Consider the following 271,096-nt stretch of genomic DNA (forward strand, 5'->3'; position numbering starts at 1 on the left):
GAGCCTCCCTGCTCACCACAAGCCCTCAGAGGATGGTGAACTGGGGTCCCTTTTCTTCTATCAGAAGACTTAGCCCTGAGGCTAAAAAGCCCAAGATGGGAGATGAGGGGGCCTTTCTCTTCACTGAAACTTTTATAGCACATTTTGAGCAACCTTCATGCATGCTCACCTGCTGGTAGGATTTAATCTTTGCACAGGAGCACAAATTCCAGGCATTATGTCCTCCTCCCTGGGACCAGTGGAGGGGGCAGCTGGAGGCAACGTGTGGCCCAAACCCCTCAGCTTCTTTTGCTCCTAGAGTGACAGTGGCTCTGCTGCAATTACAGAAACCGGCCCAGAACCTGAATGGGAGGCTTCAGAGTGAAGAGAGGAAACCAGTACGCCCTCTTCTCCTAACCCTAACGTATCAAACGACACTTTTTGCTACCACCCAACCCAGACAACACTGTGGCAGCCAATAAACCAAAGCTCATTCTCCCTTTTCTCCAAGAATTAAATCTCGGAGTCCAGCTGCTTGCTTGACAAGGGAGAAGTACAGCAAGGCCTAAGGTGCCCTGACTCACAGGAGAGTGATATCTGCTGAAATGTGCCTGACACTGTAGGACAGCTCAGACCCTGCACTGGGTCTCCCTGACTCCGTCCTAAACCAGGGTAAGTGGGATTCAGGAGGCTGGTTCTGGACCCTCCCCTATGAATCCAGTACACTCTTAGTGTGTACAGGTTTTTAAATAATGATACTTAATACTTTGCTTAAAGGGCTCTTCTGCTCAAACCATAAATGTCCACGCTACCTGTTTGCCAGTAATTAAGACTACTCGTACACATTTAATTAACATTTTCACAAGCATCTAGTCTTAACTAAATATTTCCAGCAAGAGGAAGTTCTAGGATTATACTGTTTGAGCCCTAAGGACTTGGAGAACATTAATACACCCTTCTTAATCCACAAAGTTGGGTGCCTGATAATGGGGTCTTAATTACGGCCAAGCGGTATATTAGGTCAGACCTGTTTACGCATCTTTATATGTTCGGTGCTTAACATAAGCCCAGACACACAGTCAGCCCTCAGTAAATATTTGTTGAATTTCAATAAATCCTGTAAAAATCTCACTTGGAGACAAAGCTTGATACCTTCTTACTGCTGCTTCTCCCAGAAGCTCCTCACATAACCCAGGTCTGGCAGCAGGGGGCGCACAGGAGGCTGCTCTATCCCCACAGGGACTGGTGCAAACTTCCAAAGGGGGCTGGATTTAGGCCAGGCCTCAAAAACCTGAAGTGACCGCCCCTCCCCACGCAGATGATGCCAGTGGGAGAGTGAGCAGAGGATGCGGGGTGTCAGGCCTTAGAACCCAGTGAATTAACTCCTAAGAGAACTCTTCCTTTGCAAAGAAAAAAGAAAGGAGGAGAGCAACAGAGCCTCCCACAGCTATCAGCCTGAGACGGCTGTTCTCACTTCAGTCCATCTGGGGAAGGGGCTACAAAGCAGACAATCTTTATTCACAATTGGGGCGGCAGAGGGGAGAGACCCCCAGGTCAGTCCAAAAGCAAAGATATTGGGGGTGGGGGATGGAGCAGGGCAGGGACTCAGCACTCGTCCTCGCCCAGCAGGGCGTAGGGGTTTCGGGCAGCCAGGCTGGACCCTGGAGCTGAGGTTGGGGTGTCCTCATCCCCTTCCCCCTCCTCATCCGCATCCCGGTCCTCCTCTCCCTCCTCCTCACAGGAGCTGCTCAGCTCTTCCTCTTCCTCCTCCTCCTCGTCACCTGCTGGCCCCACCCTGCCCTGCAAAACCACCAGCTCCATGGTCTCTGGATGGGACTCCCAGGTGCCTGGGGAACCAAAACAAGAAAAAGAATGGAGGAGAGTTTTGAGCAAGAAACTACTGCCAGGCAAAGATGGGGAAGAGGCAAAGGCTAAGAGTAACAATAACTTTTATAGCTGCTGGCATTCACTGTTCACTCATTCATTCAACCTCTCGTGTGCTGGGCACCAGACCAGCTCTGCTCGCACTAACTTCAATCCTGCCACCACCTTGCTAGGGGGCAACTACCACCCTGGTTCTGCAGATCAGGAAGTCGTCTCAGTGATGCTCAGTGACACAGAGCTGGCCGATGGGTGCAGAATCCAGAATCCTCACTCTGGCCCCAAAGCCCACCCCCTTCGGCCTCCACTACAGCGGGGGCTGGGGAAGAACGCCGGTGGACTGACCTTTCTGCTCACTGTAGCCCGGGGGGTGAAAGCACAGGCTGAGGCGGCCATCTAGCGCCAGCCGCAGGAGGCTGTTGGCCGCTCTGTACACATCGTTCCGGGCCGCCTTGGCTGTCTTGTAACCACGTTTCTCTGCCCAGGCTGGAGGGAAAAACGAATAATGGGGGGAAGCCCATCAACTGGGCCCAGTCACCATCGTCCCCTCTCCCCTAATACAGTCCTTCCAGTTTCGCCCAGAACATTCCAGGCCTGGATCTTGCTGGCCCTGAGATAGAAGTCTAGGGGTGAGCGGCCAGCTGCCCCATTGATGGCAGGACCTCTAAGGAGGGAGAGGAGAGGAGACAGGGCGAGGGGAGGGGAGCCCACCTTCACAGATGTCCCAGGCACACCAGGGGTGTTCTGCAGAGGGGTCCTCAGCCTCTGGGTGGCGCAGGTGGAGCAGGGCCTGCACAGGGATTCGGGAGGCCAGGTAGCCCACGGCGGTGTAGGGCTCCTGGATTTGGGCAATGGGGTAGATCCCCGCCAGGACCTGGGGGAAACAAGGACACTCAGCACCTTCCTCCATCTCCTGCCTCCTCCCGCCCGGCCCCCTCCGCCCTCATACCTGCAGCTGCCTGGGCAGAAGGGAGGGGAATATGAGGCCTGGACAATCACAGAGCTTCACCGAGGGGGTGAGAAAGTAGGTCTGAAAGTAGCGGGTGTGGCCCGGGGTTCTGGAGACACTCACGACCTTCCGCCCCACCAGCCCGTTGATAAGTGACGACTTGCCCACATTGGGGAAACCTGAGGAAGACAAGGAACATTGACACCTGACAGATCCTCACCCCCTGACGGGCAGGACGAGGTGCTGTCACTATGGGTGGGAGGGGAACTAAGGCACAGAAAGAAGTCATAAAGGAAGTGGTACATCAGTTACAGATCAGGCTCTGGCCAGGGCTGAATCCTGGCCTCCCCACTTGCCTAAGCTTTGTGACCTCATGGCAAGTTATTTAATTTTCCGAGTCTCTGTTTTCTGTATTTTACAGAGCAGATACCTCCAAGCTCAGAGTAGTCAGGATGAAATGAGAAGTACAACCGCGGGGCTCTGTGCTTGCAGTGGTCTAAGTGCCCAATACCAGTGAGATAATCATGTGTCTCATGATTATCAAACTTCTCCAAGACTGGAAGCCCAGGGGCTCACTGTCGCTCTCTCTTGACCCCTCCTTCATTCTGGTGGGCTTTGGCATCGGCACAGGTCCCCCTGTAAGTACCCTGGCCTCCCAGTGCCAGGATCTCCCCTCCAAAAGTTTTCTCCACCCCGCCTATGTGGTCTCACCTTGGACCTGTCTCTTCATACCTTCCAAATCTCACCCGCAAGCACCCCATCTCTGTCTTTCCAGCTCCCTTATTCTGGTTCCTCATTCCAATAAACCCCTGACCCTAACTAGCAAGTCCTCTCTTCCCTTCATACCCAACTGAGATTCCATGACACGGTCCCTTTCAGAGACCTTCAAGTCCCTGGCCCCAACTCTCCCCTTCTTCTTAGTCAAACTGGCAAAACCCCAACCCTGTAAAATGCAACTCTGCCTGCTCAGCACCTGCTCCCGGGCAGCTGACTGAGGCTGAGCCAAGAGGAACCGTGGTGCTGACTCGCTGCATTTACAACCCACTCAAGCACAGCTGGCCATCAGCATCCATGGGGGATCGGTTCTAGGAGCCCCCACGATACCAAGGCTCAAGTCCCTTATATAAAACAGATTAGCAATACAGTCGGCCCTCGGTATCCACGGGTCCTGTAACTGATCCTTTCCAAAGGGGATGGGGGACAACTCTCCTTTGATCAACCTCTACCAGCCTCATTTCTCTGTCCCCTTTGCAGCAAAACTCCTTTAAAAATTTGTCTATTTTTTGTCACCACTTCTTCATGCCATCTTCTTTGTGACTATAAACTATAATATACACAAAGCATAAACATGCCTAATGAACCCATCATCCACCCCTAGACCCATTTGTTCCTTCTTGATGGAAACCCTCTCCCTGTGTACATGGGAGCTTTGTCCTGAGGTGTAAGGAATTCCACTCCTTAGGTTTTTTTTTTTTTTTAGCCATCTTTAAACGCAATTTTTTTAAGAACTTTAATTTTTTCTATTTAGTTGATTCCTTAGTATTCTTTTCAGTTTTATGACCTGCGTAGCTCTGAATGGTATGGTTCGATTTTACAGCCTTTTTGTTTAGCTTTTTAGGGCTGCACGTGCGGCATATGGAAGTTCCCAGGCTAGGAGTTGAATCAGAGCTGCAGCCACAGCAACTTGTGACCTGAGCCCCATCTGGGACCTACACCACAGATCACAGCAACACCAGATCCCCGACCCGCCAAGAGAGGCCAGGGATTGAACTCACATCATCATGCATACTAGTCAGATTCATTTCTGCTGAGCCATGACAGGAACTGTGCAGTACTGCTGCTGTGGAGTCTGGCTCATTTCTCGTACGTTTCTGTGGGGGGCGGGGGTGGAAGGGGGCGGGTTGGTCCCCGCCATGTCGTTGCCTGTTCTCTCACTGGCCACCCCAGTCTGACTTTCTCTCCCCCGGTCCACTGAAATCACTGATCTCCATGCCACCTCGCCCTGTTGAGCAAGTCTCTGTTCTTACCTCACTCAACTTGTTGGCAACATTTGACACAACTGAGCTCTCCTTTCCTCTCCAAACTTGTTTCATTTGACTCTTGGTTTTGTCCTCCTTTGCCCAACCTCTAAATGCTGGCCTGGCCTCCTCTCCACCTACCTCCTCTCCCACATCTCATCCAATGCCATGGCTTTAAATACCATTTACATCCCCTCATGGCTTCCCAAATTTAAATCTTACCAGAATTCAAACCTCCAGTCCTCTCCCCTGAGCTCCAGGCTTCTATACCCACAGTGAGTCAACATCTCCACTTGGAATATTTAAAAAGAATCAAACTTCATTCTGATTCCCTTTCCCAATCCCTCTAAATCTGCTCCTCTCCCAACCTTCCTATCTCAGTATTCCCAGCTTCTCAGTACAAAACCTTGGAAGTCCTTCTTTATTTTTTTTTTTTTTGCTTTTTAGGGCCACATCCGTGGCATATGGAGTTCCCAGGCTAGGAGTCCAATCGGAGCTACAGCTGCCGGCCTACGCCACAGCCACAGCAACATCAGATTCGAGCCATGTCTGCAACCTACACCACAGCTCAACGCCGGATCCTTAACCCACTGAGCGAGGCCATGGATCGAATGCGCAACCTCATGGTTCCTAGTCAGATTCGTTTCTGCTGTGCCACTATGGGAACTCCTGGAAGTCCTTCTTTATTCCTCACTTTCTCTTATGCCCCAAGTGCAGCCCATCAACAGTCTCAGGTTTTCTGTCTTCAAAAGAGATCCTGGTTCTGACCTGTCTCCTCACCTCCACCTCCACCACTCTGCTCTGAGCGGGTCGTGTTTCTCCCCTAGACTGGACATCCCCTGACTTCACTCTCTCTGCTTCCAGTCTTGTCCACCCTCACCATTCTCCACTCAGCAGAGTAAACTCCTAAAACACGAAGTCAGACTCTGTCATTCCCCTGTTCAAAACCCACCAGTATCCATGCTATACAGCGGAAAAAATAAATTAAAAACAAACAAACAAAAAAACAACCCACCAGTGGCTTCTCATTGGCTTTGGAATAAAATGCAGAATGCCTTCGCACAGCCACAAGACCTCACATGCGCGGCCCCTGCGAGCTTTCTGACCTCATCCCTGAGTCGCTTTCCTGGCTCCCATCCCGCAACCCCGCTGCACTTTGGCTGGTCCCACAATCACCAAGCTCATTCCCACCTCAAGACCCTCTCACTTTTGACCCCTTGGCCTGGAAGGCCCTTTCCTCACATCGCCAAATGGCCTCTTCATCTCAGCTTCCGGGCTCTTCTCAGGGGGCTTTCTCGGAGGATCTCTCCTCTCCCAGTCGCTCAACAATATGATTTCAGATCACACATCAATTTTACTCACAAATAAACAAGCCCTGTGAGGGTAGGGACTTTGCGGCCATTTTCACAGCAGCACGTCCCGTCATTAGACAGCACGTGGTGCTCGTAATTAGCTGTCGTGTGGTTCAGTGAAGAAGAGCTGGAGGGAAATCCAAGCTCAGGGCTGCCTGTGCTGCAGCCACACTCTCCAATGTTATACCACCCCCAACCCAGACAAGTCAGTGCAGAGGCTACAGAGAGAGGGCACAGGGCCCTGGAGGGAGAGCCGGGATCAGGAGCCAGGGGAGGCTAAGCCCGGCTGAAATGACTGGAAAAGGCAGCAACCTGTCAGCAGTCAAGCAGGTTTTTCCCAAGACAAAAAGAAGACTGAAAGATAAGTCAGGAGCGTTTCCAAGGAGCTAAACTACGCTACTTTCCCTCATTTCTTCTGGGCTGGGCCTTTTTTGGTTCCATTATCCCCTTAGATACCACACCTTTGTCAAAGTCACTTCTCACTTGCCCCCCCTGATCTTAATCCTGCATTCCTTTCTTGAGAACAGAGACAAAGTTTTGTTTTTGTTTTTTTTTTTTGCACCCTTGGAAGTTTCCAGGCCAGCGATCCACTGCCCACTGCAATGACAATGTTGAGTCCTAAACCCACTGAGCCACCAGGGAATTCCTCACGATTCTTTTAGTTGAGCATCACTGTTGATTTTTTTTTTTCTCCTTCTTCTTTTGGTTGCACCCATGGCCAATGGAAGTTCTCAGGCCAGGGATCAAATCTGAGCCATACTGCAACCTATGCCACAGTTGCAACAATGCCAGATCCTTAACCCACTGCACCACAGCAGGAACTCCTCACCGTCCTCATTTTGAAAAGCAAACTCACGAAGACCGAGAGTGGGTAAATAACTTACTCAAGATCAATAAGCTGAGAAAGAAGTGGGATTTAACTCAGGCATGCTGTGACCCTTCCCCAGTAGCAGATGGCCTCCTCTGCCCTAGTGGGACCTATCTTCCCTCTTTTCCAAATGCTGAAACCCTGGGCCTCCTTGGAAGCCACCGTGCATGGGCCGCCTCCTTACCCACACAGCCGATGGTCACCACCCCGTCCTTGTAGCGCTCCCGCGTTGGGCCCGTGGGCTCCATCGCCGAGTCAGTCTGCTGCTCCACCAGGACGGCCGGCCCGTCCTCCTCTTCCTCCTCCTCCCCGGAGCCATTACCCCAGGTGGCCCCGGCCACATCCCGGGCAATCTTCTCCCGCCAGCTGCTCAGGTCCACTGTGCAAGGAAGGAGAAGGCTCTCAGGGCTGCTGGGTACCACGGCACAGACGATGCACTGCACAGCTGATTTATGTGGCACCCTCTGGAGGTAGGAAAAGCCAAGGACCCCATCCTGGAATTGCACGCATTACTGAGTTTTTGAAAAGCACCGGCAAGACTAAAGGCAGCAAACCACTGGGGCTGCTGCCTGCCACCTCCTTTTACCCACCAAGTCAGGCTGCTCCCTCTTCCATGCCTCCCTGTGGTCTCTCACCTGAGTCCATACCAGAGGCTCTGACTTCAAGAAAGGTGAGCAGAATGACTCTGGGCCTTGGGTCTCTCCCATGGCCTTCCATGGCTACCCCCCGAAGTGGCACATACCTTTCCCCGCAGTGATGGCCTCACAGGCTCTCAGCAGCTGCTCCGGCCCCAGGGCCCGAGTCCATCCCCTCCCCCGCCTCCGACTCTTCTTCAAGACTGAAATCACAAGGCACAAACGTGTGAGCACACCCCATGGGGCTTATGCCCCCACCACCCCCCGCCTCAGGCCCCAGATCAGGTTCCCCTCTGTCCCCTGCCAATCCCCTCTTTCCCACGCTGCCCTCCTCACTGCCCACTCACCGCTGCTAGGATCCTGCGGTGTGCGGGGGTCCCGAGGAAAAGAGGTGAAAAGGACAATGTGGAGCTGGGGATAGTGCTGGTGGAAATAATGCTTCCAGGCAACTACGAGAGCTGGCGGGGCCAGATCCACCTTGTTCAGGACCAGCACCAAGGCCAGCCCAAGCTCTCCAGTCACGTACTCATAAAGTGCTGGTGGGAAATTCACAACCTGAAAAAGGGATGGGAAGAGAAGGGAGCAACGCAAGGTCAACCCCGAGTTCTCTGCCTCCAGCTCCGCACTCACCAGGCACAGCTTGGAAATAACACCCTGGTGGAAGCAGAATCTGGGGCAACAAGGGTAAGTCAGTCAAACTGAACTCAGAAGACAAAGCAGGGGTAAGTGACACCTGTGCATTTGTCTCCAGAGGATTCTCTACAGGGCCTGATTAGGGATGGAAATGAGCTGAAAACACGACCAGGAAACAGGGACCCACCCCCAGCACACTGGGGTAAGGGCTGGAATCACAAACAGGGATGGGGGTTGGGATAGAAATACGTTATCTATTTTCTTTCTTTTTGCTTTTTAGGGCTGAACCCATGGCATATGGAGGTTCCCAGGTTAGAGGTCGGATCGAAGGTATAGCTGCCGGCCTACATCACAGCCACAATTAATGCCAGATCCCGGCCACGTCTGCGACCTACGCAACACCAGATCCTTAACCCACTGAGCGAGGTCAGGGATCAAACCCGCATCATCATGGATGCTAGTCAGATTCATTTCCGCTGGGCCATGATGGGAACTCCAAAAATATGTATCTATTTTCAAGTGCACACACCTGTCTACATGTGTACACATGCATACATGTGTGCATGCACACATGCACATTTGTGTTGAGTATGTGTGGCTGTGTGAGTGTGTGAATGCGCGTGTATGTCTGTGTGAAGGAGTGTGCGTACATGCTGTTAAAGATCTCCAACCTGAATGTCCCCACAGTCCTCAGACTTCCCTTTCTCCCACTGGAGGACAACTGTGAAGTAGCAGAGCCAGGTCACACAAGGGCCGTCCAGCAGCAGAGTCTACAGCTTTAGCCACTACCCTAGCATCCCGAGGGAGGCTGAGTTCTGCAGTGACCCCTACGGCAGGGCAGCCCTTTTCACAGAATCCCCTGGAGCTCCATACTGGGACTTTGTATGAGCTCTAGTGGGCTAGGAAACAGGATATGCGGTTTTTCATCAAAGGAGCAAAGAAAAGGAGAGGCAGTGGCCAGGGGAGGAGTGACAGGCTGGGACACTGATGAATAAAGACTGAGTCTTTGGACTGCAGCCATCAGCATGGAATAGAGGAGACCAGAAAGGAAGAGGTTACCTCTTTGCCTCCCAACTCCTGCTTCTGCCCTTTACCCCACAAGGATCTTCCTCCCTCCTCCCCTGGCCCAATCTCATCCCCAGGACTCACTGGATGTCGGATATCAGTAATTAGCAGGACAATGTCAGACATCTCTAACACTCGCCACAGCTGCCTCCATGTCTGAAAAGACAAGGTTGATATGAGAGAACCTGAGCCCAGAGTTGCTCTCCTGCCTGACGGGAGACCAATCTGACCACGTGTCACTACGCTCCACTCCTGTCTTCACTCTATTCTCACCTCCAGATTGTGCTCAAAGTAACTGAGTTTCTCAGAGGTATAAGCCCCATGAATCTTCCCAAGATACTCCTGGAAGCTCCGTTCCTCCTGGCTCATCAGTTGCTCCTTGGACATTTCATAGTTCCAAGGAGGACGTCGGGGAAAGTCCAGAACTGAGAAATCAAGAAAAAGTCCAAATAAGTCTGAGAATAGTTTTAGAACCAAGGGTGCATCCCAGGCCCTCCCATTCTTCCTCCCAGTCAGCTCTTACTCTTCTAAACTCCTTTCCCCAGCCCACTGCCTGACCTAAGCTCCCAGCGCTGAGCTCACTCACCAGACCCAGGCTGATAGACTTCCTGGATGTCCAGCTCCAGCAGCTCAGCACTCACGGGCTGCAGCACTTGCTCCCGGGCCGCTCTCTTTCTCCTCTCCACCTCCTCTCGGCTGTCTCGCTCAAAATGCAGCCGATACCTAACAGGACAGGGACCACCACATCCATCGCCAATCCTTGGTCACAAACTACCCTCTTGGGCAGACAACTTCGCAAAGCTTCCTCTCCAGAGTTCAAGTCACTCCTCTGAATGGGCCCTCCCCCAAATCTTTTTCACACAGCAGTAGGCCTTCCTCCAAGTCTCGCCCTTCTGAAGGCCAAACTCTCCCCAGCCCCTCCAGTCCAGAAGATCGTGGCCCGCTCTGGTGACCCAGAGGCCCCGCGGAAAACCGTCGCATCCCAGCCCCACCATCTCCAGTTTCAAGCCTCCACCAGCAGCAGCCTGCTTTCCCCTAGCGCTCTGACTTCCGGGTAGGCGGGGAAGCCCAGGCCAGAGACCCCCGCCCACTCTCACCGATTTGGGTCATAGCCACGCGGGCCCAGCCCCTGGGAAGGCTGCTGGTTGAGCCTGCGGATGTGATGGGTCACAGATTCCCCGTCCGAGGTGTCAGTCTGCTCCTCCCGCCGCTCCCGGCTCCCGCTGCGGCTGTTGGAACTGGATCGCAGCCCATCTTGAAGCCCTGCGGGGAGGAGCTGGTGACGCCAGTGCTGGCCAGCTCTCAGGGGCCATAAGACCACCCCCCCCACGGTTGGCCTGGCTCCTCCTCACACCACCCTGATTCTTTTGAAGCCAGATCCTCCCACCTACTCTGCCCAGGACCCTCCCGGATGTGCGTGGGGGGAGGCACTCCTCCAGGGATCTGTGGGGATGGCGCCCCGTAGGAGCTGGAGGGATTCCCCTCCCCCAACTCTCCATCCTTCCCCACCCCTTCCAGATGTAGGGGGGCTGGGGTGAGGGAATCCCCTCTGCGGTCGCCCACGCGCGTCGGCGCGCTGCCGCCACCCCTTCCCACGCCTCCCAGAGGTGAGGCGGGCACACCCCTCCCTCCAGATGTGCGGGAGTCCGAGCCCCGCCCCCTCTTCTGGCTCCCGCACTGACCTCGCTTCCGCTCCCGCTTGTCCTGCAACTGCTTCTTCTTCTGCTTCACGCTGAAAGGCTTCTTCCTCGGCATGGCCCGGACCAGTCACCTGGCCCGCCCTCCGCCGAGCTCCAGCCGCTTCAACTGACTCCCCCCGGGGCAGCCCCGGTCGCAGGGGCCCGGGACCCTGGAGGGGGCGGGGCTGGAAGGTGACGTCAGCGGGCGGGCCTGGCCGATGCGCCCCCGCGGCCGGGGTGGAAGACGACCAGGGGAAAATACAGTCACTTTCCACTGGGAGCGAGGCAAGAGAATGATGAGAGGTGGGCTACCAGCATGTAAGAGCCAGTGGCACCGACAGGGCTCAGCAGCCGCGAGAAAGGAGGCGCGCGTGGGAGGATCGGTCTAACTTCGTCACGGACGCTACCAACTAGCGCTCGGAGGAGGGGGGACGCGTGTCATCACTACCTTGCGCGCGGGGGAGAAGCTACCACTCACCTGGTGGGGGCAGTGGAGCGGAGGGCGGGTCTTACCACCCGGGGGAGAAAGGGACGCGCAGAATCTACTTTACCAACCCTCCGGCTGGATCTTGGAGGAAAGCCGCGACCACGCGTCCCGGGAAGGAAGCCAAATGACTGGGCTACACTAGGGCAGGGTCAGAGGTCTTGAGGGGCGGATGGCGGTTTGGAGAGCCCTAGGCACTGCCCTGCTGGCACCCAGATTCCTTGTGGGAACGGTGATAAGGAGCAGATTTACAGATCATAAGTGCAAGTGCGGCCGAGGAGGGAAATCCAGGTGGGACAAGGATGTTTGGAGGGAGGTCACAGGGCACGAAGTTGTGCCTGCAGCTGTTACCATAGAAACCGGGGACCGGATGTGGCGATCTTAGGGTGCGACAGCCCCTCTGTCAGGCTTTCTGCCCCGAGAGCCCGCCGACTCTATGACACACTGTGAGGAGCCGGTTGTGTTTTTTTCCCAGCCGGGGGGAAGCGAGCGACTTTTTCAAGCGTTCATAGAAATGCGATAAAGGAATGGTTTGGGATTGCTGCCACGCCTGGCTAAGGCCGAGGGAGCCTGCTGATGTGAGACGAGCCGCACAAAGGGTCCCCAGAGCCTTCCGGAAGTGAAATGGCGGGAGCCCCAGCCTTCACTGTCCACTGCCCCCCCGGAAGCGGAAACAGAATTCCAGCGTGCCCCTTCCTCACTGCTCTCCAAATCCCGCTGCAGCCATTGCCGCAACCACGATGCCGAAACGAAAGAAGCAGACTCAGCAGCAGCAGCCTCCGCATCAGCAGCCCCCACTGACAGAGCGGGAAGAGACTGGAGATGAGGAGAATGGGAGTCCCATCGGTGAGGAGTCCGAGAGGGGTGTGCACATGCCTGTCAGCTGGGCCAGGCGAGGGGCTAGCCGCCGAAAATGTGCTGGGGAGGGGGCTCTAACGGAAGGAGGAAGGGCGCACGCGCTGGGGCGGGGGCTGGGGGAGGCCTGTCCGGAATAGAACACTATGTGAGATCTCTTACTTGAACCCTTAACTTCAAACCGGCCCCTAAACCTTTCTAAAGAAGTCAAGGGAGAAGACGAAGAATTCGTGTGCGCAGCCGCAGCACGACAGGGGAGTGGGGGCCCTAGAGAGGTTGCAGATTGCATGACTGGGATGACAGTTTGTGACCAGACTTTCACAGGGAAGGTGGAAGAGCAGCCTTCTTTAAACTACTCGGGAATGGGATGGAGGTGGGGAGAGCTATCTGATTGGTCAACAGTTAAAGCGAGAAATTGGATTACTTCTGGAACCACTTAGGATCTTTTGGATAGCAACAGCCTAAGAGAAAGTTTGTAGATATCCTTTCCTCATTATTCCCCTTGAGTCTCCACTTTGCAAATCCTGAAAATGCTTTGCAGATAGATAGGGTGAGAGCTGGTAACTGAGAATATACCTGGCTTTAGCAGTTAGGTTAAGAAATGAGTAATAGAAGAAAAATATATAAAAGCAAGATCACCAGTCCTTTAGTCCATTCTGATGACCATATTTTCATGTCTACTCGTAGGACCACCCAGCCTTCTGGGTCCTCCCCCCATGGCCAATGGAAAGCCTGGTGATCCCAAGTCAGGTGAGGAGAAAGGGGCCGTGATTCTTGGATTAGGTCCTGAGAAGGGAGGAATGGGGTGGGGGAGTACAGACTGAAACCCAGGAAGGACTTCAAAGATCAGGCATTCTATACCTCTTAAATTAATGGAAAATATGTCCTGACAGATTGAAAAAACTCAATGCTGTGAAAGTGTCAGTTCTTCCCAAATTGACCTATAGGATCAATGCACTCACAGTTATAATCCCTACAAAGTTTTTGTAGAAAGTAAACATTCTACATTCTTGTATGTAAATGCAAAGGGTCAAGGTGAGAGATTGCAAAGACAGGCCAAGTGGAAGGGCTTATTCTGAATATCAAGCCTTATTGTAAAACTATAGTAGTTATGATGCTATGATACTGGCCAAATGAGAGCCATATAAATAAACAGAATGGCATAAAGAGTTCAGTAACAGGTCCACACATACATGGTCACTTTGTTAATGATGAAGATGAAACTGAAATAAAATAGTGGTCTTTTCAGTAAATGATGCTGGATTAATATGGTGTTCATGGAGGGGGTGGAGAAATTTGACCTCCTTTTCATGCTATATACAAACAGCAATTTCAAGTAGACTATATATATCTAAATATAAAAGGTAAAGAAATAATTCTTGAAAACAAATATATGTCACAGTCTTAAAGTAGATTAGGAGTTCCCACTGTGGTGCAACAGGATTGGAGGCATCCCCGCACCACCAGGATCCAGGTTCAGTCCCCGGCCCTGCCCAGAACATCGAGTTAAGGATGCCACTTTGCCATAGCTGCAGCCAAAGGTCGAAACTGTGCCTCAGATCTGATCCCTGGCCCAGGAACTCCAATGCTGCAGGGTGGCCAAAAAAAGAAAGTAGATTAGAATTTTTAAACAGACAAGAAACACACACACTAACTGTAAAGGAAAGACAAACTGAACTACATTAGAAAATACAAACTTCCGTTAATCAAATGATACCATTAAGAAGTTAATAGGGACGTTCCTATCATGGCTCAGTGGTTAACAAACCCAACTAGTATCCATGAGGACTTGGGTTTGATCCCAGGCCTCACTCAGTGGGTTAAGGATCCAGCATTACCGTGAGCTGTGGTGTAGGCCGCAGACATGGTTCAGGTCCTGTGTGGCTGTGGCTGTGGCATAGACCAGCAGCTACAGCTCCAATTTGACCCTAGTCTGGGAAGCTCCATATGACACATAGGTGTGTCCCTAAAAAGACAAAAGACCAAAAAAAAGAAAAGAAGAAGAAGTTAATAGGAGAGTTCCCTGGTGACACAGCTGGTTAAGGATCCAGCATTTTCACTGCTGTGGCTCAGGTCACAGCTGTGGTTTGATCCCTGGCCCTGTAACTTTTGCATGCTGCGGGTGCAGGCAGACAAAAAAAAAAAGGTTAATAGGAAGCCATAGAGTAGAAGATAATTGCAACATATATAACCAATTAAGAGCTCAAATCTATAATATATTAAAAGCTCTTCTGGAGTTTCTGTCATGGCACAGCGGAGACAAATCCAACTAGGAACCATGAGGTTCTGGGTTTGATACCTGGCTTCACTCAGTGGGTTAAGGATCCAGGGTTGTCATGAGCTGTGATGCAGGTTGCAGACACAGGTCAGATCTGGTGTTGCTGTGGCTGTGGTGTAGGCCAGCAGCTGTAGCTCCGATTCAGCCTCTAGCCTGGGAACCTCCATATGCCGGCGGTGCAGCCCTAAAAAGCAAAAAAATAAATAAATAAAATAAAATAAGTAAATAAATAAAAGCTTTTCTGACAATCTGTTAGAAAAATGGGCAAAAGGCTGGCACAGCCACCTCATAAAAACTGAGATATGGGAGTTCCCATTGTGGTACAGTGGAAATGAAAGTGACTAGTATATGTGAGGATGCAGGTTCGATTCCTGGCCTCGATCAGTGGGTCAGGGATCCGGCGTTGCTGTGAGCTGTGGTGTAGGCTGGTAGCTATAGCTCTGATTTGACCCCTAGCCCGGAAACTTCATGTGCCTCGAGTGAGGGCCTACAAAAGCAAAAAGCAAAAAAAAAAAAAAAAAATCCTGAGATATAAATAGCCAAAAACATGAGCAAGAACCTAACATCATTAGTCATCAAATAAATGCAAGATAAAAATGTATATCTTTGAAACTGAATCCTTTGTGCACAGTTGGTGGGATTGTAAAGTAGTCCCACCACTATGGAAAACAGTATGGAGACTCCTCAAAAAATTAAGAGAACTACTATATATGATCTAGTTGTGGGTATTTATCAAAAAGAATGAAGGATGTTGAAGAGGGATTTGCACACTCATGTTCACTACAGCACTGTTCACAGTAGGCAGGAGATGGCAGCCACCCAAATGTTCGTTGATGGATGAATGGATAAACAAAATGTGGTACAACCATACAACAGACTATGATTCCTTTTTCATCCCCTGACGAAAGAAAACCCTGTCACATGCTGCAGCACACATGAACCTTTAGGCCATATGCTGAAGTGAGCCGGTCACAAAAAGATAAATACTGTATGGTTCCACCAGTGTGAGGAATCTAAAATAGTTGAAGTCATAGGAACAGAAAGTAGAATAGTGGTTGCCAGGGGCTGGGTGGAAAGGGGGGCTAGAGAGTTTAATAGCTGTAAAGTTCAGTTTTGCAAGATGAGAAGTTCTGGGGATCTGTTTCCCAACAACATGAATTCACTTGACAAAACCAAGATGTAAATGTAAAAGTAGTTAAGGTAGCAATTTTTTTTTTTGCCACACCCACAGCATGCAGAAGTTCTGGGGCCAGGGGATCAAATCCGTGTCATAGCATCAACCCAAGCCATAGCAGTGACAATGACGGATCCTTAACCCACTGTACCACAAGAAAACTCCAAGATGGCAAACTCTATGTTACAGGTTTTAATCACAATTTCAAAACAGAACACCACTCTTTACATTCACTAGAATGGCAAAAAATGAAACTGATCAGGATTAGCAAGTGTTATTAAGGAACAGTGGGTTGTCTGTGGAACAACTGCTGGTGGGAGCATGAATCGGTACAACCACTTTGGGGAAAAGTTTGACTTTCTTGAACTTGAGCATATGTATACTCGAGGACTCAACAGTATTTCTACTACATGTATACTCAGCCGAAATGCATACATGTGTGTAATGAAGACATGAATAAAAATGTTCATAGCAGCATTTTTCGTTATAGCCCCACACTGGAATCCACCCACATGTCCACCATCAGTAGAATGGATAAATAAGGTGTTGTGTGTGCATCCAATGGGATACTACACTGCAGTGAAAATGAAGGCACTCCTGCTACAGGCATCCTGGATGAATCTCATAAACACGATGTTGAGCAAAAGGACCAGACACAAAAGAATGCAGACTGTATGATTCCGTTTATGCAAAGTTCGAAAACAGGCAAAAACTAACCTATGGTGCTAGAAGTCAGGAAAGTTGTTACCTTTGGGGAGGAGGGTGAGATAGCTGGGGAGGTGGGGCATGGGGGGGGCTTCTGAAGTGCTATTAAGGCTCCGCCTGTTCTCTAGCCTGTTTCTTTCTCTCTCTCTTTCTCTCTCTCTCTCTTCAGCTCTTCACAGAGGTCCTCCGGGATCAAGGGGACCAATGATCCCACCACTGCTGAGTCTCCCACCTCCTCCCCGGGGCAGAGGTCCACTTCGGGGAGGCCTAGGCCCCAGGTCTGGCCCATATGGTCGTGGTTGGTGGGGGGTCAATGCTGAGCCTCCTTTTCCTGGACCAGGCCATGGGGGTCCCTCCAGGGGAGGCTTTCACAAAGAGCAGAGAAATCCTCGAAGGCTCAAAAGCTGGTCTCTTATCAAGAATACCTGCCCACCCAAGGATGGACCCCAGGTTATGGAAGGTGAGGTCCATTTTTTTAATACCTGCACACATTTAATACTCGTCACTCTCAAGAGTGACCTGATACCCATGGCTCTTCTCTTTTGGGCTGTCCTTTGTCCTTTTGAGCTAGGAGTAGCCCTGAATGTTTTTTCTTCTGGGAGAAAGACTACCTACCATTCCATAATATCTGAAGGTGGTAGTGAGTAGGAAATCTGACCGCCTTCTCTGCTTTTTGTTTCATTTGTTTTCTCTCTCTTTTTTGGGGGAGGGGGTTCTTTTTAGGGCCACACCTGCGGCATATGGAGGTTCCCAGGCTAGGGGTTGAATGGGAGCTATAGTCACCGGCCTATGCCACAGCCACAGCAACGCCAGATCCTTAACCTACTAAGCAAGGCCAGGGGTCGAACCTGCGTCCTCTTGAATACTAGTCAGATTCGCTTCCGTTGAGCCACAACGGGAACTCTCATTTGTTTTCTCTCTTACTCACATTTTAAACTGCCCTATTTTCGCTTGTTCACAGACAAATCCGACCGCCCCGTCTGCCGACACTTTGCCAAAAAAGGCCACTGTCGATATGAGGACCTCTGTGCCTTCTACCACCCTGGCGCCAATGGACCTCCTCTGTGAGACTGTGCCTTCCCATCCAGGCTGGAAGGAGCCCGCTGGCCTAGTGGCCGTGTACTTCCCTGTGGCCCTGTGGTGGCTACTGTGAGGCTGTTCCACCCAGCACCTCGGTCCATGACGCCCACCCTCATCGCCACCTCCGCCACTTGGGGTCGAGTCGTGTTCATCACTGGTGCGCGGTTGCACTCTTTCTTCTGGTCCAGCCTCCAGAGACTCATCTCCAGGACCCCAACTTTGCTCCATAGAGCTGCCTCCTGGATCCTCTTCCCCCTCCAACTGACTGCAGAACAGGAAACCTCTCTGGTGCTGTTTCTCGTGCATCTGTCCACCCAGTTCCCGGTATCGCCCTGGTTCCTGAGAGCCTTGGAGCAGTTTCCTACCATTCCCTTCTTCTAGCTGCTTGTTTTCAGTCCTTTTTATGTGACACCCCCTCCCCCCCGGTGTCGTCAGCTGCTCTGTGACATTCACCGGGTCCTCTGACCTGGGGTCAAGTTTGGCTGACTGGTACAGAGTTACTCCCTGAGAGGCCACCTGCCCTGCTCTTGGATTTCATAGTTTCTCCGTCAGTAGCATGATCCCCACCGCAACGGTCTGTGATCACTGTGCTTTGTGAAACTGTGCATCCCCTCGTAACCTTTCTCAGTGTCCGTGGCATTTCTGTGACCTCCCAACACTAGAGTAAGTTCTTCTGCCAAAATGAGTGGGACCGTTGATGCCCTCCAGACCTTCCCCACCTCCTAACACGGGACAATTGTGACACCTTCCACAAGACTGCCTTGCCGCTCCTCCCCAGGTCCTGGTGTCAGTTTCTCTGGGTTGGACACAGGCCTGAGAGATGTCCTGTAGAGCCCCAGAGGGGCCCACCCTGTCTCCTCTCCAGCCCGTTTTAGTTAGACGACATCATTGTGAGGCCACCAGCCCTTTCGTTTGAATCCTGTGAATCTCCACCTGGCCTGCCTATGGGTAGGATATTGGACAATACTGTCGCCGCCTCCGAGCCTTCTTTCCCTGCATCCCTGGCACTGATTGTTTTCTGTGAAAACAGCAGTGAATAGGTTCAGTTTTGAACTGGCCCTGAGGAAATGGGTCAGGAGTTGTGTGGGCAAGAGGGAAGGATGAGAGCCGTTGGAAAATTGAGATTGAATTTTTTTTTCTTTTTAGCATTTTTTTATATTAGTAATAAACACACTGGAAACAAGCATTTTCTTGCATCTCTGTGTTCCCCGTCATCTCTGCAGGTGCAGATAATGCTGTTCTTTTTAGAGTCACTTTATTCTTCATTTCATACGCCATATTGACAGAAGTTTCTTGCAGTCTGAAGAAACCAGTGGAGTCCCATGAACCTATGGGAATCAACTGGACCAGGCTGCATTATGTTCAAGGATAAAGTTTTGTGGGAGAAATGAAAGGCTAGGTGTCTACGGAGTAATTTTTTAAACATTTTACCTGTGTTTATGGTTTGATGTTTATGGAGCAGTAATGACAAAGCAATCTTTCAACAAATGTTTGTAGAGTACATGTGGTCCAGGCCAAATACTAGACACTAGAGATAATGGCGAGCTGATATCAATGACTTTAAAATCTTCCGGAGGAGACATGTTTGTCAAAAAGTCACAAATTAGGATTTGGCACTTCCCCACTGTGTCCTGGGTTCAATCCCTGGACTAGGAACTGAGATCCCACATCAAGCTGCTGCAGGCACAGATATGTATGAAGTGCCTGACAAGTGCAATGAAGGGAGTTCCCTTCATGGTTCAGCAGTGACAAACCCAACTAGTATCTACAAGGATGCATGTTCAATCCCTGGACTTGTTAAGGACCTGGCATTGCTGTGAGCTATGGTGTAGGTCGCAGGTAGGGCTCAGATCTGGCATTGCTGTGGCTGTGATGTAGGCCGGCAGCTGCAGCTCCAATTCAGCCCCTAGCCTGGGAACCTCCATATGCCTCGGGTGCAGCCCTGAAAGGCAAAAGTATAATGAAGGGAGACATGGCAGGGGTATGTAACATAGGGAGTCTGGGGAGATGGCAGCTGAGACAAGCTCTGAGGACAAGCAGGAGGTGATGTGGGAGAGCAGAGGCCAGGCAAAGGTGGTGCTAAGAGTGGGAGGTGAGGCAGAAGGAAGAGGAGCAAGACCACTCAGGGCCTTGCAGGACATCAGGATTTGGGTCTTTTTCTTAAGAGAGAAGTTTTTGAGGAGTTTTAGGCAGTGGTTACCATAGATAAGATTGGTTTTTCAAAAAGCATCTCTGTATGGAGCTGGCCAGGCTTGGAAGTGGGGGTTTGAAGGTTACTTGAGTAGTCGAGTGAGTCGTGATGGTCGTAGAGACTTGAGGAGCAGAGTGGGAGAAAAGTGGACATTTGGAAATAAGCGATCAAAATGAAAGTATCTTAGATTTCTCAGGGGTATTCTGGCTTGCATAACCAAGTACCTATTTAAAAAGAAAGATACTGGAAGAAACAATGCTTTTTCTTGTTTGGAAAAAGCATATGGAGGTTCCCAGGCTAGGGATCTAATCAGAGATACAACTCCTCGCCTACACCACAGCCATAGCAATGCCAGAACTGAGCCACATCTGCGACCTACACCACAGTTCACGATAACACTGGATCCTTAACCCACTGAGTGAGGCCGGGGATCAAACCCACAACCTCATGGTTCCAAGTTGGATTCATTTTGGCTGCGCCACGATGGAAACTCCTAATTTTGCTTTTGAAATGGTTGATTGAGTCTAAGCTGCCTTTTAAGACATCAAGGAGAAAGACAAAGGAAGTAGTTGGAGGTACAGTTTTGGTATTTAGATTAAAACTAGAGACATAAATCTGAATTATCTGCATGTAGGTAGTGGTCAAAGCCATGAGCATGGATACATTCATGCACTCTAAATATTAAGCACCTACCATGGCCCAGTTTATCAGTTCTAAAATCAGTTGTAACAGCAATCAAATTTGTCTTAAGGCAAGATAGCTTATTTCTCTCACAGGTCAAGTGGTGGTACAAAGCATGTTTGATGATCATGCCACCATAAGGTCCTCGGGATTCAGAACTTTCCCTCCCTCCAGTTTTAACTCCATGATTCTTGGAGTCAGGCCCTCCTATTTCACTGTCTAAAATGAAGCTCTAGCTTGTTTATCCATGCTCCAAGTCCAGAATGGAAGAGCTGAGGAAATTACCTACAAGCCTTCATCCAGCTCTTTAACTTATATGTCCACTGGCTGTAACTTAGGCCTGTGGCCAATATGTAGCTACTGCTAGGGAAACTTGAAAAGTACCCCCTCCTTTTTTTTGGTCTTTTTAGGGCTATATCTGAGGCATATGGAAGTTCCCAGGCTAGGGACTGAATTCCAGATCTTGGAGTCATCCTTAATTTTATTTCTTATTGGTCACATTTGAGGTTCAGTCCATTTACAAAACATGCCAACTCTTGGGAATTCTCTTGTGCCTCAGCAGGTTAAGAATCCAGCATTGTCATTGCAGCAACTCAGGTTGCTGCTATGGCACAGGTTCAATCCCTGGCCTAGGAACGTCTGCGTGCTGCTGGCCCAAAAAGAAAGAAAAAAACAAAACAAAACTTACTGACCCTCTCTCTCTTTTTTTTCAAATATACTCAGAAACCAGCCATTTTCACTACCTCCGCTATTATCACTCTGGTCTGAGTCACCAACACCCTCTAACAGTCCTTACTGCTCCTGCCATTTCTCCCTACCTCATGCTCATGTGGGCCCAAAATCATCCTTCTAAAATGTAGGTCAGGGAGTTCCCACTGTGGTGCAGTAGGTTAGGATCCGGCATTGTCTCTGCAGTGGCTCAGGTTACTGCTGAGGCACAGGTTTGATCTCCAGCATGGCACAGTAGGTATCTAAGGATGCAGGGTTGCTGCAGCTGTGGCACAGGTAGCAGGTGTGGCTCAGATTTGATCCCTGGACCAGGAACTTCTGTATGCTGCAGTGCAGCCAAAAAGAAAAAAATGAAAAAATAAAAATAAAATGTAAGTCAGGTTATTCCTCTGCTCACAACCTTGTAATGACTTTTTTTTTTTTTTTTTTTTTTTGGTTTTTAGGGCCACACCTGTGGCATATGGAGGTTCCCAGGCTAGGGGTGCAGTTGGAGCTACAGCTGCTGGCCTACACCACAGTCACAGCAACATCAGATCTGAGCTTAGTCTTCAACCTATACCACAGCTCACAGCAACCCCAGATTCTTAACCCACTGTGTGAGGTCAGGGATCAAACCCCCAACCTCATGGTTCCCAGTTGGATTTGTTTCTGCTGCACCACAACAGGAACTCCTAATGACTTCCATTTAGTTAAGAGTAGAAGCCAAATGACCTAGAGGACCCTGCCCAATCCAGAGCCTGCTTTACTTCCGTTTGCCTCTCCACAACCCCTTACTCACCACTAGAGCCACACTGGCCTCCTTGCTGTTTGTTCCTCATATATGCCAAGTGCACCCCTCCTATAAGGCATTGCTCTAGTTTTTCCTTCTGCCAGGAAGCTCTTCTGGAATCCACGTGGCCAGAACTCTCACCTTCTTAAAGAATTTGCTTGGAGTTCCTGTTGTGACTCAGCAGTTAACAAATCTGACTAGCATCCATGAGGACGCAGGTTCGATCCCTGGCTTCGCTCAGTGGGTTTAGGATCTGGCATTGCCATGAGCTGCAGTGTAGGTCGCAGATGCGGCTTGGATCCTGAGTTGCTATGGTTGTGGCGTAGGCCAGCAGCTTCAGCTCTGATTTGACCCTTAGGCTGGGAAACTCTATATGCCTCAGGTGTGGCCCTAAAAACAAACAAACAAACAAACAAACAAGAATTTGCTTGAATTTCACCTCACTGAGGTCTCATGAACAGTCTATTTAGTACTACAATCTGCCCTCCTGATACTTTCTGCCTTGATCTATATTTTCTTTTCACTATAGCATTATTTCTCCTGCTAGAAATGTAAGCAGATATTCTCATTTTAGTCAGTGATATCCCCAGGGCCTGAAAGAATGCCTGGCATATACCATGCACTCAATAAAAAAACATTTTTTGAATGAATGAGTAAAGTGGACATGGCTTGCTAATGAGGAGGGGAAATGGGGAAAGAAGATGACTTTTCAGTTTGGGTTCAAGTAACTGGTTGAAAGGTGGTGTGATTGATTACTTGAAGTGGTGAACCTAGAAGAGACACAGGCTTGAAGAGGAAAAATAAGAGCTCAGTTTGTGCATATTAATTTTTCTTCTTCTTCTTTTTTTTTTTTTTTTTTTTTTTGGCCGCCCCATGGCATAAAAAAGGCTGAGGATCAGATCTGAACTGCTGTTGCAACCTATCCTCCATCTCATTGGCTGCTCTCTTCCTGGCTGCTCCTCCTGAAGTCTAAATGTTGAAGTGCCTCTAGGCTTAATCTCTGACACTCTTCTTTGTCTAGACTTACTACTTTTGATCCATGACTTTAAATAAATACCCACCATGGGAGTTCCCGTTGTGGGCTCAGTGGTTAACGAATCCGACTAGGAACCATGAGGTTTCGAGTTCGATGCCCGGCCTTGCTCAGTGGTTTAAAGATCCAGTGTTGCCATGAGCTATGGTGTAAGGTCGCAGACTCGCTCAGATCTGGTGTTGCTGTGGCTGTGGTGTAGGCCAGCAGCTATGGCTCCAATTCAACCCCTCGCCTGGGAACCTCCATATGCCAAGGGTGCAGCCCTATAAAAGGCATAAAGACATAATAAATAAATACCCACCATAACCGATGAAGATCCTAATGTCTCTTGTTGGCCTCAATTTCTGCCCTAAACTCCGGGCTGCTAATTGGACATCATCTCTGAGATCTCTGGTAATTATCTCAAATTAGTATGCAGAAAACTGTTGCCGATATGGTGCAAGGGGATTGGCAGGAGCTCTGCAGCATCAGGACACAGATTCAATCTCCAACTGGCACAGTGTGTTAAAGGATCCAGCATTGTTGCAGCTGCAGGGTACTTTGCAGACATGGCTTGGATCTGGCCTGGCCGTGAATAGGCTGGCAGCTGCAGCTCCAACTGAACATCTAGCCTGGGAACTTCCACATGCCACAGGTGCAGCCGTTAGAAAAAAAAAAAAAAAGTGAACCCAAATCTTTTTTTTTTGCTATTTCTTGGGCCGCTCCCGCGGCATATGGAGGTTCCCAGGCTAGGGGTCGAATCGGAGCTGTAGCCATCGGCCTACGCCAGAGCCACAGCAACGCGGGATCCGAGCCGCGTCTGCAACCTACAACGCCGGATCGTTAACCCACTGAGCAAGGGCAGGGACCAAACCCGCAACGTCATGGTTCCTAGTCGGATTCGTTAACCACTGCGCCACGACAGGAACTCCTTTTTTTTTTTTTTTTTTTTTTTTTTCCCAAATCTTGATTGTGGTGGTGATTCAACGGGTGTGTGTACATGTCAAAGGTATCAAAGTGTACACTTTGCAGATTATTGGCCGTCTATTGCTGCTGCAGTTTATTGTAACTCAGTTATACCTCAGTAAAGCTATTACTAGGAATTTCCTTGTGGGGCAGGGGATTAAGGATCAGCATTGTCACCGCTGTTGTTCTGGTTGCAGCAGTGGCCCAGTTCAATCCTTAGCCAGGGAACTTCTGCATGCTGCGGGCGCCGCCAAAAAAAAAAAGAATTTTTTGGTAGTAGTTAAAAAAGTGAACCCAAGCTTCACTGCACTGTGATTTCTGTTTGTTAGGCTAGAGTTCTTCCTCATTTACAATTTACACCTCGGGATTTTGTGACCCATCTCAACACTACACCGACAGTCGATGAGGTAAGGAGCTGGTACAAGGTAGCACTCAGTTTAAAAAAAAAAAAAAGAAAAGAAAGAGTTCCCGTCGTGGCTCAGCGGTTAACGAATCGGACTAGCATCCATGGGGACAGAGTGTTCGATCCCTGGCCTCAATCAGTGGGTTAAGGATTTGGTGTTGCCTTGAGCTGTGTAGGTCCCCCAGGTGCGGTTCGGCTCCCGCGTTGCTGTGGCTGTGGTGTAGGCTGGTAGCTGTAGCTCCGACTCGATTCCTAGCCTGGGAACCTCCACATGCGCGGGTGCGGCCCTAAAAAGCAAAGAAAGAAAGGATGACTCTTTTGTACTAGTTGGAAATTATTATGTTCAGCCCTTAGTCACGCGGCATCGCAGAGTCAAAGGGTTGGGGGTCCCCTAACCCTCATAAACCTCCCGAGGCAGAGACCGGTGTTTGCAGACGCCAGCCACGCCCTGTCATTGCAGGCCACGCCCCCACTGGGCGGCAGGCACACCTCCGGGAGGAAGGCGCGGCGCGCACGTGGGCCTCCGGGGGCGGGGTCGATAGCGCGGGCCTGGAGAGCCCGCCTGGTTCCGGGCCCCACGCTGCCGGAAGCGGAAATAACGCCCGGCGCCGCCAGAGTTGCCGTAACTGCCACCGAGATGCCGAAGGGGCCCAAGCAGCAGCCGCCGGAGCCCGAGTGGATCGGGGACGGAGAAAGCACGAGCCCTACAGGTGAGGCTGGTAGACAGGGAGGGAAGGAGAGAATAAAGAGCAGAAGAGAAGTGTGCGCGTGTCTTAGCGGAGAATTATGGGGCACGAGACTGACTGGGCCTGCGAGGGCTACTGCGCATGCGTGCAATGGGGCGGGGACGAGTTTGTCCCGGCAGGAGTGCTTTTGGGGTGCCTGCAAAAGAAAAAGTGCCGGGGTGTCGCTCATGAGCCTCATTGAGAGTGGGCAGATGACGAGGAAGAGCATATGGTGCCGAGGGGGAGATGGGGGGAAATGAGAACGTACCCTTCTCTTTTGAACGTCTTCCCCACCATACGGTATTCCACATACAGCTGGAATATATCAGCCTCGACCTCCCCTCCCACCTCCGCGCGAACTCACTTACTCATTCTGTCTCACCCACACTCATTTGGGGAGCCAGTTTTCCCACTTGCTTCTCAAGAGAGGCTGCCTCCTTCATGAACTCTTTCACAAGACACTTTTCTGATGCTACCGGAACAAGAGGGTGGATCCTGAGTATTAGAATGGAGGGTTAAGGTTTACTTAAAAGCCACGAGCATTTGTTGAGCACCTGTTTTTAATTATGCAGTGAGTTTTTGTTTTTGTTTTTGTCTTTTTAGGGTCGCACCCGCGCATGTGGAGGTTCCCAGGATAAGGGGTCTAAATCGGAGCTATTGCTGCCGGCCTATGCCAGAGCCACAGCAACGCAAGATCCGAGCCGCCTCTGCCACCTACACCACAGCTCACGGCAACGCGGGATCCTCAACCCACTGAACGAGGCCAGGAATAGAACCGCAACCTCATGGTTCCTAGTTGGATTCGCTCCGATGCACCATGGCGGAACTCCTTATGCAGTGTTTTTAATTAGACTGTGCTTTGGGGAGGGGAGAAGAGAATATGAAGACATCTTCTCAGACTTGAAGGTACTTTCAAGAGGGAGATAAAATGGACATAATAATTACAGCAGGTATACAGCGACTAATTATAAAGGCATTTATTGGATACTCACTATAAACCTAGTACTGAGCAGAAGAACTGGAAATGTAGGGGTGGAAGATGAGCTTTGCCTGTCTAGAAGGGGCAAGACTAGTGGAGGGGCCAGAGCATCAATCAGACAGAGGCCAGGAGTGTGATGAATGTACTTGAAAATTCTTTGGAACTAGAGAAGAGAAGGGCAGCATCTACTCAGGTCAGCAAAGCCTTCCAGGAATATGTGACAGCTGAGTTCATTCTTGAAGGATCAGTATGACTTAGCAAGGGGAAGAGCATTTCAAGCAAGCAGAAGATGTAGTGGAGCCTGGCTGGTTCCCAGGATTGTGTGACTAGTTGTGATGGGGTTGGAAAGATGTGTAAGAGATAGATAATATTTATATACTATTTCAAGGAACTCAAATTGTAAAAACATTCAGAGGAGTTCCCTGGTGGCCTAGCAGTTAAGGATTAGGCATTGTCATTGCTATGGCTCGGGTTCGATTCCTGGCCTGGGAACTTCTGCACACTGCAAGTGTGGCCAAAAAAAGGAAAAGGGTTGGGGGGGGATCCACTGCAATGCATAAGGGATGACTGGAGGCAGGAAGACCATTTAGGAGACTCTGGTAATGATCCAGGTGAGAAGTAGTAAGAGAGTCAACCAAGGCAGTGAAGACCCAGAGTTACACTGACTACAGCTGGGAGCCAATTAAATGAAGGGAGAAGAATTAAGGATGACACTCAACTCAGCAGGTAGTAGCCATTAAATGAAAGTAGTAGTGGGCTGTTGGGTGGAGAGTGGGAAGAGGTAAGGGTGGCTTTTTTTGGGGGGGGGTTCTTTTTAGGGTGGCATATGGAGGCTAGGGGTCGAATTAGAGCGGTAGCTGCCGGTCTACACCACAGCAACACAGGATCCGAGGCACGTCTGTGACCTACACCACAGCTCACAGCAACGCCGGGTCTTTAATCCACTGAGTGAGGCCAGGGGTCTAACCTGTATCCTTATGGATGCTAGTCAGGCTCATTAATCACTGAGCTACGACAGGAACTCCCAAGGGCAGCTTTTGAATGAGTTGGAGATTTCTGGGGAATTTGTTTTTGGTTGTTTGTTTTTGCTTTTTAGGGCTGTACCCATGGATTATGGAAGTTTCCAGGCTAGGGGTTGAATTGGAGCTACAGCTGCTGGCCTACACCATAGCTCATGGCAATGCGAAATCCTTAACCCACTGAGGGAGGCCAGGGATCAAACCCTTGACCTTGTAGATCCTAGTCAGTTTCGTTAACCACTAAGCCACAATTTCTCTCTTTTTTTTTCAGTCTTTTGAGGGCCACACTTGTGGCATAGGGAAGTTCCTAGGCTAGGGGTCAAGTCAGAGCTGCAGCTGCTGGCCTATGCCACTGCCACAGCAACAGCACATCCAAGCCAAATATCCAGCCTCTACCACAGCTCACAGCAATGCCAGATTCTTAACCCACTGAATGAGGCCAAGGATTGTACCCACAACCTCATGGTTCCAGGTCAGATTCGTTTCTGCTGTGCCAGGATGGGAATTCCTGTGCAGAAACGTTTAATTAGGTTCCATTTGTTGATTTTTGTTTTTATTGTCATTAGTCTAGGAGTTGGATCTGAGAAGATAATGCTGTGATTTATTCAGAGTGTTTGGCCTGTTTTCCTCCCAGCAGTAGCAAGTTTGGCAAAAATTTCTTAGAAGATGATAACCTGAGTCAGTTTTCAGTCTAATTAGAAAGGAATGGGAGATGAGGAGGTGAACTACAGTTTTTTTCCTCCCCCCCTTATTGACCCTTACCACATATGAAAATTCCTGGGCCAGAGATTGAACCCGAGCTGCAGCTGTGATCTCTGCTGCAAATACAGCCATCAATGCCTGTTTGTTTTGGGTTGGTTGGTTTTTGTTTTTTTTTTTTTTTTTTTTGGTCTTTTTTTTAGGGCCGCAGGTGTGGCATATGGAGGTTCCCAGGCTAGGGGTCAAATTGGAGCTGCAGTTGCTGGCCTACACCAGAGCTCACAGCAATGCCGGATCCCTAACCCTCTGAGCGAGGCCAGGGATGGAACCTTTGTCCTCATGGATACTCGTTAAGTTTGTTAACCGCTGAGCCACGGCAAGAACTCCCAATGTCTGATCTTTTAACCCATTGTGCTGTACTGGGGATTGAACCCATGCCTCCACAGCAGCCTGAGCCACTGCAGTCGAGGTTTTTTTGTTTTTTTGTTTTCTAAATCGTTTCATATGGAAGTTCCTGGGCTAAGGGGGTCTAATTGGGAGCCACAGCTGCTGGCCTATGCCCCAGCCAGGGCAACAGCAGATCGGAGCTGCATCTGTGACTTATGCTGCAGCTTGCGGCAACATTGGATCATTAACCGACTGAGCAAGGGTCAGGGATCAAACCCACATCCTCCCAGAGAAAGTGATGGGTCATGCACACTCTGAGCCACAATGGGAATGCCTGCAGTTGGATTCTTCACCCACTGCATCACAGTGGGAACTCTTGGACTATACTTTTGAGACTCAGTGAAGACAAGGATAGAAACAGTAATTGGGGGAGGAGATTGTTTATGGAAAGTGCTTTACTTGGCTTTGAACTTAGAAGCTGCTTAAGTAATGTACCTACTAAAGGAAAGAGCCATTAGAGGGGAGAGGTGGAGGATACTTTGCCTTTTGTTTGGTGATAATACTTTCTCACACTTGAACCTGTGCAGAGGCTTCTCTCCCTATGGTCAGGAGGTGTGGTTGTGTTAGTCCTTGGGGAGAAATTAGCATCTGAGTCACTCCTCAGTGTTGTCGGGGTGAGCTAATGATGTCATTCCTTCTGTGTACTGCAGTGGGTTTTTCCTAATGGCTTTAGGATTAGGCTTCTTGGAGTAGCATATAAACATAGATGCTTTCATTATTTCTCCTGCACGTTCTTTTTTTTTTTTTTTTTTTTTTTTTGCTTCACCTGCAGCATATTGAAGTTCCCAGGCCAAAGATTGAATCCAGGCTGCAGCTACAGCAAGATGGATCCTTTAACCCACTGCACAGGCCAGGGATTGAACCCATGCTTCTGCAGTGACCTGAGCCACTGCAGTCAGATTCTTAGCCTACCGCCCCACTGCAGGAACATCTTTTCATTTCCCTCACACTAGTCACCCAGAGTGGGGATCAGGTTTTGCAGTGTGTTCAGGATGGAGGTCACAGATTAAGCTAAGACAGGCCTAAGCATAAGGGAGTTACTTAAGGAGCTGGGAGAAGCTGGTGTCCAGAACGCAGATACAGGTAGGGAAACAGAGATAGCAAAAAAGATAGAATGAGCCCTTTTAGTCTATGAGGCCCTAAGTTATAGGGATGGTTCTTCATTGTCTCCAGCTGTTGGCATTGTAGGTGCTTGGTATCTGAATAAATGATTGCTATGGACTGGGTGGAATTCTGGTCTGAGAACACTTGATGTGGTAGATAGCAGAAAGCCTTTGGGGCTGGTATGTTTTTGTTTTTGTTTTTTTTAAAAAAACCTAGGTGATTGCAGGAGTGCTTTTGAATAGAATTGGATAGCAGTGGATGGATGGGAAGATTGGGAGATGAGTATGCTGGCAGATATGTGTGGGCATGAAGAGAAATCAGAAGGCTGCTGGCTGCCTCCTGGTCTGACATGGGAGGGGGACTCAGACACAGTCCCCTGCCTGCAGGGAAACAGGGATGGACAGAAAGAAGCTAGAATTTGGTGTCAGTAAACTTTGATCAGTTTCCTGCTTTGCTCCCTGTGAAGGTGAGCTAAACAGTCTCTCAAGTCACTCTCTAGAATGAAGGACCAACGCACAGTTAAGTATCCCACAGTGTGGTTTGTGCTAGTATTAGCGAAGCAGGTGGGATGTAGACCCTGGTGTTGGTTCACTTACCAGACCACTCTGTTTACTTGGCCTGCAGGATCAAAAGATGATGTATCCCAAACTGAATTAATGATGTTTTCTTGAAGTTCCTGTTGTGGCTCAGTGGTTAATGAATCTGACTAGCAACCATGAGGATGCAGGTTTGATCCCTGGCCTTGCTCAGTGGGTTAAGGATCTGGCGTTGCTGTAAGCTGTGGTGTAGGTCGCAGACACAGCTCGGATCCCACACTGCTGTGGCTGTGATGTAGGCCATCAGCTATGCTCCAATTCAACCCCTAGCCTGGGAACCTCCATATGCCGCAGGTACAACCCTAAAAAGCAAAAATAATAATGTTTTCTCCTTCTATTCTCCCCACGGGTGGTAGGAATGGAGAGAGGGGTCCTTCTCTGCCAGTATATCCTGACCTAATAAATGCTACCACTCGCCCAGCTAATTCTGTCAGCTAAAGACATAGGCGTGACCTCCGAATGCTCTTAACTTCCCACCCTTGCTGTCACCCTGTGGGTTCTCCTCCTCTGTCTCCCGCTGCTACCCTAGACCAAGCCACCTTCGCCTGCCTCGTGGGGCAGTGCAGAGAATGATAGTTGAGCTAGAAAAAAACAGTTGATAAGGCGGAGGCTCCCGAGAGGGGGGAGATCAGGCTGATTTGGAATTTGTCTGCTTAACCTTCTAGACAAAGTGGTGAAGAAAGGGAAGAAGGACAAGAAGACCAAAAAGACGGTGAGGCAGTGAGGGGCGAGGATGAGAGGACCGTGGGCGTTTCCAAGCGGAAGGTGGTCCTGGGAAGGCACTGGGGGCCCCCGGGAGGGGAAGGGGTCTCATCAGGAGAGGGAGCAGGGTGGGGCTGGAGTGCAAGTTCCTGGTGGTGGTGAAGGGCTTGGTTGGTCTCTGTGCCGGGTTTACCTAGATCTTAATTCCCTTCGTAGTTCTTTGAAGAGCTAGCAGTAGAAGACAGACAGGCTGGGGAAGAAGAGAAAGTGCTCAAGGAGAAGGAGCAGCAGCAGCAGCACCAGCAGCAGCAGGTACAGGTGTCAGGGGACCCACCACTCCATGGAGGCATCGAAGGTCTGCCAGCCCCTTGGCGGCCCACATCGATTCACTCGGTGACGGCTGCTCTCTCTGGGGCTGCTCTCTCTGGGGCAGAAATAAGCGGTGTCCAGAGCTTCATTCTCTCACTCTCTCCGACTTTCAGCAGCAAAAAAAGAAACGAGACACTCGAAAAGGCCGGCGGAAGAAGGATGTGGATGATGATGATGGAGAGGAGAAGGAGCTCATGGAGCGTCTTAAGAAGCTCTCAGTGCCGGCCAGTGATGAGGAGGAGGAGGGTAAATGCCCGCGGGAGATGGGGTACCTGGAACCCTCAAGTCACGAAGACTCGGGTGCCTGGTTCCTTGCTCTTGGAGTTGGCATAGGTTAAGGAGCCGGACATTGTCATTCTGTTTCCTGTCTCACCTTCTCCCCTTATCATTTCAGCACCTGCCCCGGTGCCCCGAGGAGGGAAGAAAAACAAGGTAAGCCGTCCATCTGCGTGGTAGACAGAGACTCCAGGGGTGCAGCCTTGGCCATCCCGCTGACTTCTCGGTCACTTTCATTCTCCAGGGTGGTAATGTTTTTGCAGCTCTGATTCAGGATCAGAGTGAGGAAGAGGAGGAGGAAGAAAAACATCCTCCTAAGCCAGCCAAGCCAGAGAAGAATCGCATCAATAAGGTGACAGTAGTGGCTCTGGAGGTCACTCCCACCCCCTGTAGTACTTCTGGCCCGGGTGTGGTCATTCCCTGGCTTCTTTTCCTGCTTTTAAACTAGCTTTTATAAGGTCTGCTTTGCTTATACTGTCAAAGTCAGCTTTTTTTTTTTTTTTTTTTTTGCTTTTTTTTAGGGCCGCATGTGCGGCATATGGAAGTTCCCAGGCTTTTAAACTCAGAATCTGGAGTTCCCATTATGGTGCAGCAGAAACAAATCCAACTAGGAACCATGAGGTTGTGGGCTCGATCCCTGGCCTCGCTCAGGGGTTTAAGGATCCGGCCTTGCTGTGAGCTGTGGTGTAGGTCACAGATGCAGCTCGGATCTGGCATTGCTGTGTCGAAGGCTGGTGGCTACACCTCTAATTAGACCCCTAGCCTGGGAACCTCCATATGCCGCTGTGTGACCCTAGGAAAAAAAAAAAAAGATGAAAGAAAGAAAACTACTATTCCTAGACCTCCCAAAAGTGTTTGTTAAGCTACAGTATAGCAAATGAATTTATGTGTGTCTGTGTGTGCTTTTCCAGGCTGTATCTCAGGAACAACAACCAGGGCCCAAGGGCAGAAAGGGAAAGGAGGAAAAGTCAAAGGGCAAGGCCAAGGTGAGAAGGGAGCGTTGGCCAGGGGAGGGTTTGGGTCTCAGGAATTAGAGCCTTTCATCACAGCTGCTATCTTTTTGTGTGTTAGCCTCAAAATAAATTTGCTGCTCTGGACGATGAAGAGGAGCAGGATGAAGAGGAAATAAAAGAAAAGGAGCCTCCCAAGCAAGGGAAGGAGAAGGCCAAGAAGGCAGAGCAGGTGTGGGTTTTGGTGTTGGGGGGTGGTGTTCTTAGGGACTAGGGCTCTGTGGCCCTCGGGCAGGGGACAGGATCTGGGGGAGCAGGAGTGGGCAAATGTCTATAAAGGGCCACACAGTAAATATTTTAGGCTTTGTAGGCCACATACATTCTCTGACACGTACTCTTTTCTATTTTTGGAAAGACTCTTGGAAGATGGAAAAACCGTTCTTAGCTCACAGGCCGTAGTTTACAACCTCTGATCCAGAGAGGAAGGGACCCAGGCTTTAGCCTCACACAGTCTGGATCGGCTCTGCTGCTCACTGACAGTGCCCTTCAGTACATCTTTCCACCTCCTGCCGTCAGCAGTCCCACGTGTGTGATGTAGCGATCTCTGAGCTCCCCTTTACCGCCAGCACTTGCTGGTTCTGTGACTCTTCTGGATTTCTCAGTCGTTGTACCATAGGGCCTCTGGGTCTTGTCTTTGCATGTTAACATGGAGGCCACTGAAAAACTCATTTGATATATGAGGAAAAGAACCTTTTCTGTTTATTCTACCCTCAGTTACATTGTATGGGCAGTTAGGTTTCTAGATACATATACGTTGTTACATGTAGTGTCTTGTGCCATTCCTGGTGGCAGAAATGGATTGGGGTCTCCCGCCTGGGTATGAAAATGAAAGGATCCGCCAAGATACTTCAGGACTCTGGGTGGAGAAAGAAAGAGCTACTGTGGATCTCGGGGTAGCTAATGCGAAGTCTGAGTTCTCAGAGGGGTCCTTTTGTTTTTCTCATCCCCGGGTCCTCACAGGGCTCAGAGGAGGAAGGAGAGGAGGAGGAGGAGGAAGGGGAGTCCAAGGCTGACGATCCCTACGCTCACCTTAGCAAGAAGGAGAAGAAGAAGCTGAAGAAACAGGTAAGACCTTGGGTTCTTAGAGGTAGGAGGGTTTGATTTTTTTTAATATGTTTTTTATTTTTTATATTTTTTGGGGTTTTTTTTTTTTTTTTTTTTTTTTTTTTTTTTTTTTGTCTTTTTATGGCCACACCTGGGGTATATGGAGGTTCCCAGTCTAGGGGTCAAATCGGAACTTCAGCTCACAGCAACACTGGATCCTTAATCCACTGAGCCAAGCCAGGGATCGAACCTACATCCTCATGGATACTAGTTGGGTTGTTTAACCGCTGAGCCACAATGGGAACTCATATATTGAGGGTTATAAAAAGAAGTGCTTAAGAAGTTCCTGTCGTGGCTCAGCAGAAACAGATCTGACCAGCATCCATGAGGACGCAGGTTTGATCCCTGGCCTTGCTCGGTGGGTTAAGTGATTTTTTTTTTTTTTTTAATGTATTAGCTATGGGGACATGTGAATTAGGGGACAAGAAAGCTTGGGACACTGTGTCAAGTAGAGCAGTGGGAGTATGGGAAGAATTGTGTTCCGTGAGCCTTGTCTTGGTGTCTGATGACCTGGGGCTGTATTGTGATGGGAAACTGGCAGGCATTGGCCTCAAGAGTGATTTTTCCTTCCTTCTCAGATGGAGTATGAGCGCCAGGTGGCTTCATTAAAAGCAGCCAATGCTGCTGAAAATGACTTCTCCGTGTCACAAGCAGAGATGTCTTCCCGCCAGGCCATGTTGGAAAATGCATCTGACATCAAGGTAAGGTCCGGGGAGTTCCCGTCGTGGCGCAGTGGTTAACGAATCCGACTAGGAACCATGAGGTTGCGGGTTCGGTCCCTGCCCTTGCTCAGTGGGTTAACGATCCGGCGTTGCCGTGAGCTGTGGTGTAGGTTGCAGACGTGGCTCGGATCCCGCGTTGCTGTGGCTCTGGCGTAGGCCGGTGGCTACAGCTCCGATTCAACCCCTAGCCTGGGAACCTCCATATGCCGCGGGAGCGGCCCAAGAAATAGCAACAACAACAAAAAATACAAAAGACAAAAAAAGACCAAAAAAAAAAAAAAAAAAAAAAAGTAAGGTAAGGTCCGAGGGGGCCCCTCCTGCCAGCTCGCCCACGCATGCGCCACTCTCACCTTCCCCTGAGTGGCCACGGCAACCAAGGGAGTGAGTACGAGGGGCTTTTCCACACCTGCGTTCTGCCAACTTGAGCGAGAAGCCAGCAGAACCGGCGTAAGGGTCCACCCTTGGAGGGAAACACGCAGGACGGCCTGGACTGGCTCAGGCTTGGAGACGCTTCCAGGCAGTGGGTGCAAAAGGGGACTGGCGTGCTGAGAGGTGGGGGTTCTCCCACAGGGAGAAAGCTGTGGCCGGGGTCTGGCAGGGAGGGTTCTCGTTGCTCATTCCTTCCCTGCCCTCTGCAGCTGGAGAAGTTCAGCATCTCGGCCCACGGCAAGGAGCTCTTCGTCAACGCAGACCTGTACATTGTCGCCGGCCGCCGCTACGGGCTGGTGGGACCCAATGGGTGAGGCGAGGAGGGGAGGGCAGGGGGCGGGCAGGGGCAGAGACGGGCGCTGCGGCGGCCTGGTCCTCAACGCTCTCATCCCCCAGCAAGGGCAAGACCACGCTCCTCAAGCACATCGCCAACCGAGCCCTGAGCATCCCTCCCAACATCGACGTGCTGCTGTGCGAGCAGGGTGAGGCTGTGGTGGGAAAGGGGCTTGGGGAGAACCGAGGTCAGGGGCTCGTGGGGTAAATGGACCAACCAGGAATAGAAGGAGCCGTGGTTGTGGAGTCGGAAGGTTATCCCAGGAGATGGGGACCGGGAAACGGGTGCTAAAGGAACTCAGGAAGTGATGAGAAGCCGGAGAGCGTTTTATTTGGAACGAGCACGAAGAGCCAGGCCAGGGCAGGTGAAGCAGCAGTGGCGCTGAAGGGAAGAGGACGTGGCAGCCTTGGCCCTCAGGGCGCCCTGACTCCTCCCTCTGCCCCCAGAGGTGGTGGCTGATGAGACGCCAGCTGTGCAGGCTGTTCTTCGAGCTGACACCAAGCGGCTGAAGCTGCTGGAAGAGGAGCGGCGGCTCCAGGGACAATTGGAACAGGGCGATGACACGGCCGCCGACAGGCTGGAGAAGGTAGAGGAGATGGCGCAGGGGACACGGGCCAAGACTAGGGGTTGCTGGGACCTCCCGACATAGGTCCTCCTCTCCCTCCTCCCAGGTGTATGAGGAGTTGCGGGCCACTGGGGCGGCCGCTGCCGAGGCCAAAGCCCGCCGGATCCTGGCTGGTCTGGGCTTCGACCCTGAAATGCAGAATCGGCCCACACAGAAGTTTTCGGGGGGCTGGCGCATGCGTGTCTCCCTGGCCAGGTGGGCCCCCATCCTCGCCGCCCTCCCTTCAGCCTCTGTCCACCAGCACCCTTTTTGTTTCTTCCCGTTCTTTCAAGGCCAGCTTCTCCCTCCTGTACTGTCAGTGTTGTCAGACTCAGGGTCCTTTCTCCCTCCCTGGGGCTCTTTTCTCATCTGTGTCCCCACAGGGGAATTAGTTGTCTAAGGAGAGGTTGGGAAGGAATGTTCAGTCTCCGGCTCCACTTAACCAGAAGCTTCTCTGAACAAGGCTCTTCTCCCCCTGACGCCACACTCTGCTGCCCACCCTTTAGGGCGCTGTTCATGGAGCCCACGCTGCTGATGTTGGATGAGCCCACCAACCACCTGGACCTGAACGCTGTCATCTGGCTCAATAAGTGAGTGGCCCTTGATTCCAGGCTTTGCATCGCTGGTTCCCATTCTGCCCCTGCCAGCTCTCAATCCAGCCCCTCCTCTGTCACTCCCTGTCACCATCATGTCACTTCCCCTGACTTAACCCTGCCTTGACCACTGTGACATTTCCACACTCTTCTCTAAAACCCAGCTACCTCCAGGGCTGGCGGAAGACGCTGCTCATCGTCTCCCACGACCAGGGCTTCCTGGATGATGTCTGTACAGATATCATCCATCTTGATGCCCAGCGGCTCCATTACTACAGGGGCAATTACAGTAAGGAGGGTCATTGGGAGGCCTGGGGAGGAGGAGAGGTGGTGCCTAGAGAGAGGCCTGGGGGGAGCCAGGAGGGAGTGATGAGAAGCTGCATCTTTCTGAATTCTGGGCATCCTGCTGGGCAGAGCGACAGCCATTGATTCCAGCCCTTGTTTTGCTTCAGTGACCTTCAAGAAGATGTACCAGCAGAAGCAGAAGGAGCTCCTGAAGCAGTATGAGAAGCAAGAGAAAAAGCTGAAGGAGCTGAAGGCGGGCGGCAAGTCCACCAAGCAGGCGGTGAGCAGGGGTCTTCCTGGCAGGGGCCCGTCTCAGGAGCAGGGAGAAGGGGCGGGACTCAGACCCAACCTGCCTCTGGAGGCCCTTGGTGAAGGGCACGGGTGTCTCCCCAGGAAAAGCAAACCAAGGAAGCCCTGACTCGAAAGCAGCAGAAGTGCCGGCGGAAAAACCAGGATGAGGAGTCACAGGAGGCCCCCGAGCTCCTGAAGCGCCCCAAGGAATACACCGTGCGCTTCACGTTCCCCGACCCGCCGCCACTCAGCCCTCCTGTGCTGGGCCTGCATGGTGAGCACCCGCCGTCCCCGTCTCCACGTGCAGGGACCTTCAGGGACCCCGGGGGCTCTGAAAAGAAAATAAAGTGGTGCTTTTCCCGTGGCTTCTCAGGTGTGACATTTGGCTACGAGGGTCAGAAACCACTCTTTAAGAATCTGGACTTCGGCATCGACATGGACTCCAGGAGTGAGTTGGTGGGGAGGCCCGGGAATGGAGCAGACACCCCCGGGAGAGTTTCTGGGGACCTCACCTCTGACCTCTGTCTCCCTCCCCACTCTGCAGTCTGCATCGTGGGCCCTAACGGCGTCGGGAAGAGCACCCTGCTGCTGCTGCTGACTGGCAAGCTGACCCCGGTGAGTTGTGCGTGAGTTGTGTGGCCAGCAGTCGGGGTCATGACGTGAGCACACAGCTGTTCCCCAGAGGCTGGAATCAGGACCCCCCTCTGCCTGGAGAGTTCAGTACAGTGCGTTGTGGATGATTCGTTGCCTTAAGAGGTGCTGAGAGGAAGGCAATTTGGCTTAGGGAGGAGAGCCAGAAGTGGGGCCAGACTCGGGGCACCACTTCCCGTGCATGATACACACCGGTCAAGAATGGTTAGAAATTGCGTAAGCCAGAGAAGAATCTGGAGATAGCCGTCGGCCTACACCACAGCCACAGCAACGCCAGATCCAAGCTGTGTCTTCGACATACACCACAGCTCACAGCAACGCTGGATTCTTTTTTTCTTTTTTTTTTTTTTTTAACATTTACCTTTTTATTTATTTATTTATTTATTTATTATTTTATTTTTTTGTCTTTTTGCCTTCTCTAGGGCCACTTCCGCAGCATATGGAGGTTCCCAGGCTAGGGGTCTAATTGGAGCCGTAGCCACTGGCCTACGCCAGAGCCACAGAAACACAGGATCTGAGCCGCATCTCACCCTACACCACAGCTCACGGCAACTCCGTATCTTTAATCCACTGAGCAAGGCCAGGGGTCGAACCCGCAACCTCATGGTTCCTAGTTGAATTTGTTAACCACTGCGCCATGACGGGAACTCCAACGCTGGATTTTTAACCCACTGAGTGAGGCCAGGGATTGAACCCATGTCTTCATAGATACTAGTTGAGTTCATTAACTGCTGAGCCATGATGAGAACTTCCAGTATGCATTTGGATGAATCGCTTTTTCCTTTCTTGCCTTATTAGCATGTATATGCATATAGTTTTAAAAATGTATTTTTACTTTTATTTATCTTTAATCTTTTACTTTTGTTTCTTTAGGGTCATACCAATGGCATATGGAAGTTCCCAGGCTAGGGGTCGAATCCAGCATTTGATGTTGGTGCCTCACTCTCTGACTTCACTTAGCATGATAATTTCTAGGTCCGTCCATGTTGCTGCAAATGCCATTAATTCTTTCCTTTTAATGGCTGAGTAATGTTCCATCGTGTGCCACATCTTCTTTATCCACTCCTCTGTCAGTGGACATTTAGGTTGTTTCCATGTCTTGACTATTGTATATGGTGCTGCAATGAACATTGGAGTACATGAGTCTTTTCGAGTCATGGTTTTCTCTGGATAGATGCCGAGGAGTGGGATTGCCGAATCAAATGGTAATTCTATTTCTAGTTTTCTGAGAATCTCCATACTGTTTTTCCACAGTGGTTGCACCAATTTACATTCCCACCAACAGTGTAATAGGGTTCCCTTTTCTCCACACCCTCTCCAGCACTTAACGTTTGTAGACTTTTTTTTTTGTCTTTTCAGGGCCACACCCACAGCATATGGAAGTTCCCAGGCTAGGGGCAGAATTGTTGCTGCGGCTGCTGGCCACAGCCACAGCAACACCAGATCTAAGCCATCTCTGCGACCTACATCACAGCTCATGGCAACCCCATATCCTTAACCCACTGAGCGAGGCCAGGGATCGAACCCGCAACCTCATGTTTCCTAGTCGGATTTGTTTCTGCTGTGCCACAACGGGAACTCCTATTTGAAGACTTTTTGATGGTGGCCATTCTGGCTGGTGTAAGTTGGTACCTCATAGTGGTTTTGATTTGCATTTCTCTAATAATGAGTGATGTTGAACATCTGTTTTTATGTGTCTTTTGGCCATCCGTGTGTCTTCTTTGGAGAATTGTCTGTTTAGATCTTCTGCGCAGTTTTGATAGGGTTGTTTGGTTTTTTGGTATTGAGCTGCAGAACGTGTTTATAAATTTTGGAGATTAATCCCTTATCAGTTGCTTCATTTGCATATATTTTTGCCCATTCTGTGGGTTGTTTTCATTTTTTTAGGGTTTCCTTTGCTGTGTAGAATCTTTTAAGTTTGATTAAGTCCTGTTTATGTTTATTTTTATTTTTGTCATTACTCTAGGAGGTGGGTCTGAGAAGATATTGCTTTGGTTTATGTTAGAGAGTGTTTGGCCTATGTTTTCCTCTGATCATTTTTTTTTTTTTTTTTTTTTTTAAACCTTTTTAGGGCCGCACCCAAGACATATGGAGTTCCCAGGCTAGGGGTGTAATCAGAGCTATAGCTGCTGGCCTGTGTCACAGCAATGCCAGATCCGAGCTGCCTCCACTACCTACACCACAGCTCATGGCAATGCTGGATCCTTAACCCACTGAGTGAGGGCAGGGATCAAACCGCAACCTCATGGTTCCTAGTCGGATTCATTTCTGCTGCGCCACGACAGGAACTCCAGTATTGGGTCTTATATCTAGGTCTTTAATCCATTTTGAGTTTATTTTTGTGTATGATATTAGGAAGTGTTCTTTTTTTTTTTTGACTTTTTGCTGTTTCTTTGGGCCGCTTCCGTGGCATATGGAGGTTCCCAGGCTAGGGGTCGAATCGGAGCTGTAGCCGCTGGCCTACACCAGAGCCACAGCAACGAGGGATCCGAGCCGCATCTGCAACCTACACCACAGCTCATGGCAACGCCGGGTCGTTAACCCACTGAGCAAGGGCAGGGACCGAACCCGCAACCTCATGGTTCCTAGTCGGATTCATTAACCACTGCGCCACAACGGGAACTCCCTAGGAAGTGTTCTAATTTCATTCTTTTACATGTGGCTCTTCAGTTTTCCCAACACCACTTATTGAAAGGACTGTCTTTTCTCCATTGTATATTCCTGCCTCCTTTGTCATAGATTAGTTGACTATAGGTGTGAGGGTTTAATCCTGAGCTTTCTATTCAGGCTATTTCTGATGTTTCACCAACACTTTGGCAAGTAGTCTTATTGTATCTGTTCATGAGTTTAGTTTTTCCTTATGATAAATCCCCTATAGTTCAGCGGAAATGAACCCGACTAGTATCCATGAGGATGTGGGTTTGATCCCTGGCCTTGCTCAGTGGGTTAAGGATCCGTCATTGCTGTGAGCTGTGGCTCAGATCTAGTGTTGCTGTGGCTGTGACTTAGGCCAGCAGCTGTACCTCTGATTTGACCCCTAGCCTGGGAATCTCCATATGCCGCAGGCGGGGCCCTAAGAAGAAAAAAAAAATTACCTACGGTTGCTCTGGGGGTGTTTGCAGTGTATGTAGTGCTTAGGTGGGTCGTAGCCATCTGTATGCCTTCCGGGAACGTGTTGAGAGGGCTTGTGTGCACACATGCGCACACACACACACAGGAGATCTTTAGAAAGGTGTTCCTAGATCCTCCACAAACTGTCTCATTTCCCGCAGGAGGTGGAACCTGCTGTTCTCGAGAAGGCGGGTGGGGAGGATGTCTTTGCTCCTAGTCAGTCTCTCTGAAGGTTCTGACTCTGTGCTTTTTTCCCCCCCTCCTTTATCCTCCTCTTGCTTCCGATTCCTTGGGCGCCTTTGTCACCTTAGGGAGGACACTTAGGGTTCCCTTTCTGGTGTTCGCCTCCCCTTCCGAAAAGTAGGGTGTGGAGCCACAGCTCCTGTCCCCCCACCCTCATATTCCCCCCTTGCCTTTGCCTTGCAGACTCGAGGCGAAATGAGGAAGAACCACCGGCTGGTAAGTGGCTTTCTTTGGGAATTGAGGTGAGAGGCCATCACAGGAAGTAGGACTTTCACTGACCGCCTCCCTCTCCTCTCGGGCAGAAAATTGGCTTCTTCAACCAGCAGTACGCAGAGCAGCTGCGCATGGAGGAGACGCCCACTGAGTACCTGCAGCGCGGCTTCAACCTGCCCTACCAGGATGCCCGCAAGTGCCTGGGCCGCTTCGGCCTTGAGAGCCACGCCCACACCATCCAGATCTGCAAACTCTCAGGTACTGGGGCCGGGGAAGGCGTCCCTTCCTTAGCATTCCTACCTGCAGGCTGTCCCGGAGGTGGGAGCGGAGAGGAACCAGGACTTGGGGCACCTAGGTAGGTGCACACTCAGGGTTTACCTACAGGCACGTCAGGTGGGGAGTTCCCGTTGCAGCTCAGTGATAACGAACCTGACTCGTATCCATGAGGTTGCAGGTTCCACCCCCGGCCTCAGCGGGTTAAGGATCCGGCGTTGCTGTGAGCTGTGGTGTAGGTCTCAGACACAGCTCGGATCTGGTGTGGCTGTGGCTGTGGTGTAGGCCGGCGGCTGCAGTTCCGATTTGACCCTGGGACCTTCACATGCTGTGGGTGTGGCCCTAAAAAAGGAAAAAAATTTAGAAAAGGAACGTTGGGTGGTAAAGATGCAATGATCTCCTTTGCTGCAGGTGGGCAGAAAGCCCGAGTTGTGTTTGCAGAGCTGGCCTGTCGGGAGCCTGATGTCCTCATCTTGGTGAGGGAGCTGGACGCGCGGCGGCTGGGCGGCAGGCAGGGGCCGGGGTGGCGGAAAGGAAGGGTGGGCGTCTGACACACACAGTCACGGAGTGCCTCCTCCCCTCCAGGACGAGCCCACCAACAACCTGGACATTGAGTCTATCGACGCCCTAGGGGAGGCCATCAACGAGTACAAGGGAGGTGAGTCGGTTGGCCAGGCGTCCTCCTCCCGCCTCGGGGACCGGGCCGTGGTGTCCTTCAGCTGGGGCGCCCCGCTCTGGGCCTCACTCTCTTCCTCCTTTCCCCCTGCCCTCCCTCCATTCTCGCCATCCTGCTTCAAAGCTGTGATCGTCGTCAGCCACGATGCCCGACTCATCACGGAAACCAACTGCCAGCTGTGGGTGGTGGAGGAGCAGAGCGTCAGCCAGATCGACGGTGACTTCGACGACTACAAGCGGGAGGTGTTGGAGGCCCTGGGTGAAGTCATGGTCAGCCGGCCCCGCGAGTGAGCTTTCCCTCCTGGAAGCCCCCTCGTCCCCCTCTCCTCGGAGGCCCCTCTGGTCTGCAGCGGGGCCAGCAGCTCTCGGCACGTGAAGGCGGAACGTGGTCCTGATGTGACCAGGATGCCGCTTTGATCGCTGCCTTTTCTCTGAAAGACTTGGCTGTTCTGCTTCTCTTCAGATAACCATGCTGGCCTTGTCCTTGAAGTCCCTCTGTACGAACAGGTCACATTCATTATTGAGGGATTCCATCCAGCCAAGGGCACGTGGCCAGTGGTCCGAGGCCGTCCTCTCTCAGAAGCTGGGCCACCTCAACGCTTCCGGCCCAGCTGCCGCCCTGGTCTGTGAGTGCTGCTGCTCTTTTCTGGTGGATTTAATGCTGACCTAACGGATTCAAGCAGCTGTGGCCACTCAGAGCTGGAGGGGAGTTCTGAAACCCATGCTGAGAGCCAGGACTTGGTGCCTATAATCTCTAGGCTGCTTGGGGACTTGGGGGCAGGAAAGGAATGCTGCTGAACTCAAATCACCCTTTACAAGGGGAAGAAATAAAGGAAAGGCGTTGCGGCCATCTTGTCACTGTTTGGAGGTTCGTGGGAGCTGGAACTCTTAGTCTTGGTTTGCTTTATTCTGTTTTCTGGCTGCGTTAAATATTCGCCCGTTCCTCAGGACAGATGGGTCTGACCTGCAGTGTTACTGCGAATTAGATGGTGCTGGCTGTTGGGGGTGCCCCCATAACCCCCGATCCCTTCAGACAAGGACAAGGGAAATGATTCATCACCTCCCTCTAGGACACTCAGTTTCTCGCTATCCAAGCTCCGCCCTGTGGTCAGGGACCAGGGTGCTGATCTCCCAGAGCCGCTGCATCAGCCAACAGGCCCGGCACCGTGGGGTATACGAGAGGGGAGGGGACGGGTCTGCCTTCATGAAGAGCCTAGTTAGAGAAGACTTAGAAAAAAAGACGTGAGTGTACGGCATGAAACGATTAATTGCCAAATGTGTGGTGCTCTAGAGTCTTCAGTTGCCTCATGCTCATAGAAGGGAGAGGTTGTCCAGAGCTTGGGGTTTTGGTAGGATCACTTGAGGATGAACCTTGAAGACGAGAAAGGGATTTTAATAATGAGGAACAGGGAGCCATTTTTGGAAGCTAGGAAAAGGGTGACTCTAGGGAAGAAAAAAGTATGGGTGTTGATGCAAGAACGTGGCTGTTGAAGCCACTTTTCTTCTTACAGCTAGACCAAAAAGATGGGTTTGGAAAGTAAAACCCCAAGTGGTTGGTGGTGATTTCAGGTGTGAAGGGTGAGGTGGACCATAGAGACATCCTCTGTGGTGATAGGGTAATAAATCCTGAGTTAGGATATGAGAGCGGGATGGAAAGGAAAGGACAAATGGAAAGAGCCAGGTGGGAGTTGGAGAGAGACAATAATCCAATTCCAGGTGAGTATGAAGAATGTTGAAGACTTACTGAGCTGGGAGTTCCCTGGTGGCCTAATAGTTAAGGATCTGGCATTGTTACTGTTGTGGCTTGGGTCACTGCGGTCATTTGGGTTCAGTCCCTGGCTGCAGAACTTGTCATGGGCATAGCAAAAAAAAAAAAAAAAAACCTGAGGCGGGACAGCTAATTTTGGAGTTATTTTTTGGCCAAATAATATTGGACCTCAGGTATGAGGTTTATATTGAAAGTGAAGGTTTGGTAAATCAACTATAATGGAAAAAATAAAAATCACAAAATTAAAAAAGAAAGTGTAGGTTTGGTGTGGACGTAGTTGCAGAGGTTCCACTGGTACATTTCCAAATTAGAGGAACACCCTTTGGAATGTGAGGGAGAAAAGCAAGGGTCTTGTGCCAAGTTCAGTGCTACATGTAAAAGTAATCTCCACGATTTGATGAAGTGGGTCCAGAACAGAGGCAGCAGGCTTCAAGTCCACTACTAATGGTATGACCTTGGACTTAACCTCTTGGTACCTGTTTGCTCATCTGTAACATGGAGGTGATCCAACCTCACCAGGTTATTCAGGGATTAGATATATAACCATTTGTAAAGGACTGTAAATTCTTCTGCTTTTGTTAACATGTATTTCATGTTACACTCTATACTTTACACTTAACATTTTCAGTTCACTTGTTTAGATGAGATGATACATCAGATATACAGGAATGTTACTTGTAAAATGAATACTAAAATTTTACATTTCCCACAGTTTTTTTGTTTTTTGTTTTAGGGCCGCAACTTTGGCATGAAGAAGCTCCCAGACTAGGGGTCAGTCAGAGCTGAGCTGCTGGCCTACACCACAGTCACAGCAGCAAAGGATCCAAGCCACGTCTGCAACCTGCACCACAGCTCACGGCAATGCTGGAGCCTTGACCTACTGAGCGAGGCCAGGGATTGACCCTGCATCTCATGGATGCTAGTCAGGTTTGCTGAGACACAAGGGAACTCCTCAGAGGAAGTAACATTAAAGCCAAAGCCTTTAGATGGAGAAGGAACTGACTAGATAAGTGAGAAAGAGCCTTTGGGGAAGGGACCAGAATGGGCAAAGGCCCAGAAGCTGGAAAAAGTTTGACTTGGCTTAAGCTTAGAACATGGAACCTAGCTTGAGCTTGGAGCCTGAGCAGGAGCCAGGACCCACAGGGCCTTGTAAACCTTGATAGGGAGTTGGGCTATGATCCCGGGAGCAATAGGGGGCCCTCGGTGTCTCTGCCGGAGTGTGATTGACCTAGTTTTCATTTTCACAGAATTGGCTGCTGGATGAAGAATGGAGGGGGCAGGGAGCAAGGTCAGGAGGGGCGTTAGATATTCTCTTGGGAAGGAGGAAATACTCCCCTTCCTCTCCGAAAGGAAAGAAAATAATGTAGACTGATTTTCAGCCAAAGAGAAGTGCAAGCACTCCAGGGGGCTCACTTTCCCAGGAGGTTTGGTGCCGGCGAATCAAGAGGAGTTCAGAAGTTTGCCAGGCAGCGGTAAATGTTGAGTTGGTGCTAATAATTTACACTGCGCCAGGGTGGTAGGATTTCCTGATCTTTCAATGTTAGGTTTACTGCCAGGGAGCAGGAATGGGAGAAACAACATAATGGTGATTGAGAATTGGAGATTGGACTGGTGTGCTTGGGAAAGCTGACAGTGTCAAAAGTTCGAAGTGGATTTGGGGGATGGGAGTGGAAATGGAAAGAGAAAGAACAGGCCAACTGAAGCAGTCGCGAGGGCGTGGTGAAGAACAGAAATGAGTTGATGGGTACAGTGAAATGGAAGAGATGCTCAGCCTCTCCCCCTATGCCCCCAAAATAAAGAAAACCTAAGTAACAGTTTATTTTGGATTTTCATGAAGAATTTGAAAGGAAAATTACTGAACTTTTTTTTTTTTTTTTGTCTTTTCTATGGCCACACAGCACATGCAGGTTCCCAGGCTAGGGGTCTAATCAGAGTTATAGCTGCCGGCCTATGCCAGAGCCACAGCCACGTGGGATCTGAGCCACGTCTGTGACCTACACCACAGCTCATGGCAATGCCCAATCCTTAACCCACTAAGCAAGGCCTGGAGTTCCCAGGCCAGGGATCGAACCCGCAACCTCATGGTTCTTAGTCGGATTTGTTAACCACTGAGCCACGATGGCAACTCCTGAACTCATTTTTAAAGTAAAATAGAAAAAACTAAGCTCTCTTTAAAGGTTCTTGTGGCCTGTTGCAGATGAAGGGAGGAAAGTATGAAGCAGGCAATAGATGGATCCAGAAGGAAGGAAATGCAAGTTAAAGAATTTTTAAATTTTTTTCTAAACTTTTCACTTGAGCTGTGTACTTCGTTATTTCACCTCCTTAGCTTGGCCTTTAGATTATGTCTTCTCAGGCGCTCTCCCAGTGCAGAGAGGAACAGCAGGCTAACTGGACACCCTCTTTGGCGAAATGGGGCAAAGGGAAGATAAAATCTGCCCCACTGGCTTTAAGTGTAGGTTCGGTTTGTGACTTTAGGAAGTTGCTGCCCTCTTGTGGCCAATCCTAGAAACAACAGCCAAGAAACGTGTTCTAGGAACAGTGAAATTTTTCTTTTTTTCCTTTTTTTGGCCTCCCTTTGGCATATGGAGTTAGCCGTTACCCGGCCAGGTATCAGATACAAGCTGCTGTTGCGATCTAAGCTGCAGCTGCCGGCAATCGGCTTTACTAAGTGTGGGTTGGGCTTGTGGAATTTAGGAAGTTACTGCCGTCTTGTGGCCAATCCTAGAAACAACAGCCTAGAAACACGTTCTAGGGACAGTGAATTTTCCCTTTTTTTGGCTGCCCCCGCAGCATATGGAGTTCCCAGGCCAGGGATCAGATCCCAAGTGCTGTTGCGACCTAAGCCACAGCTGTGGCAACACCGGATCCTTAACCCACTGTGCCAGCCTGGTCTGGGGACTGAATATGTGTCCCAGTGCTCCCAAGACGCTACCTATCCCATTGCTCCATTCCACCACAGTGGGAATGAAAAAACAAAGCCCTTCGGATGATTCTGATGGAACGCTAAAAGGTTGGAAACCACTCTTCTCAACTCTGGCCTCAATATGCTCCCTTTCCCCATAAAACGTAACCTACTGATTTCTAATTGCATAATAGCAGAACTTAACTATTTAATCCTCTCCATCTTCTGCTTTCTAACCCTCGTTTAAATTCCTTCCCTAAGCTACTCTGCAGGCTGGCAGATCAGCTAGAATCCATGTGTCTGAACCTCCTGCATCTCAGCCAATCTGTGAGTTCTGGATCCCCAGTGTCTCACAACACGGGAGCCCCCCTGTACCCTGCGGTGTTTCATATTCACAGCACTCCTTCACCAGTTTTTTCTTCCCTTTTTAGGGCTACACACACAGCATATAGTTCCCAGGCTGGGGGTCTAATTGGAGCTACAGCTGCTGGCCTACACCACGGCCATAGCAACGCCAGATCTGAGCCATGTCTGCGACCTACACCACCGCTCACAGCAACGCTGGATCCTTAACTCACTGAGCGAGACCAGGGCTCAAACCCACAACCTCATGGTTCCTAGTCGGATTCTTTTCTGTGTGCCACGACAGGAACTCCCTTCACCAGTATTTAATACCAACAAAGTATTGAAAACTACATTCCACAGAGGTTTATATTAATGTAACCTCAAGCGCAGCTAAGTAACAGTAAAGAGTCCAGGAGTTCCCATCATGCTCAGCAGAATCGAATCTGATTAGCATCCATGAGGTTACGAGTTCGATGCCCAGCCTTGCTCAGTGGTTTTAAGGATCTAGTATTGCCGTGAGCTGTGGTGTAGGTTGCAGACGTGGCTCGGACCTGGCATTGCTGTGGCTGTGGTATAGGCCAGTGGCTACAGTTCCAATTCGACCCTTAGCCTGGGAACCTCCATATGCCACAGGTGTGGCCCTAAAAAGACAAAAAATTCCAAATACACCGGGGGTTAAATAAGTTGCTTCTCTTTCCACTGTTTATTATTAATGTACAAAATATACAAAACCAAAAGAAAAAGAAAAATACTCATCCTCAAATCCATTGTGGCTCTAACCATAGACCCTGCACAAAACCCAACCAATCCACTGTTTTCATAGAAAACAACTGATGCTGAGACAGGTGAAGGAAAGGGCTGGAGAGGGCCAGTCACCCTAACGAATCCACCCAGGAAGGCACCTGGTGGGGACTCAGAGGTGGCTGACAGGGCAAGGGAGCTGGAGGCCTCCCCCGACAAGGTTCCAGGTAGGGGCCAGGAGCGCACTCACTCCTGAAGGCAGTGCATGTAGTGTGACTGTCAGGCCCAGCACACCGGGCTTCAGTTGATGAAAAGCTGGTCTCACTGAAGTGTTTTAATTTCCAGAATGAGCCGTAGGCAAGGGTGGACCGCCACAAAGAGCCACCCCTAGGCCAGCTCAAACTTGACTGGATGCAGATAGGAATTTGCCATCATCGAACCCAGCCAGACCCATGCTGCAAACTCGGCTCTTCAGACGGTCGCAGTCCTTAGAGAAAGAATTCAGAACGGATGGCTGGAGGGGGGGTGGGGGGGCGAGGTGTGTTCCGGACTCAAATCCAGCCGGACCGAGCCCCTCCGTGCAGAGGGAGGTAGAGCACCCCTTACCAGCTCTACCCCGCAGGGAGGAATATCCGTGGCTGGGATGATCTCACACGCGTCGGGACCCAGCGCAGGAGAGCAGAGGTGGGCTCCGGCCTCGCTAGCTTCAGGTTCTCCGGCACGCAGGGTCACACCGGGGAGGGAGGGACTTGGGAAACCGGACAACTCTCCTCAAAAAGTGAAGCCAACTGGGTCTCCTCTTCAGTCCAGGGTACAGAATGTGTCCAGTCTCTCCTCCCCAGACTGGAGGGAAATATGTACATCGATGCGCACCAGTGATCAGAAAACCCCGAGGAACCCAGGCAGGTGGGCGCTGAGGGGGCCAGCTCCTCATCGGCTGGGGGCAGGGGACAGTGGGCCTCACAGAAGCCATAAAAGGGTGGAAGGAGCCAGGCTACAGTCCGCAGGGCTGTGTGCGGGCGGGCGGGCGGTCCTAGGGCAGGGGGGGCCCATTGACACCCGGGTGGTAGAAGGCACAGTTGTTCTCGTAGCGGCAGTTGCCCTTCATCATGAAATGTCGACAAACGGGGCGCTTTGACATGTCTGTGGGAACGAGGGGGGAATGACGGTTAGACAGAATAGCTCAGAGGTCAGTACCACCCTCGCGGCAGCAGTCCAAGCCTCCTGAGAAGCATCTTTCAGCGACACCAAGCTTGGGGGCCTGGGGGAAGGGTAAAAGGTAGGAGCTGCCAGGCATGCTGGGAACTGGGAACGAGGTGACCCGGGGTTCTGCCTGCCACACCTGAGGTAGTGACAGCCCCCCCGCCAATGCCTGTATGGGACACCAAGAGGCACACAAGGGGACAGGGAGCATCCTCACCTCCTCCGTGGTTGTGGCCTCCATCATGCCCTCGGTGGCCCCCTCCTCCGTGACCAGGGCCATCATGGCCACGGTGTTCATGAGGTGGCGGCCCTCTATGGTCGTGGCCTCGGTGACCAGGGACATCATGAGGCCTGTGGCCATGGGGCCCCCCATGTCCAGGGCCTTCATGGGGCCGATGTCCACCACCAGCACCCATTCCTCCGCCAGGGCCTTCGTGGGGGCGATGTCCACTGCCTCCACCCATGCCACCGCCGGGACCTTCATGGGGGCGATGCCCCCCACCCATGCCACCGCCAGGGCCTTCGTGGGGGCGATGTCCCCCACCCATGCCACCGCCAGGGCCTTCGTGGGGGCGATGTCCACTGCCGCTGCTCATGCCCCCGCCAGGGCCTTCATGGGGACGATGCCCACCGCCTCCAACCATGCCCCCGCCGGGGCCCCCTCGTCCATTAGGCGGTCCTCCACCAGAGCGCCCTCCTCTGGCCCCTCGGAAAGGAGGAGGAGGAGGAGGAGGTTCATTTCCTCCTCGGCCACCGCGTCCTCTATGGTATGGTCCAGGACCTGGTCCTGGTCCCCCTCGCATCGGGCCACCCCGCATGGGGTCACCCGGGCCATCCCAGAAGGGATCACCCCCCCGGGGAGGGGGTGGGGGACCCAGGAGACGAGGACCCACTGGCCCACCAGGGCCCCCAGGGCCTCCATGGGGACCTATTGGGGGAGGAAAGGGAGAGAGACAGTATCAGCTGCCTGTCACACCCAAGGATTGCCACTCCCAGCTTTCATCACCCCTGTAGCATCACCAGACCCAAAGTACAGGGACAAGCCCATTCCACCCTCTCCCCCACTACCTACCAGGCATAGGCCCCCCGGGCCCAGGGGGGAAATGCTGCATGCCCTTAGGGCCCCCAGGGCCTCCTGGGGGGAAACCGTTGGCGATCGGACCAGGGCCCAAGAGTCCATGGGGCACTGTTAATGCAAAAGGAACAAAGCCGTGAGCAGGGGCTGCTGGAAGAGCAGCAGGGCGTCTCCCCACTTAGGTGTGCCCGGCCCACCTCCAGACCAACCTGGCAGAGCACCACGCTCTCTGTTCAGTCTTCCCCTCCCACGTCTTGCTGCCCAGTGGCAACACCCCTGCTCCCCCAACTCCACTGCAGGCCTGCTGGCCTGGGCCCCAGGGCTGGCGGGGAGCATTACCCAGCATCTGCTTGATCTTGTCCGAATAGTCGGGTTGCTTCAGCAGCTCCTCTGAGGGATGACTGTTAGGGCTACCCTGGGAGGCAAGGTCGGGAGGGAACAAGGTCAACCGAGGACAAGGGCAACAAGCAGTCGAGGAAGGAAAACCCGAGGGGGAAGTAAGCGGGAAGGGGAGGCGAGGGCTGAGGAGAAAGGGAGTGGGAAAGGGGCCGGGGCTCATACCATGATGGACGTGAGGATCTCCTGGACATTGATGCCGCCTCCTCCGGGACCCTGGGGGCTCTTCCCGGCACCCATGCTCCCCATAAGATTGGCCAGGACAGGAGGCAATTTTGAACCACCTGCCCCATCGGGTGAGCCACCGGCACCCCCAGGTTCCAAGGTCTCAACATATGGGGTCTCATCCATGGAACATTCCTGAAAGAACAGGGAACAATCAGGACCAAAAAAGAATGAAGAGTCAGTCTCACACGAAAGATGCGTTAAAATTAATCACACCTCTCATCACCATATAACCTTCACTCACCTCATCTAGGGGGATGAGTTTTGGGGGGACGGGTTCATAGGGCTCAGGATCAGGCTCATGAGGACTGTCAGGAATGCCGCAGGTAACAGAAAAAAGAAGCATGACAGTCAAATTATTTATTCAAGCCCTCCTCTTCCCTCCCACCCCCACCCGCTTGCGACTCACCCCAGAGCAGAGCAAGTGCCTCTCTAAGGCTTAATGTCCCAAGAAGGGAGCCCCTATTCTGCTCACCTCTCCTTGTTCAGGAAAAGCTCCTGAAGGATCCCCTTCTCCCGCTCAGCCTGGATGTACCGCTCCTGGCTATTGCTTCCAGGGGTGACGAGAGGCGAGGGCAGCACCAGAGGCCGGGGGCAGACCCAGGGCACCTTCTCCTCCATGTTGTCGTGGCTCAGACGCCGGGCCGTCTCAAACGCGTGTCGGTCTGACAGTATCTCTCGCTTGGCTGCCTCGCCAAAGTCCTTGATCTTATTCACATTAACTATGGGCCAGGAGAAAAGAAGCAAGAGGGAAGTAAGCCCCACCAAGCCCTTTTGAACCTGCCTACAGCCCACCTGCCACCCTGCCTACTTGATCTCTAACCTCGTTCAGTCTCATCCAGCTCAAAATAGAAATACTCTCTCAGTTTGCCCTCCTCAGGCCACGTCACAGTTTTCCTCTTCCTGCCTTTCCGTGTCAGCTGGCTGGGATCTCCGGGACTCTCCACTGGCTTTGCATCCAGAGCTCCTGGCTCCAAAGAGGCTGCAAGCAGGAGTGGTTTCAGACCGGATCCTTCCTTCTAGAAAACCCCCCAACCTGAGCCAGTGTCTAGACTTACCCGTATCCATGAGCTCCGGGACTTCGACAGGGGGAACTGGGGTCCCGGGACGGTCTGTGTCCATAGCCTCCGAAGGAGGTGCTGGCTCTGGGGAAGAAGGTTTGGCTGTGCTTGGTTCTGTGCTTGTTTTCCCTTCAAATGGGCTTGGCTATTGTGAAAGAAAAAGAAGTGAATGAGCGGACAGGAAAGCCAAGGAAGGTCAAGGCCAGGCAGTTAGTCCACGGTCCCAGGCAGGATTCCCACCAAGCAGGTCCCCTGAAGGACAGCTCTGTCTCTTGTCTGCCCCCACCAGCCTACACCTGAGACACAGCTGCTCTGTCCTCCCCACGTGCCCAGCTGCCGCGCCCTCCCTTCCCCTGGACCTCTTCTACCCGGGCACTGGCACCTACTGCCTAGCGCCCATACCTTGGCCGCTGTGGGTGACAGCACCTTCTTCTTCTTCTTAATTTTGATGCCTGGAACAGGGGCTGAATTGAGCGCATCTAGAAAGCCCAGGCCCTCCATAGCTGCAAAACAAAAAGGCATAAGATGGAATCAGCAGACCTTCTCCATTATCCTAATTCCCACAAAGTCTGAACAGAAAACCGGCCAACAGAGACCCTGCCCTGTGCTTATTTGGACACAACAGGCTCCAGGTGACCAGAAAGCATATGTAGGTTTCACACCACAAATTCTCGCCATTACGCTTTTTTTTTTTTTTTTTTTTAAATTTGTGGTCACACCCTTAGCATACGGAAGTTCCAGGGACTGAATCCAAGCTGCAGCTGCAACCTGAGAAGCAGCTATGGCAATGCCGGATCCTTTAATCCACTGCACTGGGCTGAGGATCGACCCAAGCCACTGCAGTTGGATTCTTAACCCACTGGGCCACAGGAGTAACTCCTATCTTTTTTATTTTTTTCTTTTTTGGCTGCCCCACAGTATACGGAGTTCCCAGTCCAGGGATCAGATCCACGCCGTAGTTGTGACCTAAGATGCAGCTGTAGCCACACCGGCTCCTTAACCCACTGTGCCGGGCTGAGGATCAAACCTATGTCCCAGTACTCCCAAAATGCTGCCGATCCTGCTGCACCACAGCGGGAACTCCCTATCTTTTATTTAAGGCAGGCAAGTTGTGGCCTTGGATATGAATCAGAGCTCAGGTAACTGACAAGGCCAGTCGCCAGGAACATGACAGATTACCTTGCCAGCTGGGAGTGCCCCAACCAGCCCTGCCTGCCTACCTTATCTCTAAAATTACTCCTAATCCAGTGTGTTCACAACAGTGGCTTGGGGCACCCAAGCAGTGACCCAAGCCACTACTGCGGCACAGGTTCGATCCCTGGCTGGGGGAACTTCCGAATGCTGTAGGTGGGGCCAAAAAATAAATAACTCCTAAATAAAATAACTCCTAAGTAACCCTATGAAGCGCTGCTATAAAGGGAATTCCAGAGTTGCAAACATTAAAGGACACCAAAAACTCAAGTGAAAACTGGAGGAAAGTGTCTCCTTTCCACAGAGCTTGCTCCCATTTCCCAGCACAGCCCCCCGTTTTTGACTCACGCTGTGGTGGGATGATCTTCACTTTGATCTCTTTGGTGGCATTGGGGGTCGTGTTGAGTGGCTTGTACTTCTTCTCTGCAGGGGGGGCAGCATCACCCAGGGCAGCTATGGAGCTGTGAGAAAAAGAACCGTCAACTGCAGCTGACTCACCCCTTCTCTCCTCCCGACATGCACAGACCCGGCCATTCGAAAACCCACAACACGGTCCGCACCTCTGACGCTTGAGCGGGATGGGTTTAAGGTTGTACTTGTCAGAAACCACCACTGCACTGGCATTCTTCTTCACGGGCACCAAAGACGGGGTCTCCAGCTCCAGGCCTGGGGGAGGAAAGATGTGCTGCTGGGGCTGGACTCACTCCACCCACTCCTGACTCTTCCTCCCTTCACCTTCGTCTCGCCTTATAAACCCCATGACGATTCACCCACTGTCCTCCCTCGTCTACAGACTGGGTCACTGTACCATTAAGTCCAACTCCTCCACTGCAAGCCTCGGTCGTGCACGTCCCCGCAGAGGCCTGCCAGCAGCCTTACCGGTGGAACGGAACTTGGCGTGACTGGGCGCCGTGGTGCGGAGAGACTTAGGCTTCTCCCTCTTCTTCTCCGGGGCCTCCTCGGCCCGGGTCTCTGCCTTCACCTCAGTCAACGGTCGCTCAGGAGGGGTGGTTCGACTCTTTCCCTCTTCTTTGCGTTTCTTCTTATCTTTCTCTGTTGTGGAAAGACAGAGAAGAAAAGGATTTCACTTAGAGAGGAGAGAGACAGTCAGTCGGAGGTAAAGCAGGCTAGAGGCACGAAGGCCATGTCCCAGGGGCAAGAAATACCAGGGATAAAGGACCCAGGAGCTTACCAGCAGGCTGGGTGCTGCTCTGGGAGCGGATGACAGCCATCCAGTCACTGACAAGGACCGAGGCCAATTTCCGGAGCTCTGTGGGTGAGAGAAAAGGCCAATGCCAAAATAATGTAAGATATTATTCTTCCAGTAACTGAAAACAGACATGTTTGAAATATACATAAAAATCTGTGTAATGGGAAAAGGAACCCAGAGTTTGTTTTTTGCTTTTTAGGGCTGCATCCACAGTACATGGGGGTTCCCAGGCGTAGGGGTCGAATCAGAGCTGCAGCGGTCAGTCTACACCACAGCCACAGGAACACGTGATCCAAGCCGAGTCTGCGACCTACACCACAGCTCACAGCAAGCTGGATCCTTAACCCACTGAGCAAGGCCAGGGATCCAACTCACATTCTCGTGGATGCTAATTAGGTTCGTTACCACTGAGCCATGACAGGAACTTGCATTCTTTGCTGTTGAGGAAGAGTTCTTCTTTATGTAAAAACCTTGTCAGGAGTTCCTCTCGTGGCTCACTGGAAACAAATCTGACTCGTATCCATGAGGATGCAGGTTCGGTCCCTGCCCTTGCTCAGTGGGTTAACGATCTGGCGTTGCCGTGAGCTGTGGTGTAGGTTGCAGACGCGGCTCGGATCCCGCGTTGCTGTGGCTCTGGCGTAGGCCGGTGGCTACAGTTCTGATTAGACTCCTGGCCTGGGAACCTCCATATGCCGCGGGGAGCGGCCCAAGAAATAGCAAAAAGACAAAAAATAAATAAATAAATAAATAAAACTTGTTTAAAAAAAAGAAAGAAAAAAAATCCCCAAACTGAGCATTCCTACTACCAAAGGAAAGGAAAGCTAAGGAATGTTTTTCACTTAATCCTGTGAGTTGAAACAAAATCAGGACTCTTTCATCTTAGAATACATTTCCTGTGTTTTCTCCTCTAGCTCAAGGAGCTACACATAGGCTTGCCCAGGCCTAGGTGCTCCCTCCACACAAAACGGCCAAAGGCTTTTTTCCACAGGGACCTAGGACACTACTCCCAGAGATGAAGAGCAAGCCTGTATTTGGCTGCTCGGGGACCAGCTCTGCTACAATACTGCTCTCTCGCAGGAAACTAGTGTCTTGTGCTCCTGGTTTATACCTTGGGCATAAAATCTTTGGGTTATTTCTTTTGTTCTCTAAAGAAGAGCCTGTGACTTTCTGGACCCAGGCTTTGTCTTCAAGCCAGAACAATATGGCCCTCATCAGGAGCTCCCAAAACCCTCTGTCTTAGAAAAGGAAAGAATCGAGCCAAAAAAAAAAAAAGTTTCCATTGTGGCACAGCAAAAACGAATCCGACTAGGAACATGAGGTTTCAGGTTTGATCCCTGGCCTTGCTCAGTGGGTTAAGGAACCGGCGTTGCTGTTGAGTTGTGGTGTAGGTCGAAGACAAGGCTTGGATCCTGCGTTGCTGTGGCTGTGGCGTAGACTGGCGGCTACAGCTCCGACTAGACCCCTAGCCTGACAACCTCCTTATGCCATAAGTACGGCCCTGAAAAGACAAAAAAAGCCAATAAAAAGAAAAAGAAAAAAAGGAAAGAATTGGTTGCTATCAAAGCTACGATACAGTCCAGGAGTCGGGATTCTGCCCGTGCTCTATAGCAGAACGAGCATTATCTGTTGTTAGGAAAATAGAAATTGAGGGTCCTAGAATATGCTATATTTATTTAGAAAAACAGAAGTAAATGATGACAAGACATTCTAGGATGACACTATTTCTCCTGAAGAATTTTAAGTGTGTGCCTTTTACATCAAAAGATTTTTAGAAACAAAGGTGACTGAGCAGAAGTAGCAGAGGAAGGCCCAGGACAGAGAGGAGGGACTGGTGGCCCTTACCTTCATCCTCACTTGACTTGCTCAGCTGCTTCACCAGCTTGGCCGTGTTGTTCTAGGGGAGACAGGGAACAGCAGGAAGCTCAGCGCCAGGCGTAAACGCAGCCCCCTCAGAGCTAACAACCCACAGACTCTCGAGCTCTTGAACGGTGACTAACGCTGAGACAGCACTTTACCTCTAACAAAGCCTTTGGAAACATGGTCTTAACTGCTTAAGGCCACCCAGATAGGTTCAATTATGCCCATCTTACAGATGAGAAAAATCAAGGCTTTGATTTAGGAAGTGCCCCATATTACACACCTATTAAAGGTGATAAGCTCAAACCAAATATTCTGATTTAAAATTCCTACTTTTTTCTTTTTCAGGCCACACCTGTGGCATTTTTTCCCCACCATTCTACCCCACAGGCCCAAGAGTGTAACCACACCAGGGTCTCTGTCAGTTTTCCGTCTGCTACGCTAAACCAAAAGGGAAGAACCATGACTGGGAAGACTGAGGGTACCTGCTTGAGATGGTCAACAGTGAGCGGTAGGTGCTGCAAGGTGAGCAGGATTTGCTGCAAGAGGGGAATGTTGTTGGTTGTCTTCGAGTATGTCAGCCAATTGTTGAGAAGCTTGTAACCACCAACATCGATAAACCTGCAGGCAGGGAGGAGAATCTGTAATGCCCTTCGGGGTCCTGGGAGTTCACCCCACACAATGAGTCCCCCATCAATGACCCAGGAACCCTGTGCCTCACCTCCCCTGCCTTCTAACTACATCTTCCCATCCCAGCCGCCCAGGTCCCCACTTACTTGACCAGTATTTCTGGTGAACGAGTCTGCAGGAGAATGTTCAAGTAAGTGCATCGACTCACCATCTTTCGTGCTTCCTTCATCAGACTGTAAGAGATGAGTTAAGGTCAGAAGTGCAGCAGTCAGAGTAGAAGGCTGTCTACTCTGCGGGAGCACCTAGAGACCCTGATGCCTTGGGACTTTGCTGCAGAGCTGGGGGAGGTCACAGAGGCCACTAGAAGGAAGGGGTGGGTCAGGAGCCATGTGGAAACCCACCCAAGGATGGAAAACAACTGAGGGGACATACTGAAGTCTCCGATCTGGGGAAGTGAGCATCACTGCATCCCTCGCACACAGGACACATTGGATTCTGCTTCGGGGGAATACTTCTAGCCTTCAACTACAATCTAACTCTTCAAATGTGATTGGGATTGGCTCAGTCTCTTGCTTTCTCCAGAAAAACTTGAGGATCTCTGAAGGAAAATGACGTTCTGGGAATACAGAACGTGACCCAAAACAGAACCAAGAATTCGGGCACCTGGCTCCTGTTTCCTTCCTTCCGCTGGGACTTTGGCTCTCCAAATACCCAGATTCCATAAGGCCAGGGACCAAGGAATCAGCTTTCTCTGTCGCTAGTCCTAACGTAACTGGATTTGAATCTCAGTCCACTGACTCTTTCCTCTCAAGGAACACTCACTGCTGTCTGCTGTAACTACCACCACCACATGGAGTATCTTCTGCTCACGACAAATTCAAAGGGTACAGACTCACCTGAAAATCTTTGAAATCCCATCCACACTCTTGACTTCCCCATCTCGGTTAAGGAAGCTATCCAGGCCCTTGAGAAGCTCTTTGGGGTCTATGGGACCTGAACCCATGTTGGAGGTTTCTAAGATGAGAGAATAAAACAAATCCCAGAATAAATGGGTGGCAAGGACAGTGCCAGTTGTCCACTAATAAGTTATTCCATCTCTACATTTGACAATTAACAGTGGCTAATTATCCAAGCTATATTCAAATGTACACACCATTTTCCACCTAAGAAAAATCCACACAATTGTTACTACCGAGAAAACAGTCCTGGCAGGCAGAGCACAGGGTTGGTTAACACACGACTGAAGGGAAGACAGGCTGGAGGCCTGAGGTAGCCTTTACCTCTCCTCTAGCTCCCAGGCACAGCCTTCCAGGACAGTTCAACCTCACCACACTGTATGCACATCCCCCAAACAAACACTCAACTCTCCAAGGCACTTTTGCTTATTAGGTCCTGTTTCTCCTTAGCTGCTGATAAATCTGGTTTTGTTTTTTTTTTTTAAAGCAAATATACAGCTTGGTAAGTACTGGACCATTTGTGGGTACTTGAGCTAAGTGCCTTCTAAGAGTCAATTCCTTTCCATCTTAGTCCATAAAGAGTCCATCTCCACATGTGGCAAGATATGTTCTGCTTGAACCAGGAGATAATCAGCTAAAGCTGTAGATGGAAGAGAAGAAAATGACACTTGAAAACCGAACCTCTCTCCACATAAGTTTGGGGTAGCTCCCCAAAATAGACAAATGGATGTAAAGGATATTAAGTAGGTCCTCCTAAGCCTTGAACAGAATGTCACTCATTAGCCAAACACTGCACACGTTTTTATTGTTTCAGAGTTAACGGCAAGAATGCACTGTGGTTTCAAAAGCAAAGATGCGACTCTGACCCCCATTCCCCACCTAAATCACACCACCATCCAAGATTCCCCAAGGAATGCTTGAAATTAGAAACTATGGGGCCAAAAAGAATGGAACAAATCAAACGAGAAGCTGGGAAAATGCCATTAAATGTTAAGTAGCTACTCTAGACCAGGTTAGAAAAGGAATTAATTAAAAGCTAAACACAGCTGTTATGAGACAGAGACATGTAAAGCAATTCCTAAGGCCAGAACCCAAGCTCAAGAGAGGTCACTCAGAATCAATATGGTTCTGATTAGGATTGTTATCCACAATACCCCTAAACACTGGCTTCTGAGCAGAAAAGAAAGCCACTTCAGTAATATCGACACTTGGGAGATAAGAGGAACGCTCTGGGAGAAGGTGGCAAGGAGCAAACAGCTTCCCGCATCTAGTACAGAGACAACAGATGGGAGCCCAGCAGAAGGGTGGGGAAAATCAGTGTTTTACCAAGACGACTATATTTCCTGCAGAAAAGAAAACAGGCTTCTTATAAGATCATGTTAATTTGTTCTATTTGTTCTCAAACCAGAAGAGAAAAACAAGCATAACAATCTCATCCTTTTAATCCCAACGAAAAGGTTAATAAATGTTTACATTGACAGGTCCTAACAACCTAGGTGAGAAGAAGCAGAGGCAGTGGAGGAACTTGGTTCCTGAGACTATAACCTGTGGTCTGAATAGAGGAAGAGGAGATAAGGTAAGAAACACTGAGAGGTGAGCAAACCCGGGTTAATTGTGCTGTTGCTGCTGTCCTGGAATCTCCATGAGGTCAGGTAGAACCTGAGGTCCGAGGAAAAACATTCAAGTCCAATACCAGATAAATCACAAGTTCACAGGCCAAATCCACTTGTGTGGCAATACTTACACACAGAGACAAACATAGGGATAAAGGAATTTCCCCCTTGTAATAAGACACTACGAAGTAAGACAGACACTACAAGGAGAGATAGAAATACAATAAAGGAATGCATAGAGCAGATTTCCCATCTGCTGGAGACTGAAAAGGCAATAAGCAAGTCCAAAGTAATAGTATTTATCATCAGCAACAAAATATACACAATTTGACCAACAAGCCTTCAATTAAACTAATTTCATTTCAACCCGTGTCCCCTAAACCCAGCTGGCCGGTCAGATTCAAACCCAGAGTTGAATACACAGCACCTTGGAGAACTCCCTTTTGCATATCCACCCACCAGTTAAGCCAACAGGTCTGCTTCTGGCACCTCCTTCAGAAACAAAAACTGTCACCTGAGCTTCAATGTTCCTGTGCCTGAGGGTGGGAGACAAGAGAATAACCACCTTTGAAGCCAGTGAGTTCACAGCTAAATTCTGTCCAAGTGTCTTCTGCTGGGAATGGGACCCAGGGACAACTTTTTAATACCCATTCAGAACAAGAATGAAAGACATTAATAGTCAAGAACAGCTAGGAGACAAAGCAGAAGAAAGGTTAAATATTCACTTTCTGCTATATTTTCCCAAGTATTTATATTCTGGAAATGGAATTAACAAAACTAAATTTTGTCTCACAAGCACCAATCATGTGGTTTTAAAATGTAAGTGGATTTTCTCATGATGGGTTCCCTCCAGGCAGCTTAGTTTTCACTCATTTAAAATGAAGGACCCCAAGTGTCTTAATAAGCTAATTTCCTTATTTTGAAGTCAGTACATTAGAAAGAAGTTCCAAGGCACTCAAGTGGAAAGGAATGAAGAGCCTAAATTCCTGGCACAGGCCTCCAGCAGAAAAGGCAAATGAGCCGACCAGGAAAGAAGGGGCAGTGACCCAGGGTCACAATGGATCTGGAGCCTGGAGTTTCAGAAAGCTTCCTGGGACCAAAATAATCCAGGACATGCTATGTTTTAACCTTCTTGAAGGAAGAACATACGGGGGTGGGGCGCAACCCCTGGCATTATCTCCCCCTTGTCCTAAAGCTGGGCTCTCCTCACTGAGGACGCTGCCGGCAGAGATGTGCACTGACACAAAGCGCTGGGGAATTCTCTACCTTCTTAGAGATAAAAAAATTAAGCCTCAAAGTGACGTCAACTCCTGCCCCCAGATGAATTTTACTTGAGTTATTGATTAAATAAGGTGAAAAATATCTAGCTTGCTCAAGTTTTTACATACCCATCGCCAAACGAAACAACTGAATTGGTTCAGGACAAAAATTCAATGCAAGGTTAAAAACAATCACAACACTCTGCTAACAAAGGTGAAAGGAGTCCCAGATTTACCTTAACTTAGAGGCCTTAGCACGTCTGGAAATGAAACGCTTCGTAGTTAGCCCCTTACACTCCCCCTTTCTTTCCTCGGTAACTGAGGCATTTCCTAGTCTGACTCAGCAGTGGGTTGAATTATGTCTCTCAGGCGATTCACAAGGCCGCAGCTCTCTCCAAGGAGTTAGCTCCCACCCCTCAAAGTCATTCGGAAAACCTGGCAGCCCATGCCCTCCCCAAGAGCTTATCCGACTTTCAGCAAGGGATAATCACCCCAGCCCCACTCAAAGGACAGGATCCCCGGATCTCTGGCCACAAACTACAAGGTTCAGGTTCTCCAAGGTTCTCTGGATGGATCTGGTTTCCCTTAGAAGAGCTTTTCCCCCATCTCCCATGTTAAGGTAGATCTTCTTTATTAATCCCCTGCTCACTAGAGATCAGGAACCCCAGTGGGTAGAATGTTCAGCTCCCAAGGAAGGTATGCTGCAGAGGCACATGGCAAACTGCTTAAAAGATAAAAAACTTGAGGTCAGTAGGACATGTGGAAGAGTCCCTCCCATCCAATCCAGAAGGTTAAGTAATAAGCTAAGAATCCAGCCCCAGTAGAAAATTAGCCCTGGAAGTCTCACCAAGTCACCAGAGAACAGCTGTACAAAATGGCTTTCCACTTCTGCCTAGAACCTTCAGGCTTCAGGGCAGGACTTTAGAAAAATGAAAAGTATATGGAGGGTCTGATAAAGATTTGACTTCAGAAAAGTTGGAGGAAGAAAGGTAAGAAAGGGACAGGACACCCAATAACCACCCGCAGGGGGGCATGGCTTTTCAACATGCACCAATTGCTACAGCACCGCACAAGTTGAAAAACGAAGAGGACATTATTTTCCCATTGCTTTTAAGGAATTTTAGAAGGAAAAAAATTCAAAGGGTGGCTCTTTGGAAAAAAAGAAATGAAGGTTGTGAAACGTAGTACCAGAAAGGTTTTGCTTACCAGAAACCGTAGCTGGATTCCCCCTGCCTCGAGTTTACAACTGCCGCCTCCTTTCCTAAAGATTCACTTCTCATCCTAGTACCAATGTACAGGAGCTAAGCAACTGGAGAACGTGACACAGCACTGAACACAAAGAGCTCACCCCCAAACCCGGAGGTGGGAATAAGGGTGATTTAGAAGAAAGTCCTCAAGTTCCCACTCTCCCCCAGGTTCTCATTATACAAAGTGACCAAATGCAGGAGGCCCAAGGGCTGGCTCCTGAGCAGAAACGGTACATTTCAGGGTCATTAGGCCCCAGTTACCTACTGCAGTTACGCTTTCACAAGCCCTGTGTCTTTCCCCTGTATCCCCCAACACACGCTCACACACACACTCCCCCCAAAAGCTCCCAGACTTAAAGTATAGCTCTTTGGTTTCCCACCCATGGCAACTAAAGCAAGGAACACTTCCAAAAGCAGTGGTGATGAGTGAATGGTGAAAATAAAAGCAACAGGCTCGGGACTGTTAAATACAAAAACAAAGAATTGCCCAAGGAGATGGACAGCTTTTAAGACCTAATTCCTGTAAGCTTTTAAGATAATGACTATGAAAGATTTTAAGAAAATAAGGAAAACAGCCTTTTCCGTTCTAACAGCAGCGTGCATAAGGAGTCCAGAAGGCATCAGCTCGGGGTGGAGTTTCAAGAGGGTGGAGGGAGGAGGAAGAAAGCTTATTACATCACCTTTCAATGCTGCTCCTCCCCCTTGACCAAGTTTCTAGGGCGGCCCTAAGCTCTGGATGGCAAAAGGGGGAGAAAAACAACAAAGAAGCAGGGACGCCATTTTGTAATGGAGAAGAGGACTCAAACTTAAAAAGCTATCCCCAGCTCTGCCGGTAGCTATTTACATTAAAAATCACCCCTTTTTAGTAAGAAAAACCAAAAAGCAGCCCCCCACCCTGTGCAGAAGCCTTTGACCTACTTTGAATCAGTTAAGAGCGTTGTGAAAATAAAAGCAATTAAAATATTTAAAAAAGAACAATTTTCTGCGGGGAAGAATTGAATTTGCAATTGAGGTTCAACCTTACTATCGACCACCCCCCATCCTCCCTATAAAGGGAAAGGGGGAGGACTTGGACCCCTGTCAACAAATAGGGTTGAGGTGGGAGGACAGGAGAAAAATGGGTCAAGACACAACCTGCAACGCCGCTTGGAAGACAAAAGGACAAAGAAAGTCGCCATATTGAAGCAGGGAAGAAAAAAATTCCTTTTAACGACAAAATGCTAGCATTCAATTGCACTAAATGGCTTTTAAAATTATACTCCTGATTTCCACATTTCCCCAACCTTTCCACCCTCTACTTAACTGTATTACCCCCCCACCCCCGCCAAAAAGTATCAAGTTAAAAATGTTAATCACTTTTTCTGCTTTTAAATAACCTATGCAATCTGCAACAATTACAAGACATTTTTTACCTCCCCAACTATTATCTTGTATGTATTGGCACTAAGACTATATTTTGCCCTGAATTAAGTGTCTTGCAATCTTTATTCCTAGATTGCCACCTATATTAAGCACACAAATATACCCCAAGCAAATTACATCAAAATTGAGAGGAGTTAACAATCATTTAAAGTCATAGTCAACTACTATTTCTCTGCCCATCTCCTTACCCTGCAATCTTTATGTACAGATTGCTTATTAATCTGGCAAATTGAAAGGCGCCCTGCTTGTCTCACACACAAAGAAGTGGGACTTCTGGGCCACAAGATCCACCATCTTTTGTATGTGAGCTCATTAACCCTTTTGAAGACTGCAGCTAACGAGAGGAAGGTAACCATTCCTCTTTATAAAAAAGTAAACACTTATGGCTTTGGCAGTCTGGAAATTGGCTGGATTACCAAGGGTTAACCATCAAAATCCTAACTTGCTGGCCCTCCCTCCACCCTCTCCTTGCCCGCACCAGGGCAGGGAAGAGGTAGGTGGTAGAGGAGAGAACACCACTGTTAAGACCCAAAGGCCCTTTTAATGGAGATTAAGCGACCGGATCGGTCCTTCTCCAGTTCTCTATTTGTTCTATGGTCTCATTTCGTCCTCTCATTATTTTTGGTTTCACAACGGGAAACGTTGATTTCTTGTTGCAAGGCTGGTTTTTGAAAATTCGACACTTACTATCCAATTTTTTTGCGACGTCAGCACCTCGGGCTCAGGGGGGGAGGGGGTTAAAATTTTAGAGAAAAAAATAAAACAACCAACCAGGACCCAAAACTCAATTATTTGCGGGGCCTCATTGGATCAAAAAGTCTCTTTAAAAAAAATAAAGGCCAACTCAGTATTCATTTCCCCCCCCACCCAACTCCATTTAGGGAGGGGGGTCGTAGAAAAAAAGTTCTGAGTGGATTCAAAAAAGTAAACGCTGGATGAGTGAATTTGAGTGGGTTTGGGAAGGGAGGGTGGTTGATTATTTTTGAAGTTATGTGGTGACGGTCCTTCGGCCACAGATTTCAAGTCCCAAGCAGCGTGGGCTGGTGGGGTGGGCAAGATAGGTGGGAAGGGGCAGAAGACACAAGTGGTTGGGCTGGTGGCTGCTGTTTTCCCTTTCCCCCCTCTCTCAGGATCCTTTCAAGGGCTTAGATGTTGCTGCGGCTTGTTTCTTTTTTCCTCGTGGCTGGCCTGTCTTTCTCCGAGAAAATTCAAACCTGGGATAAAAGGAACAAAAGGGAGAAAGATACAATCAATACGGGTTGCTCGGAAACGCCCCAAAATACCGTTTTTGTTGCCCTCAAACACCTCTGTGTCCCATCCCGAAAACAGCCGCTTAACACAAGTCATGGCTCCCAACTGAGCCTAGGCCGAACCCGTTTCCCAGGCCAAAAATGTCACCCTCCAACCGACAAAAAGGCGAAACTTACCTCTAAACGAACCCCAGAATGGCGGCTGCCCGCTCGGGCGGAGTCTTTTATACCCGGACGCCGCCCAACGCGCGCAAACGTGCCAGTGAAGCGCCCTTGTCGCGAGACATTGTGCGCGAGGCGTGAGTTCATTGGCCAACCAGAAAGACAACTCGCCAGCTGATTGGCTAGCCTGTCTTCGGCTTCGCTCAGCCCCTTCCCCTGGGCACCCTCTTCCGCCTCCTTCCTGGCCCGCTAACGCGTGCGCGTGACCGGGCGGCCTAGCACCTCCCTTTCCTCTGCTTCCACCACTTCCGCCCTCGAGACCATTTCTCACCCTGGGTTGGTAGAATCGGACCGGCGCATGCGCAGTGAGAGAATCTCGGTCAAAATCTCCTTCAAAATTGCTTACAAGACAAACTCGAAGAATGAGGTCTAAGAATCGTAGTGACTGGTGCCGCAAAAACGCAATTTTGAGGCCGAATTCGATTGTGACGCAGTTGAAATTGCCTTCTCCTTATGGCCCCCCTTTCTCGTTTCCGTCTTGACGCAGATGCGCGGCCGTCTTCCGCACTGCGGGCGCGTCCTTGGCCCTACCCCCAGTCAGTTTCCAGGTGCATGCGCAGTCGCCTTTCTAGCCTTTCCTGCTTTGGGCGTACGTCAAGATGGCTGCCTCCATATTGAACGTGTTGCTGAGGCGCCTTCCTGGCGTTTCGCCCTTCAGAGGTGCCTACGGAGTTCAGGTAACTCCTTGGAGCACGTTTTGTACAACCCAAAACTTAAACTGTACTTTCTCTAGGTTGTCGCTCCACTTCTGGGAATCCAGGAGCGGAGAGCTTCCCGATTGCTGTCAAGGCAATGCTTTACTTCCACCACTCTCTTCCCTTCTCGTTCCTCGATACTGCGCGCATTTTCTTATTTCGAGTCGAGGGTGAAGAGCCAGGGTTGGATGGTATCCTCTTCCCTAGTTTCCATCTCGATTAAATAATTAAGAGATGGAATGAACCCCTTGGTCATAACACAAACCAGCTGTGAACTGTTCAGACGATGTCTAAATCTGCGATGCCCAGTAAGGTCTTTGGGTTGAGGGACAGACACTAACTTCTACCAGCCCTGCTATAGCCTAATAAAGCCAGGACACATTCTCACGACCTGGGGACCAGTGTCTCGGCTCTCTTTATGTCACTGAATCAGTTTCTCATCAGAGCATACATGAGCTTAACTTTGGGTCGAGGTTTCCCTCCAGCCTCACGTACTTACCCCCCTGGAGGTTCTTGGCAGGGCAGATTCTTAGCGGGGCAGGGCGAGATGGGAAGGCTTAGCCCAGCTGCCACTCCCTACAGTGGGACTAAAAATTGGTGACAAGGGTCACCACAGAGTTAATTATAGGCCTGGTAGCTTTAAAGGTAGCGTTAGGACTCAAGTTTATTCTGTCCTATGGAATGTTGACCTTCAACTTTTTATAAGGCTGGGCAACTCAGTGATTCAGGATCGGATTGAGTGGAGATTCATCTGTCTTTGCATTTCCTTCCTGCCATTCATCTTAACTCCAAGAAGATAAGACATTCTCCCTTTTTCTCCACTAGACTCGGTCTGTCCCAGAAAGGACAGAGTATCTTATATGTGCCACGTTTTTGAGTTGTTTTCTCAAATAAATTTGCCTCCCCATCAGCTATCTAGTTACCCTCCAACATGACTCTTTCTCTGAAGATCCAGTTACAGTAGGGAGACTGGTGGTTAATGATGTCAACTTAACCCCCCCACCCAACGCTACCTTTCATATATATTTCATTAACATAGTGGGTATAGATTCTTTTTCTCCCTGAACTGTTGGCAGCTAACCAGTCAGGTTTCTCCTTGAACTCACTGTCTCATTTCCACTCTCCTTCTATAGGTTCTCCTCCAGACTCTTTGCACCAAAGCTCCCCCTGAGGATGATTCTTTGCCCCAGGTTCCCATTTCCCCTTATAAAGATGAACCCTGGAAATATCTGGACTCAGAAGGTACTTCTTCATGGGGGAGGGGAGGGCAAGTCAGGTCTGAAATAAAGGGACAGAGATGCCCCCCACCACCTGCACCCAGACATGACTTAAGTGGCCTTTCATTTCAGAATACCAGAACCGCTATGGTTCTCGCCCTGTCTGGGCTGACTACCGTCGCAACCACAAAGGTGGAATACCCCCACAGCGGACTCGAAAGATGTGTATTGTGAGTTTCTGAAGGTGACACATGGATGGGATGTGGAGTGGGGCTGAAGGCTATAGCCGCAGTGGTAGCTGCACTTTTTCAGACAAGGCTTTGAACATCTTCACCTGCCAGTTTCTTCTCTCTACAGCGGGGAAATAAAGTTGCTGGGAATCCCTGCCCCATCTGCCGGGATCAGAAGTTGCACGTCGACTTTAGGGTAAGGAGAGTCTTTTCTCCAGAATAAAGACCTAGAGTGCTAGAGAGATTACCTTAGGTACCCCTCACTCTTCATGTCCTGGTGCCACTAAAGTTTTTTGGGTTTTTTTTGTTTTTTGTTTGTTTTTGTTTTAAGCATAGTTGATTTACAGTGTGTCAGTTTCTGCTGTATAGCAGAGTGCCCAAAGTCCATTTTATATTGACTTTCCGGCAATATGAAACATTCCTTCTTCTAGCCTTTGCTCTCTGCTATGGGTTATACTAAAAAGCTTCATCCACTATTAAAAAAGAAACCTTCATCCCTTGCCTATGAAATTTATAGTCTAAATTGGCAAGCAAGAGAAATACTCGTTTCTAATGGGAGGGCTACACCCAAGGCTTCATTTTTATACATCACAGTTAGCAGCAAGTAGATTGGACTAGTTCTTTCTCTGAGGTTTTCTTTATTTTGTCGGTGGCATGCTGGAGACTAGGGGCTGGAGGGCAGGTACATGAAGCAAGGTACAGTCAGTTATGTTAAAAAAAAAAGAAAGACACTTCAGTGTGAGAAGGACAGGACCTGTTCCTTAAAGGATTCAAAAACCTTATGATAATGGAAACGTGCTCGTCTGAGTTTGCAGGGCTTAGAAGTATTAAGAAGGTCGTCAGGGGAGTTGGAGGGCATTTGTGTGTCAGTCAGCAGAAGGGGGTGTCTGACTGCTGTCAGGCTCCTTCAGAAGCAGGTTGTAGAGGAGTCCAGGAGCTACTTCTCAGTTTCAGCTGTGTACAAACTATAACCATCTGTATACAGTTTATAGTAAGCTGCCTGGCTAAGGGAGAAAGGTTGAATAGTGCAGATGATTCTGCTTGCTATCCCACTCCACAAGTAAACCTGCTTTTTCTTTGGGAATCTCACCACCTGTGATTAATTGCTGGCTGAGAATCATTCTAGTAATTAAACCTTTTTAACTAATCTTAGTAAATAAATAAATTACATAAGGCATAGTTTTTGTTTGTTTGCTTGCTTTTTAGGGCCACACCCATGTCTATGGAAGTTCCCAGGCTAGGGATTAAATTGGAGCTATAGCTGCCGGCCTATGCCACAGCCACAGCACCTCGGGATTTGAGCAACCTACACCATAGCTCATAGCTGGATCCTTAGCCCACTGAGCGAGGCCTGGGATCACACTCGCATCCTCATGGATCCTAATTGGGTGCATTAACCGCTGAGCCACGAAGGGAACGCCAAGGCATACTTTTGTATACATTAATCATTTATAAATGCACCTTATAACATGTACTACATTTTATGGGTGATTTCATGGATTTGCCAAGACTGTCCCTAATTTGTTGCATGAGGGGCCGATGTTAGACCCTAACCCCTGCAGAAGAGAATTCTATGTGAGTCTTAGTGACAGAGTGTCTGATGTGCACATAAAAGGGTTGAAAGGCCAGGAAAGGGGGAAGTTTGCAAGTGTGTTCAGTAAGCGAATGGGGCTAAAACTGGACATTGAAGGAGGGCAGCACCTGGAGAGACAGAGCAGGGTCCAGGTCCTCTGGGCGGGTGTGCAGGGACTGTGCCCTGTCAGTCTCTAAATGTCTGTTTTGCTGCCTTCCCTTCCCTCTCTTGTTTCTCCACCACTTTTCCCTACAGAACGTGAAGCTCTTGGAGCAGTTTGTCTGCGCCCACACGGGTATCATCTTCCATGCCCCGTACACAGGTGAGCCCATCATCCCCGTCCCCACCAGAATAGCCTTCGTTACAGCAGTTCTTGTATTTATTAAGACGACAAGTATTTGTTTGGTGGCTCCTACTAATGGCATAAGAAGTATGCTGGAACCTTCTGAGATGTTAGCCTATTGTGGATACTCATGCTAAAACAGTTACATGTGGGCCAAAGGCAGAGGCAGTTATCAACATAAGCAAACCATCGAAATGCAGCTCTTCAAAGATGAATGGTAGTGATTGTTTCCTTTTTATAGTCTTTTCACTTTTAAGAAGCCTTTCTCATAATTGACTATCACAGAGGTACTTTTATGCGCTCTGTTGACAGTTCAATGAGATTTCCCAAATTTGGGATTGTAAACTTAAAATTTCAAGATTATATCTATTGCCTAAGTACAGCTACAGGCTAAATCTCATTCACTGCTATGTTTTATTCTGTTCTTTTCCTTCCTTCCTTTTTTGACTTCTTAGGGCCACACCTGCGGCATATGGAGGTTCTCAGGCTGGGGGTCTAATTGAAGCTACAGCTGGCAGCCTACACCACAGCCACAGCCACAGCAACATGAGATCCAAGCCACGTCTGCAACCTACACCACAGCTCACAGCCTTAACCCACTGAGCAAGGCCAGGGATCAAACCTGCAACATCATGGTTCCTAGTTGGATTCATTTCTGCTGCACCACTTCGGGAACTCCCTCTTTCTTTCTTTCTTTCTCTTTTTTTTTGGCTGCACTGCAGGATGTGGAAGTTCTCAGGCCAGGAATCAATCCCACGTCACAGCAGCAACCCAAGTCCCTGCGAGGATATCATCAGATCCTTAACCTGCTGTGCCACAAGGAAATTCCATGTCCATTTATTTTCATATTGTCTGCAACTCTTCCCAGGCTGCAATGGCAGAGTTGAGCTGAGACAGACTATAATATATGCCCTAAAATACATGGCCTTGTCCAGAAATATTTTATCAACACCTGCTCCAAAGCAAAATAAATTTGCAAAGAATAATTGGAATCAACCCTTTTGTGGGGTGGTAGCATGCTCAGTGGAGGTTGGTTTGTCAAGGAGTTTTAAGAATTTTATTTATTTATTTATTTTTGTCTTTGGTCTTTTCCAGGGCCACACCCGTGCCATATGGAGGTTCCCAGGCTAATCGGAGCTGTAGCAGCCAGCCTATGCCACAGGCACAGCAATACCAGGTCTGAGCCGCCTCTGCAACCTACACCATAGCTTACAGAAATGCCAGATCCTTAACCCACTGAGCAAGGCCAGGGATGGAACCCACAACCTCATGGTTCCTAGTCGGATTCGTTAACAATTGAGCCATGCTAGAAACTCCCGAGTTTTAAGAGTTTTATAGTCAAGCCGTAAAAAGCTGAAGGAACTATTTTGCTACTTTCTCAGATCACCTTCCCCAGACCTGAAATCCTTTCTTCCTTCATTGAATCTTTCTCTTTGTATTGTCAACTCAGCCATTTAACTAAGCACATTTGCCTTTTGGATTGTGTTCTGTTCCCTGTATTGAAGCCTTTACCATCAAATGGCTTCTTTATAGGTGGCTTGACCCTCCTAAAGTCTTCATCCTGGTTCTCAGAGAAAAGGTTCTTCCCATTGAGCAGAAGGGGAAACAGACTCATGGAGGGGGCAGGGGAGTGGGGTCATTAGTAGAGCCAGGTCTTCCAAGTCTAGCCTTCAAGCATCATATAAAAGCAGTTTTGTTCTTTAATTACTGTGACTTTTTTGTTGTTGTTGTTGTTGTTTCTTTGGGTCTGTACCCATGGTATATGGAGGTTCCCAGGCAAGGGGTCGAATTGGAGCCATAGCTGCTGGCCTGCACCACAGCCACGACAGTGTGGGATCTGAGCCACGTCTTCGACCTACACCACAGCTCATGGCAAGGCGGGATCCCTAACCCACTGGGCAAGGCCAGGTATCAAACCTTTGTCCTCATGGATACTTGGGTTCATTAACAACTGAGCCATGACAGGGAACTCCTAATTATTGTGACTTATAAAATGAGCTCCAAGTTATCTTTTTTCTTTCCACAGGGGTCTGTATGAAGCAACACAAGAAGTTGACCCAGGCCATCCAGAAAGCCAGGGATCATGGTGAGTGTGAGAAGGGGCACAGGGCAGTTTCAGTAAGCATGAGGAGGGTGACTTAGGGCTGGAAGGTGGATGTAAATGCTCCCTCCTATATGGGTAGCACCTAACATGTTCTTCTCAAGAATCTCTTCTTTTATCACTCCACTGTTCTTTGTTTCCTCTCCGGAGTCTCTTGTCATTGCCCTGTCCCCTTGTTCCTCCTCTTTCTCTGCCTTTTTATTTTATAGTTGTTGGTCCCAATGCCATGGCTAGATCATAGGATGAGCTTTGTGTTAATTTCTGACCTGGGCTTCATGACACTTTTGCATAAACTAAGAAAAATACCCTCTAGTACGGCAGATGCAGCTTCATTGCCCCGGTGTAGGGCTGCACAGCATGACAGATAAGAGCCCAGGCAGCACGTCAGCCCACACTTGCCCCCCGGCCAGTCGCCTTTCCCCAGTGTACTGCATGCATGCATGAACCCAGTGGTTCTGATTGATCCCTCCCTCCCTTTCAGGTCATTTTCCTTATTATCTGTCTTAATCACCCTTCCCGGGGTTTCTCTCTCTATTTTTTAATCCCCCAGGTCTTCTCAGGTACCACATTCCCCAGGTTGAACCCCGGGACCTTGACTTCAGTACCACTCATGGAGCTGTGAGTTCTACTCCGCCAGCCCCCACTCTGGTTTCAGGTGACCCCTGGTACCCATGGTACAGCTGGAAACAGCCACCAGAGAGAGAGCTGTCCCGCCTTCGCCGGCTCTATCAGGGCCGTCTTCGAGAAGAAAGTGGCCCTCCACCTGAGTTAATGCCCGAGGTGCCCCTTACAGCCCCAGCTGAAGCCTCCTCCACTGAGCCTGGGGCCCCGCAAAGTGCTCTGTAGGAGCTGGAGACCGGGGAGGGAGACAGGGTGTCCCTTATACAATATTTCACCCTGAGGAGCTGTGTCTCTTGTGGCAGTGGCAGGCCCAGGGCCAAAGAAAGGAAGCGGCTTTTGGTGAAAGGGATAAATACGTCTGAGGCTGGGGGAGGGCACTGCAGATGTGTATGAGAAAACCCAGCCTTTACATATTGTAAATAGATGTGCTAAGCATTCTGTTACTGTTTCAAACCTGTGCCAACTGGGCTTTTACAAAATAAAGCTGTATCCTGTCTCTGGGCTGAATTTCAGATGGACTCTCTAGCGGGGGCTGGGAGGGGGCAATGGCTTGAACCAGCTCGGCCAGTGGATTCTTGGGACCAGAAACCACCTGGGATGAGCATTTGTGACATTCAGTCATCACTTGTGGCCTCTGTGACTGATACACAGTGTCTGCACCATACCCAGCTGTTCACTGAGGGACTCAAGGGTGGGAGAATGAGACGCTAAGTCTAAGAAAGATGCGTTGCTATGGCGCCCACTGCCGTGGGAGGCAGGAATGGAGTAAAAGGCATTGCCAAGAGACAGTCTGGCAAGAAGAACGGGGTCTCCCAGGCCGGCTGCCAGGACGCAGAGGGAGGGGAGTGGGGGCGGGGCGCCCCCCAGGACCCGCCGGGCGCTGCAGGGGAAATAAAGATTGCGGGGGGCGGGGCGCCGAGGGAGGGGCGGAAGTGACGTTGCGCGGGGCGGGTCCGGCCGCGCACAATGGGCCATGGAGTTCCCTTTCGATGTGGACGCGCTGTTCCCGGAGCGGATCACGGTGCTGGACCAGCACCTGCGGCCCCCGGCCCGTCGACCCGGAACCACAACGCCGGCCCGGTGACATCTCAAACCCGCCCCATGGCCCTTCTCTCCCGGTTCCTCTCAAAACCTGGTCCAGGCACCACGCCCCCTTCTTATCGACCGCTCCCTTTGAAGTCCTGGCTTGCCTTTTTGGTGACCTTTGACCCTAGAATTAGTGGGGCCGATCGGGGCTTGAATCTATGACCTTTCACCCCTGGGCCCAATGTATGGTCCCAACCAAGGGATGTGGTTGACGTGCCCTTCCTGCTTCTCCACAATAACCTCAAGGGAGGAGGGCATGTACTGCACTGAAAGGAGGTGTGGCAAAAGTTCGGGTTCCAGAAGAGCGGGGTGGGAAATCAGAGTGGAAGACTCCAAGGTAAAGGCAGAGAGCCTGAACTACTGACCTGGGTTTGGGGTTATGGCCCATGTTCCCAGGGAGTGAATTGCCCAGGACCCTCTAACTCAGTGAGTATCTGACTCTGTCTCCTTTCTCTCTGTAGTGTTGATCTGCAGCAGCAAATTATGACCATTATAGATGAACTGGGCAAGGCTTCTGCTAAGGTACTGGGGTGTCTACATGGAATAAAGGGAGGCCTCTCCGGGTAAGGGAGGCCTGGGTCCTTCGGAAGGGACTTGTAGAAAGTCTGTCTTCAAATTCCTGGCAGGCCCAGCATCTTCCTGCTCCCATCACCAGTTCGTCAAGGATGCAGAGTAACCGCCACGTTATGTATATACTCAAAGATACTTCAGCTCGACCGTGAGTGCCAAATGCTCTTCTGTTCTGCACTTAATTCCTCTCTTCCCCAGCCCCTCCCATCTTTTTTGTCTCTCCCTTTTCCAAATAGTTGCTCATTATTGTTCATTGTTTTCCCCATCCTACAGGGCTGGAAAAGGAGCCATTGTTGGCTTCCTTAAAGTTGGCTATAAAAAACTCTTTGTACTGGTGAGTGTTATTGGAAACTAAGAGTTCATAGGCCTTGGCCCCTGAGAAAAAATGTGCTAGAGTATGGAAGGTGACAATGATGTCTGGGTCCTAAAATATATTTGTTGTTCTTTTGCCCCTTAGGATGATCGTGAGGCTCACAATGAGGTAGAACCACTTTGCATCTTGGACTTTTACATCCATGAGTCACTTCAACGCCACGGCCATGGACGAGAACTCTTCCAGCATATGTTGCAGGTATTGTTCATCTCTTCAGCAGTTCATCCAAAAGTGGAGATCAAAGGCCCCTTGTTCTGAGTCCTCACAGAGGCCCTGTCTCCCAGCCTCCCCACCCCATGCTCCCATATCCTCCGATTCCCTTCCCAGGCGACTGGGTTCCTGTTGGCATGTTTTTCCCCATGCCTCCTCTTACCCTGAGTCTCCTGTTCCCTGCAGAAGGAGCGAGTTGAACCACACCAGCTGGCTATTGATCGACCCTCACAGAAGCTGCTGAAATTCCTGAACAAACACTACAACCTGGAGACCACAGTCCCACAGGTTAGAGGTTTCAGAGAGTAGATCCCCACTGAGCACCCCCCTTGAATTTCTTTATTTGCGGGGGTAGTGGTGGCACCTTCCAAGTACTCCTTATTCCCCATTATATAGGATTGATTTTATATAACTAAGTTCTTTGTTTGTTGGGGGGGAGAGGGGGAACCATCTCTCATCCTACAGTGATCTCCCTCTCATCTATTTTGATTTTTCATCATGGGCTGTTTTGTATACCTAAGAACATTTTTGTCCCCCAAACACAGCTGGCTCACTTTTATCTCCATGTTTTCACGCAGGCCATTACTTAGTCAATCAGCATTTATTAAGGACCATAATAATATACATTCCCTGTCCTCAGGGAGATTTGATCTATTTGGAGGAAGGTGGTTTGTTTATAAGTAGATGTAACATAATGTTACTAATGCTGTCCATTCATTCCATATGTATTTATAGAGCACCCGGCTCTGTCCTGGGCACTAGGAATACTTAAAATAGATGAACGTGTCTGTCTTTTCTGATGGAGCTTATGTTCTAGTTGAAGAGACAAACATAATAAATAAAATATAGTCGATGACAAGTGCTCTAGGAAAATGAGAGCAAGTAAGAGGGCTTGGGAGTGCCATGGTGAGGATGGGAGTGTGGGGAATTGCAGGTCTAAATGGGACAAGCAGGGAGTTCCCTGATGGCTGAGTGGTTAAGGGTCTGGTATCACTGCTGTGGCATGGTTTGATCCACATGCTGTGGATGCAGCCAAAAAAAAGGGACAAACAGGAAGGGCCTCACTGAGAAAGTGTCACTTGAGCAGTGACTTAAAGAGGTGAGAATAAGAGCCATGTACTGTATGGAGAGCAGGCATCCCAGGCAGAGGGAATAGCTAGTGCAAAGGCCAGGAGGTGGGAGTGTGCCCTTAAAGTTGGCTCCTGTTGCTATAGCAGTGTGAGTGAGGGGGTGTGTGGTAGGTGAGATCAGAGCAGTGATGGGGGAGGAAAGACATGTAGGGCCTGCTAGGCTATTGCAAAGACTTTGGATTTTACAAATGAAGAAAGGAGAGCCATCATAGGGGTTTGAGCAGAGGGATAATACTACATGACTTTAACCAGACCACTTTGCCTGTTAATTTTAGGCAGTAGAATAGTGAGGGAACAAGCAAGGTAGCAACAGTCCTGATGAAAAACAGTGATGGATCAGACCAAGATGGTAGCAGTAGAGATGGTAAGGAGTGGTCAGATTTTAGGTATTTTGAAGTTAAAGCAAATAAGTTTTATTGATAAGATTGTTTGTAGAGAAAGAGATAGAGTTAAGAGTGGCCTCAAAGTTGTTGGCCTGGGATTTCCCTTGTGGCGCAGGGAAATTTCCAGAATTTTCAGGTCCCTACTGTGGTATGGGTTCGATCCTGGCTCAGTAACTTCCACATGCTGCAGGCACAGCCCAAAAAAAAAAAAAAAAAAAAAAAAATGGGGGAGAATCAGCAAATGTGACCAAGGAGTGACTGCAAGGCCAGTGAAGAAAGTGTTTCCAGGAGGAAGGAATGATTTACAGAGTCAGATGCTGCTGATCAGTGAGGTAAGAAGAGGTCTGAGAAGTGACCATTGGATTTAGCTGTCTGAGACCCCTGTTGATCCTGATGAGAGGGGTTTCAGCACACTGGTGGGTGGTGGAAGCCTGGATGGAGTGGGTTTAGGAGATTGAGAACTGGAGACAGCAAGAATAAGACCCACTTTTATTTATTTATTTATTTATTTACTTTTGCTTTTTAGAGCCACACTCGCAGCATATGGAAGTTCCCAGGCTAGGGGTTGAATCAGACTGCAGCTGCCAGCCTACACCACAGCCACAGCAATATGGGATCCACTGAGCGAGGCAAGGGATTGAACCCACGTCCTCATGGATACTAGTTGGATTTGTTTCCTCTGCACCACAATGGGAATGCCTAAAACCCTCTTTTAAATGCTGCTTTAAGGCAAATAGGGAAATAGAGCAAGAGCTAGGGATGGAGGTGGATCAAGAACAAGTTGATTCTTTTCAGTTGCATGAAAATAAACAGCATAAGAACAACTCAGTAGAGAGAGAATTCGATAATGTCTGAGAAAGTGGGGGCAATTGCTGAAGCATTGTGTCAGTGGGCTTGGGACTGGCTTGACAAGTGAGCTTTTGATAGGAGCTCAGACAGTTAATCCATTGTAATGAGATTTGATGTGCTTACAGAAGAGGCGTAAGGAGATGGTGTGAGTGCTAGGTGGGTAAAGAAAGGCTTGACTTAATCTTGAAAGGTGAGTGTCAAGGGGACAGAACTGGGCAGGCTGAAGTGAGAACCAGCGTGAGCCAAGTCAGGTATTCATCTCCCTTTCAGGGCACTGCAAGCAGTTTTGTGTTGCTGGCGTGCTGGGCATATGCTTGCTGGGGGGGGATGAGGGTGGGTGGGTTACAGCAGGGTCAAGGCAGGAGACAGACGGGGATCTCCTTAGAATGTCCTCCCAGAGTAGGACATCATTTTTCCATCAGGAGGCGACAGAGAGCAACGGAAGGTACACAGTATCTGGCATCAAACGCATTACCCAGTAAGAGCAGGGCAGTATAGAGTGTAAATAATGACTGATGTTTCATGAGCTCTGTGTGCTCTCTACACGCATCATCTCTGTTGATCCTCATCCACTTCTTTGAGGTAGGTCCTTTATTGACCTCATTTTGGGTTTATATAGATCAGTGACTTGACTGAGTTCACACAGCTATTAAATGCAAGAGCTTGAATTTGAACCCACAGCCCACTCTAATGACTACACTGTATTCCTGATTGCAGTGCCACTGCTAGGATCAGGAGTCTGGGGTCTGAGGCCCAGTTCTGCCACTTGTAGCTCGTTGGCTTTGGGCAAGCCATGTCTCCAAGCACACATATCTCCAGTTCTCTTGGGTATATGCCTAAAAACAGAATTGCCAGGTAATCTGTTTGAGTTTTTGAGGAGCTGGGACATCATTTTTTCCACAACGATGCCAACATTTTACATTTCCATCAGCAGCGTACGAGAGCTCCAGTATCAACATCCTCACAAAATTTACTTTCTTTTTTCTTTTTATAATAGCCATAATTATGGTTGTGAAGCTGTACCTCTTTGTGGTGTTGATTTGCATTTCCCTGATGACTGATGATGTTGAATATCTTTTCAAGTGCTTGTTGGCCATTTGTATATCTTCTTTGGAGAAATATTTATTCAAGTCATATGCCCATTTTTATTTTATTTTTTGTCTTTCTATCTTTTCTAGGGCTGCACCCGTGGCTTATGGAGGTTCCCAAGCTAGGGGTCTAATTGGAGCTGTTGCCACCAGCCTCCACCAGAGCCACAGCAACGCTGGATCCTTAACCCACTGAGTGAGGCCAGGGATCGAACCTGCAACCTCATAGTTCCTAGTCGGATTTGTTAACCACTGAGCCACGACAGGAACTCCCTTGTCTGTTTGTTCTTAAGCTGGAAGAGTTCTTTTTGTTCTAGCTACAATGCTCTTATCAGATGTATGATTTGCAAATCATATATCCTATTTTGTGAGTTTTCTTTTTATTTTCTTGATGGTGTCTTTTGACATGCAAAAGTTTTTACTTTTGATGGAGTCCAGTTTATTTTTTCCTTTTGTTGCTTGTGCTTTTGGTATCATATTTAGGAAACCATGCCCAAAGTTATCAAAAATTTCCCATATTTCCTTCTGTTTCACAGTGCTAGCTCTTAGCTCTTTAGGTCTTTGATCCATTTTTAGTCATTTTTTGGTCCATGCTGTGAGGTAGAGGTCCAAATTCATTATCTTGCATGTAGATACTCAGTTGTCCAAGTACCACTTGTTGAAGAGACTATACTTGTAGAATGGACTTGTTGAAAATCAGTTGACCATAGACACATGGGTTTGGTTTGTTCTGTTTGTTTGTTTTTGCTTTTTAGGGCCACACTCGCAGGATATGGAAGTTCCCAGGCTAGGGGTCGAATTGGAGCTATAGCTGCCAGCCTACGCCACAGCCACAGCCACAGCAATTCGGTATCCAAGCTGTGTCTGAGACCTACACTGGAGCGAGGCCAGGGATTGAACCTGCATCCTCATGGATACCAGTTGGATTCGTTTCTGCTGCACCACAATAGGAACTCCAGACACATGGGTTTATATCTGGACTCTATTCACCCCATTGGTTTATGTCCTCCTGTACCTCTAGCACAGTTGTTTTCTTTTCTTGGCCTCGCCTGCAGCATGTAGAGGTTCCCAGGCCAAACGTGTGCCACAGCAGCAACCCCAGCCGATCCAGTGTGCCACAGCAGCAACCCCAGCCGATCCAGTGAGCACACTGGATCCTTAACTCGCTGAGTCAAAAGAGAACCCTCCTACCATAGTTTTGATTACTATAGCTTTGTAGTAAGTTTTGAAATCAGAACTGTGACTCTTCCCCAACTTTGTTATTCCTTTTTAAGATTATTCTGGCAATTGGAGGTCCTTTGCAATTCAACTTTAGGATCAGCTTGTCTGGGGCTGAGTTTTTGACTGAGTCTGTCAACAAGGACAGAAGGACTGGCTTTTGTTCCTCCCACTGTAGTTTTTCCAGCACAGGGTTCTTTACCCAAGTATGTGCTGAGTGGCTGAATGGACAACTGTATTTCGCTTGTTTCGTCTTACAGGTGAACAACTTTGTGATCTTTGAAGGCTTCTTTGCCCATCAGCACCGTAAGTGTTCTCACCTTGTGTGTGTTGGTCAAGCAGTTGGGGAGAGGGGAAGGAAAGAGGTGGATTCTTGGTCCCACCGGCCCCCTCACTCGGGCACCACCGCTTCCTTCCTCACAGGGCCCCCTGCTACCTCTCTGAGGGCAACTCGGCGCTCTCGTGCTGCTGCGGTCGACCCTGTGCCCGCGGGTAAAGCTGCACTGAATGGGTGGACCTGTAGTGCTGGGATGGCCAGTCACTGGAGCCCCGGGGAGCACAGTGCAACCTGTGGGCAGCTTGGCAGAAAACTAAAGCAACCCACGTCTCCAGCAGACATCAGCCATTTCCTTTGCCCTCGTGGGAGCTCAGTGCCTAGTTGGCAAGACTTTTAACTAAGCAAGCTCATTGGGAGGCTCTTTTGACAGTTGACATTGATGGAGCGTCTTTCTGCTTCAGGCCCATCAAAACAGGCCTGAGTCATGTTCCTTTATAAACCCCTCTGAGAGCCAGTGAGGGATAGGCAAGGGCAGCCAGCCCTTCCATTTCCAGTCATAGAGCAGTGACGTGAATGGGCCACAGTTTAAATGCTAGTTTTAGAAGATAACACTCAGAATTTATAACATTGCCAACGAAATAATGAAGTTGATTTGGAGAAGCCAAACCTAGGAGGGGCTGAAATGCAGCTCAGGTCTCCATTCCGTCCTCACACACGCAGGTGCCGGCTGCCAGGCCAAGCCCCTCGCCCTCCTCCTCCTCGAGGTGGCGGGGCACTGCCTTCTGCTGGCTGTGCCTGGCATGCTTGCCCAGGAGGGCCCCCTTCCTGAACGGTACTGGCTTTGTGGCCAGCTTGCACCTCCTCCTCCATAACCACCACCCAGAGAACAGTCTACTACAGTGAGTAGCATCTACCAGTGTCAGGCGCCGGGAGGCGGGAACTAGCCGTGACTGGCTTTGATTTCCAAGGCTTCCCCCGCCTCACTCCTGCTGACCAGAGGCTGGGAGAGGGGGCCAGCAAGGACGGTGAGGAGCAGGTCCACAGGAGAGGACACCCCAAAGCTGAAGGGGATCCTCCGGACAGTCTCTCATTTGCCACACATGATGGACAAAGAACCTCTTGAGAGGGAAAGGGAGGGGCAGGCAGAGAAGCGAGGAGGAGGGAGGCTGAGCCTGGACCATCCACTAGCCTCCCATTTCCAGATGTCTGTGTTTTTTTCCTCGTCCTTTCTGCCCCTTAATAAAACTTAAATCTCTTCCCATCTTGACACCTCAAGGAGCAGTTCTGCCCCACCCCAACTTCCCTGACCTCTCCAAAGCAATTCCTGATTAACCAAGGGCTTTGTCCATCTCATCTAGAGGGACACGGGGGTCCTCGTTGGCCCGGCTGGGACCATTCCACTGCCCCAGAATCCCAGGGGGGCCTGACAGCACCCACTTGACAGTAAGAGCTCGCCTCCCTTGGCCGCCCTTCTCCTGCACCTCCCGGGCCCCAGAGTCTTCCCTGGATCTTTCCCCCTCACTCTGCACTCGGCCTGCTCCTTCTGGCTCTCCTCCAAAGTGCCCCAGCCTTCCCCCAAATTCCCTTTGGGTGTGACAGCATTGCCACAGAGCGGCTTCTGTGCTGGAGCTCAACTCTCCTTTCCCAGGAGGAACTGTGGTGTCAGGGATCAGAGGTTTGGGGTCGTGGGGGCAGTAGCTGGGGGCAAAGCCTGCTTCCTGATGCTTACCCTGCCTGTGTCCTCTCCACTGCCAGCTCCAGCACGGAAACTGCCGCCCAAGAGAGCAGAGGGAGACATAAAGCCATACTCCTCTAGTGACCGAGAATGTAAGCCTGGGAAGGGGGTCTGGGCCTGGGGGGCCTCAGCCCCGGGAAGCAGTCGTCTCCTCTAAGGGCTCTGACTTCTTTTTTTCCTACCCTCATCTGTGCTGTCATGACTCTTCCCTTTTTCTTCTTTCTCCCTCTCCCCAGTTCTGAAGGTGGCTGTGGAGCCGCCTTGGCCCCTAAACAGGGCCCCTCGCCGTGCGACACCTCCAGCCCACCCACCGCCCCGCTCCAGCAGCCTGGGAAACTCGCCAGAACGGGGTCCCCTCCGCCCCTTTGTGCCAGAGCAGGAGCTGCTGCGTTCCCTGCGCCTCTGCCCCCCCCACCCCACCGCCCGCCTTCTGCTCGCTACTGACCCGGGGGGCAGCCCAGCCCAGCGCCGCCGCACCAGGTAACAGGAACTGGGGGTCAGGGAACCTTGACCGTGAGAGAAGGTGTTAGAAATGGCAGAGGGTCGTGTAAATCCACCAGAGACAGGAAGCAGTAGGACAGGAGGACTGGAGCATCCTGAAACCTCTCGAGAAGCATATATTGGAAAAATATTTGTGGGAGTGGTCTGGAAGCAAATTACAGTGAAGGGGCAGGCAGGACAGGACTCTGTGGAGTCTAGGACCCTAGCTGCAGTGGGAGCTGGGAGGAGGGGTAGGAAGGACACAGATCCTGTGGAGGCAGGGACTGAGCCTCTCAAATGGGGAAATCGTGGTTTAACCCTTGCTGGGGAGGGACAGTATCTCTGACAGTGTGGGGAGCCACTGGCCCCGGGCCAGTGCCTCGTGGGCAGGATCCCATCCTGGCAAGCAGAGAGTGGGCCTCTCCTTTATTTCTCTCCCCGGCTTTCTCTTCACCTCTGACTGCTCTTTCTGTTTTTCTCTCTCCCCCATTTTCCCTCTCCCTTCCTCCTGTCCATAACATCCTTCCACAGCTCCCTTCCCCGCTCTGATGAGAGTCGATACTGACAGACAGCTCATCCCACCCCAACCCTTACCCCCTCCCCACCCCGAGAGACCTGGCAGAGACCCCTCTTCCTGAGAACCCCCAACCTGATCTCCCATCACAGCCCCCAGGACCTAGGGGAACCTGACAGAGCCCATGGCATTCCCCCTTCCCTGTCTTGGACAACTGGGTTGTCAGGGTCCCAGCTGGCCTGATACCTTCTAGCTTTTCACAGAAAGCACCCCTCCTCTCCTGACCTGGGCTCTCTACACTCTCCCACACACAGCCTGACCTGCCGCCAGCCTCTTCATTGGGCGGCTCTACTAACTACCCAGAGAAGCACACTCTTGCTTGCTGTCAGATTCTAGAACACCATGGAAGGTCCAAGGGCCTCCTCTGCCAGGGAAACCTTTTAAATTTAGAGTCTTGTCCATGGAATAAGTCCCATAGTCTCTCTACACTGTCTGCTGGTAGCTCTAATACTGCTTTGTGCTACCGACCACAGCCACCATCTCCACCTGCTGACAGCCGCCAGTGAATGAGCCCTGCTTGAGAGCAGTCCAGTCAGGTAGGACAGGGACCTACCAACTCCCCAGAGGGATCACTCAACATTGCCAAACACTTAATTTCCACATGTTCTGTGTATGTGTCAGGGGACCCCCAAGCTTATGTCTGCTTTGGGCCTCTAAAGACTCGCCACACTTTTAACAGACACCACCACTTCCCCCAGATCCAGGTTCTGTAAGGGAGTTTGCTTCTTGGCGTCAATCCCAGCCAGCACCCCAGGGTCACTCTTGGCCGAGTTCCAGAAGCTAAGCCTGAGTCTCCAGGCTCTATTAGCTTCTGGAACACCCTCTTGCAGCCATCCCTCCCCGGAAGCTAGATGCCGATAGATTCCTGTCTCGTGAGATTGTCTTGAGATGAGGCGGGGGAGCTCTTCCCCTAGCCTTCCTTCCTTCCTCCATAGCAAGAGCCTTCCTCCCTGCTCCACACCCAGAGTGGACAACACCCTTCCCTCTCCCGACCCTCTGAATGTGTGCTAGATCAGGTACCCCTGCTGTGTTCCCCCAAATCCTTGGGAGCAGGATCTCCCTCTCTTCTGACTCACCCCTCCTTTTTCTTCTTCCTCTCAGTGTTGTCTGAATAAAGTGTGAATTCTTTTGTGTTTTTTAAATGGACATTTTCAATGAAAAAAACTTCAAAAAAAAAAAAAACCCCAAACCTTTAAGGTCTCAGCCTCATTTGTACGTCACCCCTTATTTTCCACCCCTTATTTTCCTGGGATCTCAGGACCTCTGTCCCTCTCTCTTCCTCACCTCTCAGATCTGCAGATCTTCCAGCAAGGAGTCTCAGAGTCCCTTTTGCAGGATCTGGTGTCTTCATTGCTGGATCTTCTGCAGATTCTGTCTCTTCTACTGTAGTCACTGGATCCCACTGTTGCAGGCATCTACATCTACTGCTCCATCCTCTGCAGAAACCTCTAGCTCTCCCTGATAACTCCTACCCTTTACCCAAGGCTAGCCCTTGCTGAGATGTTAAGATTTACCAATGCCTCTGGAATCCACTAATTGCCTCCTGACAACAGTCCCCTAATTGTTTCCTGGATTCCTGTTCCCACTCTGATTTCCTGGCCTCTCTCTCACTAAACCCTTGGATCTCTTTCTCAAGATAATCCTTGTCCTCCTAAATTCATCCTTGTCACTCCCTGTTTCCCTCCGGCTGAGGTATCTGATAATTAAGGTAACCATGTTTTCCAAACCAAACATCAGGGCACCTGGTCCAACAAAATTTTTTTTGCCTATATTTGTATCTGTTTTTATGATATGATTTAGATCACATTTAGCCTTACTTTTAACACATTACCTCAATCAGAAATAAAAAAGCAGCAAATCAGGACTGCTCCAGGAAATCTTGGGGTATAAAGTGAGCTCCCTTCCCTTCTTTGGGACACAACTTAGATTAAAGCCCCATAGGAATGATGACCACCCCTCCCTCTATTCCTATGCTGTTGCTTTTATTCTTCTCCTCTTAATTCCTCCGTACCCACCCATATTTCATCCTGTGGCCCTCTTCCCCATCATCTCACATTTCTTCTACAGGGGGACTCCCCCAGGGCTGGTAGCCCAAAGCTGCTGTTATAGCCGCCATGGGCAGGTGAATTCCTCACCCCCCAATACAGGTAAGTTACTCATCTTCTTACCCTCAAATCAAGGCCATATTCACAACCTCCTCCAGACTTCCCATACACATGCCTGGTATTTCCACAGGCAGCCAAGAACTGAAGCAGGGGGAGCAGGAAACAGAGAATAGGTGAGGTCTGAGCCCCTCCCCTACCAGCCTCCCACCGCCTCAGACTTCTTTCCCAACATCACTCTCGGCTGCTTCCTCCTAAATCTCACTCTGAATTGAGTATCAGTTCCTCCCACAAAGCCTTTGACCTAACATCCTACAAGCCTCTTTCCCCCTAGGTTCAACTTCACTGCTTCCCTTTGGCGTTCTCTGAGGGGTTTCAAGTTGGGACATAGCACTAATGGTTCCAGCCTCATACCCCATCACATGTCCTTTACACTAGACCGACAGACTTTGAAGAAGCTGTGATATTAATTCTCACTGTGTACCCCGGTAACCCACTCTCTATCTCCCTCCCCGCCTACTAGGTCTGCCAGTGAGGAGCAGGTCTTGTCACAGGATGGGTCTGGGGAAGAACCCTTGCACACAGTTCCTCCACAGGCCCAGGCTCCACCAGCCCGGTCCTGGACAATGGGTGGGGACATGTTCAACGCCAGGTTCATTCGAAACTTGCAGGAAAGTCGCAGTACCAGGCCTTGGTGACCACAGCTCCCTCTCACACCTTTAAAGTCAGTATTATTTCTCTCTCACACACAGGACGTAGCCAAAGCTTACCCTCACAGTGGATATATCCATCCTTTCATTCATTGGACAGGCATTCTTATCAGTGCCAAGTCATTTGTATCTTATTTTTAACCACAGAAATAAAGTATTTATTTTTATCACAAGAGTTAATGAAAAATGCGACTGTCATTATTTCAAACCCACCCCTCATTCGTGGCACACCCTGCTCAGCCCCATCATCTCCGACTTTTGCGCAAGCGCCGCAGGTGAGAGCCTTGCTCATGGCCGCTAATCCACTGCGCAAGCGCTCTTGAGGCAGCCTCCGATCCGGCTAGCGCAGGCGCACTTACTGCAGATCAGCGCCTCACCGCCTCCCTGGAACCCGCCGCAGTGCGCAAGCGCGCAACATCTCGGTTTCCCTCCCCTCAGTCCCTCACCCCCCCTCCTTTCCCCTTCAAGAAGCCGGCTCCGGGGCGCGCTCACCCCTGTGAGGAGGCCGGAGACCGGACACCAGAGGCGCTCTCTCCACTCCCGGAAGATCATGTACCAGCCCAGCCGGGGGGCGGCCCGGCGTCTCGGCTCCTGCCTCCGTGCCTATCAGGCTCGTCCCCAGGTGAGAGCAGAGAGGAAGCGGGAGGGGAGGGGAGAGGAGGGGGCGGGGAGAGACCCTCCTCAGAGCCGGGGCGGAGCGCGCGTCCCGTTCTGCGCAGGCGCGGTGACGTCCCACTATTCCTTCCCACCTGTGCCCAGCGGCGCGTGGAGGGGCGAGGGGTCGCGGGGACGCGAGGTTGGCGTCGCCAGCCCTGATGCGCAATGGGCTGCGCGTTTTCCCGGGTCTGCGGAGGCAGGCGGGGTTGAAGCTGGGGCGGCGGGGCTCGTCCGCATTTCGCCCGCGTCTCTGCGGTTACCTGTGTCTGGAGGTGATTTGAAGGGCAGGGGGCGGAGAGGTTCGCGTTGCCGCCCAGGAGCCGACCAGACGGACCTGCGGGCCGCGCTGTGCAGCCCGCGCATCTTGCACCCGGATAGCGGTCCCGGCGGGAAGGCCGGCCCAGGTGGACCCGGTTCAGGCCCCTGCGCCTGGGCGGGCAAGATGGCCACGCCCCCGGCGGAGACGGCGCCACCGGGACACGGTCGGGGACGGAGGTACCTGCGCGGCCCGCCCGTCCCCCCCTAGATAATGAGACCCCTAGAGGTTTTCTTGGGAGCTTAGGCCTGATTTGGGGTAACCTCCCCCTTATTGATGTTTCACCGTCAGTAAACCAGGTCCATCCAGCCTTTAACAGTCTCCTGGGCTTTTCCGTGTCATTAGAGGAGCCCAGATGATGAGCTTACATTTATATATTGCTTTACAGGAGGCAGTTTTATTTATATTTATTATCTCATATAGTCCTCATAATAACTCTGTGGCTTCACAGTTCTCGTTTATAGGACATTTAATGGAAACTCAGGCTTAGGGAATGAGAGTGCCTGAAGGTTGCATACAGAATTGGAACTCAAGTCTCCTAGTTCCAGTTGGATGTTCTTTTCTCTATACATCTGCCTCACACTCGTGGAGCTGTGTTACAGGCCACATCATTTTATCTATGAGACCTGTTAATTCATTCATTTGGTCATTCTTCAAATGTGGATTCTTGCACATTTGAGAGAGGCAAACTTGCCCCCAAATAATGTTGAAATCTTAAATCTAAAGTTAATTGCTAATGTTTGGGAGAGGCATTTGTACTTTTGTCACAAGAAAGTGTTTCCTCTTAAGTAGAGATGGAGATGAATTTTTCCTCTAGTAATTCCATCTCGTGTCAGGAAGAGCAAGTGGGATCGGAAGCGTGTTAACGGGCAGTTTGGATGGAGGGGCATTATGTAACTGCATTTTTATCTTTCTCCCTTTTTTTCTCCTCCCTAGGACCAGCTTTCTCCAAGGGCTCTACCATTCCCACCCCTTTGGCCCCACTCCACCACAACCATTTCTCCATCTTTGCCTCTTCTCTGGTCTCCCCCACCGCCACGCCCTCCCACCCAGCCTCTTCCCCGAGCTCCCTCACTACCCCTCCCTCAGGTCCAAGCCCTCACCTCACCATGGGTGGTTCTCCCCCCAGGACAGGTGGAGGAGGGACCAGGACCCGAGTTACATAGCGGCTGCCTGGATGGGCTTAGGAGCCTATTTGAGGGACCTCCCTTCCCCTGTCCTGGGGCTCTGATACCTTTCCAAGCCCCTGGGACCGCCCACCCTTCCCCTGCCACTCCTTCAGGAGATCCAAGTATGGAGGAGCACCTGGCTATCATGTATGAGAGACTGAGACAAGAGGTAAGTTGGGTCAAAAGCAGTCTTTAGGAGTTCTTGCTGTGGTGCAGTGGGTTAAGAATCCAACTATAGTGGCTTGGGGTCACTGTGGAGGTGTGGGTTTAAGCCTGGCCAGTGCAGTGGGTTAAAGGTACTGGTGATGCCGCAGCTGCCGCCTGGATTCAGTCCCTGGCCTGGAAACGTCCATATGCTGCAGGTGTAGCCATTAACAAAAAAAGTTGTCTTTATCCAAAATGGGAGGGGATATAGGTATTCTTAAAAACAGGGAGTTGGTCAACTGAATTCTTTCTTGGAACCATGAGGCAGGCATAGAAATATGTTTTAGAAGTTCCCGTCGTGGCGCAGTGGTTAACGAATCCGACTAGGAACCATGAGGTTGCGGGTTCGGTCCCTGTCCTTGCTCAGTGGGTTAACGATCCAGCGTTGCTGTGAGCTGTGGTGAGGATCACAGACGCGGCTCGGATCCCGCGTTGCTGTGGCTCTGGCGTAGGCTGGTGGCTACAGCTCCGATTGGACCCCTAGCCTGGGAACCTCCATATGCCGCGGGAACGGCCCAAGAAATAGCAAAAAGACAATTAAAAAAAAAAAAGAAAAAGAAAGAAATATGTTTTAAACACTTCCCAGAGTTCCTGTTGTGGCTCAGGGGTAATGAATCGGACTAGTGTCTGTGAGGTTTGATTCATGACGGCAGGTTTGATCTCTGGTCCTGCTCCGTGGGTTAAGGATCCAGCATTGCTATGAGTGGTGATGCAGGTGCAGACGTGGCTCGGATCCCAAGTGGCTGTGGCCGTGGGTAGTCTAGCGGCTAATTCAGCCCCTAGACTGGGAACCTATGTATACTACAGGTGTGGCCCTAAACAAAAAAACAGTTCCCAAGGAAAGATGCCCCTGTTTGGATTAAGGAAGTTAAACATGGTATGAGATGGCCTTTCACTCAGGAATATTTAGGAACCACTAAATGTGGAAAACTGAGAAACAGGATTGTATTATCTTTCTTGCTGTTCTGATGCCCTCTTCTTTCACCTAGCTTCCCAATCTCTTCCTTCACTCCCACGACTACACTCTCTACTCTTCAGATGTGGAATTCATCAATGAGATCCTGAACATGCGTACCAAGTGAGAATCCGTGAACGGGGAGGGCCTTGGGGAGGAAAAGTCCCCATTGCCATTTCCATCCATTAGAGAAGGTCCCAGCCTGCTTCTCACAGCTGTCCCTCATTCCTCTGTCAGACCAGTTTGGTTTTCAGATTCTGCTATCATGAGATTTCTTTCCCATCCCTTTCTTCCAGGGGCCGGACATGGTACATTCTGTCACTGACCCTCTGCCGCTTCCTGGCCTGGAACTATTTTGCACAACTTCGGTTGGAAGTTCTACAGCTCACCCGCCACCCTGAGAATTGGACCCTGCAAGCCCGCTGGCGGCTTGTGGGGCTGCCCATCCACCTGCTCTTTCTGCGTTTCTATAAGCGTGACAAGGAAGAGCTTTACCGGTAAGAGAAGTGAGAAAAGAAACATACTACAGTTTCCTACTTTTAACCTTTTAGGAATCTCGGGTCTAGTCTCCTAGACCATCCTTGACCCTCCCTGAGTTGACTACAGGCTCCTTGAGGGCACCATCTTGTTTTAGTCTATTTTAATATAACAAAAATAGGGACTTTGAGGCATCCCCACTCGGGCACTGCAGGTTAATGATCCAGCTTGTCTCTGTGGAGGTGCCCGTTTGATCCCTGGCCCAACACAGTGGCTTAGGGATCCAGTGTGATCCAGCATTGTTGCAGCTGTGGCATAGGTCACAGCTACGGCTCCAATTCCATCCCTGGCCTGGGATCTTGCACATGCTGCAGGTACGACAGGAAAAGGAAGGAAAAAAAAAATAGGGACTTTTGAGTCTGTTAGGAAGGTTCTGGGCTCAGCTTCTTCACGTACATTATGTGGCACATAGTAGACACTCAGGTTCTTACACTGAACAAATGACAGTTTCGTTTCCTAAGTTGTGTCTCATAACCCTGGGTAAACTTCTGGCACAGAGTAGAATCCTAAGCCCAAACCAATGGTTCCCTTACTTTGCTGCACGGTGGAATCATGTAAGGATCTTTTAAAAATATTGGTGTCAGACATTCTGATTTAATTGGGCCACAGTACAACCTGGCCTCAGGATTTTTAAAAGACCCCCAAATGACCTAATCCATAGCAGAGTTTAGGAACAACTAGTTTAATTCTTGAATCAAACTTTGGGACCAGTCATCTTGCTCAGTGAGCCTCTCTTCTCCCTCCTTTAGGACCTATGATGCCTATTCCACCTTCTACCTGAATTCCAATGGCCTCATTTGTCGCCATCACCTAGACAAAGTGAGTCCTAGGGCTGGATGGGGTAAGGTCGGAGTAGACCATCCCACCTGTTGGCATTAACCTTTCTCCCTGCAGCTGATGCCCTCACACTCACCCCCAACGCCTGTGAAGAAGCTGCTAGTGGGAGCCCTGGTGGCTCTGGGGCTGTCGGAGCCAGAACCCAATTTACACCTGTGTTCCAAGGACTGATTCAGGAACTGGGCAGAGGCAGCACTGATGACTTTGCTACGCACAAGAGCGGGAGCTGGAGGTGGCCAAGAACCTCAGGAGCCGCCTTCCTCCTCTCTTCTTTCCTTTCCATCTCATGCTGTGTAAAGCTGCTATGTAATTTAACTTGTAAATAATAAAATCTAAGTGAATATATGAGATCGAATTCTCATGTCACTTTTTCTGAACCTCAAAACTTCCCTGTAGCTTTACTCCAAAAATATTTTTATTAGTAGATATTAAATAATGTACATAAGGAAAAGGAGCTGCTGTTAGGTTCTGTTTGTTCTTTTACATTCCCTCTTTATTACCCTAGCTCTTCTCGTGTCTTGCCTGTTTTCTTGGGCATTTTCTTAGCATGGGGATCTTCCAGTTCCTTGGCCTTATAATAGTGAGGAGCCACCTCCAGAAGCCAACTGCTCTCAATCTCCAATACCTAGAAAGAGAAGAAAATCAGTAAGAGTTCCTGTCCAACCTAGATTCTGACTTTTTTTTTTTTTTTTTTTGGCTTTTAAGGGCCGCACCCAAGGCACATGGAGGTTCCCAGGCTAGGGGTCGAATCAGAGCTATAGCCGCTGGCTTACGCCATAGCCACAGAAACATCAAGTCCAAGCCACGTCTGCGACCTACACCACGGCTCACGGCAAAGCCGGATCCTTAACCCACTGAGGCCAGGGATTGAACATACATCCTCATGGGTACTAGTCTGATTTGTTTCCACTGAGCCACAATGGCAACTCCATGGCTATGAGTTTAAAAAAGGTTTTCTCCTTTCCCCTTTGCACGGCTAGGGAAAAGGCTACCTGGCTCTAAAACTCTATATCCAAGGAAAGACACACCTCTACATTCTGTTCAAGAGCACAAGGAGGCTACCCCTCAACAAAAGCCTGGACTCCAAGACACTCAGGACAGAGCCACCATCTGCTTTCTGCACTGTTAGCATCCCAGCACCTCCAACACCCAGACAATAGCCATTCAAATACGGGGTAAATGAATACAGCTCTCAGATCTTAGTAGGTGCTGAGATAGCCAGTAGTAAGGGAAGCCTTTCTATTTTATCCTGTCTTAAACCAGTGTGCTTTTCTGTTTCTCTGCCAGGCCCAGCAAACTGAACCTGGGTTTTTAGCTTGCCAGGATACCATCTCCCACACAATCCACCTGCCCGGGCAGGGCAAGGTCCCCTCACCTGTCTCATGAATTCCTTGGTGGTCAAGACAAGTTCATGGTAGAGCAGCCAGCGTGGCTGTTCCTCAAAGAGGGAAGAGTTGGGATGAATGAACACTGTCTGCTGCTGTTTGACTGTGCGGTAGCCGCTGCGGGTCAAGCGTGCCGTGTGGTAAAAGTAACCGGCAGTGATGGCCTATGGAGCAGGCAGGAGAGGGAAGGGAGTCGATGGGAAAGGCAGGGACCCTCAGACTCTGGGAGGACTAGAAAGGTAAGGCGCGCACAAGAAGCCACTGAGAAGGCCCCTACGGCGGACTGGGGAAGAAAGCCGGGGAAGAGCACACCTCCCACGGGGGACGGGGCACGTTCTCCGGCTGTAGAGGAGAGAGAAGTGGTGGACAACAGTGGACTAAAGAAAGGCTGACCTTCCGGACACGGATATAGTCCCCCTGGCAGGAACTGAGACCGACTTCCACACGTTCCAGGAGCCCCTCCAGCTGTTCCCGAACATCCCGGGCTCGGCGCATGGACCTGAACTGTACAAAGTTCTCATAGCACCACTGGGAAGAGTAACCACTCTCAGCCCACTGTAAACAGAGTTAAGGGTTGGGAGGGGGTGTTAGGTAGATGGCAGGACCAGAGTCCCCGGGTCCCACTCACCCGAGCCCAGTGACCTGTGTATAAACGTTCAGCAGAACCAGGTGGTCCCCACCAGGGAGGAAGAAGTTGACTCGGGCATTGTCGGCATGGACGACCTTGTCCTTGGGTCGGTAGAAGATGGAGTTGTTGACAGAGAGCATGGCAGCCACTGTCAGGATCTCCTCTGAACAGCTGTACCTGGGGCAGGAAGGGAAAAGCGTGAGAGCCCAAAGCAAGACTCCGAAACAGGAACAGATGCACTGGGGTGGGGTGGGGGATCGCTGGGTGAGTGAGGTCCCCACGGGGGGACCACAGGATGGGCTAATGACTACAAATCAGAGTAGATGATTTTGGTGGCAGGGGCAGCAGTATGGGGGTCAAGGAGGTAAGGGTCAAGTTGCAGATGAAACAGTAACAGGAGTGCTCTCGTGGGAGGTGGGGGCAGGAAAGCCTGGGACCCCTGAGGCTGCCACCATGAGACGGTGGGCATTACAGCACTTTCGTCACGCTCAGGTAATGACCTTGAACCTCAACCATGGCAGAGAAATGGCATTCAAAGGTGGGCCCTCCACAGCTCCATCTAAGTGTTCCGGTCGAAAACCTTAGGAATGAGTAAGTCCCCAAACTGGCCCTCGCTCAGCACTGCTCACAGATGGAAATCTGCTTCCCTTCATGCCCCCAAGTTTTCTGTTGTTAATCTTACCCACTGACATCATAACCAAAGACAGGACAGTGTCTTGCCTTTGCGGGCCTCAAAAGAGGCATAAGAGTTATCGAATAACTTGTTCTTTGTTACAGAATAACGCGGTGGCGAGAGCAAGTAAGATCACAAAAATGGCCCCAGAGACAGAAGGCAGGGCCAGCCTGTGTGCTGGGGGCCCGGCTGGAGGGGGCGCTTACTTCTCCGAGGCCAGGATCATTTTAGACAGCATGGGGTCCACGGGCAGCTCTGCCATCTTTCGACCAGACTAAGGAGAGGAAAGAGAGCCAGTTGAGGCCACTCCTCCCTCAGGTGTCCCTCTGCCCCTCAAGGGGTCACCCCGACCTTCCTCATGCCCCAGCCCACTGCCTTCCAGCCTCACCGTGGTGAGCTCCCCCAGGTGGTTGAGAGCTCCCAGCGCGTACAGCTGCTCCAAAGCCAACAGCAGGGTCTCATACGGCGGAGGGTCGAGGAAGTCAAAATGCATCAGGTCATGGATCCCTGGGGAAAGATGTGAGTGGGTAGAACAGAGTCTCCTCACAAAGCCCAGGGCCTCCAGCCCCACCCACCTTGCCTCTGGAGGACCACGGGGATGCCAGTCACCTAAGCTCTTGAGCAGCAACACGACGTTGCCCAGGCTGGTCCTCTGGATCTCAGGCACCGTGGTCTCCTCCAGCTCATGCTGGTAGGCCCAGGCGGTATACAGGCGGAAGCACTTCCCTGCAGCCACCCGCCCTGCCCGACCAGCTCGCTGATTGGCTGAGGCCTGGAAAGAAAGAACAATGTGTCTGCAGAAATCGGGGGGTGTGGGGGGGGGGCCGCTGACCCCCCCTACTCTAAGAAGCCCCCACCGCTTTGAGCTGGGCTGTTCCGTGGGCTCAAGCCCAGGCCCACCTTACTGCAGGGTGTGACGGTGAGCGATTCCATGCCCGTGCGGGGGTTGTAGCTCTTCTGCTTACAGAACCCTGGATCCAGCACGTAAATGATGCCCTCAATGGTGAGCGAGGTCTCCGCAATGTTCGTTGCCACGACCACCTGAGCAAGAGGATGTGGGGTCATTCAGGAGCCCCACCCGCCTAGTTACCCAGAAAAAGTAATTCTCCAAGATGCAGAGCAGAGAAGCACGTAGAGATAAGGGGCAGGAGCTGAGGGGCTTTGGGCGAAAGTGAGGAGAGGGGGACAAGGCCAGCAGAGGGTGAGGGAGATGTGGGGATCAGCAGGGTGTAACATGCAAAGTTTCCAAAAAGATGGAGTTCCCATCGTGGCTCAGTGGTTAACGAATCCAACTAGGAACCATGAGGTTGCGGGTTCAATCCCTGGCCTTGCTCAGTGGGTTAAGGAGCCGGTGTTGCTGTGAGCTCTGGCAGAAGCAGAAGCAGAAGCAGCTCGGATCCCGCGTTGCTGTGGCTCTGGCATAAGCTGGCGGCTACAGCTCTGATTAGACCCCCCAGCCTGGGAATTTCCATATGCTGCAGGTGCGGCTCTAAAAAGACAAAAAAAAAAAAAAAAAAAAAAAAGTTTCCAAAAAGACAGGAAGGGAGTTCGGGGTTTTTTCAGAGGTGGGGCTGGGGGTGTCAGGGTCCTGCTGCACCTTCCCCACTGTCACATTCATTTTCACCTTCACACGTTACTTCCCAAAACAGCCTCCCATGAGTCTCTGCTTCTATTCCTAGCCCTGGTTACATGGCATCCGGAACAGTCCTTTCAAAACATGAGCCTATTGTGCCGATCCCCACATCCTTCAGGGGCTTCCCTCCCCACCTGAGAATCACATCTAAGCCCCTTCAGGCCTGGAACCTTCCAGGCCCTGGCTACTCTTCCAATCTCAGCTTCTGGCACCAGGGCTCCATGCTCCCCCCCACCTCACCCACTGCTGAGCGCAGTCCTCCGAACAAGCTCTCTTCCCTCTGCTGGGCTCGCTCTTCTCCCAGATATCAGCCTGGCTCCCTCCCTTCACCTGGTTCAGGCCCGGCTTCAACTCTCACCTTATCAGAGGGAGAGGCCTGACCTACACCCTAAGGGCATTACCGTCCTGCCATTCCTCCCCCATGCCCCAGAGCCAGCCTCCAGCTTCCCATGACACAGTGAATCTCTCCAGAGCATTTGTCACAAATTGACATTAGGTATTTAAGTGTCCATGTCTCCTAACTTGCATTAGATTAAACCCTCTGAGGCTAGCGACTCTGCTTTGTCCATCACTGTTTCCTCATCCCCTAGAACAGCACCTGGAACGTGGGAGAAATTCTTTAAATATTTGTTGAATGAAAGTTACATTTTTTTCTCAAAATCCTCTGATGGCCACTGACTGGTATAAAGTCCATCAAAGGCCCTCTCTACCCTCTGTCCAGAGCTGTTTTTAGCCTGTCTCCCACTGCTTCCCGTGTCAACCTCCCATGAGCCTGCCAGACCACTCCGACCTCACACACACCTGAGGTCCTCCTCTGATGTTCCTCGCCACTTTCCCGAAAGGTCCAGATGGAATCCCAGCTCCCCGCACACCAGGGGCCTCCTTGCTCCGCTGCACCCCACCACGCTCGCTTTCCGGATCGTGCATTCGGCCATCTCCCGGTTTCAGTCATAGTCCCCCTCCAGCTCCTGCGGCAGAGGACTGCCTGCCACCGGGCCTCGCAGCGGCAGCAGAGCCCAGGACACGCCTTGCACGGGGCAGGCACCTACTTCCCTTTCCACTACTAGTTGCGTGAGGCAGAGGGGTGAAGAACACGGCTTTCTCCAACTGACCTTTCGGGCCCCGGGGGGCGTGGGCTGGAAGATCCGAGCCTGCATGTCGGAAGGCAGGTTGGCATAAATGGGCAGCACCAGGAGCTCCCGGATTTTGGAGCCCAGGCGGCGGCAGCGATCCTGGAGCATCTCGCAGGCAGCCTCGATCTCCTCCTGGATTTGGGGTGGGGAATACAAGGGGTCCCAGAGTCACGGGAGGCCGACCAGCCAGCCTGGTCTCCCTGTGGGTACACACAGCGAGCCCCTCCCCCACGTCACACACCTGTCCTGTCAGGAACACCAGGATATCCCCAGGGGGCTGGGTCACATGGATCTGTAGCACCGACACCACGCAGGCCTCCAGGTAGTCTGCCTCTGGGGCCTGGGGAGGAGGAGGCGGGGTCACAGGAAGGCCACCTGCTGAGACAAAGCTCTTCCCCTCCTCCCAGCTCAAGAAACACTTTATCCCAGGTCCCCTTGGGGTTCCCATCCCACCCCCCACCCCCCCACCCGCCTTGAAGCGTAGACGCATTCTCCCCGAGGGGCACCTTGGTATAGAAGATGTCAACTGGAAACCTGCGTCCAGGGATTCGGAAGACGGGGGCATCATCAAAAAAGGTAGAAAAGCGGGCAGTGTCCAGTGTGGCTGAAGCCACCAGGACCTTGAGCTCAGGTCGGAATCGAGCGACATCCTTGATCAATCCAAAAAGAATGTCTGTGTGCAGAGTCCGTTCATGGGCCTCATCCACCATCACCACGCTGGGGAAGAAACGGGGGCAGCAGTGAGCGAGGGGCGCTGGGCAACGCGGGTGTGACACTGGGGTCCCCAGACGAGAGGAACAGATGGAAGCAAAGGGCCAGGGCAAATGTGGGAGGAGGGGGCTCCAAGCAGAAGCCAATTATCCCACTTAAGCCAGACCAACAGAAAGTTAGAGAAGCCCAGGCCCCCGTGGTCTTCTCCGTGTCCCAGCCTGGGCAGACAGCAGCCGCCAAGATCTGGAGGCTGGAAGCCAAGGCCAGGACAAGTCAGACATCTGGTCTGGATTAGACTCAAGAGTCTCTTAAAGTCAGCAGACAGAAAGTTATCTGTCTTTATGGTTTATTTGCTTTTTGTTTTTTAGGGCCACAACCACGGGATGTGGAAGTTCCCAGGCTAGGGGTCCAATTGGAGCTACAGCTGCTGGCCTACACCACAGCCACAGAAAAGCAGGATCTGAGCTGTATCTGTGACCTACACCATAGCTCACAGTAACGCCATATCCCTGACCCACTGAGCGAGGCCAGGGATCAAACCCGCAACCTCATGGATACTAGTCAGATTCATTTCCACTGCAGCACAACGGAAATTCCCAAAGGCATCTAGAAATTTAAAGGAGAAAAAACAGTAAGGCAAAGCCTCTTTGAATAAGGCTAGGCTCCCAGGCTGGCTGGGAAGGAACACTTAGACCTGAGCCACCACGATCTGAGCAGCCCACAAGTTCCCAGGATCCTGTGGGGCAGCTACTGTGCATCCCTGTGGGCCCTGCTGCCTCTTTCTGGAGAGAGGGGGGCCAGGTAAGCCCTCCCACCCCAGCCTTAGAGGGCTCTGCAGGCTTCTTGGTCTCTGTGTAACTTAGCTCTGCATGGGCTACCATCCTTCTCCTTGCCTCTAGTCTTTGGATTTCCTGCCAAGGCCACAGGAGCTCACCCCCAACCTCAACCATCGTGTCTAACCCCGACAGTGACAGTCAAGTCCTCAGCCATTTCACAAAGCGGCCTGGCTTGATGGGAAAAGCCCACACCCCGAACACTCTCGCCACGGCGGGCCCTCCATGGCTTCTCAGAGGTTTCTACAAGGGATATGAAGGACCAAATCATGTCTGTCCCCCTGCTCCACCAGGATCCTCCAGGACCAGAAATCCCCAGGCTCCTAAGAGCTAAAAAGGCACATAGTGCTTTTGCTGGCCTGACCCCAACCCCACCCCATCTGTGAATCGCTTCTCCCCCACAACACATGCTCATCCAACCCCACCCTGGCCAAGGGTAGCACTGAGAACTCCTTATTCACAGACCAAGCCACTCCAGACGTGGGCCTGAGGCACAAGGGTTGGGGCTGGGCCACTCCGAGAGTCCCTGCAATCTCTGCCACTCTATGGACCCTTTCCCATGGAACAGCCCTTCACACATTTACAGGGACCCAGAGCATCTGAGTTTTCCCGTCTAAGCTGAACATTCTAAGTTTCTGCAAGTGGTCCTCACGTGGAGTCTCAAGCTCCCACAACACCGCTCTACCATCCTGGTGGTTTTCTGAACTCTGAGAACAGTTGGGGAGGGTGGGAAAGGCTCTCTGGCAGCCTCTCTGCCCTCCGGTCCCATCTCAGTGCTAGGACAGTTTGAACCATAAAGATTTAAGAACAGGTGGAGTTTCCTGATGGCTCAGTGGGTTAAGGATCTGGTGTTGTCACTGCTGTGGCTCAGGTCATTGCTGTGCTGTAGGTTCAACTGCTGGCCCAGAAACTTCCACATGCCATGGACTCAGCCAAAAAAAAAAAAAAAAAGAACTGGTGGATAGGAGTTCCCGCTGTGGTGCAGCGGGTTAAGGATCTGACATTGTCTCTGCGGCAGCACAGGTTCGATTCCTGGTGCAGCACAGTGGGTTAAAGATCCAGTGTTGCCACAGCTATGGCACAAGTCACAGTTGCAGCTCAGATTCGATCCCTGACCTGGGAATTTACACATACCATGCGGGCAGCCATAAAAACCAAAACAACCAAAAAACCCTAAGAACTGGTAGATAAATCAGAAGAGAAGACAGTGGCCAAAGTGGCCAGGTGGGAAGAAAGTAATGAAGAGCCAGAAATTTAAGGAGCTGAAGGAAAGGCACTGATGGGGAGGGGGCAGGAGATGTTGCGGTGGGTGTGGGGGGAGGTGGAGGAGGCACCACCTCCTGTGGGACACCAGGGGGCTGTGCAGTACCTATAACTCGCAAGGTCAGGTTCAGAGAGGAACTCCCGAAGAAGCATCCCGTCTGTCATGTAGCGCAGGACAGTTCGCTCTGACGTGCAGTCCTCAAAGCGGATGCTGTAGCCGACCTGTTGAGGGGGCCATTAGTGGCTGGTGCTCCCTGAGGGGAGAGCTAGGGGACAAGGGGTAGGACCAGTGTGGGGGTGGGGGGACTGTGGGCAGCGTGGGCACCCTTCGCCCCTCAGTCCCCACAGATCTCACCTCATTCCCAAGCTTCACACCCATCTCCCGAGCCACTCGGGCAGCTACGCTCATGGCGGCCACCCTCCGGGGCTGGGTGCAGGCAATCTTCATACCCTTCTGTGTGTAACCCTGCACGACAAGCAGAACGAGGAGGTTTTCCCCTTGCTAAATATGCTGCTGGAGCCCAGCAATTCAGCAAAGTTATAAATGCCAAGGCAGGGCAGGGGAAACGGCAGAACAGACAGAAGTGGAAAACCAGACAAGAAGGGCAAACGCATAGGATGGCAGATGCAGGGTCTACACAGGGGTCCTCGCCCAGCCTGGCAGTCCCAACCCTTTGGGTCATCAGGTTCAGGGCTCTGCGAGATTTGAGCTGGAAGAGGACAGACCGGCTGGGCAGCCCCAAAAGCAATGGAGAACAAAGGAAGGTTTAAAAAAAAAAAAAAAGAAAAGGCAGGAAAACAAGTCTTTTCACTCCTTGCTTCTTGGCCCTGCCGAAGAGTGGAGGCCCGGCTGGTGGAGGAAGGGGTCTGTGTTCACACCCACACAGCACCATTTATCTGTCTACACCTCCTTACAATGTGAAAATACTGAATGCCTAGCAGGCACTGACAATGTGGCCCCAAGTGGGAACAGAAAGGTGAGAGGGGGGCAGTCCTAATTCTCAAGAACCTCACCAGTTAGTGAAAAAGACTAAAGGACTGAAGAGGAAAAGGTAAACGACTGCTCAAAATGCCGCGTAAAGGAGCCGCGACAGGGCTGCCAGTACCTCCTCAAAGAGGTACTGCGGGATTTGGGTGGTCTTGCCCGAGCCAGTCTCGCCCTCGATGATCAGGATCTGATGGTTGGCGACGGCGGCCAGGAGCTCCTCTCGGAACGGGAACACGGGGAGGCTGCGGCGGACGGCCTGGATGGACTCCTTCTGCTGGGCCTGAGTTGGGGCGGGGGGAGCTGCCGGCTCCTGGGGAGGAGGACCAGGGCTGTGAGCCTCGGGACCGGCTCCCCAGCCTCCGCAGGACGCCCGGCTCGCCCTCTCACCTCGTCGCCCTGGAGCTGAGTGGCCCGGACAAACTCGATGGTCTCCTCTTCCTCCAGCACCAGCTGATACTTGGGCTCCTGGGAGGCCGCATCTCGGGCCCCAAACTTGAGGGACGCTGCCCCGAGGCGGGCCTCCTCCCAGCGCCGCTGCTCCTCCCCAGGGGCTCCAGACTCCTCCTCCACGAGATCCACAGCTCGTGTGGGCTGGGGGAGAGGCAGACGTGAGGACAGCCGTGCTCCCTCCCCAGGGTCCGCCACCCCCAGTCGCCAGCCTGGCCACGGTGCGAGGCAAGGCAGGGGCCAGCCAAGCACCCCCAGGCCCTGGAAACCTCTGCTCCCCGCACCCCGCCCCGGCTTGGGGACCCCTCGCCTCACCTGTCCTCGGGTCTCCTCGGGCATGTGGTAGCGATTGGTGGCCTCCAGCTTCTCCTGTTCCCCAGCCGCCCGGTACTCCCGGGCCAGATCCCGCACGCGCCGCTTGTATTTGAGCTCCCGCCGCTCGTGTCGGCTCAGCTCCACGTCCCCAAAGAGGAACTCCTCGTCCGCCAGCTCAGCCTCCAGGTCCTCAAGCTTCTCGCGCTCCCGCTTGGCCAAGTACTCACGGCGGGATTTCTTCCGCAGCTCAGGAACCTGGGTCGGCACAGGGCAGTCAGGACCTCCTCTGGCTGGAAGAGGGACCTTGCTCCCTGCTCATCCTGAGGACAGCCTCCCTGTCAGGCGGGCTCGAGACTCTAAAGATGTGTCCCCCACCTTCCTTCCCTCTGCACGGAGCAACCCAACGGATGACGTGCCCAACTGGACCCCTTTGAAAGTTCCATGCTGGCCCCCAGGCACTGCCCTCCAGCAGTGGGACCCAGCGGGCTGGGCCTCCCGGGCAGCCTCACCATCTTGGCCAGTCTGGGTATCGCCCAGGGGTAGGGCAATGATGTGCATTTTTATAGTCTCCTCTCGCTATTTTACTCAACTTAGTGGAAGGGGGGAAAACGAAACAACTGATACCAGCATTTGGAAGGATAGGTCTTTAACTGAAAACAACTGAGACAACTGGAAACCACTGGATAAGCCAAAAATAGGTACTCTTCCACCCCAATGACACGCTCCCTGGTCTTGAATCAAATGACTGTAGTTTGGGGAAAAGGGAAAAATAAATTATACACAAATAAGTTGGGAGTTCTTGTCGTGACTCAGCAGTAACAAACCTGATTAGTATCCATGACAATGCAGGTTTGATCCCTGACCTCGAACAGGGGGTTAAGGATCTGGTGTTTCCGCACTGCTGTGGATATGGTGTGGGCTGTCAGCCTCAGCTCTGATTCTTAGCCTAGGAAGTTCCAGATGCCACAAGTGTGGCCCTAGAAATAAAAACTTTACACAAAAAGGTTGGTAGTACAGCATCAGAGTGGTTCTGTGAAGCCAAATGTAAGGAGGGATGTTTAGCTCGGGGCCTAACCCCTCCCCCTCAGACAATGGGTGGTTTGGTTCCTGTTTCCTTTCAATGGAGGCTTTTCAGGACACCAGTGGATGACAGAAGACTGGCCACATGCTTAAGACCTTCCTCAACTCTAACCATAAGCCCTCCCACTGTGGCTAAATGATCTTTCCTGCGATCACAACAACCTCCTCTGCTAGAGGAATAAAACCCCATCACCGCTCCTTAGGGGCCCTGATTCTACTCAATTGCTTGGCTTTTCTTGTTTGTTTTATGAAGACTTAAAATGGAGTTTATGCTCATGACCAGATCTGAGAACCATAATCAAATACTCCTTCGGCCTGATGGGTAAGGCAGATGGATGTCTTTTTAAAACATGGCCAAGAAGGAGTTCCCGTCATGGCTCAGTGGTTAACGAATCCGACTAGGAACCATGAGGTTGCAGGTTCGATCCCTGGCCTCGCTCAGTGGGTTTAGGATCCGGCATTGCTGTGAGCTGTGGTGTACGTCGCAGACGCGGCTCAGATACTGCATTGCTGTGGCTGTGGCATAGGCCAGTGGCTACAGCTCTGATTAGACCCCAACTTGGGAACCTCCACATGCCGCAGGAGTGGCCCTAGAAAAAAGGCAAAAAGACAAAAAGTAAATAAATAAAATAAAACATGGGCAAGAAATAGGGCAATTTGAGCATCAAAAGGAATAGTGACATACAATTGTAAGATAGAGAGAAGTAAAAATTCACGAGCCCAATGTGACACACATACGAATAAAGAATGGATAAAAAATTTGCACCAGTGAGGTGATTATTATACAAAACTATTTACTCTGAAAATCATTTGCCCTCCATTAAAAAAAAAAATTATTGAGCAGCCAAGTATTTTATAACATTATAATTTGGAAAGGATTTTCTTGGCCACACCTATGGCATGCAGAAGCTCTGGGGCCAGGTATCAAACCTACACCATAGCAGCAATCTGAGACACAGCAGTGACAAGGCCAGATCTTCAAGCCACTGAGCCACCAAGGAACTCCTGCCCTTCCTCTTAAGAAGGAATTGTAGTTCATTCCTTGCTGATTTTTTTTTTTTTCCAGGGCCGCACCTGCAGCATATGGAGGTTCCCAGGCTAGAGGGTCTACTAGGAGCTGTTGCCACCAGCCTCCACCAGAGCCACAGCAATGCCGGATCCTTAACCCACTGAGTGAGGCCAGGGATCAAACCCACAACCTCATGGTTCCCAGTGGGATTTGTTTCCACTGTGCCACAAGGGGAACTCCTGACTAGCTTTTTTATATAAAGAAGAACTTTTCCTTAGCAGCAAGGAATGGGAGTTCCCGTTGTGGCTCGGTGGTAACAAACCCGACTAGTACCCACAAGGACTCAGGTTTGATCCCTAGCCTTGCTCAGTGGGTTAAGGATCTGGTGTTGCCGTGAGCTATAGTGTAGGTCACAGACGTGGCTCAGATCCATCGATGCCGTGGTTGTGGTGCAGGACGGTAGTTACAGCTCTGATTCGACCCCTAGCAAGGGAATTCCCTATGCCACAGGTTCGGCCCTAAAAAGACCGAAAAAAAAAAAAAAAAAAAAAAAAAAAAAGTGGAAGGAATGTCAGAACCCAAAAATCACCGTCTCGCAATCCTCTGTGAAATAAGTGACTCAGGAAAGGATTAGCAGTGGCTGCCAAACCATCAGCTGAAAGGCTGTTGGTAGGAAGGATATAGGCAGCTGAACAGTATGGCAGCCCGATGTGGAGGGCACATCACCACCCAACAGGTGTTGCCACCACAACTGTTTAATCAGAGTCTAAGCAAGGTGTAAACCCAATTTCAACTTTTATTTTTTTTTTGGCCATACCATGTCAAATGGAAGTTCCTGGGCTAGGAATCGAATCCGGGCCACAGCTGCAACCCACACTACAGCTGTGGCAAAGCCAGATAGATCCTTAACCCGTGGCACCACAGCAGGAACTCCCCAGTTTCCACTTTAATGTGCGCACCTGGGGGAACTTAAAACCACAAGATGAGGATCAGATAAATCCGGAATGTAGGACATGGTGCAAGTTGAAACTGAAAGTCAGGAAAGAAGAGGGAAGGAAAAAAACAAATTGAAGACACCTAACGACCAAATGCAATGCATGACCCTTGACTGGATTCCAGTTTGGAAAAAGCAGTAATTAAAGACATTTTGGGGTAACTAGGGAAATCTTATCGTAGGCAGGTTCTTAGTTGATATGTGAGAATCATCTTCCTGGGTCTGACAATGGCGCTTTGGTTTTAGAGAATGTCTTACTCTTACCAGGTACATGCTGATGCGATAAAATGCCACTATGTCTAATACTTCTAAATCGTTCAAGAAAAAAGCCAACGGAGTTGCCATCGTGGCTCAGTGGAAACAAATCTGACTAGTATCCATGAGAACTCCCAACATGTCCTTAGGTCCCAAGAACAGGGAAAGCTCACACTTCCCTAATACACAATGTGATCTGATCCTAAGGAGTCAAAGAGGGTGTATGGGCCACTCCCTTCCCTCTACAACTTAAGTCCCCCCTCAGCAGGCTCCTGTCTACCAAGCCCCCTCCTCACCCAACACCCCACCCCGAGAGTGACCCAACACTCCGTCAGCAGCCCCACTGTACTTCCTCTGCCTCCTTTCTCCCCACCCCTAACTGTCCCATCAGAAAGACTTTCCCGGAGTTCCCATCATGGCTCAGTGGTTAATGAACCCGACTGGTATCCATTAGGACACAGGTTTAGTCCCTGGCCTTGCTCAGGGGGTTAAGGATATGGCATTGCCATGAGGGGTGGTGGAGGTTGCAGATGTGGCTCATATCCTGCATGGCTGTGGATGTGATATAGGCTGGCGGCTACAGGTCCAATTAGACCTCTAGCTTGGGAACCTCCATATGCTTCAGGTTCGGCCTAAAAAAAGCAAACAGGGAGTTCCCGTTGTTGCGCAGTGGTTAGCGAATCCCACTAGAAACCATGAGGTTGCGGGTTCGGTCCCTGCCCTTGCTCAGTGGGTTAACGATCCGGCGTTGCCGTGAGCTGTGGTGTAGGTTGCAGATGCAGCTCGGATCCCGCGTTGCTGTGGCTCTGGCGTAGGCTGGTGGCTTCAGCTCCAATTCGACCCCTAGCCTGGGAACTTCCATGTGCCGTGGAAGCAGCCCAAGAGATAGCAAAAAGACAAAAAATAAATAAATAAATAAAAATTAAAAAATAAAAAAATAAAAAAAGCAAACAAACAAACAAATAAAAAAAAACAGAACAGAAAGACTTTCGTTTTGTCTCCTGGGCACTGGGACTCACCATGGCTTTCCGGTCTTCCTCAGCCATCTTGAGGCGCTTCTGAGCCTCTTCATAAGCCTAGGAGAAGAAGGCAAGAGGCCCAGAGAGGACTTTGTGAGGCCCAAAGTCCCCACACCCATTCTCTTTCTAGAATCCCCAGGCTCAGTCAGGTGTTCTCCAGCACAAAGAAATGTCCCCCCTCACTGAGGACTCTCTGTGGCTACAGGTCCAGCAGAGAGCCTTCTCAGCCGGAAGACGCCACTGGAGGCAGCTCCTGTCTTCCGAAAGGTCACTTTCTGCAATCACACCAAACCTCAGACGCAACTTCCTGGGGATTTATGGAACGTGCTACTCCTACAAACCTTCTTGTCTGAGCGCTCCAGGACGTTGCGAGTTCGATCCTTGTCCCGCTGCCTAACCCGCTCCGCAAACGCATCCCGTTCCTCCAGGTCCTGAAGGCGCTCTCGCTCTGTCCGCTCCCACTCATCCTCCGACTCTGGCTTCTCCGTCTGTGGTTTACTCCCCCTGCAACCCAGCCCAGAGGATTAGTTAAGGGCATCCCGAGGCCTGCTGTCGCATTATCCACCCGCCCCATCCTCTCACCCCCCACTTTTGGTCTTTTTAGGGCCACCGCACCCATGGCACATGGAAGTTACCAAGCTAAGGGTCCTACACCACGGCCATGGCAACTCGGGATCCAAGCCACGTCTGTGACCTACACCACAGCTCACAGCAATGCCGGATCCTCAACCCGCTGATTGAGGCCAGAGATCGAACCTGTGTCCTCATGGATACTAGTCGGGTTGGTTACCACTGAACAAGAATAGGAACTCCTCTCTCACCCTACTTCTGACTTACCCTGTGATCTTCTTTCCTTTCTCAGGAACTTCCTCCTCCTCTTCTTCCTCCTCTTCCTCCTGACGTTTCTTCCTGAGGTGTTTCCGTTTTTTCCGCTTCTTCTGGAGACTGCTCCCGGCCCTGCCTACAGCCTCCTCACTGCTCTCCTCACTGTCCTCCAGCAACCTGTAGGATCGGTTCTTTTCCAGCAAGGCTCGGGCCTCTCGCTCAGCTGCCCGAGCTGGCTTTTCTGCCACTGCCTTCCGTGGGACCTGTCAGAAGAGGAGAAGACAAGGGGGTGTAGGCAACTTCCGATCCCTGCCTACCTACTCAGCCCTGCTCCTAATTTAAGGAGTAATTTGTTTTTTGGTTTTTTTGGTCTTTTGAGGGCCGCACCTGAGGCATATGGAGGTTCCCAGGCTAGGGGTCCAATCAGAGCTACAGCTGCCGGCCTATACCACAGCCACAGCAACGCGGGATCTGAGCCACATCTATGATCCATACCACAGCTCATGAATCCTTAACCCACTGAGCGAGGTCAGGGTTCGAACCCGCATCCTTGTGGTTGCCAGTCAGAGTCGTTAACCACTGAGCCATGACGGGAACTCCAGGAGTAACTTGATCTTCAACTGGCCTTCATTCTCTCCCTTCCCCAAGACCTTGCACCAGGCCCACCAGCCTGAATGGGACCGCTCAGCTTCTAAACTTCTTTTCAGTAATTCATTTAACAAACATTCATTAAAGCCTGTCCTGTGCACCCACTGCTAGGCATTAGGGATACTGGGATACATTAAGAGAAAAATCCTTATCCTCATGGAGTTTACATTCTCAAACAGTTCTCAACTGTTCTGCCTCCCTTCTTTCCAATGACTAAGTCATTCCCATACAAGGGAGTTCCAGTCGTGGTCAGTGGTTAACGACTCTGACTGGCAACCATGAGGATGAGGGTTCGAACCCTGGCCTCGCTCAGCGGGTTAAGGATATGGCGTTGCCGTGAGCTGTGGTGTAGGATCCCGCGGCTCGGATCCCGCGTTGCTGTGGCTCTGGCGTAGGCTGGCGGCCACAGCTCCGATTCGACCCCTAGCCTGGGAACCTCCATATGCCGCGGGAGCGGCCCAAGAAATAGCAACAACAACAACAACAACAACAAAAAAAAAAAAAAAAAAAAAGAAAGGGAGGATCTGAGCCGGTGTCTGCTACCTACACAACCCACGGCAACACTGGATCCTTTAACCCACTGAGTGAGGCCAGAGATGGAACTTGTGTCCTATTAGTCGGGTTTGTTACCGCTGAGCCACAACAGGAACTCCCCACACATTTCTTCTATAACCGCACTACTCAAGGTGTGGTCTGTGGACCATCAGCATCACCTGGAAACTTGTTAGATTTCGAAATGAAGAAACGAAGAATCCTTTTCAGACCTACTGAATTAGAAGCAGCATTTTAACAAAAGCCCTAGAAGAATCCTACACCTGTTAAAAGTTTGAGGACACTGCTTAACCCAACGTACTTAAGCCGTCCTCAACCCGCAGGCGATAACGGACAAAGGATAAACGCCTGTTAACTGAGTTAACTTAATTCTCCAAACGCGCGTCCAGCCCAGCCTCACTGGGACAAACAACCTGGGGACCCCTTCCCTGCTCCACCCCCTCTCCTATTTCTCCCACGCCGGGGCCCCGCCCCTCTAGGCACCTTGTTCCAGAGTTTCAGGGCGAAGTCCCGGGCTGGCCCGCTGAGGTCCAGGGTATCAGTGTCTCGCAGTCGCTGCACAAACTCTTCCGCAGAGGCGCAGCGCTGTGCGGTACCGATCAGGAACTGGGCCACGTGCCGCTCGCTCAGCCCCAGCACCGAGTGCAGCTCGTCCTGCACCCAGCGCTCCAGCCCAGCCGGCGTCGCCATGGCGACCTATGCTCCTTATTCCCGGCCCTGAAAGTATCTCCAGCAGCCACGCTGGCGACCGGGCGGGTCGGAGGCCTGGAGCCCCGGGCCGGAACCTCTCCTCCCCAAAGAAGCTGCCTTAGCACTTCGGGGTTCGGTTGCTGACAGTCCAAAGCAATCTTCCCGGACCGCGGAGGCCGGAAGTGGCCCACTTTTCCGGCCTAAGCACTACGGTGGCTGAACGGGCCCAAATCTCGCGGAAGTGTACGGGAAAAAAGTTTCATTTCCTCCCTTAGTTAATCTCTCTGCGCCCCCCCCCCCCCCCGTTGGTGATTTGTAGGTATTTCATTCAGCAAATGCTAAGATCCTAATATGCGTTAGGTACAATTTCAGTCCCCGGGGATATAGCAAAAATCAATCCGAAACGAATCCCGTGATGAATTTACAGAGGCTGCGGGGGAGGGGGAAATTTACATGTAAATTAAACATGTAGGAGTTCCCGTGGTGGCGCAGTGGTTAACGAATCCGACTAGGAACCATGAGGTTGAGGGTTCGGTCCCTGCCCTTGCTCAGTGGGTTAACGATCCGGCGTTGCCGTGAGCTGTGGTGTAGGTTGCAGACGCGGCTCGGATCCCGCGTTGTTGTGGCTCTGGCGTAGGCCGGTGGCTACAGCTCCGATTGGACCCCTAGCCTGGGAACCTCCATATGCCGCGGGAGCGGCCCAAGAAATAGCAAAAAGACAAAAATAAATAAAAAAAATAAACATGTAAATTCTATGAAACCAAAAATAACGCAAGGTTTGTGAGTGTGTGTTTGCGGGAGGGCGGTGAAGTCCATTTCAAATTAGAAGATCGGTCCACTTATTACACATTCTCCCGTGCTGATTAGGAGTGACCTTTGCTAGGACTGATACTTTCTGCAGAAATGAATATAGGTTAAGCATAAGGCAGGACTCTAGGTAGGAAGAAATTTGGGATCTGAAGGAAAAAACTCAAGTGCCTTCTCAGAAAGTTATTTTAGAAGATCTCCAAACTAATGCACAAAATGTATTTTGCTTTTTTTTTCTTTCCTGACAGCTTGAGAGATTGATCAGTGGCTACTTAATTTTTTTTGGCCACGCCCAAGGCATTTGGAAGTTCCCTGTGCCAGGATCTAACCTGCTGCACAGCAGTACAAGGCCAGATCCTCACCCACTCGAATCAGGGAACTCCACCGTCTGCTTAACTTCATTTTTCATTGCTTTTTAGGTCCATACTCGCGGCATATGGAGGTTCCCAGGCTAGGGGTCAATCGGAGCCACAGCTGCCGGCCTGCACCACATCCCCAGCAACGCTGGATCCAAGCCGCGTCGGTGACCTATGCCACAGCTCAGGACAACGCCAAATCCTTAACCCACTGAGCGAGGCCAGGGATCAAACCGCAATGGTTTCTAGTCGGATTGTTTCTGCTGCGCCACAGCGAGGAACTCCAAGCGCTGCTTAATTTTAAATAAGCAGAACTTGTTGCTTGACTTTGCTATCTGACCTCTTTTTGATACCGCTTCATACTTTTACAATTAATCGGATTTATCAGACACAACTGTTGGGAAACAAAACATTTCTTATTCCAATTAACAGCCACAGGTAGCTCCACATCATTGATTTCTTGGATCACTGTTTTCTGTTTCTAAAATGAACCCTAGGCACCCCTGGCATCTCAGAGCTTTCTGCCTCTGCTTTCCTGGGTCACAGCTGATTAGGATCTTTACCAAATTAGCTGCCAGTGTTTCCCTCCATGCCCACACTCTCTCTGAAGGGGCTCATTCTTTTGACACTTTGCTTGTTCCCTTGCTAGTAAATTAAAGACTTTCAACATATGTCTAAGATCAATTTGTCTGGAGTTCCCACTGCAGCTTGGTGAGTTAATAACCTGACATAGTGTCCATGAGGATGAGGGTTCAATCCATGGCTCCATCAGTGGGTTAAAGATCCAGTGTTGCTGCAAGCTGAGGTATAGGTCTTAGATGTGGCTCAGATCTGACATTGCTGTGTAGCTGTGGTGTAGGCCAGCAGCTGCAGCTCCAATTCAACCCCTAGCCCAGGAACTACCATAAGCCACAGGTGCAGCTGTAAAAAAGAAAAAAAAAATCAACTTGTGTAACACATTTTGTTTTTAACAAAGGGGGATTCTCCTTTGACTAGGTTGGGAGAAGCATCCTTTAATGACAGGAATATAACTGCTTAGCCATGTCTTTTACTAGCCAGAACTTTAAAAAATGACCTAACAGGAGTTCCCGTCGTGGCGCAGTGATTAACGAAGCTGACTAGGAACCATGAGGTTGCAGGTTCGGTCCCTGCCCTTGCTCAGTGGGTTAAGGATCCGGCGTTGCCGTGAGCTGTGGTGTAGGTTGCAGACGCGGCTCGGATCCTGCGTTGCTGTGGCTCTGGCGTAGGCTGGTGGCTACAGCTCCGATTCAACCCCTAGCCTGGGAACCTCCATATGCCGCGGGAGTGGCCCAAGAAATAGCAACAACAACAACAACAACAACAACAACCAAAAAAAAAAAAAAAGACCTAACAATTAAAATATAGATATTCCACATTTGTGGAAGATAGAAATTCATTGAAATGGGAAAACCTCCCTGTAACCACAACACTTGGGCCACAAAGCCATGAATTATCTATGGTTCTTAAAACTTTAGGAATATAAAACCCATCGCCTATCAGAGGAGACCCTTTTTCAGGAATCTGAACATAAACCTGCAATTTCCGCAGGTTTATTTATTTATTTAGTTTTTTGCCTTTTCTAGGGCCACTCCTGTGGCATATGGAGGTTCCCAGGCTAGGGGTCTAATCAGAGCTGTAGCTGCCGGCCTAGGCCACAGCCACAGCAACGTGGGATCTGAGCCTTGTCTGCGACCTACACCACAGCTCATGACAACACTGGATCCTTAACCCCCTGAGCAAGGGCAGGGATCAAACCCGAAACCTCATGGTTCCTAGTCAGATTCGTTAACCACTGTGCCAAGATGGGAACTCCCCTCAGTAGATTTATTATTTATGGTCCGGAGTCTTGGAGTAAAATCCCATGGATTAGCCACTACTAATCATACACTCTCTGGCTGCTTGAATTGCACTAGGCTTCTGACCAGAATCCTTCAATTCAGAGTGTCTTTTGCCTCCAAATTTTTAGCTCTCTTCATCTATTCACTCATTTATTCAGTCATTCATTCTAGAAATAATTTTGTGTGTCCACTAGGTGCCAGGGCTGGGGGTGCTACGTAAACCCAACCAACATCGTCTGCCTTTGTGGTACTTCCAGTTTAGTGGATGCTTCCTCAAACCAGCCCTAGACTTTTTTTTTTTTTTCCCCTTTTTTCTTTTTTTCTATTTAGGGCCCTACCCACAGCATATGAAGTTTCCCTAGCTAGGGGTCCAGTCAGAGTTGTAGCCACCAGCCTAGGCCACAGCCACAGCAACACCAGATCCAAGCTGTGTCTGCAACACTGGATCCTTAACCCACGGAGCAGGGCCAGGGATCAAACCTGTGTCCTCATGGATACTAGTAAGGTTCGTTAACCACTGAGCCACAACGGGAACTCCAAACCATTCATAGACTTAAAATAATAATAATAATAATAATAATAATAATAGTAATAATAATAAAAGGTTTAAAAACTCCCCCAAAACACCAGTCCTTCTCCTGCTAGTCCTTTGAGGAACCAGGGCGAGCTCTCCCACAGCCCTTTTGATAGGTCAGTGCTGAGTTTCTGGTCCATTCCCATCATTTTCCCTTCCCACAGCCATGGCTACTTCCTCCTCAGGGCCAGTAAGAAGATGAGAGAAGCCTGGAATGAGGAACCCATACTAACCCCACCCTCACCACATGGACTTTTTTTTTTTTTTTTTTTTTGGCCCATCTTCCCCATGTGGAAGTTCCCTGTAGTGTCAACATTGGACCCTGTAGTGTCTCCACTGTGCTGCAGAGAACTCCAGCATATGCTTTTTCTTTGCGCGCGCGCGCGTGTGCGTGTGTGTTTATGGCTGCACCCACAGCATATGGAAGTTCCCAGGCTAGGGGTTGAATCAGAGCTACAGCTGCTGGCCTACACCACAGGTCGCGGCAATTCCAGATCCTTAACCCACTGAGCGAGGCCAGCGATCAAACCCGAAACCTCATGGTTCCTAGTGGGATCGTTTCCACTGCACCATGACGGGAACTCCGCATATGCTTTTTCTAAAGAAAGAGAAGTAGCGGGAGAGTCGGAGAGAGCTCCATTTTATTATGGAAAGTTAAAAAACAAACAAAAACAAAACAAAACAAAAATAGGCAATGGAGAAGGAAGGAGAAACGGGAAGAGAGTTGAGGTGCCTCATGATCCACCCCACACCCTCGCAATTCAATTCACTCGTGAACCACTAGGAGGAACAGAATTAAATAACTGGGGTGGGGGGTGGGGAGGATACAGAGTTAAGGTTCCCAGCATTCCCTCTTGGGGAAAACTGAGACACAGTAATACTGAGCAAAAGTGGAGGAAGCCATACCCCACGGAGGTGACAGCAGGGGGCAGAGGAGAAGATTCCACAGGGCCCTCCGAGGAGGCGTGGCTTGTAAACCTGGGACTTTGGCAGGTGGGCGCTGGGGGCTGATGGGGTTTGTAAACCAGGTTGTGGTCCAGAGAGGAGGCAGGGGCAGTAAACAAAGGGGGCAATAACCTAAGGAACAGTAAGGAGGCCAGGCCCTCTCTGGGAATGGAGTGGAGGCCCGGACTCCCAGGGAGGTGGGTGCTTAAATCCGGAGACCCCAAGAGGGTGGGGGGAGTCTGTGAAGAGACTGTACCCTGCCCGGGAGATGGAGAGGGTGCTGCCTCCCCACCCCAGTGAGCTCTCTACTCCTCCCCAGGACATGAAGGGGGACTTTGGATCACCTCGGATGCACCAGCACATCTGCCCAGGGTGGAAACTGAGCGGTTGCCTCTGCCCCCAGAAACAGGATGAGGAAAGCGAGTTGGAAGATGTTAGTTGCCCTTCCCTGCCAGGCTCATTTTCAGGGTCTGTCTGCTCTGAATCTTCTGGGCTCCAGGATCTTCAGTTCTGGGAAGGAGGGAGGTACAGGCCTGCGTTGGAAGAGGGTCACCTCCGGCAAGACTCGTCTGTGGAGAGGAGGCAATAAGGACAGAGAATGAGTGAAGGTCTCAGTCCCCACCCACTCCCCATACTGAAGGCCAGCTGTTACGTAGGAAATCACACAGTATTCTCCAAATCACAGGGCTTGTTCCTACCAGGAAGAGCACCCCTCACTCATTTAGCCTAGCTTCTGTGCCAGCCATCCTCATAACTTGTTTAATCTCACAGTGACCGCAGGAGAGTCGATGTCCAGCCATAGTTCATAGGTATGTCAGTTCCTGTCGTAGTGCAGAGGAAAGGAATCTGACTAGGAACCATGAGGTCAAGGTTGTTCCTGGCCTTGCTCAGTGGGTTAAGGATCTGGCATTGCCGTGAGCTGTGGTGTAGGTTGAAGATTCGGCTTGGATCCTGCATTGCTGTGGCTGTGGTGTAGGCAGGCAGCTGTAGCTCCGATGAGACCCCTAGCCCGGGAAACTCCATAGGCCGCGGATGTGGCCCTAAAAAGCAAAAAAACAAAAACAAAAAACAAAAAACAAAACTTAACCCTCTCAACAACTGCAGGGGGAAGGTTTTTGTTTGTTTTTGTCTTTTTAAGGCTGCATCTGCAGGATATGGAGGTTCCCAGGCTAGGGGTCGAATCTGAACTACAGCTGCCGGCCTACACCACAGTGACAGCAATGCCAGATGCGAGCCTCGCCTGTGACCTACACCACAGCTCACAGCAATGCTGGATCCTTAACCCACTGAGTGAGGCCAGGGATCGAACCTGCATCCTCACAGATCCTAATCAGATTCATTTCTGCTGAGCCACAAAAGGAACTCCCAGGAGGCAGTTTTTGTTTGTTTGTTCTTTGTTTTTGTTTTCATTTTTGGCTGCCACACCGCATACAGAGTTCCCGGGCCAGGGATCAGATCCGAGCTGCAGTCGAGACCCAACCCATAGCTGTAGCAACAGCCAGATCCTCAACCCACTGTACAGGGCCAGGGATCGAACATGCGCCCCAGCGCTCCCAAGACACCACCAAAGCCATTGTGCCACAGCGAGAACTCCAAGAGGTAGTTATTATTAACCCCATTTCACAAATAATAAACTGAGGCCAGAGGTGAGGTGATTTCCCTAAGAGACAGGATGGAAATCAAACTTAGGCCTGATCCAACACTTATGTTTTTAACCACACTATAGCGCTCAGCAAGAGTCCTGGTTTTGAAATCTGGAGACCGCATGTGCGCTTCGTTTACTGGGACCTCAGTTTCCCCATCTGTTAAAGCAGCCAGTTGGGCTAGAAGCCCTGCTGAGCCCCTGGAAGCGCCAGCATTAAATCCTCCCCGTCCTCCTGGGCCGCAGTGCCCTCTCTGAACACCAGGGGGCGCCCTCGGGATGGCAGAGCCTGTTGCTCACCCACTATCAGGGCCTTGGTACGCAGCCCGCCCTGGAGCTCCCGCTGCAGCAGTAGCAGCTCCTCTTCATCCTCTTCGTCGTCGGGTTGGGCCGCTGGGGGGCTGGGGGCACTAGGGGCCTCAGGCTCAGGTCCCAGCTCCTCCAGCACCGAACTCTCGGAGGGGTACTGATACGTGGTCTCCAGGGCTGTCTCGCTGAAGGAGATCTTGAGCTGAGGGGAGAGAAAGCGGGGAGGCGAGGTCAGCCCGGAGATGACGGCAGGGCAGCGGGCGCAGGATGGGGAGTGGGGGCTGGATCTGGGCCCTCTGCTGCCTTTGGCCTCCCCAGTCACTCTGGAAACCAGTTTTCCTTTCAGTACTTGCTCTCTAATCTCAGATTTTCCTTCTTCAGCCATATCGTTTCAAAAACATTGACTTTGGCCTGAGCTTTTGGCAGGGGCCTGGGTGGCAGAAGTGAGTAACACAGGACCAAGGTTCTCACTCTTTAGAGTGTGGGAGGCAGAAAGGTAAAAAGAAATGAAAAGACGTGGAGGTTAGTCCTGTGATCAGAATTGAGTCTTTGGGGAGTTCCTATCATGGCACAGAGGAAACAAATCTGACTAGAACCCATGAGGATGTGGGTTCGATCCCTGGCCTCGCTTAGTGGGTCTGGGACTAGGCGTTGCCATGCCCTTTGGTGTAGGTCGCTGTCATGGCTTGGATCCCACGTTGCTGTGGCTGTGGTGTAGGCTGACAGCTGCAACTCCAATTCAACCCCTAGCCTGGGAACTTCCATATGCTGCAGGTGCAGCCCTTAAAAGCTGACACACAAAACAGAAACGCAAGAATCGAGTCTTTGGGCACCCTGGGAGCAATCAGGACAGCTACCTGGAGGAGGTAAGATTTGTGTCTGCTAGGCAGGAAAGTTCTGACTAGGGAGGGAGTCTTAGGCAAAAGCAAAAGACAGGCACTTTTTTTTCTTTTTTCTTTGTCTGCACCCACTGCATGTGGAAGTTCCTGGGGTAGGAATCGAACCCTTATAACAGCAACAACCCAAGCCCCTGCAGTGAAAATACCAGATCCTTGACCCACTGTGCCACAAGGGAACTCCGAGACAGACACACTGGTTTCCATACTCTCAGCCCCTTGCTGTGAAAGAAACCCAGGACCCCAGACACTAGCTCCTCCCACCCTTACTCCTCTCCTCCAGCTGGAGTGACCACGGGAAAGGGTCTCAGGTCTGAGGGGATAGGAGACTAAGAGACAAGTGCAGAGGAAATGAAACGTTCCCCCAAAACACAGGGAGAAAATGCGTCCCTGAAAGGGGAGGTGACGGGGCAGAGAGGAAAGTCCACGCAAACATGGGATGGGGGTGGAGAGGGCATGAGAGGGGACATGCAGACAGAGGCAAAGGACCAGAGGGGGAATCTGGAAGGGGCAGAAAATCCTTTGTAAACATACTGTCTCGAGAGCAGGCGAGCCCCAGCTGTTCTCACTACCTTTTTACCCTTCCCCTTTGCCCTCCTAAGAAGCTCAGGGGGAAGGGGCAGCGTGGGATTAACTCTGGGAGCCAAAGCGATTAAGGAGACCAACAGAAGGATTCCATGTGAACTGCTCAGAAAGGTCCAGATGATCTACTCAGGCTTTCTCTGGCATCTGTTTGGGAAACTCAGGGCGGGGGCCCTGCATCCCTGAATCTCTTCATGGACTTGGGTATGAAAAGAGAGAAACCAGGATGGTGGCTGGACAGATGGTTGCTAACACCAAGGTCCCCGAGGGAAGCTGGAACTCAGAGACTGTGTGTGTCACTCCTTGGATACAAACGTGGCATTGGCCCCTGTCTCACTGGGAGCAAAAGCCAGAGCCTGGTCACAGGCCAACGGGTGGCCCCAAAGTGACTTTCCCCACTCACTTCTTGGGTATCCTCCTCCACTCCAGCCACATTGGCCCTGAATTCCTTCAATCCCATCAAGGGCATGCCTACCTCGGGGCCTTTGCACTGGCTGCTCCCTCTGCCTGGAACACTCTTCCTCCAAATATCCCAATGGCTCCCTCTCTCTGGATCATACTATTATAAAGTTGTCATATTTGCTCCTCCTACCTCCTGGCCCTCCAGGTTCCACTTGTCCCTGCTGTCATTTTTTTAACCACCTCCTAACCTAACCTTCCAGAGAATTTTCTTGTGCCTTCTGTCAATAGAAGTGTGGAAGTTGCTACAGTGGGTAAGGAAGGGCTCAGCCAGATGTCAGATGAGGTCTCAACAGAAGATCAACACTGGGGGAACACGGGGGAGGGGGGCAGTCCAGCCTGTACCCAGTGGGCCCCGGTCTGTGTCTGTGGAACAGCTGGCTGGCAGAATCAAGTGACAAGAACCAGGCCCCTTATATCCCAACTTCCCAAAAGGAACCACTTCTACTGCTGACAGTTTTACCTAAACTTCTGGGAACCCCTTTCTGTTTCATTTTTATATTGCCTTTTGGGATAACAAGCTGTGTCGTTATTGTCCATTCTGGAAAAGTCCTTTTTTTTTTTTTTTTTTTTTTTTTTTTTGCTCTCTGTCCCTGTGTCTCTCTCTCCCCTCACCCTGCTTCTCTCCCCCCACCCCAACTACTGACTGGGCTTCTCAGGAATGCACAGCCTGCATGGGTGTGGGGGGGGCACGGAGGGGGTGACTCACTCACTCCTCTCTCATCAGCTATATAAGGTCACAAGGGGGCTGGAGAGGGGAGGGGCTGGTCTCCCCGCCAGAGGGGCCTCTGGGGAAGGAAGGGCACCAGCTACAGCCCAACCCCTGGGCTCCAGTGGCAGGGCAGGGATTTCTCTCCCAGTGGCAGGGATACATCTGATGGAATTAGCCTGCAAATGGGAGTTATTTAGGGAAGTGGGGGGGATGCTGTGGCCCTGATCCCTTGGGTGGGGACAGGGCATGCCCATCCCTGATGAACAGGGTGCTGGCAGCGTGGTGAAGGCCTGAGGGAGGGTTGAGGGGAAGGTATCTGGGCCCAGAGAACTCTGCACTGCTTCTTCCCCACCCCCACCCCCACCCCCTGAGTGGCCGCTTCCTTCTTCTCTCACCACATCCTGAGCACAGCTCTGGCAGGCCCATGGCCCTGCGTTCACCATTCAGCCCCACCAGCCTTCCGGCCCCCACCCAGGCTTCCTGTTTGGGCGACCTGCTTCCGTCTCCCCTGCTCCCTGACCTAGGTACGGTCACCCTCGCGGGTCCTGCCAGGCACTCGAGCATTCCCTGGGCTTTGGGCCCCAAATTTCATGCCTTCGTGTCTTCGTTCCTCCCCAGGGGGCACAAGCCAACCCCTACAGTAGAAAGGGACTTCTTGGAACAAGTCAGCCCAGCTGTTCCTGACCCACTTCCTGGCATCTGCAAGTCAGAGAGCTCAGGACAGACTCAGGGACCATGGCTCAGCTCGGGGCTGGGACCCTAAGCATTGTGTGAAGATGAATCGAGGTCTCACGTGTCCCCCAAGCATTGGTCCCTGTGCTTTCCCACTGATACTGAGGACACGAAAAACAAGTCTGAGGATGTCACACATGGGATCAGGACCAGGAAGGGCTCCCCAGTCTCTGGGGAGATGTGTTAGATGCAGCAAATCTCTTTCCTTGGAGATTTTCAAGCCGGAAACGGGTAGATGGGGAAGGAGTTGGGGAAGAAGAAGTCAGTCTGGCTGTTCCCAGCTTCCCTGCAGGGCCTTTCTTCCAGTTTAACCTCTGACCTTTTCTGCCGTCCTCAGCCCTCACCCCCATCCCCAACTCCCATTGTACTCCCTGCACAGTGGCTCCAAACTCACTTCTTTCTTCCGATCCCAAGAGAAGGGAGAGGCCAGGAAGGAAGGAATAAAGGGGAAAACCAAGCACTGAGCCCGTTCTGGGGAGGGAGGGGAAGCCCGGGGAGGAAGGACAGCCAGGGAGGGGTGGGGGGGGGATTTTGGAAGAGGAGAAGGCTTTTCTTGTCCCAAGAGAGAAGGGAGCACTGTCTGAAGCTGTGGCCCAGCTGGGGGTGTGCAACCTCGAGGTCACCCACTTCAAATGGCCTCTGTGTGTGTCTCTCCCATGGGGCAGACGTGGGGTTCAAAAGCCTTCTCTCTGCTCTTTGGCCAGTGCTGTTCCCCTCCCCTCCCCCCCAAGGATATCTCCCCTCCACTCTGCCTTGCATCCCTCTGCCTTGCATCGTGAGACCTTTTTCCACTTACTCCCCACTGCCATTTCTCCCTAGAACCCCAAAGCCACCCCCTCGGCCTCCCCAGGCTTCCTACCCCAACACTCTCTCCCCTGGGAGGCTGGCAGTGCTTTTGCCCTGTGGAGCCTGCCCTCACAGGTGCCGGGCTGTGGTCTCGGTTCAAGTCTCCCACCAGATGGGCTGGATTGGGTCAGAGACTCAGGAATGGAAAGAATGGGGGGTGGGGGGTGCTCAGAGCCCGAGGGAAGGGAGAGCGAGCAGCTGGAGCACACCCTGAGAGAGACACACCCAGGACACAGGCTGGATCCTGGGGCTGGGAAATGAATGGAAAAGAAGGACTACAAGACGGAAGGGTGTGTGTACAGAGAGGAAGGGTGGTGGCACGAATTAAGAAAGAACAGACAGAAGACCGGGGTATAAAAAAAAGACAGAAAGACAGGAGTCCACAGAGAACGGACCAGTGGGCTTCTAGAAGTCTGGCTCGGCTGCTCCCTACCTGTTTGTGGTGCCTTTCAGGGGACCCCTTGGCAAGGCAGCTGCGGCTGAGGCGGAGGTAGCCCCCCAGAACCAAGATCTCCTCGGCAGTCGGGTACCGCTTCTTTCCAGCTCCGGGGACTGCAGCGTCAGCTGTGGCTGGGGTGGCTGGAGTGGCAGCAGCTGCAGGGGGCGCGGACCGTCGGGGGTTGACTGTGAAGGTGTGTCCGCTGCGGCGGGGGGCCCCCACCCCTGGCCCCGCCTTCACCCCATAGAACAGCCGGCTCATGAGGGGATCCCCAGGGGGCTGGGGGGCAGGTGGGGCTGGGGGTGGGGGAGACAGAGGGGCTGCTGGTGGGGGCCGAAGTTCCCCTGCTTCCTCTTCCTGCTGTCTAGAGCCTCCAGTCCCAGCGTCCTCTGGTGGGAGGGGGGAGGGCACTGAGCAGCGGTTCTGCAGGGCGCTCAGAGGCCTGCCCTGAGCCCCTGCCTCCTCCTTCTCCGCCTCCCCTTCTCCAGCTTCCGCACCAAGAGGCCCCAAGTGCTTCTCTGCAGACTCCGGTTTCTGACTCTGAGTCTCTGTGTCCCTAGGTGTCCGATCTCGAACCTTCCCAGAGTTCAGGGTCCATTTCCACCCTTCTGACAGCCGCAAGTCCCTCTCGCCATCCTCCACAGGGATGGGCCTCTGGTCTGCTGCCTCCACTCCTCCAGAGCTGCTGCCTGCAGCCTCCATTGTCAGGGTCTCTGGCGACCCTGTAATGTCTTCTGGGACCATCCCTGGAAGTGTCCTCTCTTCTTTCCTCCCACATTCCTCCAAGCAGTCTTTTCTTTCTTCTCCTGAGCTCAGCCTCCACTCTGATGCCTCCAGCACCAGACTCTGTTCCTGAGACTCTCCGGAGTCAGGCCTCCGTTTATGGGCGTCTGTCAGGCCCAGCTTCTCGTGGTCAGAGTCCGCCGGGCTCAGTCTACTTTCCACCACCTCTTTTCTCCTGGGGCTTTGTTCTTGAGGCTCTGCAGGTCTTAGACTCCTCTCCGGAGTTTCTCCAGGGCTCAGCCTCCATTTCCGCACCTCTGACAGCCTGGAGCTCCGGTCTCCAGCCTCTCCTGGGCTCTGCCTCCAGTCCCTAGACTCCAAAGGCCTGGGGCTTGACTCTCGAGCTCCCCCTATCCCCAGCCTCCTCTCTCTGGCCTCCCTGGGACTGAGCCGCTCTTCTCTAGACTCTCTTTCCTTGGGGCTCTGATCCCTCATCTCCCCAGGGCTGGATCTCCACTCCCGGGCCTCCAAGAGCCCAGGCCGTCTTTCCGCAAGTAGCTCCTCACTCCGCTGCTGCTGCTGCTGCTGCTGCTGCTGCTGCTGCTGCTGCTGGCGCTCTTGCCGAATAAAGCGGTTCTGGTGCACTGGCCCAATGGCCTCCAGGAGGACGGCAGACTTGTCTGGGTCTGGAGGTCCAGCCTCCGTAGTCCCAGGCGCAGGGCTAGGCTCCCCAGGAGACAGACCAAGCTTGGCTCGGCGGCGCTCCAGAAGCCCCCGCTTCCAGGCTGGCATCTGGGACAGCCGTTCCCGTTCTGCCTTCTCCCGGCCACGAACGGCTGCCTCCTCCTGCCGGCGCCGGGCTAGCAGCTGTAGCTTCCAGTCCGGGATGGTGGCCATGGTCGACTTGGGGAGGGTGGGGGAGCGCTGGGGGCAGAGAACAGGAAGGAGAGGCTCCAGAAAGGCCCAGGGGGTGAGAATAGGGGTGGGCGGAGAGGAAGTGGGGGGAGAGGTGGGACTCGGAAGAGGACAGAGGAGCTGAGAGTGAGGAAGGACAGAGGGAAAGAGGGAGAAGAGGGAGGGCAGAAAAGGGGGAACACTGAGAACGCGAAGAAGGAACTAAGAGCCAGGTAGAGGGGGTGGGGGGAGGGAGTTGAGAGGAAGAGTGGAGATTCAGGGCAGAGGTAGGAGTCAGATTTGTCAGCACAGGTTAATGGGCATCAGACAGTCCCGAGGATGTGAGAAGACTGAAAAACGAAAGAAGTTGGCGCGAGGGAGGAAGAGAAAAGAGAGGCTGGGGGTGACGGGAACAGGATCCAGGCAAGGTTGCCTCACCGCTACCCAGGAGCGCTGAGAGCTGGAGGAGAGGTCAGGGAATCCCGCCGGAGAGGGGGCAGTGGGATCTGCACGGGTGTCGGGAAGGTGGGAGGGCGGAGAGTGGACGAGTCCTGGGGAGAAGGGGAAATCGGGGCAGAGGGGTGAGGGAGCTCCGCGGCTGCAGCCCGGCGAGTCTCAGCACGGGCCCCGGAGGTCCGGGCTCCCCTTCCAGCTCCGCTCGGGCCACGCCTCTCCGGCCCCCCAGCCCCCACCCCCCGCCCCGCACTCCGCCCCGAGGCGGGTCAGGGGAAATACCCTCCCCCGGGGACTTTCGGAACCCGGGCGTCAGACCTGCCAGCACATTCCCAGAACCCTGGCGTCCACCCCCACCCGGTCCCCGTACCACCGCCTGCCTCCTGCACCGGCGGTGCCCCGGGACCCAGGCATGCGAAGGACCAGCTCCACGCCTCCGGAGCCTGCCAGTCCCGTGCCCGGGTATCGGCTCTCACGGAACCCCGACATAGCCGGCCATCCCCAGCCGGCTCTGGCCGCACAGACAGGCAATCTCGGCACAAAGAGGAGACAGCCCAAGGTCCGGGCCGGGGACGGGAGAAGGGACGGGAGAGAGGAGACACCCTCCCCAAGACTGAAGCCCCTCCGTCAACTCACTCGCCGCGGGGCTCCCGGGGGCGGGGGTGCGGAGGAGCCTGGTGTCCGGAGAGAGGAGGAGAGAGGAAGAGGAGGAGAGAGGGATCGAGGGAGATCCGGAGACAGGCGGGAGGGGAGGAGGGAGGGGGAGGAGGAGGGAAAGAGGGAGCGGAGGAGGAGGAACGGAGACAGAGACCTGGGGGCCGGGCGGGGGGCGGCGACCGCTTTGTCTGAGGACAATGGGGGAGAGCGAAGGGGGCGCGGGGCGGAGCCGGACTAGGGGGCGGAGCCTCGCCCTCTTCGACCCCGCGTGGGACTGGGCTCCCGGACACCTCTTTTCCCGCCGCAAGCCCTGGCCTTTACGCTGTCTGTCCCCAGGGCCTCTCACCCGGCTCCCGCCCGGTAACCCGGGATAACACAGGTGTCCAGACCCCCCGCCCCCAGCTCGCCGACCCAGGGCGGCGGCCCGTGACTCAGGCCCCTCGAGGGACTTGGGGAGGAAGCAGCAGCTGCTCTGAGCGGGGCCCGCCCTTCCCATCTCCTGCCGCTCCTCCCCACGCTTTTGCTTTCCCCGGCCAGCCTTTGTTAGTGTGGGGGCCGGGGCGGCCGCAGGGCTACGGGGGGCCCGTGGTGGTGGCGGTGGTGGGGCATCGGCAGGAGCTGTGCTCGGAAGCCAAAGGTTTCGGAAGCTCGCTTTCTTACCCGAGCCGCTGTCCCCACTCTTCAGCTTCAACCTGTCTCCTGCCGGGGCCCCCAAATCTGCAGCGAGGAAATTGGGGGATTTGGAGGAGGGGTGGGTCCTTTGGGAGTGGCCGCCGCCCAGCGGTCGCCAGAGGGCGCGGCGGATGCCTTGACTCGGGCTTGGCTCGCCTGTCCTTCCCAGAATCAGCCCTGCAGCTTGAGAGGCACTGGACAGACTGCATGCTACATGTAGAAAAACCAGGCTGGATTTTATTTTCTTGTAGCGCAAGTTCCTCGGGAGAGCAGGGAGCACTTAGTCACCTGAATTAAGAGCGGGAGAATCTGCCCAACTAAGTTCGAGGATAGAGCCCAAGGGCAAGGGCCTATGGAGCTGGAGAGGCCAGGCGGTGGGGCTGGCCTGCAGCTGCAAGGCCTGGAGCCTGGGGTGGGGGGGTGGGGGGCAGCCTCTATTGTCAAACTTGCAGACCTTGGTCCAGCTTCTAGGAGGTGGAGCAAGATGTGGGAAGAGAATCCCTGAGGCGCAGAGGCGAGTAACAGGGCCAGGGGATTGGTCAGGCCAGGCCCTTCTCCTTGTAAGGAGGTTGTAAACGGAGGGTCAAGCCCTAAACTATGAGGAGAAAGATAAAGTTTCCCACTCCCTCTTCCTGGCTGGTGAGAAGTGGACCTTGGTGTCCAGTAGCTGAAACTCAATTTAGGGTCTAGAGCTGGACCCAAGAAGGAGAGGCTTAAGCAGGGGAAGGGACAGGTCCTTCAGTCCTTGGATTTGGGTCTCTGGTCTGAAGCAGACAGGTCCTGGATGAGAAGGGGTTTGGAATTGGAGGGAGAGGAAGTGTAGGGCTTGGAACCAGGGTTAGCTTCTCACTCGGCCTCCCCATCCTGGGGCCGGGAGAGCAGGTGGAGTTTTCTTTGCAGCTGGGCCCGGAGGTAGCGGAGGTCTTGCTGGTCAAGTCCGTGAGCCAGGCCCAGGTAGAGGGTAAGGAGGAGAGCAAGAAGGAGGCGGTCAGTGCCCAGAGTGGGCACCACCCAGAGCACTGTCAGCAGCTCCACGCACACGGGGTGGCGCAGGTGAGAGAAGAGTCTCAGAGCTCGGGGAGACTTCAGGGCCAGGGGCTCACCCAGCCCCAGCACGTGGTAGTACACCTGGGAGAGGGAGAACGGCTTAGAAGTGGACTCAAGCCCTTGTCACAACTTGGCTGCCTCTTTCCTCCCCTTCCAGGCACCCTCCTTCTATAACTCAGGTTCAATCCAAGAACCACCCCTCTGAGACTTGGGTCCCTGACCCTCCTCTTGGGCCCCTGAATTTTCCCCAGGTCCAGAAGAGCCATGGTTTCTGGCCTTTGGGGGGAGACTATCTTACAAGAAAGGGAGGCGAGGGAGTCAAAAGCAAGAGGAAGGAGGAGGAGGGACATCCTTGGAAGGGAAAGAGGTGTTCTGGAAAGAATCAGAGGTCTCAGGGAGGGATCTGGGAGCCTCACCTGTTTGAGGCCCATGAGTTCTGCGTAGTCAAAGACGAGAAGGATGCTGAAGATGAGGAGCCAGGAAATGACGTGGAGCACAAAGCAGAGGAGGGGCACCCAGGTGGCCCATGGCTCGGCCTGAGCCTCCCACAATACCGGGCCCCTGGGTACAGGCTCCCAGTACCGCATCACCAGCTGAAGAAGGAGGAGGGGGTGGGTATCCGAGCAGCCCACTCCTGAAAGACCTAGACCCAGAGGCTGCCCCCACCCCAGGCTGACCTCCTGCTTTCCCACCTCCACTGTGAAAATTTTCGCCAAGGGGAGGGGGCTGGGTGGGATCCCAAGGATGTAAGGATGACTCCTCTCTACTCTGAGGAGTTACAGAATGGATGTGAGTAACCAGATAGGGTCACAAAGTAGCCTATGCCAAGCACCCACTGGGAAGACAGATGAGTAGCAACTGGGAAGCCTTCTCTTGAAACCTAGGGAGGTGGTTGTGAAGAAAGGATGGGACTGAAGAGGAGCGAACAAGGGTATCTCAAGCAGGACAACAGGAACAAAGTTGCAAGGGTGAGAATGCACATATCGTGCTCGGGGAATGACAAGCAGTACATCCTTCTTGATAAAAAGTAGGATTTGTGCTGTGGAGGAATGGAAGCTGAGGTTACAGTCCTGAACACCTTCAGTTCTCCTCCTCAATCCACATTTCATCAGAAAACCTAAGGCCCTTGCCTTGCCAATGGACAGCATCTTTCCCACAGACTGTTTCCCTTGGGGACTTAGTTGCCAGGGCTCCATACCTGCAAGGCCAGGGCAGTGCATGCCACGTACAGTGACCTCTGAAGGACCCCAAAGTACCGGGACATCCATGCTTTCACTGTCTCAGTTGCCATGAGGCTGTGCTGCCCCACAAATAGTAGCAGGAGCCCCAGATCCCAAGCCAGAGGGACCAAGATGCTTTGGTCCTGCAGGGCAGCCAGCCAGCCCTGGCGAGCATCTAGCGGGAGTTGGAAAAACGGACACAAAATCAAGAAGATGGTGGGCAACACTCCTGACCCTTATTTCATCTTAGGACCACATCCCTTAATGTTTTCAAGAGCCTAATGCTTCCTCTCTAGGCTTTGCCCACCTCACTTTTCTTTTTTGTTTTGTTTTCTTTTTAGGGCCATACCTGTGGCATACGGAAGTTCCTGGGCTAGGGGTAGCCTTGGAGCTGCACTGCAGACCTACACCATAGCCACGGCAACATCAGATCTGAGCTAGATCTGTAACCCACGCTGCAGCTTACACCACCAGAGCCTTCACCCACTGACTAAGGGATCCAACCCGCACCCTCACGGATACTATGTCAGGTTCCTAATCCACTGAGCCACAAGAGGAACTCCCCACCTCATTTTTCTTCCCTCTTGTTTCCTGTTTTTCTTCCCTGTTTCTTCCCTCTTCCCCAGACCTCCTTCAGAGGAAAAGGATTCGTGTTGGATAGTCATGAAACGCATGGCTGCAGAGGCCACCCACTGTTGGACTGCCCTTCTTGTTTCAGTTCTCCTAATACTCCCTCTTTATAACACTCTTCTCCTTAGTCCTCTTTACGAAGCACTTTCATTGGAATACTCTGTTCATCGCCCTTTCCCTCCCCCTCAGCCTCACTCTCCCGCCTCTCCAAACCGCTAATCCCTGGGTTCCCAATTTAGCCCTTTGGTCTCCACTGCAGCTCCTCGGCGGCTTTCACGGTTCCAGTTCCCTCTCCTGGACTTCCCCTGTCATTTGTCTCCAAACCCCGCCCCCGCTCCCTCGGCTCCGGCTCCACCCCCCTACCCCAGAGCTCGTCCTCGGCCCCTCCCGCTCACCCGGACCACCAGACTCCGGGATCCCTCCAAGAAGTGGCCGAAGGGAGGTAAAGCGCACGAACTCCACTCCGGTGCCAAAGGCCAGGATGAAAGATGCGAGGGCAGCAGGGACGAGGAGCAGTGCAGGGGCCATGGCGAGAAACAGAGGTGGGGAAAGGGGCGGGTTTGGGATTCCCGCGGCTGCAGGCCCCGCCCCGGACCCGCCTCCCGCCGGGGACCTCGCCCAGGAGGGCGGGGCTCCTGCGCGCGGGCGTCCGGGCTTCCGGCAGGCGCGCGCGCGGTTCTCCACCACCAGGCTGCAGGATGGATCCCCGGGAGCCTGCGATCTCCGCGTCACAGAAGGGAATGTTAGAATCCCAAGTGAGAGGTGAAAAGGGCAAGGGCTGTGCAGTCACTCACGTGGCTTGATTCCACAGCTCGGCTAGTTTTCGCATCTAAAATGAAGTCAATTCCTCTTTTGAAGGATTCTTGCAGAAACAGAGCATTATGAACCCCCTTTCCTTCAATAGCTTTGATAGAAAATAGCCAGAGTGAGAGGTCACAAAGCCTCAGTTAACACTTTAATAATGAAAGGTGAGAGAACAGAAGACTGTTGACCCAGGCTGAGAACCCACAGCTCTGAATCACCTATTATATCTTGCTGGATGAAAGAGTTACTATTTTACCACAAATTAATGCTTATTCTATAACTTACTGTTGAGTTGTTTCCTCTCTGTTTGCTAAAGGCAGAGAAGTTGTCTGTACCACTGAAAGATTTGTTCTAATAATGCCAAAGGCTATTGCTTTGTAACTATGAGAGTAACAATGTTAAAGTATTTGATAGAAAATTTTATTACAGTTGTAAACCTTGTAGGTTAATTTCATCCAAGCTGTGATAATTAACTACCTATGACTTTAGCCTTCAACCTCATTAATTTGACTCCACAAGTCAGAAACCTCAAAGATATTTTGTTAAGTTTTTCCTATACTCCTGTTTGTAATTCCTACAGACTACCATTTACATCGAAAAATCAAACTCCAGGAGTTCCCGTCATGGCTCAGTGGTTAACAAATACGACTAGGAACCATGGGGTTGCAGGTTCGATCCCTGGCCTTGCTCAGTGGGTTAAGAATCCGGCGTTGCCGTGAGCTGTGGTGTAGGTCAAAGACATGGCTCGGATCCCATGTTGCCGTGGCTTTGGTGTAGGCCGGCAACTACAGCTCTGATTAGACCCCTAGCCTGGGAACTTCCATATGCCGTGGGAGCAGCCTTAGAAAAGACAAAAAATAAAATAAAATAAAAAATAAAAATCAAACTCCAGGGAGTTCCCATGGTGGCTCAGTGGGTTATGAACCCGACTAGTATCAATGAGGATGTGGGTTTGACCCCTGGCCTTGCTCAGTGAGTTAAGGATCTGGCGTTGCTGCGAGCTCTGGTGTAGGCCAGCAGCTGTAGCTCCGATTAGACCCCTAGCCTGGGAACCTCCATATGCCAGGGGTGTGGCCCTAAAAAGACAAAAAAAAAAAAAAAAGCTGCTAGTCCTGTGGGCTCAGGGATGATGAAATTGCTGGAGAGCATCCCACAGACTAACTTCATTCTCCTCCCTCCCACTCTCCTCTGAATCAACGCTACTGTATACTGTACCAGATACCCTGTTTTCCCTTCTGATTCACTCTCTCCATCCTGCTGCCTCAGGAAGTTGTCCTGAATTGACTACATCAATGAAAATCAAAGCATTTGAGGGAAACCTCTCTGTGTAACTGTTCCCTCCTCTCCAATTTTTTGGGTTTAAAGGTGGTCACAACAGAGCTGTGGATACTGGGGTATTTCATTATTCTTTGTGATTTCTCTTTAATTTTCACTTCATTAAATAAACTCTCCAAATTATCCTAATTTGTGCCATCGTTTCCTGTTACGATCCTGAAACTTTTATACACAATGTACAAGCCGTAGGATTCATGGGAAGCATTAGAAAAGATCTTTATTCTCTAGAAATTTAAATGCGAGCAGTCCCATTAGACAGCAGGTGCTGTAAGGCACCCAGTGGACCTCAAGGACAGTTTTGCACAGTACAAGGCTTTGAGCAAATACAAGGGGACTAATATTTGTTTGGGTCCTACAGCGTGGCACACCCACAATGGCTGTACTTAATAAATATTGTGAGATTAGGAACTGGGACTTCCCTGGTGGCACAGCAGGTTAAGGATCTGGCGTGGCTGCTGTGGCTCCGGTTGCCCCAGAACTTCCAAGTGCCATGGGCGTGATGGAGGAGCCAGCACAGTGTTTGACAAAGCTCACGCTATTTCTACTACAATGAAAATTTCCGAACTTAAATATAACTTACCTGCAGTAAAGTGCACAAAACTAATCAGCATTTTTAAAAAAACTGAAATACACATACACCATGATATAACCATTTTATTTTATTTATTTATTTATTTATTTTTTATTTTATTTTTTTGTCTTTTTGCTATTTCTTTGGGCCGCTCCCACGGCATATGGAGGTTCCCCGGCTAGGGGTCGAATCGGAGCTGTAGCCACTGGCCTACGCCAGAGCCACAGCAACGTGGGATCCGAGCCGCGTCTGCAACCTACACCACAGCTCACGGCAACGCCGGATCGTTAACCCACTGAGCAAGGGCAGGGACCGAACCCGCAACCTCATGGTTCCTAGTCGGATTCGTTAACCACTGCGCCACGACGGGAACTCCGATATAACCATTTTAAAGATAACAGTCCAGGAGTTCCTGTTGTGGCACAGTGGAAATGAATCAGACTAGGAACCATGAAGTTGCGGATTCAATCCCTGGCCTTGCTCAGTGGGTTAAGGATCCGGCGACGCCATGAGCTGTGGTGTAGGTTGCAGATGAGGCTCGGATCCAGCATTGCTTTAGGTTGTGGTGTAGGCCGGCGGCTACAGCTCCTATTAGACTCCTGGCCTGGGAACCTCCATATGCTGAAGGTGTGGCCCTAAAAGGACAAAAGACAAAAAATAATGATAACAGTCTAGAGGAGTTCCCATTGTGGCTCAGCAGTTAGTGAACCCGACTAACATCCATGAGGACATGAGTTCAATCCCTGGCTGTGCTCAGTGAGTTAGGGACCCGGCGTTGCTGTGAACTGCGTGTGTAGGTCGCAGATGAGGCTTGGATCCAGCATTGTTTTGGCTTGTGGGGTAGGCCTGCAGCTACAGCTCCAATTTAACCCCTAGCCTGGGGACCTCCATATGCCACTGGTGAGGTCCTAAAAGACAAAAAGGCAATAAATAAATAAATAGATAATAGTCCAGAGTCATTTAGAACATTCATAATGCATGAAATCACCACCTCTACCTACTTCCAAAACATTTTCTCTCCACCACAAAACAAAATTCCATACCAATTAGGCAGTCTCTCCTCATTTTCTTTCCCCTGTAGCCCCTGGCAACCACCACTCTACTCTCTGTCGCTATGGATTACATATTCTGTGTATTTCTTATTAAATGGAATAATATAATGTGAACTTTTGCATCTGGCTTCTTTAACTTTGCAAAATGCTTTTGAGGTTCATCCTCAAAACACTGTAGCACAATCCTCATCCCCCTTTACAGCTGAATAATATTCCACCATATGAATGTGCTTCAATTTTATCCCTTTATCTGTTAATGAACATTTGCGTACTTTTCGTCTTTCGCCTCTTGTAAGGTGTTGATATGAACATCCTCATTTGTTTGAACATCTGTTTTAATTCTTTTGGGTATATACCTATGAATAGAAATACTGGCCATATGGTAATTTTATGTTCAACTTTTTGAGAAACTGTCAAACTGCTTACCACAGCAGATGGATCATTTTACATTCCCATCAGCAGTGTATATTGGCTTCCAATTTCCCCACATCCTTGTAATAAAGCAGCTTGTAAAATTTACAAAATAGGAGTTACCATTGCAGCGCAGTGGAAACAAATCTGACTAGGAATCATGAGGCTGTGGGTTCGATCCCTGCCCTCACTCAGTGGGATAAGGATTGCCGAGCCGTCACAGACATGGCTCGGAGCTGATGTTGCTGTGGCTGTGTTGTAGGCCAGCAGATATAATTCCGATTTGACCCCTAGCCTGGGAACCTCCATATGCCATATATGCGGTCCTGCAAAGAAAAAATAAAATTTACAAAATAAAACTGCACTACACCATAAGGCACAGAGTGAATATTTATTTATCACAGAGGTTAAGCCTAAGCTCTAACTTTATAAATACTGGAAACGCAGGCAAAAAAAAAAAAAAAAAAAAAAAAAAAAAGCAGAGATTTACTCAACTTCAAAGTTAAAGACGGAGCAAGGAAAAAGGAAAATAATTTAGTAGCGTTCCATAACCCCACACTCCAGTCTACTCATTTCAAGCATCCCTTCAAGTTCCCGACGCTAACACTGTTTCCACTACCTCTTGCAGAATAAGAATTCCAGAAAGAAAAAGAAATAAATGGCTTCCAGACAGGAGGCAGGACACTGCATGCCATAGAGCAAAAAGGACATCAGTCCAGCTAAATATGAGCAGCTACTTAAAGATATCTGAGCGTGGGATTGGCCATTAAGGAAAATCTATGGCTCCCAATCTCCTTATCTTTCCTCCATAAACCTTTTCGGCCCCACCCATGTTCCAAGACAAATCAGCTCAGGACACCCCAATCCTTTCTAAAGCCCTAAGTTCATTCTTCCAAATACGTTCTAACACCTTATTTATTGGTCTGGGGCGGTGGCGGGGGCGGGGGGGGGGGGTGGTCCTGGGGTGGGGTTTTCAGGCAGATGCCATTTCCAAAGTGGAGAGGACAAAGGCCTCTGGCTTGGCCTCCTGCTTCAGGACTCCTGTCAGCAGGAACTCAGGTGAGAGGACAGGCAGCCCAAGCCGAAATGGAACGGAGCATCGAGGGAAGTCCTGGGAGCACGTGATCACAACTCTCTGAGGCTGGAGAAAGACAGAGCAAAGACAGGGCTGAGAAAGGATCCTAGAAAGAGGTTCAGGACCCACTAATCAGTCTTGGCAGCACTAAAATAGTACCTCCTAATGAGAAGCCACATGACACACACTGTCTATGAGGAACTCTTGCCCCCAAAGTTGAATGAATTTGTTCAAGCTTTTATATTTATTATTTTAATTTTTATTTGTGTGTGTGTGTGTGTGTGTGTCTTTTTAGGCTACACCCAGGGCATATAGAGGTTCCCAGGCAAGGGGTCGAATCAGAGCTGCAGCCACTAGCCTCACCACAGCCACAGTAACTTGGGATCCAAGCCATGTCTGCAACCTACGCCACAATTCATGGCAACAGCGGATCCTTAACCCACTGAGCAAGGCCAGGGATCGAACCTGTGTCCTCATGGATACTAGTCAGATTTGTTTCCGCTGTGCTACAACAGGAAATCCTGTTCAAGCTTTTAAAGTTGACTATAATTTACAGGAAATATAGAAGATAAGAGAACAAGACAAGTGATAAAACAAGAGAGCAAAGAGAAAAATCCAGACTGTGGAACATTCTAAAGGACAGCTGACCTAGTTTCTGCAGCAAGTCAATAGCAGAAAAAAGGCTGGGTGTGTTGGAGGGGATGCTCTAGAGGAAAAGGGAATTAAGAGATAACAACACTTGTGGCAATATGGGGACCCTGCTTGAGTCCTGATTTGAAATCTAAAAAGAGGAATTCCCGTCATGGCACGGCAGAAACGAATCTGACTGAGAACCACGAGGTTGCAGGTTCAATCCCTGGCCTCGCTCAGTGGGTTAAGGATCCGGTGTTGCCATGAGCCGTGTGTAGGTCGCAGACAGACCTTGGATCTGGTACATTGCTGTGGCTGTGGTGTAGGCTGGCAGCTGTAGCTCCAATTAGACCCCTAGCCTGGGAACCTCCATATGCCATGGGTATAGCCCTAAAAAAAACAACAACAAAAAAAGAAAGAAATCTAAAGATATTTTCAGACAATTGAAGAAATTTGATGAATGGAGTATGACAAAGTGACCAGGAAACAACTGCTAATTTTGTTAATGGCATTGTGATTATGTAAGAAAATGTACACAAAAGATTTCCCTTGTGGCGCAGCAGGATAAGGATCCGGCGTTGCCACTATAGCAGCTTGGGTCACTGCTAAGGCACAGGTTCAATCCCTGGCCCACGAACTTCCATGTGCCATGAGGCATGGCCAAAAATAAATAAATAAAACAAAAAAAGAAAGAAAAAGAAGTTTCCTTTTCTGTTACTGTTTATTACAGGATATTGCATATAGTTCCCTGTGCCAGACAATAGGACCCCACTGCCTATCCATTCCACATATAATTGTTTGCATGTGCCAGTCCCAAACTCTCAACCCAACCCTCCCTTGTCCCCTTTGGCAACCAAAAGTCCATTCTCTGTCTCTGGGTCTGTCTCTGTTGCATAGATACGTTCATTTGTGTCATAAGATTCCACAAGAAAATGTATATATTTCTTAGAGGAGGAAATAATGTGACATTTGCAGTTTCCTTTAAGACATTTCGGCAAAGAAAAGGAAAGGAGGGAGATCCCTTCGTGGCTCAGCAGTTAATGATGCCGACTAAGATCCATGAGGATGCAGGTTCAATTCCTGGCCTTGCTCAGCAGGTTAGGATCTGGCGCTGCTGTGAGCTGTGGTGTAGGTCGCAGACACAACTCGGATCATGTATTGCTGTGGCTGTGGTGTAGGCCAGCAGCCGTATCTTCAATTTGACTTCTAGCCTGGGAACTTCCATATGCCACAGGTGCAGCCCTAAAAAACAAAAACAAAAAACAGAAAAAAATAGAGCAAATATAGAAAAAGTGAAATTAACCTGTTGAATCTGAGTGGTACTGCCTTAGCCCTCTCCCTTTGTGTATATTTGAAAAAATTGTAAATACAAAGTCAAAGTAAGTCCATTTGGTAACAGTGGACCTCTTCCCTCTTCTCTATCCCTTTCTGTACACAGGTCCTTCTCCGCCTCACTCCTCTGTGTCCCCATCTGTACCTCCATCTTACCCCCAAGCTGTCCCGGTTCCATTCACCAGATCCTGATGGCGCCGCCCTACCTTATAGGAGCGGGGCATGCTGGGTAGGACGGTGCCCCCACAGCAGCTGATGATCTCTCCCATCTGAGGGGGCGGTGGCTGGACTCCTGGGGTCACGTGAATCTCATAGCCCTAAGAGGAAGAGAATGGCGGAGACACTGGATGATGCACTGAGAGACTGGGGACCCAGGAAAAGGCTGAAGCACAGGGCAGCAGAGAGCCTCTCACCTCTAGCAGCTTTCTCTCCCGAGCCCGGCTCAGGGCCTCCCGGAGGCTGAAGCCAAAGTTCTTCTCCTGCTCAGGATCAGTCACCACATACTCATCTGGAGGCAAGAAGCAACCTGCCTTGCGGGACTAAGGACAGTAACAGTCAGCATCAGAGCTCAGCCCAGCCCCTCACCCAACTCTTCTGTCAGCTTCTACAGGGAGCTCATGGAAATTTTTTTTCCTTTTGTTTTTAGAGCCACACCCTTAGCAATGTGGAAGTTCCCAGGCTAGCGGTCAAACTGGAGCTGCAGCTGCCGGCCTACGCCGTAGCCACTGGAACCGGGGAATTGAGCCGAATCTGCAACCTACTCCACAGCTCACTGCAAGGCTGGATCCTTAACCCACTGAGCGAGGCCAGGGATCGAACCTGCGTCCTCATGGATACTAGTGAGATTCATTTCCTCTGAGCCACGTTGGGAACTCCGGCCCCACCGCTTTCTAGAGTCCACGTGAGCAGCCTCCTCCGGTCACTGTCTCCATGGGTCTGTCACTATCTCCTGGCCTCTCACCTGATGCAGCCAGTCCAGGGAGAGGATGGGGATGCCCCGCCCCAGGGCACACAGGAACTTGACTGTCCGGCGGATCCGATCGGTCACCAAGTGGGACGCCTCGGCCACTGAGCTGGCCAGACTGCCCCCCAGGGCCAGCACCGCCCGCTCTCCACGAGCATCCACCACACCCGTGAAGAGCACCTGGGAAGGGGGTTAGCCTGAGCTGGTCACGGCAACCAGTGCCACTGGCACCCATCTCCCCAATCCCCCAGGATCTCCCCATCCTCCCACATCTCCATCTCCCAAGAAGCCTCGGGGCCCTTCTCTCCTACTCTGGGGGCCGTGGACTCTTGTGCAGGTTTGGTCCGGCGCAGGCTGCGGCTCGGTACTCCCCGGGGCTCCTCCTCGGTCTGGTCTCTCTTTCTCTTGCCTGGTTCTGGAATCACTGCATCCTGGGATTGAGAGAACTTGCTGGGAGTTTGAGTCCCCAAGCCCTTTCCCAGCTTTGTGGCCCGGCCCTCTCCTCACCTCTTCTCTCCCAGGCCTTGCTGTAGGATTTTCTTCTTCCTCGAGGATCACTGTCTTCGGGGGCACTTCCCCTCTTTGGAGCCGTTTTGGAAGTGGGGGTGAATCTGCAGGAGCCAAAGGCCTCTTGCGCTTTTGGGTGGCCTTCGGCTGGGGCTCTAGGGTGAAGCCAGGTCTACCTGCTGCCTCCACCTTTGGGATCTGGGGAGCATGAGCCGGTGCCTCAGGAAGCTGAGGGAGGGTAGGCTCAGGAGTGGTGCTAAGGGACTGGGTCCTTGAGGACCGGGAATTAGGTTCAGAGGGAGCAGAGCAGGGGTCAGGACCAACGTGAGCTGTGAGAGACTCCCGCTTCCTAGTGGCCCGAGGCCTCCTGCTGCAACTGGCTCGAGGGATGGGCTCAGGGGGAACAGGCTGTTCTGTGGGGACAGGACACTGGAGTTCAGGGGGGGTAGGACCTGGCACAGCACCTACTCTAGAAGATCTGAGTATCCTGTTCTGACCACCCTCAGCTATGACCTTGGGGGTGACAGGCTGGCCTATGGGGGAGGGAGGTTCAAGGTCAGGGGCTGTGGGTTCAACTGCTTGGGATGTCTTGGCAGAAGACCTGTGTGTCCTGCCCTGGGTGGCCCCAGATGTGGGTCTGGGGGTGACAGGCTGACCAGTGGAGGTGGGAGGCTGGAGTTCAGGGGTCTTGGCAGAAGACCTATGTGCCCTGCCCCGAGATGTGGGTTTGGGGGTGATGGGCTGGTCTGTGGAGGCAGAAGGCTGGGGCTCAGCGGCTGTAGGGACAACTGGTTCAGGGGTCTTGACAGAGGACTTACGTGCCCTGCCCCGAGTTGCACGAGATGTGGGTTTGGGGGTGACAGGCTGGTCTGTGGGGGTGGAGGGCTGGGGCTTAGGGTCTGTGGGGACATGTGGTTCAGGGGTCTTGACAGAGGACCTATGTGCCTGGCCTCGAGTGGCCCAAGACGTGGGTTTGGGGGTGATGGGCTGGTCTGTGGGGGTGGAGGGCTGGGGCTCAGGGTCTGTAGGGACAACTGGTTCGGGGGTCTTGACAGTGGACCTACGTGTCCTGCCCCGAGTGGCTGCAGATGTGAGCTCAGGGGTGATGGGCTGGTCTGTGGGGGTGGAGGGCTGGGGCTCAGGGTCTGTAGGGACAACTGGTTCGGGGGTCTTGATAGAGGACCTATGTGTCCTGCCCCGAGTGGCCTGAGATGTGGGTCTGGGGGTGACAGGCTGACCAGTGGAGGTGGGAGGCTGGAGTTCAGGGGTCTTGGCAGAAGACCTATGTGCCCTGCCCCGAGATGTGGGTTTGGGGGTGATGGGCTGGTCTGTGGAGGCAGAAGGCAGGGGCTCAGAGGCTGCGGGGGTCTTGACAGAGGACCTGTGTGCCCTGCCCCGAGTGGCACGAGATGTGGGTTTGGGGGTGACAGGCTGATCTGTGGGGGTGGAAGGCTGTGGGTGCTCAGGGGCTGTGGGGACATTTTGTTCAGGGGACTTGACAGAGGCCCTAGGTGTCCGGCCCCGAGTGGCCCGAGATAAGGGCTCAGGGGCAACAGGCTGGTCTGTGGGGGTGGAAGGTCGGAGCTCAGGGGCTGTGGGGATGTTTGGTTCAGGGGTCTTGACGGAGGACCTATGTGTCCTGCCCCGAGGAGCCCGAAGTGTGGGCTTGGGGACCACAGGCTGGTCTGTGGGGGTGGAAGGCTGGGGCTCAGGGGCTGCAGGGACAACTGGTTCAGAAGTCTTGACAGAGGCCCTAGGTGTCCGGCCCCGAGTGGCCCGAGATAAGGGCTCAGGGGCAACAGGCTGGTCTGTGGGGGTGGAAGGCTGGAGCTCAGGGGCTGTGGGGATATTTGGTTCAGGGGTCTTGACGGAGGACCTATGTGTCCTGCCCCAAGGAGCCCGAAGTGTGGGCTTGGGGACCACAGGCTGGTCTGCGGAGGTGGAGGACTGCAGCTCAAGGGCTGTGGGGACAACTGACATGGGGGTCACTTCAAAGGACCTATGTGTCCCGCCACGAGCGGCCCGAGATGTGGGCTCAGGGCTGCCGGCCTGGTCTGTGGGGGAGGTAGGGTGGGCCTCGAGGGGTATAGGAGAAAGTGGAGGGGACCCCTGGGGCCTGACTTTGGGTTCTGGGTTGGGAGGGTCCAGCTCTGAGGAAAAGGGAGGCTCTGGGGACTCCTGACTCTGAGGTGGCCTGGTCCTGGGAGTGGACTGTTCTAAAGGAGGGGGAGGGGGGGACAGGCGGGATTGAGGTGCAGGATGCTTTGGGCTCTGAGAGGGGAGAGGGTTCTGGAGTGGGGCTGACGCTTCAGGCGGTTCAGGAGGCAGACAAGCCTCCGGGGATTCCTGATCACCCTGGGGAGAAACAGAAGCCAGTGAGGGCGGAAGAGGCGGAGAGAAGACAGACAGGACTTGGCTATGGTTCTGGATACTTGTTCGTGGTGAGCATATGCTCAGGACATTTCTCTTTCTATCTGTGACCCTCCTCCATCACTGGGAACCTCCTCCTTCCCAAAGACCTCGCCCCATAATGCCAGCATGGTGTTCTCCTATACACTGGATGGTCATAACGAGAATGGCTGGGAGAAAGAGGGCAAGGACAGGGAAAACAGAACTTTTTTTTTGAGTCAGGTGGAGGGAGTTAGCACTTGGGAAACAGATATGGAAAATAATAGGTGTCAAGGGAAGTGGAGAGAAGCCAACTGAGAAGCAGTGACTGTGTTAGCAAAGTGAGACTATGGAGAAAGGAGCAGAGGAAAGCGTGGTCAGGGAACAGGGCAGCGAAGGGGATTAGAGATGACATGCGGGCTGGGGAGGGAGGGAGAGAAAGCAGCTCTCACCCCAGACTTCTCAGCAGGTGGCATCTTGCAATTCAAGTCACCTGGACAGAAGGTAAAGACAAGCGGCTGAGGTCTAAGCAGTCAGTCACTTAAGGGCTGACCACCATGCAGGCTGGGGACCAGCTCAGGTGCCCTCTGCTTTCACTTACCTCTCTGCTGTCTCCTGGGGCTCACTGGGGCTTCCCCTCCTCCACCTGCCTGGCTCCGGGGAGCTGCTGCGGCTGAAGCAAGTCCCTGAAGGTACCCCACCCCCGCTCCAGGCTCTGGTGTCAGATTGGAGGCCTGGCCTTTCTGGTCCTGGCTGGTCCCCTCTGCCTCCGCTCTCAGTGGGCCTCTGTCCTGTACGGCTTCGGGCACCTTTACTTCTGGCCCACCTGCCTCACTCTCTCTCTCTGCTACAGGTTTCTCTGCTTCCCTCTCCAGCATGTCTCTTGCAAGAGTCTGCTTTTCTATCTCATTCTCTTGCATTTCCTTGGGTGTCTCAATTTCTACCTGCAAACTCTCCAGGCCCCCGTCAGTGCTTGTACTTTTCACTGTTCTGTCAGACTCTTGTCTCTGAGTAACTCCAGCTAACACCTGTTTTTCTTCCCTGTCCTGTGTCCCCCTGGGTAACCCCTCCTCTCCCATCCCTCCCCTCTCTCCTTCTGATGGCGGCTCCTTGGTTGCCCTCTCCAGGGGCCCTCTCTCAGGGGTCGGCCCCTCTGCTGTTTCTCTCGGGGTACCCGTGGCTTTCTCCACAGTCTGCCGCCCTCCACCCTGACTCCCCAGTGGCTCTGGGCTCTCTGGGTGTTGCTCTGGCAGTGCTGCCCTAGGTGGAGAGGGGCAAAGGCCACGGGCCTCCAGGTGGGTGTCAACGGGCTGGATCTCAGAGGCCTCAGACTCTCTTGGACAGAATGGCTGTGTAGCTAAGAGCTCCCATGGCTCATCCAGGGTACCTGGAGGCAGAGTCAGAGAGAGAGAGAGAGAAAGAGGGAGAGAGAAGGAGAGAGAGGGATGTCGGTTGAAAAGGTAACACCTTGAGAAAAGATTAAGATCAATTCATGCATAGTAAATTTAAATGAGTTATTAAAGAAAAACTGGGAATAAGGAAGACAGTCATAACATTTAATGTTTGTCTCAAAAAGACAGACCATATTTTCATACAAAAGCTCTCTCAGGAGCCTCTTAAAAAATGATGCTAGACTGGTCATTCTTTTTTTTTTTTTTTTTGTCTTTTTGCCTTTTCTAGGGCTGCTCCCACGGCATATGGAGATTCCCAGGCTAGGGGTCTAATCAGAGCTATAGCCACCGGCTTACGGATCCGAGCTGCGTCTGCGACCTATACCACAGCTCACGGCAACGCCGGATCCTCAACCCACCGAACAAGGCCAGGGATCGAACCCGCAACCCCATGGTTCCTAGTCGGCTTCATTAACCACTGCGCCACGACGGGAACTCCTAGACTGGTCATTCTTAATATGGCATTTTCTTTTCTGATAAGATGGAGGAACATCAGCCAATTGGCAAAGACTATAAAAGAAATGTGTAGAGGGGAAAATGAAGATGCCAAGTTAGGGGCACAGAAGAGGGGAGAGTTTCTTATACCTGAGGCCTGGAAGCTGCAACAGGAAGGGCCAGGCTCCTGGGGCAGAGTAGACGGGAAGGCCTGGGTGGGCTCATCCTCCATGCTGGGGACTGCTGCACAGGAAGGCATGGCCTGAGCACGGCTCCTCTGCAGAACTCTGGGGTCCCATTCCCAATCTCCTGCCCCGCCTGGGCCAGCTTTCACACCCTTCAAGGACCACCAGTCTAATCTCCCAGCTCCTGCTTACACCAGTATCCATGTGACACAGATGCCCTTACCTTCCGGGCTCTGATTCTCTCCCTCCACAAAGCACTGGGTGGCTTGCAGGTCCAGATCTTCAGAATCTGGTGGGGGAGGAATACAGGATAGATAACTGGAAGGAGCTCCCTGGGGGCTCAGTGGCTTAAGGACCTGGTGTTGTCACTAGTGTAGGCTCAGGTCTCTGCTGTGGGGAGGGTTCGACCCCTGGCCGGGGAACCTCCGCATGCCACGGGTGTGGCCAGAAAAGAAAAATTATAACCTTAACTCCTTATTTTTTTCTGTTATTTTCTCCTCAGCCCCAAACCCATGCAATAGATTGAATCTCTGTGTCTCCCCCTCAAATTCTTACACTGAAACCTAATTTCCAATGTGAGAGTATCAGGAGGTGGGGCCTCTGGGAGGTAATTAGGTCATGGGGGTGGAGCCCGAGAAAATGGGATTAGTGCCCTTACAAAATATACCCCAGGAGTTCCCGTGTGGCTCAGTGGGTTAGGTATCTGGCATTGTCACTGTAGCAGCTTGGGTTGCTGCTGTGGCTCAGGTTTGATCCCTGGCCCATGGACTTCAGCATGCCAAGGGTACCACCAAAAAAAAAAAAAAAAAAAAAAAAAAGAAGAAGAAAAAGAAAACAGAGACCCCAGAGAGCTCCCTTGGACCCTTTTGTCATGTGAGAAGACAGCTGCCTGGGAGCAACAAAGCAGGGCCCCATGAGACACAATGAGTTGATCCCAGACTTCTCAGTGAACTGTGAGAAATACACTATTGGGGAGTTCCCATCGTGGCTCAGTGGTTAACGAATCTGACTAGGAACAATGAGGTTGCAGGTTTGATCGCTGGCCTTGCTCAGCGGGTTAAGGATCTGGTGTTGCCGTGAGCTGTTGTGTAGGTCGCATACGCAGCTCGGATCCTGCATTGCTGTGGCTGTGGTGTAGGCTGGCAGATGTAGCTCCAATTCAACCCCTAGCCTGGGAACCTCCATATGCCGCAGAAGTGGTCCAAGAAATGGCAAAAAAAAATAAAAAATTAAAAAAAAATCAAAGAAATACACTGTTGTCTATAAGCCACCTGGTCCAGAGTATTTTGTTATAGCAGCTCAACGGATGAAGGTGCCCTCTAAGCACTTTTTAGGGGTCAAGGGAGGAAGGGAAGCCAGTACTGACCGTCACGGTTGTCTCCAGAGTCTATGGTCCTGTCCACGTTTAGTTCTCTCTCCCTCTCTGTGAGGGCCTGGGTTCCCTCTCTCTGTGTCTGGGTGGCTTCCCCTGGAGCGCCTGTGTCCACCGCCACATCTGCTAGGTGCTCTCTTGAGACAAGGGGAAGGTCCTGCCCCACCTGTGCCCTGGCTGACACACTCTGGGCCCCGGCCCCAAGAGCTCGGTCCTGTTCAAGAATGGCTACAGCCCACTCCGTCCCAGCATCCCCTTCTGCCAGAAGCTGGCTCTTTCTGACGTCTGCCCCTGCTGAGGCTGCTAAGGACGTGTTCTTTTCCACATCTGGTTCATGGCCCCCAGCTGGAGGAGGGCGGGCTTCCGCTGGATGCACCACAGGCAGCTTTGCTGGGTCGCCTTCTGCCTCCACATCTGTTTGAGGTGTCCATGCCACAGGCACCTGATGCTTCTCTGAAAGTGTAACAGCTGGCCTTGGTGGGGCTTTCTCCTCCACTTGGGTGATGGCGTCCACAGTGGCAGAGGCTTGGCTTCTCCCTGGGTCGACTCCAGGTGAGCGCTCCTCTTCCTCCACCTTCACGTCACTGCCCCTGAGAGGAGGCTGGCTCTTTTCTGGATGGGCCTTGTCTGCAGGACCCTTGGGGAGACTTCCTCTCTTTTCTAGGGGGAGCCCCTCTTCTTCCATGTCTGTGTCACTGTCTCTCCCAGCAGAGGCCTGGCTTTGATCCAGAAGGGCCACAGGTTGGGCCCTGTGGTCTCCTGCACCTGCATCTCTGTTCCATGGAACAGCCTGGCTCTCTCTCAGATGTGCCAGAGTGAGCGCCGCTGAGACTTCTTCCTCGTCATCCATGTTGCTGTCGATCATCATGGAGGCTCGGCTGCTGTCCAGAGGGACCGTCCGGGGGGCCTCTCCCTCCTCTATATCTGTATCACTACCAGCCGGGCTCTCCTGTGCATGTGCCACGCCAGGTGCCTGGGGGCTCTCTGTCCCAACTTCATGGAAGATCTGCCTCTTCTTCACGGGAACTACTGCTGGGGTGGCGGGGATCCCCTCTTCTTCCGCATCAGTATCACTGTCTATGAAGCCACAAGGCTGGGCCCTTTCTGAATGGGCTCCAGCTGGCCTCCGTGGAAGCCCACTCCCCTCATCCACATCTGTGTCACTGTCCTCCCCAGCAGGCTGGCTCCTCTCCAGAATCGCCCCAACTGGAACCACCCCATTGCTGGCAGCCCTCTTAACTCTTGCGTCCTTGTGCTTCTCCTTCACTGGACACTGGTCCTTTATGAGCTGGATTTCGGTTGTGACAGGTTTAGGCTGTTCTGTCTCTGCAGCTGAGGGAGCCTCTCCTGCTCCTGGATGCTGACTTTCTTCCTCATCCGTGTCACTGTTCAAGTTGAAGGCAAAAGGTGGTCCAGGGCCATCTGGGGCGGGGGAAGGCCCCTCTTCATCACTGTGAAGGGAGGAGAAGAGAGAGAGTCTACAGAATCTATTTGTCCAGAAGGGAAACCCCACTCAACTGGGAGCTCCTCGAGAGCAGACATGAGGTAGTATTTGCTTTTCGTTTCTTTTTCTTTTTTTTCAGGTCATACCTGTAGCATATGGAAGTTCCTGGACTAAGGGTTGAATTGGAGCTGGAGCTGCCAGCCTATATTATAGCCACAGCAATGCTGGATCCTTAACCCATTGAGAGAGGCCATGGATTGAACCCACATCCTCATGGACACTGTGTCAGGTTCTTAACCTGCTGAGCCACAATGGGAATTCCAGTATTTGCTTTTCTATCTCCAGCCATTCGTTTTCCACTTGGTACATCAGAGGTGATCAATAAAAATTCAGTTGAGTGAGAAGTTCCTTCTATGGCTCAGCAGGTTAAGAATCCAACTAGTATTCATGAGGATGTGGTTTTGATCCCCGCCCTTGATCAGTAGGTTAAGGATCCAGGGTTTCTGTGAGCTGTGGTATAGGTTGCAGACGTGGCTTGGATCCAGCATTGCTCCATATGCCACAGGTGCAACCCTAAAAAGAAACAAATAAAACTAAGTTGAATGAAAGAATATGAGGAGTTTCCCAGCCCTGACCTCCATGAGCTCTCTTGGATCCTCCAGCCCTTGGTTCCACCGTTTTTTTTTAAAGGGTTGCAGGTGCAACATGTGGAAATTCCTAGCCTAGGAGTTGAATCAGAGCTGCAGCTGCTGACTACGCCACAGCCACGTGGATTCAAGCTGCATCTGCCACCTACACCACATCTCATGGCAACGCCAGATCCTTAACTCACTGAGTGAGGCCAGGGATTGAACCAGCATCCTCATGGATCCTAGTTGGGTTCGTTTCCACTGAGCCACAGTGGGAACTCCTGTTCCTCCTCCTTTTGAGGACTCAGTTGTCTGGCCTCTGGCACTCACCTCTCTGGAATCACTGTTGTCAAAGAAGTCTTTGGTCCTTTCACCACACACCTTTCAGAAAGAGAATCTGTCAGGAGTAAAAAGGTTGATGATTTTACAGCCACCGTCCCCATCTCCTCACCTGCCCTCCCAATACTCGGACTTACCTACTTCCTCCTCTGAGTCCTCAGCCAACAGAAGCCTGTGCGGTTGAGTTCCTCCCTGTCCCCTGGGTGTCTCCTCTACAGTTAGAGGGCCCCGAGAGACCAAGGGCGGGGGGACATCCAAGCGATGGTACTGGCAGGGCAAGTCAGCAAAGAGAATCAACTCCCGGTTCCTCAAACGATGACTCACCCCAGGGCCCAGGACCTTGGGAGGCCTCAGGATCTGAGTGCCATTGAGGCTCCCACAGTCGCGGAGGACAGGCGCCTTGTTCCAGGCCAAGATTTCAATCACTGCATGTTGTTTGGAGATGGATGAAAAAGGCAGGGCCACAGAGCACTCGGGCATTCGGCCCACCACGTTCTTCCCAAGGTAGAGTGGGAAATCTAAGAATCAGAGAGGTAGAGAGGTTCCAAGGCCAGAGCCCTGACCTGCTATTAGGAAAACGTTCCTGTTAAGTCCCCCACTGCTCACTCAAGGCCCCCAAGTACATTAGGAAAACAAAAGATACCTAAGATAATTAGGTAATAAGGAATACATGCAATGCCTTATTTGTACTCAACACCTCATCCATCTATACTGATTTTTTTTTTTTTTTCCTTTTTCTTTAATGGCCGCATCTGGGGTATATGGAAGTTCCCGGGCCAGGGACTGAATTCCAGCCGCAGCTGCAACCTATGCCACTGGTGTGGCAATGCTGGATCCTTTAACCTAATGTGCCATGGCCAGTGATCAAACCCGCCTCTCTGCAGTGACGCCAAACCACGACAGTCAGGATCTTTTTTTTTTTTTTTTTTAAGGATCGCACCCACGGCATATGGAGGTTCCCAAGCTAGGGGTCAAATCGGAACTACAGCTGCCGGCCACAGCCATGCAGAACCCAAGCGGTGTCTGGACCTACACCACAGCTCACAGCAACATCGGAACCCTAATCCACTGAGCAAGGGCAGGGATCGAACCCGCAACCTCATGGTTCCTAGTCGGATTCGTTAACCACTGCACCACAATGGGAACTCCTCCTGGCTTATTTTTTATTGTGGTAAAATATACATAAAATTTGCCATTTAGCCATTTTTAAGTGTACAGTTTAGTGACATTAAGTATATTCACACTGTTGTGCAAAACCTCGTCACTATCCATTTCAAGACTCACCGGGTTTTCACTTAAACCCCTTTATCTTCTCCCACCAAAGTAAAATCACCCCCATGGAGTCCAGGGCACTTGCCGAGAGCAATCAATTCAATCAATCCTTCCTTCTCCATTCCCAGTAAAACATTTTTTCAGATCTTGACACACATAGAAGCTTGCAACCCTCCACCTCCCTCCCCACAGAAGAGGCCACTATCAGTACTTTAGCACCGAATACCTTTTTCTGGTCCATAGGAACTACTGAAGATACGCAGTTGCCCTACGGGCTGCAAGTTACACCCCAAAGGTTCACTGGGTCCCTCTTCAACCTCCTCTTCTTCAGCCTCCCAGTTAATAACCTGGGTGTCCTCCATGATCTGAGGAAAAAACACATTATTATCACCTCTGTCAATCAATGGTTCACACATGCAGCCTCAGAGAGAAGATTGCTAACTGGGATAAACCTGGAAGTTATGGATGCTGATGCTTCCCTTCCTGCCAAGCATTCTGCTGTTATCCTTCTGAATCAGGTATCTTTGACCATGACACAGAATAAGAAATAAATATTATAGGGCACCAAGTACACAAATATATACATAAACACTTGCTTATTTACAAAGGTTTTGAGAAACAATGCTAAGCCTTAAGAAATACAACATACTGATAATTTTCCCTCTATTTTTTTTCTCTTATTTTTTTTAAATGCTGATTTGCAATCCACTAAATTGACTTCATTATCCACTGCTGGGCTGCAACCTAGTTTGAAATACACCACTTTGGGGTTCTTTTTTTGGCTCAGCGGGTTACAAACCTGACTAGTATCCATGAGGATGTGGGTTCAATCCCTGGCCTCGCTCAGTGGGTTAAGGATCTGGTGTTTCCACAAGCTTGGTGTAGGTTGCACACGAGGCTCGGATCTGGCGTTGCTGTGGCTGTGGCGTAGGCCAGCAGCTGCAGCTCCAAATCAGCCCCTAGGCGGGAAACTTCCATATGCTGCAGGTGTGGCCCTAAAAAAGAAAAACGTCATTTTAAAGGGAACTAACTTTTGCCAATCATCAAGTATGTATCAGGCTTGGTAGCCATGAGGCAGGTGTTTAGGAAACTAAGGCTAAAAATAATTAAATCATTTGCTCAGGATAACATAGCAGGTAAGTGAAAAGGGTAGGAATGAAGTGCTTCTGGCTGCAAAGCCCATGCTTTTTATACGTTACTAGATGGTCTTGTTGTGATCTGACTAAACTGCAAAGAATCATAATACCCTTTAGATACAGAAGCTTGCTAGATGTCAAGCATTGTTCTACTTTATACTGACTTTTTTAATCATCACAAGAACCCTGTAAATATTATTTTCTATTTCTCAGATGAGAAACTGTAATACAAATGGATTAAGGAATTTGTGCAAGATTATCTAGATAATGTCTCACCTCTGTTTAATATTCTTTGATGGCTTCCCATGCCCACAGGATAAAATAAAATCTAAACTCCTTATCGAGACCCTCCTCCATTAGAACCTCATATCCTGAAATGCATGCCCCACCCCCACCTTGCCCAAACCTATGGTTCAGCTACATGGACCTTTGCTCCAATCAATGGCTGAACACATTGTCCCTATTGTCCCTCACATCTGCAGGCTTTAGCCAGCACCTTTGTTAGCCTTGCTCCTAGTTTTCTGGTCCAACTCCTATCCATCCTACCATTCAGTTCAAAAGTCACTTCCTCAGCAAAGCCCTGCTTGGAGTCTTCTCAGCTTTCTGGTGTTCCCCATGTAAACGGTTTCACGGTGGTCTGTGGACTTGTACTTATCCTAATAGTTCCTACCATAGTGTAACCATTACTTTCCATTTCTGCCTAACACCACCCCCTCTTCAAGAACTGTGTCTTTTCCCTAAGGGTCCATCATATTCATTCAGCAGTAGTTACTGCACACCTGGTGCCGCTAGAAGTATTTGGGATTCAATAATGAAACAAATGTAAAATTAATCCTGCCCTCCTGATGAAAGAACACATGAAATAAAAACTCAGAATTGTGTGGATGGAATTCAATTAGAAAGATGTTACGCTTAAAAGGAAACCGTTGACAGGGAAAGCAGGACCCTTCCAGGCTAATAGTGTTAACTTCGTTCTTATGAGTGGCGAACCCAGCTGGCGTCCATGACCCTCGGATCCAAACCAATGGGCCACCATCTTTGATCGCCATCCCAAGGTCCCCTCCTAGCCCAACGTCTCCCTGTCTCACCATACCTAAATTCAGGGAGGGGCGTCAAGTAAGAATAAGTATTATAATCCGAGGAGTAAATTTCCAAGTAGCCTCCGCCCAGTCGTACACAAGGCACGCCCCTCCCGCCCTCCGGGAGAACCAAGATGGCACCCGAGGAGCCGTGGGCAAGGCCCCCCAGAACTCACCTAGTTTGAGTCCCCGCGCGCGCCACCAGTAACGGCCGCGACCCGGGTGGCGCGAGGGCCCGGGCGGAGAGGGGGCCGATTCGCCGATTGGCTCCTGCCGCTGTCTTTCACATTCTGCAGCACGCCGACAGACGCGGCAGCCAACGCGGAGGGACACCCAAGGCCCCGCCCCGTCCCCGCCCCCTTATAGCTCAAGGGGCGGCTTCTCCAGAGAGACTGAGATCGGTTGGGCGACGCGGTAATCCGAGGCCGCCAAAGGCGCACAGAATAGCGCACCTCGATTGGGCAGCTCTAAGGAACGACCCACTACCGCTTCACCACCCACCGCCCACTTCCCGCGCTGATCTCCAAATCGCGACCACAGAGTCTGGCTGCCAGCGGCGGATAGAGGGGCTTACCATAGTCGTCATCCCGTACATCTAGTGCGGCCAGAGCGACCTTCCTCGGTCCTCCCAGATATGGTGTCCGCTGACTCATGAGAAATGAAAATGGGTTGCGGGTTGAAGTCGTGGCTGAAGGCTGCAGCTTGGCGAATAGACCGTAGGCGTGGCGCTTGAGGACTCATTGCAATGGAAGTTCCTTTCCTTTTGATTTAGCTCGTCTAGAAGTTATATAATTTCCTCCCGTGAGAATACATTTCTGATGGACATTTTGAGGTCATTTTCCTAAAGTAAAGATCCCTAGTTTTGTTAACCATCTTAAAGGCTGACCGAGGTCTTTGAAGGGTCGAAGGATGATAAAGTCATTTATTTCATTAAATTTCGTACTAAGAAAAGAATTGTAAATGTGACATGAATAACTTAGGAAGACCTTTTGCATTCATTATCTCGCTTCATTCTGACTACAACAGTCAAACAGGCTTTTGGTTTTCAGAAAGAACTGGAGCTGTGCAAAGTTAAATAACTTGTTTAGGTTCCCACAGCTAATATTTAAAAGGTGGAGACAAATTGAAACAAGTTTTCCAATTGTAAATTCTTAACTTTCTCGCTGCCCTAAAACATAAACATTCTATTTTAAGTGAGTGGAGGGGGTCTTACACAACTTGATGTTCTTTTATTTAGAAGATGCCTGAGAAATTTGTGTTGAATCCAATGTGAATTAACAGTGATGATCTTGATATCACAAGTCCTTTATTACAGTGCTTACTGCACTCTATTGTTTATACACTTTTCACCAAATTGCAAGATCCTGGAAGACAAGGAGCTAATTTTTAATCATTTTTGTATCCCTAGTTCCTGATTTGGTGGACACTTAGTATCTATCAAGTGAAGAATTGAAGAATACCACTGAGAAGAATACCACTCAGACTTGAGCACATCCAGTTTTTTTCCCCATGACCCCCGCCCCCCCGCTCCTTTTATTTCAATTCTGAAGATCCTGGAAGGTTTCAAATGATCAGCCTCCCAGTCAGTGAAATCAATGAAGTGAAAAAAACAGCGACTTCGAAGTGTCTAGGGAGGTAGGCTGGAAGACAATGAAATTCTATCAAGGATCTCACCCCACAGTTTTCGGCTTCACAAGAAGGCAAAGGGTTAAACGCTGCTCGAAGGCCCAGATCTCTCTCACCCCCCACCATGGACGGAGAGTTCTGGCATATCCGTTTCTCTAAACCAACTTATTCTTGAACACATCCTCTACACAATTACTCCTCTATCCCGCAAGGCCCTTGATACAATTTTGTTTCTCTTTCAATATCATCATTAAAAAACTCCCAAGGAAATAGCAAGAGGACAATCCCTTCCTTCTTCCTGAAGTATCTGGAGAAGGAGCGGCTTAGTGGAGTTCATGCTTTAGGTCACCGAAGGACCAGCTGTTAGATAGTAGTGCAGGGTGCCGCATTTCTCCCCAGTTTTCGCTGAGCTAAGCAGTCCAGTGTTCCCAAGAGCTACTGCAGCGTGGAGCTTTCAGGGCGTGCCCCTCCACCTCCCAATGTCTGGCACCCCAGGGTTCCCAATTCCTGTATCCCCGAAAACTACTCTCTTTTTGTTCCAAAAAAGTCAGGCATAGCGGGAAAAAACCCTTGCGCAAGGTTACTTTTCACAAAAACCAAACCAAACCAAACCCCCAAACCCAGTACCCACCCATTCGTCCTTTCATATTGCAGCGTGGACAACAATAGAGGACTACAACTCCCAGGGAGGACTGCGCTCGTCCACCTGAGCAGGGACCAATGGACGTCTGATACATGACAGGCACGAACTAATCAGGACCAGACTCTAAGAGGCTTTGTCTCCTCACGGTGGCGCGGGGCGAGTTCTCCCGCCTCCCGGCCCCCGCGCACGCGCGCCCCGCCCTGCCCGCCTTTCCTCCCGCGCCCTCCCCTCTCCTTTCTCCCTCTCAGAACCTTCCTGCCGCCGTGTTCGGACCTCGCTGCTCCAGCCTCCGGGGCCCGTCCCATCCTTCCAGCCTGCGACCGGGAGCAGAGAAAAACAAAATTACTTATCATTTTCTTGCCCCGTACACACCTTGAGGCGAGCAAAAAGATTAGAATAAATTTTAACAATGAGGGAAATCGTGCATATCCAGGCCGGTCAGTGTGGCAACCAGATCGGTGCCAAGGTAAGATTTTTTTGTTTAACCTCTTTAAACTATATTTCTTAGTGAGAAAGAAAAAAAAATCCAGGTAAATTAAAAAGAATGGTTGTGGAACATTTGCATTCTCCATCCGTAGTCAAGCCTTGCCCCCCAAAAGTTTTATATGTATAAAATACGCGTTTGTAGTTAGGGTCTGCTTTTGAAAAATGGGGAATTCTTTACTCGGCGGGTTCATTTTGGGGAAGCTGTTAAAAGCACCCTGTAGGTTTAGGAGGCGGGAAAACCGAGCTTCTGTAAAATTTTACTTAAAAGGGGATCTCCTAACGGTCCGAGGACTTGGGGAGCTCGAGGGAGATGCGGAAACGGCCGGAGACAAAGCGAGGCGAGGTTTTCCCCATGTGCATTCCCCTTGGCGGGGCTTTGTAGGGCTAAGCTGAAGGGGGAAGGGGCGAGGCTGGCGGGCAGCCGCAGATAGGTCGGATCCAGAGGTGGGGGAACGCGATGCACCAGAGTGGGCTGCAGTACTCGATATCCTTTGCAAAAGCTCAGGGGTCTCCGCGCGCCTGCAATCCCCAAGGGGTGATCGCTCAATTTTTCGTGCTGGAAGGCTAATACGTGCTGGATTAACTTTAGTTCCTTTCATTTACCCTAACGGAGACCCTTTTAGGGCGTGAACAGAAAAATGGGAAAGACGGTGTCCTTTCTTTAAAGGGTCCCTTAGAACTAAAGAGTAGGACAAAAGAAAATCCTCAAAGCAAAGGAGAAAAAAAGGGTAGAAATAAAATTCCGAGGCCAAGAGGGGGAGGGGTTTTTTCCTCTTTGCGCGCGGTTACAGTGTAGCGGGGGAGGGGCGGGGAGGAAGTGCGGCTGCAACGTTGTAGCAGAAGGGCGGGACCCGGGCGCCCCTAGCGCGCGGGGACAATACAGCCTGGCTGGCCGGCGGGGGGCGCACTAGTCCCGCCCAAGCCCCGCCCCTAGCGCTCAGGATTTGCGGTTCGCCCCCGCCCAAGCGCTGCGCCTCCTTTTGTCGGCGGCTTAACCTGCGCGTGCGCTGCCGTCACGTGCAGGGCGGGGGTGGTCGCCTTCTGCATTGGCTCCCGCCCCGGGCTCTTTGTGCCCAGTGTGAGGGGCGGGGAGAGGTTGCGCTTTCCGGAGCTGGTTGATTGCCTCCATCTACTAACCCTGGCGCCCGCGATCGCCGGGCCCTTCCAGCCACACATCTCACAATCAGTGAAAGCTGCACCCTTCCCGGGGGTGCCACTGTCTCGGGGAAGGGTGTGGCAGGCAGAAGGAATGCTGGACCCTAGGGGAGAGCCCACTACGGGAGTGTCGGGAATGTAAATGGGGGGGGCGGAGATTGTAAGGGACTGGATCCTGAGCTGTTGAGGACCCATTGCTCTCGCCCGGCAGTTCTGGGAGGTGATCAGTGATGAACATGGCATCGACCCCACCGGCACCTATCATGGGGACAGCGACCTGCAGCTGGACCGCATCTCCGTGTACTACAATGAAGCCACAGGTGAGGGCGGGGGCCAGGGAACGACAGGTCCCATCTCTCCCTAGGGTCTCTGTAGCCCTGGGGCGCTCCTTATTCCCTCTGAATGAAGCCATCCAGTTCCTTTGGAGGCTTTTCTTCACTCCCCACCCCTGGGTCCCCAAAAGTGGCTCTGCTGCCATCTTGTGGCAGCGCCTGGAATCACACATTTGGGTCCCTGGCTGTCTCCCAGCCCCTGATTATTTATCTTTAACTCTGCTAATTTTCACTCTTCTACTTTATTCCCTGTAGGTGGCAAATATGTTCCTCGTGCTATCTTGGTGGATCTAGAACCCGGGACTATGGACTCTGTTCGCTCAGGTCCTTTCGGTCAGATCTTCAGACCAGACAACTTTGTTTTTGGTAGGTTACACAGATAGTAGCAGATGCTGTTAATCTACTTATTTGGGTGCAAGGGTACAGCAAACTCTGGGAAATGATTGTAGTGGAGAACTTAATACAGAGCTGTGTTTTCAAATCTAATGCTTTAGATAGTGAATTATTGGCGGAGGGGGTGGTCACTGGAGGGAGAAAGAAGATATATCCATTGGCATTAACTCTGCAAGTCGAAAGGTAGGAATGTGGTTATGTATCTTCCACATTTTACTAATCAAGCTTGTCTTCTGACTCCATTGCAGGTCAGTCTGGGGCAGGCAACAACTGGGCCAAGGGCCACTATACAGAAGGGGCTGAGCTGGTTGACTCAGTCCTGGATGTGGTTCGGAAGGAGGCTGAGAGCTGTGACTGCCTTCAGGGCTTCCAGCTGACCCACTCGCTGGGCGGTGGCACAGGCTCTGGAATGGGCACTTTGCTCATCAGCAAGATCCGTGAAGAATATCCCGACCGCATCATGAATACCTTCAGTGTCGTGCCCTCACCCAAAGTGTCTGACACCGTGGTTGAGCCCTACAACGCCACCCTCTCTGTCCATCAGTTGGTGGAGAACACTGATGAGACCTACTGCATCGACAATGAGGCCCTTTACGACATCTGCTTCCGCACTCTCAAGCTGACCACGCCAACCTATGGGGACCTGAACCACCTTGTCTCTGCCACCATGAGTGGTGTCACCACCTGCCTCCGCTTCCCTGGCCAGCTCAATGCTGACCTCCGCAAGCTGGCAGTCAATATGGTGCCCTTCCCACGTCTCCACTTCTTCATGCCCGGCTTTGCCCCTCTGACCAGCCGTGGAAGCCAGCAGTACCGGGCCCTCACTGTGCCTGAGCTCACCCAGCAGGTCTTCGATGCCAAAAACATGATGGCTGCCTGTGACCCCCGCCATGGCCGGTACCTCACTGTGGCTGCTGTCTTCCGTGGGCGCATGTCCATGAAGGAGGTGGATGAGCAGATGCTCAACGTGCAGAACAAGAATAGCAGCTACTTCGTAGAATGGATCCCCAACAATGTCAAGACGGCTGTCTGCGATATCCCTCCCCGTGGCCTCAAGATGGCGGTCACCTTCATCGGCAACAGCACGGCCATCCAGGAGCTATTCAAGCGCATCTCAGAGCAGTTCACTGCCATGTTCCGCCGAAAGGCCTTCCTCCACTGGTACACAGGTGAGGGCATGGACGAGATGGAGTTCACTGAGGCTGAGAGCAACATGAATGACCTCGTCTCTGAGTACCAGCAGTACCAGGATGCCACCGCAGAAGAGGAGGAGGATTTCGGTGAGGAGGCCGAAGAGGAGGCCTAAGGCCGAGCCCCATCACCTCAGGCTTCTCAGCCCCCTCAGCCTTCTTCAACTGCCCCTTTCCTCTCCCTCAGAATTTGCGTTTTCTGCCTCTTGTTTTTCTTTGGGGGGGGGGGTCTATCTAGAACAGTGCCTGGCACATAATAGGCGCTCAATAAATATTTGTTGTTTGTTGAATGTCTCCTCTCTCTTTCCACTCTGGGGAACCTAGATTTCTGCCATTCTGGGTAACCCTGTGTTTCCTTCTGGTGCCCACTTCCTCCCATCTGCCCAGTAAACATTTCCCTGTTTTTGAGATAATGCTTCAAGAAGCTGGGTTCCAACCAAATCCCATTTAGAACCTGATAGATGACCACCATCCTAGGCCTGAGAAGTAGCCTGGGGGAAAGGAGATGCAGGAACCTCCCCTGTCCCTGCAAGGAAAGGGTGGGGCTTTGGAGAGGGGCCTCCAGGCTGTTGAAGTCCTAATTTCCATTTATCTCCCTACTCCTCTCAGCTTCTGGGGGGGTGTTAACAGTATTATCTCCATTTTCAGTCTCCCTCCAAGCTCTGTCCTGAGTTGTTTGCTTGGTAGGAGTCTGGCCCCGACCCTGTCCAGAGGAATCCTTCCTTCTTCCCCTTTACCTCCTTGGATTCCTCTCCTCTGTTCAGAAAAGGGTCAAGGGGAGCAAGGAAGAGATGAGCCATGTCCCTAAGCCTATCTTTTTACACAAAAAAATGAATATAAGCCCTTCTGTACATACATGGACAGGTGTGTGCTGTCACCCTAATGTCATTTGCCAGAGAGGGGACAACATCTTTTCGGCAACATCTCATCTCTTAACTTTTTTGCTATTGCCTTTCCCCCCTACTCTTGGTTTTGTTCTATTCTACACTTCTATTTTGTGTTGAACTTGCTTTTTTTCATATTGAAAAGATGACTGCCCCAAGAGCCAAAAATAAATGGGAATTGAAAAACAGTTGCGAGATGTGTGCTCATTCAGGGAAAAAACACTGGTGGAGGAATGGGGCTCAAGTTCAGTTACACCATATACTGTTTCCATAAGTTGATATATGTCTTTATTCTTTAATCCCTGGTCTCAATAACTGGGATGGCTGGAGGCCCAGATGCAGTAGAAAAGGGAATTGAGGTCAAGTAAGTGGTTACCAGACCAGCATCATCAGTGTCTCCCCGATTAAATGGAGATTCCCTGCCCAGAACCCAACAAACTGGTTGGACCGAGGCAATTTTAACAGTGATCCAGAAGAATCTCAGGAATGCAAAGCCACTTGTAGTTTATCTAGGGCCCTTTGGGTTATAGGTATCCTGCTATTTTCTCTAGCCCTGTGGGTTTTCTTAGACACCTTAAGGCAAACATCACTGGAGGGATGTTACACCATGGTCCTGTTCTAAACTGACACTGTTCCACCTGACACCATGCTTCAGAGCACAATGTAACAAGTCTCTAAGCTGTTCTGGAAGTTCAACAAATTTAAAAATATATAAATTATCCCTGACCATTTAGTAATTCTAGCAACTAATAGAATTCTCAACATTTCTTTGACTTCTACTTCAGCATGCTATGTTTTTTGGGTGAAAAACATTCCATAACTCAAAAGTACACAAATACTACTGCCTCTCCCATTCTACAAAGCCTATTGGATGCAAGGGAGAAAACTGCGTCCTAGCATTCACTCTGAATTAATGTTTTTTGTTTATCTTCGCCATGCCTGCAGCATGGGGAAGTTCCCTGGGGCCAGGGGTCAAATCCACACACAGCAATAACCCAAGCTACAAGCAGTGAACACTGGATCCTTAACCCACTGAGCCACCAGGGAACTCCTGAATTAGTTTAGAATCTGCAGACCATCCCTCAAGTCTTGGTCAGGCAAGAATTCTGGACAACAGGCTCAACAGTAGTTTAATTAAATAAGTTGGGGGTGGGTTCATCAGAAGGCCATCATGGGACCCCTGGGGAACCAGCAGTCTTGGCAATATGGGGTTGGAGAAGGGAGAACCCTTTCCTTCCAAGGCAAGGCACAGGCTATTTGGCAAGGAGAGATGAGGTGAGGAGTGGAACCCCGCTCAGGGAGCCGGCTGAAGTGCATGCAATATTGGGACCGTTCAGGCAACTTGAGTTACGAAGCTGGGCATCGCGCAGGTCAGGGGTTCAGGCTGTTCGCAAAGGCTTGTGGTTCACCTGGCAAAAAGACAACAGGATGACTGTGGGGACCAGGTACCCTGTTCTCCCAGGCTGCCATCTGGATGAATGGACTGAAGGAAGGACACATCCTTCCAGGAATCTTTGAGTGTTTTCTGATACCCTACCTCACCCGCTTTGCCAAGCAGTCATTAGGATTCTTGTATAACAATGAATTACTTACTGCAAGGGGACAAAGGGGGCCAGAGTCCTGCCTGCACAGACCCTCCTTAGCTCCCAATTATCCACTGCAGTCCTCAAGGAGACTCCAAGGAACCCAGCTTGAAGGTCACTGATATGGTCTAGTGCTGTTATTTATATATGCACTTTTTATTTAACACATTTATATAGTAGTTACTATGTGCTATGCACTGTTCTAAAACTCTGCAAATACTCATTTAATCCCCTTAACAATTCAACAGGGTAGTTACTTTTATTAACCCAGTTTTAAGGTGGAAAAAACAGGTGCAGAGGCGATGAACTTATGCAAGGTCACAGGAGCCGGGATTCATACCAGAGCAGTCCGGTTCTAGATCCTGCTCTCTGATCTCTACCATATTTTACAGGTGAATAAACAGGCACCAAGAAAAGCACTGACATGCCTTGGAATTAACTGTCTACAGGCTGCAACTAGTTCCTTCTACTAGTGGAGAACAGGCTCCAGAAAGAAGAGGCCTGGGTCTGAAAACCAGCTGTGTGAAATGGGCTAAGTTACCTAACATGTTGGGCATTGTTTCTTTACTTTGTAAAACCCTATGTACTCCAAAGAAGTCTGGTTTAAAAAGTGTTTTTTGGGAGTTCCCATTGTGGTGCAGCGGAAACAAATCTGACTGGTATCCATGAGGATGCGGGTTCGACTCCTGGCCTCACTCAGTGGGTTAAGGATCCGGTGTTGCTGTGAGCTCTGGTGTAAGTCGGAGACACAGCTCGGATCCAGAGTTGCAGTGGCTGTGGCATTGGCCAGCGATTACAGCTCTGAGTCGACCCCTAGCCTGGGAACTTCCATATGCTGTGGGTACAGCCCGAAATAGCAAAAAAAAAAAAAAAAAAAAAAAAGTGTTTTTCAAACTTTTGTGTAGAAGCTTAGTACTGTGTCTGGCATGCAGAAAGCACTTAATAAATGTCAGCAGCCACCAGGCCTCCTGGGTGCGGGGCCTACTCTGTCACGTGCACAGGAATCTGGCAACTCGGCTCCACAGCCCCCTCCCTAGAGACCCTCACCTGGGAGATGCTGACGCCAGTGAGTCTCTCCACGCTCTCTGGCAGGCGGCTCAGGATGTCCAGCACTTCCCCGGTCACTTTGGCCGCCCCCATGGTCCCGCTTCCACTGGACACCAGTGTAATCTTCTTGGCCGAGGTCAAGGGACCACTGATCTCCTCTGCCACCTAGTAGGGGAGATGCCCACTCGGCGCCTGCGCTCTGACCACACCCATCCTAAGACACCTTACCCTGGGTTTTAAGACCCTTGTCCTTCACTTTGGTGAGGATCACTCTTCCTGTGGTCACACTGGCTTGTGAGTCCCATCCCTAATTAAAGGCCCCTAGCCTGGTTCTCCCCAAACCCCTCATCCCCGCCCCACTCCTCTGTTCCCACCCCCCACCCCCAGACCTGGGGCAGCTTCTCTAGCAGCATGTCCAGCTGAGCAGCCTCCTGGTACAGCTGGAAAGCCTCCGCCTTCTTGGCCATCTGCTCAGCCTCCGCCCGGGCTCGGGCCCCAATGGCAAAGGCCTCGGCCTCCCCACGCATCTGTGGAGGGTACAGGACACTGGAGGTACTGATGGCGGTAATTAAGGACAAGAAATCCCCGGGCGAGCAAGCCCCACTCGCTCTACAAGCTGGCAAGAGTCACCTAACTCACCCGCACTGACTCGGCTTCTGCCTCTGCCTGCATGATCAGCTGGGACCTGGGCAAAGAAGGCAGTGGAGGGAGGAGCTGAGGAGGAGCCCGAGAGCCGGGGGAGAAAGACTCCGCCAAAGGAGTCGTCTGGGGGCGCCTAGGTGGGAAAGGAGCCAGGAGGGGACGGGGAGGGTGTTTACTTCTCCGCCGCCGCGAGGCGCTCCAGCTTGTAGCGCTCGGCTTCCGCCGGCTTCCGCACGCGGGCCTCCAGCTCCTTCTCGCGGCGGGCGATCTCCTGCTCCTGCACCGCCACCTGCTGGGCCCGCTCCACCACCTGCACCTGCACCCGCTGCTCCTCGATCTGCTGCTTCGTCTTCGCCACCTGGGAGGACGGAGGCTCAGCGTCAGCGCTGAAGAGCAAGCGCCCAGGAAGCCGGGAGGGAGGCGGGGGCCAGGGCTCCAGGAAGGGGTGGAAACGCAGAGCAGGCACATGAGGTCGGTCCCCGTGGGCTCAGCCCGCCCAGTGGCGTCCATTTCTGGTACAGACCCAAGGGTTGGTCCGAAAGTGGCCTGATTCTCCCTCTCAGAGCCGATTTCAGCAGGGCTGTTCCCCAGGTGGCCTCAGCTTTGCGGCTGGATGGGGTTGGGAACTGCCCCTGTGCGTCCAGGTGAAGCCCCTCCACGGAGCCCTCCTCCACCTCCAAACTCGCTCAAATCCACCCACTTCTCACTACCTGCGATGCAGTGCCCTTAGTGCAGCCACTGAAATTGACTACTGAATAGCCTCCCGCCCTTTCTCTGGGGGGAGGGTGGGGTGTCTTCCTCATTTTTTAAATTAATTAATTAATTATGTTTGCTTTTTAAGGCCACACTTTTTTTTTTTTTTTGGTCTTTTTGCTATTTCTTTGGGCTGCTCCCGCGGCATATGGAGGTTCCCAGGCTAGGGGTCAAATCGGAGCTGTAGCCACCGGCCTACGCCAGAGCCACAGCAACGCCAGATCCCCAATCCAGTGAGCCAGCCCAGAGATGGAACCCACGTCCTCATGGATACTAGTCGGATTCGTTTCTGCTGCGCCACAACAGGAACTCTCTCATTTTTATCTTTTGTATGCGGTCCAAATTCAAAAGAAAAGTAAACAGTGAGAAATAAGGCTTCCTCCCACCTATTTCTCAAACCACCCACTAGTTCCCTTCCCCAGAAACCACCACGGTGAGGAGCAGCTCGTGTATCCTCCCAGGGTTACTGGAAGCAACTGCAAGAACATGGATACACAGACTCCCTCTGACTTAGGAAGGTTTCGTTTTCTTGTCCCTTGCAGAGTACAGGGATCAGAGGGCCCTTGCCCAGATGTCAGTGAGGAGTGGTTCGGGGGAGGAACACACATTTTGCCTCACTGCCTGGGCTCAGCCAGGCACCATCCTCCCTGTGGGGCTCATCAGCACAAGAGATGGTGCCCCTGCATTTACTGGGCACATCTGTCCACTGTAGGAGGAAGGGGGATTCTGGATGTGGCACCTGCTGCTATCTTCCACCGTAAAATTTCAAACCTGTTCCAAACTGGACCAATTGCTCTTTGCTCCAGTGTGCAGGGTCACAGTGCTCCTGTGTTGGAGCCCACCCCCCACTTCTGCAGACCCATCTTTGGGGGAAACACAACCTCCAGCAGCTCCTTCATAGAGAGTATATGGGTGGGAGTTCCCATTGTGGCTCAGCATTAACGAATCTGACTAGTGTCCATAAGGATCTGGGTTCCATCCCTGGACTTGATCAGTGGGCCAAGGATCTGGTGGTGCCATGAGCTGTGGTGTAGGTTGCAGATGCAGCTCAGATCCTGTGTTACTGCGGCTGTGGCGTAGGCTGGAGCTATAGCTCTGATTCGACTGCTAGCCTGGGAACCTCCATACACTTGTGAGTGTGGCCCTAAAAAGCCAAAAAGAAAAAAGAGTACATGGGCAGTAAGTTTTTTGAGATCTTGGTTTTCTGAGCTTTTGATTTCACTCTTCTATTCGAATGAGGATTAAGTTGAGTACAGGTTACCACATTATTAATTTCCACCAGAATTTTGAAGGCATTGTTCCATGGTCTTCTAGCATCTTAAGAAATCTGAAGTCACTCTGATGCTTTCCCCTTTGCTTGTGACCTGTTCTTTTTCTCAGGAAGCTTTTAGATCTTTTCTTAATTCTCAGTGTTCTGAAATTCATAGCAAGGTGCTTCAAGGTAGGTGTTTTCCATTCACTATGCTGGGCGCTTGGTGGATCATTTCAATCTAGAAAGTCAGATCAACATTGTTTGAATTTTTTCACTGATGATTTCCTTCTGTTGTTGTTGATTCTCCTGGGCTGGCCTCAAATATTCTTTCCTAATTTTTCCATGTTTTGTTCTATTTTCTGGGGAATTTATTAGAATTTCTCTTCCACTGGGATTTTTTTTTTTTTTTCCATTTCTGCCGTCACATTAATTGCCGAAAGCTTTTTTTGCTTTCTGTTCCATGTCCTGATTTCCTGGATATGAATTCTTGCTTACTGAGGATTTCTTTTTTTGGCCTTGCCCATGGCATGTGGAAGTTCCCAGGCCAGGGGTCAAACCCACACCATAGCAGCAACCCCAGTCAATACAGTGACAACACCAGATCCTTAGCTTGCTGCACCACAAGAAATCTCCTAGAATATTAATTTGCAAAGCTTTCTTCTCCCTACATATTATGTATCCTTCAAATCACTTTGCTTTGCTTATGGTGTTGGTCTGTCTTTCATGGTGCAGGATTTTCTCACTTAGGCAGTCCTTGCTTGTCTGCTCACAGGGAGGAAGGTCTGAAACACGGAAGGGATGCCCTTGGGACGTGGGTGAAGCTTGCTGGCCTTGAGCTTCACTCTAGGGTGATCTGGACAGGCCATCTGAGGAAACTCTCATTCAGGAGCTTCAGGTCTTTCCTTTTGGGTTGGTCATGTTCCCCGGACCAGTCTTCTCACATCTCCTTTGCAAGATGGAGGTTCTGGGAGGCACGTGGGGTAAGGGCTTAGGGAAAGCAGGCAGCATTCAGCATTCCTTGGCAGACAGTCTCTTCATGCCCGTTACTGGTAAAGTGCCCAGGCCCCCCAGGTCACATCCTCTGGTTTATTTATCTCGTCAGAAAATAAACCCCCAGAAGTCTACTGGGGCAGAGAAGGGAGCATTACCCAGAGGCAGTGAGCCAGAGAGGAGCTCTGAGAAGTCGCTTTTCATCTGTTTCTCCTTATTTCATATATATATATATATTTTGTCTTTTTGGGGCCACACCTGCAGCATATGGAGGTTCCCAGGCTAGGGATCGAATCGGAGCTGCAGCTGCTGGCCTACACCACAGCCACAGCAACTTGGGACCCGAGCCATGTCTGCGACCTACACAGCTCATGGCAATGCCGGACCCTTGACCCACTGAGTGAGGCTAGGAATCGAACCTGCATTCTCTCTTAAAACTTCGTACTAGTTGGGTTCGTAACCCTAGGAGTCACAGTGGGAACTCCCCTTATTTCATCAGTCTTCATCGCAGCTCCAGAGTCTCAGATCATTTCATTGCTTTCTCCCCTGCAGCTTTGGGCTCAGCTGTCCCAGAGTTGCTTCATCAGTTACCATCACTTTCTGCTTCCAAAACGCTTTGGGAGGAGTTCCCGTCATGGCGCAGTGGTTAACGAATCTGACTAAGAACCAAAATGCTTTGGTTTCTGTTCCTTTTGTCCTTATTCACTCCCTCTTTTTCTTTCTTTCTTTCTTTTTTTTTTTTTTTTTTTTGTCTTTTTGCTATTTCTTGGGCCGCTCCCGCGGCATATGGAGGTTCCCAGGCTAGGGGTTGAATTGGAGCTGTAGCCACCGGCCTACGCCAGAGCCACAGCAACTCGGGATCCGAGCCGCATCTGCAACCTACACCACAGCTCACGGCAACGCTGGATCGTTAACCCACTGAGCAAGGGCAGAGACCGAACCCGCAACCTCATGGTTCCTAGTCGGATTCGTTAACCACTGCGCCACGACGGGAACTCCCTCTTTTTCTTTTTTCTTAAATCATTCTATGTGGTTTTAGTGAAGTTTTAAGAGAGTGCGCAATTAGCTGCACTTATTCAATCTATCTTCTTTGAAAAACCCTTTCTTTTTTGCTTTTTAGGCCCGCACACTTGGCATATGGAAGTTCCAAGGCTGGGGCGCCACAGCAATGCAGGATCTGAGCTGCATCTGCAACCTACACCACAGCTCATGGCAACGCCAGATGCTTAACCCATTGACAAGGCCAGGGATGGAACCTGCATCGTCATGGATCCTAGTCAGGTTCGTTTAACCACTGAGCCATGAAAGGAACTCCCCGAAAAACCTTCTATCTCATCTCCCTGCTTCCTCTCTTTTCTTCTGACAATCAATTATCCACACAGCAGCTGGACTAATCCTTGTAAAAGCATAAGGAGATGAGAGCGCCTCCCTGCTTAAAAGTTCTCCAATAGCTTTCCACTGTGCTTTGAATCTTCTGTCTCCACTGTGACCCCACCTGCACCCTACATGAGCTAGCCCTGCCCGCCTCTCCTCCTCACTCACAGCACACCAGCCATACCAGACACCTCCTTTGTGTTCCTGGGACAGGCCCAGCTCTTCCCTACCTCGGGGTCTTTGTACATGCTGGACTCCTGCCTAGCCATTTGCCACTTTAGCTATTTTATTTTATTTATTTATTTTGTCTTTTTGCCTTTTCTAGGGCCACACCCACGGCATACGGAGGTTTCCAGGGTAGGGGTCTAATCGGAGCTGTAGCTGCCAAGCCTACACCACAGCCACAGCAACGCGGGATCCAAGCCGCGTCTGCAACCTACACCACAGCTCACAACAACGCCGGATTCTTAACCCACTGAGCAAGGCCAGGGATCGGACCCAAAACCTCATGGTTCTTAGATTCGTTAACCACTGAGCCACGACGGGAACTCCCTTAGCTATTTAATTTTAAAATTCAGTTTCTCAGTCACCTGAGCCACATTACAAGTACTCAACATCACAGCACAGATATAGAGCATTTCCATCATCACAGAACATTCTATTTGAACAGCACCGGACGAATGTTCTTGGCCCACAAACTCCCCCACCCCCCCACCTGCAGCATGTGGAAGTTCCCAGGCCAGGGATTGAACCACCTGTGCTGCAGCTGCAGCAATGCGGGACCCTAAACCCGCTGTGCCGCAAGGAAATTACAGCCCCCAGCTCTTCACAGTGCCGGCTCTTTCTCACCATCGGGGTTTATTACATACCGCTTCCTCACTGAAGCTTTCTCTGATCACCCCGACCTAATAGAGTACACCCGTTTACTTCCTTCAGAGCACTGAAACACCTTAATTAGAGCCTGTGAAGCCAACTTATTTGCTTACTGGTTGTTTCCTGTACTATAACATAAAGCTCGATGAAGTCAGGCATCTTATTGTCTCATTCACACTTATACCCTTACCCCCAAAACAATACCTGGCACACAGTAGGCACTTAATAGATATCTGTTGAATAAATCCTTATTTCCCCAGTTCCTAGCACAAAGCCTGGCACAAAATGAGAGGCTGATAAAAGCTGAACAGAACCCAAGCCACCCCAACTCTTTGATTTGCAATCAAGGGAAGCCATGTTGAGAAGGTTTAGGGCCTTATCCACCCAGACTAGTAGTTTCCTCTGTTAATGCTTCTCAAACTCCAATGTGTACATGAATCATCTAGGAATTTTGTTACAATGCAGATTCTGACTTGATCAGTTGGGCTGGAGCCTCAGATTTTGTGTTTCTAACAAGCTCCCCAGTGATGCTGATGCTGCCCAGAAGCGGACCAGAGCATCCTTCGAGTTGCAAAGCACTAGGCCACAGCCACACTCAGGTACCTGTCAAGCCATCTGAGATTTAACATTATAACTAAAGGTGTGTTGCACTTTATGCTTTCAGCCTGTACCAACTGCTGCCAAAAATGAATTTCAGAATATTGCGATCCTTTGGGTAAAGGCCTTAAAGTTAATTTTTTTTTTTTTTTTTTGTCTTTTTAGAACCAGATCTGTGGCATATGGAGGTTCCCAGTCAACCTATGCCATAGCTCACGGCAACGCTGGATCCTTAACCCACTGAGTGAGGCCAGGGATTGAACCTACGTCCTCATGGATACCAGTTGGGTTTGTTACCGCTGAGCTACTAAGGGAACTCCCAAAATACAGCTGATGTTTGTTATTCATGGTATTTGTTTTATAAAGTAGCCATGAATTAATTATACTGAATCAATAATGCTTATTTTGTTCCAATGGAAAATACAAAGTTAGGTTCCTATGGGCCTCTGGTCATAACATTTTCATCAACAGAGCAAAACATACCCTTATTTTTTGTATATTTCTGCTTAGAGACACCACATGCTTACATTGTTGATTAACAATGAACTCACAGCCAATACCACTATAACTCGGGCCTGAAAGCAGCTTATCTAACACACACGTTTTCTCCATCAGGCACATCACAGCCTTCTTTCATTTAGAACAGCGGCACTTCAGCACTAGGCGTGGGGTATTTTAAACTGTGAGATCACCAACAAAGACCACAGAAGGGCAGAAAATGTGGCAATGAATATACTGTGACAATGACACTGTTTACAGCATGAGCTGAAACAAGAGGGCAGACCATCTTTTTGTTCAACCTCAACTAGGAAGCACACATGAGGCAACTCCAATTTTTCTCCACTCTGCCTGTCTGCAAATGGCCATGAGTACAAAGAGTACTGATTCTGGGGGTAACCAATAAATGTTAGCCATGAGCAAACTCTCCAGCACAGGATCGGAAAGTGATGAGGACTGACTACACCTCCCTGCATCATCAAGGGCCCCGAGTCTCACTTGGTGGATTCAAAGCCCAAGTCCATGTTTTTCTTCCTCACACCCTTCCGTGGTCACCAGGGCTGCTGTGAGCCCCTGGAGTACCCTGAGCAAGTTAGAAAAAGGCACCCCTTTCCTCTAACTGGATGCAGGCCCACTGACCCAGGCCCGAAGCACAGCTTGGTGCGTGGAGCATGGGCTGGATCTTAGCTCTGGTTCATGCCCTCATCCAGGTGCCTGTGCACAGGGCACAACCAGCCCCAAGCCTGTTATCAGCCCTACCAATGATACTCTTTCTAGGCTTTTTCACTGCTTTTCAGTTGAAATGTTTAGGTCTTTTAAATCTTCCTCATATGGAGGAGCTGGGTCAGAAGTGGAGGGCCAGAATAAGGGAACTGGAGTTAGAATATGAGAAAGAGTGGCGGCCTGAGAAGAACGGGTTGGGGGTGAAGTCCAGCCGGCCATTGGGCCAGCATGGTGGCTCTGACCTGAAGCTGATAGGCCAGGTCAGCCTGTGCTCGCCGGGTGTTGACCTCGATGTCATAGGCAGCCTTCTTCAGCTCGTAGTCCCTCTGCGCCTTGGCCATCTCGATCTCACTCAGGTATTGAGCAGACACCTTTTCCTGCTTGGCTTTGGCCTCCTGTCCATGCAGAGATCAGGAAGGGAGTCAGAGTAGGAAGAGGAAGGCCCCGGGGAGAGAGTCTGCTCTCCAACAAGCTCCCCATCTTTGCCCCACACCTGGCCTCATCTATATCCTCCGCTGCCCCCACTCTTCTAGCCTCCATGCTGCCCCCTCTTCCACCAGATACTCAATAAGCCCGTAGTGACCAAGTGACCCCGTCTCTCTCACCCGGATCCCAGCATCTCTCTTGGCCTCTGCTTCCCCAATCCGAGCATCTTTTTGGACTTGAGCTGTTCGGGCCTTCCCCAAGGAGTGCAAATAGTCCTGTGGGAGCAATGGAGAAATCAGAGTCCTTGGGAGGGTTTAGGAGATGGGGGCAGGGCTGTGGAGAGGAGCCACTGCCTGGGTTTACCTGATCATCGTGAATGTCCTTCAGGGTGTAGCTGACCACGCTGATGCCCATGTTGACCAGGTCTGAGGAGGCCACTTTGAAAACTTGCTCAGAGAATTTCTGCCTGTCCTTATAGATTTCCTAGGATAACAGGAAGAGAGGTGGATGTTCTGTTGTGGCTCAGGGGTAATGAGACCGACTAGTATCCATGAAAATTAGGCCTTGATCCCTGGCCTCACTCAGTGGGTTAAGCACCCAGCATTGCTGTGGCTGTGGTGTAGGCCGGCAGTGGTAGCTCTGATTCCACCCCTAGCCCGGGAACTTCCTTATGCCACGGATGAAGCCCTAAAAAGCAAAAACAAACAAAAAAGACACGAGAGAGGGAAGGAGGAATGTAAGCGCTCGGATCCCCTGGCCACTGTCTCCTACAGATTAGCTCAGTCCTTAAGCCCCACTCCCACCCCAGCATCCTTTACAGATCTTTCCGGGCCCTCAGGCCCACCTCCACAGTCATGTGGGCCATGATAGCCCTCTGGTGGCCCTCCAGCGTCTCCAGTGCGATGTGGGCAATCTCAGCCTCCGTCTTCCCCAGGAACATCTGGCAGGCAGCCGCCAACATCTCCTTGTTCTGGCCCTGGATTTTCACCTGTAGCCAGAATACGGTTAGGGATAACCTAAAGGTCTCATGAAGCCAGGGGGGAAGCTGGGAGAAAAGTGGGGAGAAGTCAGGTGCCTTGGGAGTCACTGGAGAAGTAGAGACATTTCTCATCTGCAGAGGTTGGGAAAGCCACGGTCAGAAGAATCTTAACGTCTGGGGATAGAGAAAGTGATAGGGGAGTGGGCTTTGAGGGAAAGGCTCTGAAAGCCTCACCTGGGCAATGCCAGTGACTGAGATGGGGACCCCATGGCGAGTGTAAACCTTTTCACTCTTGACATTGAGAGTCAATGTGTTGAGAGAGATCCTAGGGGAAAAAGAAGGAGTGAACAGTGTGAAAAGGAGGAAAGAGAGAAGACAAGGGTTCCCTTTCCTTAGTTCTCCTCTCACCTACCTCTGGATTTGCTGGATGCAGGGCAGGACAAAGACACGACCTCCAGCCACCATGACTGGGGGGCTCCGGCAGAAACCTGGAAGGTCGAGAGGCAGTGGGCTGTGGTGGCTGGTGGCCAAAGTAGAGCTGGAACGTGGAAGAGAGAACTGGGCAAGGGCGGGGGGGCATCCCCACGAGGAAATCCGGGAGCGGGCGGGGCAGGGGGCGGGGAGCCTGGGCCTTGGAAGGGTATCGCTTGCAGCCGTGAGGGGTGGTGTGGGCGGAAGGCTTGGCGCTGGGGAGCTGGTAGGGAGAGGAGGAAGGGGCCTCTGCAGGGACGGAGGGGGGTGCGGGTCACTAGATGAGATGAGAACAATACTTACCAGAGACCACCATGGCCTCGTTTGGGCCACAGGTGAAAAACATGGCTCAAGGTGGAGCTGGAGGAGGGGGATAGAAAGCCTTTGCAGATCGGAAGGGGCGCCGTGGAGTACACAGGAGTAAACCTCTTCCTTTTCCCTGGCAGTCCCGCCCAGTCTGTGGCCGCAGCGGCCCAGTCGCTTCCTCACCCATGGATCCGCTAAGGCTTTTTCCCTGTGCAATTTCGCAGATCCCCAGCGACTGCCTGCTCCCTGCCCCTTGCTGTCCCTGCCCCACCTTCAGAAATGACTGTTTCTCCCTTCTCCCAGCCCCTAAAGGCCCCCAGACCCTTGCACCACCCTCCCCGCTCCTCCGCAGCCCGACTCCATCTCCCCTCCCCCAACTACCTTCCTGGACGCAGGCGGCGGCCGGGCAGGGGTCCCTGGCAGGGCGGGGGCGCGCAAGGGACCCGTGCGCGAAGCAGGGGAAGCTCGCGCAAGGCCTTTCAAGAAGCGGGATCTGGCTTGGCGCCCGCGCCCCCTACCCGGCCACACCCTGTTGCTGCGGCAGACACGACCCCGCCCCCCGCAGCACCCCACCCGCCCCCGGCGCTCGGCCCGCCCCTTTCCCGGCAGGCCCTGCTCCGGCCCGCAGCTCGCAAGTTGCCCCGCCCACCCCTGCGGCCGAGCGAGCCACGAGTGGGACTGGGAGCCCCGCCTCACGCCCCTCCCCACGCTCCGCCCCAGCGCGCGGGACGTGACCTTCGTGTGTCCCGCACCCCGGGGTGAGAGATTGACTCATCTCGGATTTGCCCCGCAGAAACTAACTGGGAATACCGCAGACTGGGCAACGAACGACAGCATCCGGTCACCGGATGCTGGGTTCCGAGCCTCGAGTCTCGGGGCGGGAGCCCAGGGCCCCCGGGAGGAGAGCCCTCTGGGGATGTGGTCGTGGCTCCTCCCGCCCGGCCCTGGAGCCTGAAGTCTATGAGGAGTGGGCATCACCGCTTGCAGAGACACTCACATGACTGTTGACAGTAAATCAAGTTTATTTGTGTTCACAGAACATACTGGGCGACCCCACAGCCGCCCTCTGACAGCCCACTCACCCCCGCAGCCACCCCTTGGGGGCAACTTCAAGGAGATCGAAGGCCAAGGACAATATTTCCACGGTCCCCCGAAGCCTCACATAGTAGAGCCGAGAGTTCAGATGCTGGAGGACCTAAAGTGTCACCCGCTAAACCTAGGACCCACCACCGTCTTCGATTCCCAGCCCGGACCCGAGTTTTCTCCATCCCTCTCCCACCCTCCCTCAGTTCTGGTGCTTGCCTCCACCAATCCCACAGAACTCAATAAATACCCAGAGATCTGCACTTGCAGCAGGGAGCACATCTCGCTCCGCAGCATAAGTTAAAATAAATATTAGGTGCCCCCCTCCATCACCTAGGGGGACATACATAAATACATATAAATATTATTAGGAGCAATGAGAAATAAATTAACAACAGTCTTCCTCCCCATCCGGCCCAGCCCCAGCGTGTCGGTGCCTGTCTCTCCCAGGCTCCCAGGGCGGGCGTCTCCGCTGTAGTGTTCTGAGTGTGAGTTGCCTCAGGAGTCCCAGTTTGGGATACGCTCTTGCGCACCAGGTACACCCGGTGTTTCCTTGTGTTTTCAGATTCTTTTGGGGGTGTGGGCAGTCAGGGTTAGAAAGCGGCTGGGTGTTGCTGGAGAAAAGTGCTGAGGTCCAAAGCGTAGTCCGAGGGCTCCGAGGTCAGATTAAGGGGCTCAAGAACTGGGGGCGCAGCGGTGGGCGCGGGGGATGGGGCGCTGGGGGTGTCTTCAGGGGCCAGGGGTGCCGACACACCCTCTTCAGCCATCAGGATCTGACAGAAGACGATGGTAAGCAGGAGAAAGAGTAGCTTTTTGGCAGGGTTCGGATCCTCGACTGGCAGCTGGCGCCGGACCTGAGGGGAGATGACAAAAGGGGGTTAGGTCAGGGCCCCGGCATCCAGTGGTTTACCCTGCTCTTCCCCCGGGCTGTCCGCTTCGCCGACACTCACCACTCGTGGGTAGAGGACCCGACGGCTGCGCTTTCGGAGCCCGCGGGAGGCGCTGGGGCGCGCGGCGGGGGCCACCGCGGGCTCCGGGAGAGGATCGAAGGTGAATATCTCGGGACCAGAGCCTCGCCGGGGCACCGGGCTGGTGGAGGGGGCCGGGGTCGGGGCCCGCAGGATGGTCATGGTAGGGAGAGAGCTGCGAGAGTGACACATTGTGCGCCGAGCTGAACAGAAGGACGACTGGCCCCACAGCCCCGCCGCGCCAGTTATGTACTCGAGCATGGGCGGGCCCTTACTCAACTCCACCCGCGGCTGAGAGCGGTTGGCCGGGCGGCTGGAAATTCCGACGGTTAAGCAAAGGGAGGGGGTGGAGAGTTGGCCAGGGTCAAGGAAGGCCTCAAGTGTGTGTTGTGAGTTGTGAGTGGAGGCGGGTGAAATCCCGGGCTGTGGACACATGTGGGGACATGTAGCAGCTGGAGAGGTGCCCACAGACTGTTTGAGATGGTTCAGCCACAAGCCCCATCTCTGGGGAGGCAGGAAGGCTTAAATAAGGAAGTCTGGCCATTCTGCTACAATATTGACCCAACAAAAGAACCACAGTTACACATGCACATTCACACGTCTGTGGGGATTAAGAGGCAAGTCACTACAGAAATAGCCAAAAAGCCTAAGGGAAACCAATACACTGGCACACACACACCACACTGCAGAGGCAGAAAAATTTCTCCTTTGGCTGGTCTAATAATTAAATTGACATAGGATAGATTAACAAGAGAAAACAAATTTAATTGCATGCTTACAGGAGCCCATGAAGACTTGAGATTCAAAGGCAGTCATTCAGTTGAGGTTTATAAACCATCCAGAGCTAAGGAATGAGATAGGGACCTGGGGCTTGAAGGGGAGGTAGGTAATTCACAGGAGGATGTTTGCTAATTAGATGTTTGCCCTGCCAAGCAGGTAAATCTTGCAGATGAAAGCTATCTCTCCCTGGGCCAGGCCCCCTACTTAAGTTATTTAGGCAGTTAAGGGAGAGGTAAAAAGCTTTTCCAGAGTCTGTTGATCTTGATTGCCTTCTGCTCAAAATAATCCGCATGCTCCAAAGAGGCACATTTTGGGGTGACATATTCTGCTACCCTTCAATATACACACAACACACACACACGCATACACAGAACAAAGGTGCAGACACCACACAGGGGCAACCCAGCAATGTGCACAAATGTTCATACATGGCTGGAGCAGAGGACACAAAATACAAAGGCAAGAAGTTAGTAGCCACCCGGATTTAAGTTTATGTGAGGAACATTTAAACTGCGAGACATTTTGCAAATGTGGTAATGACAATAACTCGAGAACTGACACATTTTCTTTAACTGCCTTAGAAATAGCTGTTCACGGACACAGAATATAACATCTTTTGAGCATTCATGGAGCCAGGCTTCCTGTTAAATGGTACTGTTGAGTACCAAGGGGAGTTTCCTCATGTGTGCTGGGGAGCCGGGCATGCCAGATGCCAGGAGAACTACTGTTCATGTCTGTCTAATCAATCAGGCGAGGCTTCAGGGAATAATGGCATTTGAAAGGACCTTGAACAGTGGGGGGGATACCACAGAGTCAGATGTGGAAGATGACTGAGAAAGAGAATGGAATCAGCAAAGGCCTTGAGCGGAAAAGTACAGGATGTGTTTGGGGAATCATAAGAAAAACAATCTCATGGTGAGTTTCCAGTAAAGGAATAGTGGTAAAACTGAGCAGGACCCTGTGGGGCTCTCCTGGGTACAAAAGCCTTCCCATGTCCCCTGTTTCCTGTTTGTAGGGAAAAGGCTTCAGCCTCCTAGACCTTCCCTGGGTTCCAAAGGGCAGATTCAGAGAATTACTAATTAGGGAAGGCAGGGAATGCAGAAGCAGAGGAGGAGCAGTCAAGAAACAACAGTGCAGAGAAAACACAGGGTCCTGTGTATATTCCTCAAGAGATATACATAAAATATACCTTTGAGTTCTTCCGCAGGTACTAAGGCGCCACACAGGTGGAGGCTGGTAACCTCAGGCAGAGACAGGATTCCTGGAGCACCGCCCTGTTACGTCATTGACAACCAGCAGAAGAAAGTCACACACCCTGTAGCCCTCACCCCAAATTTTGTCTTTCAAAACTTCCCCTTGGAGTTCTCTGTTGGCCTAGAGGTTAAGGATTGTCACTGCTGTGGCTTGGGTTCCATCCCTGGCCTGGGAGCTTCCTCATGCTGCTGGTGTGGCCAAAAACCAAACAAGCAAACAAAAACCCCAATAAACTCTTCTCTGGAAACCATCCGGTGAGCACGAACCACCCATTCTCTTTGCTTGGCACTCACAATAAACCTTTCTCTGCTTCAAACTCTGATGTTTCCGTTTGTTTGGCCTCACTGTACCTTGGGTGCACGAATTTGGGCTCAGTAACAGCGGGAAGTGATGATGGCTGGACAGGAATTAGGAGGTGGGGAGAGCTTAGCAGTTAGGCCAGAGGACGGGGGACTGGGTTTGATGCTAAACTGTGGAGCTTGTGGGTCATGGGATGACGTCAAAGGAGGGCAAGTTCTAAGCTGGGAACTGCGTGGGACTGAAATAAGCAGGAACGCTGTGGGGCTCCCAGGTACAAAAGCTTTTCTGTGTCCCCCATTTCTTGTTTGAAGGAAATAGGCTTCATTCAGCCTCCATGACCTTCTCTGAGTTCCAAAGGGCAGGTTCAGACAGTTGCTCATCAGGGGATGGAGAGACAGTCAAGAAACAGCCTTGGGGCAGGATACATATAACAATATCTTTGAGCCTTTCTGCAGTTCTAACCCCCCCTCGCCCATGAATAGATGTTAACTACTTTATGAAGCATTCTTCATTTCAGAAAGAAGGTCAAGGTGAAAGAGCCTCAAGGACCACCAGAACCTGTCCTGGACTGCCTGACACCAGCTTTGAAGAAGAATGCAAGCTTGCATCTAGCCTGATCCTTATCTGTGGCACTATTTTCCACTCCCAAACTAGAAGACCCTTTCCTATTTTCTCCCAAAGGAGGGCACAGTCTTTAGGGTATTAGCCTGCTGTGGCCTCCTTTGCCTGGCAAGGCAATAAAAGCTGGTCCTATCTACTTTGCCCAAAACTCTGTATCCATGTTTCTATTTGGCACCAGTGAATAGAGGCTGAATTTGGCAATGGGATGAGAAATATGGGGACACACTGAGGGAGAGACAGGATACTATTGGAGAGGTTCAGATAGAAAGCAACAAGGGCCTGAAATGGCCATGACGCAGGGACCAAGAAGAAGAGTGGCTATAAGAGACATTCCTAGCATAAGATGACCAGAATTTAGTAATAAGATTTTTATCATAGAATCAGGGAGCATGGAAAGCAGGGGTGCTGGCAGCAAGAGATGAGGAGATCAAAACTGACTCCAGGGATTTGAAATACATCTGACACAGAGCTCTGTTCCAGATCATACTACGCCTGGTGCCCAGGATAAGCACATGTACGAACTCTTCCATCAGAGGCATCACACAGGTTTTTGTGTCTGCCATAGAACCAAGCAGGGTGCTTTGCATGTAGTGGCTGTTGAATAATCTTTTTTTTTTTGTCTTTTGTCTTTTTGTTGTTGTTGTTATTGTTGCTATTTCTTGGGCCGCTCCCGCGGCATATGGAGGTTCCCAGGCTAGGGGTTGAATCGGAGCTGTAGCCACCAGCCTACGCCAGAGCCACAGCAACGTGGGATCCGAGCCGCGTCTGCAACCTACACCACAGCTCACGGCAACGCCGGATCGTTAACCCACTGAGCAAGGGCAGGGACTGAACCTGCAACCTCATGGTTCCTAGTCGGATTCCTTAACCACTGCGCCACGACGGGAACTCCTGTTGAATAATCTTGATAACGAAAGATGAAATACAGAACTCTAAACACACATATAGTATTCACACACTGGCTGGATCGTCCCAAGCTTTTGAGACAGGCATACACTTTTTCAAATCCCACATAGAAATTTACAGCATCTCGGAGTTCCCGTCGTGGCGCAGTGGTTAACGAATCCGACTAGGAACCATGAGGTTGAGGGTTCGGTCCCTGCCCTTGCTCAGTGGGTTAACGATCTGGCGTTGTCAGTGAGCTGTGGTGTAGGTTGCAGACGCGGCTCGGATCCAGCGTTGCTGTGGCTCTGGCGTAGGCCGGTGGCTACAGCTCCGATTCAACCCCTAGCCTGGGAACCTCCATGTGCCGGGGGAGCGGCCCAAGAAATAGCAACAACAACAACAACAAAACAACAACAAAAAAAGACAAAAGACAAAAAAAAAAAAAAAAAAAAAAAGAAATTTACAGCATCTTAAGAAAAGCTAGGACAAGTCTGACACAGACACCAAACAAGAAACACCTCAGGGCATTTCTCAACCAGGGATGTGTGGGGATGCAAGCAAGGGGATGCAAGTAAGCCCACAACTTGGCTATAAATAGATACATTCTTACTCAGTATACTATTGCTTCCTGGGTTTATGTTGCTTTATTTTACACCCACCACTCCTTTCTAAACACATGAGAACTTTTCAGCATCACATGCTTCTTCCTCATGAGGCATAAAACACACCTCCTCGGAGTTCCCGTTGTGGCGCAGTGGTTAACGAATCTGATTAGGAACCATGAGGTTGCAGGTTCGATCCCTGGCCTTGCTCAGTGGGTTAAAGATCTGGCATTGCAGTGAGCTGTGGTGTAGGTTGCAGACTCGGCTTGGATCCCAAGTTGCTGTGGCTCTGGTGTAAGCCGGTGGCTACAGCTCTGATTAGACCTCTAGCCTGGGAACCTCCATATTCGTGGGAGTGGCCCTAGAAAAGACAAAAAAACAAACCAAACAAACAAAAAACCAACAACAACAAAAAAACACCTCCTCTACAAACAAAGACACATTCCTTTCCCACACCTGCCTTTCACACCTGCCATCTTCCTTATATTTACACCCAAGCACAGCGTGCCTACACACCTACCTACACCCTTATTCCACGGTAACCTCACATTGCACAACGACCAACACAAACACATGATGATATGCATGTGTGGACTGGCTCACATGCTCACACAGACAAAAACTGGGGATGGGGGAGATAGTGATGATGGAAGAAAACTTGGCGGGAGAGGGGGAGAGGCACCCAAGGTCAGGAATGCCTAACTTGTTTACGATGGAAAATTTCTCCAGGGCATTAGGCAGGGGAGGGGAAATGAAGGGGATGTCAGGATCCTGTTTCCGCACTACCTCCCACATCTGGAATCTGGGCTTCCAGCTGGACTTAGTTATTATCCTCATGGTCCTCCTGGCTCAGAGAGAGCTTTCTCTGTGGCAAGGCCAGAATGGGCCCTAGGGAAGAGGATGCCAGATGGCTCACCATTCCTTCTCAACCAACCCCATCCCCTTTCCTGGCACCCTCCAGAGCCAGGGCTCAGCCCCACCCCCTCCCTGCCACACAGGAAACTGGGGAAGGTTGAGAGTGAATCATTAGCCAGTGAAAGGGTGCGGGGGTGAGGGCTGGGGGCTGAGTCCAGCAGCTGGGCTGGTTCTCACTGCCCTGATCCTAGGGAAAGACCTGTGCTGCTTCCTGCTCTCCTCATCTGTTTCCAGCTCTCCTCATCGCCTCCCCATCTGCGCAAGATCACCGTATTCCTTCACTTCCCTCCTCTGACCTGTGTTCTTGAACTCCCACTAACCTCCTTCTTAGCCCCTGTTTATTTTCTTCCTAATGCTCACACGGGAGGGAACCATTTTATGTATTTGTTTACTTTATGCTGTTGTGTGTCTCTTGCACCGGAAGGTTATCGCCACAAGTACACAGGACCACATCCGCCCTTTTCCTCCTGGTATCTCTGTGCTTTCTCCAGTACTTGATATTTCACCAAGTAGGAGCTTAATAAATTTTTTTTTTTTTTTGGTCTTTTTGCCTTTTCTAGGGTCGCTCCCATGGCATATGGAGGTTCCCAGGCTAGGGGTCTAGTCAGAGCTGTAGCCACTGGCCTACACCACAGCCACAGCAACGAGGGGTCCAAGCCGCATCTGCAGCCTACACCACAGCTCACGGCAACGCTGGATCCTTAACCCACTGAGCAAAGCCAGGGATCCAACCCCCAAACTCATGGTTCCTAGTCGGATTCGTTAACCACTGAGCCACGACAGGAACTCCTAAATATTCTTTAAAAATCGAGGTAGAGTTTATTTATAATATATTAGTTTCAGGTGTACAACACAGTGATTCAATTTTTTGTTTTGGCCACACCTGTGTCATGTAGATGTTCCCTGGCCAAAGACACAGTTGCAACCTGTGCCACAGTTGTGGCAACACCAGATCCTTAATCTGCTTTGCCACATGGGAACTTCCATAGTGATTCAATACTTTTATAGATTATACTCCATTTAAAGTTATTACAGGAGTTCCCTTGTGACACAGTGGGTTAAGGATCTGGCATTGTCACTGCAGTGGCTCAGGTCACTGCTGTAGCTCAGATTTGATCCTTCTCCTGGGAATGTCTGCGTGTTGTGGGGATGCTCCCCAAAAAAGTTATTACAAAATAATGGCTATATTTCCCTGTGCTACACAGTATATCCTCGTCACTACCGATTTCATACCTAGTAGTTTGTACTCTCCTAATCCCATACCCCTATATTGCCACCCCCTCTTTCTTTCTCCCCATTGGTAAAAGCACTAGTTTGTTCTCTGTATCTGTGAGTCGCTTTCTATCTATATTTTGTTACATACATTCATTTTATTTTTTACATTCCACAGGTAAGTGATAACAGAATATTTGCCTTTCTCTGTCTTATTTTACTACTTTCTAGATCTATCCACATCACTGCAAATGGCAGAATTTCTTTCTTTCTTTTTTTTTTTTTTTGTCTTTTTAGGGCCGCACCCATGGCATATGGAAGTTCCCAGGCTAGGGGTCGAATTGGAGCGGTAACTGTCAGCCTATACCACACCCACAGCAACCCTGGATCTGAGCCGCGTATGCAACCTACACTGCAGCTTATGCCAATGCTGGATCCTTAACCCACTGAACAGGCCATGGGTAGAACACATGTCCTCATGGATTCTATTTGGGTTCATTAAGCGCTGAGCCATGAAGGGAACTCCTGAATTTTGGGTTTTTTTTGTTTTGTTTTGTTTTGTTTTTTTTTTTTGTCTTTTTGCCTTTTCTAGGGCCGCTTCCTGTGGCATATGGAGGTTCCTAGGCTAGGGGTCTAATCAGAGCTGTAGACGCCGGGCTATGCCAGAGCTACAGCTACAAGGGGTCCAAGCCGCATCTGCGGCCTACACCACAGCTCACAGCAACGCCGGATCCTTAACCCACTGAGCAAGGCCAGGGACCGAACCCGCAACCTCATGGTTCCTAGTTGGATTTGTTAACCACTGCACCATGACTCCCGAATTTCATTTTTTATAGTGAATAGTATTCCATTATGTATATACACCATATCTTCTTTATCTATTCATCTATTGATGGACACTTAAATAACTTCCATATCTTGGCTATTGTAAATAATGCTGCTATGAACACTGAAGTGCATATATCTTTTCAAATTAGTGTTTTTGTTTTCTTCAGATATATACCCAGGAGTGGAACTGCTATTATCAGGTGTTTGAGGAAGCTGCATGCTATTTTCCATAGTGGCTGTACCAATTGACATTTCCACTAACAGCATACAAGTGTTCCCTTAACAAATATTCTTAAATCCATCTCCTCTGAGGAGCTACCCCTCATCCCCAGAGGTGTCTGTTTACACAGCTGCATCTCTTCATCGGCCTCTTTGAAGAGGACGCTGGGGGCTACCTAACTGTGCCTTGTGGCAATCTGCCATTGAATCAGGAATAAGTGTGCAGTGACAGATGGCAAAACCCTGGCCCTCACCCTTTATAAGTGACATAGAGTGAGTTGTGCCTACTGCCCCACCTGCAATACCGCTGCATTGCTGGCCACAGGCTGGAATGGGGGAAAAAGGTAATGGGAAGGAGGCAGAGTGGGCAGCGGAGAGGGAGACAGATACTTGGAAGTGGGAGCTTCTGAGAAAGGGAAACGAGATAGAGGGATGGAGCCAGGGTCCTGGGGTCAGGGAGTGAAAACTGAATGGTCTCAGCTGCACCTGCTCTTTAGTAGATGCTCAATAACTAATTGTTGACTTGAGATGGGTTTGAGATAGAAAGGAAACATGGGGTAGTAAAAAGAGTATATTATCATCTAGTGGTGCTGGAGGAAATGGGTTTAAATTCCAGCTCTGGTACTTATTAACGATGAGGTATTGGGCCAGCTACTTAACTTCTCTGAAAATGTTTCCTTAACCAAAATGGGGACCAGCTGGCCTTAAGGTTGTTGCAAGGATGAAGAATATGGACGGGCAGGAGTTCCCTGGTGGCCTAGTGGTTAAGGATCTGTTATTGTCAATACTGTGGCTCCAGTCACTGCTGTGGTGTGGGTTCAATTCCTGGCCTGGGAACTTCTGCATGATGTAGGTGTGGCCAAAAAATATGAACAAGCAAAGTATACTCCAATATAACTTATATATACATAAAAGAATATAAATAGGCCTAAAGGTGACTTTTCCATGGTAACCATTATTATGACTATGAGAAGAAGGGGCCGCTTTGGAGCAGATGTGGACAGCAGTGAACTAACCGAGAAGTAAGAGAAACCAGGATGGAAAATAGCCTCCAAGTGCTAAGATCATCAGGAAATACAATTTATCTTTCTCTTTTCATCCTCCCTTCCCTCCTTCTCCATTCCAGGAAAGTTTTGTGGCTTTTTCTTTTCTTCAGTGAAGCAGAAACTTCTGTATTCCTAGTTCTTGTTCAGCCAAGGTGAATGATTTTATTTTATTTATGACTTTTATTTTTTCCATTATAGTTGATTTACTGTGTTCTGTCAATTTCTACTGTAGAGCGAAGTGACCCAGTCATATATGTGTGTGTGTGTGTGTGTGTGTGTGTGTATACATATTATTTTCCTTGCATTATCCTCCATCATGTTCCATCACAAGTGACTGGATATAGTTCCCTGTGCTATACAGCAGGATCTCATTGCTTATCCACTCCAAAACGAATAATTTTAAATACCCTTTCCCTGGCCCCATACACACACATTTCTAGTCAGAACAGTTCTTGCCAGAGGCATGGTGGCAGAAAGTTAATAAATGACCCCCAAAGACTTTCATTTTGGCCGTAAGAGGGCCAAAAGCAGAGCCAGGCAGTTTTCCCTGACGCAAAAGGATGGTGAAGGTGCCTGGAGACACCAAGACAAACTCACAAAAATAACATAGTATTCCCTGCCCTGGATGCAGTTCAGCCTGTCCCAGCCCAGTGGAGTCCAGCTCAAGCCAAACTTCTCTAGAGGCTGTTGAGAGAGTTGGGAGCTGCAAAAAGAACCCAGCATTCCTGTTCTTGTGCCAGCACTGGCTTCCCAGGACCCCAGCGTGTGGCTCCTCCCTCTGGCCTCGGTTTCCTTCTCACCAGATTATAAATCCCCCCTGCCCCCTTTTTGGTCTTTTTAGGGCCGCACCCGAGGCACATGGAAGTTCTCAGGCGAGAGGTCTAATTGGAGCTGCAGCTGCCGGCCTACGCTACAGCCACAGCAACACAGGATCCTTAACCCACTGAGCAGGGCCAGGGACCAAAGCTGAGTCCTTATGGATACTAGCCAGGTTAATTACTGCTGAGCCACAAGGGAACCCCTATAACCCCTTTGAGAGCAGGACTTTCTCCATCTTGTTCATTGTTTTTTTTTTTTTTTTGACTGCGCCCTTGGCATATGGAAGTTCCCAGGCCAGGGATGGAACCTGTGCTATTTTAGTAACCAAAGCCACAGCAGTGACAACTCAGGAACCTTAACCTGATGAACCACAGGGGAACTCCTTTCATCATCCATTCTCAGTGTCTACATCAGTACAAGCTTCCTAAAGCGGACAGAAACATAGGGCTCTTTATTTATTTACGGCTGCCCTGTGGCATGTGGAGTTCCACCAACCAGGGATCAGATCCCAGCTGCAGTTGTGACCGAAGCCACAGCTGTGGTAACTCGGGATCCAGTGGGGATGGAATCTGCATCCAGAAATCCCAGGGGGCCACTGATCCCGCTGTGGCACAGCAGGAACTCCACGTAGGGCTCTTTAATTCATTAATGTTAGAACTGTCCATGTGGGAATCCAACGACAGATTGGTCCAATATCAGCAATGGAGAATAGGATTGAGATTTAATTCAAAGCATAACCATGGCAGGGGGTGGCACGGGGGGTGGGGGGGCAGGAAGGGCAACAGATAAAGTATTTCCCATTTTGTCCTGCCTTTTCAGACACCCTGTATTTACTGAATGAGTTGTTCTGTAAAGTCAAGAGCTTAGATTAAAGGTTCTCTAATGGGCCTCCCACCCCTGCAGCTCCATGACTCAGCAGCATCTCCCCTTGTGTGTTCAAAGTTAGCCCTGCCTCTCTCTTACTTCCAAGGCAGCTGCCAGAGGCCTTTTTCTTTGAGGGTTGGGAGCGGCCCAAGCTCCGCCCAGAAAGGCTTGGGGGCGGGGCAGGTGCTTCCAGCAGGAGTAGGGATCGCGTGTAAGGACTGGGGCTTGACCCGCTTCCAGGGGGTGAGCCCTGAGGCAGTTTTCTGGGAAGGGTAGATGCCCCGTGTGACTCAGCACCAAGTTAGGGAAAAAACAAGCTCACTCAATCGCTGGCACCCTCCCAGTCTGGCCCGGCTGTGACCATGAGCTCATGAAAGAGGAAGCTGGGACTAGACAGTAGCCCTGCTTTCCCTCATGTTCACTCTCCCATCACCTCACAGATTCCCTAGAGCGTCTGGGCCTCATGCTACCGTCATCCTGGCTCCCAGCATCCCGGGCCATTTTATGACACTCTCTCTTCCCAGACCACTGGTTGTTTCCCCAGGTTGGAAATCCCACCCAGCATGGAATGGGATTGCTCACAAGGGGAGGCTGAAAATATTATGTGTCCTTGGCTCTGACGATCTTCTCCACTGTGGACCATGACCACCTGGGTTTGTTCTAGAGCCTCCAAAGTACTGGGCAGCTGAACCACCCTCAGGGCTGATGTATCCTAGCTGAGACCTACCTGCCTAATCCTTTTGGTATTCAGAATAATCCACTACCAGAAAGGCACATTTTATTTCAAAGGAAGTGATGATAAGGATGGACCATGGAGAACCTTCCTAACTTTTCTCCCTCCAGACCATCTTCTATGCTTTCCCCAGAGCTTTCTTGTTAAAAGATGGACTTGACCAAGTCAGTGTCTGGGTTTCTAAATTCAGTGCCTCCAAACTCTAGTGAGGGAGTTCCCATCGTGGTTCAGTGGTAACAAACCAGACTAGTATCCATGAGGATAAGGGTTCGATCCCTGGCCTTGCTCAGTGGGTTAAGGATCTGGCGTTGCCGTGAGCTGTGATCTAGGTTGCTGATGCGGCTTGGATCCCTTGCAGCTGTGGCTGTGGCGCAGGCCCGCAGCTGCAGCTCCAATTCGACCCCTAGCCTGGGAACTTCCATATGCTGCAAGTGGAGCCCTAAAAAGACACACGCACACGCACACAAAAAAAGACAAACTCTAGTGGGTCTGACACTGGCCTCCCAACCAGAAACCAGGCAATTTTACAGTCTTCTCTCTCAACTCCCTCACTAATTTACTTGTGCCCTGAGCTAGGGCACCATGTACGATTTTGTATTTTTCTCATTCATGCCAAACCATTGGACCCTTCACATATGCTATTTCCTCTCCATCCTCCTGGGAAAGCCCCACCCCAGCTCTTCCGTGTGGAATTAGTCCACCTACTTGGTATACAAATTGCCTGAAGCATCAAACACAGTATATCCCAGACAACTGTCTCTTGATCTTCCTGGTTGCCTGGAAGCGCAATGGCACTGTGATGTAGCCATTTTGATGCCAGGGACCGTTTGAAAAGGCCCCCTAAAAGTTATTTTCAGATTTGAAGAAAATCAGTGAGAAATGTATAAATCAGATATTTCAACCCATCCATGTGGGTTAGGTTCATCCTGTCTCCAACTCCCACCCAGTCACATAGAATTTGGTAGTGCTTGGTGAGATTACATTTTTTTAAGCCACATATATTGAAGTACAGTTTACATACAGTAAAATCCATCCATTTTAGGAGTACGGTTTGATGAATTTTCACAGACTCATATAATTGTGTAATGGCACCACAATCATGATATAGAATAGTTCCATTGTCCCCAGATATTTCCTCATGCTCCTTTGGGGTCAATGCCCTCTCCTCTCAGAGTTTCTTGGTGCTTCAGTGGGTTAAGGGTCTAGTGTTGTCACTGCTGTAGCTCAAGTCACTGCTGTGTTGCAGGTTTGATCTGGGAACTTCTGCGTGCCATGGGCAAGGCCAAAAAATATATATATATATATATATATATAATAATACCCTTTTTTGGAGTTCCTGTCGTGGCTCAGTGGTTAGTGAATCTGACTAGGAACCATGAGGTTGCGATTTTGATCCCTGGCCTTGCTCAGTGGGTTAAGGATCCGGCGTTGCCGTGAGCTGTGGTGCAGGTTGCAGACACGGCTCGGATCCCATGTTGCTGTGGCTCTGGCGTAGGCCGGCGGCTATAGCTCCGATTCGACCCCTAGCCTGGGAATCTCCATATACCGCAGGAGCAGCCCAAGAAATGGCAAAAAGACAAAAAAAAAAGGAAAAAAAATAATATCCTTTCTTCACTCCTAGTCCCTAGTAACCACTGATCTGATTTCTGTTCCTATAGTTTTAACTATTCCAGAATATCATATAAATAAAACTATATGAGTTCCCATTGTGGTACAGCAGAAATGAATCTGACTAGGAACCATGAGGTTGACAGTTCAATTCCTGGCCTCGCTCAGTAGGGTTAAGGATCCCGAGTGGCTGTTGCTCTGGTGTAGGCTGGCAGCTATAGCTCCAATTGGACCCCTAACCTGGGAACCTCCATATGCTGTGAGTGCAGCCCTAAAAGAGCAAAAAAAAAAAAAAAATAAAATTATAGGAGGCACTTTTTTGTGTCTGGATTTTTTTTTGCTCAATATAACATTTCTGTGATTCATCCATGTTCTTACATGAATCAGTAGTTCTTTCCTTTTGATTTCTGAATAGTATTTCATTGTATAAATATGCTACAGTTGGCTTATTCACTCTTGATAGACATTTGTGTTTTTTCTTGGTTTTGGTTATTATGAATAAAACTGCTATGAATAGTCATATACCGCTTTTTTGTGGACGTGTGTTTTTATCTCTCTTGAGTAAATATCTAGGAGTAGTACAACTCAGGATATATTTAACTTCTAAGAAATGGCCATGCTGGGATTTCCCCTTCTGGCGCAGGAGAAATGAATTCAACTAGTATCCATGAGAATGCAGGTTTGATCCTGGGTTCACTCAGATCCTTAACGATCCGGCTGTGGTGTAGGTTGCAGACATGGCTAGGTCTGGTGTTGCTGTGGCTGTGGGGTAGGCTGGTGAGCTGTGGTGTAGGTTGCAGACGTGGCTCGGGTCTGGTGTGGCCAAGGGGTAGGCTGGTGAGCTGTGGTGTAGGTTGCAGACGTGGCTCGGGTCTGGTGTGGCTGTGGCTGTGGGGTAGGCTGGTGAGCTGTGGTGTAGGTTGCAGACGTGGCTCGGGTCTGGTGTGGCCAAGGGGTAGGCTGGTGAGCTGTGGTTTAGGTTGCAGACGTGGCTCGGGTCTGGTGTGGCTGTGGCTGTGGGGTAGGCCAGCAGCTGTAGCTCCAATTTGACCCCTAGCCTGGGGACTTCCATATGCCGTGACCCTAAAGAGCCTAAAAGAAAACAGAAATGGCCAGGCTGTTTTCCAAAGTGAGTGTCTGTTTTACACTCTGATAGGACTGTTTTTTAGGCTCCATCACAACATCCCTGTTGTAAGTTTCTGCATCAAATCTGCCAAGTCAAAATGTTTTCCTTGTCAGAGAACAGGTTTACATGCAGGTTGCCACAGGGGACAGCGATGGACTGGATTCCAGCCATCTGCACCCTCAAGATCTGGCCTGTCATGTCTCGGGAGGCCATAGCAGTTTCAAGGGCCACCCTGAGGTTCAAGCCCAGGCCTGCACCCCACCTTCCAGCCCACCCCGACCACCCTGTGGCTGTATCTCTCTGTCTGCCCCATGGCTCTGCACGGGTGCCAATGCATCATGTAAAGTATCATGGGCCAAGCTGCTTGAGCACACATAGTGCCCTATAGGCACTGTCCTGAGCACCACCCAGGAATCAGTTCATTAAGCTTTCACAAGCCTCTACTGTTATCATTGTCTGTATCCTATTCTATTTTTATTTATTCTTTTTATTATTTTTTCCGCAGGATGCAGAAGTTTCAGGGCTAGGGATGGAACCCACATCAAAGCAGTGACTGGAGCCATAGCAGTGACAACACCAGGTCTTTAACCCACTGGGCCACCCAGGAACTCCTGTAGCCTCATTTTACAGGAGGAAAATGAGAGACCCCCATGAGGCTGCTCACTTTCTTAAGATTACATAGTGGGGGTTAGATTCAAACCCCAATCTGCCTCCTCCCCAAATCCAGTAGCATGCCACGTTGGTTAGAAAGTGGACCCTGGAGCCAGCTCACTCGGGTTCAATTCCACCTTCTAATTCATCTAATTTTCATGGTAAGTCTCTGAGAAGAAGGCCTTTACAACATCCATTTCATGGGCAAGGAGACAGCATAGAAGCTTCCTACAGCAGCGAGGGCTGAAGCTGGGATTGAGATCCAGGAAGTTTGGCTCCAGAGACAAAGCAACCAACCGTTTTGCTTCCCTGCCTGTCAACAATCCTCATTATTCACCTTGTCATTCAGTTCAGTGCCCTTGCTCTTTGTGTCTTTGGGGTTTTACGCTGCTCTGATATTTGCGTCCTTGCTTGGGTCACACTTTCAAACTCTGAATGGGTTATGCACACATGTCCCAGGGCAGAACAACCTTGTGGGCAGCTCTGCTGGGCAGTGTCACCTCTGGTCATATCGTTGGCCTCTTGCCAGTCCTTGGGAACTGCCTCTAGTTCAGGCAAAGATCTTAATCTAGCAGAGGAAACTAGGGAGGTAAGGATATCTGCGGGATGACCCGAGCCTAAGAAATCCCCTCTAGCTATTTTTCCTGAGAACCAGGAGACACATGAAGGTCTTGAGATCATCTTAAAAGATCATTCGTTTCCTCAAACAAGTTTTGAGTTCTTTCAGATGAAAGACTAATCATTGAACTTCCTGACTTATATTAGCTTCTTAGTAGATGTTGGTTGAATGACGAATGAATGAATAAAAAGACCCAGATTCTCTCTTTCTCTCTCTCTCGTTTTTTATGGGCACACCCATGGTGTATGAAGTTCCTGGGTCTGGGACTGAATTCGAGCCACAGCTGGGATCTATGCTGCAGCTGCAGCAACACTGGAACCTTTTACCCACTGCATTGGCCGGGGGTGGAACCCACAACTCCTCAGGGACCTGAGCTGCTGCAGTTGGATTCTTAACCCAGTGTGCCACAGTGGGAACTCCAAGACCCAGATTCTCTTAATTCTCTCTGTACTGTCCCGGATGGTAGCAATGTGGCTATTTATTTATTTTTTCTTTTTAGGGCCACATCCATGGCATGCAGAAGTACCCAGGCTAGGAGTCTAATCAGAGCTGCAGCTGCCAGCCTGCTCCATAGCCACAGCAACGACGGATCTGAGCTGCGTCTGCAACCTACACCATAGCTCATGGCAACACCGGATCCTTAACCCACTGAGTGAGGCCAGGGATAGAACCTTATGTATTCAGTCAGGCTGGTTACTGCTGAGCCACAAGGGAACTCCTGCATGTGGCCATTTAAATGGTAATTATTTAAAATTAAATACAACTTAAAATTCAGTTCCTCATTTGCATCAGCCACATTTCAGGTATACAATCACCTCAAGTGGCTAGTGGTTACCATATTGGAAAGTGTAGATACAGTGCATTTCAAACATCATGACAAAAAGTTCTATGGGGCTAGAACAGGGTGAGGAAAGGAAAAATGCTGCACTTTGAAAACATTCATTTTAGACTGATGGCTTTCATTTGTTTTCAACACTTTTAAAACAGTCAAGATCAGCTGCTTTCACTAGATGATGTCTCATACCGCCCATTCAGAGGTCTAGAAACCACTTCTTCAGAAATCTATTGTTGAAAAAGGGAAATGTTTCTGATCTCATCCATTACCCAAAATTCTGCGAAAAGCGAGACAAGTGATAGAAGGAGGAACTAAGCCATTGAGTGTTTTTTTGTCGTAGGCCACATAGAATGAACCAATCCAGGGTGCTTTGCACCCATTACTCACCTAGTCCTCCCAGCAGTTCTGCAGGACGCAGGAGGGCAGTGCAAAAAGTGGCTGAAAGTCATAGGCTTGTGAAATACTAAAGGCTAGTCTCTGTACTCAAATCGTCGGTAGACTATCAAATGTCTTCCAACCAGGAGCTGTGGCAAGCAAAAGATGGATAGATGGGTCGTAAGAAGCTTGTGACCTAGCTAAGGGAAAATCAGAGACAATCGTATTCTAGCTACATAACTATAACTGTACATATACACACACATATATGTATACCGTATACTTTTATGTATATATTATATACCTGTACACACGAATATAGGCACATACATGATAGTATAATAATCATTTGGTATATTAGAACTTAGCAAGTACTTTTCCTCACAGGGGGACCCAGCAAATCAGAATTGAATGTCAAATGAATGGAATGCTGAGACAGAAGACAAGAATTCTAAGAATTCAGAGCAGGGTGAGATCACAGCAGGAAGGGGTGATGACGGAAAAGTTTGATTGAGACATCTAACTAGCAAGAGATGGTGGGCAGTCACACAAACCCGAACCCTACTCCTGGTTTCCCCACTAGAAACTTGCCAGACTCTCCATGGCTAATCATGTTAAATGAGATAATTGTAAATCTTACATTCTAGAAGGTAAAATGCTGATTGAATGCTTAGTGGTCTATGTTTTCTCTCTGGTCCTCCACCCCTATGTTCAACATGTTAAAAAAGAAAAACAAAACTCCCAGAGTTCCTACTGTGACACAGTGGGTTAAGAATCTGACTACCGTGGCTTGGGTCCCTGAGGAGGCATGGGCTCGATCCTGGCGCAGTGGATTAAAGCATCCAGTGTTGCTCCAACTGCCGTGTAGGTCAGCAGCTGTGGCTCAGATTCAGTGTCTGGCCTGTGAACTTCCATTTGCCATGGGTATGGCCATTAAAAAAAAGTAATTAAAAAAACACTCCCATGTGTTTCATAGCAATTCTAGAAACACAGAGTAACTTGAATACTCTAGATGTGAAATGGTTTGAGTTGCCTTTACTTAATAACCCTGTGATGAGTATCAGATGGCACAGCTCAAATACCTTATTAATACCCAGGGGTTATACAAAGTCTGCTGCTCAGAGTTCCTGCAGTGTACAATGCATGAAAATCCAGCCCTGTGTTTCGACTGGGCTTGCCTATGCTCTCCTTACATAACTGTAGCCATTTCCCTGCCAGGAGTGATTTAGAAATGTCTTTTTACAGCTCTGTGCCCTTTGCTTCAGCTTCCTTTAATTTTTCTAAAGCTTCTAACTTCTTCCTTTGCATTTGGTTTCCTTTGGTTTCAAGCCACAGAAACCCATTACAGCTTAGAATACTTGAGTATTGGGAGGATATTGGATAGTTCACAGACTAGGCTAGAGAGCCAGGCTCAGGGAACACAGGAGCCAGGGCAGCTCTGGGAGACACCACAGCTGGAATCGAGTCTTGCCCTCACCACCTGTCAAAATGAATGAATGACAACTAGTTTTTTTCCCTATCCCTCACATTCATGTTTATCTTTCAAAGCCCCAGAAGATAGAGTCTGATTAGTTGGTTTAGGTGGGGGCCAAGAGGAAGAAAGGACACCTAAGGTGACAGCTCAAGAGGACTGCACTTCAGTAATTCCTCAAAGAATCCAATGTCTATTGTCAGAGGAGAATAGAGTCATTGCTGGGTTGTCAAAACCCAGAAAATATTCACTATACCCCATTTTTTCTTCCTAACTTTCATTTCCTACTTTTTCTAATTCTCCATAATAAGAATGACCAACATATCTTCCATGGTTGTGGAAAAGATTGATACAAATAAATCCACCTGTATTGGAACCTCCCCCTCCCCCCAAAAAAAGGATACATGGTTAGGGAAGTTTGGCCTGATCCCTCAGTGTTGAGTAAAAGGATTAAGGAAGATAATGTATGCAAAATGCCTCTTACTGTGCCTGGCACCTGGCAAGGTTCATTATATGTCATTGCCATTTCAGCCCTTCCCCTGGGCGTGCTGGAACCAGCTCATGCCAGTTCAAACCAGCTCACGAGAGGAGACTGTGACATTTTCAGGAATTTTGTGAACCAACTGACATAACATTTGTACTTTGAAGTTGACCTTGATAAAAATATTTACACCACAGAAATTTGGAAATGCAGCTAATTAGACTCCCCTTCAACCTCCAGGAGGTTGTTAAACGTTTCTCAGCACAGAGTTGCATCCACTCTTTTCTTTCCTTTGCAAAATGTAAGCAGAACCACAGTACAGCTCAACCACCTTACTTAACATTCCGAGTTATGTAAGGTCAGCTCTGCCCATAATTCCTGCAGTGTACAATGTATGAAAATCCAGCCCTATGTTTCGACTGGGCTTGCCTAGATTCTCCTTACATAACTGTAGCCACTTCCCTGCCAGGAGTGATTTAGAAATGTCTTTCTACAGCCCTGTGCAATTTGCCTCAGCTTCTTTAAACTCAGCTTCCTTAAACTTTTCTCTTTTTTGCCTTTTTAGGGCTGTATGGCATATAGAGGTTTCCAGGCTAGGGATCTAATTGGAGCTGTAGCCAATGGCCTACAGCTCACAGCAACGCCTGATCCTTAACTCACTGAGTGAGGCCAGGGATCGAACTCACAACCTCATGGTTCCTAGCTGGATTCGTTTCCGCTGCACCACAATGGGACCTCCAGCTTCCTTAAACTTTTCTAAGGCTTCTATCTAGCGTTTGGATTTCTTTGGTTTCAAGCCATAGTAACTCACCATGGCTAACTTAGAGCTAAGTTGAATATGTATGTCACTTAGGATCAGATTCAGTTGAACTGACAAAAAGATGGAACCGTGGTTCACTAGCTATAAGTCCATCCTTTCCGACAGAAACAAGGTCCTGATCGAGGTCAGAGATTCGGGCTTGGCTAGAAGCTCACTTTGCTGCCTCCCATCCTCTGCGTGTTTTTCACTTCATGACCTAAGATGGCTGCCCAGGCGCCACATTCCAGCCAGTAGGACAGAGAAGGGCAGACACACATCCTTTCCCGTTAAGTCCATTGACAGGAGGAATGCACAGCATGTCTGCGTCTATGAAGCAGGCTGAAGTCATTTAACTTTAGCCAGCTGCAAGGGAGGCTTGGATACCTGAAATTCACTCTAGGCAGCTCTGTGCCCGGCTGGGAACTGGGAAGAAGGGAAGGGTAGATACTGGGAAACAGCTGGCAGCCCCCCTGCCCCCCCAGTGGCAGGGTTTAGAAAAGTGTAGGAGAGTGTGAAATAGGTGCTGGTGTGATGGGAAAGAGTGCGGCTTATGGAACTTTGGAGGAGCTGGCTGGAATGGAAAATTGGAAATACGGGAAAATGATGTTAAATAAACAAGACGGAAGCCAGATCTCAGTGAGGGTCCAGGAAAGCAGACAAAAGAACCTTTATCTAAGATTCATTAAGAATGCCATTAGAAGCAGAAAGCAGTGGACTTTGGGGTAGGGGAGCTGTGTGATCAAAGGCATTTCAGAGATTTTAATCTGGCACTTACATGCTAGTCATGTTGGAGGGGGAGGAAAAACAGGAAAAGGCAGGGCAGTTGAGAAGACATGGATTTCACAATCCAGGTATGAGGTGATTCTGTGGGGGCAATGGGAATGAGGAGGAAGAAATGAATCTGGGAGGCGTTTGCTAGAAGATATGTTAGGATTGATGGCTGTCCTGATAGGGAGTTTCAGGTTGGGGTGTCGGAGAGACAGGTCACCAGAGTGAACCTGCCTTGATAGGTGTTTTAGGTCGGGTCACCTTGAGGCAGAGGCTGGCAAAGAACTTTTGTTTAAGAGATTGGTGGGGGAGTTCTCCCCCGCTGTGGTGCAGTGGGTTAATGATCCGCCTTGTCTCTGTGGAGGTGCTGGTTTGATCCCTGGCCTGGCACAGTGGGTTAAGGATCTGAAGTTGCTGCAGCTGTGGCATAGGTCGCAGCTCTGGCTCAGATTCCATCCCTGGCCTGGGAACTTCCATATATGGGAACTTCCATATGCCATGGGTGCAGCAGAGAAAGACAAAACAAAACAAAACAAAACAAAAAAACAGAGATTGATGGAGGAGGAGGAGAAGAAGAGAGCGAGAAACAGGATGGCAAAGGGGAAAAAGCTAAGTAAGGATGGGGGCTAAGCCATAGTTCGAGTCCCCAGGTAGACTCTCAGCACAGATCACATCAGAGTCAGCGCCACCTTCATGGAAGGAGGCTGGTGTTTCGCAGCCATGCATCTGGCAGTCAGGGGCTGAGGTCTGTCCAAAGTGTGTGTTATGGGGATGGTTTGTCTCCCATCAGTCCGGGCCAATCCTCTGGAAAAGGGCATGGCTGTGAGTGGTTATCAGGCAACATATCCCACAGCTGGGGGATGAGTACAGCAGCTGATAAAGAGGATCTGGGTGAGGTCCAGACAGTATCATTAGAGTCGGTCAATTTTGGGTGTGTTAGATTGAAATCTAACAAAGAAAGAAGGTACTGGCCCATGACTAGAGGGTGGCTGGAGATACAAGACAGGAGTTCATGTCGATGAATAGGACTCATTTGGAGATGATGGGGTGGGAGACCCTGGCACACAAGGGATGGTGCCATCAAGGAGTAAGCCTTTTGAGGGCCATGGATAGACAGGGGGTGCAAGTGCTTGGAAAAGAAGTGGTCACAGCTGGCGGGAAGGTGGGAGAGAGAAGAGGAACCAGTGAGTAAAGCAAAGCAGAAACCAGTAGAGAGAAGCACGTCCGTGTGGTAGTTGACCAGCTATGACTGGAAGTTGAGGGAAGAAGCTGGAGGGGAATGACTATGGAGAAAAGGTTGAGGTGTTTTTGTTTCTGGTCAGTTGGAAGGTTGCTGGTGGCCTTTGAGGGAACAGTTTCACAGGACAGGGTTAGAAACCACATGGTTAGGGCTAGTAACATTTTCCACATTTAATGCCATTCCACCTGACAAACTCAACTCCTCTAGGGCACTTTCTCCTTTAATTAAAAAAAAAAAATGGGGGGCAGGGTGGAGTTCCTGTTGTGGCACAGTGGAAATGAATCTGATTAGTATCTATGAGGATGCAGGTTCAATCCCTGGCCTCGTTCAGTGAGTCCAGGATCTGGTGTTTCTGTGAGCTGTGGCGTAGGTCACAGATGAAGCTCAGATCCCTCGTTGCTGTGGCTGTTGTGTAGGCCAGCAGTTACAGCTCTGATTTGACCCCCTTGCGGGAACTTCCATATGCAAAAAGCAAAATAGAAAAATTATAATAATTATACAAATTTTATAAAAAAATTTTTTGGCCTCTCCTGTGGCATCCAGCAGTTCCCAGGCTAAGGATCAAACCCATGCCACAGCAGCAAACTGAGCCACTGTAGTGACAACACCAGGTCCTTAACCCACTGAGCCACCAGGGAACTCCCTCTCTTTCAATTTCTATGCTGCTCATTCTTGCTTATCCTAAAGTTACTCTGTGTTCTGGTTATATAATGTTGCCTAACAGATTACCTGAAGACTCAGCAGGCATGACATTCTTTGTTACATTTATGGGTTCTGTGGATCAGGAGTTTGGATGGAGTGCAGTGCAGATGGGGATGGCTTATCTCTTCTCTACAATGTCTGGGATCGAAGCTGGAAGACTTGAAAGCTGGAGACTGGAATCATTCATCTGCAGGACGCTTCATTCCCATGTCTTACAGTGGATGCTGGCTACTGTCTGGGGCCTTAGTTCCTCTCCCTTGGTCTAGATTGGCTTTCTTTTGCATGGTGTCTGGGTGACTGAGAAAGAGAACCAGGCATGAACGATATTGTTTTTATGACCTCACCTTTTAATAGTCTACATTGCTTTCCCCATACTCCATTGGCCACAGCAGTCACAGTCCTACCCAGATCCAAGGGGAAGGAACATGATTCCACCCTGGGGTCTAAGTCTCAGGACAAGAAGAAGGTGAGGGGAGGAGCACTCACCTTTGGAAAATACAACCTTCTATCCTGTCGGAGCTTTCCATTTGCTTCTTATGAGTGGTCTCATTTATTCAACAGTCATCAATAATAACAGCAACAGGAGGAATATCCTGAGGGCAGGGGTCTGGCCCGTCACTACTGTCTTCTTCATCTTTAGGTCCTGAGCAATTACGCAGTGATAGGCCCACAACAGATACCTGTGGAAGGAAGAACTCCTTTTAAGTCTATCTATTTTTGTCAAATACGTCATCATTTAATGGTGGAGCTGTTCTCACCATTTCACAGTGGAAAAAACCAAGGGGCTTAGACATATAAGTAGACTACCTCTCAGATGACTCAATAGCGAGAGCTCAGCTGTGACTGAACCCAGGTCTTCTGTGTTGAAGCTATTTTTATTAAGAACCTGATGCCTCCAAACAGCAAATGAAATTCCTGGGGGGTGGGCCAGCTCCTTCAATGCCCCTGCCTCCTCCATTCTTGTAGCAGCACTGGGCCAACCACAGGGCTATGGACAGAGGTCCCTCCACTGCTGACTGATGGGTCCTGCATTTGATACACTGATTTTTTTTTTTTTTTTTTTTGGTCTTTTTAGGGCCACTCCTGAAGTTCCCAGGCTAGGTGTAGAATTGGAGCTGCAGCCCTGGCCTATACCACAGCCACAGCAAAAGCAATGCCAGATTGGAGCTATGTCTTCTAGCTACACCACAGCTCAAGACAACACTGGATCTTAACCCACTTATAGGGGCCAGGGATAGAACACACAACCTCATGGATACTAGTCGGGTTTGTTACCGCTGAGCCACAAGGGGAACTCTGATATACTGATTTAACATGATGGTTTAATATCGTCATTTAATATGATTCTGCATCTTTCTCATGAGAGCAGGCGAGGGCTAGGGCATGGACCCTTGAGCTGCACTCAGCCTCCGGCCTGGGTAGAAGGTCAGGACGAGTTTGCTCCTCACCTCTCTGAGCGGGCAGCACCCAGGTCAGGAGTGTGGGCTAAGTGGAGATGCTAAGAGTTCTGGTGGGGCACTCCGATGGTGTTCTGAGGGAACTGCATGGGGAGCGGGGGAAAGCCTAGAAGGGAAGTGGCTGAGGTAGTTCCTTTAGGTCCAGTTCAGAGGGGACAGGGGGGCTGATTTCCACCTGCTCCCCCAACTCACATTCCAGCCCTAAAAGTGCTTCACGATCTCAGGAGGAAATCCTGGCGAGGTATCCTGCGTGGGTGGCAGGGGTGCTTATCTAGAGCAGGAGTGGGTGGGAGCAGATCTTAGAATTTGCATCAAGCCTCAATTTTCCAAATCCTGCCTATACCCTGCCAGCCACCCCTCAACCAATCTTTGACTTTATCTCCTTAGAAATGTCTTCAGGCTAGCAGTTATATCAGTTCTCAGGCTAGCTAGAAATATCTCAGAGATTGCAGATCAGGAAGGACCTTCGGAAACCACAATTTCCACTTCTGCTGTGGGGGCAGAAAGCATGGGGCAGCCTAACTCCTTGATGCCTCGGAAGTAACAAAGGACCAAATCTGCTCCATGTTGTAGGAGTACTGGACTTACCAGGTTCCTGCTCTCCTCCACCAGCCCTGCCAGGGCGTCTAAGGGTCCTTCTGTCCCTGGTTTCTCCCCATCCAGCTCCCCTCTGTTAAAATGCTTATTCTCCCTGCTCAGGCCCTTTGAAAGTAATTTGCTGTGACTTTTCATATCGCTTCCAACTCCTTGGCCTCACCTTCATGGACCTTGGTGGACCGGCTTCAACTGCATCATTTGTGAGTCACCTCTGCTCCTTTGTTCCAGCCCCATCAATGTGCTTGTTGCTCTCCCCCACGTACGGATTACTCACTGCTTAAGTCACCAATCGCTCTGGAATGTGCCCCCTCCTCCACGACACCCATTCACCCCACATCCTTTATTGTTTTAACTAACGATGTTTTCTTTCCCTCCTCTGATGATTACAATAATGAGTGCTTGTTGTGGAAAATCTGTGAAATGCAAAATGTATACATACAAAAGAAAACAAAAAGTACCCCAAATTCCACAACCCCAATATAGCTAATGTTACCACTGAGGTGGATTTCCTCCCAGTTTCTCCCCGGCGCTCCTCCCTGCCTCAGGCCCTCGCTGCACGCTCACTATTCCACCTAAGAGTCTCTCCCGCTCTTTAGTTCTTCCCTTCCTCCTTCTGTGAGTCAATCAACTCATCCTGATTGTCATAAAGGTCATTCTGTCTGTTAGGTCTCCCTATTACACATTCACCGGACCCAGTACTTTTCCTTGTAGCACTTACCACAACTAGGAATAAACCATCATCTTTGTCCTCCTGTGTTTAATGTCTGTCTTGGCTACTTGACCTGACGTAAGGTCCATGACTGGCTTCCTTGTTTGTCTGGATGACTGTAGCATCCATGGCAGTGCCCTGGATATAGAACACCCACAACACATGGCATCAAGATGCCTTCTTGAATAACCAGGTGTCTGTCGTCTCAATGCCTTGAAATAGTCAATTTCACAAATACAAGGAATCAATTATCACAAGCTTCACATGGTTCCAGTATAGGATACCCTGTTCTTGCCCTCCAGGAGCCCTTAACCTTTTGAAGAAGACGGACCAGCAAGTAAAACATTCTAGCTTTTTTTTTTTTTTTTTTTTTTTTTGGCCACACCTGCAGCATGTGGAAGTTCCCGGGCCAGGGATCAAATCCATGTCATAGTAGTAACCAGAGCCACAGCAGTGACAACATGGGGTTCTTAACTCACTGAGCCACAAGGGAACTCCTCTAGTATATTTTAAAAAATGTTATCAGAGTATAGTTGATCTACAATGTTCTGTTAGTTTCAGGTGTATAGCGAAGTGAATCAGTTTATATATACATATATTTCTATATATCGCTGTTCTCTTTCAGATTCTTTCCCCATATAGACTACCACAGAGTATTGAATAGATTTCCCTGTACTACACAGTAGGTCCTTGTTACTTATCCTGTACATTTTATAAGTATATGATGATCCGTGGTATTGAGTAATACATAGAGGAAGGGTCCATAGATTTCAGAGGAGGTGACATCATTCTTTCTGTGCTTGGAGTGCATTTACTTTGTATAGTCATAGGGTAGTAAATTGAGTGGGACCATGAAATCAACACACCCCATCTCCTACAAAACAAGGAAATGAAAGCAGTGGGGGGTAGTAAAGCGACTTGGCAAAAGCCATCAGGTAGTTGATTGGTGGCAGATCTGGGATCATCTTGAGGTTCCCAGCCCAGAGCTATCTCCACTGTGCCTTAGGGTCCTCGGGAGTCACCTCCCCATTCTGCTCACCCCAGTCCCGTGGATTTCCGCTTGTAAGGGTCTCTCCAGTCTGTCCACCTTCCGTCATCTCCACATCATTACTCTCCAAGCCTCCATCACCTCCAGCCTGGGTACATCCACCTCCTACCTTATCTCACTGCTTCTGGTCAAGCCCTGCTCAGATCCCACGTTCGTGTTGCAGCCAGAGTGAGCCTTCCTAGATCTGAGTGTGAGCATGTCCCTTCCCGGCTTAGAGCCCCAGAGGCTTCCCAGCAAGATTTTAGGAACATGCTCAAACGTCTTTTATTTTTTTCTCTTCTAGTTATCCTGAGATATAATTGACATATAGTACTGTATAACTTTAAGTTGTACTACGTAATGAATTGACTTACACACATCATGACATGATTACCACAATAGGTTTAGTGACTATCCATCATCTCGCATAAATACAACACTTAAGAAATAGAGAAAAATTTTTTTTTCTTTGTGATGAGAATTCAAGATTTACTAGCAACTTTCACATATAATGGACAGAGTATTAATTATATTTATCATGCCATATATTGCATCCCTAGTACTTATTTATCTTTTTTTTTTTGCTTTTTAGGGCCACACCTGCGGTATATGGAGGTTCCCAGGCTAGGGGTCTAATTGGAGCTACAGCTGCCAGCCTACACCACAGCCACAGCAATGCCAGATTCGAGCCACATCTGCGACCTACACCACAGCTCATGGCAATGCCAGATCGCTGACCCACTGAGCAAGGCCGGGGATCAAACCTGCATCCCCATGGATACTAGTCAGGTACATTTCCCCGAGCCATGACGGGAACGCCTGCATTTTCTTTTCTAAATTGGATTTAAATTTCTCACAGGGATCGTGACTGTTCCTTTCTTTAAATCTTCCACACTATGACCACATCATGGGTTTCTTCATCCAAGAAACATTTTATAAATGATTATTAATTGATCTCCTCACAATAACTTTCCCAACCAGCATCATATCTGAAGAAATATATAACAAATATTTATATAGCAAGACCATTTGTTATGAATTTATTGTTAACAACAATGCACTGAGAACTAACAAGGAATAAAGAAATTCTTCTCTCCCTCCTCCACATAGTCAGGACTTTGTGTCCTTGAAGTTGTAGGTTTCCTAGCCCCTAGGGTTTGGCTTTTTTCTGTGTTTTAGAAGGAAAGGGAATAATCAGGCTGGGCAGGGCTTTATAGGAGGGCCACACTGAAGTAGGGCCTGATTTTGAAAAGTGCTGAATGTCTGGTCTGAGAGGAGAGGGTACAGAGGCAGCAACCTACCTCTTGGTTGACTCTTGGACCTCCTGGACTCAGGAAAGAGAAGGGATCCAGTTTCTCCAGGGCATGTGGAGAGCTGGGCCTTTTCAAGAGCAGCCTCTCAGATGAGACTGGCTGCCAGGGTTCATGAGAACTGGGCCAGGTGCTTTGTGCTAGATATGTTCAGAACTTCAGCAAGTGTGTCCCAGCCCCCAGGCAAGGCCAGATCAAGACTGTAGAGAAACACGGAAAATGTTATGGGGCCCCCACCCCCGGTGTAGTTAAAAAAAAAAAAAAAACTACATAAAACAAATAACAGCTTTAAGGGTGTACTATAGATTTGTGATTTTCCCCAAACGCCTGACTCCTTTGATTTCTTGAATATCAAATTATTTCCAAATATCTTGTATATATAATTATTTCCCAAGTTTGTGATTTTTTTTTCCCCCGCTCCGGCTTTGCTGATGTGTGATTGTGTGATTAGGAACTGCCCAGGCCAGCCGAGTAGCCTGGTTCTCATGGACCCTGATGGCCTGGGTGAGAAACAAGGCAATGCTGGCCATGTGGTCAGAGGAGCAGACACTCACCTGTTTTCTCAGGACAGCCTTGGTATTCCTTGTTTGACTCAATGGAGGGAGTCTGAAAACTGTCAGGCACTAGAATATCCTCAGTGATGGGCAGAACTGAAGCCAGATTTGATATGAGAGAGTCCATAAAGAAAGAGGACGTTACATATGCCCCAAGAGCTGTGGATCAGTTCATTCATATCCATTGCATATACATGGATATACATGCTTACATAATCATAAATGTTTCTAGATAGACAAGGAACTAGTAACAATTATGGCTTCTGGGAAGTAAGACTGGGTCTATTATTATTATTTTTTGAGACTGATTTTTTTTTTTTGTCTTTTTGCCTTTGTCTAGGGCCACTCCTGTGACATATGGAGGTTCCCAGGCTAGGGGTCTAATCAGAGCTGTAGCCACCAGCCTACGCCAGAGCCACAGCAATGCCAGATCCGAGCCGCGTCTGTGACCTACACCACAGCTCACGGCAATGCCGGATCCTTAACCCACTGAGCAAGGGCAGGGGTCAAACCCGCAACCTCATGGTTCCTAGTCGGATTCGTTAAACATGCGCCACCACAGAAACTCCAAGACTGACTTTTTTTTAAAGAGCATCGAACAGATGTTTTGTTATAACAAAAATTCAAATGACAGCAACAATAAACTCATCAGATTGCTAGTATCTACAAATTTCAAACTGTAGGACAGCTGGAGACTCTGCTTTCCAGGAGGGCTGATCTTGTGACCCAGGCTTGGGCTGTGAAGGGGGGGGCAAGTGATACCTTCCAGCTGTGGTGTGTCCAGTGGGCAGCCAGAGAGGAAGCTAAATATAGACTAGCCAGTGAAGTGTGCCAAGGTGAATCAGGGCTGGAGCTAGAACTTTCCTTCACTGTGTCCACGCGCACGAACCTCATACCTAAGTTCCAGGGACTGAGAATGTAGGAGTGAACCGAGTGAATGGGGCTCCTTGGCCCCCGGATTTGGAATCTAGTCACAACCACAATCAAGATATAGAGCAATTCTGCTGCCCCCTAAAATCCCTAACACCATCCCTCTGTATCACATCTTCCCTCCCACCCTCCACCAAACCTCTTGCTATTCTTAGCTATTCTGCCAATGAAGCCTGTCTTTTAAAAATGTCACAAATGCAATTATGTGGCATGTGATCTTTTAAAAAAATTTTTTTCTTATAGTTGATTTACAATGTTCAGCAGACATGTAATCTTTTTGAGACCAGATTTTTTTTCACTCAGCAAAACACCTTTGAAATTCATCCAAGTTGTTTTTTGTATGAATAATATACTTCTTTCTGTTTCTGGATAGTATGCCATGGTATGGATAAGCCAAGTGATGCATTTACCCATTTTAAACCAGTTTTTGGTAATTACAAAAGAAGCTGCTATGAGCATATAGGTTTCTATGTGAACATGTTTTTATTTCTCTTAGGTAGATACCTAGGGGATTATTGACTTGTATGGTAAATGTATTAACTTTTTTTTTTGTCTTTTTAGGGTCACACCCATGGCATATGGAAGTTTCCAGGCTTAGGGGTCTAATTGGAGCTGTAGCCACTGGCCTACACCATAGCCAGGCAAGGCTGGATCCCTAACCCACTGAGCAAAGCCAGGGATTGAACCTGCATCCTCACGGTTGCTAGTCAGATTCGTGTCCGCCGAGCCATGATGGGAACTCCTAAATGTATTAAGTTTATAAGAGATTGCCAAACCATGTTCCAGAGTATGATTTTGCATTCCACCAGAAATGAACGAGAGTTCCTGTTGCTCTGCCTTCTTGCCAACACTTGGCAGTGCTGTCAATATTTTTTTATTTTTGCTGTTTTAACAGATCTGTAGTGGTAATTCATCCTGTTTTTAATTTGCATTCCCCTTATGGCCAATAATGTTGAATGACTATTTATATTCTTGTTTGCTTTCCTTTTATCCTCTTTGGTGAAGTGACTATTCAAGACTTTTGCCTTTTTTGTTGTTGTTGTTGGTGGTGGAGATTGACTACTTTAAAAAAATTTATTTATTTCATTGCACCCAAGGTATGTGGAAATTCTTGGGCCAGGGATCAAACTCTCACCACAACTGTGACCCAAGCCACAGCAGTGACAACACTGGATCCTTAATCTGCTGTGCCACCAGGGAACTCTGATTGCCTACTTTTTTTGCAGGGGGTTGGACTCGTGGCATATGGAAATTCTCAGGCTCGGGGTCAAATTGGAGCTGCAGCTGCTCTATATATGCTGGATGGGTGTCCTTTGTTGAATATGTGACTTACAAATATTTTCTCCACTTGGTAACTTGTCTTCATTCTTTTAACAGGAATGAAGTAAATATTTTTATTTTGATGAAGAATATTTCTTTCTTATTATTCATTTTTGAGACATAAATGACATATAGCAAAGTGTACAGCTTTTAAGTATACAGCTCAATAAATTTTTACATTTGTATTCAGCCATTTAACCACCAACCGGATCAAGATAGTATCACCCCAGAAGGCTCCCTTGAGCCCCTATCTAGTCAATATGGAAAACTCCTTTCTTGCCACACTCTGAAACAACTGCTATTCTGACTTCTATTACCATAGATTAATTTTGCCTAGAAGATTTCTAAGGACTGTGCTCCAAATTTTGTGATCTATCTGGACAAATCTTGGAAATTAGAAGTCTCCAAAGCCCCAACGTAGAGATTCCCATGCTCCTCACCAGATGTGATGAAGAAGTTGGTGCGTCAGAGTTCCCGTCGTGGCGCAGTGGAAACAAATCCATCTAAGAACCATGACAGAGTTCCCGTCGTGGCGCAGTGGAAATGAATCCAACTAGGAACCATGAGGTTGCAGTTCGATCCCTGGCATCGCTCAGTGGGTTAAGGATCTGGCATTGCCACGAGCTGTGGTGTAGGTCACAGATGCGGCTCGGACCTCGAGTTGCTGTGGCTGTGGTGTAGGCCGGCAGCTGTAGCTCCAATTCGACCCCTAGCCTGGGAACCTCCATATGCTGTGGGTGTGGCCCTAAAAAGCAAAAAGAAAAAAAAAAAAGAAGAAATTGGTGTGCAAAACTGGCCTTCTTAGCATCTTGCTTTCGGTATGCCAGCAAGCCAAGCTTCGCAGCAGAGCCCGAAAATTTGGTAGGCAAGGCCTAGGCACCCTAAAACTCCAGTGAAGTGGTAAGGCAAGGGCACAGTCCCAGGAATTATAAGGCATGGTTTCAGTCCCCTTCTCTGACATTTACTGCATGTCCTTGAACAAGCTACATAACCTTCCTGTGCCTCAGCCACCTCATCTGTGAAATGGGAACAGTAATATATAGTATACATACTAATGGGAACAGAAGTGGGAACCAATATTTGAATGTCTCTATCCTTCTAGATACCTGGGAAAACTGTACTTTGCCACCCCCTGTGACTCTTGCCAATTAACCTAGGCATGGCTATGTTATTTACTTTGGCCTATTAAAATGTATCCCTTCTGGAGTTCCCTTGGTGGTGCAGTGAGTTAAGGATCTGGCATTGTCACAGCTGAAGCTCAGGTTGGATCCCTGGCCCTGGAATTCCCACATGCCATAGGTGCACCTCCCTCCCAAAAAAGTGTCCCTTCTACATGGAAGTATTAAAAGCCAATGTGTTCTGTGCTTGTCCACGTTTTCTCCTCCTTCTTCCATGGCAAATGGCAGTGTTCTAGAATAGCGACTCCTCTGTCAACCTAGTCCTGAAGTTAGGACAATGATGGCTCAAGAGCAGAGCTCAGCCGACTCACCATTGATAAATGGCAGAAGCAATAAATAAATCTTCATTGCATAAAGCCACTGAGATTTTTAGGTTGTTTGCTATAGAAGCATAACCTAGCTTGTTTGGATAATATATAATATTATAAGTTTATTACTAAGATTATATGAAACAAAATGTATAAAATTTCTGGGCACGTAATAAGGCTCAATTTTCTTCTTTTTAAAATCTCCTTTTTTCTGGAGTTCCCATCGTGACTCAGCGGTAATGAACCCAACTAGTACCCATGAGGACAAGTGTTGGATCCCTGGCCTCGCTCAGTGGGTTAAGGATCTGGCATTGCTGTAAGCTATGGTGTAGGTCACAGACATGGCTCAGATCTGGCTGTGGCTGTGGCTTTGTCATAGGCTGGCAGCTACAGCTAGCTCTGAATCGACCACTAGCCTGGGAACTTCCATATGCCACAGGTGCGGCCCTGAAAAGCAAAACAAAAACAAAAACAAAAACAAAACAAACCTCCTTCTTTCTTTCTGAGGAATCATGAACCCAGAGATACTCTTAGAAATCCAGATAAAAGGCAAGAGAACAGACAGACCACCACTCTGGCATAAAAGAAAGACGAAGAGAAAAGGATACAATGCAACAAAGGGTATAGAAATATAACAGAGAGCAAGGAAGAGTAACCCAGTGGTAAGGAAGGAGAGACAAAGTACAAGAGCCGGGAAAAGAAAGAGGCACAGAGGATGCCTGAGACACAGACTGGGTGCTTCTAAGAACAACAGAAGAACAACTGCTGGGCAAACAGAAACTCTTTCTGTTTTGAGATGTTTATCCCAACCCCAGGCAAACAGCATCATCTGTTATGGTAGCTGAACAAATAGGCTGGGGCTCGAGTGGCTCTATTCATCAGCCTTTCCACTCAGTGATTACTGAGCACTGTACCTGGGCTGAGTTTACTGAGATGAGCAAGACCCAAGGCTGGTCTCTGCCTTCAAGGATCCCCCAGTCTGACGTGAAACAGTCACATGAGCAGTTAGGATACAATCTGGCCTGTGCAATGACGGAGGGGTCCACTAGGAATATAGGAGAAGGGGAACCAGGCCCTGCTCAGGAGAGTCAGAAAGGGCTTTCTGAGAGACATGGGTATGAGGGTTTGAAGGGTAACTAGGAGTTAGCAAAGGCAGGGTTGCTGAGGGCATGCTGGGCAACAGGAGCCAGCTGGTTGAGGTGACAAGCGACAGGCAGTTTGGTGTTGCTGAAGCCTTGATGCGAAGCTGCTTGCATCAAGACAGTCTGGAGAGGGACCCAAGGGCCTATCACAGGGGCTCGATGTCTTTCACTCAGGGTGGAGGTGGCTGGGAGATTTGGGTGGTTAAGCAAAGAAGTGACACGGTCAGATTTTAGCTAAATAACTGCCTGCTGTGTGGACTGTGGATAGGGGGTAGAATCCCCTTTCTCTTGGGATTGGGCTGAATTCCACCCCACCCCCACCCCCCCGCCACCCCAGCCCAGGGCCTGCAGGTACACAAGACGGCCTTAAGAACAATCTTCCTAGCCAAGTCTTAGTGAGTGCCGCCACGAGCCCGACTGTGTTTTATGCGCTGCATGTGGTATAATCACTTCTCTTCCTGACAGCCCTGTGAAGAGGGTAGCATTCTTCTTTTTCTTTTTAGGGCCACACCCGCAGCATATGGAAGTTCCCAGGCTACGGTTCTAATTGGAGCTGCAGCTGCCGGCCTACACCACAACCAGGGCAATGTGGGATCCATCTAAGCCATGTCTTTGACCTACACCACAGCTCACCGGCAATGCCAGATCCTTAACCCACTTAGCAGGCCCAGGGATCGAACCCACATCCTCATGGATACTAACCAGTCAGGTTCATTACCGCTCAGTGGCACAGGAACTCCCAGGGGTTCTTACCATCCCGCATTGTGACCACGGGGAGGTAACCAGGCACAGAGAGGTTAAATTATGTGTTCCAGCTACACATTCCAGGACAAGCTGCTGAGCTCCAGGATCAACCGTGACCACTCTCCATCTTGTCTCTTCAGGGTCCACCCTCCGGAAGGTTCTCACAGAGGCAGAATGTTGCACTGGCAACCTGCTGCAAGTTTATGAAATCTTTTACACAGATGACCTCATTTCAGCCATGCAACAGTAGCTTCTGTGAGGTAGGTATATTACTCATTGCTAAGAACACCGACTGAAATGATTTGCCAAAGGTTAGAATTTAGGTGGCAGAGACCCAGACTTGCCTTTTTTGACCTCGAGTCCAGTATCAGGTCTCACATTCATTTGTCAGTCGATGCCCCTGCCAGCTTCGCAGTCCACACGCCACGTGGTTCAAAGGTCAGGGCATTTTCCACTCCTACTCAGCTGCCTCCTGTCGAGGAAAATGCTTTTCTGAACTGAGGAAGCGAGTCACAGAGAAATGTGTTGCTGGCATTGATTTCCTCTGATTGGGCAATGGCTTCCGCCATCTGCACCAGGCGACGTCAGCCGTCTGGATTTCAGCCAATGCTCTCCCACCCAGGAAACAGACTTCCGGCCAGGCTCTGAGCCCGCTCTGGCCTCCCTGGAAGGACAGATCTCTCAGTCTGCAAAGTGAAAGACTGAAACTCAGATCTCAGGGAGGGTTTTGCTAAAGGGAAGGAGGTAAAAATGGGGAAGAGGAGTTCAGAGCACACTGGTGAGGAGTGAGCAGATGTCCCCTCTGTGTGGAGCCTGGGGTCTTTCTTGGGGCAAGATGGGGAGGATCCAGGGATCTGACTGGGAGGTTAAGATTTTGTGACTAATAGACTTAAGTAAATTGCAGGGTAGTGGGGGAGAAAGGTAAGCAAAGCTGAGGAAATCTGGAAAAAGTTACACAGAAAGACACAAACACAGAAGGTCAAACATAAGCCAAGAATAGGATGCTGTTCTCAGTCCTCATGTGCCTTTCTGTGGACACTCAGTCTTGAATAAATCAGTAACATGGGAATAAGTAGCCCTTTACTGCTTTACTCTTCGAACTATAAAAACACACCAGTTTAAAAATCTAAATAACAGATAAATAAAGTGGAAATTTTAAACATTCCTTCCCCATCCCAAACCCCACTCTCTAGGCCTGGTTCATAAATTATGTCATTTAAGCTATTCCTTCAGCCAAAATTCATCTTATTTAATCCACGCAATGCCCCTATGAGGTAAGAACAATTACTATGCCTTCTTAAACTAAAACTGTGGTAAAATACAGACAATACAGGCTTTACCATTTTGGGGAGCTGCAACGGCCACTGAAGATAAGCGGGCCACCCTTGCACTCTGGCCTACCTGACTCACCAGCAGAAGGCGTTGCAGCTTTATTAGCAGGTGCTGGGCCACCTTGAGTTGTAGTGCATCCACGGGGACAGATATTGGCCCCTTACTTGTTTGATAAGAGCCCTGTTTGAAGAATGTAAGAATGAAAGGATTTGGTAAGGGCTACTCAGCTGCTGAGGGAGGCAGAGGAAGAATTAATTCTGCCACAATCAGCATCCACAGCCACTGACCTTCCCTAACTCTTGTGGGGACACCTCTTAGGAGAGCTGTGAGTGTTACAAAGTTCCTTGTGTGGTACTTAGATGACCAACATCCTTCCGAGAAGGTGATGTATCCTAATTTCTTTATCAAGAGAGAGCAGTGGAAGAAACTGCCCAGGAAAAGGTGGCCGTGAGAGGGTAAGAGCCTTCAAGAGGACACTTTTTCTTTTTTAATCTCTTTTTAGGGCCACACTGCAGGTTCCCAGGCATAGGGGTCGGAATGGAGCTATAGCCACTAGCCTTCACCATAGCCACAGCATCACCATATCCAAGCCATGTCTGTGACCTACACCACAGCTTATGGCAACGCCATATCCTTAACCCACTGGGCAAGGCCAGGGATTGAACCTGCATCCTCAAGGATGCTAGTCAGATTCGTTTCTGCTGAGTCACGACAGGAACTCCAAGGGGATACTTTCTCAGTAGCCCTCAGCCTGAAGCTTTGCTCCCTGCCTGTAAGGAAGATGACTCACCCCCACTGTAGTGGCACATTTCGACCAGCCCCCTGGGAGCAACCCGTGAAGAGAAAGAGAGAGGATGATCCCTCATCATTTGTGCTTGCAAGGAAATAAGTACAGAACACACATACTTACTCTCATAAAAATAACTAGACATGGGAGCTCCTGGGGGCTCAGTGGGTTAAGGATCCAGCGTTGCCGTGAGCTGTGGTGTAGGTTGCAGATGCGGCTCGGATCCCGCGTTGCTGTGGCTCTGGCGTAGGCTGGCAGCTACAGCTTCGATTCAACCCCTAGCCTGGGAACCTCCATATGCCATGGGAGCGGCCCAAGAAATAGCAAAAAAAGACAAAAAAAAAGGATCCAGTGTTGTCACTGCTATGGCTGTGGTTACTGCTGTGGTTAGTGTGATCCCTGGCCCAAGAACTTCTGAATGCTGTGGGCACAACCTGCCTTCCCCCCCCACACAAAAAACTACATATGGTAAAATTTACCATTTTAACCGTTTTAAAGAATTCAGTTCAGGAGTTCCCGTCGTGGCACAGTGGTTAACGAATCTGACTAGGAACCATGAGGTTGCGGGTTTGATCCCTGGCCTCGCTCATTGGGTCAAGGATCCGGCGTTGCCGTGAGCTGTGGTGTAGCTTTCAGACACTGCTCGGATCCCGTGTTGCTGTGGCTCTGGCATAGACCGGCGGCTACAGCTCCGATTAGACTCCTAGCTTGGGAACCTCCACATGCTGCAGGAGCGGCCCAAGAAATGGCAAAAAGACCAAAAAAAAAAAAAAAAAAAAAAAAAGAAAGAAATTCAGTTCAGCAGCATTAAGTACATTCACACTGTGGCCATCACCACCATCCAACTCCAGAGCTTTTACATCTTGTTCAGCTGAGGAAACTGAAATTCTGTACCCAGCAAACGGTATCTTCTCATTCCCCCCTCCCCCCAACTTCTGGCAACCACCATTCTGCTTTGTCTCTATGCATTTAATTACTCTTATAAGTGGACTCGTATAATATTTAATCATTTTGTGACTTTTTTTCTTTTTAAGGCCACACCTGTGCCATGTGGAAGTTCCCAGGCTGGGGGTCAAATCAGAGCTGCAGCTGCAGGCCTACACCATGGCTCCCAGCAACACCAGATCTGAGCCACATCTTTGACTTATGCCACAGCTTAGAGCAACACCAGATCCCCAACCCACTGAGCAAGGCCAAGGATCAAACTAGCACCCTCACAGAGACAGTATCGGGTCCTTAAGCTGCTGAGCCACAAAGGGAACTCTGCATCTTTTCACTTTCTAATTGGTGTCCTTCAAAGCATAAAAGTTTTAAATTTTGATGAAGTCCCACATATCTATTTTTTCTCTTGTTATTTGTCATTTGGCGTCATAGCCAAGAAACCATTACTTAATCCACGGTCACAAAGATCTGAGCCCATGTTTTCTTCCAAGAGGTTAACAGTTTTGGCTCTCACTTTTAGGTCTTTGATCCATTCTGAATTAATTTTTTTTTTTAATGCACCTGTGGCATATGGAAGTTCCCTAGCCAGGGATAGAACCCATACCGCAGTTACCGCCTTTGCCACAGCTGCGGCAACACCAGATCCTTAACCTGCTGTGCCACAGGGGGGACTTCCATGATTTTCTTATATGGTGTGAGATAGGGCCTCACCTTCATTCTTTTGCATGTAGACATCAGTTGTCCCAGTGTTAGTAAGCCTTTTCACAGATGAAGAAATGGTGGAGTTCCCGTCGTGGCGCAGTGGTTAACGAATCCGACTAGGAACCATGAGGTTGTGGGTTCCGTCCCTGCCCTTGCTCAGTGGGTTGACGATCTGGCGTTGCCGTGAGCTGTGGTGTAGGTTGCAGACACGGCTCAGATCCCGTGTTGCTGTGGCTCTGGCATAGGCCGGTGGCTACAGCTCCGATTCAACCCCTAGCCTGGGAACCTCCATATGCTGTGGGAGCGGCCCAAGAAATAGCAAAGACAAAAAAAAAAAAAAAAAAAAAAAGAAAAAGAAATGGTAAGCTCCATGAGAAAAAGGAGGACAGTGCCTGGTTTTGCTCACCATTGTCTCCTCAGGATTCACTTAGCCCCATGCCTGATACATATAAGATGCTCAATAAATAGCAGGCTGAGCAAATACATATATGAGTGACAGTCACAGAGAGGTTAAATGACTTTTGTAGGTCAGTCAGCTGAAAGTGGCCACATATTGTTCAAATCCCAGGATTTTCATTCATTTCTAATGAAGAGCTTTCATGCTTCTAAGTTTCTGAAACTTTCTCGAGTTGTCAAAAGCTCTTTACCACAGAAGCCAGATTTCTCCAAGCTTCATTTGCTGCCTCTTCCTGTGTCATTCCAATAATTCCATTGTCTGTGAACAGCCAAACTTCTCAAGCCTGGCGAGCCTCAGGTCCTTTCTGCCTCTGCCTCCCCTCCGCCAGCCACAGAACCAAAGACTTCCTTCTACGGCTGTTTTATAGTTGAAAAGTTTTCCTAGATACCTAACCGCAGGCTCCTGCTACACAATTTTACCATAAATCCCCATGAGTGTTTGGTGTAACTGTATCTCATGGGACAGGGTTTGGGGTGGGAGGCATTTGGGTGTGCAAGAAACTTTGTGTGCTCTGTGCTGCATGAAGCACAGCCTTCTGAAAGCCTACTGGCCTTCCCCTAGTCCTGACATGGTGCCCCCTTCGTGGACTGTGGTTCAGATTCTAGAGCTTGCCATCTAAGAGGAGAATGAAGCCAGGTGGCATAAACCCCACATACAGAACATTTAGAAGGACTTACCTCTTTGGGGATGAGGACAAGGGAGAGCCCTAAAGAGAGAAATAGCTATGCCCTATCAAAATTTCCAAAATTAAACCCTGAACTGTAGGGGGGGGTTGAATGACCAGCCCCCACTCTGACAGTTGAGTTTGGGCTCCCCCTGTTGGACCCTTTGAAAAATAATTATTTGAACTAGTACAGGAAAAATTAAAATAATGATGGGGGGCTAAAGAAAGATTTATTGACAACTTGCTATATGTTAGACACTTTATCTATGCATCCTTGTATCCTTGTATCCTCAGAGTAATACTATAGGTGGGTTTTATCAATCCTAAGTTGCAGAGTTGGAAGCTGGAACACACCCAGAGTCACGAAGATTTGAACCCAGAGCTCTCCTGACTCCCTAAAGTCATACTCTTTCCAAGGCTCTAAGCCAGGGAAGCCGCGGCAGAAATGGCCTGCAAGGGTCTCTCTCTCCTTTCACTTCTACCAGGTCTATTGCTTGATTTGTCAAGACGTCTCAAGCGCCCAGAGATGTTCTGGGAATCCTCCAACTGTATGCTGGAGCCAGCTCAGCCGGGCTGGGGGGAGTGACTGTTAAGTATTTACTAATTTTACAAGCTGGTTGTTAAACCTTTGGTAACTGGAAATCAATTGTGGTAGGAGAGAGTATTTATACTGTGGAAACAACCAGGGATTTCCCCCAATCCCTAGTCCCCTAAACTGATTACCAGCACGTTACACTAACCGGAACTCTCCTCTAAGGTCAGCAATGCCTCTTACAGAGACTTAACTTTGAGGCCCAGACTGAGGGTTGAGGATGACAAGATCTGCCTCCAGTGGTCACAAATTTCAGCTGTAGACTGAGGAAGGATAGACAATGTGTTGGAAAATGAGGGAGTGTGGGCACATAGGAGAGAGAAAAAATATTGTTATTAACATGTAGACAAGAGTTCCTGCTGTGGAGTAGTGGGTTAAGAATCTGACTGCAGGGAGTTCCCATCATGGCTCAGTGGTAATGAATCTGACTAGTATTCATAAGGATGTGGGTTCGATCCCTGGCCTCGCTCAGTGGGTTAAAGTATCTGGCGTTGCCATGAGCTGTGGTATAGGTCCCAGATACGGCTTAGATCCCCGGTTGCTGTGGCTGTGGTGTACGTCAGCAGCAATAGCTCTGATTCAACCTCTAGCCTGAGAACTTCTTTTTAGGGCACCTTTGGTCCTAAAAAGAAAAAGGAAAAAAAAAGAAAAAAAGAAAGAAAGAATCCTACTGCAGCAGCTTGTGTCGCTGCTGAGGTACAAGGTTCAATTCCTAGTCTGGTGCAGCAAGTTAAAGGGTCCCGCGTTGACACAGCTGCTGTGTAGGTCACAGCTGTGACTTGGATTCAATCCCTGGCCAGGAACTTCCATATGCCATGGTTGTGGCCATTAAAAAAAAAAAGTTCCTGCTGTGAGGCAGACAGTTAATGATCTGGCTTGTCTCTGTGGAGGCTCCAGTTCCATCCCAGGCCCGGCCCAGTGGGTTAAGGATTCAGCATTGCTGCAGTTGTGGTGTAGGTCACAGCTCTGGCTTGGATTTGATTCCTGCCCTGGGAACTTCTATATGCCTCGGGGGCCACCAAAAAAGAAAAACAAACAAAAGCCATATAGGCAAGGTACTAACTTTAAAAAAAACCCTGAAACTGTAACTTTATGTTTATTTATTTTCTATTCATTATACTGTAAAAATGAAGTATAATTGACTTACATTACATTAGCACCTTTTTTTTTTTTTTTTTTTCGGCTATGTTCATAGCATGTGCAAGTTCCTGGGCCCGGGATCAAACCTGCCACACAGCAGTGACCCAAGCGGCTGCAGCGATGACATTGGATCCTTAACCTGCTGCACCACAAGAGAACTCCAGCACATTTTTGTGTATGGAATGGATGAGCCACAGGGACCTGCTCTGTAGCACAGGGAAATCGACTCAATGTTCTGTGATGGCCTATACAGGAGTGGGTGTGCGTATATGTACATGTGCAGCCGAATCACTTGGCTGTATAGCAGAAATGAATACAACACTGAAAATCAACTATACTTCAATATTTATATATTTATTTAGCTTTTTAGGCCGCACCTGTGGCATATGGAGGTTCCCAGGCTAGGGGTCAAACTGGAGCTACAGCTGCTGGGCTATACCACAGCCACAGCGATGCAGGCAGGATCCGAACCCTGTCTGCGACCTGCACCACAGCTCACGGCAATGCTGGATTCTTAAGCCACTAAGCGAGACCAGGGATTCGTTTCCACTGTGCCACGACAGGAACTCCTCAACTATACTTCAATAAAATTAAAGAATTATATTAGTTTCAGGTGTACCAACATAGTGATTTGATGTTTTTATACATTACAGAATGATCATCAGCAAGTACCACCATTTATAATCACGGGGATTTGGGAGGAGGAGTTGTAGGTTGTCATTAAGTGTTTTTGCCTTTCAGAGCAGTGGAGGAGGAGAGCCAATTCATTCAGAAACAGGAAAGTGCCCTGGACTGGGGGTGGGGAGCTCTGACAGAACAGAGGAGGGGAGAGCTCTTCTGCGAAGGAAAGATGACTTTGGGCCTTGAGGTAAGGTCTTAGGGTGGGAGGCAGTTGGTGGTCAGTTCCTGACCCTGAGAGAGAGACGACAGTTGGGATCCTTTTGCACCTTCCTCCAGCAGCCCCCTCCAGGTTACCCAGGGTCGCAGGGGTCTGTGATGAGAGAACAACTCCAAGCACCAGAGCCCGCTCTGAGGACCCTCCCACTTGAGGACCTGAGTCAGGGACTTTCTCAGCTGCTTTAGATGCTGCAAAGAAACAGAAACCTCCTGTAATAAGATGAGGCACATCCTTTGAGGGGAGGCAGCTGGGGGGGGGGGGTATCTCCATGGGGAGAGGCAGGGACTTCCCAGCCCTGCCACATCCCCAGAGGTTTCCTTGTCCCTGTCCCTTTATGCTAATGAACAATTGAAGCTGAAGTAATCAGCACTGCAGAGACTTGGAACAATTAAATAGGACTTCCCTGAAGGCCCAGAGTTAAGGGAAAGCAGAGAATTGAGCAGCAGGTAACCAGATAATTTGCTTCATAAGACAAACACGGCTGATTTATCTTCGGCCCACAGGCAATGGCAGGGATGGCTCCTCCCTGGCTCTTGGCTTGCTGCCTCCTTTTCAAAGAAACTCCCTGAAACAAGAACCTACTCTGCAGCACAGGGAAATCTATTCAATAGCCTATAATAATCCATGTGGGAAAAAAGAATGGATATATGTATATGTATAACTGATTCACTTTGCTATAAGCCTGAAACTAATACAACAGTGTAAGTCAACTATACTTCAATAAAATTTTAAAAAAAGGAAAAGAAATTCCCTGAGTCTTGAGAGACATATGACAGTTCCCACCCCTGCCTGCTCAAGGCTCCCCTTCTGAATTCCAGTCCTACCCTGAGGCTCCCCTCACCTATGCCAGCCTGATGCCAGAATGTCCATCTCTTTCGGAGACCACATTACTGACAGGTGCGTGACCTTATCCTCCTACAGGGCACAGAAAGCCCAGGTCTCCAGGTAACCCCACATAACAAGGGGTGGAGGGGGGCGTTGTCATTCATTCTAGGTGTTGCTGACTTGAAGTTCATCCCAAGACTAGAGACTGTGATAAAAGGGACACCTGGATTGGATGGGTATGCACAGGGCAAGCGCTGTGAGACTGACGTGACATTCAGGATTAATTAGTCCTTTCTGCAGGGCAGGCTTCCACCCACTGGTACAGCTCCGGGGCGAGGCGGGCCTGGGCAGACCTCACTGGCAAGGCAGACGCCGGAAGGGGCGTGTGGTGAAAGGGAGACTGCTGGTTTCTGTTAAGAAGAGGTTAGCACCCACGGAAGCTGATAATCAGCTAAATATTGGCGGGTGCACCGCCTTCTCTAATCTTTGAGAGAGCCTGCTCCCAGCGCTTGCTCACATCCAGTCATTTGACAAATATTTACAAAGTTTCTCTTAGGGGCCAGGCGCTACTGGATAGAGCAGGAACAGGACAGCCGTCTTGCCCCCCAGAGGTCACAGGACAATGGGACGAAAGACAGGGAATGAAAGGAAGATGGGTGTTAGGAAGGAAAAGTCCAGGCTGTATAATGAGATTCCTAATTAAGTCTGAGGTGACAAGGGCTGCCTATTGAAGAAGATATCATTTGAGGCAAACCTGAGAAGCTAGCAGCAGTGAAAATGGAAGCTCCATGAGGACGGGGACCACAGCGGACTGGTGTACTAGTGCCCGTGTCTGGCAAGGAGTAGGCATGGACACATTTGGTTGAAACGATGAGGAAAGCTTGCTGAATAAAGGGATGGTGTGTGTGGGTGTGTGTACTTAACCCTGCTTTAGCTCAGCTTAGTAAACAGCTTTAACAAAACTGCTGATGCGCCGTCTGATTAATGACAGTTCAGAGAGATATTGATGAGATGTACACCATTAGAGGCAACTTAGTAATAGAACAAGCCCCAACACAGATTCCTGTCCACTTGAGTTCGAACCCCAAATCTACCACCTTCCAGTATGAGAACATGAGTGAGTTGCCTGCCACTTCCCGTGCCTTGTTTTTTGTAAATCTTACCTGTTTCCCAGAATTGTAGGATAAAAGACAATGTGTGTAAACTGGAGTGCTCTAAAATACTGTAACATTAACACCATATAACTATCATAGATTTCATGCTGTAGATCCATACGTAGCATCATATTGTATATATAGTATAGTGTACTATATATTTTTACATAATATAGTATAATGATAACTGATACTACTAATAAGTATAATACTTGATAGTTCCTGTTGTTATTTATATACTAAGCTTATATCCAAAAGGACTTTGATAGTTATGAGACATAACATGGTAAATCCGGATTTTTTTTTTTTTTTTGTCGTTTTGTCTTTTCTAGGGCTGCACCTGAGGCATATGGAGGTTCTCAGCCTAGGGGTTGAATCAGAGCTGTAGCCACCAGCCTATACCAGAGCCACAGCTACTCAGGATCCGAGCCGTGTCTGTGACCTACGCCACAGCTCACAGCAACGCCGGATCCTTAAACCACTGAGCAAGACCAGGGATCAAACCCACAACCTCATGGTTCCTAGGCAGATTCGTTAACCACTGAGCCACAATGGGAACTCCTGGATATTGTTAAAAGTACAATAAGAAATCAAGTAGGAGGCTAATGTGTGGAAAAGAATGTATATATATATATAGATGGGTAGATAGGTGTGTGTGTGTGTGTGTGTGTGTGTGTGTGTGATTAGGTCACTTTGCTGTACAGTAGAAAATTGACAGAACATTGTAAACCAACTATAATAGAAAAAATAAAAATTATTAAAAATATATCAAGTAGGAAGAATATTGTTCTAGACAATGCCCATGTAGAAAAAGAATAAGACCTTGGAAGAGAAATCAGAAGACTTTCCTAGAGTTTCGGTCACGGTTCAGTGGAAGTGACTCTGACTAGTATCTATGAGGACACAGTTTCGATCCCTGGCCCTATTCAGTGGGTCAAGGATCCGATGTTGCCAAGAGCTGTGGTGTAGGTTGCAGAGGCGGGTCAGGTCGGATCTGGTGTTGCTATGGCAGTGGCGTAGGCCTGGCGGCTACAGCTCCAATTCAACCCCTAGCCTGGGAACCTCCCTATTCCACGGGTGAGGCCCTGAAAAGACAAAAGAGAAAAGGCCTTTCCTATCGGGGAGGGACTGATATGCAAGGCACACTGGCTGCTTTTACCAACCTCCCTTCCCACAATACAATCTTGTTCCAGGGAGTTCAGAATTTTTCAACCTCCAAGACACACGTTTGTAGTAAGTTTTGGATGAGGGATACAGTAATGAAAGGGAGACGGATGTGTATTCATCCACTGGCCATGCTTACAGAAAGGACAGCAGACCCTCTTGACTTTTTCTAATTTGTATACCTCCAAATTAGATGATCCATAAATACTTCTTTCCAAATATCTGCATTTATTGTGGATTAAAAAAGCTGAGCTGCCATCAGGATCAAAACACTTGTCTTTAATTTATCCCAAATTACAATTCTTAAAAATCATTACTTTCTCAGAACTCTTCACATTCTCATCATTTCTATCACCAGTGTTAATAACTGGCTTTTTTTTTGGAGGTGAGGAGGTGCAAAGTTTCAGTTTTTTATTTTTTTGGCTGAGGGCAAGTGGAAGTTCCCAGGCTAGGGATTGAACCAGAGCCACAGCAGTGACAATGCCAAATCCTTGACCGCTTGCTAGGCCACTAGGGAATTCTGAAACACAGTTTTTAAAAACACTGTTTTCCAGTAGTTGTCTGCCTACTGGACCACCTACCGCCTAGTGGCTGAGTGGTCAACCACACCCAGCTCGTGGGGGTGAGGGGGTGGGCTTCTTGCCAGTGCTTCAACAAAACCATGTGTTCCCACAGTCAGGGGTCTTCCCTGACAACTAAAGCAGCCAAAATGTTGGGGTTGCAGATGCCACATGTTTACTGAATAGCCATATCAAGGAGACACAAGCAAGGAATAAAGCCATGAGATCTATTATTCACTGAAATAATTCTAGATATGATTAGTGGTAGCTACAAACTTAAGCCCCAATGTTAATTATGTTTTGGTGTGTGAATTTTTTCTTTTTTTTTTTTGACCACACTCACGGCATATGGAAGTTCCCAGGCTAGCGACTGAATCTGAGCCACAGCTGTGATCTACACCACAGCCATGCAATGCTGGACCCTTAACCCACTGTAGTGCCAGGCTGGGGATGGAACCCTCGCCTTCGCAGCACTCCCAAGCTGCTTCAGTTGGATCCTTAATTCACTGCACCACAGCAGGAACTCCTGGTGTGTTTTTTCGGGTAAAATTAATGGGAAAACAATTCAAATGTTGCTCCTTCACTGGGGACAGTCAGAATCCATGCAACAGGAGTTTGCTTTTCTGCCTTCTGTGTAAATTCCTCTCCCTTTCTGTCATTATCATTATGTCATTATTGAATCTTCAAGGCATGACCCTTGTTAGGAAATGATGGAAAAAAATGCAATGGTTCTATAATCACCAATTACATTGTCACTTCTTGCATGTAAATGCACCCAACTTTGTCTCATTCATTTATGATAAAATTGTAAGAGGTCCAACAGTCTTTGTTCAGCTGGATTTCCTGAAAAAGGATCCAGAATAGTGGATGGCCAGATGACTCGCTGTGGGGGAAGCAGCAGGCTGGTCATGGGTCACATCAAACACGAAGCCCTGACTGGAAGAGCTTGGCATCTTTTGGACATTTTTGTAAAGATGGCAAATTTCTTTATTTTATTTACATGCTTTTTTTTTTTTTTTTGCTTTTTCGGGTGGCACATGCAGTATTTGGAGGTTCCCAGACTAGGGGTCTAATCGGAGCTGTAGCTGCTGGCCTATGCCACAGCCACAGCCACAGCCACAGCTATTCAGGACCCGAGCCACGTCTTCGACCTACACCACAGCTCACGGCAATGCCGGATCCTTAACTCATTGAGCAAGGCCAGGGATGGAACCTGCAGCCTCGTGGTTCCTAGTTGGATTTGTTTCTGCTGTGCCGTGACGGGAACTCTTATTTACTTATTTTTTGATGACCAATTTCCTTAGATAGGCCTCTGCTTAAACATTACATAGAAGAAGCTTTGTTGATTGTACCATGGAGGTCCATGGCCCCCTAAAGACCTCAGACCACCCATGTTGGACTGAGACTACCCCTCCACCAACTTTGCTACACATATGAAAGCATTACCTGCTGGGCTGTTGAGCATATAACAAGGGATGATGCATGAAAAGGACCTAGTCTAGCATCTGGCAGGTGGTAAGAACTAAATAAACATTAAGTTATTACTATTTTTATCATCTGCCTAGCAGTTTTAGTTCTCTCAGCTTCATATGCCAGTAACACTTCCTGATCTGCTCTGCCTTGGGTCCTTTTCTTGTCCTTCCTTGGGTTCTTTTGTTTATCTTAGGTTCTTCTGTCCGCTGAAATACGGAGTGTGCTCTCCATATCACATCTAGGGTTGAAGAGCTCAGAGCAGGGAAGGACTCGAGTGCTGCTGCAGTATCAGATCGGGATGATGGCTGATTCCCAGGTCTTCTGACTTAAGAACAATCAGGCCCTTGGGACAGGGTTTTCCTTTCTCAAGCTGGAATCCCGTATTGCCCAGTTTATAGTACTCCAGTCTGTGGTGGTGCTGCTGGTGGTATTTGGTAGAACATCTCAACCACCTCCTTTTCCAAATCGCAGGCCCAGTTGGGATCAGGGCTGTTAACTCACTTCACACAAGCAGAACGTGTTTATTTGGCACATTCTGAATGATACCAAAACCTGAGCTCTATAGGAGCAAGGGCCTGGATGAGAGCAACCTCAAGAGAATCATCTGCCTGGAGCCACAGTCTGAGTAGCTCAATGTTCTACCCACCTGGTTTTCTCTTCTGCTGCGGGTGGCCGCAGGAGCCGGGAAGCCTGGGGGGCCAGGAGGGAATGGGAGATGTGGCTTTGTCTGTTAGACTCTTGCTCTGACATGCCAACTGGAGGAGTTGTTCCAACCCTGTGGTTCTGGGCTCTGAAGTGGTTTTTACTTATAATAGCAGTAATGCCAGGCTCAGGCCAGTGAGAAAATAGACTGGAATCTAGGAGCCTCAGATTTTATTTTTTTCAGATTCCCCTAAACCTCTTATATCTTTATGAGCTTACTTTTTCTGAATCAGGATTGAAATAAAGTCCATTCATTACTTTGGTCGATGTTTTTCTTGTTTCTTTTGATGTATGGGTTCTCTCTCCCATTCCCCCCCATCTTTTTTTTTTTTTTTGTCCTTTGTCTTTTGAGGGCCACACCCGCAGCATATGGAGGTTCCCAGGCTAGGGGTCTAATAGGAGCTACAGTTGCCGACCTATGCCAGAGCCACAGCAACAGGGGATCCGAGCCGCATCTGCGACCTACACCACGGCTCACGGCAACGCCAGATCATTAACCCACTGAGTGAGGCCAGGGATCGAACCCACAACCTCATGGCTCCTAGTTGGATTCGTTTCTGCTGAGCCACAACAAGAACTCCTTTTTTCCCCTTGAAATGTATTTGTAAGAAACTGTGTGTATGGGTGCGTATGTGTGGTGGGGGAAGGAACAGGGGGTTTCTTGTAGAATTTCCCACAGTCTGGTTTTGGTTGACTATATGCTTGAGGTACTATGTGACATTTTCCTCTCTCCAACGAATTCCCTGTAAATTGGTAATTTCATCTAGAGGCCTGATTCAGTGTTTACATTTGCAGGACTCCTTAGAGAATGCTGCCAACTTCCGACCGAAAGTGCATAATGTCTACTTATCTCTCTTTTGATGATGTTATCAGTCATTAGTCATTGTTGACTAATCCATGATTTTATTAGGGGTTGCAAAATGGTGACAGTGAAAGTCTTGGAGTTCCCGTCGTGGCGCAGTGGTTAACGAATCCGACTAGGAACCATGAGGTCGCGGGTTCGGTCCCTGCCCTTGCTCAGTGGGTTAATGATCCGGTGTTGCCGTGAGCTGTGGTGTAGGTTGCAGACACGGCTCAGATCCCGAGTTGCTGTGGCTCTGGCGTAGGCCGGTGGCTACAGCTCCAATTCGACCCCTAGCCTGGGAACCTCTATATGCCGCGGGAGTGGCCCAAGAAATAGCAACAACAACAAAAGACAAAAAAAAAAAAAAAAAAAAAGAAAAAGACAGTCTATCATTCCACTCATTAACTAGCTGGATTACTTCTGTAAGAGAAATCCCCTCATCAACCATGTGGTCAGGTATGGTTCCTACAGAAAAGATAGGATAAATGTTGATTTCTCTTTATTAGCAGTTTTCAATTTCAGAGCTGGCTACCTGGAATCCTCCACAAGTGATCAATTAAAAAATCCTGCAAAAGTCATAGGTTTAAACGTACTCAGTGTACTTTAGTTCATGGTAGTTATGACTCTTGTGAACGCTTACATTGTCCATCTTTGGCAACAGCACCTCCTTTCAATGTGAAGGTTTTTGTTTGTTTTTCTGCACCTGCAGCATATGTAAGTTCCCAGGCCAGCAGCTACGGCCAGCAGTGGCAACACCGGATCCTTAACCCACTGCACCACAGCGGGAATTCCTTAATAGATTTTGCTAGTTCTTGAACTTCCAATATGACAAGATATCCAAGCACATCTTGTACATTTCCTTCTCCAGAATGAACACCAAACATTTTTTCAAGGTTTCTATTGATGGGAATGGCAATTAGGGACCATGGTCAAGGTGCTAGAGATGCTCATTGCTACTGGGTTGGTCCTTGTCTCTACAGCTTTCTTTCTTTCCTTCTCTGTCTTTCTTTTTTCTTTTTGGTCATACTTGCAGCATATGGAAATTCCCAGGCCAAGGATTGAACCGAGACCTCCACAGTGACCCTAGCCACTGTGCCATAGCAGGAATGCCTTCATTCCTCTTTTTTTTTTAAAAGAGTTTGATTATTCTACAACTCAGTTTTTAGCTCGAGCCCCCTTTCTGCCTCACGGTGAATACTTTCGCCAATTCCAGGAAATCCACCACTTCTATAAGCTTTCCCTGCCATGGTCTAATTTATGCTTTTTCTTCCATTTTCTCCTCCTTACTTCTATTTTTTTAATTTTTTAATTTTTTTTGTCTTTTGTCTTTTTAGGGAGCCAGTTGGAGCCAGATCCGAAGCTTGTCTGTGACCTATGCCACAGCTCACGGCAATGCCTGATCCCCAACCCACTGAGAGAGTTGGATTCGTTTCCACGGCGCCACGATGGGAACTCCCCTTCATTCCTTTTTTATGCTCCATAGTTCTTCACATTTTATTTAAGCAGCCCCTTATCATTGGACATTTGCATTGTTTCTAGTCTTTTGCCATTACAAACAGGGCTACAATAAATAACCTTATGCAAACATTTTTCCATATTTTTGTCAGTGATGTTTTGGGATAATTTCCAAGAAGTGGTATTGCTGGATCAAAAAGGAAGTATATATGTAACTTTGCTAGTTATTGCCAACCAAATTCCCCTCCATAGGCATTTTTTTTTTCCTGCAATTGAGGCTTATAAGCCATCCTGAGCTAAGGAATGAGATAAGGGCCTGGGGCTTTAAGGGAAGGTAGGTAATTCACAGGAGGATGAGAAGAGCAGATGTTGAGTAGATATTTGTCTTGCCACACAGGTAAGTTTTTTAGATGAGAAAACCATCTCTGATTAGAGCTCTCTTTCTGGTACAGGCCCCTTATTTAAATTCTCTTAGGCAGGCATTCCCATCCTGGTTCAGTGGAAATAAATCTGACTAGCATCCATGAGGGTGAAGGTTTGATCCCTGGCCTTGTTCAGTGGGTTAAGGATCCATTGTTGCCATGAGCTGTGGTGTAGGTCGCAGATGTGGCTTGGGATCAGTGCTACAGCTCTGATTTAACCCCTAGCCTGGGAACCTCCATATACCACAGGTGCAGCCCTAAGAAGACCAAAAAAAAAATTTATCTTAGGCAGTTAAAGGAAAGGTAAAAAGCTTTTCATAAGTCTACTGGGGCTTGGGCTCAAAATGGCCCATATGCCAAAATGACACATTTTGGGATGCCATATTCTGCTCCCCTTCAAAGTGGTTCTTTTCTCTCTACTTTTAGAAGCTCTTAATATATTAAGGATGTCAGCCATTTGTCTGTGATGTTTGTCATTTACTTTGTTTCTGATAATGTTTTTTCTCTTAGAAAAGTTTCGGCTTTTAAATTTTTATATAGTCAAATGTATCATCTTTTTTCTCAACGGCAGCTGGATTTAGTCATAGTTATGAATGTCTCCCCCACTTCCAAATTATAAAGAAATTCACCCATTCCCCCCATCCCTAGTACTTATATGGTTTCACTTTAAAAAAAAAAACGATATGGAATTTATCCTTTTGTATGTTGTGATAAATGGACCATGATTTTTTTATCATATAGAGTTTCAAATTTGACATTATGAGCTGCCTCCCCAGCTTGCCTTTCTTTGGACATTTTATTCTTTTCTAGGTTTGCCAAAACTGGACATGGATCAAAATAAACGTCTCTTCAACTCCCTGCATTTGTTTTCATTTTGCTGTCTATTTTTCTTTCCTGGACTCTGTGATTTCTGCACAGTGTTTTTCCAGCAATTCAAGAGAGTTATGACCTTTTGGGCGTCAGGAAGAGTGGAATAAAGACCTGTCCAGAGAGTGATTCAAACTGGAGCAGTTTGTGCAGACACCCGGGAGGGCTGGCTCTGGGGGTAGGGTAGAGAATGGCTTCCTGGGGGTGGGAGTCAGGGTGGAAAGGTGCTCGCAGGTGTGGGGCCTTGAGTAGCTCAGTGTTTGTGGATGACCCATGTTTCCTGTTTCCACACACCTCCCGCTCTTATTTTCCACAGTAGAAGTGTTTTCTTATTTATTTATTTATTTTGCTTTTTAGGGCCACACCCGTGGCATATGGAGGTTTCCAGGCTAGAGGTCCAATCGGAGCTACAGCTGCCGGCCTACACCATAGCCATAGCAATGAGGGATCTGAGCCGCATCTGCGACCTACGCCATAACTCTCAGCAACGCTGGATCCTTAACCCCACTGGGCGAGGCCAGGGATCGAACCCGCAACCTCATGGTTCCTAGCTGGATTCATTTCTGCTGCGCCACAACAGGAACTCCAGGAAGTGCTTTCTAACTGGAGAAGACTGGTGGCAGAGGGAGGAGGAGAAGGGGGCAGAAAAAGGGAGGATGGAATACAGAGACAGGAACCTCTCCTCTTGTACTGTCACATGATATCCAAGGTAGAGCCATTTAGTAAACCTCCCGTTTACTAGCTGTTTTCTGCAACCAGGTGCTAAATGCCTTACAGGGAGTAAATCATCTCATCTTGACTGTTGGTTGACTATGGTTGTTATTCCCAGAAGGGAGAACAGGTTCAGAGGTAAGGTCACTCAGTTGCTAAGTAGTAGGACTGGGGTCTATGTGACATCAAATTCCAGGCTCAACACCCCTAAGTCTGTGGCCTCAACACCCCTAAGTCTGGTGCTCCACAATTCTGCTCACTTTTCCATGTGAGGGCTAATCCTTCCCACTTCACTACCCACCCCACTGAGCTCAGATGTGGGCATCATGCTGGGTTGTAAGGCTCTATGGCTGGGGTGGGGTGGGCACGTCATCGTTTTTTTATTCTGTTGCCAGCACAGTGACGTACGTGGTGGACATTCATTAGGTATCTGCTGCTGATGGAAGAGATGAAAAAGAAGGGGAAAGGAATGTGTGCTGGAGAGGAAGGGTCACGAGAAGAGGAGGCCCAGGGGAAGAGAGGCAGATCTGGGAGTAAAACAGTGGGGCCTGAGGGGTGCTGGTCAGGTGGCTCAGGTTGCTGTTTGTTCAGAAGCACAGAAGAGGGGTTACTTGCAGGTCAAGAGTGTTTTCAATTTTTTAGCAATTTGATCAGTGAGAAAATGACTGTGGTCACCTTTTGTCTCTTATCTTTTTTTCAGCTATATTTTGTTTTCTGAACACGTCATCTAATGTGCAGACCTGCCCAGAGCTGCCCTCCTCACCTCTGAATGTGTATCTCCTCTTCCAGCCTTCAGATTTTGAACATTTCCATTCCATAGTCAACCCTCTACCCTCCTTTCAACTGGGAAACAAAACAAACACACAAACCCTGACTGTCTTTGACCAACAAGCTAAGGTGAAGGAGGTGCTCAGCTCCTGCAGGTTGCAGAGAACCAGAGACACCCAGATCAGCACCGGGGATGGGCTTTTTGTAAGGCCACAGAGGGGAGAAGGGAAAACAGCAAATGGCATCTGCAGGCCTGGGGGAGAACTGGACTGCCATTCAGGATGAAACAGCCATGGGACAGCGTGGCCTGGCAGAGAGGAGGAAGCTTGTCAACAAGCACAGGAGAAGATGGCAGGAGCTCTTCGAATTCTACCGCCCTTCCGGGACCTGACCAGCAGCCCTAATACCACATCAGCTCCAAACAAACACTGCTCCACTTTCTCTGCTTCTTCTTTCTGTTCTAGTACCACAGCTTCTAAAGCTGGCAGGTTTGTCTCTTTGTTTGTTGCGGGGGGGCAGGGAGAGGCATGCCAATGGCATGTGGAAGTTCCTGGACTAGGGAGCAAATCTGTGCCTCAGCAGTGATCGAAGCTGCTGCAGTGACAACTGCTGGATCTTTAACCCACTGTGCCACAAGAGAACTCCCATGGCTGTTTGTTTGTTTTTTTCCCTTTTTCCTTCTTTTTTTCTTTCCTTCCTCCCCCCATTCTTTCTTTCTTCTTTTCTTTCTTTCTCTTTTAGGCATATGGAAGTTCTCAGGCTAGAGGTCAAATTGGAGCTGCAGCTGCCGGTCTACGCCACAGCCACAGCAACGTCAGATCCGAGCTGTGTCTGCGATCTACACCACAGCTCATGGCAATGCTAGATCCTTAACTCACTGAGCAAGGCCAGAGATTGAACCCAAATCCTCATGGATATCAGTGGGTTCGTTACCGCTGAGCCACAACAGGAACTCCATCTTTCTGCTTTAGGGTATGGTGAAATCATTAATTTTGGGGAATACTGCTCTTTCGTGAGAGAACATTCTTTTTATTCTTTGATTACAGAGTTTGAACTGAGAGGCTGTTCAAAGAGATGTTCCATGCTGAGCACAATGAAGAGAAAGGGTGTCTTCCTTAAGCAGAGAGGTGAGAAATGCCCAGAGTGGGGCACCCTGGGGCAAAGATCATTTTAGGAATAGTCATTTCTGGAGTTCCCTTGTGGCTCAGTGGGTTATGGATCCAATGTCACTGCAGTGGCTTGGGTCGCTGCTGTGGCAAGGGTTTGAAACCTGGCCTGAGAACTTCCACATGCTATGGATGTGGCCAAAAAGAAAAGAAAAAAAAAAAGGAATAACCATCTCTGACATGGAATTCCACCATGTCTCCTTTTCTGGGCTATAATTTCCCTTATTTACTTGCTTATCTGTAGTTCAAGCCTCCACAGAAGCTCATTTGACAACTAGCCCAGTGTCAGCTTGTAAAGGAAAGGAAAGGCTGAAGAAGCTGGACTCTCACAGGGAGATGGTGAGAGAAAGGAGAAGCAAGAGGTAATATTGACCAGGAAAATGATGGCACCTCCTGGATCAGGGCTCTGGACTTCCTGCAGTTGTAGACAAGTGGGAGCCTAAATTATGTGACTGTCAAAAGAAAAAGCGATGGCCAGAGGCTGAGACAATGGTGGGCTTTCCCTTCTCCATGCAGAACCGCTGTTCTCCCCACAGTCCCTGCATACTCCTGTCTCTCTCTGCCGAATAACTCTAACCCCTCCCTACTCACTCCTACCTTGTCTAGTCTCCTCCTTTCAAGTCTTTATCTTCTTGACCTTCTCCCTCCTTTCTTCACTCCCTCCCCATCTCTTGCTCACATTCCTCAATATTTTTTCTTTCTTCCTTTTTTTTTGGCTCTTTAGGGCTGCACCCTCGACACATGGAAGTTCCCAGGCTAGGGGTCAAATCGGAGCTACAGCTGCTGGCCTACACCACAGCCACAGCAACTCAGATCTGAGCCAAGTTTGCAACCTACACCATAGCTCACGGCAACGCTGGATCCTTAACCCACTGACAGAGGCCAGAGATGGAACCTGCATCCTAATGGATACTGGTCAGATTCGTTTCTGAGGCGCCATGAGGGGAACTCCCCATTCCACCGTCTTTGGCCTTTTCCGTCTCCTCCTCTGCCGCACCTACCTTCAGGCAGCTCTTGCTTGACCCCTGCATTTCTTTGCAACAGCTTCTTATCCCAACCATTCCGCATACTAGGGGGTGCAAACTGATGGCCTGCTGCCTGAATATCTTCAGAAACATATAATTTGCTAACAGAATGTTTAAAAAAATATTGAATGCATTCCCAACATTTAAAAATGGGCAACTGTACACACACACAAAAAAAATCCAGATTTCCAGCTTTAAAAAATTTAGACTATCTGCATTGTGGGGCCCACATTCATTGCTGGTAACAAGGGAACCGGATGGTAGCTGCCCTTCTCAGGTCACCAGAGTCTACACTCTGGCCTCCTTAATCCCGAGGGAAAATGTCAATTGACATTTATCATTTAGCTTGAGCAGCTGTTTTTCCTCTAGCACAGACATTTTAGTCCCTACCCACATGTTTACTCCAAAGTGGGCAAACAAAGAGACAGCCAGAGCCTTGTTTTTCTCACCCCCCAAGTGCTGTGACGGCGTTTGCATTTCCTGCTTTGCTCAGGCCGGCGGCTGAGTTTGCAAACTTTGCTATTGACAAAGACTCTGGTCTCCCTCCCTGCCTTCTCTCCCCCTCACCTCTTTCTCCATTGTACCCTCTCCTCCCACCTTCGGTTCACTTGAAGACTAGTGTTTATGGCATTGCTGTGAGGCTGAATAACTTCAGGACCACTGAATCCTCAATCTTCAGAAAAGGTCTGTGAAAGATCATTGTATTTTTGCAAGTGTTTCATGTGTGTACACAGAAGATGAGGGCAGTTACTTTATCAAGAACTTATTAGTAGCTTTGCTGTTTGTGTCATCCACTAACAACTTATTCCTATGGATGAGATCTAAGAAACCCAATGAGCCAAAATAGCCTTCTTTTACGGTCATTATTTGCTGGGGGATGGCATCTACTTGGTAGTAACAGAAACATGAAAAACAGTGATCAAACAAATTAGGGGTTCAATTTTTCTGCATTTAAAATAACTCTCAAGGTGAGAAAAGAGCTCCTACTAGCATAGCAGGAACCTGGCTCCCTGCAACCTTCTGAGTTCTCATTTGTACGGGTGACCCTGTCCTGCATCCAGAACCTCATAGTAAGTTAGAATGTGGTGTCAAGAGTTGGCTCCAGGAGTTCATGTCATGGCTCAGTGGTTAACAAACCCAACCAGGATCCATGAGGACATGGGTTCAATCCCTTGCCTTTCTCAGTGGGTTAAGGATCTGGTGTTGCCATGAGCTGTGGTGTAAGTTGAAGACTCCGCTTGGATGCCGAGTTGCTGCAGCTATGGTGTAGGTTGGCAGCTGTAGCTTGGATTCGACCCCTAGCCTGGAAACCTTCATATGCCAGAGGTACGGCCCTAAAAAGCTAAAAACAAACAAACAAACCCAAAAAAACCCCAAAAAGTTGGCTCCAGAAAAGAACTCTTCTTGCAAGTCCATTTAGTGACTTAGGCTGGTAACCCCTTGGCCAGAACTTTGTCACCTGGGTAGAGGACAAAAGGCTGAGGAAAAAAGAATTTTTTTTAAAGCAGAGGAATATTGCTAATAGAAATAAAACTGGGGTTCTGCTGGATGGAGGAATTGGGGAATGGAGATCAGGTCTCTGCACGGTGGCTGTCTGATGCCCTTTCTTTGAATGTCTAGAGCTCCAGAGAACATCTACGGGCCCAACATCAGCTTCCTTGAACTTCACCACACTTTGATTCCTTATTCCAGGAACTATGAGTAGTAAGATCCCCTTCCCCCAAATCTGCCGACAGTTCTATTTTTTTTTTTTTTTTTGGTCTTTTTTTGTCGTTGTTGTTGTTGCTATTTCTTGGGCCGCTCCCACGGCATATAGAGGTTCCCAGGCTAGGGGTCAAATTGGAGCTGTAGTCACTGGCCTACGCCAGAGCCACAGCAACGCAGGATCCGAGCCGCGTCTGCAACCTACACCACAGCTCACGGCAACGCTGGATCGTTAACCCACTGAGCAAGGGCAGGGACCGAACCCTCAACCTCATGGTTCCTAGTCGGATTCGTTAACCACTTCGCCACGACGAGAACTCCCGACAGTTCTATTTTTAGGCATTATTATTCTTCCTGAAACATTCAGTGGCTTCAGCTCTACCCTACAGGCCTCTGACTGTGTGTGTGCACATGTGTGCATATGTGTGTGTGTGTGTTTGCACAAACCTGTGTCCATACGTCACAAAAAAAGAAGAGGGAGGAAGACTTTCCACACTCCTTCCTCCACCCTTCCAAGGCTGATGCTGCCCAGAACTGAAAACACTTTGATAAATAGAATGCAGACCTGTGCACCCCAACAGGTAACTGGAAGCACAGGAAGAGCTGGCACTTTGGGGTGAGTCACTAGTAGGGGTGAATTCCAGCCTGTGCTCAGCTCCCTTGGCCTCACACCCAGGCACAGTGTGGGGGCTGCTTGCCCAGAGGAAGGGGCCCTTTTTTCTAATTTGCACAAAAAGTGCCCTTTGTTGCCAAGCATGTAGGCCTATGGGTTGCTTGTGCCCAGAGGAAGTGCCTTTTCCTACTTAATTCACCCTGAGAAGGAGTCTTTATTTTATTATTATTATTTTTAAATTTATTTTTTGCCTTTTCTAGGGCCAAACTAGAAACATAGGGCATATGGAGGTTCCCAGGCTAGGGGTCTAATAAGAGCGGCAGCTGCTGGCCTACACCACAGCCACAGTAACATAAGATCCAAGCCGCGCCTGCAACGTAGGCCACAGCTCACGGCAACACTGGATCCTTAACCTGCTGAGCAAGGCCAGGGATTGAATCCGCAACCTCATGGTTCCTAGTCAGATTTGGATTCATTAACCACTGAGCCATGACGGGAACTCTGAGGAGGAGTCTTTAAAATGCACCGAAAGGTGCCCTGTGGGCTGGCTGCAGTCTCCCCTGTAGGGTGGTTGGTAGATTTCGCCCCTGCTTGTTCTGAGAGCCAGAGATCTGTAGGTTGGACTGACCACCCCATTCCTTCTTTCCCTCCACAAAGCCGATCAGGCTATTGAAGGAAAACAAGCTGAAGGCAGACACATTCTATTCCTCTCAGCAGACCAACACCTTCTGTTAAGAAGCCATCTCCCTGTGTGTTGCTATGAGTTAGAGGTAGCCCAGCACATGTGGGGTCCAGCCTATGCCCTGCTCCATTGAGGGGTACTCAGGAATATCCCAGTTTAGTCACAGCTCATTTCCAAATTGCCTCTGCAGGTGTCTGACCTCAGCCTCCCTCATCTTTTTTTTTTTTTTTTATAATTTTATTGGAGTATAGTTGACTTACAATGTTGTATTAATTTCAGGTGTATAGAGCAAAGTGAATCAGTTAGACAGACATACAGCCATTCTTTTTCCCATATAGGTTATTACAAACTATTGAGTAGACTTCCCTGTGCTGTACAGTTGGTTCTTATAAACAGCCTGCCTCATCTTTTTTTTTTTTTTTTTGTCTTTGCTATTTCTTTGGGCCGCTCCCATGGCATATGGAGATTCCCAGGCTAGGGGTCGAATCAGAGCTGTAGCCACTGGCCTACGCCAGAGCCACAGCAACGCGGGATCCGAGCCGCGTCTGCAACCTACACCACAGCTCACGGCAACGCCGGATCATTAACCCACTGAGCAAGGGCAGGGACCGAACCTGCAACCTCATGGTTCCTAGTCGGATTTGTTAACCACTGCGCCACAACGGGAACTCCAGCCTGACTCATCTTAATGTCCTCTTGGAGAGTGACATCTTCTGATACTAGCACCCAACTGGGATAAGCTAGAGCCCCATGTGCACTGATCACACCTTCTTACTTGGAGACTCTATGAACGTATGAAATAAGCTGACCTTAAAATGCTCAACGAATAATGAAAGTACAGAATAGTTGCAGAGCAGACTGTTTTTGTTTTTTAAATAGACAGATTAGCCCACATATCAAGTTAAATCTCATAGAGAATCTCACTACATAACAGAAACATGAAGGCGGAACCTCTCTGGGAGAAGAGGGTGGAGGCGTTGAGCACTGCCCCCTGTGTACCTGCCCCGGATATAGGTCAGAGCCCCTCAGGCACCTCCTGGAGCGCCAAGCATCTGCTGAAGGTGGTTTGCACATGTATAGGGTAGTGGAAAGAACCCAGGTTTGGACTTAGGAAATGACTTGGGTTCTTGCTTTGCTACTAACTCTCTATGTGGCCTGCGGCAAGTGAAACAACTCAGGCATGCCTCATCAGCCTCGTGTCACCCACAGGAACAGGAGAATGAGTCGTGCAGGTACCTGCAGCTCAATGGAGAATTAATTACTTAGGCATCACCTCCTTCTCATCTACTTGGTATGTCCTTTCTCATCGGCCTCCTCCATCTCGGCTTTTGGCTGTGTGTCTTGATATACTCTGGGAGGCTGAGCTGATGGCCGCTTCACATTCTACTGTCCTCTTCTCCCTCAACAGTGGAACCTCAACCGTGTCTGGGTGTCAGTGTGCTTTTTTAAAACACTTCCTTGGACCCCCTTTTGTCTAGGGCTGGCCACATGACTGTTTAGCTAATGAGTCATTAGAAATGTGCTTTTAGGAATTCACTTAGTTTTCTGATTGACTTTTGGTTTTTTTTTGGCTGCATCTGCCCAAGGTATATAGAAATTCCTGGGCCAGGGATTGTACCCATGACACAGCAGCAACAATGCACCATTCTTAATTGCTAGACCACCAGGGAACTCCCTCAGATTGATTTTTTTTTTTTTTAAGACAGATTCAGTTGCGATATGCCTTTTTTTTTTTTTTTTTGGCTGTGCCCATGGCATGTGGAAGTTCCTAGGCTAGTGATTGAACCCACACCACAGATATAACCAGGGCCACTGTAGTGACAATACTAGATCCTTAACCCACTGAGCCATAAGGGAACTCCTGCCTTTTTTTCTTTTCACTTCCTTTCTGCTTGAAATGTGGATGTGATGCTTGAGGGCAGAGCAGCCACCTTGCACCCATGAGGCAGAGGGATGGACAGATTAGATTTTTGGTGACTTATTGAGCAGCTGCATCAACTCCGGACTGTCTGCTCCAGTCTTTGAGAATACTGCATAAGAAAATAAAATCCTATTTGGCTAAGCCAAACGCAACTTGAACCAGGATCCCCTCTCTCTATGCAATTTTGTTTGGAGCTAAGTAAACAGTACCTGCTGTGTCCCTGCCTTACAGTGCTGCTTCCCCAAACTGCTTCCCAGATGCAAAATTCATAAATATATGAGAGATGCCCATGCTACCCAGTCCCTCAGGCACTGCCAAGGCTTCTGGGAAAATAGACTCAACCCCTGCTTCTCTGTGCGGGGGTTGGACACAGCATCTTTAAGCTCCAGTTTCCTCCTCTGTAAACTGGGGAATTGGTAACTACTTAGCAGGAAGAGTGTGTGAAAATCCCCAACCTCATTAGCAATTATAATTATTACCAGCACTCCTCATTCCTCTGCGGTTTTTTCAGCATCTTCCCAGTGGGAATTGAGAGCATTTGCTGCCAAGCTTACCACATGAGGTCACCAAGTCCACAGCATTCTTGTCCTCATGAAACTTCATTTCTTTTCATTTACAATAGAGAACGAGAAAGAATGTTCTCAGTTACAACTGGGACATTTGGGCCCGAGGCAACACTATGGACAACGTTGTACCAAACCAGGAGCGATGGATCAACACAGCAGCAACCTCTTGCTTAGTGAGCACTGTGTCCTCCTTGGGGCGCTGGATGGAGTTGGGGTCTGGGAGCCACTAACACCTCTTGACGGATGATGGCGAGAAGAGAAGTTCCAAAAGAGCGGGGTGGCTGGTGTGGGGGTGCTGTGAAAGTAACGGGACAGAGATTTTGCCTCTTCCCCTCCACCTTTTGTACTAATATTTTAATAATCTTTTCCCCATGACCTTGCCTCTCTCTATCTCTTGGGGTATGTCTATAGTCTCAGTATTTGGCCTTAGCTAAAAGAAAATTTCCTTACTATTCTTCTTTATTTTACAGTTTTCCAAAGATATTCTTCTAATATAGCCTTTTGCCATTTGTCATTCTTCTCTCTCGTCATTGCGTATGAGCATTCTTTCTTGCTTATTTCTGTCGAATGATCTATCCTTCTAGGTCTGTCTCAGGCGCCTTTATGGAGTCCCCTTGGATGGAGATGCTTCCCTTCTGTGGAGCCTCACAGCACTTAGTTTCTATGGCTTCTGTGATCATCAGCAACCTGGCATGTGCTTGCATTAGATTTACTGCTTGCCCCACCCTTCAGATTCCTTAAGGCAGGAATTGTGGCAGGAATTGTCTTGTAGTCAGGCCCGCCCTTGGCACATTGTACCAGCCTGATACATATTTACTGAATTCAACTGTAAGTGCCAATTTGGGAGGAAAGGACAGACGTACCCCGAGCATAATACATTTAAAGAAAGTAGAGATGATTTTCCATATTTCCTGAAGAAATGCCTCCTATGTAGGCCTCTGCTACATGCATATAGGACAGGAAGTAAAAGGCGTGGCTAAAAACCAGATGCTCAGAGAACTCTTCTTCACGAGGGACACAAGCTATTAAAGAAATCACCACCAGAGTTCTCCTTATGATGCAGTGAGCTAATGATCCGGCATTGTCTCTGTGGTGGTGAGGGCCCTTGCAGTGGATTTGCAGTGTGGTTGCAGCTGCAGCTCAGATTTGAATCCCTGTTGAGGGAATGTCCATATGCCTCAGATGTGGCCAAAAAAGAAAAAGAAAAAAGAAAGAAATCACTACCACCTCTCATTGCTTATAGTAAGGGAATTCTGAATAACTCTTTCCTGGGGAGCCACTGAGTCAGAGGTTCACACCTGGTTAGGTAAGTGGTGGGTGTGGTCAGGGAAGAAGTGATGAATTTTTTTTTGGCCTCCGCACCAGCATCAGCTATTTATGTATCAGTGATGCAAATTTCTTTTTTTTTTTTTTTTTTCTGTCTTTTGTCTTTTGTTGTTGTTGTTGTTGGTATTTCTTGGGCCGCTCCCGCGGCATATGGAGGTTCCCAGGCTAGGGGCCGAATCGGAGCTGTAGCCACTGGCCTACGCCAGAGCCACAGCAACGTGGGATCCGAGCCGCGTCTGCAACCTACACCACAGCTCACGGCAACGCCGGATCGTTAACCCACTGAGCAAGGGCAGGGACCGAACCCGCAACCTCATGGTTCCTAGTCGGATTCGTTAACCACTGCGCCACGACGGGAACTCCCAGTGATGCAAATTTCCATATGCAGAATCTTGCTATTGTTCAAAGTGCTTTTATACACATGCCCAAACAAGATCGAGTGAGGTGAGCTGTCTGGAAAAGGAGCTTGACAGAGTAGGTTCAAAGGATACCTCAATTCCTGGACTGGGCCCGGAACAAGGTGGGAAAGAAACAGAACTTCCCTGCTCTGACAGTGTTAGCATGGAGATGTCTAGCAACCAATCTGATATGAGAATCAGAAGCTGAGGAGAGAGAGAGAGTGGGCTAGAGAGTAGATTTCAGAGTCATTGGTATGTAAATGGGAATTAAAGCGCTGATAGTGCTCCAGGTCACCCGGGGAGGGTGTGAGGAGGAGGAGGGAGACGACTGGAGATGGAGTCCCAACACTTAGAGGGTGAGGGGAGGACAAGATGCCTGAGAAGGCCAGGAAGGGATGGCTGAGAGGTTAGGAAGAGGTCAGAGAGGAAGTCATTATGAAAATCATGGGAGACTTCTGAGGGAGTGAGGGGGGGAGACAGAGAGATTGGGAATCAGTCCCAGTGGATGCAGCAGAGTTTCTGTTGTAAAGTAAGAACCAAAATGTGCCTATCTGATTTGGGTTGGGGCACTGGGAGACAGGGAAGGAATCCTTGAGGTTCAGGTGGATGAAATGCTTTCCCGCACAGAGACAGAGAATCTGGGGAAGAAAGGCAAGTTTTAGTACAGCTGTAAAGAGAGAAGAAACCTTGGGCAAAACTCATTAAACAAGAGAATGGGATCTGGGACAGAGAATGGAAAGACCCGCTTTATCTATGAGAATCTGTTGGGTCTGTGTCCGGATGGGTACTGGTTTTGGGAGCCAGTGAACTTTCTATTTCTTAAAACTCTGTGCTAGCAGTTCTCCTGTGGTGCAGTGGGTTAAGGATCCGGCATTGCCACTGCAGTGGCTTGGGTTGCTGCTGTAGTGAGGGTTCAGTCCCTGGCCTGGGAACTTCCACGTGCTGTGGGCGCAGCCAAAAACAAAACAAAACAAAACTCTGTGCTATCCACATACTTGCTAAACACACAGAAGCCATGATACAAATGTTGAACAGGGCAGGACTGAGGTGAGAACCTTCTAGCACCTTTGGATACTTTCATTTAATCAGCTCCAATTTCTCCTAACTGTACAATTATCTATTCCATCTGTCACCATTTGTTCTAGAAGGATGTGATTTGAGATGACATGAAATGCCATAATCAAATGCAGACCCTTGTCTATCACGCTGCCTCATTTTGTCAGTCCACAACCCTGACAGGAGAACATGACTTGAGGACAGTCTGGCATGACCTTCCCTTGCTGAGTCCCCATGAGACCTTGGTGGCCACATTGACTTCTCCTAAGGGCTCACAAAACACCTTTTTTACATCTCATTTGAGGATTTTTGCCTAACACAGGCCACTGATGAGTAATTTTTAACATTCCTCTCTTCCCCATCTTTGGAAGTCAGAGCTACACCATCTCCTGCCTTCTAACATCTCTCTGCCCCTCTGCGACTCCTCAAAGATTGTTGGCAGTGAGTTGGTGATACTCTGTTATTGATTTATTGATTGACTGACTAATTGTGCTTTTTGAGGCCACACTTGCACTTGCGGCGTATGAATATTCCTGGGGCAGAATCGGAGCTGCAGCTCCTGGGCTACGCCACAGCCATACCAATGCGGGATCTGAGCCATGTCTGTGACTTACACCACAGCTCATGGCAACCATGGATCCTTTTTCTTTTTTTCTCTTTTTTGTCTTTTTGTCTTTAGGGCCGCACCTGTAGCATGTGGAGGTTCCCAGCTAGGGGCCCAATTGGAGCTGTAGCCACCAGCCTACACCACAGCCATAGCAACGTGGGATCTGAGCCACGTTTGGGACCTACACCACAGTTCACAACAATGCCAGATCCTTAACCCACTGAGCGAGGCCAGGGATCAAACCTGTAACCTCATGGATGCTAGTTGGATTCGTTACTGCTGAGCCACAACAGGAACTCCTTATTTCTTTCTTTCTTTATTTAGTACAATGGTGTGGAGACCGGACAGTTTGAACACATTTAGAACAGCTATATTTTGGAATTCCCTTCATGGCTCAGCAGTTAACGAACCTGACTAGGCTCCATGAGGATGCAGGTTGGATCCCTGGCCTCACTCAGTGGGTTAAGGATCTGGTGTTGCCATGAGCTGTGGTGTAGGTCACAGACGCAGCTTGTATCCAGTATTGCTATGGCTGTGGCATAGGCTGGTGGCTGTAGCTCCGATTTGACCCCTAGCCTGGGAGCTTCCATGTGCCATTTGCTGCAGGTGTGGCCTTAAAAAGCAAAGAAGAAAGAAAGAAAAAGAAGAGCTATATTTTCTCTTACATTCTTTCTCAGGTGTTGGATTCTGAATCCTGCTTATCACATTGTTCCACCCTATTCCCTTCTAACACCTTGCTTCTAATTGAGAAGTTGGAAGCATTAAAAAGATTCTGTCTCACTCCGTCATCTGGAAACTTGACACAATTGGTCACCAGCAAAGGTGACCTCCCTACCAAGACAAATTTCCTTATCTTTCCCTGCAGAGATCCAGATACCATCAAGTTCAATGCCCTGACACTTACGGCGTGATTGATAGATTCTAATGGAAAAATGGGAATGTAAAAGACAAAAAGGAATAACGCTAAATAGGACGTGTGCACACGTTTTTTTCTGCAACTACAAAGGCCCTGCCCCAGCTCACTGTGTAATTTCATGTTTCTAATTTATTTGGCCACCAGATGGCATAACTGAGTGCAATTTTTTTTTAAAGGTAGGGGAAGACAGCCTTTCTAAAACCCCCCAACAAAACATTATTAATCAATGCCGAAAAGGCCCAGGAGAAATCACATTCCAAGTATCTGTTCTAAGCAACAGTTGATATTTTGATATAGTTTCCTCTCCATAGAAGTACAGAGAAATACCTTTTTTTTTTTTTTTTGTCTTTTTAGGGCTGCTCGCAGCATATGGAAGTTCCCAGGCTAGGAGTTTAATCAGAGCTACAGCTGCCGGCCTACACCACAGTCACAGCAATGCCTGATCCTTAACCTACTGAGCCAGGACAGCAACCAAACCCACAACCTCATGGATCCTAGTCGGATTCATTTCTGCTTTGCCACAACGGGAACTCCAAGAAATAACTTTTTTAACCTTAAAATTCCTGAGATAGGCCTCCTGGATTTCTCTTCCCCTCCCGTGGCTGTGGCTGTATAGAAAGCTCCCTGGGAGTCGGAACTAGAAGCGGGTTGTCTTTACCTGCATCTAATATGTACTTCCCTTGGCTACAAACTCCTCACTATGGAGCCACTGAATTTATGAGTGGATGAAGAGATCGATGAGGAATTCGTGCTAACATTACATCTTTGGACTAAAATATGTATTCCATTTGTGAAGAGAAGTGCTGAGTGTCCTGTGTGAGGCTGAGGACAAGCACAATTGATCCCTGGGTCTGTCCCTCTTGGTTACATCTGGATAGGACTTGGCTCTTGTGGGCTTTGGAGTCTGAGGTCGGGGTGCCCAAGAGTCTGCTATGGGTCTTTGAGGCTGAGGAGGTGGGAGGAGGCGGCGTGAGAGTGGTTATGACAAGAGGGAACTGAGAAAAGTGAAAACATTCAGTGCTTGTTTTGTGCTTCTGTACACTTTCGACCCTGGGGAATTTTACAGGACTTTTTCGAATATTTATCTTGGATGGATGGAGTCATTCATCCAATAAACATCCCAGATACTGTGTAGGGGTTGGGAGTAAACAGTAAACGCTGCAGAGTTCCAGCCTTGGAGGAGCTTTCTAAGTTTGGTTGTGAGCCCCACAGGGACAAGGTGGAAATGCCAGGAGAGGCACTTTGCCTGAGGCCCCAGGGAACACCCCATGCCCCAGTGTATGGAGGGAGCCATGGCTCCCCAGGTCCCCGCAAAGCAGGATCCCTCTAAAGCCCCCTTGACTGTGGGGAACATGTCAAAATGGAGAAGCTGCAGGATAACATCCCGGCTCATTTTTTTTTTTTTTTTTTTTTTTTTTTTTTTTTTTTTTTTTGTCTTTTGTCTTTTGTTGTTGTTGTTGTTGTTGCTATTTCTTGGGTCGCTCCCTCGGCATATGGAGGTTCCCAGGCTAGGGGTCGAATCGGAGCTGTAGCCACCGGCCTACGCCAGAGCCACAGCAACGCGGGATCCGAGCCTCGTCTGCAATCTACACCACAGCTCACGGCAATGCCGGATCGTTAACCCACTGAGCAAGGGCAGAGACCGAACCCGCAACCTCATGGTTCCTAGTCGGATGCGTTAACCACTGCGCCACGACGGCAACTCCAGCCGGCTCATTCTTATACACAGGCAAACACTGAGGGTTTGATGAAGAAAGGAGAAAGCAGGGTAATGGGAACCACGCTGCAGAGATGTCAGTTGCTGGCTGGTGGTTGCCAAGATCTTGGTGATCTGATAAAATGGTGTATAAGGCAGAGCAAACACACCCTTGCGATGAAGCCAGGCACTTCATCCACAGTGCAAGATGCTACAGAGGCAGTGCCGGGGTGGGTTGGAGAGGATCAGGATTGGAGTCTGGAAAAACAGTTGGGAGGCTGTTGACACTGTCTTTGGGAGCAGTGATGAACACTTGAATGAAGACAGCTGCCAAGGGGCAGGTGGGGACAGAGGGGAGACAGACCTCCAGGCTGGAAGGACCAGTGGGAGGGGAGGGGGAGAAGAAGATGACTCTGGAGAGGACACTTAAGGGCCGTGTTCCTCCTCACATACCATGTTGCCTCGACGTGGAATGAGGATCCCACTTCAGTTCAGTCCACTTCTTTGACTTCATAGCAAAAGGAGGACCTTCCAAGCCAGGAAATGGAAACCCTCATCCATGGCCCAACTGGTGCTTGTGGGAGGTGCCCAAGAAGAAGCCAAGTCTCCCTTCCCTGATCCCACCCCTTCCACAGGAGCCCCTTAGAGCCCGCCTGGCCCTGCCCACACCCCGGGGACTGGGCCACACCCCCTCCAGAGAATCAGAATCTGATTCTGGGGCTGTTCCAGGGCAGTGCACAAGCCGCTCCTCCTGCCTTGACCTTGAGAGCACGTTCTGCCTGTGTCACACTTTCTTTTTCTCTGATTCATAAGCGCATTTCAGAATCGCAGTTTGCATTACATACTCCTACTGATAACTGGAAAGGTGCTGAGTGTCTGGATGGAGAACTCCATGCAAATAAAATCCTTCTTCATAGGCTCAGTAGCGGTGATAAACTAGAACTAATGTACAAACATCTCATTGCCGCTGCAGGAGAGGGAGGCCTTTGGAGGCTGCTCTCCAATAAGGGAGGGTGAATGGACAGTCATTGTTCAGGAGGCAGTTACTCTGGTCCAACTGATCATCCCTTCATGAGTTTACTTCAGTAAAAATGAAGAATATTTTAGGGAGCTCCCGTTGTGCTACAGCGGAAATGAATCCGACTAGTAACCATGAGGTTGTGGGTTTGATCCCTGGCCTCGCTCAGTGGGTTAAGGATCCTGCATTGCTGCGGCTGGCAGCTGTAGCTCCAATTTGACCCCTAGCCTGGGAACTTTCATATGCTGCAGCTGTGGCTCTTAAAAAGCAAAAAAAAAAAAAAAAAAAAAAAAAAAAGAATATTTTAAAACATAAAAAACGAGATCTCCCTGAGACACATTACAGCTTCAAAGACTATACTCTTTCCACAATGGAACACTGCCATCTCTTCTAGGAGGACTTTTTCGATTTGTCCAAGGAGTGTAATTCCTCCTTACATTTCTCTTTTATATTTAAGACCCTCATAATGCCCTTATAATGTTTAAATAAAGGAATGCTGTTAAGTAGTAATAAGTAAAACAAAATCTTACCAACAAGGACCTACTATATAGCACAAGGAACTATGCTCAATGATTTGTAATAACACATAAAGGAAAAGAAGCTGAAAACGAGTAACTGAACCCTGTGCTGTACACCCAAAACTAACATGATATTATACTTCAATAACTATACTTCAATAACAAAGAAACAAGGGCCAAAGAACAACAATAACAAAAACTCTTAAACTCTTTTTTAAAAGGTGGTAAAATACAGATAATATGAAATGTGTCGTCTTTGCCATTTTTAACTGTACAGTCCAGTTGTGTGAAGTACAGTCACCCTGCTGTGCAGTCATCGCCACCAACCGTCCCCATCATCCATCGTACATCTTGCATGACTGAGGCTCTGTACCCATGAAGTAGCAACTTCCCCCAGCCCCTGGCAACCTCCTTCCTCCTTTCTCCATGAACTTGACTACTTCGTGTGTCGGGAATCTTACAGTAGTTGCCCTTTTTGGCTGTCTTATTTCACGTAGCATAACATCCTTAAGGTTCATCCGTGTTGTAGCATGTGTTAGAATTTCCTTTCCTTTTAAGGCTGGTGATAGTCCATTGTATGCATGGACCACGTTCCGATTGTTCATTCAGTCACTGGTGGGCACTTGGGGTGCTTTCATCTTCTGGCTGTTGTGACCAATGCTGTTATGAACATGGGTGTACAAATAGCTCTTTGAGACTCTGCTTTCAAAGAGCCTATCCCCAGAAGCGGAATTGCTGGATCACATGGTAATTCTATTTTGTATTTCATTTATTTTTATTTTTTGGCCGAGCCCATGGCATGTAGAAGGCCAGGGATCAAAACCTGCACCACAGCAGCAACCCAAGCTGCTGCAGCGACACCACCAGATCCTTAACCCACTGTGCCAAAAGAGACCTCCCCTATTTTTAATTTCCTAAGGAACCACTGCACTGTTTTCCGTAGTGGCTCCACTGTTTTCCATTCCCACCAACAGGGTGCAAGGGTTCTAGTTGCTTCGTATCCTCACCAACCCTTGCTGTTTTCTGTTTTGATAGTAGCCATCCTACTGGTGAGGTGGCATAAAACCTAAAAGGACATAGGTTTCCTAGAGATTTTGATCTCTCCTACCCCTAACTTTGCAGAAAGCCCTAAGTTCCCTAAGCACAATATTTTTATCCAAGGAGATTTTTAGCAACACGATAACCTCATGGTTAGAGAAGGAATGCTCCATTGTCATCTTAAAGTCTTTACCAGCTAGAAAGGTCAACATTAAATTCTTTTGAATTTTCTTTCATTATTAGTGAGGCTGAACTTTTCCCTAAATTGTTAGGTTTGGGTCCTCTGTTGTGAATTGTTTGTGTCTGAATTTCTTAGCTGGTACAGTGTAAATCAGAAAATGCTATTAAGTGCTTTCTATGTGCTAGTTACTATTCTAGCATGCGATAAAAGCTTTACATGTAATAATTCAGTAGCTTGGTGAATCCTGATCCATCAGGAAGCAGGTGCATTATTATTTTATGGAAGGAACAGAAGCATAGAGAAGTCAATTAACTTGTCCAAGGTCCTACCCAGAAAGTCTGGATTCAGAACTTGTGACCTTAGCTACAAAATGAATAATATTTTGCTAATATATATATATATATTTTTGTTTTGTTTTGTTTTGTCTTTTTGCCTTTTCTTTTTTTTTTTTTTTTGTCTTTTTGTCTTTTTGTTGTTGTTGTTGTTGTTGTTGCTATTTCTTGGGCCGCTCCCGCGGCATATGGAGGTTCCCAGGCTAGGGGTTGAATCGGAGCTGTAGCCACCGGCCTACGCCAGAGCCACAGCAACGCAGGATCCGAGCCTCGTCTGCAACCTACACCACAGCTCACGGCAACACTGGATCGTTAACCCACTGAGCAAGGGCAGGGACCGAACCCGCACCCTCATGGTTCCTAGTCAGATTCGTTAACCACTGTGCCACGACGGGAACTCCTGTCTTTTTGCCTTTTCTAGGACCACTCCCAGGGCATATGGAGATTCCCAGGCTAGGGGTCTAATTGGAGCTGTAGCCACCGGCCTACGCCAGAGCCACAGCAACTCAGGATCTGAGCCACGTCTGCAACCTACACCACAGCTCATGGCAATGCCGGATCTTTGACCCACTGAGCAAGGCCAGGGATCAAACCCGCAACCTCGTGGTTCCTAGTCGGATTGGTTAACCACTACGCCATGATGGGAACTCCTAATTTTTTTCTATTAACTATAACATTTTAAAAAATTTTGTGATTAAATTTATCAGTCTACTCCTTTCTTTGGTTGGTCCATTTTTTTCTTTTAGCCAGCTTAGAACACCCTTTTCTTTTCAAAGAATTGAAAGTATTTGGATTTTTTTTTGTATATTATGTTTTGCGTATGTGTTTTCTCAAATAATCAAACGTTTCTCCCAAATCATTTATTTAAGTATATTTTCTTCCATTTTTTAGTGATGGCACTTTTCTGCTGGTTTCTATTTCCTAATTGCTTGGGGGGGTTGATGAACAATATTTATTCAGTCATCTCTTTGAGGATATTAAAGTCTTTTTCTCATTGTTCTGTTCTTTTCATTTTATCTGACATGAATCTGCCTCTGGAGTATTAGTGTTGTTGACTGCCTTTCTCAGTGTGAGTTTTTGTGTGTTTGGTGATTTTAGCTTGCAGGTTCATTTCCAGGATTTCTACCTCACTCCTCCCTGCCCCAGGGCCCTGTCCCAAGTGGTGGTCAGGGCTCCTGCCCTGGCATGACCCTGGGGATGACACGGGTCCAGCCCTAGGGCAGAAGGAGGCTGGGTTAAGGCCACATGGGTGTCCATTTGGTTATCCAGAGGCCATAGTCCCAGACTAAGTCAGTAGAAATTTATTTCACTCTATTTTCTTTCTTTCTTTCTTTCTTTCTTTCTTTCTTTCTTTCTTTCTTTCTTTCTTTCTTTCTTTCTTTCTTTCTTTCCTTCCTTCCTTCCTTCCTTCCTTCCTTCCTTCCTTCCTTCCTTCCTTCCTTCCTCTCTTTCTCTGCACACATGGCATGCATGAGTTCCTGGGCCAGGGATTGAACCCACACCGCAGGAATGACAATGCTGGATCCTTAACCCACTGAGCCACCTGGGAACTCCTCAGTCTATTTTCTTGAAGATGGTGGGAAGAGGTCAGTTGTGTGGCTCTTGGATTTTGAGCAGTGAACATGATTCTTGTCCCCCATCTCAAGTGGGCAGTTTAATACTTTCTCATCAGTCGATAGGACTTAAATCACCATCTGCCTTTGACTATATCCAGATTCCAACAGGGCACAGCTTCAGCCCTGATTATTTTTTGCCTTTATATTCCATTTCTGAGAATACCCGTGAGGATTGTCTACCCTGGTTAAATATGAATTTTTGACTTTCTATAATATTTTATCCATCATTGCTTTGTACTGGAAGCCTTGGACTGTCTATTCTGTTTCACTTGTGTATCTGTGTCTTTTTGTACAGGCATTATTGCAGCTCTCTGCTAGGAGTTAGGGAACCACTCTGATAAGTCCCTCCAATCATGCTCTGATACCTTTCTCAAGGCTGGATCAGGTTGCAGGCTCTACAGCAGTTATCTGAGATGAGAGCAGAAGTGGTGCTGTCCTCCACCCAACATGAGGACGCATCAGAGGAGCCCTGCGGTGGCTGCTCTGGGACAGGAGGAAGGTTTCTACTTGGTGGCTCCATGCCAATATTTCATCAGGGGTCTCAAGCCAGGCTAGATCCAGCACCAGGAAGTGTATGAGAGCAAATACTGGTAGCTTGACAGAGTTGCTAGATGGACACCTAGAAATCTCAGAAATATGGGATCCCTGCAGAAGATGATGGTGTATCTGGCAGCCAGGATGCGTCTGGGGCATTATGTAGCCATGTCCTTAGGACCCTATGAGTAAACTGTCCAACATTCTACACCCACCCCTGCCTGGAGGCAGAGCACATATGTAGCCCCAGCTCCTTCCCCATCTCCTGCTGCACCAGGCTATTTCTTGTGCCTTGGGCAAGGTGATCAGAACACAGAGCTCCATACAAAGTGGTGCCTCTTTTGCAATAAAAACAGAACCAGATATCCCACTGGAGTGCCCTCCTGGCTATGAATTCAGGGGCAGTGAGCAGCAGCCTCTGCCCCACCCAGAGGCCCTGGCTCCCTTTTCACTGGCATGCCCTGCAATCAGGCTCAGCAGGGCTGCCAGCAGACACACTGGGCTACCCGCCTGGCCAGACTGTCTCTGGAGGTGCCTGTGCAAGTTTGTCCCAGAAACCAGTTCTTCCTGGAACTGGGTGTCACCTCAGGACAGAGAATGCCAGGAGTCACAACTTGGCCCTGCAGCAAATGAGGTCTTCTGATTCTGCCTGAGACAGCAGGTTGTCGCGCCTGGGCTTTGGGCCTGAGCTGGGACTTGCAGTTCCATGGGGAAACCTGGGGCAGTGCCACCAGGGGGAGCCCTTTCCACATCTTGGGGCAGTGCCACCAGGGGGAGCCCTTTCCACATCTTGGGTCTGTGTTGGCCTCCTGAGCATTGGTGAGGAGTGCACACTTGACTTAGTTTCTATATGATTACGGTATTAAACAGGCCTCCGTTTCCCTAATTTATGTAGTCAACTTCATCTCTCGCCTTGGTCTGAGTTCTATCTTGCTTCAGATGTAGTTATGCAACGTTGCAGTTGCCCATCAGCGTGGGGTCAGAGAGAAATGAGTGGGCTCACATGCATCTCCACTAGCCAAACGCCACCCTCTCCACCTCACCTGGTAACCAAGGTCATGAGATTGTCCTGAGCTTTAGATGCAGCAGGCGGAGAGGGATGCGGAGGTGCAGTCAGTGTGGGGGCCTCTACCTTGGCTACACTGCCCTCCAGCAAACACCTCCACTAGGACAGAGAAGCCTAGCTGCCAGCAAATCCTTCCTGCTCTTGGTGGGTGCTCTAGACACCCCCTTGGTGGGGGCTCCAGGCAGTGCAGGGTTCAAGGAGGCTCAGGGAAGATGCTGCCTGGACGAGAAGAGAGTGTGGCCATCTGAGGAGGGTTGTGGCTGGCTCAGCTTCAGGTGTGCAGGAGAGCAACTGGGGAGCTGGGTGAGGGCTGGCAGGGTTGCTGAGTGGGGCAAGGCAGGGCCAAGGGGACCTTTCCAGCTTGAACTCCACAAACACCTCCCAACTCTGGCTCCTTGTGAAGCACCACAGGCCCCCGGCCTGGGTCACAACACTGGAGGGTGACGTGGATGGTACGTCTGAAGCAATTTCAGAGTCTTGGGAGCTGTATTATTTTCTGGTGTGGAACTGAGAAAATGCCAGGATCTTCTAGAAAAAGAACCATGTTCAACATAGTGCTGCCTACATTGTAGGTAAGAGACGGGAGGAAGGAGGGATCGATGTGGAGAGAGAGGGTGGAAGGCAGGGCCTGCTGTCTTCTCATAGCTCCTCAGTTTCAAACCCTAGACCCTTGAGGAAAATGAATGGATTCACAGCATCAGCTTGGTACTTAGAAATGGAGACTAAGAGCCACCTCCTCCCCTATGAAGGAAAGGGCCTGCCTCGGACTGGAAGGCAGAAGGATGAGGCTGTGGACACTTGTGGGTCCTAAAGAATGGGGTCCTTGGGCTGAGCCCTGGTGAAGGGGCAGAAATGGTAGAAAGATCTGTGGCATCAGAGAGAGACCTCTGTCTTGCTTCTGTGAGTCTGCAGCCCCTGAGAGGGAGGCACCGAGTGGAGCTGCCCACAGGGTGAGGCCTCAGAGGCCTTAGAGGCCTCACAGCTGAGCCTGTGCCTCAGCCAGAGGCGGGAGAGAGCTGCTCCCCCAGGGAACATGCTGTAGCCCAAACTGGAAACCACCCTATACCCTTCCACAGGGGAGGAAAGCTGGAGCAGACTCATGCGGTGGATACTTCTCGGTGAAGAAAACAAATCTTCCTAGAGCCCCACGTGACACCACGTGAGACAAGTCAAGGGGAAGAGGCCAGGTGCAAAAGGGCACATAGTGTATGATTCCACTTATAAAAAGCTCAAGTCCAGGCAAAACTGTAGAGGTCAGGAGAGTGGTTACTCTTTGGGGAGGGTAGTGACTAAAAGGAGACACGAGGGGTACCCCCTGGCATCCTGGGAATGTTCTCTTTTATCTAGGTGCTGGTAGCATGGATGTGCTCAGTTCATTGGTAAATGTGTGCTTTTCTGTATGGATGTTATATTTGTGTATATTTTTTATTTTTTAATTTTTTTTTGTCTTTTCTAGAGCTGCACCTGCGGCATATGGAGGTTCCCAGGCTAGGGGTCTGATTGGAGCTATAGCCGCTGGCCTGCGCCAGAGCCGCAGCAACTTAGGATCCAAGCAACCTCGTGGTTCCTTGTCGGATTTGTTAACCACTGAGCCACAACGGGAACTCCTGTGTATATTTTTCAAAAGATTTAACTGTAAGAAAATGAGACTACAAAATGGAGTAAGGGGTGGAAACAGTCTTCTATTATTTCAGTGCCCACTGTGCTCGGTGCCCTCCTCATGGGATCTTTGTTCTTTTCTTATTGAGAGGAGGGGAGGCGGGGCAGAATGTAAATTATGAAGGACTTTCTGCTTTGTCGCTCCTGACATCTTCTATGAATCAATTTTTTTTGATCACCTGTTTAATGGCATCCTGAATTGATCTCATGCATTTTTCAGCTTCCGCAAAAACTGAAATGGATTAGATGGGTTTGTGTTATTGTGAGCCCTCCGTTTGCTGCCTCTTTCATTAAATACTAGCTGGACTCTTGAGTATGAGCATTAGCCTCTGTCAATCCAGCAGTGAGACCTGTGGGTTTCTCACATCAACCAGACAGACACTTGATCAAGTTTGAGGTGTTCTTGGTATTGTCTCCAGAGCCCTCGGTTTCAGAGGCATCACTGCTAAGGCAGGTCTCAACTCACCTGGAGTCACCTGGAGATTAAAGACAGCCACCAATCCTTTGCTGTTTGTCCCATTGAGAAGTGGGGTCCCCTTGAATTTAGATGAATTCTGAGGCTTTTTTTCCTCTTTTTTTAGGACTGTACACGTGGCATGGAAATTCCCAGGCTAGGGGTCGAATGGAGCTGCAACTGTTGGCTTACACCACAGCCATAGCAACGAGGGATCTGAGCTGCATCTGCAAACTACACCACAGCTCACAGCAACGCCAGAGCCCTGACCCACTGAGTGAGGCCAGGGATCAAACCCACCTCCTCATGGATACTAGTCGGATTCTTTATCTGCTGAACCACATCGGGAACTCCCTCTGTGGCTTTTTGATCAACAAAAATTGGTGGAGCTGATGCTGAGCCACTTTCCAGACTTAGGCAACTTCTACTTTTTATCTCTTGGAACACTCTCTGGGAGCCCTGAGCCACCATGCAGGAAGTCCAAATTCCCCGAGACTGTATGATGGAACAGCCGTGTCCAGCCCTGGGGTCAACCACCAGCAGAGCCCAGCTGTCCCCATCAAGGAGACAGAGGTGTAAGGGAAACTGTCCTGGACTCTTTTTCTTTTCTTTTTTTTTTTTTTTGTCTTTTTGCATTTTTCTAGGGCTGCTTCCCGAGGCACATGGAGGTTCCCAGGCTAGGAGTCTAATTGGAGCTGTAAACACCGGCCTACGCCAGAGTCACAGCAACACAGGATCCGAGCTGCGTCTGCAACCTACACCACAGCTCACGGCAACACCGTATCCTTAACCTCCTGAGCAAAGCCAGGAATCGAACCTGCAACCTCATGGTTTCTAGTGGGATTCGTTAACCACTGAGCCACAACAGGAACTCCCGTCCTGGACTCTTTAGACTAGCTCATCTGCCAAATGATGGCCCTGAGTGACCCCAATTGATATCAATAGGAGTAGACTTGCCAACTGACAAAGTCATTAACTTTAAGCCACTAGGTTTGAAGTAGTTATGCAGTGAGTGGTTTTAAGCCACTAGGTTTGGAGTGGTTATGCAGTGATAGGTAACAGGAACAGCTGAATCTTTACCTAGTCCACAGCCTTCGTGTCCATGATGAGCTCTGTAAGAATCCATCTCATTAACTTACTTTGCCAGTGTGGCTACAGTATTTGCCAAATCTTCATTTCATTAGAATTCTTTTAGCTGTCAGGCTTGTGGCAGGATAATTTATTATGGAATTATTTTTTGTTTTGTTCTTGTTGCTCTATGTGTATTTCCCTCACTGAGAAGGTTATGAAGTTTTTGTTCTCATTTCTGAGCTTCTGTTTTGGATATGGAGAGGGTGGGTGAGTGTTGGTGTTAGGGTCATGTATAAACATCTAGGCTGAGACAGAAGTGGGTTGTGGGTATGTGCTTAGCGGAGGTTGAGATTCTCTGGGATCTGGAAATTTGGTACCTTCTGCTCAATGAGTAGTGGAGACTCAGGCTTCTGATTTTTCCCAGGGCATACCTAGGCTGAAGGATGGCTGGACAAAGCCCAGAGAGGCCGGGCATGGTTTCTCTCCACTAGGGACACAGGACATGGTACCCCAGGGGAACTCTGTGGTCAGTGATATGGACATCCATAAGGGGCAGTGCCTGATCCAGAGGACACCAGGGTTTGACAGAAACCTCTGAAAGAAGAGGGATCAATGGAAACCATGGCTGCTGCTATGGATGGAGTGTTTGTATCACCCCTAAATTCATATGTCAAAGCCCTAATCCCCAACGTGATGGTATTTGGGGGTGGAGTCTTTGGGAGGTAGTTAGGTTTAGGTGAGGTCATGAGGTGGGGCCCCAGTGGTAGAATTAGTGCCCTGATAAGAAGAGGAAAAGACCAGATCCCTTCTCTGTCTCTGTCATGTGAGGATGCAGAGAGAAGCTGGCCATCTGGAAACAAGGAAGAGAACTCTTACCAGACACTGAATCTTCTAGCCCCTCGTTCTAAGACTTCTGGGCCTCCAGAACTGTGAGAAAGAAATGTTTGCTGTTTAGGCCACCTGGTCTGTGGTATTTTATTATAGCAAGCCTGAGCTGTGACAGCCACCACTGGTTACTAAGGACCTGGCCTTGCTCTCAGCTTTTCTGGCACTGAATAAACCCCTGATGTTTTATGATCTCATGAAGGGAGGAGGGAGCCCCACTAATGACTAGGGTTGAATTTCCTCATAGTCTAGCAGTTTGGAACACAGAGCAGATTCCATTTGGTTGAGGAAAACATTAGGAATGTGATATTTCATGCACATTTTATAATCAACAATGATAAATGTAACATACTTTTAAAGCCATCCAAAACATTTTGTGGCTTTCTCTTTATTGCATTGTGGGCTCCTGTGCCCATTGAATTCTTGGTATTTTCCTTGGCAGGATTTTTGTGAAATGTCTCCAAAGTCTGAATTTTTTTTTTTAATATAAAGAAGGGCATGGAAACAAGGGAGGGGCTGGCTCAGAAAAATAAAACCCAACTATTTTTGATGCACATCCTTTATTTCTCACTTACTGAATATCTTCTCTCTGTAGTCTTTGATTTTAATAAATTGTGTATGGATTTTTAAAAACTTCTAATCTTTTTTCTGCATGATCAAGCAATCCCACTCCTGGGCATGCACCTAGACAAAATTATAATTCAAAAAGATAACACACCCCTATGTTCATTACAGCACTATTGACAATACCCAAGACAAGGAAACAATCTAAGTTCCATGTATGGACAGATGAATGGATAAAGAAGATATGGTACATATATAATGGAATACTACTCGGCCATGAAAAAGAATGAAATAATGCCATTTGCAGCAACATGGATGGACCTAGAGATGTTCATACTAAGTGAAGTACGTCAGAAAGAGAAAGAGATCACTTATATTTATAATCTAAAATATGACACACATCACAAGACTACCCGGTGTCAGCACTATCCTTTGTCATCCTGGGGCAGTAACATTATTCATCACATTTCCACCAGAAGAACCCCTTTGAAGTAAGATTCCAGGGTATAAACAGTTTTTCTCCTTTTTTATGTAATGCAGATAATTATATAGTAGCAGAGGGTGGGTGGCCTTCAATTCTGCTCAGAAGGACATAGATCAGATCTGGCCCCTTTTCCCATAAACGTTCTCATAAAATTAAATAAGGTAGTTAAGCCCCCCTCCAGGACCTGGAGGTAATGATTGCTTTGCTCTTGAACAAGCTAAAACAAAATTGGAAATGTGGTTGATTATTGCATCATTGTACCACCCTGGCTGCTGGGTAGCAAGAAGCCAGCAGTCAACTAAAGCCATGGTGAGAATCAGCTGAAGAAAATCTGCGAGGCGAGAAAGGAGGCCCTAGTGAGAAAGGAACTATCTCAGGCTGTGACCACTGCTGAGAAGTATTGCCGTGTGTGAGAGACGGGAAGTGCCAGTGATACATGAATCCTCAGCACAATGAGAATCTGTGGTGGAGTGGGTAGCCTTTGCAGCTCAGTTAAAGACAGTCTAGAGAAGCAGTTTGTCCCAGCACAAAATGACAGTGGGAAAGTAAAATGTTCTCTCCAGTTCAGAGAATTTAAGCAATGTATATTTGAACTTGTAGCAGGGATCTGTATTGCACAATAGTCACTCACTGATTTGTTCTGTAGAATCCATTCACTGCTTTGCTTGTGTAAAGGAAACATCAAGATGGCAAACCTCTGATGAAAACTCAGATTGATGACCATCACACACACACGCAAACACACACAACTAAGGACATTCTGAGGAAAAATGGAGGCAGCAGGAAATGTATCCTGAAGGTATATAGGTTAAACTCATGCAGTTATATCATGAGCATTTGCCAAAATCTGGATAATCTAGTAAAATCAGAGAAACAAAAGCTAGGGCAGATAATCAACAAGCAAGAAATTGTAAAAATTCAGGGATGTATATTAGAAGGCATTGGAATTTGATTCTTTGGGTAAATCTGCCCTCCCTTGGCCTCTAACCTTTATGAAATCATGCAGACGTGAGCATCCCAGCAAGGCCCTGGCAAGGGAATGACACGAGTGTAGATGTATAGGGACTGGAATACCGCAGTGTGATTCTGATACAGTCGCCCAGAGTTAAGTGTCAGATGCCCAAGTTAACGACACAGTCCCCAACAAGACGCCCTTACTTCACATGCCAGGCACAAGTTTGGGGGTCCCCAGGCCACTTGCTCCAAATGGCTACAAATCTGAGGTGTTCCCATGACACCTCCTCAGATTTGATAACTTGCTAGAACAACTCACAGAATTCAGGAAAATGCCATACTTTCAATTATAGTAAAGGATACAAATTAGGAGGACCAGACAAATGAAAAGACATGTAGGGCAAAGTTTGGGAGGGTCCCAAACACAGAGCTGCCATGTGCTCTCCCTGTGGGATCAGGGGACATCACGTTCCCAGTATTGGTCTCATTCACCAGCCAGGAAGCTCCCTCAAAATCAGTGTCCAGTGTTTTCACATGTAGACATGACTGATTGAATCATTGGCCACACGATTGAATTCAATTCAGGCCCCCTTACCTCCCTGAAGGTTGGTCTGGCTTAAAGCCCCAACCCTTTAATCACATGGGTATCTTTCTGGTGACCAGCCTTTCATCCGAAGTCATTTCATTAGCATAAACTCAGGTATGATCCAAGGGTCTCACGAATAACAAAGATACTCCTATTACTCAGGAAATGCCAAGGATTTAGGGTCTTTCTCCCTCCCAGGAACCAGAAACAAAGGACATCAATTTTTTATTGTTCAATAGGGGCATCTCAAATCATATTAGGTATTACATGGGTTCTGCATCCACAGATTCAACCAACTGTGAATCCCGTGCTATGTTTACCATCAGAGGTTGGTGAAGCTGCAGATGTGGAACCACTGGATACAGAGAGCTGACTATGGAACTTGAGCATCATCAGATTTTGTATCTGCTGTGGGTCCTGGAACCAATCCCCTAAGGCTACCAAGGTACGACTGTATCATAAAATAGTGATGAGAAATGCTGACTTATCTTGAGAAGAACTTAAGTATTCAGCCAAGTGCCGTCTCTCATCATGGACTCATAGGATCCAAGCTTCCAGTTGTTGCAGGAATTGAAAGTTGATGTGATAAAGTCCCAATGCTGTAACGGAAATAGTATTCCAAAAAGTGAGAGAAGTTGAGGACTACCTCAAGATGCAAACATGAAAGATTTGTCACAATTTACTTATTCTTTGCTTTCTTTTAGGGATGGAACAAGATTAAAGGTCAACCCATGAAGAAAATAATATAGTTGGCTTCCTCCCTCATCCAATTCCATGTTTTCATTTCCCACATTAAACATTTTTGACATTTATATTCACATGGAATTGATTTTGAGAATAAAGAGACCATTCTAATCATACTGTATTCCAAATGGTTAGAACCAATATACCATTTATGTAATAAAGCTTTCTATTTCCACTAGTTTGAAATTTGTATTATACCATATACCTCTTGACCTAAAACAAATAGGCTGCCAGTTATTTCTCCAGCAAAAGTAGTTTACTCAGATCAGCAAATAATTGCAATTTGGAGTTTATAACCATGGCAAGTGCAAGTCTCTGTGCAGAAAGGAGAGGAAAACTCTTTTAAAGAGGGGAGAAGGAAATTGGGATGGCTATAGTAAACAGAGAATCCATTGGAGGAACTGAGATCTCAAGTATAGGGGCTCTTCCTTGGCTGAGTTGTGACAGTCTCTCATTGGCTGAACTCTTACCAGGCAAGAAAAGGAAGTCTTTCTTCTTCCTGTTTGGCTCTGCTGTTGTCATGGGGCATGAGAGCTCCCTCTTCTGGCTTCTGGACTCTTAGTTGAAGTTTCCATTTATTATTATTTTTTTTTTTTTAAGGGCCAAACCTGCCGAATATGGAGGTTCTCAGGCTAGGGGTCCAATCAGAGCTACAGCTGCTGGCCTACACCACAGCCACAGCAATGCAGGATCCGAGCCCTGTCTTGTGACCTACATCACAGCTCACAGCATCGCCGGATCCTTAACCCACTGAGCTGGGGCAGTGATGGAACCCAGGAACTCACATCCTCATGGATACTAGTCGGATTCATTTCCGATGCGCCACATGGGAACTCCTCCATTTATTAAATTTTTACTTTTAATTTTTCTTTTAGGGACGCACCTGCAGCATATGGAAGTACCCAGGCTAGAGGTCAAATCCAAGCTGCAGCTGCCGGCCTATGCCACAGCCACAGCGATGTGGGATCTAAGCCGAGTCTGTGACCTATACAACTCACAACAATGCTGGATCTTTAACCTACTGAGTGAGGCCAGGGATTGAACCCGAATCCTCATGGTTCCTGGTTGGATTCATTTCTGCTGCACCATGACGGGAACTCCCCCCATTTATGAATTTTTATATACCAAATTCTTATACACAACTCAGATCTTCTTGTGGACTTTGCATTCTGTTTCGTTGATTAAGCTGTTTTTTGCACCAGCAAAACTTGATTTTCATTATTTGGTCTTTTCAATATATTTTAACATCTAGTAGATCTGATATTCTTTCATTCCTTTTTTTCCCAAAAAATATCTTGACATTTTATTATATTAAAATACTGTTATTATTATTGTAGTTCACAGATAACTTGGAGAAAATTGATGTATTTACAATATTGAGGATTCACATTCAAGAACCTGGAGTATCTGCATTAATGTTCATTGTTCTTCAGGAGTTCCCGTGGTGGTTCAGCAGTAACGAACCCGATTAGTATCCTTAAGGACTCGGGTTTGAACCCTGGTTCCGCTCAGTGGGTTAAGGATCTGGCGTTGCCCTGAGCTGTGGTGTAGGTCGCAGACTCGGTTCAGATCCCGTGTTGCTGTGGCTGTGGCTGTGGCTGTTGCCGGCAGCTGCAGCTCCGATTGGCCCCCTAGCCTGGGAACTTCCATATGCCTGCCACGGGTGCAGCCCTTAATAGACAAAAAAAAAAAAAAAAAAAAAAAAAAAATTGTAATCTTCTTTCCATGAATGTAAACGGATGTAAATGTTTCTTTTGAGTATGTTTCTAAGTAGTTTATATATCAATATTGTGAATGAGAATTTTTTGAATTATATTTTCCAACAAATTGTTGCTGATAAACAGAAAATCTATCGCTTTTATATGTTATTTTGCAATTGTCCACATATCTGAACTTAATGATTTCACAGTTAATGTACTTTGACTTTCTAGGAAGTTAACTCTGCAAGTAAGAATACTTTGGAGTGTTCCCATTGTGGCTCAGCAGGTTAAGAACCCAACTGGTATCCAAGAAGATGTGGCTTCGATCCCTGGCCTCACTCAGAGGGTTAAGGTTCCAGCGTTGCTGCAAGCTGTGGTGTAGGTCACAGGCATGACTTGGATCCCTCCTTGCTGTGGCTGTGGTGGAGGCTGGTAGCTGCAGCTCTGATTCAACCCTAGTCTGTGAACTTCCATATACCGAATGTGCGGCCATAAAAAGCAAAAAAGAAAAGAAAAAAGAATACTTTGGTCTTTTCTTTCTTTCCAATATATCATATATCCCCCCAAAAAAATATATATATATATTTAAGCTCTTTAATTTTATATTATCTTATTGTATTGGATATGATTGTATAAGAAATGTAAATAGTAGTTAGTGATAGTGGTTATAGTGAGAATTGTGCTTAATCATAGGAATGTTTCAGCATGAAATGTTGGTTGTTGATTTGAAATAGACATTCTTCAGCCTGATGAGGAAGAATCTTTGCTTACTGGGTTAAGGATCCAGTGTTGTAGTGAGCTACAGTGCAGGATGCAGATGCATCTCAGATCCAGCGTTGCTGTGGATGTAGCATAGTTCGGCAGCTGCAGCTCTGATTTAATCCCTAGCCTGGGAACCTCCGTATACTGCAGGTGTGTGCGCCCCCCAAAAAATAGACCCCCCCACTTCTAGAAATTCTATATATCCAGTCAACTTCCTAACCCAACCTCTCAGAAAGAAGACATTTTTTTTTCCTCCTTGCTCTTTGTCCAATATCAAGGGAAACCTCCAAATTTCAAGTAGGTCAGGCTACTAATACCCACAAATCAAATCTGATAAAATCATCATACAGAAAACAACTGTCGTTTATTAAGTGAGGACTTGGTGCTAGGCATTGGATTAAGAGATATATTTTTTATTTAATACTTAAAATTACCCTTAGTTTGTCATCAAAAGTATACTGTAGTGATAACAATTCCTCTATAATAAAGAGAATAGTGATTTTTTACAACTGTTTTTAAAAACTCTGCTTGCGATCATAATTTTCAAACCTAAACAAAAGTAATGAGAAGAGCATAATGAATCTTCTTGTATCCATCACAAAGCTTTAACAACTGCCAAAATTTGGCCATACTCTCTCAATCTATTGCCCCCCGCCACCCGCCTTGGGGATCTTTTAAAACCAATTCCAAACATCACACCATTTCATCTATAAATTCTTGAACATTATACCCAACTCTTATGGAGAGCCTGCAGCCGATAGCATAATGCCAAAGCACAATATAAAGGTTTAAACGATGTAACTCAAATTCACAGTGCAGTGAATTCTGTAATTACACAAATCCACAGAACTGGAGGGACTGCATCATTCTTCAAGGAATTCTATGCAGACTTTGTTTCACTTAACTGAGTTTTTGATAAGAATTGGGAGGAGGGGAATTCCCTTGTGGCTCAGTGGGTCAGGGATCCAGCATTGTCATTACTGTGGCTCTGGTCACTGCTATGGCTCTAGTTACTGCTGTGGTGTGGGTTTGATCCTTGGCTGACAGCCAAAAAAAAAAAAAAAAAAAAAAGGAATTGGGAGGAGGGAGTGATGTTCAGAGTTACGTATTCTGACAAAAACTTAAGAGTGCATATTATTCCTATTGGTTAAGGGGAATGCATTAAGCAGAAAGTAGATGTGGCATCCCCAAAGAGAAATTATGTAGCTTAACCAGAATTCATGACTCAAGTCACTGCACTGGCAAGTGGCTTGAGCTCTTGGCAGGATTCTCTGAGCTGAACTTTCATCAGAATGGTATGTCTTAAAAGTGGACAGCCAGGGTGAAAGAAGCCAGATTGGGAAAAAAAGAAAGAAGAAGAAGCAGAAGCACATTCTGTATGATTTTATTTATACCAAAGTCTAGAAACTGCAAATTAACCTATAGTGACAGTAAGTACATCAGTGGTTGCTTGGGAATGGGGGTGGGAAGGGGCAGGAGAAAGGGAATTATAAATAACATGAGAAAACTTTGGGGGATGTTCACTATCTTGACTGCAGTGATGGTTTCATGGTGCATATATTTGACAAAACTTATTGAAGTCCACACTTTAAATCTGTGTAGTTTATTTTATGTCAGTTATACCTTCATAAATATATATATTTTTTAAAAAAGAATGGCATAGCCAAAGGGCAGAGTAGTGGAAGCCTGCAGATGCCCTTTCAGAGATGCTGCAGATCCAGATCACAAGTATAGGATTTCCTGTTGTGGCGCAGTGGTTGGCAAATCTGACTGGGAGCCATGAGGTTGTGGGCTCGATCCCTGGCCTTGCTCAGTGGGTTGGGGGTCTGGCGTTGCCGTGAGCTGTGGTGTAGGTTGCAGACGAGGCTCGGATCCCGCGTTGCTGTGGATCTTGCGTAGGTCGGCAGCTACAGCTCCGGTTCGACCCCTAGCCTGGGAGCCTCCATGTGCCGCGGGAGCAGCCCTAGACAATGCGAAAAGACAAAAAATGAAAAATAAAAAATAAAAAAAAAACAAGTATAACTCGAGATAAGAAGAGATGGGCCTCTGAGAGCTGACATCTATGAGCCCATAAATTAAGGAAACCACTCTTTGGGTGCAGAGTTCTAATCAGCCAGTTGATTGAGTCAAAGGTGGAGACCTGAGTCCTATTAGCTCAGAAGACTGCCCTGGAGGTATAGTCCTTGCTTCCATGACTTTCCTGGGTGTTCTTCAGGCAGCCTGATAAAGCTCTCAGCTTCTGAAAGCAACGGGACACTTTTTGTGCACATGGACCTTGTGATGTTCATGTGAAGCTGAGAGCATGGTGTCTTTGTTTCCAGTCTATTGTCTAAATCTAGAAGCCAGAAAGAAACAAAAATGGGTCTGGGAATTACCTGGTACCTAAATCCCACCAAGAATTGTGTTGGGTGTCTAGTGGAATTTAGCCATCAGCCAGGAGAAGATGCCAGCCCATCTCTATGGTCTAGAACTTTGCCTGCCAGTTCAGGACTTCAACCTGGACAACTGAAATTTTAAGGATTGACCAATACTTTAGGACAAACTGGTCCAAGCAGTGGCTCAATGAACGTGGGTAGAGGAAAGGCTGCTCTTGCTGGTTTCTACCTACTCACCTAACAGGCTGCTTCAGAGCAAGTGTCCATCACTGGGGAACAGCTTTACCTACTCTGCCAGAGTCTTGCCTCTTCATGCTTTGGAGTCCCATCTCAAGGCTTATGTTTCTCCCACTGAGAAACCCTGGGGTTGCCCAGGGCTGGCAGTGGAAACCATCTAAGCCCAATCCTAAAAGCCTCGAGCTTTTCCTCATGCCTAAGGGTCTTTTGGCTGCTGTGAGAGACTAGTGCCGCATCCTCCTGCTTTGGAGGATGGTTGAAGTACTCATCTAGACCTTGAACCAGTCCTCAGGGGCTGACTAGAGCAGAGTATCTTAACCTAGACAACAGCATTTGGGAGGGCTTGGGAGGGTGGGCCCAAGATAAGGCCTGGGAGACAGCTGAGTGTCAAGCCAGGGAGCCTGAGTTCCCTGCAGGTCTAGGATAGGAGAGGGAGCTCAGTCAGGACCAACCAGAAATGGGAGTAGATTGGGAACAAAATAGAAGATGGGTAAGGGTTGCTCTGAATAGTCTGTAGCTTGTGCCACTACCTCCACAGGCCGTGAGGGCATCATTCATGAGATTGGTAAGCTGGTTTGGAGCTATGATGGCAGGGCGAGCCCCACTCACACTCCTACTGCAGGGCTGTGGCTCCCTTAGAATCACCCACGGAAGACTCTGAAGTGTTCTGGGCACTTGGGGTAGGAGGCTGTTTCTTTTCTTTTCTTTCTTTCTTTTTTTTTCTTTTTAGGGCCACAACTGCAGCATATGGAAGTTCCCAGGCTAGGAGTGGAATTGGAGCTGAAGCTGCTGGCCTATACCACAGCCACAGCAATGGGGGATCTGAGCTGTATCTGCGACCTACACCACAGCTCACAGCAATGCCAGATCCTTAACCCACTGGGCAAGGCCAGGGACAGAACCCACGTCCTCATGGATACTAGTCGGGTTCTTAACCCCCTGAGCCACAACGGGAAGTCCTTGGAAGGCTGTTTCATAAAGCCATATCATTGGGCCACACCATCCCATGCCCCTAGTATTTGGCAGTGGCCGTGATGCTTCATCCCCCAAAAGATCCAGGTGGCTCATACTAGTGGCCGCCTATTTCCAGGAACCTCTCAGCAGATCATATTTTTTTCAGTCACTGGGAGTTGTTCGTGCACATTTCATCAGGAAAAGGCCAGCCTGACAACAGTAATTAAACAGTGAGTCCAGAAGTGCTCCCCTAGCGGGGTGGTTCCCCATTAGTCCTGGCAGACACTAAAGGCATTACCTAGATGCTGCTCTGGTGCCAGGTCCTCAGTCTTGCTGAGCACTACACCCTTGGCCTGAGTTCCTGATCATTCTTGAAAATGATCAGGAGGTTCCCTCTCTTTGTTTTCTCTTCCTAGTCATGGGAGGAGGGTGAGCCACTCCTGCCCACCACTCCTGACCTGATGGGGTAAGCCAGAACTGCCCTCCTTCATGGCAAGTTACCTTTCTCCCCCTACCTTTTTTTTTTGCTTTTTAGGGCCACAACCTTGAATATGGCCTCAGATATGGAGGTTCCCAGCGTAGGGGCTGAATTGGAGCTACAGCTGTCGGCATGCAACACAACAACACAGCCGCTTGGGATCTGAGCCGTGTCTGCGGCCCACACCACAGCTCTTGGCAAGACCAGATCCTTAACCTACTGAGGGAGGCCAGGGATCGAACCTGCAACCTCATGGTTCCTAGTCAGATTTGTTTCCGCTGCGCCACGACAGGAACTCCATTCTTCCTCTTTCTTTAAAGTGGTTTCTAACACCTACACGGGGATGTTTTCCTTTGCATTCTAACATTTGCTGTGAAATTTACTGGCATGGTTCTGTAGCTCTCCATAACTCTAAATCCTGTGCAGGTGCCACCCCAAGCATCCTGCCCCAGAGCCCAGCCTGCATTGATGCCAAGGATATTGCTGGTATAGGGCCCATAGCTTTATACCAGCCTCCTTCTCTTTTTCCTTTTATGACTCTGTTACTCCTCCATTGTCTTAGAGGACACTGATTCATATTAAATGGTTCATTTAATAGCCCTGGCCCAACAGAGATCACCTTCAGTCCAAAGGCTTCAGATTTTTTTTTGCTTTTTAGGGTTTCACATGAGGCATATGGAAGTTCCCAGGCTAAGGGTCGAATCGGAGATGCAGCTGCCGGCCTACACCACAGCTGCAGCAATGTAGGATCTGAGCCTCGTCTGCAACATACATCACAACTCACAACAACACTAGATCCTTAACCCACTGAGCGAGGCCAGGGATGGAACCGGTGTGCTCACGGATACTAGTTGGGTTCATTACAGCTGAGCCACAGCATGAACTCTGCTTTGGAATTTTGTAACTCATTATAAACATTGCATTGTTACAACTATACCTTGAGTAAACAAAATCATGGGACAGTAATCCTGGAGACTGCCAGCTACATAGCAAAATTCTTTCTTCTTTGGGTACACAGACTACATTTCCAACCACCCTTCCAAACAAGTTTGCTCACATGACTAAGGTATCTCCAGTGGAATGTAAGCAGAAATGCACATGCCAAACTCCAGGCCTGGCCTATTAAAAACCTCCCACATTCCTCCTCCTTTCTCTTCCCCCTTCTGGCCCACTGGGAGCATGACACCCAAGGTGACCTTGGGAGCCATAAATTGAAACCAGCAGAGCCAGTATCAGTCCAAGATCCTGATTGACCATGAGGAGGAGAGCTGCCCTTGGAATAAAAAACCTCAGGAGTGTTATATAAGAAGTAAACTCGTATTATGTTAAGCCCTGAAACCTTAAGGTTTAAAACAATTTTTTTTTTTGTTGTTACTACAGCCTAGTCTAACTAATGGAAGGTGGGATCAGGAAGGAAATTTATTTTTACTTTTTTGTCTCTTTAAACCCATTTTGTGGGACCCATTCTCCCTCCACTCCTTGGGGAACATTTAAAGCAACCTCCAGAGTTCCCATAGTGGCACAGCTGATTAAGAACCCGACGAGGAGTTCCCGTCTTGGCACAGTGGAAATGAATCTGACTAGGAACCATGAGGTTGCAGGTTTGATCCCTGGCCTCTCTCAGTGGGTTAAGGATCTGGTGTTGCTGTGCCTGTGGTGTAGGCCAGCAGCTGTAGCTCCGATTGGACCCCTAGCCTGGGAACCTCCATATGCCGCAAATGTGGCCCTAAAGAGCAAAACAAAAGAATCCGATGAGTATCCATGAGGATGCGGGTTCAATCCCTGGCCTCGCCCAGTGGGTTAAGGATCCAGCATTGCCACAAGCTGCGGGGTGGGTCACAGATGTGGCTTGGATCCCATGTTGCTGTGGCTGTGGTGAGGCCGGCAGCTGCAGCTCGGATTCAGCCCCTAGCCTGGGAACTTCCATATGCCACAGGTGCGGCCCTTAAAAAGAATAAATAAATAAAAAGGAACTTCCATAACTTTTCTGGTCAGTATTAGGTAGTGAAAGGCTATCTGGCCTAATTTCCAAAAAGTTTGGTAATTAAATGGTCTAGTTTCATGTAATGGTAAAAACTCCAAACTTAAGTTCAAGGCTTCTTCCTTTCTCTCTCTCTCTCTCTTTTTTTTTTTTTTTGGCCGCACCTGTGGATGAGGAAGCTCTGGGGTCAGGGATCGAAGCCCACACCACAGTGGCAGCAACACCAGATCCTTAACCAGTTGAGCCACGAGGGAATTTCCTTCCTCCCTTTCTTTAAGCCATAGACAGACCAGCTGTCCTCAGTGGGAAGTGAAGTGTGCGGTGATCTCTCACTTCCCACTTATGGTTTGTGGCAGAAACTGTTACTGTCCCCCAATATCCATTTCCATTTTCTTCCTTATTAATAGGACTCCCAAATTTTTGCTAGATTTGTGGCCACCCTTAATAAAGACTACATTTCTCAGCACCCCTTGAAGGGATGGCCATGTGACGGGCACCCCATCTGGGCAACCAGGTCTGTGTCAAGTGAGTAGCAACGTTTTGCTAATGCTCTGGAGGAGAGGGGAGCACCAGCTCCCTTTCCCCTCTCCCCCTTCACACTGACTGGAATAAGGACCCAGGGGATGTGGCGATGGGTCATTTCAACCTTCCAGCTTTCTATAGAATGGCAAAACAGCCAGACAGAACAGCCAGGGTCCCCAGCATAGTGGAGCCCAGGAGCCCTTGTGCTGGAATTATTTAATGAGAAATACTTGAACTTTTGTCTTTTATTTAATATACAGTTTTTTCCTCCAGTAGCTGTCATCCTGTATGCATGCTTCATGCTTCTGTCTTTCCGCCTTCATCTTGCTAACTTTGGACCTTAGACCTCAACAGCGTTGGAGTGGTGAGAGGGAGGGGCTGAAAGAGGCCAGGAGAGGAGAGGTCTTATTTGGTAAGAACTACTGTGAGATGGTATAGCACTCCCTGGGGTTTTAGGCATAGTTGATCCTTCCTTTCATTAGGCCTTTTTCTTTTTTTTTTTTTTAAGGCTGAACCTGCAGCACACGGAAATTCCCAGGCTAGGGGTTGAGTCCGAGCTGCAGCTGCCAGCAACAGCCACAGCAACATGGGATCCAAGCTGAGTCTGTGACATACGCCACAGCTTATGGCAACAGCGGATCAAACCTGAATCCTCATGGATACTAGTTGGGTTCATTGCCTCTCAGCCACAACAGGAACTCCTCATTAGGCACTTATGTAATTTTTTTTTTTTTTCTTTTTGCCTTTTCTGGGACCATTCCTGAGGCATATGGAGGTTCCCAGGCTAGGGGTCGAATTGGAGCTGAAGCTGCCGGCCTATGCCAGAGCCACAGCAACGCGGGATCCGAGCTGCGTCTGCAACCTACACCACAGCTCACGGCAATGCTGGATCCTTAACCCACTGAGCAAGGCCAGGGAGTGAACCCGCAACCTCATGGTTCCTAGTCAGATTCACTAACCACTGAGCCACAATGGGAACTCCCTTTTTTTCCACCTCCTGATTCTTTGATGTAGGCAAATGCTTTTCGTAGGCTGGTCAACTATATTTATTTCTGAAGCCTCTGAAAGTCTAGCAGGATCACCAAATCCCTCCAGGTGATGCTTCTGGACTGGATCTAACACCACCCTGTGTTAGCCCTATCTTTCCCAGGCCCCACGTCTGGTCCACAGGAAACGTCATGAACCCAGTGCTGGAATTCGGGAAGGTTGGGAGCCCTTCCACTCAGAAACTTCTTTTGTTCCACCATCAAGGCAATCAGCCAACCTCCTGGGGGTTTTTTGCTGTTTTTTTTTTTTTTTTAATTTTATTTTCAGAATGAGCCAGCAACCGTTCACCCTCCTTCCACACTGCAGGGAACACACATTAAACTCTCTGAATGGTACTATGAAGGTCCTTTCCTTGGGCTTGAAGGGAAGCAAATGCCTGTCTCAGATTTCCTCAAGAGGCTGAATAGCTTCTCTCTTCCTACTCCCTCTATGGTCCCACCTTCACAGGGACACTCCCAGGCCTGGCACTTACGGGTGCTCTGTGATTTCCCTCTTATTGAGGAAGACGATCAAACTTTTTAGAAGCTCCTTTGTCTTGAATAAGAGCCACTGTTTGCTTTCCAAATACCAGCCCCACCTACCCATCTCATATCTTACATGGCATGACAGAGGAATTAACATGCCCAGAAGCTCTGGTGAAGCTACTTCTAATTCTCCCTCTATTTGAACTTCAGGCCCACCATACCCAAGGCCACCTGCAGCAGGACTCCACGAGTGCCACTGTCACTGCAATATTCCTGATAGAACAAGGGGCTTTCCTCCCAATGGTAGTAATTAGTCTGTGGTGCAAGCAGTACTTCAAGGTTGAGTTCAAAAATGTAACCTGACAATTTCTTTTAAAATTGCATCCAAGGAGTCCCCGTCGTGGCTCAGTGGTTAACGGATCCGACTAGGAACCATGAGGTTGCGGGTTCAATCCCTGGCCTTGCTCAGTGGGTTAAGGATCCAGCGCTGGCGTGAGCTGTGGTGTAGGTCACAGATTTGGCTTGGTTCCCGTGTTGCTGTGGCTCTAGAGTAGGCTGGCAGCTACAACTCCCATTCAACCCCTAGCCCGGGAACCTTCATATGCCGCGGGAGTGGCCCTAGAAGTGGCAAAAAGACAAAAAAATACATAAACAAATAAAAAATAAAAAAATAAACTCAAAATGGCTTTAAGACTTGAATAGAAGATATGACACCATAAAACTTCTAGAAGAGATCACAGGCAAAATGTTCTCTGACGTAAGCTGCACCAATGTTTTCTTAGGTCAGTCTCCTAAGGCAATAAAAATAAGAGCAAAAATAAATAAATGGGACCGAATCAAACTTATAAACTTTTGTACAGCAAAGGAAACTATAAGCAAAATGAAAAGACAACCTACAGACTGGGAGAAAATATTTGCAAATGATTTGACAGACAAGGACTTAATTTCCAAAATGTACAAATAGCTTGGCATTCCCGTTGTGGCTCAGTAAGTTGTGAACCCGACATAGTGAGGATGTAGGTTTGATCCCTGGCCTCACCCAGTGGGTTAAGGATCTGGCATTGCTGCAAGCTGTGGCATAGTTCACAGATGTGGCTAGGATCCACCGCTGCTGTGGCTGTGGCACAGGCTGGCAGCTGCAGCTCTGATTGAACCCCTAACCCAAGAACTTCCATATGCCAGGTGCAGCCAAAAAAGAAAAAACAAAAAAACCAAACAGCTCATGTGGCGTAGGCCAGCTGCTATAGCTCTGATTCAAGCCCTGGCCTGAGAACTTCCATATGCCGCACATGTGGTCCTAAAAAGCAAAACAAGCAAGCAAACAAACAAACTAAATAGCTCATACAGCTCAAAACAACAACAACAAAAACCCAACAAAACAAAACAACCCAATCAAAAAATAGACAGAAGACCTGAATAGACATTTCTCCGAAGAAGACATACGGATGGCCAAAAGGCATATGAAAAGGTGCTCAATATCACTAAATACCAGAGAACTACAAATCAAAACTATAATGAAGTACCACCTTACACCAGTCAGAATGGCTATCATTAAAAAGTCTACAAATAACAAATGATGGATGAAGAGAATTGTTACCACCATGATTCTAACTGAGGCACACAGAATGGTGGTTTAGAGCACACAGAGGCTGCACCTAAGTTTATATGAAACTGTTTCTTACCAGATCCTAAAGCATGAGCTTAACACTATCCATGGGCAATGAGGTGCTAGTCAGAATTAGCTAAAAGTTGAAGGGGTGGACGTGAGTCTTTGACATGTCCAGGCCAACTTTTTTGGGGGGGATCTGGTATATATGTTTTTATCTGTGGATGCAGATTTTGGGGACCCTTTATATAAAGGTGTGAAGAGAGGAGCTGGCTATAAGACATGGGACAAGTTTTAAGGAAAAGCAGATGTTCTGTTATCCTGAAGATTTCAAGGACATTTATGAGCAGTAGTCATGCAGCACACCAGTTGACAGGCAGCTGGATGGATGGTCATGGGATAGAGAGAAGAGTAAACAGCTTTGAATTTATTTTATTTTAAAAAAAATTTTGCTTTTTAGGGCCACACCCACAGCATATGGAGGTTCCCAGGCTAGGGGTTGAATCAGAGCTGTAGCTAGCTGCCCGCCTACACCACAGCCACTGCAACGTGGGCTCCGAGCCGCATCTGGGACCTATACCACAGCTCATAACAATACTGGATCCCAGACCCACTGAGCGAGGCCAGGGATGGAACCCATATCCTCATGGATACCAGTCGGATTTGTTTCCCCTGCACCACAATAGGAACTCCCAAAGCTTTGAATTTTCACAAATATTTGTTTATAAACAACAACAAAATTCTGGAGAGGGTGTGGAGAAAAGAGAACCTTTCTCCACTGATGGTGGGAATGTAAATTGGTGTGGTGCAGCTACTATGGAAAATAGTATGGAGGTTCTCCAAAAAACTAAAAATAGAGTTGCCATATGATCCAGCAATCCCATACCTGGGCACACATCCAGACAAAACAATAATTCCCAAAAGATACATGCACCTCAGTGTTCATTGTAGTACTTCTCACAAGAGCCAAGACATGGAAACAACCTAAATGTCCATAGACAGATGAACAGATTAAGATGATGTGGTATACATAAACCATGGAATACTACTCAGCCATAAAAAAGAATGAAACAATACCATTTGCAGCAACATGGATGAACCTAGAGATTTTCTTACTTAGTAAAGTAAGTCAGGAAGAGAAAGGCAAATATCATATGATATCACCTATATTTGGAATCTAAAATATGACATAAATAAACGTATCTACAAAACAGACTCATAGACATAGAGAACAGACTCGTGGTTGCTAATGGGGGTGGGGTGGGGGAGGGATGGATTGGGAGTCTGGGAGTAGCAGAAGCAAACTAATATATATAGAACCGACAGACAATAAGATGCTACTCTATAGCACAGGGAACTATATTCAATATCTTGTGATAAACCATAATGGAAAAGAATATATATATACACACACACACACATGTGTGTGTGTGTGTGTAACTGAATCATTTTGCCATACAGTAGAGGTTAAATAACATTGTAACTCAACTATACTTAGATAAAATAAATTAAAACAACACAAAACACAAAAATGTAACCTGAGTTTCCCTGGGTCTCAGTAGGCTACGAGGATATGCAAATAGGGCCATCTTAAGGTATTAACCTAAATTTCAGCATCTCTTCCCAACCCCTGCAAAGTCCCCCTCTCTGCCTAAGTATTTCTGGGGATCTGAGGGAAGCCTCACATGCGCTCATAAAATCAGTCATCCAAGTAGACTGTTAACTCTCTCTCCATCTCCTGCTGAGCGTCACTCCCATTGAACTGGAGCCCTTAAGACGCCAGATCTGCAGGAGGCGTTTGACTATGCCCAGTGGGGAGAGACCTTTCCTCTCTTTTGTGACCCACTTCCTTAGAGGGACATCCAAGCAATACCTGTGGCCTCAGGGTCTTGCAGAGCTTGTAAGACCACAGCTTCTGGGTTGACATTCAAGCTTCTTTTTGCCTGGGATGGAAAAGGAATGGTGACAAACAACATCCACTTACTCTTTTAGTCAACAAACATTTCCTGAACTCCTCTTCCATGCTAGTCACATGGTGAACAAGACAAATGTGGTCGCTGCAACCAAGGAGTTTACAGCCTGATGCAAGACCAAAACCCAAACCCAAACATACACACACCAAAAAAAGCACTTAAAATGTAATGTTCAGGACTTTGTTGTTATTGGTTCAAGTTCATTGCCCTTGGCTGCTGCTTCTGCTTGGGTGAGTTTTGTGCATGAAGCCTGTCAACTCTCAAGCAAATAGATGCTGACAGTCTGCCTCACCTAGTGTAGCACCACCCCTCCTCATCCCACAGCTACATTAATCTCCTGGGGCCCAGGGCAGGAGGTTAGCCCTTAGCGTGCTACAAGTGTCTGATTTTTTTTTACACTCAGTGACAACAAAAGTAAAACACGAATGGTATCTCTCCAAGAGTTTTCTTCCTCCCCTATCCCACACCATGGTTCCAAACTCTCCATTCCCTGTAGCAAAACTGGACGGTTAAGGGATGGCCAGGCCACTGTGATAATTTCAAAATATAAGAGAAGACCAGCAATTTGCTAATCCTGGAGGAAGAGGGGTCAGGCCAGCACAGATGTGAGGAGGTGAGAAACACAGAGAAGGTGAAGGAAGGGAGATTGGGAGGGCGGGCCGCAGGTTGAAGAAGGAGGTATGGGAGCTCCTGTTATGGCTCAGTGGAAGCGAATCTGACTAGCATCCATGAGGATGCAGGTTCGATCCCTGGCCTTGCTCAGTGGGTTAAGGATCCGGTGTTGCCCTGAGCTGTGGTGTAGGTTGGAGACTCGACTTGGATCTGGCCTTGCTGTGGCTGTGGCATAGGCCGGCAGCTACAGCTTTGATTCGACCCCTAGCCTGGGAAACTCTATATGCCATGGGTACAGCACTAAAGAAAAAAAAAAAAAAAAAAAAAAAAAGAAGGAGGTATGGGAGGAATCAAGGGCATTTTGGAAGCCCATTCTCTGCTGGTCTAGGGAACCAGAGAATGGAGAGAGAAAACCTAGGAATGAACTTGGAAACTAAAATTCCAAAATACACAAAAGCTAACACTGAGAAAGGCAGCCAGCAACACCAATACTCCAGAGACAGATTCATGCCAGATGAAATGAAAAGAATAGAACAACCGGAAAGAGACTTCAGCATCCTCAAAGAAATGATTGAACAAATGATGTTCATTAAAAAAATAGCAATTAGGAAATAAAAACCAGCAGAATGGTACAATCACTAAACAATGGAAGAAAAATATAATTCAATAAATGATTTGGGAGAAATGGTCATTTAGGAAAGTTCATACATACATGAAACATTTAATATACCACAAATCCAAATATTTTCTATTCTCTGAAAAGGAGAGGATGTTCAAGACTGGCCAAAAGAAAAAGCTGGCCAACAAAAGAAAGGAGAACACTGATACATTTAACCACAAAATTAAAAAAAATTATAGTTAATAGAAATAAATCAAACAGATATATCAGGAAAATATTAGTCATTTTGTAGCTAAGGGCACAAGCTCTGAATCCAGACTTTCTGGGTAGGACCTTGGACAAGTTAATTGACTTCTCTATGCTTCTGTTCCTTCCATAAAATAATAATGCACCTGCTTCCTGATGGATCAGGATTCACAAGCTACTGAATTATTACATGTAAAGCTCTTATCGCATGCTAGAATAGTAACTAGCACATAGAAAGCACTTAATAGCATTTTCTGATTTACACTGTACCAGCTAAGAAATTCAGACACAAACAATTCACAACAGAGAAACCAAACCTAACAATTTAGGGAAAAGTTCAGCCTCACTAATAATGAAAGAAAATTCAAAAGAATTTAATGTTGACCTTTCTAGCTGGTAAAGACTTTAAGATGACAATGGAGCATTCCTTCTCTAACCATGAGGTTATCGTGTTGCTAAAAATCTCCTTGGATAAAAACATTGTGCTTAGGGAACTTAGGGCTTTCTGCAAAGTTAGGGGCAGGAGAGATCAAAATCTCTAGGAAACCTATGTCCTTTTAGGTTTTATGCCACCTCACCAGTAGGATGGCTACTATCAAAACAGAAAACAGCAAGGGTTGGTGAGGATACAAAGCAACTAGAACCCTTGCACCCTGTTGGTGGGAATGGAAAACAGTGGAGCCACTACGGAAAACAGTGCAGTGGTTCCTTAGGAAATTAAAAATAGGGGAGGTCTCTTTTGGCACAGTGGGTTAAGGATCTGGTGGTGTCGCTGCAGCAGCTTGGGTTGCTGCTGTGGTGCAGGTTTTGATCCCTGGCCTTCTACATGCCGTGGGCTCGGCCAAAAAATAAAAATAAATGAAATACAAAATAGAATTACCATATGATCCAGCAATTCCGCTTCTGGAGATAGGCTCTTTGAAAGCAGAGTCTCAAAGAGCTATTTGTACACCCATGTTCATAACAGCATTGGTCACAACAGCCAGAAGATAAAAGCGTCCACCAGTGACCGAATGAACAATCGGAACGTGGTCCATACATACAATGGACTATCACCAGCCTTAAAAGGAAAGGAAATTCTAACACATGCTACAACACGGATGAACCTTAAGGATGTTATGCTGCATGAAATAAGACAGCCACAAAAGGGCAACTACTGTAAGATTCCCGACACACGAAGTAGTCAAGTTCATGGAGAAAGGAGGACGGAGGTTGCTAGGGGCTGGGGGAAGTTGCTACTTCACGGGTACAGAGCCTCAGTCATGCAAGATGTACGATGGATGATGGGGACGGTTGGTGGCGATGACTGCACAGCAGGGTGACTGTACTTCACACAACTGGACTGTACAGTTAAAAATGGCAAAGACGACACATTTCATATTATCTGTATTTTACCACCTTTTAAAAAAGAGTTTAAGAGTTTTTGTTATTGTTGTTCTTTGGCCCTTGTTTCTTTGTTATTGAAGTATAATATCATGTTAGTTTTGGGTGTACAGCACAGGGTTCAGTTACTCGTTTTCAGCTTCTTTTCCTTTATGTGTTATTACAAACCATTGAGCATAGTTCCTTGTGCTATATAGTAGGTCCTTGTTGGTAAGATTTTGTTTTACTTATTACTACTTAACAGCATTCCTTTATTTAAACATTATAAGGGCATTATGAGGGTCTTAAATATAAAAGAGAAATGTAAGGAGGAATTATACTCCTTGGACAAATCGAAAAAGTCCTCCTAGAAGAGATGGCAGTGTTCCATTGTGGAAAGAGTATAGTCTTTGAAGCTGTAATGTGTCTCAGGGAGATCTCGTTTTTTATGTTTTAAAATATTCTTTTTTTTTTTTTTTTTTTTTTTTTTTTGCTTTTTAAGAGCCACAGCTGCAGCATATGAAAGTTCCCAGGCTAGGGGTCAAATTGGAGCTACAGCTGCCAGCCGCAGCACTGCAGGATCCTTAACCCACTGAGCGAGGCCAGGGATCAAACCCACAACCTCGTGGTTACTAGTCGGATTCATTTCCGCTGTAGCACAACGGGAGCTCCCTAAAATATTCTTCATTTTTACTGAAGTAAACTCATGAAGGGATGATCAGTTGGACCAGAGTAACTGCCTCCTGAACAATGACTGTCCATTCACCCTCCCTTATTGGAGAGCAGCCTCCAAAGGCCTCCCTCTCCTGCAGCGGCAATGAGATGCTTGTACATTAGTTCTAGTTTATCACCGCTACTGAGCCTATGAAGAAGGATTTTATTTGCATGGAGTTCTCCATCCAGACACTCAGCACCTTTCCAGTTATCAGTAGGAGTATGTAATGCACTGCAATTCTGAAATGCGCTTATGAATCAGAGAAAAAGAAAGTGTGACACAGGCAGAACGTGCTCTCAAGGTCAAGGCAGGAGGAGCGGCTTGTGCACTGCCCTGGAACAGCCCCAGAATCAGATTCTGATTCTCTGGAGGGGGTGTGGCCCAGGCCCTGGGGCGTGGGCAGGGCCAGGCGGGCTCTAAGGGCTCCTGTGGAAGGGGTGGGATCAGGGAAGGGAGACTTGGCTTCTTCTTGGGCACCTCCCACAAGCACCAGTTGGGCCATGGATGAGGGTTTCCATTTCCCGGCTTGGAAGGTCCTCCTTTCGCTATGAAGTCGAAGAAGTGGACTGAACTGAAGTGGGATCCTCATTCCACGTCGAGGCAACATGGTATGTGAGGAGGAACACGGCCCTTAAGTGTTCTCTCCAGAGTCATCTTCCTCTCCCCTTCGCCTCCCACTGGTCCTTCCAGCCTGGAGGTCTGTCTCCCCTCTGTCCCCACCTGCCCCTTGGCAGCTGTCTTCATTCAAGTGTTCATCACTGCTCCCAAAGACAGTGTCAACAGCCTCCGGACTCCAATCCTGATCCTCTCCAACCCACCCCAGCACTGCCTCTGTAGCATCTTGCACTGTGGATGAGTGCCCGGCTTCATCGCAAGGGTGTGTTTGCTCTGCCTTATACACCATTTTATCAGACCACCAAGATCTTGGCAACCACCAGCCAGCAACTGACATCTCTGCAGCGTGGTTCCCATTACCCTGCTTTCTCCTTTCTTCATCAAACCCTCAGTGTTTGCCTGTGTATAAGAGTGAGCCGGGATGTTATCCTGCAGCTTCTCCATTTTGACATATTCCCCACAGTCAAGAGGGCTTTAGAGGGATCCTGCTTTGCGGGGACCTGGGGAGCCGTGGCTCTCTCCATACACTGGGGCATGGGGTGTTCCCTGGGGCCTCAGGCAAAGTGCCTCTCCTGGCATTTCCACCTTGTCCCTGTGGGGCTCACAACCAAACTTAGAAAGCTCCTCCAAGGCTGGAACTCTGCAGCGTTTACTGTTTACTCCCAACCCCTACACAGTATCTGGGATATTTATTGGATGAATGACTCCATCCATCCAAGATAAATATTCGAAAAAGTCCTGTAAAATGCCCCAGGGTCGAAAGTGTACAGAAGCACAAAACAAGCACTGAATGTTTTCACTTTTCTCAGTTCCCTCTTGTCATAACCACTCTCACGCCGCCTCCTCCCACTTCCTCAGCCTCAAAGACCCATGGCAGACTCTTGGGCACCCCGACCTCAGACTCCAAAGCCCACAAGAGCCAAGTCCTATCCAGATGTAACCAAAAGGGACAGACCCAGGGATCAATTGTGCTTGTCCTCAGCCTCACACAGGACACTCAGCACCTCTCTTCACAAAGGGAATACATATTTTAGTCCAAAGATGTAATGTTAGCACGAATTCCTCATCGATCTCTTCATCCACTCAGAAATTCAGTGGCTCCATAGTGAGGAGTTTGTAGCCAAGGGAAGTACATATTAGATGCAGGTAAAGACAACCCGCTTCTAGTTCCGACTCCCAGGGAGCTTTCTATACAGCCACAGCCACGGGAGGGGAAGAAAAATCCAGGAGGCCTATCTCAGGAATTTTAAGGTTAAAAAAGGGATTAGTCAAATTAGGAGGACGGGATTAATATATATACACTATTATATATAAAATAGATAACTAAAAAGGACCTACTGGAAACACAGGGAAATATACTTAATATTCTGAAATAACCCATATGGGAGAAAAGAATGGCTGTATGCAGATGTACAACTGATTCACTGCTCTGAACCTGAAACTAATACACCATTGCAAGTCAACTCCAAGAAAATTTTTTTAAAAAGAAAGAAAGGGATTTGTCTGTATCTTGATGGTGAGAAAACCATACCAAAACATCATCTGTCACTTAGAATAGACATAGCCTCAGGGCCTGGGCAGCGTGTGTGTGGCAGAGTATGAGTGGTGTATTCCCGGAGACTCTGCACTGTTTGGATTTGGGTCTTGAAAACCTTCAGAACCAACCTTCTTCAGGGTTTTCTGTGAAGCAGGAGAGTCTCCTCAGCCCCCCAAAAGGAAACTAAAGAAGACGTGTTCTTGCCTCACTTGCTACAGGTGAGGAAAGGATCTTGTAAAGAAAACCCCAATGAGACTCAGCCCCTTGCCTGCCTCTCACCCTGTCCGGGACCCTCCCACTGCACACCTCTCCACTGTGCAGGCCAGAGACACCCAGCTGAAGCTCCTGCTCTGATTGATGGTCATGCAGAATTTAATACCAGCCTGCAATTTCAGTTTCCTCTCCAGGAAAACCAAATTGTTGTTGTTGTTGTTATTATTATTACTATTATTATGGTTTTTTTAGGGCCACACCTGCGGCATATGGAGGTTCCCAGGCTAGGGGTTGAATCAGAGCTGTAGCTGCTGGCCTACACCACAGCCACAGCAACGCAGGATCTGGGCCATATCTTCGACCTACACCACAGCTCATGGCAACACCAGATCCTTAACCCACTGAGGGAGGTCAAGGATTGAACCAGCATCCTCATGGATACTAGCTGGGTTCGTTACCACTAAGCCACAGTGGGAACGCCATTATTATTGTTTTCAACTGTTAGAATTTCAGATTTCCATTTTTCATTTGCTACTTTCTGATTGTTCTGTTTCTTGGAACACAAGAACTTGGTCTCTCTCTCTCTCTCTCTCTGTTAAGTGTCTACTGATGTGAAAACACTCTATGAAAAGGTTAAGAGAAGATGCTATTTAATGGGATCATGTGATTCTTTATCAAGTGAGAAATTCTTCCACAAATTTGAAAAATCTCACTCTGTTTGCAAGTACAGTGTTCTGGAACTGATATTATAAAATCAGTTCTGTAACTTTAAAGGCTGGAGTTCCCACTGTAACACAGTGGGTTAAGGATCCAGGCATGGCTGCAGCTACAGTATAAGTCACAGCTGTGGCTCGGATTCCATCCCTGGCCTGGGGAACTTCCATATGCTTCGGGTGGGACTGAAAAAGAAAGAATAAGAAGTATCTTAAAAGGCTGATTCCATGATGGGTAGGACAGATCTCTGCAGAGAAGTTTTCTTCCTCCACCTCCCAGTTCCAATTCCTTCTACTTGGCCCAGGGTTTTCATGGAGCACAGGCCTCCCTCCAGGTTGGAACCAGGCTGAGGCTGGAGGAAAGCCTCCAGAAGGTGACTAATACATTGCATCTGGCCCCTGGTTGTGGGACAGGTGAAGTCCGAATGCTATTTTCCAGAGACACGATGTGACCGTCAAGCCTCAGCTGATGGTCACCTGGTTATGAGGTGGTGGTGGACTATTTCTTGGATGATTGGAGAAACTCAGGCAGGGCAGAGGATGACATGGGTCACTTTGTTGGTATCACTATTGCTCTCAGGTTGGGGGCGGGTCATTATGAAGCCCTCGCCAGTGGGTTCCCTGGAGTCTAAGTGAGAGACACATGAGACGTCCCTTGGGCATTGCCCCTGCACCCCCACCATGAATGTGTCGTGGATGGGAGTATATTTTCCATCATGACACTTAAGATTAGGCAATGAGGAGACTCAGGTTGTCACTCCTGGCATCCTCACTGGGTCTTGGTGGTCTATTTGGGAAGCACAATCGCAGAATTTAGCACTTGTGTGAGCCTCCTTTGAGTAAAACATTATCAGTCTTCTCCTACCTTGACCTCTGATAAGCGCCCCCTGCCCCCAATGTGGTTCTGGATCCTAGTCAGGCATTAAGTGCCTGCTGTTTGTACTCAGGTTAGCTCTACCTATGGATGGAGAGCTGTGAAGTTCAAGGTGGAAGATCTGTAAGAGGAGCAGTTTTTGCTGCCCCTGTGATCCAGCAGGCAAGATAAGTTATCCATCCATCCATCCATCCATCCATCCACCCATCCATCCATCCATCTCTTAGTTCTGGTTTCCTGGTAGGGGTATGATTTAGAATTAAAAGCACATAAAAAATAGCCTTATTACTGGCACCTCTGCTTCTAATCCCACTTTGCTTTCATTTCATTCTTTAGAGAATTATGCAAATCTGATCATGTCCAGACTCAATTTTTTAAAAAGTATTTCCAGAACCTGCTGGATAAGATCTGAACCCCTTGACATGGCAGGCAAGTCCCTTCAAGAAAGTTTGTCCAGGAGTTCCCACCGTGGCTCAGCGGTAATGAACCAGACTAGGATCCATGAGAAAGCAGGTTTGATCCCTGGCCTCACTCAGTGGGTTAAGGATACGGTGTCGATGTGAGCTGTGGTGTAGGTCACAGATGCGGCTTGGATCCCATGTTGCTGTGGCTGTGGTGCAGGTCTGCAGCTATAGCTCCTATTCGACCCCTAGCCTAGGAACTTCCATATGTCTCAGGTGCAGCCCTAAAAAAAAAAAAAAGAAAGAAAGAAAGCCTGTCCCATAATTCCCTTGTGGCACAGTGTGTTAAGGATCTGGCGTTGTCACCGCTATGGCTCTGGTCGATGCTGTGGCACGAGTTTGATCCCTGGCTGGGAACTTCTGCAAGTTTCGGGTGTAGCCAGGAAAAAAAAAAAAAAAAAAAAAAAACCTGTCCAATCTCAAGAAAGCCTTTTGTAGAGGACAGTATTGGTGCTAACAAATCAGCCATCCCTCCTTCCTTACTCTCAGCTTTTACAAATTTTATTTCTTTACTGTTTCAGTGCTGCCCTCCCATATATTTAGAGAAGAGGTCCCTTCACAGTCCAAGGAGATATATTACTATGATTGTTCTAAGCCAGCCACACGACTTCCATACCTCTTGCCATGATGGATTTAGGATTAGGGCTCTGGGCTCAATGAGACATGGGGGTGGCATGGGAGGGAGTCAGCTGGGGCACTTCTGGAAAAAGCTTTCTGCCTCCTGACATGGTTGTTGAGAATGTGGTGTCTGCGGCTGAGGTGGCCAACTGAAGTCTAAGGGAATGAATGCCGACACACTGAGGATGGGAGAGCTGAAAGATGGAAAGAAGCTGGTCCTGGATGACAACATAAAGCCACCAAATCAACTGGAAACCTTTCTTTCCGGGGAACTTTTAAACCCAGAACAGTTTTTGGTTTTGTTTGTTTAAGCCTTCTCTTTTTGTCTTTTTCTTTTTTTTGGGGGGGGGGGGTCTTTTGTCTTTTTAGGTCTGCACCCGAGGCACATGGAGGTTCCCAGGCTAGGGTTCGAATCGGAGCTTCACCACAGCCACAGCAACTTGGGATTTGAGCCGTGTCTGTGACATACACTACAGCTCACGGCAAAAATGCCAGATCCTTAACCCACTGAGCGAGGCCAGGGATGGAACCTGAATCCTCATGGATACTAGTCAGGTTCGTTAACCACTGAGCCATGATGGGAACTGCTGATTAAGCCTCTTTTGATACTTGCAGCCACAAGCAGTCTCACTGATAAACCCACCCAACATGATTTACAATTCAAATTTTCTTTCTTTCTACCTAAAGCCTGTAGTGGTCTCTCTCACATCTCCAAGTTTTATACATCCTTACCTCAATTCTCAGTTCCATCACGTAAATTCTTTTTGGAGTTTTCCCCAGGTGCTGCCCTATGACCTCTTCACTTCATGACTCTTCTTCCCCTCCCTCAGTGTCAGTAGCCCAGAGGTCTGGGTTCTATCTTCCTTCCTAGCCCTTGATCTTGGGGGTGGGGGAGGCAGATTTTTGGACTTTAACAGGGATTTTTTTTTTTTCTTTTTCTTTTTAGGGCTGCACACGAGGCATATAGAAGTTCCCAGGCTAGGGATCAAATTGGAGCTACAGCTGCTGGGCTATGCCACAGCCATAGCAATGCAGGATCCAAGCCGAGACTGAGACCTACACCAAGCTCACAGCAAAATTGGATCCTTAACCCGCTGAGCAAGGCCAGGAATGGAATCTGCATCCTCATGGATACTTGTCAGGCTTGTTACCGCTGAGCCACAACAGGAACTTCCAAAGGCTAGAATTTAAGTAATGTATGGATCCTTTTGGAAGAAATACAATTCTTATAAACTTGACAAATTATTTTTATAACTTGTGTACAAACCATGTGTGCAAATACAGCTAATCATGAACTCCTTGTGCTTCAGTTCTTAAGCAGTCATAAGCCCAAAACAAAATAGCAACAAATACAAACAAAATAGAAAGACAGGAGTTCCTTTTCTGGCTCAGTGGAAACAAATCTGACTCGTATCCATGAGGATGCAGGTTTGATCCCTGGCCTTGCTCAGTGGGTTAAGCATCTGGCATTTCTGTGGCTGTGGTGTAGACCAGTGGCTACAGCTCCAATTCAACCCCTAGCCTGGGAACCTCCATATGCTGAGAGTGCAGCCCTAATAAGACAATATATAAATAAAATTAATAAATATATAAATAAAATTAATTTAAAAAATAGACAATTTAAAGTAAAAGTAATTTGATATGATGAATAGGGTTTTTCTGAAGTGAAGTTGCTGCTGGCAACATGTACACATACTGCCTAACAGGTTCTTTGGAACTTGACACAATATTCCGCTGTGTGCCTGGGATGACTCAGTTATCCCCCTACTTGTGTCTATTCAAATAACTAAGGAATCTTTGTTAGCACATGTCCCCCTGGACCAGCCAGCCTATACCACAGCCCCAGCAACACCAGATCCGAGCCGTGTCTGCGACCTACACCACAGCTCAAGGCAACGCCGGATCTTTAACCCACTGAGCAAGGCCAGGGATTTAACCTGGAACCTCATGGATCCTAGTCGGATTCGTTTCCACTGTGCCACAATAGGAACTCCTGAAAAAATGGAATTTTATAATTTCCACAGAGTATTCATGGGTCTGGATCCATGTTTGAGAAACATTAACCTAGCACTGACCTTGATTTCAGCGTAACCTTGAGCAAATTGTTTGCTACTGTTGGATCTCGGCACATTGTTCGTGCACAAACAAGAATAATTTAGGACATTAGTATTCTTGGGAGATGAAGGAAGTTAAAGGAGTTAAGGACAACGTCCCCAAATCTTCAAGGACTATGAAGGAAAGGGTGAGGATTTATGACAGATTCCTAGCGTTGGAGAAACAATGATAGCTAAGACCCTCCAGTCCATCTTTGACTTTGGGGTCAAAAGAACTCGGGTTTGAATTTGTGATCTGCCAGTTGCTGTGTGTGTCTGTTACTTGACTTCTCTGGCCCTCAGTTTCTGCCCCTGTAAAAGTGGGTATATCTCAAAATGCCACATCACAGAGCTATGGTAAGGGCCACATGAGGTGCTGAGGACAGAGCTTGGCACTTAGCAAGGCTCAGTAATCAGCAGCTCTTATCAGGAAGAGGCCAAGGATTGCTGAGAATGCCACAGGCTTTGCCAAAGGATGACAGAAAACAGAAAGTGAAGATTCCAAGGTTTCTGCTAAGTGACTATCAGAATATTTCACTCTAATGAGTCCCGCAGCTACCCCAAGCTTCGCCAAGCTTCCTTTAAGCCTTTCTCTTTTCTTCCTGCCTTTTTGCCCCTCCAGCACCCTTCTCCCAGCCTCCACACCCAGCCTCCAATCTCCTTCCCTCCAGGCTTTCACTTTCCCCAGTGATTACTGCAGCGTTGGTCACCTGTGCAGCCAGCGCCCCCCAGTGGCCCTCCTGTTCATTTCGGGGAATATGGCTGACAAAAGACTGATGAAAGGTGGGGTTTCCAAGGAGGGGAGGACTCAAGAGGCTCAAGCCTTGGCCTAGTCCAGACCCTAAGGGAGACTTTCTGGAGCTCCCTCTAAGCCCCTTCACCTCGAAGAGTGAAGCAGAATCTTGAAGTCCTAAGTGGGAAGCAGCAACTTGTCAAAGATCTAAGGCAAGTTACAACCTCTCTGGGCCTGGTTCCCTTTTTCTGAAGAGCCCTGCCCCAGCTACCTCAGAGGCCCTGAGGAGACAACCAAATGATAGGCAAAAACCTGGGAGAATATCTAGCATGTCCACTGCTTTTCTGAAGGATCCCACCATTTCCTCAGGGTATTCCTGGCTGGGGGGCTGCAGGGGGAGTGGGGACTCCAGGTAGATATGGACAAGTTAAAGGTGGAATTAACTCCTCCCTCCCCCTCAGCCATGGCTGTGCACTGTGCATCCAACATGCTGCTGCCAGAAACCACTTTTAAATTAATACACATCTAATCATGCCATTTCCCAGCTCAAAAGTCCAAGGCCCTTCCTCTTCCCTTTCAGAGTAAACCAAACTATTAATGAGATCACCCCACCTCATTGTGCCTTTCTGGGGTTATTCTCCTGGACAGACTCTGTCCTCCAGTCATAGCTGCATTTCACATAATCGTGTTTATGTCTCCCTGCTATCATTCCCTCAGCTTCTTCAGCCAGGAATGGCCTTGCCTCAATTCTGCAAATCTCTGTTTGACTTATGGCTCAGTTCAAGCTCCAACTCTTTCATGATGCTATCTATCCTTGCTCTTGCCTCCCCTCCACCTCAGGAGGACCTGGCCTGCCTCTCTCTTAGGTTCCCAAGGCCCCTTCCAGCTCTGACTATAGCAGAGATCACGCTATCTTCTGTGATTTTATACATACATATACATATATATAAACACATACAATACACATATGCATATTAATACCTACACACACACGCAATGTATACATCTTGGCTCTCCCTCTAGACTGTAAATACTCAGAGGATGAGGACTGGATTGTGTTCCTCAGTGTATCCTTTATAGCTCTTACCATCAGAACCCTGTTCTGCACAGATCCTTCATAACCATGGAAAGAATTGGGAAGTGGAACTTGGGGACTTAAGTGACACATGAGAAAGCCACAGATGGAGATCATGCTAGTGGAGTTTGGATGGTCGCTTCCATCAATGGGGCCTGCATATCATCTCACATTATTATCCCAACAGACACCCGGGGCAGGTACTCTTATCTTCTTCTTACTGATGAGGGGACTGGATGCCACAGGGATGGTGATTGGCAGTTTCAATCCTAGCTTCTCAGAGGCAAAGCCTTGCTCTCTCTCCTCCCCTTTTAGTACTTTGCTTCCTCTCAGGTGAGGCCTTGTTACTGCTCCCTCCTGGCCCTACCCCTCTCCAAGCCTAATCAGCCTCCTTTGGCTTTGGGGAGAATATTTTCCAAATCAAGAACTGGATTACATTGTTCGACGATGGTATTTGTACTTCACAGATAACAGGTAAGAATATGTTTGAAATTGGGATTACTATTGAAAACTGAGGGTGCCTTTTGGCCTTGGGTACCAGCTATGCTTTGGTATGGCTGGGGGAGGGGTGGCATTAACCGCATAATACTCTGAGGGCAGCCAAGTGGGACGCTGGAATTCTAGTCCTCCCAGAGTGCAAACCCTGGAGGAGGAAGTGAATTGCTGGGGATTCAGGAAGGGGGCCTCCAAAGGACCACTGTTAACTTCCTCTCCCACCTTGTGTCTGTCCCTCCTGCCTGAATCCTCCCCTCAACAGGACCAAATGCCTG

The 271,096-nt window shown here is 49.2% G+C and overlaps 14 protein-coding genes, 2 long non-coding RNA genes and 1 other non-coding gene across 88 annotated transcripts; 7 read left to right on the forward strand and 10 right to left on the reverse strand.

The window, feature by feature from the left end:
• Positions 1-1,584: 1,584 nt before the first annotated feature.
• On the reverse strand, positions 1,585-11,135 carry GNL1 (G protein nucleolar 1). Its single transcript, NM_001128478.1, is given in 12 exon segments — positions 1,585-1,826; positions 2,206-2,346; positions 2,572-2,734; positions 2,810-2,988; positions 7,232-7,426; positions 7,790-7,885; positions 8,030-8,237; positions 9,465-9,536; positions 9,654-9,805; positions 9,967-10,103; positions 10,478-10,643; positions 11,063-11,135. Coding segments are annotated over 12 exon segments (1,824 nt in total).
• Positions 3,077-3,169, reverse strand: LOC146401469 (small nucleolar RNA U83B). The gene has a single exon (XR_014811734.1). It is a non-coding gene; the product is annotated as a small nucleolar RNA U83B (small nucleolar RNA).
• A 1,023-nt stretch (positions 11,136-12,158) lies between the features above and the next one.
• Positions 12,159-18,818, forward strand: PRR3 (proline rich 3). 4 transcript variants are annotated; one of them, NM_001444940.1, is given in 5 exon segments: positions 12,159-12,389; positions 13,086-13,148; positions 16,341-16,522; positions 16,896-17,015; positions 17,517-18,818. In NM_001444940.1, coding segments are annotated over 5 exon segments (663 nt in total). In that variant the 5' UTR covers positions 12,159-12,283; the 3' UTR covers positions 17,709-18,818.
• Positions 18,819-24,999: 6,181 nt separating this feature from the next.
• ABCF1 (ATP binding cassette subfamily F member 1) lies at positions 25,000-42,690 on the forward strand. Of its 3 annotated transcripts, none has more exons than XM_005653453.4 (25): positions 25,000-25,096; positions 30,621-30,667; positions 30,874-30,969; positions 31,140-31,272; positions 31,421-31,458; positions 31,547-31,654; positions 32,214-32,288; positions 32,374-32,484; positions 33,273-33,377; positions 33,995-34,117; positions 34,777-34,877; positions 34,964-35,049; positions 35,348-35,487; positions 35,573-35,721; positions 36,012-36,095; positions 36,263-36,387; positions 36,551-36,663; positions 36,777-36,948; positions 37,048-37,122; positions 37,219-37,289; positions 40,863-40,895; positions 40,982-41,150; positions 41,577-41,641; positions 41,751-41,823; positions 41,965-42,690. In XM_005653453.4, exons 1-25 carry the CDS (start codon positions 25,024-25,026, stop codon positions 42,129-42,131), a joined length of 2,532 nt encoding a protein of 843 aa, XP_005653510.1. In that variant the 5' UTR covers positions 25,000-25,023; the 3' UTR covers positions 42,132-42,690. The 3 variants fall into 3 exon arrangements, with proteins under 3 accessions (XP_005653510.1, XP_005653511.1, NP_001116541.1); XM_005653454.4 differs by having other exon boundaries at positions 31,143-31,272; NM_001123069.1 differs by lacking the exon at positions 33,273-33,377 and having other exon boundaries at positions 25,024-25,096; positions 31,143-31,272; positions 41,965-42,131.
• Positions 42,691-47,530: 4,840 nt separating this feature from the next.
• On the reverse strand, positions 47,531-64,958 carry PPP1R10 (protein phosphatase 1 regulatory subunit 10). 5 transcript variants are annotated; one of them, XM_021097915.2, is made up of 20 exons: positions 64,760-64,958; positions 63,629-64,155; positions 57,341-57,458; positions 56,591-56,677; positions 56,300-56,435; positions 55,800-55,851; positions 53,940-54,017; positions 53,627-53,800; positions 53,308-53,413; positions 53,096-53,208; positions 51,959-52,059; positions 51,554-51,701; positions 51,319-51,477; positions 50,971-51,217; positions 50,740-50,803; positions 50,436-50,630; positions 50,214-50,289; positions 49,872-49,985; positions 49,017-49,727; positions 47,531-48,739 (listed from the first exon to the last, which is right to left on the reverse strand). In XM_021097915.2, the coding sequence occupies exons 3-20, from the start codon at positions 57,445-57,447 to the stop codon at positions 48,630-48,632; spliced, it is 2,778 nt and encodes a 925-aa protein (XP_020953574.1). In that variant the 5' UTR covers positions 57,448-57,458; positions 63,629-64,155; positions 64,760-64,958; the 3' UTR covers positions 47,531-48,629. The 5 variants fall into 5 exon arrangements, with proteins under 5 accessions (XP_020953574.1, XP_005653509.1, XP_005653508.1 ...); XM_005653452.4 differs by having other exon boundaries at positions 64,685-64,958; XM_005653451.4 differs by having other exon boundaries at positions 64,369-64,958.
• Positions 64,959-65,012: 54 nt separating this feature from the next.
• MRPS18B (mitochondrial ribosomal protein S18B) lies at positions 65,013-71,418 on the forward strand. Its single transcript, NM_001123140.1, has 7 exons — positions 65,013-65,090; positions 66,242-66,350; positions 66,458-66,555; positions 66,683-66,751; positions 68,384-68,450; positions 70,498-70,557; positions 71,123-71,418. The coding sequence occupies exons 1-7, from the start codon at positions 65,013-65,015 to the stop codon at positions 71,416-71,418; spliced, it is 777 nt and encodes a 258-aa protein (NP_001116612.1).
• Positions 71,419-72,154: 736 nt separating this feature from the next.
• On the forward strand, positions 72,155-84,600 carry ATAT1 (alpha tubulin acetyltransferase 1). 14 transcript variants are annotated; one of them, XR_014808852.1, is made up of 14 exons: positions 72,155-72,273; positions 72,741-72,801; positions 72,906-72,997; positions 73,123-73,183; positions 73,307-73,420; positions 73,619-73,720; positions 78,361-78,406; positions 78,524-78,592; positions 79,736-79,820; positions 80,133-80,204; positions 80,349-80,592; positions 83,234-83,313; positions 83,402-83,444; positions 84,447-84,600. XR_014808852.1 is itself a non-coding variant. In XM_084965971.1 (13 exons), the coding sequence occupies exons 2-13, from the start codon at positions 72,763-72,765 to the stop codon at positions 83,964-83,966; spliced, it is 1,137 nt and encodes a 378-aa protein (XP_084822097.1). In that variant the 5' UTR covers positions 72,155-72,616; positions 72,741-72,762; the 3' UTR covers positions 83,967-84,153.
• C7H6orf136 (chromosome 7 C6orf136 homolog) lies at positions 84,432-89,008 on the forward strand. Of its 3 annotated transcripts, none has more exons than NM_001243459.1 (6): positions 84,432-84,600; positions 85,888-86,289; positions 87,314-87,402; positions 87,576-87,776; positions 88,566-88,635; positions 88,711-89,008. In NM_001243459.1, the coding sequence occupies exons 1-6, from the start codon at positions 84,529-84,531 to the stop codon at positions 88,822-88,824; spliced, it is 948 nt and encodes a 315-aa protein (NP_001230388.1). In that variant the 5' UTR covers positions 84,432-84,528; the 3' UTR covers positions 88,825-89,008. The 3 variants fall into 3 exon arrangements, with proteins under 3 accessions (NP_001230388.1, XP_084822387.1, XP_020953685.1); XM_084966261.1 differs by having other exon boundaries at positions 84,440-85,130; positions 88,711-89,001; XM_021098026.2 differs by having other exon boundaries at positions 84,440-84,600; positions 86,086-86,289; positions 88,711-89,001.
• A 42-nt stretch (positions 89,009-89,050) lies between these two features.
• DHX16 (DEAH-box helicase 16) lies at positions 89,051-105,903 on the reverse strand. Of its 6 annotated transcripts, none has more exons than XR_304358.4 (20): positions 105,528-105,903; positions 103,857-104,107; positions 103,361-103,523; positions 103,020-103,076; positions 98,663-98,917; positions 98,288-98,491; positions 98,019-98,210; positions 97,268-97,378; positions 97,019-97,134; positions 94,612-94,822; positions 94,347-94,445; positions 94,085-94,237; positions 92,240-92,380; positions 91,949-92,111; positions 91,728-91,846; positions 91,546-91,613; positions 90,667-90,843; positions 90,432-90,542; positions 90,029-90,202; positions 89,051-89,278 (listed from the first exon to the last, which is right to left on the reverse strand). XR_304358.4 is itself a non-coding variant. In XM_084965913.1 (20 exons), exons 5-20 carry the CDS (start codon positions 98,684-98,686, stop codon positions 89,150-89,152), a joined length of 2,229 nt encoding a protein of 742 aa, XP_084822039.1. In that variant the 5' UTR covers positions 98,687-101,024; positions 102,988-103,076; positions 103,361-103,523; positions 103,857-104,107; positions 105,528-105,903; the 3' UTR covers positions 89,051-89,149.
• A 4,051-nt stretch (positions 105,904-109,954) lies between these two features.
• On the reverse strand, positions 109,955-120,372 carry PPP1R18 (protein phosphatase 1 regulatory subunit 18). 6 transcript variants are annotated; one of them, XM_084966025.1, is made up of 5 exons: positions 120,280-120,372; positions 118,948-119,060; positions 116,887-118,539; positions 112,218-112,428; positions 109,955-110,844 (listed from the first exon to the last, which is right to left on the reverse strand). In XM_084966025.1, exons 3-5 carry the CDS (start codon positions 118,510-118,512, stop codon positions 110,825-110,827), a joined length of 1,857 nt encoding a protein of 618 aa, XP_084822151.1. In that variant the 5' UTR covers positions 118,513-118,539; positions 118,948-119,060; positions 120,280-120,372; the 3' UTR covers positions 109,955-110,824. The 6 variants fall into 6 exon arrangements, with proteins under 6 accessions (XP_084822151.1, XP_084822152.1, XP_084822150.1 ...); XM_084966026.1 differs by having other exon boundaries at positions 119,333-120,372; XM_084966024.1 differs by lacking the exon at positions 120,280-120,372 and adding an exon at positions 119,599-119,705.
• A 132-nt stretch (positions 120,373-120,504) lies between these two features.
• NRM (nurim) lies at positions 120,505-123,742 on the reverse strand. Of its 2 annotated transcripts, NM_001123151.1 has the most exon segments (4): positions 121,138-121,419; positions 121,755-121,931; positions 122,537-122,733; positions 123,584-123,716. In NM_001123151.1, coding segments are annotated over 4 exon segments (789 nt in total).
• A 3,991-nt stretch (positions 123,743-127,733) lies between these two features.
• On the reverse strand, positions 127,734-145,886 carry MDC1 (mediator of DNA damage checkpoint 1). 35 transcript variants are annotated; one of them, XM_084965890.1, is made up of 17 exons: positions 145,857-145,886; positions 144,174-144,376; positions 142,184-142,379; positions 141,611-141,749; positions 140,250-140,630; positions 140,104-140,170; positions 137,695-139,151; positions 136,552-136,617; positions 136,294-136,386; positions 134,859-135,644; positions 134,710-134,750; positions 131,870-134,224; positions 131,674-131,793; positions 131,360-131,542; positions 130,812-130,937; positions 130,605-130,715; positions 127,734-128,502 (listed from the first exon to the last, which is right to left on the reverse strand). In XM_084965890.1, exons 3-17 carry the CDS (start codon positions 142,196-142,198, stop codon positions 128,335-128,337), a joined length of 6,108 nt encoding a protein of 2,035 aa, XP_084822016.1. In that variant the 5' UTR covers positions 142,199-142,379; positions 144,174-144,376; positions 145,857-145,886; the 3' UTR covers positions 127,734-128,334.
• Positions 145,887-146,077: 191 nt separating this feature from the next.
• TUBB (tubulin beta class I) lies at positions 146,078-150,496 on the forward strand. Its single transcript, NM_001044612.1, is given in 4 exon segments — positions 146,078-146,334; positions 147,721-147,829; positions 148,097-148,207; positions 148,483-150,496. Coding segments are annotated over 4 exon segments (1,335 nt in total). The 5' UTR covers positions 146,078-146,277; the 3' UTR covers positions 149,541-150,496.
• FLOT1 (flotillin 1) lies at positions 148,482-163,374 on the reverse strand. Of its 3 annotated transcripts, XM_005665748.4 has the most exons (13): positions 163,204-163,374; positions 162,820-162,876; positions 162,458-162,533; positions 162,280-162,370; positions 161,911-162,054; positions 161,430-161,549; positions 161,246-161,341; positions 160,883-161,035; positions 153,757-153,938; positions 153,578-153,623; positions 153,328-153,465; positions 152,939-153,103; positions 148,482-151,717 (listed from the first exon to the last, which is right to left on the reverse strand). In XM_005665748.4, the coding sequence occupies exons 2-13, from the start codon at positions 162,860-162,862 to the stop codon at positions 151,688-151,690; spliced, it is 1,284 nt and encodes a 427-aa protein (XP_005665805.1). In that variant the 5' UTR covers positions 162,863-162,876; positions 163,204-163,374; the 3' UTR covers positions 148,482-151,687. The 3 variants fall into 3 exon arrangements, with proteins under 3 accessions (XP_005665805.1, XP_005665806.1, NP_001121955.1); XM_005665749.3 differs by lacking the exon at positions 162,280-162,370; NM_001128483.1 differs by lacking the exon at positions 163,204-163,374 and having other exon boundaries at positions 151,688-151,717; positions 162,820-162,862.
• Positions 163,375-163,826: 452 nt separating this feature from the next.
• IER3 (immediate early response 3) lies at positions 163,827-165,094 on the reverse strand. Its single transcript, XM_001927551.5, has 2 exons — positions 164,856-165,094; positions 163,827-164,759 (listed from the first exon to the last, which is right to left on the reverse strand). The coding sequence occupies exons 1-2, from the start codon at positions 165,063-165,065 to the stop codon at positions 164,499-164,501; spliced, it is 471 nt and encodes a 156-aa protein (XP_001927586.5). The 5' UTR covers positions 165,066-165,094; the 3' UTR covers positions 163,827-164,498.
• Positions 165,095-177,963: 12,869 nt separating this feature from the next.
• Positions 177,964-187,471, reverse strand: LOC146401470 (uncharacterized). Its single transcript, XR_014809870.1, has 4 exons — positions 187,434-187,471; positions 187,113-187,306; positions 186,654-186,923; positions 177,964-181,314 (listed from the first exon to the last, which is right to left on the reverse strand). It is a non-coding gene; the product is annotated as an uncharacterized LOC146401470 (long non-coding RNA).
• Positions 187,472-219,043: 31,572 nt separating this feature from the next.
• On the forward strand, positions 219,044-243,919 carry LOC102164321 (uncharacterized). The gene is made up of 3 exons (XR_304362.4): positions 219,044-219,236; positions 243,284-243,442; positions 243,702-243,919. It is a non-coding gene; the product is annotated as an uncharacterized LOC102164321 (long non-coding RNA).
• Positions 243,920-271,096: the final 27,177 nt, after the last annotated feature.

This window comes from Sus scrofa, chromosome 7 (genome assembly GCF_054392235.1).
Source record: "Sus scrofa isolate SSC_HxYL_T2T_F1_AM1 chromosome 7, Sscrofa_HxYL_maternal_Yorkshire_Landrace_v2.0, whole genome shotgun sequence".
NCBI classification, from domain to species: Eukaryota; Metazoa; Chordata; class Mammalia; order Artiodactyla; family Suidae; genus Sus; species Sus scrofa.

What these genes read in the sequence shown, in the direction of transcription:
- ATAT1 (XM_005665740.4), top strand. Translation starts at nt 72,167, where the DNA reads ATGGAGTTCCCTTTCGATGTGGACGCGCTGTTCCCGGAGCGGATCACG. An exon ending in TTCCTCACCCCCCAATACAG is followed by an intron (nt 83,314 to 83,401) that starts GTAAGTTACTCA and finishes GTATTTCCACAG; the next exon opens with GCAGCCAAGAACTGAAGCAG. An exon ending in GAGCAGGAAACAGAGAATAG is followed by an intron (nt 83,445 to 83,791) that starts GTGAGGTCTGAG and finishes CCCGCCTACTAG; the next exon opens with GTCTGCCAGTGAGGAGCAGG.
- NRM (XM_013977593.3), bottom strand. Translation starts at nt 123,716, where the DNA reads ATGGCCCCTGCACTGCTCCTCGTCCCTGCTGCCCTCGCATCTTTCATC. An exon ending in CCCGGAGTCTGGTGGTCCGG is followed by an intron (nt 122,734 to 123,583) that starts GTGAGCGGGAGG and finishes AACTCCCGCTAG; the next exon opens with ATGCTCGCCAGGGCTGGCTG. An exon ending in GCACTGCCCTGGCCTTGCAG is followed by an intron (nt 121,420 to 122,536) that starts GTATGGAGCCCT and finishes TCCCTCTCCCAG; the next exon opens with GTGTACTACCACGTGCTGGG.
- MDC1 (XM_021097919.2), bottom strand. Translation starts at nt 144,194, where the DNA reads ATGTACGGGATGACGACTATG. An exon ending in TTGCAGCTTCCAGGCCTCAG is followed by an intron (nt 135,645 to 136,293) that starts GTATAAGAAACT and finishes CTCTGCCTCCAG; the next exon opens with GTACCCTGGATGAGCCATGG. An exon ending in CACCTGCTGAGAAGTCTGGG is followed by an intron (nt 134,225 to 134,709) that starts GTGAGAGCTGCT and finishes GTTTCTCCCCAG; the next exon opens with GGTGATCAGGAATCCCCGGA.
- DHX16 (XM_084965911.1), bottom strand. Translation starts at nt 105,734, where the DNA reads ATGGCGACGCCGGCTGGGCTGGAGCGCTGGGTGCAGGACGAGCTGCAC. An exon ending in CCCTGAAACTCTGGAACAAG is followed by an intron (nt 104,108 to 105,527) that starts GTGCCTAGAGGG and finishes CTCTTCTGACAG; the next exon opens with GTCCCACGGAAGGCAGTGGC. An exon ending in CCGTCACACCCTGCAGTAAG is followed by an intron (nt 92,112 to 92,239) that starts GTGGGCCTGGGC and finishes CTTTCTTTCCAG; the next exon opens with GCCTCAGCCAATCAGCGAGC.
- PRR3 (XM_084966669.1), top strand. Translation starts at nt 12,284, where the DNA reads ATGCCGAAACGAAAGAAGCAGACTCAGCAGCAGCAGCCTCCGCATCAG. An exon ending in GGAGAATGGGAGTCCCATCG is followed by an intron (nt 12,390 to 13,085) that starts GTGAGGAGTCCG and finishes GTCTACTCGTAG; the next exon opens with GACCACCCAGCCTTCTGGGT. An exon ending in GCCTGGTGATCCCAAGTCAG is followed by an intron (nt 13,149 to 17,516) that starts GTGAGGAGAAAG and finishes GCTTGTTCACAG; the next exon opens with ACAAATCCGACCGCCCCGTC.
- MRPS18B (NM_001123140.1), top strand. Translation starts at nt 65,013, where the DNA reads ATGGCTGCCTCCATATTGAACGTGTTGCTGAGGCGCCTTCCTGGCGTT. An exon ending in CTTCCATGCCCCGTACACAG is followed by an intron (nt 68,451 to 70,497) that starts GTGAGCCCATCA and finishes TTCTTTCCACAG; the next exon opens with GGGTCTGTATGAAGCAACAC. An exon ending in CCAGAAAGCCAGGGATCATG is followed by an intron (nt 70,558 to 71,122) that starts GTGAGTGTGAGA and finishes TTAATCCCCCAG; the next exon opens with GTCTTCTCAGGTACCACATT.
- IER3 (XM_001927551.5), bottom strand. Translation starts at nt 165,065, where the DNA reads ATGTGTCACTCTCGCAGCTCTCTCCCTACCATGACCATCCTGCGGGCC. An exon ending in GGGTCCTCTACCCACGAGTG is followed by an intron (nt 164,760 to 164,855) that starts GTGAGTGTCGGC and finishes ATCTCCCCTCAG; the next exon opens with GTCCGGCGCCAGCTGCCAGT.
- PPP1R10 (XM_021097915.2), bottom strand. Translation starts at nt 57,447, where the DNA reads ATGGGTTCAGGTCCCATAGACCCCAAAGAGCTTCTCAAGGGCCTGGAT. An exon ending in GGGATTTCAAAGATTTTCAG is followed by an intron (nt 56,678 to 57,340) that starts GTGAGTCTGTAC and finishes CATCTCTTACAG; the next exon opens with TCTGATGAAGGAAGCACGAA. An exon ending in CTGTTGACCATCTCAAGCAG is followed by an intron (nt 55,852 to 56,299) that starts GTACCCTCAGTC and finishes TGTCTCCCCTAG; the next exon opens with AACAACACGGCCAAGCTGGT.
- PPP1R18 (XM_021097973.2), bottom strand. Translation starts at nt 118,512, where the DNA reads ATGGCCACCATCCCGGACTGGAAGCTACAGCTGCTAGCCCGGCGCCGG. An exon ending in CTGAAAGGCACCACAAACAG is followed by an intron (nt 112,429 to 116,886) that starts GTAGGGAGCAGC and finishes CTCTCCCCTCAG; the next exon opens with CTCAAGATCTCCTTCAGCGA. An exon ending in TACCAAGGCCCTGATAGTGG is followed by an intron (nt 110,845 to 112,217) that starts GTGAGCAACAGG and finishes TCCTCTCCACAG; the next exon opens with ACGAGTCTTGCCGGAGGTGA.
- C7H6orf136 (NM_001243459.1), top strand. Translation starts at nt 84,529, where the DNA reads ATGTACCAGCCCAGCCGGGGGGCGGCCCGGCGTCTCGGCTCCTGCCTC. An exon ending in ATCCTGAACATGCGTACCAA is followed by an intron (nt 87,403 to 87,575) that starts GTGAGAATCCGT and finishes CCTTTCTTCCAG; the next exon opens with GGGCCGGACATGGTACATTC. An exon ending in GACAAGGAAGAGCTTTACCG is followed by an intron (nt 87,777 to 88,565) that starts GTAAGAGAAGTG and finishes TCCCTCCTTTAG; the next exon opens with GACCTATGATGCCTATTCCA.
- ABCF1 (XM_005653453.4), top strand. Translation starts at nt 25,024, where the DNA reads ATGCCGAAGGGGCCCAAGCAGCAGCCGCCGGAGCCCGAGTGGATCGGG. An exon ending in CAGTGATGAGGAGGAGGAGG is followed by an intron (nt 31,273 to 31,420) that starts GTAAATGCCCGC and finishes TTATCATTTCAG; the next exon opens with CACCTGCCCCGGTGCCCCGA. An exon ending in TCCTGTGCTGGGCCTGCATG is followed by an intron (nt 36,949 to 37,047) that starts GTGAGCACCCGC and finishes GTGGCTTCTCAG; the next exon opens with GTGTGACATTTGGCTACGAG.
- FLOT1 (XM_005665748.4), bottom strand. Translation starts at nt 162,862, where the DNA reads ATGTTTTTCACCTGTGGCCCAAACGAGGCCATGGTGGTCTCTG. An exon ending in TGCATCCAGCAAATCCAGAG is followed by an intron (nt 162,371 to 162,457) that starts GTAGGTGAGAGG and finishes TTTTTCCCCTAG; the next exon opens with GATCTCTCTCAACACATTGA. An exon ending in CAGAAGCCGAGTCAGTGCGG is followed by an intron (nt 153,466 to 153,577) that starts GTGAGTTAGGTG and finishes TACCCTCCACAG; the next exon opens with ATGCGTGGGGAGGCCGAGGC.